This window comes from Pristiophorus japonicus, chromosome 4 (genome assembly GCF_044704955.1).
Source record: "Pristiophorus japonicus isolate sPriJap1 chromosome 4, sPriJap1.hap1, whole genome shotgun sequence".
NCBI lineage: Eukaryota > Metazoa > Chordata > Chondrichthyes > Pristiophoridae > Pristiophorus > Pristiophorus japonicus.
This window is the reverse complement of record NC_091980.1, coordinates 173,891,942-174,169,931: the sequence shown is the minus strand read 5'-3', so window position 1 is coordinate 174,169,931 and position 277,990 is coordinate 173,891,942.

Genomic DNA, 277,990 nt, shown 5'->3' with positions numbered 1-277,990 from the left:
TATATTGTAAATAGCTGGGGTCCCAGCACTGAGCCCTGCCATCTATTCCATCAACATGGGTACCATTTATACTGTTTCACCTTGGTCCTCAGAATTGGACCACAATGAGCCCCAACACCAGCAGCACCAGGCACACCAGCAGCACCAACAACACCAACCTTCTTGCACAGGGCATCAGCACTCGAGCACATTGCTGCCTGGGAGGCCAGGAATGGCTTCATCATGGCCAGATTTAGTTAACTTTATACTGGACACCCTACCCTGGCTGCCACATGATGCACTATGTTAGCACCACCCTACACCACACCATTCCTTTCACACTCTTCACCATTGTGGGGGTTACCATTATGCCTCACTATTCATTAAAACTCACTCAGCCACTTCCAAAGATCTGTCACAAATCTGTCCAAGACCGTAAAGTGCTGGAAAAATTAGATTTTTATGTTTGACACCACATTAACAGAAACTTTACAAAACATTCGATAAAACACCCAAGTGTCTACCCTTGTGTGTTGTTAGTTGATATGATTGCACTAGGATGAGGGTGAGTGTGAGGGATGGCTAGTGAGATGGGGAGAGAGGGATGGGTGGACATGCAAGGTAAGTTGGTGTAAGGATGTTTAGGAGTAGGGTAGGGAAGGCAGAGTGATGGGGATGTGGTCAGAGTCACAGTAGAATGAAGTTGAGTGTGGCTTTGTACAAACATTTAAGATCTCATCGGAAGAGAAGAGGACCTCTCTGGTTGTTCTAACTCCCTCCATAAGCATATGGAGGGAGACATCGGAGAACCAGGGTACAGCCGCTGCCTCTGTACAGTCAGTCTCAGTGTTTGCAGCAGTCCAATGCTGTAGCGCTATGTTAACCATCAAATGTAATGTGGTCTGGGTCCCTTTTAAGTATCCCGGCTGAAAACGCTTCATGAATGATGTCACCAGACCCGCTCCATTTAATTGGATTGGGTAACGCGCAGGGCAGGCTAAGTAGTCCCCATTAAGGTAAGTTCATTTTCAACAGCGGGATGGAGCCAGCAGAGGTACCACGACCCCTGGGCCCCGCCCCCCCCTCACCATGGACACTGCCTGCACGGACCCACCGAGGTCGGCAAAATTCTGGCCAGGAAGTTATGTTAAACCTTAATAAATCACTGGTAAGGCCCCAGCTGGAGTATTGCGTTCAATTCTGGGCGCCACACTTTAGGAAGGATGTCAAGTTCTTAGAGAGGGTGCAGAGGAGATTTATGAAAATGGCACCAGGGATGAGGGACTTCAGTTACGTGGAGAGACTGGAGGAACTGGGATTGTTCGTCATACAGCAGAGAAAGTTAAGAGGAGATATGAAAGAGGTGTTCAAAATCTTCAATGGTTTTGACAGAGTAAATAAGGAGAAACGGTTTCCAGTGGCAGAAAGGTCAGTAACCAGAGGACACAGATTGAAGATGATTGGCAAAAAAGCCAGAATAGACATGCAGAAACATTGTTTTACACAGAGTGTTGCTGTGATCTGGAATGCACTGTCAAAAGAGAACTGGATAAATAAAAAGGAACAAAATGGTGGGCTATGGGGAAAGAGCGTGGGAGTGGGACTGATTGGAGAGCTGTTTCAAAGAGCCAACATAGGCACGATGGACCGAATGGCCTCCTTCTGTACTGTCTCATTCTATGATGTATGATTCTAACTCTGGACTTGACACTCTGGACATTCTCCTTTATACCGGGTGTTTAACAGAAAATCTGGACTGGACACTAAACCTTCATAGCGGTGATTAACGGCAGTGCCGGTTGGAGGCTGTTATGTGCCAGAATTATGAAACACGCACATTCACTTATGAAACCCGGTGAAACCCTTGCCTAAGATTTCCTTAGCTTTATCACTCCTTCTCTCCACCCCAACGCAAAAGTCCAGTTGACACCAAGGCGTGGAGTTTCCCCTTTGGGCTCCCAAAATGCCCTTGACATTGCGCTGTTATGTTGCAGTTCGGTGAGGGGTGGTTAGAGTTATTGCTTTGGACACAATCTGTGTGAAAATTGAGTTTGAAATTGGGCTAGTTTTCAGAAGTGAAGTTATTGTTCCAGTTGCCACTCAAACTGATTTATACGACACACACACTGTAAATTCTTGCATGAACCAGCATGGCGTTTTAGAAAGTAATTGTTTATTTTTCCCCTTGCATTAAAAAATATTCCTTGGTATATGTAAGATTATAACTTGGTGCAGTTTTATTAATACAGCTAAAAATGGGTAAACCTACGTTTAAAATTCCCCGACCTTTTGCTCGGTTTGGCCGGTTTTGCCCGTATTGCACTGCTATTACTGGCATAACCAAACGCCAACTCTACCCCCAGATTCCTAGCTTTACGCGAATAATGCGCTGGCATTCTTTAGCGCCCCAAATTTCGGCATAGCAGGGCCCAGACTCACCCGATGTCATTATTTCAAAGAGGAGCAGGGGAATTCTCATCGGAGTGCTGGTCAATATTTCATCCCTAAAACAGATCCTGTGGTCATGATCACCCTGCAGTTTGTGGGAGCTTGCTTTGGGCAAATTGGCTGCCGCGTTTCCCACATTACAACAGTGACTACACGTCAAAAGTATTTCATTGGCTGTATAGCGCTTTGGGAGATCCTGAGGTGGTGAAAGGCGCTATATAAATGCTGGTTCTTCTGTCTTTCTGTCCTACTGTCACCATCATTATCTCGACTAGACTTCCACTGGCGATGATGCTAAATAGTCCAGCACCTCATAGCCTGTTCGAGCATTATTCAAAATGGTATGAGAACCCACCAATAATACAATTCTTTCAGTTGTCCATTTAGTAAACAGCAGTGTGTTCAGTGTTTTAGTCCCTCCTCTCCTAAAGGGCTTTCGGAAAGTTTTAGAGGCGAAACAGTTTCATGAAGCCCGTTATACAAGAAAGACCAACAAATATAAAAAGCACTGAAGTTATTGTGCATCAACTGTAAGTCCCAGTCGTAAGTGTTGTCATCGTTTTAACAAGGAGATACAAGACAGAGGTCATTGAAGGACAGGTGCAGCGTCGAGAATCCAAAACCTCGGGACTGAGGCCATTCCGGATTCCGGGCTTTTCCGGACTTTCGATCGTCTTTCTGACGTCATGAATTCGGAAACACCCGAGCCCAGGTTCGGGTATTTCCGGATTTCGGAACGTCAGAAAGTGGGGTGGGTCCCCGGGGGGTGCCCACCGAGGAGGTGTTCGGGTGGGCCCCGTCACGGAGGAGGTGTTCGGGCGGGCCCCATCACGGAGGAGGTGTTCGGGTGGGCCACGTCACGGAGGAGGTGTTCGGGTGGGCCCCGTCACGGAGGAGGTGTTCGGGTGGGCCCCGTCACAGAGGAGGTGTTCGGGTGGGCCACGTCACAGAGGAGGTGTTCGGGTGGGCCCCGTCACGGAGGAGGTGTTCGGGTGGGCCCCGTCACGGAGGAGGTGTTCGGGTGGGCCCCGTCACGGAGGAGGTGTTCGGGTGGGCCCCGTCACGAGGAGGTGTTCGGGCGGACCCCGTCACGGAGGGGGTGTTCGGGCGGACCCCGTCACGGAGGTGGTGTTCGGGCGGACCGCGTCACGGAGGAGGTGTTCGGGTGGGCCACGTCACTGAGGAGGTGTTCGGGTGGGCCATGTCACAGAGGAGGTGTTCGGGTGGGCCCCGTCACGGAGGTGGTGTTCGGGTGGGCCCCGTTACGGAGGTGGTGTTCGGGTGGGCCACGTCACCGAGGAGGTGTTCGGGTGGGCCCCGTCACGGAGGTGGTGTTCGGGTGGGCCCCGTCATGGAGAAGGTGTTCGGGCGGGACCCGTCACGGAGGAGGTGTTCGGGCAGACCCCGTCACGAGGAGGTGTTCGGGTGGACCCCGTCACGGAGGAGGTGTTCGGGCGGACCCCGTCACGGAGGTGGTGTTCGGGCGGACCGCGTCACGGAGGAGGTGTTCGGGCGGACCGCGTCACGGAGGAGGTGTTCGGGCGGACCCCGTCACGGAGGTGGTGTTCGGGCGGACCCCGTCACGGAGGAGGTGTTCGGGCGGACCCCGTCACGGAGGAGGTGTTCGGGCGGACCGTGTCACGGAGGGGGTGTTCGGGCGGACCCCGTCACGGAGGTGGTGTTCGGGCGGACCCCGTCACGGAGGAGGTGTTCGGGCGGACCCCGTCACGGAGGTGGTGTTCGGGCGGACCCCGTCATGGAGAAGGTGTTCGGGCGGACCCCGCCCTGGAGGAGGTGTTTGGGTGGGCCCTTTTGTGCATTTGCTTAACTTACAGAGTCGTGTTCATCACTTTTGGGAGAGTTTTGAGGACTTTTAGCTCTGCCTGTTTAGTTGAGGCCTGTAGACCTCATTCACTTCCACAGAGACCTACGTGTCAGGGTGCAGCCTTCACACAGAATGGGCTCAGTGTTGGCAGGGGAACGTGCTGTGCACCGTGTCAGATACAGGGTGGCATGCAAGAGAGGGTAGCGCCGTCAGCAATGGGTAGAGAGGCAGCGGGCAAGGAGGCAGCAGCCATGGCTGCCCAACATCCAGGGGGGCCTGCAGATGGACGCAGACCTCCATGTCGAGAGGGTGGCCAGGAGGGAGATGGCGTGAGGAGGAGGGTCAGGTACGCTGACCCCCCCACACCACATACTGGGCCAGGAGCCTCGCCAGCAGCAGCCTGCAGAGGCTGAGGAACATCAGGAGGAAGAGGGAGAAGGCGATCATCCAGCTGCCATGGGAGGTGGCCAGCACAGACCTGGGGGAAGGAGGCCCTACCGTCAAAGGGTCTACAGACGTCAGTTCTCCTTCCTGGAGCTCAGTGATGAGCAATGCTTGCGAAGGCTCAGGTTTAGAAAGGATGTACTGAGGGAGCTCTGCAATGTCCTACGCCAAGATCGGGAGCCTCACACAAGGCTCAGGACTGCTCTGACCATTGAGACCAAGGCCACCATAACTCTGAATGTTTATGCTACGGGATCATTCCAGTCTGCGACTGCAGACATTTGCAATGTTTCACAATTCTCTGCCCATCGCTCCTTCCGGCAGGTCACCGATGCTCTTTATAGGAGAAGAGTGGAATATATCTCATTCCCGATGACCAGGGGGAAGCAGGTGGAGTGGCAGACCGGATTTGTCTGGATTGCAGGATTCCCCAGGGTGCAGGGTGCCATCGACTGCACACAAGTTGGCCTGAGTGCGCCACAACACCATCCCGAGATCTTTGTCAACTGCAAGGGAATCCACTCCCTCAATGTGCAGCTGGTGTGACCGCCAGCGCAGGATCCTGGCAGTTGATGATCGGTATCCAGGCAGCAGCCACGATTCCATCATCTTGCGCCAGACCAGTGTGCCCGCCCTCTTCACCGGCCCAAATCAGGATTGTGAATGGCTGCCTGGTGACAATGGATATCCCCTGTCCACTTGGCTGCTCACTTCACTACGGAACCCCAGGACAGCAGCCGAGCATGCTGACAACGATGCTCATTCTGGTACCAGGTGCATCATCGAGCACTGCATCGGGATCCTCAAACAGAGGTTATGTTGTCTGGACCTGTCTGCTGGCGCCTTGCAGTACTCTCCTCAATGGATGTCCATATTCGTGGTGGTCTGCTGCATGCTGCTCCACCTGGCCCTCATGAGGGGACAGCTGCTGGAGGTCGAGCCAGCAGTACCACCTGATGAGGAGGAGGTGCAGGAGGAGGAGGGAGAGGCACAGGAGGAGGAGGAGGAGGCGCAGGAGGAGGAGGAAGAGGAGGATCCCTGTCGTCGCCCAGCCAGGTGGCCTCGTTGCCATCGTAACCCTCCAAGGGAAGTGCAGATACATAGGGCTAGCATTTGCACTGGTTCACCACCCGGTTTCTCAGCGGGATTGGCTGTTTTGGACGAGAAACCGGTCAGCAAAAAATCCCCAGCTGAGGCACCGCGGCGGTTTTGAAGTCCTGCTGGGGAGTGGACCACCGGCGTGCGCCATCCACAGATCGCCCACATCGGCGTCAGCAGTACCCTGGCCCACAGGGAAGGCACCACATCTGCCCAGGAGTGCCTCACCCTCTCCTCTAAAAGTGTGAGGACCTCTCTGTCCTCCTTTGCTCCAATCTATTGTGAGCCAGTTTGGCCTGCAAAAAAAAGAATGGTTGGTGAGTACCACTGTGATGACACATCAGAAATGAGTGCACAAGTGTTTCTCCTGACATGCAGCTGTAAGTGTGAGATGAAAGGGAACCTCCATTGCGAGAACACACACATATATTTATGGAGTTGTCAACAGTGAAATGCTGCTTCAGTGACTAAACAGTGAGGAGGGGAAATAAGAGAAGGACGAAGGAGAGGCTCGCAGATGCAAGGTCAGCAGTTGGTGGAACAGGTACTCACTTTCATAAGATGGTTGATATCATTCAAGCGTTTTCTGCACTGCGTCGGAGTCATGTTATGAATGGAAGTGTGTGAGACTTCCCCTGCAATCTCCCTCCATGCATTGCTTAACACCTCATGACTTGGTCTCCCCACGTTGGGATAAATCAGTCCCCTCCTGCCCTCGAGACTCTGCATGAGGGTCTCCAGCTCGGGGTCAGTAAAGCAGCTTGCCCTCCTTGGTCCACAAGCACCAGCCATCCTGCATCTCAACTCCTTCCCTCCTCAGGGCTGAGCTGCAAACATAGAAACATAGAAACATAGAAAATAGGTGCAGGAGTAGGCCATGTGGCCCTTCGAGCCTGTACCACCATTCAATGAGTTCATGGCTGAATATGCAACTTCAGTATCCCATTCCTGCTTTCTCGCCATACCCCTTGATCCCCCTAGTAGTAAGGACAACATCTAACTCCTTTTTGAATATATTTAGTGAATTGGCCTCAACAACTTTCTGTGGTAGAGAATTCCACAGGTTCACCACTCTCTGGGTGAAGAAGTTTCTCCTCATCTCAGATCTAAATGGCTTACCCCTTATCCTTAGACTGTGACCCCTGGTTCTGGACTTCCCCAACATTGGGAACATTCTTCCTGCATCTAACCTGTCTAAACCCGTCAGAATTTTAAATGTTTCTATGAGATCCCCTCTCATTCTTCTGAACTCCAGTGAATACAAGCCCAGTTGATCCAGTCTTTCTTGATAGTCGGTCCCACCATCTCGGGAATGAGTCTGGTGAACCTTTGCTGCACTCCCTCAATAGCAAGAATGTCCTTCCTCAAGTTAGGAAACCAAAACGGTACACAATACTCCAGGTGTGGCCTCACCAAGGCCCTGTACAACTGTAGTAACACCTCCCTGCCCCTGTACTCAAATCTCCTCGCTATGAAGGCCAACATGCCATTTGCTTTCTTAACTGCCTGCTGTACTTGCATGCCAACCTTCAATGACTTGATGTATCATGACACCCAGGTCTCGTTGTACCTCCCCTTTTCCTAATCTGTCATCATTCAGATAATAGCCTGTCTCTCTGTTTTTACCACCAAAGTGGATAACCTCACATTTATCCACATTATACTTCATCTGCCATGCATTTGCCCACTCACCTAACCTATCCAAACTCGGCCGTTAAGAAGCCCAGGGAGCTGCTGGCTCGTTAGATCCACATTACCAAAATGCTGAATTTCTCCATGGTGATCCCACTTCAATCAGGATATCTACAATGCTGTAAACTGGTGGAACTGGCATTTGCAGCCGCTCCTTAACGCAGGGCGCCATTTTTTTTTGGCTGAATTTCGATCGGGGCCCGCTGCAAAAGTTTCGGCGGTGATGGCTCCAAAATGTCGGGAGGTGTGCCAGCTTTCTGGCGGACCAGCACCTCTGACACTGCAGCACTCCCCAGTACTGCACTGGGAGTGTCAGCCTAAATTATGTGCTCAAGTGTCAAACACACACTTGTCCCTATAATTTGTGCAAATAATAGGTGTAATATATTTGCTTCATGGGTTCTTTGCTTAAGAATTGATAGCCACACATTGCTAGTAAGAATTAGTTGGTTTATTAACAAAGGTTTAACAATCACACTACACATTACCAGATCATCCACTAGGCTCACAACTGCATACCTCATCGGGATGACCTAGACCCAACTGACTGGGGTTTTATTGAGTCTTGTAAACAGCATGTGACTGGCTGAGCCACTCACAATGTAACAGCTCTACAACTATTTTAAATAAAACTTATCAAGCCGAGTGCCCCCTTATTAAAGGAAAACTAGAACCAGCAAATTAACAAATAAAACGTTTTGAACATTAAACGGTCAAATTAAAATTTGTTGCCGGGGTGATGATGTACTCCAGTCTCTCTGGTGCCCACCTCTCATGGAAGGCCGCGAGTGTACCAGTGGACACCGCGTGCTCCATCTCCAGGGCCACTCTGGCGCCAATGTAGCCATGGAAGAGAGGTAGGCTGTTGGGCTGAACGACCCCCTCGACCGCCCGTTGCCTGAGCCCGTTAATGGCCACCTTAGCCAGAACATAAGAACATAAGAACATAAGAACATAAGAATTAGGAACAGGAGTAGGCCATCTAGCCCCTCGAGCCTGCTCCGCCATTCAACAAGATCATGGCTGATCTGGCCGTGGACTCAGCTCCACTTACCCGCCCGCTCCCCATAACCCTTAATTCCCTTATTGGTTAAAAATCTGTCTTTCTGTGACTTGAATACATTCAATGAGCTAGCCTCAACTGCTTCCTTGGGCAGAGAATTCCACAGATTCACAACCCTCTGTGAGAAGAAATTCCTTCTTAACTCGGTTTTAAATTGGCTCCCCGAGTTCTAGTCTCCCCGACCAGTGGAAACAACCTCTCTGCCTCTATCTTGTCTATCCCTTTCATTATTTTAAATGTTTCAATAAGATCACCCCTCATCCTTCTGAACTCCAACGAGTAAAGACCCAGTCTACTCAATCTATCATCATAAGGTAACCCCTTCATCTCCGGAATCAGCCTAGTGAATCGTCTCTGTACCCCCTCCAAAGCGAGTATATCCTTCCTTAAGTAAGGTGACCAAAACTGCATGCAGTACTCCAGGTGCGGCCTTACCAATACCCTGTACAGTTGCAGCAACACCTCCCTGCTTTTGTACTCCATCCCTCTCGCAATGAAGGCCAACATTCCATTCGCCTTCCTGATTATCTGCTGCACCTGCAAACTAACTCCACGCCCAGGCCCAGGAGCAGTCCTATGAGGAGGCCCTCCGATCTGCCCACTCCCGTCCACACAGGGTGCCCAAAGATCAGGAGCGTGGGACTGAAGTGCGGATAAAAATCGAGGAGCAGCCACTTCAAATAATGGAAGAGGTGCTGCAACCTCACACACTGTACAAACACATGGGCTTGAGTTGTTCTTGGATCAGCGTTACAAGCACCTCGTATGTCTTGGTCATTGTCTTCGCTGGTGCCAGCTAGTCCCTGATGAGACCATAGACAGTGGGCCCACAACTGGTTAGGAGGATAGCTCTGCGCTTATCAGCCAGTGTGGCCGGATTGTCGCCTGCAGGTCGTTTGCTGTGAAGAAATGGTTGAGCCTCTCCACAAAGGCGTCCCAATCATCACATTGGTGAACTACTGCAATGTACCAAGAGTAGCCATTTTCGCGTGAAGGTCCATAATCTCGTCGCCAATTTTTATGTCTTTAGATGCTCTGATAATGACGACGAGGCAATGTGTTGTACTTGAACTGTAGTGACCTTCGTCCTTTATTGATAACTCCAGAGTGAGGATCACACATGGTGGCCTGCCTTTTATACTAGGCCAGGCACACCTGTACAGGTAACCTACAAGTCTCCCACTGAGGTGCCCCCTGGTGGCACACCTTATAATAGTACAAGTAGGATACATGACACAAACTTACAGTTGATTTCTTTGTATGCTTCAAAGCGGTGTTTCAAGGTACTGATTAGTTGATCAATGATGACAAGGAACATTTCAGTTTTGAATTTCTCCTTGGGTGACAGCACAGTGTTTTCAGCACCTCCATCGTCATAGTGGCAGTTGCGTACCCGGACGTGCCTCTGAGCTGAATTGTACTCATTGTGGCCACACAGTTTAATCCCTCGGTCTTCGAAACGCTCAAACTCTGTCCGCTGGATCTGGACAAAATTGACAGAAGACTCGAGTAAGGACACCACGACATTCAGATTCAGGCCGGTCTCTTGAAGCGAGAGATTGGTCAGGTGAAAGCGTTTCAAGACTGTGTTCCAAATAACAGTGAGAACAGCTGAATCCAGTTCGCCCAGTTTGTCAAGGATCAACTGTGCTTCCTTTCGGCATTCAACTTTCTGTTCCACGTCAGTTGCCAGGGATTCCAACACTTCACATAAGGGAGTGTAACCTTTGAGCGGGGCTGACACTGCTTCATACCTTGCTGACCATTGAGAAGCAGAAAGCTGTTTTACAACAGGCAACCCTAAAGGCTTTAGTTTTTCATAAAGCAGTCGCCAGCGATACATCGATGCAGAGAGAAAAGTGTACAACTTTTGTACAATGTCAAAAAATCTGAGGATCACTGGGCTGCATTCGACACTGTTTTTCCCCACAAGGTTGAGTGAGTGCACTGCACATGGTATAAACGTCGCACATGGACATTGCTCTTTGATGATAGTGTGGACACCATTGTATTTCCCACTCATATTTGAAGCATTATCATAAGATTGTCCGCGACAATTTTGTAAATCGATCCTGTTCTTATCCAGAAAGGCAAGTATTATTTCTGCTATTTCTTGTCCAGTACGACCGATTATCGGCAAGAACTTTAGGAACCTTTCCTCAGGACCAGTCGGTAGGACATAGCAGACAACAAATGTCAGCTGATCTGAGTATGTGACATCTAGCGTTGAATCAACTGATGTTGAATAGAACTTCGCTGATTTCAATTCCTGGATAATCGTCTCAAGTACTTTGCCACCCATCAGACTATTGGCCCTGAAATCCCGTTCCTCTGCTTCCCACGGGCGCTCGACAGAAAAAGGTAAAAAAGATGCGCACCTACTTTTTCCTGCTGCGCCCACCAGTGATCCCAGTCCTGAGGCCTCCTCTCCCTGCACATCGGAGTGCATGCACGTCGGGACGGACATATGCTGGAGCTGAAGTCACATGGCACTGGGCAGCCAATCCAGGTCCAGTATTTTTACATTCATAATAAGGGGAACACTCTAAATAGGCGTTCTCATTATTATGATTGAGTTTAACCCCCCAAACACCCAAACACAAATAAAAAATAGAAAAATACATCACATATTTAAGATTAATTTAAATGAAAGTTAATAAATGTCTGAGGAAAAAAATATATTTTTCCAATTTTTAAAAAAGTTTTTTTATTATGGTTTAAAATAAACTTACCTTAGTGGGCAGGGTCTTTAACATTAAAATATGTTTTTAAAATTTTATTTTTATATGCTTTTGTATGTTTTAAAACTCTTACGCTGGTAAAAGTAGGCTATGCGCCTGCTTTTATCAGGCGCAAGAGTTTTCAGGACATTCGCTGGGCAAGAGATGGACAAATATTGCAATCTTGCCCATGTGAGTGTCCTGGCTGTGGGGATATGGAGGATCTGTCAAGCTAGAGCTCGACAGATCGGAAAAGCTGGTTTTCGGCACATGCACATTGCACACCGAAAACCAACTTTTGCGATGCCTTCCCGGGTCCGTACACACTCCATACTGACCCGGGGAGCCGGGATTTCTGCCCCAATAAGTACTTCACAAGTGGTGGAACACGCGTATGAAGTATGTCCCCTTGCCTTCGTTGGCGAACTGCTTGATGTGTTCAGCAAGAAATGCATCGTAGTTTGCGAAAACCTCCAGATAATTACCATTACTTGGAGACCCAACGATTTTGTCTCTGCCTCACAATGAAAGACCTCATTCACAGAGAAACATTATCACACAGACAACCCGCCCTAACACCTTGTGCCAGTACTGAGTTCATTTTCAAACTGGAAGACAATATGATCATCCACACAACCAGTGCCTGCTTGTCCAGTGCACATTATTACCATCGCTTCTCTATGCTGGTGGTTGTTTTCGTGAGATGAAATTCTCTCATCTCATGCTTCCAGTCATTAAATCCATGAGTTAAGTGGCTAATCGTTTGTGTTGTGACCTTGCAAGCAAAACAGTATACTCTACCGTTTGATGGTGAATAACAGAGACACGTTCGCTCCACACGTTCCCCTGTCAGCTGGTGCACACGTGCGAAGAAGGATTTCGAGCAGTATCGGCGACATCCTTCCTTGGCATGAATCATGCCGGAGTTTTGGAAGTCTTTATCTCAGTTTCGGCAGTCCTCACTACCTTTTGCAATCCAATGACTTTGCATGTCTTCTGAGATATTGTCTCCCCACAGCCCAGTGTCACTCGTAAGTTGCGCCTCTGTCAGCTCAGTATGCGTCAGTTGGTTTTCATCTTCTTCAACTTTTTGGACTTGGAGCTCCAACTCGGCCAACTCCGGGTCCGATGCCACTCGTGGGTTCGTTGTTAAAGTTGGCAGCACAGCGTCGTCTTAGCCTTCATCTTCATGAGCTTGAGATTTTAGTTGGAAAAAATTATCTCGTTTAAGCAGTTTAGTTACTTCTTGTCTCTTTTGCTCCTCGCGTAGCTGGTACTCTTTCCTTTTTTTTGCCCCCGATTTGTGTGTAGAATGCATCTCTAGAAAAAGGGCATCTAGAGTCTGTTTACATCAAGTGGAGAATAACATGCGCCTGAGCCTTCGCGGCTTCGCCCCGCTCTCGCTACGTCACTTACGTCAATACTGTTTACCCTTACCCTTAATCCGACCCTGTATGGGCCCACTCTAGGCTTGGGCCCCAGGCGACTGCCTCATCAGCCCCCCACCCCCCATTCCATCCCTGGGCTTGAAGCCATTAACCTCTGGTTCAGAAGTAATGGTGCTACCGACTGAGATATGCTGGCAGTATTCCAGGTGCCAGATGTCAATGGCAAATCTTCAAGTAATTGGTACTCCCAGTAACTATCAAGATAAAATTCCTGAGATATTTGCCCTTTACTAGTTGTCTCAGATGTAGTCTGTTGTTATGCAGCTACATTGGACAACAACATCTCCTACTGTTATTGGGTCAGTATCAAGAGAGATAACTGGGGGCCCAAAGAAATCTAAAAATAAATCATTTATTCTGAATGGATTTTGGACTCTGAAACCACCATTCTAGTTCTGAGGTGTTTAATATTGGGCTCAAGGGCTGATTTTCCTTTCCAATGTGCTTAGGAAATACTGACCTCCCAGGCAAAAAAAATGAGGAAAAATGGGTGGAAATCCATGTCACTGGGTCTTCACCCTCTGTCTATGAGCTTATTGTGGATGAGTGCATTGCCAAGATCATGGCATTGACGGAAACCTGGCTGAGGGGTGATGCCACCTTCCCCCTTAATGAAGCCTCCCAGTCTGGCTATACCATCCATCATCTGCCCCGCCCAGGCCATCGTGGTGGCGGTGTGGCTCTCAACACCAAATCACACGTTGGTCTGTTCCCCTACTCCTCTGGCACATTCTTCCTCCTTTGAGCATCTCACCTTGTTTCACCCCCTCACTTCTCATTTAAAATTCTCGTTCTCTAACGCCCACCCATTTTTCTCACCGAGATATCTTCACTGCTCTGCACTGAGGGACTTCCCATTCTTGGTGATTTCAACCTCCATCACAACTCATCATGCTCTTTCTCCTCTGAGTTCACTGCCATCCAATTATTGCTTAATCTCTCCCTCCATATAAACTCCGCTACCAATATTCTTGACCTTGCCATCCCACGTGGCCTCTCTATTGCCATTGTGTCAATCACAGATAAGGCCACCTCTGATCACTCTCCACCCACATCCCCCTTCCTCCTCACAGCCCCACTTTTCTTCCTGGCCCCCATGTTAGCTGATATTGTTAACGGGTCTCTCTCATCAGATATTTCCCCCCTCCCTTTCATATCTGCTATCATCGCCCCTCTCCTCAAAAAAAACATCCTTGACCCCTCTGTACTTGCAAACTACCGCCCCATCTCCAACCTCCCTTTCCTCTCCAAAGTTCTTCAATGTATGGTCACCTCCCAAATCCGTGCCCATCTTTCCCACAACTCCATGTTTGAATCTCTCAAATCAGGTTTCCGCCCTTGCCACAGTACTGAAATGGCACTTATCAAAGTCATAAAAGACATCCTATGTGATTGTGATTAAGGTAAACTCTCCCTCATCATCCTTCTCGACCTGTCTGCAGCCTTTGACACGGTTGACCACTCCATCCTCCTCCAACGCCTCTCCGCCATCCTCCAGCTGAGAGGGACTGCACGCGCCTGGTTCCATTCTTATCTATTTTCAGTCATAGCCAGAGAATCATCTGCACTGGCTTCTTTTCCCGCTTGCACACTTACCTCTGGTGTTCCCCAAGGATCAATCCTTGGCCCCCTCCCATTTCTTATTTACATGCTGCCCCTCAGCGAACTCATCTGAAACACAGCATCAGGTTCCACATGTACGCTGACGATATCCAGCTCTACCCTACCACCACTTCTCTCGACCCCTTCACCGTCTCTGATTTGTCACACTGTTTGGCTGACATCAAATACTGGCTGAGCAGCATTTTCCACCAACTAAATATTGGGAAGATTGAAACCATTTTTTAAATTCCCTGCCACTAACTCCGTTCCTGAACCAGTGACTCCATCCCTCTCCCTGACCTCTGTCTGAGGCTGAACCAGATCGTTTGCAACCTTGTATTTGACCTTGAGCCGAGCTTCCGGCCATATATCCACTCCATCACCAAGACCATCTATTTCCACCCCTGTAACATCGCCCGACTCTGCCCCTGCCTCAGATCATCAGCTGCCTTTGTTACCTCTGACATAACTATTCCAATGCTCTCCTGGCTGGTCTCCCTTTGTCCACCTTCCATAAACTTGAACTCATCCAAAATTCTGCTGCCTGTGTCCTAACTTGCACCAAATCCCATTCAATCATCACCTCTGTGCTCGCTGATCTGCACTGGCTCCTGGTCCGGCAATGCCTCGATTTTAAGATTCTCATCCTTGTTTTAAAATCCCTTCATTGCATCCCCCCTCCCTATCTCTGTAAACATCTCCAGACCTACGACCTTCCACGAGCTCTGCAATCCTACAATTCTGGTCTCTTATGGATCCCCAATTTTAATCGCTTCAGAGGCCGTGCCTTCAGCTGCCTCGGCCGTAAGCTCTGCAATTACCACCCTAAGAAGAAGAAAGAAAGAAAGACTTGCATTTATATAGCGCCTTTCATGACCACCGGACGTCTCAAAGTGCTTCACAACCAATGAAGTACTTTTGCAGTGTAGTCACTGTTGTAATGTCTGAAACGTGGCAGCCAATTTGCAGCAATATAATGACCAGATATCTGTTTTTGTTATGTTGATTGAGGGACAAATATTGGCCAAGACATTGGGAATAACTCTCCTGCTCTTCTTCGAAATACTACAATGGGATCTTTTACATCCACCTGAGAGGGCAGACGGGGCCTCGGCTTAACGTCTCATCTGAACGACGGCACCTCCCACAGTGCAGCACTGCACTGGGAGCATCAGCCTAGATTTATATGCCCAAGTCCCAGGAATGGGATTTGAACCCACAACCCTCTGACTCAAAGGCAAGTGCGCTAACCACTGAACCACAGCTGACATTGCATCGACACCGCTCTGCACCTGTACCTCTCTCTCCTCCTTTAAGATGCTCCTGAAAGCCTACCTCTTTGACCATGCTTTTGGTCATCTGTCCTATCTCCTTATATGGCTCAGTGTCAAATTTTGTTTAAGAAGGCTCCTGTGAAGCACCTTCGGATGTTTTACGTTAAAGGCGCAATATAAATGCAAGTTGTTGTTGTAGAGCGCGTTGGGACATCCTGAGGTTGTGAAAGGCGCTATATAAATGCAAGTCCTTTTCCTTTCCTATCTCTTTATTGAATCCTATTCTGACTATATATTTATCTAGCTCCTTGTTGTATATGTTTATTAATTAACTCAGCCTCAACTGCTTTTGCTGGCAGTTTATTCCAACTCTGTGAGGAAAACAGAAATTCTTTTCACTGTATCTCAGGCCAAGCTTGGAAATGTAATAGGCCAGGGGAAAAAAATCTCAGAGGCTTGAAAGAAGATCTTGGCAAGGAAGAAGATGCCTGAGACATGGCATGTGATGATGCTGGAGTCATAGAGTGGATGGGTCGGGCAATCTGAGAGGTATGGACTGAATGGAGCATTGAGTTAGTCAACGTGGAATAATGTCCCTGAAAGCAATTGAAATATGAGCCAATTTCACCAATCCCTCCTGCACAATTAAACTGATGAATTAGTACTCTTCCATGTTGAACACCACTTGAAAGAAGCAATTAATCCTGTGTGCATTGTCGGTTAGATTTTTGAGAGCAGGCTGACTGAAGAATTCTGTCGTGATTCAGAGACATTCTTTGTTCTGCAAAAACTGTTATTTGCATCTGTGCCTTTTCTTCCTCAATGATATTAATAAAGTGGAGAAGTTTTAGTTGAGCCCAGTATTGCCCTTAGGACAATGCTGGCAGAGCCTTTTCATATTTATTATCCTCTGCAGTATGGCACAACGCTAATCATTGCACAAGGGTAGGAGTTTAGAGTTTACATAACTCAATACTTTATTTCCCTGGCACGATGCAGGTTGCTAATATTTCACTTCACTGAATTTACAGGAAAGTAGAAACACTGCTGAGAATTTTTTTTAGGTGATCCGGTCCAATTGATCATCTGTATTACATTAGACTTAAGAATAGAATGCAATACAGAAATGGTTATGTTACTGGACTAGTAATCCAGAGACCTGGACTAATGATCCAGAAACAGGAGTTCAAATCTTACCATGGCAGCTGGGAAATTTAAATTCAGTTAATTAAATAAATCTGGAATAAAAAGCTAGTGTCAGTAATGGTGACCATGATACTATCGTTTTGTCGTAAAAACCTATCTGGTTCACTAATATCATTTAGGAAAGGAAATCTGCCGTCCTTACTTGGCCTGGCCTATATGTGACTCCAATATGGTTGAATCGTAACTGCCCTCTGAAACGGATAGCTACTCAGTTGTGAAAACACGCTACGAAAAACAATAATAAGAAAATAACCGGAAGGACCACTCAGCATCGATTTCAGCACCGGCTACAGACATGACAATGGCACACCCAGCCCAGTCGACCCTTCAAAGTCCTCCTCACTAACATTTGGGGACTTGTGCCAAAATTGGGAGAGCTGTCCCGCAGACTGGTCAAGCAACAGCCTGACATAGTCATACTCACAGAATCATACCTTTTAACCAATGTCCCAGACTCCTCCATCACCATCCCTGGGTATATTCTGTCCCAACGGCAGGACAGACCCACCTGAGGTGGCAGCACAGTGATATACAGTCGGGAGGGAGCGGCCCTTGGAAGTCATAGAAACATAGAAACATAGAAACATAGAAAATAGGTGCAGGAGTAGGCCATTCGGCCCTTCTAGCCTGCACTGCCATTCAATGAGTTCATTGCTGAACATGCAACTTCAGTACCCCATTCCTGCTTTCTCGCCATACCCCTTGATCCCCCTAGTAGTAAGGACTTCATCTAACTCCTTCTTGAATATATTTAGTGAATTGGCCTCAACAACTTTCTGTGGTAGAGAATTCCACAGGTTCACCACTCTCTGGGTGAAGAAGTTTCTCCTCATCTCGGTCCTAAATGGCTTACCCCTTATCCTTAGACTGTGACCCCTGGTTCTGGACTTCCCCAACATTGGGAACATTCTTCCTGCATCTAACCTGTCTGAATCCATCATAATTTTAAACGTTTCTATGAGGTCCCCTCTCATTCTTCTGAACTCCAGTGAATACAAGCCCAGTTGATCCAGTCTTTCTTGATAGGTCAGTCCCACCATCCTGGGAATCAGTCTTGTGAATCTTCGCTGCACTCCCTCAATAGCAAGAATGTCCTTCCTCAGGTTAGGAGACCAAAACTGTACACAATACTCCAGGTGTGGCCTCACCAAGGCCCTGTACAACTGTAGCAACACCTCCCTGCTCCTGTACTCAAATCCCCTCGCTATGAAGGCCAACATGCCATTTGCTTTCTTAACCGCCTGCTGTACCTGCATGCCAACCTTCAATGACTGATGTACCATGACACCCAGGTCTCGTTGCACCTTCCCTTTTCCGAATCTGTCACCATTCAGATAATAGTCTGTCTCTCTGTTTTTACACAAAGTGGATAACCTCACATTTATCCACATTATACTTCATCTGCCATGCATTTGCCCACTCACCTAACCTATCCAAGTCACTCTGCAGCCTCATAGCATCCTCCTCGCAGCTCACACTGCCACCCAACTTAGTGTCATCCGCAAATTTGGAGATACTACATTTAATCCCCTTGTCTAAATCATTAATGTACAGTGTAAACAGCTGGGGCCCCAGCACAGAACTTTGCGGTACCCCACTAGTCACTGCCTCCCATTCTGAAAAGTACCCATTTACTCCTACTCTTTGCTTCCTGTCTGACAACCAGTTCTCAATCCATGTCAGCACCCTACCCCCAATCCCATGTGCTTTAACTTTGCACATTAATCTCTTGTGTGGGACCTTGTCGAAAGCCTTCTGAAAGTCCAAATATACCACATCAACTGGTTCTCCCTTGTCCACTGTACTGGAAACATCCTCAAAAAATTCCAGAAGATTTGTCAAGCATGATTTCCCTTTCACAAATCCATGCTGGCTTGGACCTATCAAGTCACCTCTTTCCAAATGCGCTGCTATGACAACCTTAATAATTGATTCCATCATTTTACCCACTACTGAGGTCAGGCTGACCGGTCTATAATTCCCAGTTTTCTCTCTCCCTCCTTTTTTTAAAAGTGGGGTTACATTGGCTACCCTCCATTCCATAGGAACTGATCCAGAGTTAATGGAATGTTGGAAAATGACTGTCAATGCATCCGCTATTTCCAAGGCCATCTCCTTAAGTACTCTGGGATGCAGTCCATCAGGCCCTGGAGATTTATCGGCCTTCAATCCCATCAATTTCCCCAACACAATTTCCCGACTAATAAGGATTTCCCTCAGTTCCTCCTCCTTACTAGACCCTCTGACCCCTTTTATATCCGGAAGGTTGTTTGTGTCCTCCTTCGTGAATACCGAACCAAAGTACTTGTTCAATTGGTCTACCATTTCTTTGTTCCCCATTATGACTTCCCCTGATTCTGACTGCAGGGGACCTACGTTTGTCTTTACTAACCTTTTTCTTTTTACATATCTATTGAAACTTTTGCAATCCGTCTTAATGTTCCCTGCAAGCTTCTTCTCGTACTCCATTTACCCTGCCCTAATCAAACCCTTTGTCCTCCTCTGCTGAGTTCTAAGTTTCTCCCAGTCTCCGGGTTCGCTGCTATTTCTGGCCAATTTGTATGCCACTTCCTTGGCTTTAATACTATCCCTGATTTCCCTTGATAGCCACGGTTGAGCCACCTTCCCTTTTTTATTTTTACGCCAGACAGGAATGTACAATTGTTGTAGTTCATCCATGCGGTCTCTAAATGTCTGCCATTGCCCATCCACAGTCAACCCCTTAAGTATCATTCGCCAATCTATCCTAGCCAATTCACACCTCATACCTTCAAAGTTACCCTTCTTTAAGTTCTGGACCATGGTCTCTGAATTAACTGTTTCATTCTCCATCCTAATGTAGAATTCCACCATATTATGGTCACTCTTCCCCAAGGGGCCTCGCACAACGAGATTGCTAATTAATCCTCTCTCATTACACAACACCCAGTCTAAGATGGCCTCCCCTCTAGTTGCTTCCTCGACATATTGGTCTAGAAAACCATCCCTTATGCACTCCAGGAAATCCTCCTCCACCGTATTGCTTCCAGTTTGGTTAGCCCAATCTATGTGCATATTAAAGTCACCCATTATAACTGCTGCACCTTTATTGCATGCACCCCTAATTTCCTGTTTGATGCCCTCCCCAACATCACTACTACTGTTTGGAGGTCTGTACACAACTCCCACTAACGTTTTTTGCCCTTTGGTGTTCTGCAGCTCTACCCATATAGATTCCACATCATCCAAGCTAATGTTCTTCCTAACTATTGCATTAATCCCTTCTTTAACCAGCAATGCTACCCCACCTCCTTTTCCTTTTATTCTATCCTTCCTGAATGTTGAATACCCCTGGATGTTGAGTCCTCAACATTGACTCCGGACCCAATGAAGCCTCATGGCTGCAGGTCAAACAATGGCAAGGAAACCTCCTGCTGATTACCACCTACCGCCCTCCCTCAGATGATGAATCAGTACTCCTCCATGTTGAACACCACTTGGAAGAAGCACTGAGAGTAGCAAGGCCACAGAATGTACTCTGGGTGGGGGACTTCAATGTCCATCACCAAGAGTGGCTCCGTAGCACCACTGGAAGGATATAGCTGCCAGCCTGGGCCTGCGGCAGGTGGAGAGAACCAACATGAGGGAAAAACCTCGTCCTCACCAATCTACATGTTGCAGATGCATCTGTCCATGACAGTATTGGTAGCAATAACCACCGTACAGTCATCGTGGAGACGAAGTCCTTTCTTCACACTGAGGACACCTTCCATTGTGTTGTGTGGCACTATCATCGTGCTAAATGGGATAGATACAGAACAGATCTAGCAGCTCAAAACTGGGCATCCATGAAGCGCTGTGGGCCATCAGCAGCAGCAGAATTGTATTCCACCACAATCTGTAACCTCATAAAAATGATGTGCCAACTTGGGGAAGCTGCAACACAGGACTATATGCATGCTAAACAGTGGAAGCAGCATGCTTTAGATAGGGCTCAGCGATCCCACAATCAACGACCAGATCAAAGCTCTGCAGTCCTGCCACATCCAGTCATGAATGGTGGTGGACCATTAATCAACTAATGGGAGGATGAGGTGTCATGAATATCTCCATCCTCAATGATGGCAGAGCCCAGCACGTGAGTACAAAAGACAAGGCTGAAGTGTTTGTAACCATCTTCAGCCAGAAGTGCCAAGTGGATGATCCATATTGGCCTCCTGAGGTCCCCACTATCACAGAAGCCAGTCTTCAGCCAATTCGATTTACTCCACATGACATCAAGAAACAGCTGAGCGCATTGGATACAGAAAAGACTATGGGCCCTGAAAACAACCCGGCTATCGTGCTGAAGTCCTGTGCTTCAGAACTAGCCACGCCTCTAGACAAGTTGTTCTAGTACAGCTACAACACTGGCATCTATCAGACAATGTGGAAAACTGCCCAGGTGTATCCTGTCCACAAAAAGCAGGAAAAATCCAATCCAGCCAATTACTGCCCCATCAGTCTCCTCTCAATCATCAGCAAAGTGATGGAAGGTGTCGTTGACAGTGCTATCAAGCGGCACTTACTCACCAATAACCTGCTCACTGATGCTCAGTTCGGGTTCCGCAAGGACCACTCGGCTCCAAATCTCATTACAGCCTTGGTTTAAACATGGACAAAAGAGCTGAATTCCAGAGGTGAAGTGAGAGAGACTGTCCTTGACATCAAGGCAGCAATTGACTGAGTGTGGCATCAAGGAGCCCCAGTAAAATTGAAGTTAATGGGAATCAGGGGGAAAATTCTCCACTGGCTGGAGTCAAACCTAGCACAAAGGCAGATGGTTGTAGTTGTTGGAGGTCAATCATTTCAGCCCCAGGACATTGCTGCAGGAATTCCTCAGGACAGTGTCCTAGGCCCAACCATCTTCAGCTGCTTCATCAATGGCCTTCCCTCCATCATAAGGTCAAAAGTGGGGATATTCGCTGATAATTGGACAGTGTTCAGTTCCATCCGCAACTCCTCAGATAATGAAGCAGTCCATGCCCACAGCAAGACCTGGACTACATTCAGACTTGGGCTGATAAGTGGCAATAACATTCATGCCAGGCAAAGACCATCTCCAACAAGTGAGAATCTAACCACTGTCCCTTGACATTCACCGACATTACAATCGGCAAATCCCCCACCATCAGCATCCTGGGGGTCACCATTGACCAGAAACTTAACTAGACCAGCCACATAAATATTGTGCCACAAGAGCAGGTCAGAGGCTGGGTATTCTGTGGCGAGTGTCTCACCTCCTGACTCCCCAAAGCCTTTCCAACATCTACAAGGCACAAGACAGGAGTGTGATGGAACACTCTCCATTTGGCTGGATAAGTGCAGCTCCAACAACACTCAAGAAGCTCGACACCATCCAGGACAAAGCAGCCCATTTGATTGGCACCCCATCCACCACCTTAAACATTCACTCCCTCCCGCACTGGCGCAATGCAGCAACTCGCCAAGGCTTCTTCAGCAGCATCTCTCAAACCCGCGACCTCTACCACCTAGAAGGATAAGGGCAGCAGGTGCATGGGAACACCATCACCTGTAAGTTCCCCTAAGAGTTACATACCATCCTGACTTGGAAATATATCAAAATATTGCTTCATCGTCGCTGAGTCAAACTCCTGGAACTCCCTCCTTAACAGCGCTGGGGGAGTACCTTCACTACACGGATTGCAGCGGTTCAAGAAGGCGGCTCACCACCACCTCCTCAAGGGCGATTAGGGACTGGCAATAAATGCTGGCTCTGCCAGCCACATCCACATCCCATGAATGAATATAAAAATAATCTGTTCCAAGATGGAGCAACTACTGTGCTTTATTAGATAGGTGTCTGCTGCGGCTTATCCGTGTCATGAGGGTCATAGGTTCAAGTTCCAACCAAGAGACTTGAGCACAAAATCTAGGGTGACACTCCAGTGTAGTACTAAGGGAGTGCTTTTTTATTCATTCACAGGATGTGGGCGTCACTGGAAAGGCCAGCATTTACTGCCCATCGCTAATTGCCCTTGAGAAAGTGGTGGTGGGCCGCCATTTCAGAGGGCAATTAAGAGTCAACCACATTGCTGTGGGTCTGGAGTCACATATGGGCCAGACTGGGCAAAGACGGCAAATTTCCTTCCCTAAAGGGAATTAGTGAACCAGATGGGTTTTTACGTCAATCTGTTCGTTTCATGATCACTACTGCTGATAATAACTCTTTGTTTATTCCAGATTTATTTAATCAACTGAATTTAATTCCCCCAGCTGCCGTGCTAGGATTTGAACTCATGTTTCCAGATCATTAGTCCAGGCCTCTGGATTATTAGTGCAGTAATTTATCCACTAAATTACCGTACCTCCAATGTGGCACTGTCGCAGGTTTTTCAATTGCGACATTAAACGTCTGCCCTCTCAGGTGGACGTAAAGGGTTCTATGGCACTATTTTGAAGAAGAGCGGGAGATTTTTCCCTGCTGCCCTGGTCAATATTTATCCCTCAACCAACAGCTAAAAAGGATTATTTGCTCATTGTCACATTGTTGTTTGCAGGACCTTGCCTTGCACAAATTGGCTGTTGCGTTTCCCACATTAGAACAGCGATTGCACTCCAACAGCACTGCATTGGTCGTGAAAGGCACGATATAAATGTAACTTTACTTATTTACTCTGACCATGGTAACACTACAATGTACTGTTTAATATCTGTGAGTAGGGGCCACAGATGTCTATACTCAGTGCGCGTGTGCCTGTCTCTCTGAGAATGGGACATACTCAGGAAATTAGATAGAGAGAGAGAGAGGGAGACTGACAGAAATGCAGAGTCAACACAGTACAGTCAATTTCCTTTCTAATTATGAATAATATATATTTGCTGCATTGAGTTTCCGTGACTTTGACTCTTTTGAACCCTTTACTATGAGACGGAAGACAGAACAATCAAATGCTCTTTGAAAGGACGTGGTCCCCGTGGTGAGATATTTTACCAGACTTTGTTACCTTCATTGTGTTTAGGAACAGGGGTGGGGTGGGGGTTGGGGGCATTGCAATGAACTGACTAGTCACACAATGTGGCCATTATGTCCGTGCTAAAGCTTGTTTATGCCTCAACTAATTAAAATTTTTTTAAAAATGGTTCCTCTCCTACAAAAGCACATTTTCAAAGTTGCTGCTGTGATAGTTGCATCCTCAATCCAAGCAAGAATTCAGGAATCTGCGGCAAGTGTCTCACCTCCTGACTCCCCAAAGCCTTTCCACCATCGACAAGGCACAAGTCAGGAGTGTGATGGAATACTCTCCACTTGCCTGGATGAGTGCAGCTTCAACAACACTCCAGAAGCTCGATCCCATCCAGGACAAAGCAGTCCGCTTCATTGGCACCCCATCCACCACCTTCAACATTCACTCCCTCCACCACCAGCACACCTTGTATGCCATCTTCAAGATGCACTGCAGGAACTCACCAACGCTTCTTCGACAGCACCTCCCAAACTCATGACAGCAAGTACATGGGAACACCATCCAAGTTCCCCTCCAAGTTATACACCATCCTGACTTGGAAGTATATCACCATTCCTTCATCGTCACTGGGTCAAAATCCTGGAACTCCCTCCCTAACAGCACTGTGCGAGTACCTTCACCACACGGACTGCAGCGGTTCAAGAAGGCAGCTCACCACCACCTTCTCAAGGGGCAATTCGGGATGGGCAATAAATGTTGTCCTTGCCAGCAACACCCACATCCCATGAATGAATAAAAAAAAATGATGGGTCCTTTGAACTTTTGCATTTGATACCGTCAATTCATAAACTTCCTATAATATTGGAAGCTATTACGAAGGACTGGTACAAGAAATAAGGCTCCTCCAATACTCAGTTACATGAGACCAAAATTACAGTGCATGTAACACTCCTCTGTCTGCTACTGTTAGCTCCGGCAATATCCTGCTTAAGTAAAAAAGAGATTAACAAACTTGCATTTACATAGCACCATCTGCGACGTCAGGACGTTCCAAAGTGCTTTACAGGTAATGAAGTAATTTTGGAGTGTAGTCACAGTTATAATGTAGGAAACATGGCAGCTAATTTGCACAAAGCAAGGTCCCACAAACAGCAATGCTCTCATGACCAGATCATCTGCTGTTGTTGTCATGTATGTATGTTTGGAGTTACTAGCCACCAGGTGGCGCCACTGTCGGAGGTCATTGGGCTGTATGCACGTGTCTGCGGCCCTGGTATAAAAGGCAAGCCATCATGTAACGTAATCACTTTGGTCCCTAATAAAGCAGAGCCAGGTTTGTACCTGTGTTAGTTTACAGTATTCAGTCTATCGAGTTATTACATACATAACATTTGTGATGTTAGTTGAGAGATAAATATTGTCCTGAAAACGGGATAACTCTCCTGCTCTTTTTCAAAAGCATGCCATAGGATCTTTTACGTCCACCTGAGAGAGCAGAGGTTTAACGCCTCATCCGAAAGACGGCACCTCTGACAGTGCAGCATTCCCTCAGTACTGTACTCTGGATATTGGCAGATTTCGGTGCTGAGTTTTAGCACAACTTAGGGTTGAATGTGAGGTTTGGCTCTGTGGTGGATTCCTGATATCTAGGGGGAGGTGGGAAGGGTGAGGCCACAAATGGCGAGGGACACGGAGGTCCCGCCGATCTTAATAGCACGACCTCACTAACATCACGTAGCTCCATCTCCTACCCATAAGCCGGCCGAATGGACAGCTTGGCCAGCAGGCAGAAGGAAACGGCAGCAGCGGAAGGCTGCAACCAGAGACCCTTGGGGACAGTCCCTGGGAAAACGGGAGGGGGGTAAAGCCGGCAATTGGGAGTGGAGGAGGTCAGCTATTGGGAGAGGGAGGGAGATCGGCAATCAGGAGTGGGGACAATGTCAGCAATCGGGAATGGGACGAGGCCAACGATCGGAAGGGGGGAGAGTTTGGAGATTGGAACTGGGGGAGGTCGAAGATTTCCTCAAGGGGCCGAGGGGGAACACGCCTGCTCATCCTGGCCTGCAAAGCGTGTTGGAAGAGCCCCTTCCCTTGTAGAGCCAGCAGCTTCCACCGTTGTTTCACTGCCAAGCTCCCAGATCCCTGGGAAACCCGTGCAGTAGCAGTTAACTTCCAATTGGGCTCTCAAATCGGATTCTGATTTTAAATAGGTTAATAAGTGTCGCGCCTCTCCACGACGGGAGACTTGGATTGCCTGGATATCGGCCTCCAGGCGTATGCTGGGCTGGTTTGGGTCGCATTTCCCGAATTCACTTTTTAAAACCCCAGCCCCCTCTGACACTCTCCTGACGATCGGGGGTGATGGTAGCGGGGGAGTTAATATCGAGGAGCTCATGTCTGTCAGCAGTGAGGGAAGGGGCAAGGCATGGGCCTGGAGGTATTAGTTTGGAGGGGATGTCTTCTATAGCTGCTCTGTTTGCTACTTTTAAGAGATCTCCGTAAACATTGCATTTGAAGATTTGTGACCAGTTTGTGGATTTGTGACTGGTTTGTGGATAAGGATATTTCCAGTCATGACAAGATCATTTTATTATCCTACTGTGGAATGGTGGACATTGTGAAGAAGGATTTCAGCAGGACTCGGAATTATATAAATACAACAATAACAAAACTTGTATTTATATAGCGCCTTTAATGTAGTGCAATGTCCCAAGGCGCTTCACAGGAGTATTATGCGATAAAAATTTGACACAGAGCCACATAAGTAGAAATTAGTGCAGGTGACGGTCAAAGAGGTATAGAAACATAGAAACATAGAAAATAGGTGCAGGAGTAGGCCATTCAGCCCTTCTAGCCTGCACCGCCATTCAATGAGTTCATGGCTGAACATGAAACTTCAGTACCCCCTTCCTGCTTTCACGCCATACCCCTTGATCCCCCGAGTAGTAAGGACTTCATCTAACTCCCTTTTGAATATATTTAGTGAATTGGCCTCAACTACTTTCTGTGGTAGAGAATTCCACAGGTTCACCACTCTCTGGGTGAAGCAGTTTCTCCTTATCTCGGTCCTAAATGGCTTACCCCTTATCCTTAGACTGTGACCCCTGATTCTGGACTTCCCCAACATTGGGAACATTCTTCCTGCATCCAACCTGTCCAAACCCGTCAGAATTTTAAACGTTTCTATGAGGTCCCCTCTCACTCTTCTGAACTCCAGTGAATACAAGCCCAGTTGATCCAGTCTTTCTTGATAGGTCAGTCCCACCATCCCTGGAATCAGTCTGGTGAATCTTCGCTGCACTCCCTCAATAGCAAGAATGTCCTTCCTCAAGTTAGGAGACCAAAACTGTACACAATACTCCAGGTGTGGCCTCACCAAGGCCCTGTACAACTGTAGCAACACCTCCCTGCCCCTGTACTCAAATCCCCTTGCTATGAAGGCCAACATGCCATTTGCTTTCTTAACCGCCTGCTGTACCTGCATGCCAACCTTCAATGACTGATGTACCATGACACCCAGGTCTCGTTGCACCTTCCCTTTTCCGAATCTGTCACCATTCAGATAATAGTCTGTCTCTCTGTTTTTACCACCAAAGTGGATAACCTCACATTTATCCACATTATACTTCATCTGCCACGCATTTGCCCACTCACCTAACCTATCCAAGTCACTCTGCAGCCTCATAGCATCCTCCTCGCAGCTCACACTGCCACCCAACTTAGTGTCATCTGCAAATTTGGAGATACTACATTTAATCCCCTCGTCTAAATCATTAATGTACAATGTAAACAGCTGGGGCCCCAGCACAGAACCCTGCGGTACCCCACTAGTCACTGCCTGCCATTCTGAAAAGTACCCATTTACTTCTACTCTTTGCTTCCTGTCTGACAACCAGTTCTCAATCCACGTCAGCACACTACCCCCAATTCCATGTGCTTTAACTTTGCACATTAATCTCCTGTGTGGGACCTTGTCGAAAGCCTTCTGAAAGTCCAAATATACCACATCAACTGGTACTCCTTTGTCCACTTTATTGGAAACATCCTCAAAAAATTCCAGAAGATTTGTCAAGCATGATCTCCCTTTCACAAATCCATGCTGACTTGGACCTATCATGTCACCATTTTCCAAATGCGCTGCTATGACATCCTTAATAATTGATTCCATCATTTTACCCACTACTGAGGTCAGGCTGACCGGTCTATAATTCTCTGCTTTCTCTCTCCCTCCTTTTTTAAAAAGTGGGGTTACATTGGCTACCCTCCACTCGATAGGAACTGATCCAGAGTCAATGGAATATTGGAAAATGACTGTCAATGCATCCGCTATTTCCAAGGCCATCTCCTTAAGTACTCTGGGATGCAGTCCATCAGGCCCTGGGGATTTATCGGCCTTCAATCCCATCAATTTCCTCAACACAATTTCCCGACTAATAAAGATTTCCCTCAGTTCCTCCTCCTTACTAGACCCTCTGACCCCTTTTATATCCGAAAGGTTGTTTGTGTCCTCCTTAGTGAATACCGAACCAAAGTACTTGTTCAATTGGTCTGCCATTTCTTTGTTCCCCGTTATGACTTCCCCTGATTCTGACTGCAGGGGACCTACGTTTGTCTTTACTAACCTTTTTCTCTTTATATACCTATATGTTTTAAGGAGCGTCTTGAAGGAGGAGAGGTAGAGAAGCAGAGAGGTTTAGGCAGGGAGTTCCAGAGCTTGGGCCCAGGCAACAGAAGGCACGGCTACCAATAGTTGAGTGATTATAATCAGGGGTGCTCAGGAGGGCAGAATTAGAAAACGCAGACATCTCGTGGGGTTGTGGGGCTGGAGGAGATTACAGAGATAGGGAAGGGTGAGGCCATGGAGGGATTTGTAAACAATGATGAGAATTTGTGAAATCGAGGCGTTGCTTAACCGAAACCCAATGTAGGTCAGTGAGCACAGGGGTGATGGGTGAGCAGGACTTGGAGGGAGTCCTTTCTTGCTTCAACCATGGACTCTGATCAGCGCTCATCTGACTTCCACATACTTATAGAAACATTGGAATAGGAGTAGACTCTCGAGCCTGTTTCACCATTCAATCAGATCCTGGCTGATCTGTATCTTAACTCCATTTACCTGCCTTGGTTCCGTAACTCTTAATTGCCCTTACCTAACAGAAATCTCGGTCTAGAGATGTTCAATTTATCCCCCCAACCTCAGCAGCTTGTTGCGCGAGTGATTTCCAGTAAGTGCAACTAGCTCGGGAGCAACCAGTGACTCTGAACCTATGGTTCCCAAAGCTTTCCACCACTGGGGTTCTCCTCAGAAGTAGACTGATCCATAGAGATTGATCGCCATGACTCCATTATCATCGTATCCTGCCACTACCAGGTTGGTAGAAGGTTAACTAGATGGACCTTCAACTTTGTGTGAAGACCTGCTTCCTGACATCACCCCTGAACGGCCGAGCTCTAATTTTAAGATTATCCCCCTCTTTCTGGATTCCTCCACAAGAGGAAATAGTTTCTCTCCATCTACCCTATCAAATCCTTTAATCATCTTAAACACCTCAATTAGATCACCCCTTAATCTTCTATACTCGAGGGAATACAAGTCCAGTCTATGCATGCGTTCTTTAGCCCCGGTTTTATTCTGGTGAATCTGCGCTGCACCCACTCCGAGACCAATATACCCTCCCTGAGATGTGGTGCCCAGAACTGAACGCAGTGCTCCAGATGGGGTCTAACCAGAGCTTTATACAACTGTAGCATAACTTCTACCAATATATTTTCCAGCAGCAGTCAGTGGATAGTGATAATTTGGCTCATTTTCCCTTCCCTAGCACAAAGATTAGCCTTGTGACCTTTCGATCTGCTGGCAATTACCCATGAGACCCAGGGTGGAGGCAAATTAAGCATTTTTTTTTAAAGAGGCAGGAATATCCTTTTGAAAAGATCATTTCTTTGTAGCTCAGCTCGCCAGGCTGAGTTTACTAGCTGCTGTCACTTATTCTTACACAAAAGATCACATGACTGTCCTGAAGTGCAATCGTTCACTGCTGCGGAATGTAACAAAGTGGCTACGGTAAGACATTACAAAATGGCGTCGGTGTTAAGGGTGTAATGTAAGCACCTGTGAGAATGCTCACAGGTTTGAGAACTGTTGATGGAGGTGTCTGTGTTCCACGTTTATGTGCAGTGTATGAGGTTTCAGCCCCTTTTCCAATATTTGAAGGGGCTGTTCCTCAAATTCTGGTTGCACTTCAGTCCCACACTCCTGATCTTTGGGAATCCTGTGCAGAGGGGAGCGGGTAGGTCCGAGGGCCTCCTCGTAGGACTGCTCCTGGGCACGGCCAAGGGGGCCATCAGCCGGTCCAGGCAGCGGGCGGTCGAGGGGGTCGTTCAGCCCAACAGCCTGCCTCTCTTCCGCGGTTACACCCGAGCCAGGGTGTCCCTGGAGATGGAGCATGCGGTGTCCACCGGTACATTCGCGGCCTTCCACGAGAGGTGGGCGCCAGAGGGACTGGAGTGCATCATCACCCCCGGCAACCAAATTTTAATTTGATTTTATATGTTTTAAAGTTAATTTATTTAATTGCCGGTTTAAGTGTCCTCCTCCTTTTAGCCAGGGGGCACTTGTATAATTTGTGTTTATCCTGCCCTAAACCCCCCCCCCTCCAAAAAACACAAAAAAAACCCAAAAAAAACAAAAAAAACAAAAAAAGGGCACTTGAAAACTGTTTGGAGTGTCCCCCCCCTTTAATCAGGGGGCACTTGATTTAATGTTTGTTTTGTTTGCAACAAAATAGTTGTAGAACTGTTGATGGAGGTGTCCGTGTTCCACGTTTATGTGCAATGTGTGATGTTGCAGCCAATCTTCCAATATTTGAAGGGGCTGCTCCTCAAATTCTGGTTGCACTTCAGTCCCACACTCCTGATCTTTGGGCACCCTGTGCGGAGGGAAACGGGCAGGTCGGAAGGCCTCCTCATAGGACTGCTCCTGGGCATGGCCAAGGTGGCCATCAACCAGTCCAGGCAGCGGGCAGTCGAGGGGGTCGTTCAGCCCGACTGCTGTAAGCGGGGTGGTTGTTGTGGTCTCTATGAGGAGGTCAGGTTCCCTTCTGACCAACTTGAGCGGCTTCGAATCTCTCCCCCTCCCTTGGGTTCTGTACTCTGGATTTATTTGTGGGGGGGAGGGGTGACAAAAGTGCAGAGGACGCTGGTTTGATGCAAAGTAATACAGGCTTATTACTCTCGTAAGAAAATACACGGCCAAACTTACAATCACTCTAATAAAGAACAAGACAAGGAAAGGTACAAGGTCAAACATCTCATCACTCTAATAAAGTACCATACACTACACATTCAAAGGGGGTTGCAGTAAAATTATACCTCCCACCTCCCAATACCTAATTCTAGCTCGGTTAGACTCCAGGGCAGGGACTTACGCTGACCAATCCTTTTGATAGTTAATGGTCGATGGTGATGTTCTTCCTTCCTTCAGGACGTCAAGACTTTGAGGCTGAAGAAGTTAGTTTTACAACTGTTACGTTGGTTTCTCTCCTTATCTCTCTCACTTTGTCTCTTGTCTCTCCTCTGTTGAAAACAGGGGCAGTTATACGATTTCAGTGTTCTAATCTTGCCACCAAATCTCTTCACAAATCTTTGTATAATTTTGGCGGGCTTGGTTCTTCTTTGTAATATTTTGTCGGGCTCGTTAAAGTTGATATGTCTTGGGTGGGTTGATCTTTGAAAACTGTTTCCTGATGGATAAATTAGCTTGGTAATTGCAATGTCCTTTTGTGCTTAGTCTTTCGCATACAGGCTGGATTGGGCCTCTTTGTGATGTATATGCTGAAAATGGTTTGTCCAGACCCATGTTGATGGGGAGCTATCTCTGGGTGATACTGTGATGGTAATGTCTCTTGTGGAAGAAGATTTCCAAATACTCATTCTTCCAGACAGGTTACCTCATTCCTCACAACCAGATAGTTCCAATAATCAAGTGGGCTTCCTTTGTTCCCTAGGTCCGCCCACAGGCTTGAATTTGTCTTGTAAAAGTTCATAATTGTATTAAAGTTCGTAGTTTCTTCCATAAGCACTTTAGAGTTCCAAACTTTTCGGTAGATAGTCCCAAATTAAATTTCCTTTCGAATGAACCCAAACACAGCGGGGGGGGGGGGGGGAGCGGGTTCTGGTGAATTTTGCTCTCTGCAGTCCCCCTGCTGACACTCTACACTCCTTGAGTGTCAATCAAGGTAAGCAAAATTCCTGCTCCCGAGCATCAACCTTCCCTGCATTTATACTGGCTAAACATTACCCTGCATCCCCCGTTGAAATGCAATGCAATATACAGGTGAATACAGTCATTACAATTTGGTTAAAGCATAGAGGGGATATGATGTCCCTCTTTTACTCGGTTTTCACAGTAAAATGACGGTTATACAGTCATACACAACTTTAAGTAAAGTAAAATAAAAAACACATAGTAACACATTCTCATATCGCACAACGGTCCATAGTCAAACACGTTTTAAGTTCAGTAAAATAAAGGTACATAGTCAAAACATTTAAGTAACACTCTTACAGCATTCGTGATGTTGCAGTTTACAGCAGGTAAAATCAAACACAAATTAAACATGGAATATGGTGTCACCCCTCCCTGCGCGATTCCCAAGTTTGGTCAAGGAGCATATAACACCCTTTGGTGCCTGACTTGATGTTCTCTGCATTTCACTCAGCAAATGAGACACCATAAGTAAAGTATAATCGCGAGTTGACAAATAACTAAAGTGTGGGAAGCGATTCGGATCCAGACTGGGACTTCTATATTTCTGAAAAGGTCCCACCAAGGCGGAATGGTGATCTCAAGAATCATTTTCCCTATCTCAATGGTTTTCTGTTCTAGAGTATAGAAGTGTTTTTGTGAGATAATTACAGCTTTTAGCAGAGCGGTAAGATGTTCGGGTAGAGGGGGAATTGCATAGCCAAAATGTACAACATAATCCTGCAGGTTTGTAATGTTTTCCTTCACAGTGAGGTGGACAGTGGAGGGTTCAGGAATGGGGACAATCCGTTCCTGGGCCACTTGAACTGATGCCTCAGGTTTGAAGCAAAAACTGCTGTCCCTTACCGGACACCAGAAGTGTCCGTGTTGGTAGTGGGGTGCACTGGTGGTGACACAATATGTCCCACCCCCTATGTATGCTACCTGTGGAGGGACATGATCTTGTGCCATTACCTCCATGGTACAGTTAATAGGCTGTGTGCCAGCAGCTTTAAACCCACACTGTGACTTTGAATGGGCACTCAAGTACTGGAGACACAGTATTACGTGTGTACCCCAGCTCCGGCACCCGGAGAGGTCAGTATCCGCTACAGCGTGCTCCCACTTTATGACATAGGGTGGGACCGCTGCGAAACTAATGTGTGCACCTCCCTGAATAACTCCAATGTTCTCCACCCAGTATACCGGTGCGGGTCGGGCTGTCCCACCCATGACCGGCATCCTTAATACTATCCCCATAATGGTGTGGTTAGATTTCCCCACAGTCTACTGGGGCAGGGTAGGCTTCAAAGGCTAGGCGGAGCAGACACGGGCTTAGTGAATTGCTGTACAGGTGGAGGGCTGTGAGGTGCTTGTTCCTGATCCAAGAGGGGACTACACCTTGTTTTAAATCCTCCAGGTTGTTGCGGCCCTCGCCCAACAACCATGCCCCATACAATGCTCACACCTCGTTCTGTGCATTCTGGTCCAAAGTGTTTCTATCCTCCCGTATAAGTGCATTCACTGCCTGTGCATGTATTTCCAGCTCAGCCACTATTTCCTTTAAATGGACAGTCATAGCATGGTCCTCGTGTAGTTCTGATCCTACTACGGTATTCTCCTGTTTCAGGATTTTTCTCAATTGGGTCTTTAAACTGTTTATCTGTGTTTGCAGCTCTATGTCATCTAGACTATTTATTACAGAGGATGCTGTATTGTAGGTAGTGAAAACGTTGTTTATGATTCCCCTTCGAGGACTTCCTGAGCCTATGGTGTCCCTAGCGTTTAGGGTGTATAGGTCTGCTTTGTCCACATTTCCAAAGTCTAACTCATAAAATTTCTTGAACATGTCTCTAAGTCGGGCCTGGTATAGCAGCTCTGTTTCCTTCAGACACCATGCAGGCAGGTGTACCTGGTAAGGTTTAATATTACTGAAGCTACTGCATAATGTATCCCCTAATATAAAACCTTTTCGGTCGGTACCAATACTAATCCGTTCCCAGGTCCCTTGGTGGTGGTAGGACACCTTTCTATTACTGTGCGTATTGGCGGGGTTGTGGGCAGGGGTTTCTTAATGTGTGCTCTTAGTTCGGTGGCGTTAATTGGGAGTGGGGAATGTGGGACCACGCACCCGTGTAGGCTAGAATCCCACCCCATCCCTTCCCCTTCATCTTGCCATTGCCTGGCGAAGACGATCGATATGCCTGCGGGACAAATACTCTCTGATCCCCACATGCAAACATAAATTCCTTGTTCGGATTCCCACCTTTTGTCCCAACACACTTTTACTCCTCCCCGTGTCCCCGTGATGGTGCGGTACGTATCATTACCGAGTCTTTCCCAGTCCGATTCTTGGTCCCATGCGTCCTTGCTGAGTTTTCTGAGCCACCACCATCTTCCCAGGGGAATTTGTCCTTTGCAAGTCAAACACACACGTTTTCCCTCTGTTACACTGACTCGGGCAGCGATGATCCGTATCCGGGGGCATGGAAGTGAGGCCTCCCCGTAGATAAAGCCTTGCTGGCTGGAGTAGCGGGTAGAATTAGATCCCAGCCACCCTGGCCATCTTCCCTCGTGGGCGTAAACGGTGAGTTCTTCCACGTCTCGGGGGCCGCCCCCGGCGGTTACGATCGGTGCTCTCCCTCCTGAACACCCGTAAATGAGGGATTCTTCCACGTCTCCTCGGTCGCTGCTGCTCATCCCTATCAGGGTGAGCAGGAACAGGATCCTTTCCATACTGCTCTCTTTCCTGTAGGGCCACATGAAACAGATTGTCTAGCCCTGAGAAATCTCTCTAGCTTGACAAAGGTGACCGAGTTCCAAATTTGGGCTCATAGTCTTTAGTTGACTGACTGTCTTATTCAGTTCCTTGTGGACTGATTGCTTTTAACTTTATCTCACAGTCGTTCTGCTTGTTATCTTACCGGTGCTTCCTTAATAGCCATACCGGTAGATTCTTCTTACTCCCGGGTATTACTCTTTTAACAGCTGCACAGGTAGATTCTTTTCCTTAGCCCAGTTAACTAATACATATATACTTACCATTACACAGATAAATCTTCCACTATTCTAAACTTATTCACTAAACATACTTAAATTCATATTGCTAAACATCCTTAAATTCACAACGCTATATATGTACATCTCGTCTCCGAGTGGCCAGGTTAATTCCTGCCTTCTCTCTTTCTTCTTCTCCCCCTGGGTGTCCAGTGAGGTAGGTGATAGGTCGGTCTGCACCGTCCAACCCTAAGTACCCTGACCGGACGTGGGTTTGAGTCCCACACTATTGGGGGAACATCCCCTCCGGTGCTGCAGCACACCGCTCCTTTGGGGATGGCTGCCTGGTTCCTTTCCTCCCCTGGGGATTCTGCCTGGTCGAGGGCTACGGGCTGGGGACTCTCAGTTGGTGGCTGTTCCACCGCTATCCCTTCTGGGGGTCCCTCGTTGCCCAAGGCTACTGGCAAGGGTGTCCCTGCTCGTGGGCTGGTCTCTGACCTTAGGTGCCCTTTTGCGGCTGGTCCCTTTCCTGGGGCTGAACCATTCAAATTGGGGCGCTGGTGACCATGGTGTCTTTGGTCGTGGTGTGCAGGGAGTCCTTCTGAAGGCTCCGGCTGCGGGGGGTGCGTCCGAGTCCCAAATGATTGGGGGACAGCTCCTCCAGTAACACAGTCCACCGCCCCTCGAGGTACAGTCTGTGGGTCTGTCACGTCCCCTGTGGGACTTCCACAGTCGGGGGCTGTTGGCTGGGGGTCCCTATCTTTAATGCAGTTTACAGGTTTTGGCTATTCCTTACGTTTAGCTGCTGCCCCTGGGTTGAAAAGTTTGCACTGATTTATGTGGAACCACTTTGTTCGGCGGGGCATTTTTATGGCATAGACCATGGGGCTTGCCTTGTCGACAATGTGGTACGGTCCCATGTACAGTGCCTCAAAGACCCATACACTAACGTAGTTCCTTACCATGACCTGGTCCCCTATCTCCCACTCGTGGTGTTTGCGGGGTTCTAGCAGCAGTCGGTTGCTCCGATGCTGTTTTCCCATGTTGTTAGCAGCCTGCCAGTGAACCTGTTTAGGGTGTTCAAACACATTCCTGACAAAGCTGCCCCAGTTTGCTTCCCTAAGCTGACCTTCCGTGAGTACCGGGGCTAACACATGGGTGGGTGTTCGCATGGCTCTGCCGGTCATGAGCTCGTACGGTGAGTACCCCGTGCTCTTCGACTGGATGGCCCAGATCCCCATGAGGACCAGTGGCAGGACCTCTACCCACCCTTTGGGTGAGTCCCCTGTCTCTTTGCGCAGCCTTTCTTTGATGGTGCGGTTTAAATGCTCCACAGACCCGGATGACTGTGGGTTGTGGGCGACATGCCATTTCCCTTTGATGCCAATTACCTTAAGGGTCTCCTGCATCACCTGCCCGGTGAAGTGGCTCCCTTGGCCGGACTCCACGTATTGTGGTAGTCGCCATCGAGAGAACACTTCTCTGACCAGGATCCTAGCTGTTCCCAAGGAAGTGGCTATTCGGCATGGAAAGGCTTCCACCCATTTGGTGAATACATCCACCAATACTAGGCAGTACTTGTAACCTCCCTGGGCAGTAGGTAGGGGCCCGATGTAATCAATTTGGATCGACTGCCACTCTTGGTCCCTCTACCCTCCTGATATGTCCCATAGACACCTTTCTATCCTGGGGGTTAGGGTTGTTGGCCACGCACACCAGACAGCTAGCACAGAACTCGCGGATGTCTTCTCTGAGTCCTGGCCACCACCCTGCCTGTTCCACTCATTGCCAAGTGGTCTCAGGTCCGGGGTGTCCTGCTCCTGGACCCTCGTGGGCCAGCTGGAGGAATTCTCTCCGGTGTTGTTCCGGTACTACCCATTGCTCCCCTCCTGAACAGCATGCCTTCTTTAATGGCAATTGCAGCTGTGCCGTACGGGCTGTCTACCCTTTCCCCTTTTGCTAGCATGTTCAGGACAGTTTTGAGGACAGGGTCTTGTGTCTGGACCATTTTTAGGTCCGGGGGCAAAGCTATCCCTGCCTTCCCTGTCGTCCCTAACCTCCCCCTGACTGCTGCGATGGGCCCTGGGTTGTACGGATCCCAGAGCTTGCCCGTGCGGGCCCTCTGCTTGGCTAATATGTCAGCCTGCTGGTTTCCCTCACTACGGGGTTCTGTGGTGGAATGTGCCTTCGCCTTATGAATATAGATATTCCCTTCCTCCTCTACGGCTTTCATGATCTTTTCCAGTAGGGGCTTAATTGCCAGGGGTCTCCCATCTATGGATGTGTATCCGCTGTGGGACCAGATAGCCAGGTACTCCGTACACGAATTGCATGTGTACATACTGTCCGAGCAAATGGGGTAGGGAATTCTTCGGGGTGTGTGACTACATACACCACCGCAGACAGTTCAGCGTGCTGGGCGCTCATAGTACTGGGGAGATTAATCGTCAGGGCAATGCCTGCCTCGGGGTCATAAACTCCGCAGCCTGTGAGTCGTTCACCCGCAGATACCGTGCTTGAACCGTCCACATAGATCTCTCGGCCTGTGGGGTGTAACCCAGCCCGAAAGCCGATGTTAATTTCCCATACCCCTTCTACAGAGCACCGGTGGGCTGTCCCTGGATAAATCATGTTGGCTGCAAGTCTTGGCTCGCAGAGACCCTTTATCCTTAGGTCCATTTGAGAGAGGAGCAGGGTCCACCGAGCAATGCGGGCACTGCTCACTGTCCCGTCCTTGATTCTCCTGTTGAGGAGCATTTGTGTGGGCGTATGGTGGATAAGGAATGTGATAGGCGACCCGCCTGTGAAGATCAGTGACCTTTTCAGCGAGTGGCTAGGAGGTGCTCACAGTTGGAGTACCCCTTCTCCACGTCCATGAGTATCCTGGAGGAATAGACCACTGGTCTCAGCCGGCCATGATGCTCTTGGAGCACTTTTGCACTCAGGCTGTCCCCACTGGCTGCTACCTCCAGGAAAAACTCTTTACCCCCATCTATGGCCCCTAGAGCTGGCGCGGTCTGCAGGTCTTTCTTGAGTTGGATCAATGCTGCCTCGCAACCTTTGTCCCATTCCCACTCCACTCCCTTGTGTAGGAGTGGAAGCAGAGGGGCTGCTGTGTCTGCATAATCCTCAATGAAATCTCTGCAGTACCCGGTTAGCCCTAGAAAAGATCTTACTCCTGTTACTTGTGTTGGGGGCGGGTAACTTCTGCACTGCTTCCCTTCTAGCTTTGTCTATGGCTCTCTCCCCAGCGCGCACAGCCAGTCCCAGGAATTTTACTTCCTTCAGGCCGATCTGTGCCTTCTTGGGGTTTACTTTAAATCCCTCTTCTTTCAGCAATTCCAGCAGCTCAGCCAGCAGTGGGCCATGCTCCTCCCCCTCATCTGTGAACAGAAGCAGGTCATCTACATACTGTACTAATTGCTGGGGTCTGCTGAAACTCTTTAAACAGTTGGCCATACACTGATGGAAAATAGTGGGGCTGTTGTGGAAGCCCTGAGGGAGACAGTTCCAAGTGTATTGCTGTCCTTTAAAGGTAAAAGCAAACTTGTACTGATCTTCCTTTCTTAAAGGTATGGACCAGAACCCGTTGGAAATATCCAGCACTGTGAAGGTAGTCACGGAGGCTGGGATACTTCCAATGAGGTCGGTGACAGCAGCAACAGTGGGTGCACAGGCGATGATGTTACGGTTGAGTACTCGATAGTCCACCGTGGCTCTCCAGGAGTTGTCCGGTTTCCTAACCGGCCACAATGGAGAGTTCACATGGGTAGCTATTGGTCTCAATACCCCCTGTTTAACCAGAAAACCCAAGGCTGTTTCCATGTCTGCCTCCGCCTCCCTGGGGAAGTTGTACTGTTTCTGTGGTCGGGTCATGGGGTCCCCATTTATACTAACCTCGACCCCATTTATTCTCACAGTCGTGTTTGTGAGTGGCAAAAGCTGCAAGGTTTTTCCTCACATATTCTTGATATTCTACAGGGGTGTTACTGACCAGTGATTCAAGGTCGTAACCCTCCTTTGGTTTCATGGTGCACACCATCCCTTTTCCCTGTTTTCCCGGGATAACCATCACCTCACTCTCCTGTCCCATACAGACTGACCCCCAAAGACAGTGGTTTCTTAAATCCACTAGGATCCTGTGGCCTAGGATTAAGTCGGCCCCCAGGATCCCTCTCCCTTCCTGCTCCCACTTCATCAGGACACAAGTCCACTTAGTGTGGAGTGTACCTAAATGAATGGAGAGCGGAATGGAGAATGAGCCAGTCGGTTCAGTGCCTGTGAAACCCACCAAGCTGTAGGGGACCCCGTTAGACAGAGGTGAGGCGATGGGATTAGCTGTATAGACAAGGGTGCTTGAGGTACCGGTGTCCAGCAGGTAAGTCCCTTTCACCTTTTCCACTTCCATCTGTACGGTCGGTCTCCCCCACGCATCATACTCGAGGGCACACAGGTGGACAGGCTGTGTCTGTCCTCGTCACGGTTTTGGTTGGGAGGGGGCAGATGGGATTTCGGTACTGGTGGCGGTGGCTACCTTTCCAGGGCTATCTAACATGGCGCGGAGCACAGTTAAAAAGGTCTCAAACGAGTGGGGAGGGACTGGCTTATCTGTCTCGGTATTTTGGGCAGGGGCTGGAGAATTCTTTCCTGCGCGATTCTTCCAAGGATTTTTACAACCCCTTCTCCAGTGCCCACTCTTTCCGCACCCAAAGCAGGTACGTTTTGTATTGGAGGAGTTGCCCCCCTCATGGCGCCATTCACTCTTGTCTTGGTTAGGTCGGATTTCGTGAACCCTTCCCTGTTGTGGGTGCTCTTCTGTCCCTCTGCCGTTGCTGTAAGCTAGGGTCAGTTGCCTAAGCACTCCCTGTTCTGTGGCTTGGGGATCTCTGGGGTCGAACCAGGCCTCAGCCTTGGTTCTTATTCTGGGTAAACTGTTAGCTACTAGGCTTCGGAGCCAGTGTGCTAATTCATCCGGGTTTAAGTGATCTCTGTCTATGTCCCCTCGACAGGCGCTTTTGTACACTGGCCACAGTCGGTCTGCGAAAGCCTGTGGGGTTTCCCCTGTGAGCTACACCATTTTGTCTACTCTAGAGAAGGGACTCACGTCATTGCAGCCCATAGCTTCTAAAATGTCCTTTTGGATGACAGCAAGTGTTTTCTGTCCTCTTTTGCTCTCAGTAGAGAGGCACTGGTACAGTTTGCTGTCTAGAGATAGGAGAAGCATCTTTGCCATTTCTGCATCATCCACCCATTAAAATCCCCTGTCTGTTCCACTTCCACAAAGTGAACCAAGGTGTCTCCCTTTGGAGTTAGCTTTCCCAGGCTTATCATAGCCCTAAGCTGGTGGGGAGTGTGGGGGACCACAAACTGACTTTTCAGGGGCCCTGAACCCCCGTTAAGTGTTGGCGGGCCAAACTTCTGTTGCCAGACTGGGCACATTGACCCTGGTTCTGGCTCTCCCTGTTCTGGCTCGCCTCCCTCTCCTCCCTGCAGCCAAGCCGAGCTGAAACTCAGTGCTACAGGTGGTGGTGGTTCACTATCCCTGTCCGCCCCGCAACTGATTTGCCCCTCCTGCTGCTGAACCGGTGTAGTCACCGCTGCCACAGGTAGTGGCCAGGTAGTTTCCTCCTTCACTTCCAGGTTGACCTGGGGCGTACCCGGGCTTATTAGGCAAACCATGCCTTTTGCCTTGGACAGAGCAAGGTTTAAACTTTTAATTTGTTGCTGGCAGGGACCGTGGTCTCCCGATTCAAACCCATTAGTGCTAGCTACTTTATACACTGCTTGCACATCTTTTAATCTTTCCTGGAGCTCTTTTACTTGTCGGGTGAGGTGAGTGCTTTCCTCCCTCAGTAACTTTTCATTACTTTTGGCCTCGGTAACCTGACATTGAAAATAGTCCTGACTGTTTTTAAACCTTTCCATTATTTGGATCCTTTCCTGTTTTAGCTTACGGAGATCTCCTGATAATCTTTCTTCTGCCATAACCCTTTCCTGATAGTTCTCTGCGCATTCCCATAACTCTGCCCGGAATGTTTCATTCATTCTGTCTAGCTGTTGGACCTGTCGCTGTAGACAGACCAACCAAATTGCTTTCTCTACTGCTTCTTTGTGATCTTTACTTGCTGTCCACTGGGCTGCAGCATCAGCCGGACGCTCAACGCACAATAGACTAAGCACCCATTCCTTAGTTACATTCACTTTCTTATACACATAGGAGGAAATCCTCTCTTCCATTTTGGTTCTTTGCCCAAAACCAGCACTCTCTACATCACACCCCGTGTACAAGAGTCCTATCACCATTTTGTAAGGGGGGTGTGTGTTGTGGTCTCTATGAGGGGGTCAAGTTCCCTTCTGACCAACTTGAGCGGTTTCGAATCGCTCCCCCTCCCTTGGGTTCTGTACTCTGGATTGATTTGGGGGGTGTGACACAAGTGCAGAGTACGCTGGTTTGATGCAAAGAACTTTGGTTTTATTATAGTCAAAGTAATACAGGCTTATTACTCTAGTAAGAAAATACATGGCCAAACTTACAATCACTCTAATAAAGAACAAGACAAGGAAAGGTACAAGGTCAAACTTACAATCACTCTAATAAAGTATGATACACTACACATTCAAAGGGGGTTGCAGTAAAATTATACCTCCCACCTCCCAATACCTAATTCTAGCTCGGTTAGACTCCAGGGCAGGGACTTATGCTTACCAATCCTTTTGATAGTTAATGGTCGATGGTGATGTTCTTCCTTCCTTCAGGACTTCAAGACTTCGAGGCTGAAGAAGTTAGTTTACAACTGTTACGTTGGTTTCTCTCCTTATCTCTCTCACCTTGTCTCTTGTCTCTCCTCTGTTGAAAACTGGCCAGTTATACAATTTCAGAGTTCTAATCTTGCCACCAAATCTCTTCACAAACCTTTGTATAATTTTTGCAGGCTTCGTTCTTCTTTGTAATATTTTGTCGGGCTCGTTAAAGTTGATATGTCTTGGGTGGGTTGACCTTCGAAAAACTGTTTCCTGATGGATAAATTAGTTTGGTAATTGCAATGTCCTTTTGTGCTTAGTCTTTCGCATACAGGCTGGATTGGGCCTCTTTGTGATGTATATGCTAAAATGGTTTGTCCAGACCCATGTTGATAGGGAGCCACCTCTGGGTGATTTGTGATGGTAATGTCTCTTGTGGAGGAAGATTTCCAAATACTCATTCTTCCAGACAAGTTACCTCAGTCCTCACACCCAGACAGTTCCAATAATCAAGTGGGCTTCCTTTGTTCCCTAGATCCACCCACAGGCTTGAATTTGTCTTGTAAAAGTTCATAATTGTATTAAAGTTCGTAGTTTCTTCCATAAGCACTTTAGAGTTCCAAACTTTTCGGTAGATAGTCCCAAATTAAATTTCCTTTCGAATGAGCTCAAACACAGGGGGGGGCGGGGGGGGTGGAGTTCTGGTGAATTTTGCTCTCTGCACAGCCTGCCTCTCTTTTGCGGTTACATCCGAGCCAGGGTGTCCCTGGAGATGGAGCGCGCGGTATCCACCGGTACGCTCGTGGCCTTCCGCGAGAGGTGGGCACCGGAGGGACTGGAATGAATCATCACCCCCGGTAACCAAATTTTAATTTGATCCATTAACGCCAAAAGTTTAATTGGTTTATTTTGTCGGTTTTAGTGCCCCCCCTCCTCCTTTAATCAGGGGGCACTTGATTTAGGTTCTACCAAAATAGTTGCAGAACTGTTGAGTTGGGAGTGGCTTAGCCAGTCACGTGATGCTCAATAGGCTCATTAAAACTTCAGCCAATTGTGTTCGGGGGATCCACGATGAGGCAGGTGGTTGTGAGCCTAGTGGATGAACTGGTTATGTGTAGTGTGATTGTTTAACCTTTGCTAATCGATAAACTAGTTCTTAATAGCAACGTGTTGTTATGAATTCTTAAGCAAAGAACCCGTGAAGCAAATAAATTACAGAGGGCCACAGGTTGGTACAGCTGAGTGCCTCCCCCACCCTCCACAATTAACCTGCAGCTTTAGTTCCCGATCTTAAGCAACCCATACTAGGGAAGTCTCGATCAGGGGTGAGGGTGGGAGGGGAGGAAGAGGGGTGGGGAGGGGCTGGAGTGCAATCATCTGAAAGCAGTGCTTCTGTACATAAACCCAAGCCAGCGGTGAAATGTGGGAGACAGCAAGATGCACAAGTGCCCCGATAAATCAAAGTACAAAGAGCTAATAGGAAAGATAGAGAGAAAATAAGCAACGATCCATGCCAGCATTGTGGATTGGAGTTGGCATCTTACCACTGAGAACGAAACGATTAGATACAACCAGAATATTAAAACAAGCACCACTTCTCAAAAGCCACTATAACACTTGTCCCCTCCCCCTCTGCTCAGCCGCTGTAGGTCAAAGGCCAGGACTAGGAGGAGGCAGGCTGCTTAAATGTGGGTAGGACTGGTGATTAAATTAATGTTAGATCACATTCCCGGGCATAATTAGTTTATTTCCTTCATTGAAATGGATTCTTAAAGGAAATAATCAGTTCAGTCTTTAGAAAAGCTCTGACATCTCAAGGAGTCATGTGCTTCATCCAGAAGTCAAATGATTGTGAGGCTTTCCTATGATAGACAAACTAGTTTGGGACAATTATACTCGCTGCAATTCAGTGATTGTTCTGCAGAACCCCCCGTCTGGGAAGCAAGAAGGTATATCTTCTTTTCTTGGTGCTGGTGTAAGCCACGACTCAGTAGGTAGCACTCTCGGCTCTGAGTCAGAAGGTAGCGGTTTCAAGTCCCAAGCACAACATCTCGGCTGGCACTACAGTGCAGAACTGAGGGAGTGCTGCACTGTCGGAGGTGCAGAACTGAGGGAGCGCTGCACTGTCGGAGGTGCAGAACTGAGGGAGTGCTGCACTGTCGGAGGTGCAGAACTGAGGGAGTGCTACACTGTCAGAGGTGCAGAACTGAGGGAGTGCTGCACTGTCGGAGGTGCAGACCTGAGGGAGTGCTGCACTGTCGGGGGTGCAGAACTGAGGGAGTGCTGTACTGTCGGAGGTGCAGACCTGAGGGAGTGCTGCACTGTCGGGGGTGCAGAACTGAGGGAGTGCTGCACTGTCGGAGGTGCAGACCTGAGGGAGTGCTGCACTGTCGGGGGTGCAGAACTGAGGGAGTGCTGTACTGTCGGAGGTGCAGACCTGAGGGAGTGCTGCACTGTCGGGGGTGCAGAACTGAGGGAGTGCTGCACTGTCGGGGGTGCAGAACTGAAGGAGTGCTGCACTGTCGGAGGTGCAGACCTGAGGGAGTGCTGCACTGTCGGGGGTGTAGACCTGAGGGAGTGCTGCACTGTCGGGGGTGCAGAACTGAAGGAGTGCTGCACTGTCGGAGGTGCAGACCTGAGGGAGTGCTGCACTGTCGGGGGTGTAGACCTGAGGGAGTGCTGCACTGTCGGAGGTGCAGAACTGAAGGAGTGCTGCACTGTCGGAGGTGCAGAACTGAGGGAGTGCTGTACTGTCGGAGGTGCAGACCTGAGGGAGTGCTGCACTGTCGGGGGTGCAGAACTGAGGGAGTGCTGCACTGTCGGGGGTGCAGAACTGAGGGAGTGCTGTACTGTCGGAGGTGCAGACCTGAGGGAGTGCTGCACTGTCGAAGGTGCTGTCTTTCGGATGAGATGTTAAACGAAGCCCTCTCAGCTGGATGAAAAAGTTCCCATGACACTATTTCGTAGGAGTCCTTCATGATGTCCTGACTAATATTTAACCCTCTACCAACATAACTAAAACAGATAATCTAGCCATGATCACATTCCTGTTTTTGGGGTCTTGATGTATGCAGATTAGCATCTGTGTTTCCTACATTTCAACAGTGACAACACTTCAAAAGTACTTCATTGGCTGTAAAGCACTCTGGGACGTCCTGAGGTGGTGAAAGGCACGAAAGACGCAAGTCTTCTTTTCTTTGAAATGGCTGGACCGCAGCACAGCGAGAAATGTTTGCTCACATAGTCCGCTTGGGGAGCTCCCTTTCAGGTCCCCCAGAGTCGGCACACGTTGAGTACTTAAGGTGAGCTCCTGGCTTGAGGCTGGGGGCTCATCCATTAAGGGCAGGGATGAAACCAGCACAGCGTCTGCAACTTCGGGAGCTCCACGCCACAGTTAAAGGGGTGCGACCGCTTATAGGCAAGTGGCCACATATGGGGACAAATACTTTTCCAGCACCTCCTCAGGGTGTGCGAAGGACATCAACTGCTTTCTCAGACTTTCCAAAGGCTAAAAAAAGTGGCTGGCAAATAAAAAAAGGAACCAATGCAATCCAAAATGAATGAGGAAGCCTAAAATGGAATCTGTGGGCAAGAGATTGAGCAGAGGTCGGAGCCCAGGAGCAGAGGTCGGGACCCAGGAGCAGAGGTCGGGGCCCAGGAGCAGAGGTCGGGGCCCAGGGCAGAGGTCGGAGCCCAGGAGCAGAGGTCGGGGCCCAGGAGCAGAGGTCAAGGCCCAGGAGCAGAGGTCGGGGCCCAGGAGCAGAGGTCGGAGCCCAGGAGCAGAGGTCGGGGCCCAGGAGCAGAGGTCGGGGCCCAGGAGCAGACGTCGGGGCCCAGGAGCAGAGGTCGGGGCCTAGGAGCAGAGGTCGGGACCCAGGAGCAGAGGTCGGGGCCCAGGAGCAGAGGTCGGGGCCCAGGAGCAGAGGTCGGGGCCCAGGAGCAGAGGTCGGGGCCCAGGAGCAGAGGTCGGGGCCCAGGAGCAGACGTCGGGGCCCAGGAGCAGAGGTCGGGGCCTAGGAGCAGAGGTCGGGACCCAGGAGCAGAGGTCGGGGCCCAGGAGCAGAGGTCGGGGCCCAGGAGCAGAGGTCGGGGCCCAGGAGCAGAGGTTGGGGCCCAGGAGAGGAGCGAGGTCGGGACGCAGTAGCGGAGCGAGGTCGGGGCCCAGGAGCAGAGGTCGGGGCCCAGGAGCAGAGGTCGGGGCCCAGGAGCAGAGGTCGGGGCCCAGGAGAGGACGAGGTCGGGACACAGTAGCGGAGCGAGGTCGGGATCCAGGAGCAGAGGTCAGGGCCCAGGAGCAGAGCGAGGTCGGGGACCAGCAGTGGAGCGAGGTCGGGGCCCAGGAGCAGAGGTTGGGCCCAGGAGCAGAGCGAGGTCGGGGCCCAGGAGCAGAGGTCGGGGCCCAGGAGCAGAGGTCGGGGCCCAGGAGAGGAGCGAGGTCGGGACACAGTAGCGGAGCAAGGTCGGGATCCAGGAGCAGAGGTCAGGGCCCAGGAGCAGAGCGAGGTCGGGGTCCAGCAGTGGAGCGAGGCCGGGGCCCAGGAGCGAGGTCAAGGCCCAGGAGCAGCGAGGTTCAGGTCCAAGAGCTGAGCGAGTTCGGGCCCAGGAGCAGAGCGAATTCGGGGTCCAGGAGAGGCGAGGTCAGGGCCCAGGAGCAAGGTCAAGTCCCAAGAGCGAGGTCAAGGCCCAGGAGCAAGGTCAAGGCCCAGGAGTGGAGCGAGGTCAAGGCCCAGGAGCGAGGTCAAGGCCCAGGAGCGAGGTCAAGGCCCAGAAGTGGAGCGAGGTCAAGGCCCAGGTGCGAGGTCAAGGCCCAGGAATGGGGCGAGGTTGGTGCCCAGGAGCGGGACGAGGTTGGGGCCCAGAAGCGAGATCAAAGCACAGGAGCAGAGCGAGGTCAAGGCCCAGGAGCGGGGCGAGGTTGGGGCCCAGGAGCGAAATCAAGGCCCAGGAGCGGGGCGAGGTTGGGGCCCAGGAGCGAGACCAAGGCCCAGGAGCGGGGTGAGGTTGGGGCCCAGGAGCGAGATCAAGGCCCAGGAGCAGGGCGAGGTTGGGGCCCAGGAGCGAGATCAAGGCCCAGGAGCGGGGCGAGGTTGGGGCCCAGGAGTGAGATCAAGGCCCAGGAGCGGGGCGAGGTTGGAGCCCAGGAGCGAGATCAAGGCCCAGGAGCGGGGCGAGGTTGGGGCCCAGGAGCGAGATCAAGGCCCAGGAGAGGGGCGAGGTTGGGGCCCAGGAGCGAGATCAAGGCCCAGGAGCGGGGCGAGGTTGGGGCCCAGGAGCGAGATCAAGGCCCAGGAGCGGGGTGAGGTTGGGGCCCAGGAGCGAGATCAAGGCCCAGGAGCGGGGCGAGGTTGGGGCCCAGGAGCGAGATCAAGGCCCAGGAGCGGGGCGAGGTTGGAGCCCAGGAGCGAGATCAAGGCCCAGGAGCGGAGCGAGGTCAAGGCCCAGGAGCGGGGCGAGATTGGAGCCCAGGAGCGAGATCAAGGCCCAGGAGCGGGGCGAGGTTGGGGCCCAGGAGCGAGATCAAGGCCCAGGAGCGGAGCGAGGTTGGGCCCCAGGAGCGAGATCAAGGCCCAGGAGCGGGGTGAGGTTGGAGCCCAGGAGCGAGATCAAGGCCCAGGAGCGGGGCGAGGTTGGGGCCCAGGAGCGAGATCAAGGCCCAGGAGCGGGGTGAGGTTGGGGCCCAGGAGCGAGATCAAGGCCCAGTAGCGAGGTGAGGTTGGGGCCCAGGAGCGAGATCAAGGCCCAGGAGCGGGACGGGGTTGGGACCCAGGAGCGGCGAGGTTGGGGCCCAGGAGCGGAGCGAGGTCAATGCCCAGGAGCGAGGTCGGGGCACAGGAGCGAGGTTGGGACCCAGGAGCAGTGGGGTTGGCGCCCAGGAGCGGTGAGGTCGGGGCCCAGGAGCGAGTTCGGGACCGAGGATCAGTGGGGTCGGGGCCCAGGAGCGAGGTCGGGGCCCAGGAGCGAGGTCGGGACCGAGGATCAGTGGGTTCGGGGCACAGGAGCGAGGTCGGGACCGAGGAGCAGTGGGGTCGGGGCCCAGGAGCGAGGTCGGGGCCCGGGAGCGAGGTCGGGACCGAGGAGCAGTGGGGTCGGGGCACAGGAGCGAGGTCGGGACCGAAGAGCAGTGGGGTCGGGGCACAGGAGTGAGGTCGGGGCCCAGGAGTGAGGTCGGGACCGAGGAGCAGTGGGGTCGGGGCCCAGGAGCGAGGTCGGGACCGAGGAGCAGTGGGGTCGGGGCCCAGGAGTGAGGTCGGGGCCCAGGAGCGAGGTCGGGACCGAGGAGCAGTGGGGTCGGGGCCCAGGAGTGAGGTCGGGACCGAAGAGCAGTGGGGTCAGGGCACAGGAGCGAGGTCGGGGCCCAGGAGCGAGGTCGGGACCGAGGAGCAGTGGGGTCGGGGCACAGGAGCGAGGTCGGGGCCCAGGAGCGAGGTTGGGACCGAGGAACAGTGGGGTCGGGGCCCAGGAGCGAGGTCAGGACCGAAGAGCAGTGGGGTCGGGGCACAGGAGCGGTGAGGTCGGGGCCCAGGAGCGAAGTCGGGATCGAGGAGCAGTGGGGTCGGGGCCCAGGAACGAGGTCAAGGCCCAGGAGCGGTGAGGTCAGGGCCCAGGAGCGGACCGAGGTCAAGGCCCAGGAGCGGTGAGGTCGGGGCCCAGGAGCGGACCGAGGTCAAGGCCCAGGAGCGGTGAGGTCGGGGCCCAGGAGCGGACCGAGGTCAAAGCCCAGGAGCGGTGAGGTTGGGGCCCAGGAGCGAGATCAAGGCCCAGGAGCGGGACGGGGTTGGGGCGCAGGAGCGGTGAGGTCGGGGCCCAGGAGCGGAGCGAGGTCAATGCCCAGGAGCGAGGTCGGGGCCCAGGAGCGAGGTTGGGACCCAGGAGCAGTGGGGTTGGCGCCCAGGAGCGGTGAGGTCGGGGCCCAGGAGCGAGGTCGGGACCGAGGAGCAGTGGGGTCGGGGCCCAGGAGCGAGGTCGGGGCCCAGGAGCGAGGTCGGGACCGAGGAGCAGTGGGGTCGGGGCCCAGGAGCGAGGTCGGGGCCCAGGAGCGAGGTCGGGACCGAGGAGCAGTGGGGTCAGGGCCCAGGAGCGAGGTCGGGACCGAAGAGCAGTGGGGTCGGGGCACAGGAGCGGTGAGGTCGGGGCCCAGGAGCGAAGTCGGGACCGAGGAGCAGTGGGGTCGGGGCCCAGGAGCGGTGAGGTCGGGGCCCAGGAGCGAGGTCGGGGCCCAGGAGCGAGGTTGGGACCGAGGAGCAGTGGGGTCGGGGCCCAGGAGCGAGGTCGGGGCCCAGGAGCGAGGTTGGGACCGAAGAGCAGTGGGGTCGGGGCCCAGGAGCGAGGTCGGGACCGAAGAGCAGTGGGTCGGGGCACAGGAGCGGTGAGGTCGGGGCCCAGGAGCGAAGTCGGGATCGAGGAGCAGTGGGGTCGGGGCCCAGGAACGAGGTCAAGGCCCAGGAGCGGTGAGGTCAGGGCCCAGGAGCGGACCGAGGTCAAGGCCCAGGAGCGGTGAGGTTGGGGCCCAGGAGCGAGATCAAGGCCCAGGAGCGGGACGGGGTTGGGGCGCAGGAGCGGTGAGGTCGGGGCCCAGGAGCGGAGCGAGGTCAATGCCCAGGAGCGAGGTCGGGGCCCAGGAGCGAGGTTGGGACCCAGGAGCAGTGGGGTTGGCGCCCAGGAGCGGTGAGGTCGGGGCCCAGGAGCGAGGTCGGGACCGAGGAGCAGTGGGGTCGGGGCCCAGGAGCGAGGTCGGGGCCCAGGAGCGAGGTCGGGACCGAGGAGCAGTGGGGTCGGGGCCCAGGAGCGAGGTCGGGGCCCAGGAGCGAGGACGGGACCGAGGAGCAGTGGGGTCAGGGCCCAGGAGCGAGGTCGGGACCGAAGAGCAGTGGGGTCGGGGCACAGGAGCGGTGAGGTCGGGGCCCAGGAGCGAGGTTGGGACCGAAGAGCAGTGGGGTCGGGGCCCAGGAGCGAGGTCGGGACCGAAGAGCAGTGGGGTCGGGGCACAGGAGCGGTGAGGTCGGGGCCCAGGAGCAGTGGGGTCGGGGCCCAGGAGCGAGGTCGGGGCCCAGGAGCGAGGTCGGGACCGAAGAGCAGTGGGGTCGGGGCACAGGAGCGAGGTCGGGACCGAGGAGCAGTGGGGTCGGGGCACAGGAGCGGTGAGGTCGGGGCCCAGGAGCGAGGTCGGGGCCCAGGAGCGAGGTTGGGACCGAGGAGCAGTGGGGTCGGGGCCCAGGAGCGAGGTCGGGGCCCAGGAGCGAGGTTGGGACCGAAGAGCAGTGGGGTCGGGGCCCAGGAGCGAGGTCGGGACCGAGGAGCAGTGGGGTCGGGGCCCAGGAGCGAGGTCGGGACCGAAGAGCAGTGGGGTCGGGGCCCAGAAGCGGTGAGGTCGGGGCCCAGGAGCGAGGTTGGGACCGAGGAACAGTGGGGTCGGGGCCCAGGAGCGAGGTCGGGACCGAAGAGCAGTGGGTCGGGGCACAGGAGCGGTGAGGTCGGGGCCCAGGAGCGAAGTCGGGACCGAGGAGCAGTGGGGTCGGGGCCCAGGAATGAGGTCAAGGCCCAGGAGCGGTGAGGTCGGGGCCCAGGAGCGGACCGAGGTCAAGGCCCAGGAGCGGTGAGGTCGGGGCCCAGGAGCGGACCGAGGTCAAGGCCCAGGAGCGGTGAGGTCGGGGCCCAGGAACGAGGTCGGGACCGAGGAGCAGTGGGGTCGGGGCCCAGGAACGAGGTCAAGGCCCAGGAGCGGTGAGGTCGGGGCCCAGGAGCGAGGTCGGGACCGAGGAGCAGTGGGGTCAGGGCCCAGGAACGAGGTCAAGGCCCAGGAGCTGTGAGGTCGGGGCCCAGGAGCGGTGAGGTCAAGGCCCAGGAGCGGTGAGGTCGGGGCCCAGGAGCGGCGAGGTTGGGATCCAGGAGGAGCGGAGCGAGGTCGGGGCTCAGCAGCTAGGTCGAGGCCCAGGGGTAGTGCAGCATGGACCAGCAGTGGGGACGGGGCCCAGGGAAGGAGCGGAACGGGCCAACAGCGAGGCAATGAATCACAGGGAAAGAGGACCTGCAGGAAGGAGGAAGGGGACAGTAGGAATATGTTTGTGTGTATATACTAGGCCCATGCAGCGGAGCCTTGTCTTCAGCCATCTTGGATCCCCTTTGCCACTGGACCAAGACCTAGCTCTGCCAAACCCGTGTGGTAGCTGGTGTGCAATGGCCACTCCACGTTAAAACTCATGCACAGGCATCTTCCACCCTTTAAAATGGAGTTTGGGACCTGGAATGTCAGGACCCTAATGGACAACCCCAACAACGATAGACCGGAACGTCGCACTGCTATTGTTGCCTGGGAACTCAGATGTTTCTGTTATATATGTATATATGTATTTACTGTGTATAGAGGGCTCATCCCCTGGAGTCCCAAGGGATCCCATAATCCCTTGGAAGCACAGGTATTTAAGGAGGCTTCACAGGTTGGAGAGGCACTCTGGAGACCTGCAATAAAAGACTACGGTCACACTTTACTTTGAGCTCACAGTGTTCAGTCTGACTCTTTCTCCATACACAACAAATGGGACAAGATACAGATACCAAATCCAAAGATGCAGAGAACAGTGGGCATCCTGGAGAAATTCTCGGAGGAAAATGATTGGGAAACATTTGTGGAGCGACTCGACCAATACTTCGTGGCCAATGAGCTAGATGGGGAAGAGAACTCTGCCAAACAAAGGGCGATCCTCCTCCGTCTGTGGGGCACCACCGTATGGCCTCATGAAGAATCTGCTCACTCCAGCGAAACCCACGGAGAAATCGTACGACGATTTGTGCACACTGGTCCGAGAGCATTTGAACCCGAAGGAAAGCGTTCTGATGGCGAGGTATCGGTTCTACACCTACATAGGGTCTGAAGGCCAGGAAGTGGCGAGTTATGTCACTGAGCTAAGACGCCTTGCAGGACATTGCGAATTTGAAGGACAGTTGGAGCACATGCTCAGAGACTTTTTCGTACTTGGCATTAGCCACGAAACCATACTTCGCAAACTTTTGACTGTAGAGACCCCAACCTTGAGTAAGGCTTACTCGTTGGAGTTCAGAAGGATGAGGGGTGATCTTATAGAAACATTTAAAATAATGAAGGGGATAGACAGGATAGAAGCAGAGAGGTTGTTTTCACTGGTCGGAGAGACTAGAACGAGGGGGCACAGCCTCAAAATACGGGGGAGCCAATTTAAAACCGAGTTGAGAAGGAATTTATTCTCCCAGAGGGTTGTGAATCTGTGGAATTCTCTGCCCAAGGAAGCAGTTGAGGCTAGCTCATTGAATGTATTCAAGTCACAGATAGATAGATTTTTAAGCAATAAGGGAATTAAGGGTTATGGGTAGCGGGCGGGTAAGTGGAGCTGAGTCCACGACCAGATCAGTCGTGATCTTGTTGAATGGCGGAGTAGGCTCGAGGGGCTAGATGGCCTACTCCTGTTCCTAATTCTAATGTTCTTATGTTCTTATTAATGTTGGGGAAGTTCAGAACCAGGGGTCACAGTCTAAGGATGGGGGGTGGGCCATTTGGGACCGAGATGGGGAGAGACTTCTTCACCCGGGGAGTGGTGGGCCTGTGGAGTTCTCTGCCACAGAGAGTTGTTGAGGCCAGTTCACTGGATGTATTCAGGATGGAGTTAGATGTAGTCCTTACTACTAGGGGGATCAAGGGGTATGGCGAGAAAGCAGGAATGGGGTACTGAAGTTGCATGTTCAGCCATGAACTCATTGAATGGCGGTGCAGGCTCGAAGGGCTGAATGGCCTACTCCTGCACCTATTTTCTATGTTTCTATGTTTCTAAGGTCATAGCGATAGCCCAGGCATTTATTGCCACCAGTGACAATACGAAGCAAATCTCTCAGCACACAAGTGATGCTACAAGTACTGTGAACAAAGTCATGTTGTTTTCGAATCATAACGTCAGGGCAGGTCACACATATCTGCAGCTACACGTCCCAGAGTCCACCATCAAGGGTGATGAATGCAAGGCCATTAACACCTTGTTGGCGCTGCGGGGGTGATCATTGTTTCCATTCATGCCGATTCAAAGTGTATGTTTGCAAGGACTGTGGAACAATGGGATACCTCCAACGAGTGTGCAGGCGAGCTGCAAAGCCTGTTAAACCTGCAAACTACCATGTTGCAGAGGAGGACAGATCCATGGAGGATCACAACGAACCAGAGCCTCAGATCGAGGAGGCAGAGGTACATGGGGTGCATACATTCACCATGAATTGTCCCCCGATAATGCTGAATGTTGACCTAAATGGATTCCCGGTGTCAATAGATCTAGACATGGGCGCGAGCCAGTCCATCATGGGTAAAAAGACTTTTGAAAGGTTGTGGTGCAACAAGGCCTCAAGGCCAGTCTTAACTCCAGTTTACACGAAACTAAGAACTTACACAAAAGAACTGGTTCCTTTAATCGGCAGTGATACCGTAAAGGTCTCCTATGATGGAGCAGTGCACAAGCTACCACTCTGGGTGGTACCGGGCGATGGTCCCATGTTGCTTGGCAGGAACTGGCTGGGAAAGATATGCTGGAACTGAGACGATGTCCGAGCGCTATCGCCCGCTGACAACACTTTGTGTGCCCAGGTCTTAAACAAGTTTCCTTCACTGTTCGAACCAGGCATCGGGAAATTCCAAGGAGCAAAAGTGCAGATCCACCTAATTCCGGGGGCACGACCCATCCATCACAAGGCGAGAGCAGTACCGTACATGATGAGAGAAAGGTTAGAGATCGAGCTCGACCGGCTGCAAAGAGAGGGTATCATTTCCCCGATCGAGTTCAACTAATGAGCCAGTCCTATTGTCCCAGTCGTCAAGGGAGATGGCACCGTCAGAATTTGTGGCATTTACAAAGTACCTATCAATCGTCTCTCCCTGCAGGACCATTACCCACTACCAAAGGCCGACGACCTCTTTGCAACGCTGACGGGAGGAAAGACGTTGACGAAGCTGGATCCGACCTCAGCCTACATGACGCAGGAACTGGAGGAATCATCGAAGGCCCTCACCTGCATTAACACGCACAAAGGTCTTTTTGTTTATAACAGATGCCCGTTTGGAATCCGATCGGCGGCGGCGATATTCTAGAGAAACATGGAAAGCTTACTGAAGTCGGTCCCGCACACCGTGGTCGTCCAGGACGACATCTTGGTCACAGGTTGGAACACAGTCGAGCCTCTGCAGAACCTGGAGGAGGTTCTTAGTCAACTTAACTGCGTGTGGCTCAGATTAAAACACTCGAAGTGCGTTTTCCTGGTGCCTGAAGTGGAGTTCCTGGCAAGGAGGATTGCAGCGGACGGCATCAGGCCCACCAAGGTGAAGACGGAGGCAATTGAGAACACACCGAGGCCACAGGACGTGATGGAGCTGCGGTCGTTTCTGGGACTCCTGAACTTCTTTGGCAACTTCTTACCGGTCTCAGCAGACTGTTAGAACCACTACATGTCTTACTATGAAAAGGGGGCGAATGGGTTTGGGGCAAAAGCCAAGAAAATGCCATTGTAAAAGCGAGAAAATTGTTATGCTCAAACAAATTGCTTGTGTTGTATGATCCATGTAAGCGTTTGGTACTAGCATGTGATGCGTGGTCATATGGCGTCGGGTGTGTATTGCAACAAGCTAATGATTTCGGGAAACTGCAACCGGTTGCTTATGCATCCAAAAGTCTGTCTAAGGCCGAGAGAGCCTGCAGTATGATTGAGAAAGAAGCGTTAGCGTGTGTCTATGGGGTAAAGAAAATGCATCAATACCTGTTTGGGCCAAAATTTGAATTGGAAACTGCCCATAAGCCACTTATATCCCTGTTTTCCGAGAGTAAAGCGATAAATACCAACGCATCGGCCTGCATCCAGAGATGGGCGCTCACTTTGTCCACATACAACTACGCCATCCGCCGCAGGCCAGGCACAGAAAACTGGCCGATGCTCTCAGTAGGCTGCCATTGCCCATCACGGGGGAAATGGTGCAGCCCACAGATCGAGCCCTGGTTATGGAAGCATTTGAGAGTGAGCAATCACCCGTCACTGCCCGGCAGATCAAAACCTCGACAAGCCAGGACCCCTTAATATCTCTAGTCAAAAGCTGTGTGCTTCATGGCAGCTGGTCCAGTATCCCAATGGAAATGCAGGAAAAGATAAAGCCATTCCAGCGGCGCAAAGATGAAATGTCTACACAGGCAGACTGCCTTCTGTTGGGCAATCGAGAAGTGGTCCCCAAGAAGGGCAGAGACACCTTCATCAATGACCTCCACAGTACCCACCCAGGCATCGTAATGATGAGAGCGATAGCCAGATCTCACGTGTGGTGGCCCGGTATCGATGTGGACTTAGAGACCTGCGTTCACAGATGTAATACATGCTCGCAGTTAAGCAATGTACCCAGGGAGGCACCGCTAAGTTTATGGTCTTGGCCCTCCAAACCGTGGTCTAGGGTACACGTCGACTATGCAGGCCATTTTTGGATAAAATGTTCCTTGTGGTTGCAGACGCGTACTCCAAGTGGATTGAATGTGAGATAATGTCGGCTAGCACATCCGCTGCCACTACTGAAAGCCTGTGGGCCATCTTTGCCACACACGGCCTACCCGATGACCTGGTGAGCGACAACAGGCCATGTTTTACCAGTGCTAAGTTCAAAGAATTCATGACCCGCAATGGGATCAAACATGTCACATCTGCCCCGTTTAAACCGGCGTCCAATGGTCAGGCAGAGAGAGCAGTGCAAACCATCAAGCAAGGCTTGAAGAGGGTAACTGAAAGCTCACTGCAGAATCGCTGTTATGTATTGTCCATGTACATTAAATGTATAGTTACAATGGTGCTCCACAAGGGGCACTGTGGTGGGAGACCTGAAAGTACCTGCGAGACAGAGTATAAAAGGCTGCCCAACACATCTGAGGGGCACTCTGGAGTTACACAATAAAGGACCAAGGTCACAGCAGTTACTACAACACCACACTGTGTGGAGTCAGTGATTTGAATGCTACATACATCAGAAATTGGCAACGAGGACACGGACGAGCTCTTCACGCAACCATGGCTACTTTGGGCACGCTAAAGGATTTCACAGAGGGTAATGACTGGGATGCCTTTACGGAAAGGCTCGAGTATTATTTTATAGCAAACGACCTGACAGGGAACACGAACGCACTAATAGAGAAGCGTAAGGCGATATTGCTGTCCAGTTGTGGTGATGAGGTTTACCGTCTCGTCAGGGATTTGCTGGCACCCGCGAGCACCAAGGACATGTCATATGAGCAGCTGATTGAACTCATTCGTAACCAACTGAAACCGATGGAGAGCATCCTCACGGCCAGGCACAAATTCTACCACCAATGCAGACCTGAGGGCCAGGATGTCACAAAATATGCTGCGGACATCAGGAGACTTGCGGCGTCATGTGATTTTGGCATACACCTTAACGAGGCGTTGCGAGAAGTCTTTGTTATGGGGATTGGCCTTGAGGGCCTCTTCACAAGCTGCTATCTACTGAACCGACAGTTAGCCTGCAGCAAGCCATCATCATCAGCCGGGCATTTATGACCTCGACTTGCAGTACCAAGCAGATGATCCACACGGTGTCGAACCCGGCAGGTACTATTCACAGGATAGCGCCCGTCACGGACAAAAGTGCAGAACGTGGCTCTGCCCAGGTCAGAGAGCATGGACCTCAGAGTCCTGGAACTCAGAGTCCGCCGAGGGGGGCTAATCGAGTAGCACCATGCTGACGCTGCGGAGGAAGCCATGGGGCTCACCGGTGCAGGTTTGCGGCGTATACGTGCAATACTTGCCATACGAAAGGCCACCTTCAGCGTATGTGCAAAAGAAACACAACTCACCATGTGGCTGAGGAGATGGTAGATGATCTGCTATCCAGCGAGGAGCATTGCGGTTTGGTTCGACGGGCATTCCAGCCCCAGGTAGAAGATGATGCGTTTGGACTGTATACGTGTACCGACGATTCAGCCCCAGTGATTATGGAAGTCAAGATTAATGGAGTCCCAGTGACTATGGAAGTGGACACGGGGTCGGGTCAGTCGCTGATGAGTCAGGAAACTTTTGAGAAACTGTGGGACAACCCGGCTGCACGACCTAAGCTGGTCCCGGTCACGGCAAAGCTGCGCACCTACACCAAGGAACTGATACCTGTTCTTGGCAGAGCGGATGTGCAGGTATCTCATGGTGGCGAGACGCACGGCTTACCTTTGTGGATCATTGCAGGCGATGGGATGACGCTACTCGGCAGGAGATGGATGGGGAAGGTCTGTGGGAACTGGGAAGACTTCATTCCTCCACAGACCGCTGTCCCCCATGTTCACAGGCAGAGCAGGCCTCCACCTTCGGATTGGATGACAGCGAAGGAAGCATGTGTGAGAAAGAGGCGCTGGAACCAGCAGCAGCACCGACCAAGCTGGAGAAGAGAGAAGGGCTTCGACGGGTTGCTCCAGCAGGCACCGTCGACCCGCAGGCAGAGGCGGCCGTTCGCGGGGCTTGCAGCGGGAGGAGCGGTGAATCGGCAGTTTCGGGAGCGGGACTCGCTCGGTGATGTCGTGAGGGCCGGTGCTCTGAGGAACGGGGCTCATCCAGATCGGCTGCGGCAGTGAGGAGGTCGGCTCCGGAGGACATGTGTGTGTGTGGCGGCTCCCGGGCAAAAAGGTCAGCTGCGTGGGGTGCTCCGGAGGATGCGGCGGTGCGGGGGCCGGTGCATTGCAGCTCCCGGGTGCGTTCAGAGTGTGGCGGCTCGAGAGAGAGAGAGAGAGAGAAGGAAAGCAGGCAGCAGCACAGCGAGTTCAAGATGGTGGCGAGCCTCGTGGCAGCAGAGTTCTGCAGAGAGAGGCAGGTAGGCACCAGCAGAGCACCTAAAATGACGGCGCCCAGTAGAAACTTCGTGGGAAAAACAAAATGGCGTCTTAAAAGGGAAATGTACCCGGGAGTCTTAAAGGGGCCTTACACCGTTGGCGGTCCCCACAAAGAGACTTTTGTGAGGGCAAGTGTGAGTCAAAATAATTACTGTGATTTGTATGATGACGTGATTTATGACAAGAGTTAATATTTTGATGCTAAAATGATTACTGTGATTAAAATGATTGATATGATTGGTGAAAAAAGTTACTATCACAATGCACAAGTAAAAGGGTTAATGGATCTGTGACTAACATGACTAATGGATTAACGCGATTTCTCATTTTATGTGATTTATGCAATTGTTCAGCGGCTGCAGACAAGCCGCAAAGGCAACTATTTTGAGAACAGAGGTAACGCACTAGTTGCGATACCCTGTCTCAGCGCAGCCCATTACCTCGGGCAAAAAGGGGCAGTATGCCGTCACCATACCTCACCCAGTGGAGCTGGGATTTAATAACTGTTCAGTGAACCTGCAACCTTTTGATATAACTCTTCAACGCATCTATATGTATCATACAAATGTACTGTCTATGTGTACCTGCTTTCTACGGGAGATTATGTTTGTGTACTTGTATCACCCATGTAAGGACTGCAAATACCACATGCTTGCACCGGATGGGCGGTGGGGGGAAGAGGGAAGTGGATGGTCATGGACTCACACTCACAAATCAACCAGGACGAACAAGGCCGAGGTTACCGGCAATTTGCTTTTGGAACTGGGGGGGGCAGTGAGATGTTATGTATTGTCCATGTACATTAAATGTATAGTTACAATGGTGCGCCACAAGGGGCACTGCGGTGGGAGACCCGAAAGTACCTGCGAGACAGAGTATAAAAGGCTGCCCACCACACCTGAGAGGCACTCGGGAGTTACACAATAAAGGACCACAGCAGTTACTACAACACCAGTCTGTGTGGAGTCAGTGATTTGAGTGATACATACATCACACTCGCCTATCCCGAATCCCGCTTAGCTGCTGCATGAAACCTCACTCACTCACTGGGATCCCACCTGCTGAACTGCTCATGAAAAGAGCACTTAAGACAAGACTCTCATTAGTTCACCCTGATCTACATGAACAGGTAGAGAGCAGGCAGCTTCAACAAAGTGCATACCATGATAGCGTAAATGTGTCACGTGAGATTGAAATCAATGATCTTGTATTATTTGTATTAAACTATGGGCAAGGTCCCAAGTGGCTTCCCGGCACTGTCGTGGCCAAAGAGGGGAGCAGGGTGTTTCGGGTCAAACTTTCAAATATACTCATTCACCGGGAACACTTGGACCAAATCAAACTCAGATTCACGGACTACCCTGAGCAACCCACCTTGGACCCTACCTTTTTTGATCCCCCAAAATACACAGCAGAAGCAGAACCCATCATCCACAGCAGCCCAGCAGGGCCCAACACACCAGGCAGCCCAGCAAGGCCAGCTACACAGCAGCGCAGCGAGGGCCCATCAAATAATTCAACAACACCAGCTTTCACACTGAGACGATCAACCAGGGCAAGAAGGGCCCCAGATCGACTTACATTGTAAATAGTTACAGTATTGACTTTTGGGTGGGTGGGAGGGGGCGAGTGTTTTTATATATGTATGCTTGTATTTACTCTGTACAGACACCAGAGGGCTCATTCCCGAGAGTCCCAAGGGATTTCATAATCCCTTGGGAGCACAGGTATTTAAGGAGGCCTCACAGGTTGGAGAGGCACTCTGGAGACCTGCAATAAAAGACTAAGGTCACACTTTACTTTGCGCTCACAGTGTTCAGAGTGCCTCCTTAAATACCTTGGTCAAATGTTCGAGTAATGGCAGGATATCATATCCAAAACGCGATGGGCTAGAACCTCCACTTTTTTTACATACTTAACGCCCACTTAGTGCCCATTTTACCGCTGAAATGACATATAACTCCCACAAAATGGAAACTAATGGACATTTTTAGGAAACTTATCACCGAGCATTACTTTCCTCATGTGCTTAATGCCGGAAAAAAATATTACTACCCGCCCACTTTTTTTGGGTGGAATCATCAGAATGGGCAAAATCAACGCCCATAATATCGCCCAGTATTACTTTCTGCACTGATTTAACGCCGAGATTCAATATTAACACACGGCCACTTTTTTTGTCGTAAAGAGCATATTTACCGAAACTAGTGGCCATGAGATCGCCCTGCGTCAATTTAACCACCTCGCACATATATCGCCCACAATATCGCTCGCCCACAATATCGCTCGCCCAAAAAACCGCCCAGAAAAAGTGGAACTAACTGGAACTAATCACAGCGTTATGGACGGCATGTTATACATCACATATCGCAACCTTTAAAAGTCTGCTGTGCTTCAACCTCGGCGGAGTTCGGATGTACTCTGCAGGTTGTTGGAGTTGATGTGAACATCTCTAAAAACATCTTGACCATACTGTGGACAATTGGAATGGAATAGGTGCCTTCGTCGGGACATTCCTTGTTTGTGAGCAATCGGTGGAAAACAAAGAGCTACTGCAATGGGGCCTGTCCTTTCTCACCCTCTCTTGGTGACCAAATACATGCAGCAGACTCGACATCGCCGAAGGAACACCCCACTGCATTATGTGCCCAATGTAAGACGTGACAGACTGATGAGGAGGACCAGACATTACACCCCCCACAAATATAAGAAGAAGCATTCTTACCTCGACTTGCCTGACACCACCTGCCTTCGGAGACTGCGCTTCTACAAAGAGGTTATCACTGAGGTATGCCAGCTCATAAGGACAGATCTGCAGCCTGCCAGCACCATCAGTACTGCACTGTCCGTCGAGGTCAAAGTCACCTCGGCACTGTCATTCTATGCCTCAGGTTCTTTTCAGGCCACAGCTGGAGACATTTGCGGACTTTCTCAGCATGCCACACATTGCTGCATTAGACAGGTCATTGAAGCCCTGTACACATGCAGGAGGGACTTGATCAGCTTCCCTATGACCAGGGAGGCACAGAGTGAGAGGGCTCTAGGATTCTCTAGAATTGCAAAATTCCCCAAGGCGCAGGAAGCAATAGACTGTATGCACATTGCGATGCAGGCACCTTTTCAGGATTCAGATGTTTTCAGGAATCACAAGGGATTCCACTCCTTGAATATCCAACTGGTTGTCGACCACCAGCAAATTATACTGGCAGTGAATGCTCAATTTCCGGGCAGTATCCATGATGCTCACATCCTGCGTGAGAGCACTGTATCTAACTTGTTTAACAATCAGCCACAAGGTCAATGCTGGATGCTTGGTGACAAAGGATACGGGCTCGCCACCTGGCTGCGTAACACCCACACTGAAGCCAAGAGGCGATACGAGAGCCACAGAGCAACTCGCAATATTGTGGAGAAAACCATTGGAGTGCTGAAGCAGCACTTCAGATGCCTGGATCACTCAGGAGGCGAGCTCCAATACCACCCTGAGTAGGTAGCTCAATTCATGGTGGTATGCTCCATGCTGCACAACTTGGCTATCAGGAGGGGACAAGAATTGCCCGATGAGTCTGACAGTCCACCTCACCAGAAAGAGGAAGAGGAGGACGAGGAGGTGGACACTGACATAGGCCCAGACAATCAGGCTGATGCTGAAGCCATGCTCCCTCCCCCCTGTAGACCGCATGAAAGGGCCCATGGTGGCATGATAGCTGCAAGAGCCTTACGTCAGGAGCTCATCAATGATCGCTTTGCCTGAAAGAACGTTGGTGTTATTTACAAGGCTGACACACTTCTGGTTGATTGAAGTTAAGTGTAATTATACCCTTTGATGTTAAGGAATCACCAGCATGTAATGGTGCAACTATCTGAGCCAATGCGCTCCAAGATTTTGTTAAATAAAAAACATTTAAACCGAACATTAGTCTGAAATCATCAGTATTTCTGTACAAACCAACCCTCCTCCCCACTTCTCCTCCCCACCTCTACCCCTTCCCTCCTGAATCCAAGCCGCCTGGACGAGGAACTCCTCAGGCGATGCTTCGTTGGATCCGGGAGAAGACGGTCCTGAGGTGGGAATCTGCTCCATGCCAGAAGCAAGATGTTGCTCTCATGTGTGGTTGGCAATGGGGGTGCGGCACCTTGGGGTGCAGTGCCGTGCTCCGGGACCACTGGGAGCCCTCTGCCACCAGTGTTCCTGGCTACCAGCTCCAGGGCCTCCTCCATCCCTTCCATGTTATATCTTATTTGTTGGAGTAAAACTCGGTGCCTACTATGTTCTTGGTTCTTAGTAGGCTTTTTGCTGCTGGTGAATCTCCCTCGTGCCAGTATAGTACCGTTGACTGTAATACTTATGTGTTTATGGTCTGATATAGGAATTATTCTTTCTTGTGCTATGAGTGTCTCTACCTTGTGTGTGAAACAAAAAGGTGGAATCTGACACTGGACACCAAGTGTCCTGGTGTACTCTATACCGACTCTCGCTGGTGGTGACACGGTGTGTCCCGTTTCCCATGTACGCAACCTGTGGCGGGACATAGGCGGGAGCCGGCAATTCCATGATACAGTTTATAGACTGCCCATTCCCGTACATGAACCCACATACCGGCCGGTCGAAAGGATTCAGATGATAGGGGCACAATACACACGTGTACCTTCTCTCTAGCATCCCTCCAGACTAGCACCGGTTATTGAGTCTCCCAATTTTACCACATACTGGGGGGTTTTATGATGCCTCACATGTACCCCGTTCCGAATTACTACAATATTTTTCACACTGCATACTGGTACAGGTCATTGTGACTGATCCATCACCAGTATTTTAAGCACTATCCCCATTATCAATTGTTTACTCTGACCACAATTGACCGCGACTGGATATGCTTCGGAGGCTGACTGTAGCTGACACAAATTCAGGAGGTTGTTATAAACACTCAAAGCTTTTAGATGCTTATCACTGACCCACAACGGTACGTAACCCCTTGTTTTAAATCCTCTAAATTGAGAAAAATTAGATGGGATCTCATTGAAACGTATAAAATTCTGATTGGGTTGGATAGACTTGATGCGGGGAGGATGTTTCCCCTGGCTGGGAAGTCTAGAACAAGGGACTCAGAGTCTCAGGATACAGGGTAGGAAATTTAGGACCGAGATTGTTATGTATGCAACACCTTTTAACCAGCATTCTACCGCCATCAGTGGGCGCATCTGTTGGAGACCCAAGGAATCCCAGCATCCTTTGGGAGCACTGTATATAAACAGGCCTCCCATGCTGTGCCAGCACTCTGGAGTCAGAATAAAGAGACATAACAACTGGCAATGAGTAATAGAAAATGAACCATCACGCAAAAATGCAGAGAACTGTTGGTATCTTGGAGAAATTCTCAGAAGGTAACGATTGGGAAGCCTCCGTGGAGCGACTCGACCAATACTTCGTGGCCAACGAGCTGGAAGGGAATGAGAACACTGCCAAACGAAGGGCGATCCCCCTCACCATCTGCGGGGCAACAACCTACGGCCTCATGAAGAATCTTCTTGCTCCGGTGAAACCAACAACCAAATCGTATGAAGAACTGTGTACGCTGGTCCGGGAGCACCTAAATCTGAAGGAGAGCGTTCTGATGGCAAGGTATCGATTTTATACATGTCAGCGGTCTGAAGGCCAGGAAGTGGCGAGCTACGTCGCTGAACTAAGGCACCTTGCAGGACATTGCGAATTCGGTGGATTCCTGGAGCAAATGCTAAGAGACTTTTTTGTGCTTGACATTGGCCATGAGGTTATCCTTCGCAAACTGTTGACTGTTGAAACACCGAACCTGAGCAAAGCCATAACGATAGCCCAGGCATTTATGTCCACCAGCGATAACACCAAACAAATTTCACAGCAAAAGATGCATCGGCCAATACTGTACACAAAGTAACATCGTTTTCAGGCAGGAATGCATATGGCAGAACATACACGCCTGCAGCTGCACGACCTCAGATGACCCAGAGTCCGCCATCAAATGTTAATGCGAGGCAATTAACAACTTGTCAGCGCTGCAGAGGTGATCATCGAGCCCATCAATGCCGCTTCAAACACTATGCGTGCAAAGGCTGTGGAACAATGGGTCACCTCCAGCAAATGTGCAGACGAGCTGCAAACCCTGCAAACCACCACGTTGCAGAGGAAGACCGATCCATGGCGGATCAAACTGAACGAAAGACTCGAACCGAGGAGACAGAAGTGTACGGGGTACACACCTTCATCACGAAATGTCCACCGATCATGTTAAAAGTTGAACTGAACGGAATTCCAGTATCCATGGAATTGGAATTGGAAGAGGCTGTGGTGCAACAAGGCACAAAGGCCCAAGCTGAGCACTATTCATACCAAGCTGAAAACTTAACTAAAGAGCTGATCCCTGTAATTGGCAGTGCAGCAGTAAAAGTCTCCTATGCTGGAACGGTGCACGAACTACCACTATGGATTGTACCAGGAGATGGCCTCACACTGTTTGGCAGAAGCTGGCTGGGAAAAATCCGCTGGAACTGGGACGACATCCGAGCACTTTCGTCCGTCGATGACGCCTCATGTGCCCAGGGTTAGAGCAAGTTCCCATCTTTGTTTGAGCCAGGCATCGGAAATTTCTCTGGGGCGAAGGTGCAGATCCACTTAGTTCCCGGTACATGACCCATCCAGCACAAGGCACGTGCGGTGCCATACATGATGCGAGAGAAAGTGGAGATCGAGCTGGACAGGCTGCAACGAGAGGGCGTCATCGCGCCGGTGGAGTTCAACATGTGGGCCAGTCTGATTGTTCCGGTTCTCAAGGGCGATGGCATGGTCAGAATTTGTGGGGACTACAAAGTAACGATTAACCATTTTTTGCTGCAGGACCAATACCTGCTACCCAAGGCAGACGACCTATTTGCGATACTGGCAGAAGGGAAGACGTTCACCAAGTTGGACCTGACTTCGGCCTACATGACGCAGGAGTTGGCGGAATCTTCGAAAGGCCTCACCTGCATCAACACGCACAAAGATCTGTTCATCTACAATAGATGCCCGTTTGGAATTCGATCAGCCACGACTATTTTTCAAAGGAACATGGAGAGTCTGCTAAAGTCGGTTCTGCGCACCGTGGTTTTCCAGGACGACATATTGATCACAGGTCGGGACACCATCGAACACTTGCAGAATCTGGAAGAGGTTCTAAGTCGGCTAGATCGTGTGGGACTCAGGTTGAAATGCTCGAAGTGTGTTTTCCTGGTGCCAGAGGTCGAGTTCTTAGGGAGAAGAATCGCGGCAGACGGCATCAGACCCACTGATGCCAGGACAGAGGCTATCAAGAACTCGCCGAGACCACAGAACATGACGGAACTTGGTCGTTCCTGGGACTTCTCAATTATTGTAGTAATTTCCTACCCAGGTTAAGCACCTTGCTAGAACCTCTACATGTGTTGCTATGCAAGGGAGATGACTGGGTATGGGGCAAATCACAAGAGACTGCTTTTGAGAAAGCCAGAAATCTGTTATGTTCCAACAAACTGCTTGTTCTGTATGACCCATGTAAACATTTAGTGCTAGCTTGCGATGCGTCTTCGTGCGGGGTCGGGTGTGTGTTACAACAAGCAAACGAATCGGGAACATTGCAACCGGTCGCTTATGCGTCCAGGAGTTTGTCCAAGGCCGAAAGGGCCGACAGCATGGTTGAAAAAGAAGCTCTGGCATACGTTTACAGGGTGAAAAAAGTGCACCAGTTTCTGTTTGGGCTTAAGTTCAAGTTAGAAACTGACCATAAGCTGCTCATATCGCTATTCTCAGAGAGCAAAGGTATTAATACCAATGCCTCTGCTCGCATCCAAAGATGGGCACTCACGCTGTCTGCATATAACTATGTAATTCGCCACAGGCCAGGCACAGAGAACTGTGCTGATGCTCTCAGTCGGCTACCATTGCCCACCACCGGGGTGGAAATGGCACAGCCTGCAGACTTGCTCTTGGTGATGGATGTGTTTGACCAGCCAGGATCCTTTACTGCCCTTGTAAAAAACTATGTCCTCCATGGGAGCTGGTCCAGCGTCCCAGCAGAGTTGCATGAAGAGATCAAGCCGTTCCAGCGGCGCAAAGACGAAATGTCTATATAGGCGGACTGTCTTTTGTGGGGTATTCCCGTGGTTTTGCCTAAGAAAGGCAGGGAAACGTTTATACACGACCTACACAGTACCCACCCAGGCATTGTAATGATGAAAGCTATAGCCAGATCCCATGTGCGGTGGCCTGGCATTGACGCAGATTTGGGGTCTTGTGTGCGCCAATGCAACACTTGCTCTCAACTGAGCAATGCACCCAGGGAGGCACTGCTAAGTTTGTGGTCATGGTCCTCCAAACCGCGGTCTAGGATCCACGTTGACTTTGCAGGCCCGTTTCTAGGCAAAATGTTTTTGGTGGTTGTGGATGCTTATTCAAAATGGATTGTGTGTGTTATAATGTCTGTAAGCATGTCCACTGTCACCATCGAAAGCCTACGAGCCACGTTTGTCACGCACGGCCTACCTGATGTCCTTGTCAGCGACAATGGGCCGTGCTTCACCAGCGCTGAATTCAAGGAATTCATGACCCGCAGTGGGATCAAGCACGTCACATCTGCCCCATTCAAGCCCGCATCTAACGGCCAGGCAGAACGGGCAGTCCAAACCATCAAGCAAAGCTTGAAACACACGTCGGAAGGCTCCCTGCAGACTCGCCTGTCCCGAGTCCTGCTCAGCTACCACACAAGACCCCACTCGCTCACCGGGGTTCCCCCTGCCGAACTGCTCATGAAAAGGGCACTCAAATCAAGGCGCTCTCTAGTCCACCCTGATCTCCATGATCATGTCGAGGGCAGGCGGCATCAACAAAGCATGTACCATGATCGCACAAATTTGTCACACGATATTGAAGTCAATGACCCTGTATTTGTACTCAACTATTGACATGGTCCCAAATGGCTTGCTGGCACTGTCGTAACCAAAGAAGGGAGTAGGGTGTTTGAGGTCAAACTGGCAAATGGACTAACTTGCAGAAAGCATTTGGACCAAACCAAACTGCGATTCACAGACAGCTACGAGCAACCTGAAGAGGACACCACCAACTTCGACCCTCCGACACACACACAAGTGGCAACTGACATCACGGTTGACCAGGAAGCTGAACTCATCATCCCCAGCAGCCCAGCAAGGCCAGCTGCGCAGCAGCCCAGCGAAGGTCCAACCAATTCACCGGCACCTGTGTTTGTACCGAGACGATCGACTAGGCAGCGGAAAGCCCCAGATCATCTCACCCTGTAAATAAGTGTACTATTGACTTTGGGGGGAGTGATGTTATGTATGCAACACCTCGTAACCAGCATTCTACCACCACCAGAGGGCGCATCTGTTGGAGTCCCAAGGGATCCCAGCATCCCTTGGGAGCACTGCATACAAGCAAACCTCCCATGCTGTGCCAGCACTCTGGAGTCAGAATAAAGAGACTAAGATCACACTTACTCAAGTCTACAGTACTCAGTCACATTGCTGTATTTGAGACATAACAGAGATGAGGAGAAATGTTTTCACTCAGAGGGTGGTGACCCTGTGGAATTCTCTACCACAGAAGGCTGTGGAGGCCAAGTCACTGAATATATTCAAGAGGGACATAGATAGATTTCTAGAAACAAAAGGCATGGGGAAAAAGCAGGAATATGGTATTGAGATAGAGCATCAGCCATGATCATATTAAATGGCGGTGCAGACCCAAAGGGCCGAATGGCCTACTACTGCTTCTATTTTCTGTGTTTCTATGTTTCTATGTCCTTCATTTAACAACCAAACTCCGTACATGACACACACGTCATACTAGGCAGCTTGATCTGATTCATTTCTACCCTCCTTTATTAAAGCATTAATGGTCTGAGCGTGTGATTCCACCTCAGCTACCATCTCTTTCAAATGAATTGTCATTGCCTGGTCCTCCTGAAGTTCGTTATCCTCTATGTCACTACCCTCCTCCTGTATCTTCTTCAATTGGTCCCTTAAGGTAATCACTTGGACTTGCAACTGCGCGTTGTCCACACTATTTATCAGTGATGTCCCAGTATTAAATGCTGTAGCCACATCACTCATTAGCCCCCCTTTCCGTATCGGTTTCTACACTTCCTCCTGACTCTCGTCTCCATGATTCTTTTGATAGAATTGTTTAAACATTTCCTTTAACAATTTTTTGTATAACTTTTCCGTTTCTGGCAGGCACCACCGGGGCAATTGTAACTCTGTTAAATTTAGAATAACCGATGCTACTTCATAATACACAGAATGATACAACATTTTTCCTGTTGGGAAAGCAAGCGCCCCACTTGGAACTCCTTCACGGCAAATGAGCCATAGGTGGGCAGTGGAAACATTACAGGGACATCCTCAAAGCCTCCCTGAAAAAGTGCAACATCCCCACCGACACCTGGGAATCCCTGGCCAAAGACCGCCCTAAGTGGAGGAAGTGCATCCTGGAGGGCGCTGAGCACCTTGAGTCTCGTCGCCGAGAGCATGCAGAAAACAAGCACAGGCAGCGGAAGGAGTGTGCGGCAAATCTGTCCCACCCACCCCTTCCCTCAACGACTATCTGTCCCACCTGTGACAGAGACTGTGGTTCTCGTATTGGACTGTTCAGCCACCTAAGGACTCATTTTAAGAGTGGAAGCAAGTCTTCCCCGATTCTGTGGGACTGCCTATGATGATGATGACACCCGTATGTATGGAATGTCTCGGTGTCTCCCCGATCTCCCCATCCTTTAATAATCATGGTCATCCACAGGCCCATCCACAGCATCCACCTCATCTCATATCCCTGGCTCAATTTGCTCCTATGAAGACAAAATGAAAGAAATACTTTTGCACTGTGGGGCCTTCCCCTCACAGGTCCTTCTGCAGTTATTCACATATGTACATGCCCCCTTTTTTAAGATCACTGCTTCCCTCTCCTTTTATCCTGATGCTCGGGGGTGGAGATGGAGGAGACGTCCAGGGCACCCTTTGTCACAGTACCCGATCACTCCGTCTTACTGCTCCGTCCCTTACTTCTCCATCCTCAACATCCCACAGCATTGGTGGAAGGCTTACACTGATCAAACTCAGTATTGTTCCTTGGGCCTTGGCCCGCTTTTTACTTTTCTCTCTGAGGTTGTACAGCTTACACTGGTTTATATGGAACCATTTTATACATTTTGGCAGCTGGATCGCGTACACCACAGGGCTTGCCTTGTCTACAATGCTATACGGTCCTTTGTACAATGGTTCAAATGCCCTATTCTGGCATAATTCTTGACCATTACCTGATCCCCTATCCTCCATTCCTATGTAACCCGGGGTTTCAGCAGCTGTTTATTCTGATGGTGCTGTCTGCCCATATTGTTAGCTGCTTCCCAATGCATCACCTTCATAGTATCATACAGATCTCTGACAAACCTATCCCGTGTGACCTCTTTAACCTGCTTTTCGGTCAGGATTGGTGCTAGGATATAGGTCGAGGTCCTCATAAGTCTCTCTGTCAAGAGTGCATGCGGTGAGTGTCCCATACTCTTAGAGAGACTGGCTCGGTGGCTCATCAGTAGGATAGGATCACATCCCATTTCTTCGGGGTATCTCCTATTTCTTTTCTAAGCCTCTCTTTTAAGATCCGGTTTGTCCTCTCTACTGGACCTGACAATTGGGGGTTATATGCCACATGCCATTTCCACTGTATCCCCAACAGCTTTAGGGTGGCCTGCATTGCCGCTCCGGTGAAATAGAAACATAGAAACCTCGAAAATAGGTGCAGGAGCAGGCTTTTCGGCCCTTCGAGCCTGCACCACTATTCAATATGATCATGGCTAATCATGCAACTTCACTACCCCACTCCTGCCTTCTCTCCATACCCCTTGATCCCTTTAGCCGTAAGGGCCACATGTAACTCCCTTTTAAATATATCCAACGAACTGGACTCAATAACTTTCCATGGTAGAGAATTCCATAGGTTCACAATTTTCTGGGTGAAAAGGTTTCTCCTCATCTCGGTCCTAGATGGCTTAGCCCTTATCCTTAGACTGTGACCCCTGGTACTGGACTTCCCCAACATCGGGAACATTCTTCCTGCATCTAACCTGCTGAATCCCGTCAGAATTTTATATGCTTCTATGAAATCCTCTCTCAATCTTCTAAATTCCAGTGAATATTAGCCTAGTCGATCCAGTCTTTCTTTATATGTCAGTCCTGCCATCCCGGGAATCAGTTTGGTGAACCTTCGCTGCACTCCCTCAACAGCAAGAATGTCCTTCCTCAGATTAGGAGACCAAAACTGCACACAATACTCAAGGTGTGGTCTCACCAAGGCCCTGTACAACTGCAGTAAGAGCTCCCTGCTCCTATACTCAAATCTTCTCGCTACGAAGACCAACATGCCATTTGCTTTCTTAAGTGGCTGCTGTACCTGCATGCCAACTTTCAATGACTGATGTACCATGACACCCAGGTCTCGTTGTACCTCCCCTTTTACTAATCTGTCACCATTCAGATAACAATCTGCCTTCGTGTTTTTGCCCCCAAAGTGAATAACCTCACATTTATCCACATTATACTGCATTTGCCATGCATTTGCCCACTCCCCTAATCTGTCCGAGTCACCCTGCAGCCTCTTAGCATCCTCCTCACAGCTCAGACTGCCACCCAGCTTAGTGTCATCTGCAAACTTGGAGATATTACACTCAATTCCTTCATCTAAATCATTAATATATTTTGTAAATAGCTGGGGTTCAAGCACTGAACCTTGCGGTACCCCACTAGTCACTGCCTGCCATTCTGAAAAGGACCCGTTTATTCCCACTCTTTGCTTCCTGTCTGCCAACCAGTTCTCGATCCACGTCAGTACATTACCCCCAATACCATGTGCTTTAATTTTGCACATTTAATTTTGTGTGGGACCTTGTCAAAAGCCTTTTGAAAGTCCAAATACACCACATCCACTGGTTCTCCCTTATCAACTCTACTAGTTATCTCCTCAAACAATTCTAGAAGATTTGTCAAGCATGATTTCCCTTTCATAAATTGTAAGGGTTTCTCGGGGAGTGTTGTTGTGCCTTGGGTGTCTCTCTCTGGGCTTCTGCCCTCACAGCTTATGCCTGGCCTGTGAGGTACCCTGAGTGCTGCAAGAGCACCCCTGGAGAGACTGTGTGCACAGCTTATGAAGGGGGTTTTGAGACTCGTGCATCCCCACAGCTTATGCCTAGCCTGTGAGGCACCTGTGAGTGTCAAACACTCCTAACCCCTTCTTCCCTAGCCTGTGACACACAGTTGAGCATTTTCAAGGCGCTCCTAGCTTCCCTTGCACTATTCTGACATAAGACTCATGATCAGGAGATGTAATATAATAGAACTGAGACAAGGTGATTCCAAGAGGAACTTAGGCTTCCAATTTATTTGACAAGGTGTATCTCAACAAACAGCAATACACCAACAAAACAATCCCCCTAAATCCCACTAAACGGACACAACGAAAATTTTTACACAAGTTTAGCAGTACAATGCCCAACCTCCCACCTTTCCTGGCCTAACTGAGTTGGGAGTTCTGGGGACCAGAAGTTATACTCACTACTGTTCTTTCTGCAGTCTGGTGGTTTGTTTCTTCTATCTTCAGTGTCTTCGGACACTGGTTTTCCTTCAGTGTCGAGAGGCTTGCTGGTTGTTGGATCACGACAGCAGAACACACGCACACTGGGTCAGAAACCCCTTTTTTATAGCCAGATATCCAGTCCACCTCTCGTGCTGAAATCGGTCCTTCCCATTGGTGGGCTTTGTGATTTTGAAAAATGCAGCAGTTTTCGATTATTGCGGGTTTTTCCACTGATGGTAACCTACTCAAGGTTTAAGTAGGTGTTGATTGCGTTGACCTCCTGTAACCATTGTAGGCCCTTGGGTTGTTTTGGGTTCCGTAGTTTTCTGAAGATCTGCATAATTTCCCTCCATAGTGTAAACATGGGGAAGACAATAGCCCGATAATGGCGATGAGTCAGTCCCACAGTTTTCGAGCAAGTGCTCTCCCATTGGCTTGAAAGCCCCATGCTTCGGGCTGACTCTGTCCCACCATTGGCCCTCCGGTGTCCTCCCCCGTCCAATCACTGCTCTGCCAAGGTCAAACCGTCTCGGTTTCAATTCACATTGCAGCATAGACAGATCCCACAGCTCTTTTCCTTCTGAGTAAAATGAGGGAGTTTTTGTCCTACCCTACATAATCCCCCATCTGACACAGTCAGACACCACTCGAGTATGTCAAAGTTCAGGGTGGTGAGAAAACCCTAGGTCTCCCAAATTGCCCAACTTTCCCCAGTTTAATTCTAAACTGATCCCGTTGATATATATCGTAATTCATTTTTAACGTGGTATAAAGCACAGAATCCAACAGGTTACAATATACGACAGCAATATACAGATATGTACTTAAGGTTACAGCAGTAATTGTACATTGAGTCTCATTTCAGTCGTAACTGTAAAACAAAGAAACCTGCCCTGCAAACTCCCCAGGGGCCATGTATGAAAACGCAGTCATCCCTGGAAATAACAAAACCGCCTAAGTGTCACGGTCAAGCTTTGTTTACACGCCTTGAGTGTTTAGCAACGGCTCTCCTGTCTGTGTAGTAGCCTGAGGAACTGCTTTCTTTTTCTTTTTCTCCTGAGCTTACAGCTTGTAACTAGCAGATATGCTACAATCAGGAGTTGGCCAATTACTAAGGCATGCGATCCCACCCGGATCCACGCAGGTATGTCTGTCCGTATTCCCAAATCCCACCATGCTGGGGGTTTAATCTGGGCAATCTCCCCTGCTAGAATTTCAGTTTTCTGCTCCATGGTGTAAAAATGTTTTTGAGACAAATCCACTGCCTGGAGGAGGGCTGTAAGTTTCTCAGGTAGTGGGGCAATGGGATAGCCAAAATGGACGACATATTGTTGTAGGTGGCTGAGGTTGTTTTGTACCATGAGGTGAATCGTGGAAGGTTCAGGGATGGGTGTGATTCTGGTGTGTGCCACTTGAACCTCTGCCCTGGGTTTAAAGCAAAAGCTGCTGTACGGTATTGAACACCACTTTCCCGGTCCGTGTTCATACCGTTGGGCACTTGTGGTGACACAATATGTCCCACTGCCTACATATGCTACCTGTGGAGGCATGTGGTGAGGGTCCATTACCTCCATTGTGCAATTGATAGGCTCTGCCCCAGCAGTGCTGAACCCACATTGTGGCCTTGCAAAAGCGTTCAAGTGCTGGGGGCACAGGATTACCTGTGCTCCCCTGCTCCAACAACCCGAGAGGCCTGTACCTGTCACAGTGTGCTCCCACATTGTGACATAAGGTGGGACCTCTTGGAATCGAACATGCACCCTCCATGAATGACTCCCACGTTCTCCACTCGGTACAGGGGTGCTGGTCGTGGGGACGCCCCCATCACGGGCATCCTGACCACCAAACCCATGATGGTATGGTTTGACTTTCCACAGTCCACCGGTACCGGGTAGGCTTCTGACGCTACACGAAGTTAGCAAGGACTCAAAACATTATCATAAGGGTGCAGTGCTGCTAAGTGCTGGTTGCTGATCCAGGAGGGGACCTGTCCCTGTCTCAGATCCTCGAGGTTACTACGTCCCTCTCCCAGCAACCAGGCTCCATAGAGCACGCACACCTCATTTTGGGCGGCTTGATCGGAGGCGTTTCTATCCTCCCGAATCAAGGCGTTTACAGCCCTGGCCTGTGCCTCCAATTGAGAGATAATCTCCTTTAAGTGAACTGTCATTGCCACCTCTTCGTGGAGCGCGGATCCCACTACGGTATTCTCGTCCCCCAGGACTTTGCGCAGCTGATTCTTTAACCCATTTATCTGGAGGGCCAGCTGCATGTTATCCAAACTGTTTATGGCGGACGCCCCGGTGTTAAACCCGGTAAAAATGTCATTTAAAGTGCCACGCCTCTGCCTGCCCGGTTCGGCCCTATCCCACTGTTTATACAAGTCTGTCACTTTGACATCCCCGAAGTCCAGTTCATAGAACTTCCGGAACATCTCCCGCAGCAGAGCCTGGTATAACAGCTCGGTTTCCCGGGGACACCACGTAGGTAGGCGGACTTCTGTCAGATTTAGCACCACTGATGCCACTGCGTAGTGTACCCCCTGATAAAATAGTTTCTCGGTAGGGACCAACACTAAACCATTCCCCGGCCCCCTGGTTGTTGTCGGGCACTCGTGTGGGACGGTGGGCTTGGCCGTGGGTGGGGGTTTTCTTTCCCGAACTACAAGTTCGGTGGCATTTACTGGCACCCGGGGATTGGGGGGTCACACACGCCTCCCCGCTGCGATCCCATACCACCCCATCCCCGACATCCTGCCACCACCTATAGAAAGCAATGGAGACCCCCTCTGAACACACGCGAGTGGATCCCCACATACACAAATAAATTCCTTGGTCGTACGCCCACCATTTATCCCAGCACACCGTTACCCCGCCAGATGACCCCATGATGGTTCGGTAGGTATCATTATCCAGACGTTCCCAGTCCGAGTGTCAGTCTCTCACGTCCCTCTTGAGCTTTCTGAGCCACCACCACCGTCCCAGAGGTATGTCCCCTTGGCAAGTTAGGCATACCTTCCTGCCTTCTGTCACTCTCACTCTGGAAGTGGCCACAGTGATCTCCGGGCAGGGGATGGAGGCCTCTCCGTAGGTAAAGTCCTTATGGTTGGAGTATTTGGTGGAGTTAGATCCCAACCACCCAGGCCATCTCCCCTCATGGGAGTAGGTGACCCGGCCATCCACTGCCAGAGTCCCTTCTCCTGTGGTCACTGTCGGCGCTCTGCCCCTGGAGCATCCGAAAACCAGGGAGTCCTCGGTGTCCCCTCGGTGCCCGGTGCAGATCCTTAGCGATATCAGCATCATTAACGAGGTGTTGACATCTGAAAGGCAAGAAGAACATGGCCTTGCCTTGAGAGACCTCTCCAGGCTCGGCCCACTTAACATGTTCCAAACACAAAAATGCTGTACCCAACCGTCACTGCCTTACCTGAACACATATGCACACAACACAAAGCAACAAAACAGGAAGGAAAATATACACACCGCCACCCGTCCCCGGGTGGCCAGGCTACATCCTGTCACTGTACAGGCGTCGTCGACCACTCGGCTGACCGTACCCTGGGGACCAGGATGCCCTCCGCTGAGGGGCTCGTATGGTCCCCCTTAATGAGCCTTGTGCTGCCCTCCAAGGTCCTCCCGAGCCCCGGATAATCGGTGGGAGACCCTTGCTAGTGCACCCTCCCTGTTGTCTTTCGCCTTCTCGGTCTGGGGCGGGGAGCTAAGTAAACAGGGGACCACGGCGCCCTGGTCTGTGGCACTCTGTTACTCCTCCTTACTGTCGGTGCAGAGTCCCACGTTATGGGCTGCAATGCTATCTCCTCTACCTCTTGGGCTAGTCTCAGCTGATCCACCATGGGAGGTTCAGCTTCCCCTTGGACCTTGCTAATGGTAGAGCCTTTCTCCCTACTTCTGTTAGTGGGCTGGGAACCACTACCCAGTGGTGGGATAGCCTTACAGGAGCAGTGAACCAGCCCCGGCTGTAGCGCTTCGGGGCCCGTTGCCTCCTCCGGAGCCTCCAAATCCACCGGGGCCTGTTCTTCCCCCAGTCCCTGATTCCCTTCCCTTGCTCGTCCCCTCTGTTTTTTACCTCTTTTGGGGTCAAACAATTTACACTGATTAATGTGATACCACTTCACCCGGCGAGGCAATCAAACCGCATAGACCATAGGGCTAGCCTTGTCGACTATGCTGTATGGTCCCATATACAGTGGTTCAAATACCCCGACCCGGGCGAAGCTTCTCACCATCACCTGGTCGCTCACCTCCCAATCATGGTGACTGCGGGGTTCCAGCAGCAGCCGATTGGCACGGTGCTGTTTACCCATGTTGTTGGCCGCCTGCCAGTGAATCTGTTGAAGCTGTTCAAACAGATTCCTGACGAAGCGGTCCCGGTTCACCTCTCGGAGCTGCCCTTCGGTGAGAACCGGCGCCAACACATGCACTAGGGTTCTCATGATCCGGTCAGTCATCAGCTCATGGGGTGAGTACCCTGTGCTCTTTGACTGACTGGCCCGGATTCCCATGAGGACCAACGGTAAGACCTTCACCCAGTTGTTCGGTGAGTCTCCCATCTCCTTGCGCAGCCTTTCCTTTAGGGTCCGGTTAAGGCGTTCTACGGGGCCTGAGGACTGAGGGTTGTAGGCGACATGCCATTTGGCTCTTATCCCCAGCACCTTTAGGGTGGCCTGCATCACCTGGCCAGTGAAGTGGCTTCCCCGGTCGGACTCCATGATTTGAGGTGGACCCCACAGAGAGAACACCTCCCTCACCAGGATTTTTGCAGTGCCCACCGCGGTAGCTGTTCGGCAAGGGAAGGCTTCCACCCACTTGGAAAACACATCCACCAGGATGAGGCATTATTTATAACCTCCCTGGGCAGCCGGTAGGGGTCCGATGTAGTTGATCTGGATCGACTGCCATGGTCCCTCTACCCGCCTGACGTGTCCCATAGACACTTTCCTTTTCTGAGGGTTTGGGTTGTTTGCAGCGCAAACCAGACAGCCGCACAGAAGTCGCGGACGTCTTTCCGGAGGCCTGGCCACCACCCTGCCTTTTCTACCCGTTGCCAGGTAGATTCCGGCCCGGGGTGTCCCGCATCTGGACCCTCATGGGCCAGCTGAAGGAATTCCCTCCGGTGTTGTGGCGGTTCTACCCATTTGTCCCCTTAAACAACATGCCTTCCCGCACAGCAATATCTGCAGCACTGTATGGGCCCTCTGCCTTTTCCCCCTTTTTGATAGCAGCCAAGGCAGCCTTCAGGACTGAATCCTGCATCTGGACTACTTTAAGATCCGGGGCCACAGCTACCCCTACGCTCCCTTGTGTCCCTGGCTTGCTTCTTGCTGCTGCTATCCTGCCTGCCTCGTATGGGTCCCATGGGCGACCTGTACGAGCACCTTTCCTTGCCAGCAGGTCTGCCTGCTGGTTACCTTCCCCCCGTGGCTCAGTTTTGGAGTGGGCCTTTACCTTATGGATATATACATCCCCTGTTTCTCCCACTGCAGCCACGATCTTTTCTCGCAGGGGTTTGGTCAAAAGGGGCTTCCCATCCGCAGAGGTGTACCCCCGGCGTGACCAAATCGCCAGATACTCTGTACACGAATTGCAAGTGAACATGCTGTCCGAGCAAATCGTGTATGGGGTAGGGAATTCCTCGGGGTGTGTGACCACATACATCACCGCCGAGAGTTCCGCCTGCTGGGCGCTCAGGGTGTATGGGAGTTTAAGAGCCAAGGCAATTCCTGCCTTGGGATCCCAAACTCCGCAGCCCGTGAGTCTTGTACCCGCGGACACTGAACTGGAGCCATCAACGTAGATCTCGCGGCCTGTGGGGTGTATCCCTGCCCGAAATCCAAAGTTGATGTCCCATACCCCCTCCACAGAGCATCTATGCGGCTGTCCTGGATAGATTACCTTTGCTGCGAGCCTGGGCTCGCAGAGGCCCTTGACCTTTAAAGTCATTTGGGAGAGGAGGAGGGTCCAGCGAGTGATTCTAGCATTGCTCACTGTCCCGTCCTTAATCCTCCCGTCCTACAGCATCTGCGTCGGGGTATGATGGGTGAGGAGTGTATTGGAGGATACTCCGGTAAAGATCTGAGCTCTCTTTACTGCCCAATGGGTGGCAAGTAAGTGCCTCTCACAATTGGAGTATCCCTTTTCTACCTCCGTGAGGACCCTGGAGGAGTACACCACTGGTATCAGCTGACCGTGTCGCCCCTTGAGCAACACTGCACTTAAGCTGTCACCACTGGCTGCCACCTCCAGGAAGAATTCCTCCCCCCCCATCAATTGCCCCTAGGGCTGGTGCTACCTGCAGGTCTGTCTTAAGACGGACAAATGCTGCCTCACAACCCTCGTCCTATTCCCACTCGACCCCCTTGTGTAGGAGTCTGAGCAGAGGGGCGGCAGTGGCTGCATAGTCCTCGATGAAGTCCCTACAGTAGCCAGTGATTCCCAGGAAAGACCTTACTCCTGACACATCCCTAGGGACAGGGAGTTCCTGCACTGCCTTTCTTCTAGCCTCATCAATGGCCCTTTCTCCTGCCCTTATCGTCAGGCCCAGGAATTTTACCTCTCCTAGACCTATCTGGGCTTTCTTGGGGTTAACTTTAAAACTCCCTTCCTTCAGTAAGACCAGCAGTTCGGCCAGCAGTGGACCGTGTTCCTCACTGCTGTCTGTGAACAACAACAGGTCGTCCACATACTGGACCAGCTGGTGTGGTTGGCTGAAGCCTTTTAAGCAGTTCGCCATGCATTGGTGAAAGATGCTGGGACTATTATGAAAGCCCTGTGGGAGGCAGCTCCATGTATACTGCTGTTCCCGGAAGGTGAAGGCAAACTTGTACTGGTCTTCCCTCCGTACAGGGATAGACCAGAACCCGTTGGATATGTCCAACACTGTGAACATGGTTGCGGATGCAGGGATTTCCCCTATCAGATCCGCAACCACCGCTACTGTGGGAGCACAAGCTGGGATGTTTTTATTGAGCACCCTATAATCCACCGTAGCCCTCCAAGAATTGTCCGGTTTCCTAACCGGCCAAAGCGGGGAGTTGACATGGGTGGCTATGGGTCTCAAAACACCCTGCTCGACAAGCGAGCTTAAAGCTGTCTCCAAGTCTGCTTCTGCCTCTTGGGGAAAGCCATACTGCTTTTGTGAGCGGGACATGGGATCCCCATCTATTCTAACCTCCACTCCTGTGACTCTCCCACAATCGTGTTTATGGGTGGCAAATGCGGCAAGATTTGCTTGCACATAGGTCCAGTACTCGGCCGGGGTGTTACCGACCAGAACCTCCAGGTCGTAACCCCCTTTTGGCTTCATTGCACACAGAGTCCCTTTTCCCTGTTTCTTATCAATAACCATTACTTCTCCCTCTGCTCCTGTGCCCACTGTGCCCCATAGACAGTGATTCCTCAAGTCTACTAGGATCTGGCGAGCGATGATAAAATCAGCCCCCAAAATCCCTTTTCCCACCTGCTCCCAGTTCATCAGGACGCACTTCCATTGTGTTTGGAGTGCTCCTAAACGAACTGCGAGCGGGACTGAGACAAACCCAGCCTTTTCATTTCCTGTGAACCCAACTAGTTGATACGGCACCCCGTTTGATAGAGCTGAGGTTGCGGGGTCCTCCGAATGGACTATTGTGCTGGAAGCACCAGTGTCCAAAAGGGAAGTACCCAATACACCCTCAACCTCCATCTTGACCCAGGGTCATCCCCAGGGGTCATATTCTAGTGGGCACAGGAATGCAGGCTGGGTCTGGGCTAGTCACGGCCTCTGTAATGGCAGGATTGCTGGTGCTTCCCTGCCTGTTGCCGTGGCTACCTTCCCAGTCCCCTCCAGTGCTGTCCTCACTGCAGCTACTATCTCGTCAAGGGATGGTGAGGAGCTCCCTCCACTTCCCCCACTCTGGGCGGCTCCTGAAGGACTTCTCCCCCCATATCTCTTTACTGGGCTCCTGCAATCCCTTTTAAAATGCCCAGCTTTCCCGCACCCGTAGCACACTCCCTCCTTATCAATCGAGCGGCCACCCTCCTGGTGCCATTCCTGTTTGGGAATCATAAGAACATAAGAACATAAGAATTAGGAACAGGAGTAGGCCATCTAGCCCCTCGAGCCTGCACCGCCATTCAATAAGATCATGGCTGATCTGGTCGTGGACTCAGCTCCACTTACCCGCCCTCTCCCCGTAACCCTTAATTACCTTATTGCTTAAAAATCGATCTATCTTTGACTTGAAAACATTCAATGAGCTAGCCTCAACTGCTTCCTTGGGCAGAGAATTCCACAGATTCACAACCCTCTGGGAGAAGAAATTCTTTCTCAACTCGGTTTTAAATTGGCTCCTCCGTATTTTGAGGCTGTGTCCCCTCGTTCTAGTCTCCCCCACCAATGGAAACAACCTCTCTGCCTCTATCTTGTCTATCCCTTTCATGATTTTAAATGTTTCTATAAGATCACCCCTCATCCTTCTGAACTCCAAGGAGTAAAGACCCAGTCTACTCAATCTATCATCATAAGGTAACCCCCTCATTTCTCGAATCAGCCTAGTGAATCGTCTCTGTACCCCCTCCAAAGCTAGTATATCCTTCCTTAAGTAAGGTGACCAAAACTGCACGCAGTACTCCAGGTGCGGCCTTACCAATACCTTATACAGTTGCAGCAACACCTCCCTGCTTTTGTACTCCATCCCTTTTGCAATGAAGGCCAACATTCCATTTGCCTTCCTGATTACCTGCTGCACCTGCAAACTAACCTTTTGGGATTCATGCACAAGGACCCCCAGGTCCCTCTGTACCACAGCATGTTGTAATTTCTCCCCATTCAAATAATATTCCCTTTTACTGTTTTTTTTCCCAAGGTGGATGACCTCACACTTTCCGACATTGTATTCCATCTGCCAAATCTTAGCCCATTCGCTTAACCTATCTAAATCTCTTTGCAGCCTCTCGGTGTCCTCTACACAACCCGCTTTCCCACTAATCTTTGTGTCATCTGCAAATTTTGTTACACTACACTCTGTCCCCTCTTCTAGGTCATCTATGTATATTGTAAACAGTTGTGGTCCCAGCACCGATCCCTGTGGCACACCACTAACCACCGATTTCCAACCCAAAAAGGACCCATTTATCCCGACTCTCTGCTTTCTGTTCGCCAGCCAATTCTCTATCCATGCTAATACATTTCCTCTGACTCCGTGTACCTTTATCTTCTGCAGTAACCTTTTGTGTGGCACCTTATCGAATGCCTTTTGGAAATCTAAATACACCACATCCATCGGTACACCTCTATCCACCATGCTCGTTATATCCTCAAAGAATTCCAGTAAGTTAGTTAAACATGATTTCCCTTTCATGAATCCATGCTGCGTCTGCTTGATTGCACTATTCCTATCCAGATGTCTCGCTATTTCTTCCTTAATGATAGTTTCAAGCATTTTCCCCACTGCAGATGTTAAACTAACCGGCCTATAGTTACCTGCCTTTTGCCTGCCCCCTTTTTTAAACAGAGGCGTTACATTAGCTGCTCTCCAATCCACTGGTACCTCCCCAGAATCCAGAGAATTTTGGTAGATCTGCTATAACTTCCGCCATCTCTTTTAATACCCTGGGATGCATTTCATCAGGACCAGGGGACTTGTCTACCTTCAGTCCCATTAGTCTGTCCAGCACTACCTCCCTAGTGATAGTGATCATCTCAAGGTCCTCCCTTCCCACATTCCTATGACCAGCAATTTTTGGGTTGGGTTTTACTTCATTTACTCGACCTTTGGAGGTTTTCTCATCCTCCCCTCCTCCATTCTGTTGGACCAGTGCCAGTTGCCTGACCACTGCTTCCTCGGTGAGGTTGGGATCCCATGAATCGAACCACAGTTCTGCCCTGGCCTTGAGCCGGGGCAAGCAGTTTGCCACCAGCATCCTCAGCCAGCGGCCAGTCTGTACCGCGGAAAGATTCGCCAGGTCGAGGAGCTCCCCACAGGCTGCGTGGTATACCACCCACAGCCTGACCGCAAACGCCTGCGGGGTTTCCCCTACGAGCTGCCTTGTCCTTTCAACCCGTTCGAAAGGACTGCCATCATCGAAGCCCATAGCCTCAAAGACGGCCCTCTGGACCTCAGAAAATGTGCGCTGCCCCCTCCGGCATTCTGCCGGTAGGGCCTGGTACAATTTGCTGTCCAGAGAGAAGAGCAGCAGCTTGGCTGTCTCTTCCTCGTCGCACCCATTAATTTCCCCTGCCTGCGTCACCTCCATGAAGTGGATAGACGGGTCCCCGCTGCGAGTGAGTTTGGCCAAATGGGCCACCATGGCCCTGAGTGATTGAACTCCATGGGGAATAATAAAGTCGCTCTCCAGCGCTCCCTGACCTTGGCCACCTCCCTGTGGAGGACCGTACTTGCGCTGCCTGACCGGGCACATCCGTCTTGGTTCAGGATCTTTCTGCGCTGGTCCTCTACCTCTGGCTGTCCCACCATACCCGGTGCAGCAGACAGTGCCTGGTCGTCTGATCCAGCCCTTAACTGACCCTCGGCTGGAGCCTCACATCCCTGCTGCCGAGCGGGACACATTGGTCCTGCCCCCAGCCCTGGGTATGCTACTACCTGTGCGCCTCGCTCCTCCTGGTACCCCACCGGACAAACCACTGGTGCCTCAAGAGGTGGTCGGGCGTCTCTTGCCTTTGGATTCTCCTCTATCCCCCAATACTCTCCTTTGTCCCCTGTGGACCATCCAGGTCCTATTAGGGCGACCATCCTCTTTGCCTGGGATAGAGCGTGGGTGAGAGTTTTAATCCTCTCCTGGCAGGGACCGTGATCTGCAAACTCACTGCTACTGGCCACTTTATAGGCTGCCTGTACGTCTTTTAATTTATTCTCTAGTTCCCAAATTTTCTGGGTGTACCGAGAGTTCTGTTCCCGGAGGGACCCCTCACTACCCTTGGCCTCAGTGACCTGACACTGAAGATAGTCCCGGCTATTTTGGAAGGTCTCCTCCAACTGCCTCTTCCCTTGCTGCTCCTCAGCTAATTCGGCCAGCAGGTTGTCCCCAACCGCAGCCCAGATAGCAGAGAGCTCCTCTGATTTCTGAAGACTCTGTTCTAAGTCCTTCACCCGCTGGTCGAGCTTTCGGACTTGGCGGGTGAAGCAGATAAGCCATATGGCCTTTTCCACCCTGCGGTTGTGGTCCTTCCCTGCTGTCCACTGGGCAGCAGCATCCACTGGGCGCTCTGCCCATGTGAGGGCTTGTACCCAAGGTTTGGTGAGGTTCACCTTGCCAAAAATGTATGAAGAAATTCTCTCCTCCATTTTAGTTTCCTCTCTTATCACCTCATCTGTTATATTAACATCTCCTGTTTGCTTATGTCCTGCCGCGGTCACCATGTTCTGTAAGGGGTTCTCGGGGAGTGTTGTTGTGCCTTGGGTGTCTCTCTCTGGGCTTCTGCCCTCACACCTTATGCCTGGCTTGTGAAGTACCCTGAGTGCTGCAAGAGCACCCCTGGAGAGACTATGAAGGGGGTTTTGAGACTCGTGCGTCCCCACAGCTTATGCCTAGCCTGTGAGGCACCTGTGAGTGTCAAACACTCCTAACCCCTTCTTCCCTTTTTCGAGTTGCTCCTAGCTTCCCTTACACTGTTCTGACATAAGACTCACGATCAGGAGATGTAATACAATAGAACTGAGACAAGGTGATTCCAAGCAGAACTTAGGATTCCAATTTATTTGATAAGGTGTATCTCAACAATACACCAACAAAACAATCCCCCTAAATCCCACTAAACGGACACAACGAAAATTTTTACACAAGTTTAGCAGTACAATGCCCAATCTTTCCTGGCCTAACTGAGTTGGGAATTCTGGGGACCAGAGGTTATACTCACTACTGTGCCTTTTGCAGTCTGGTGGTTTGTTTCTTCTATCTTCGGTGTCTTCGGACACTGGTTTTCCTTCAGTGTCGAGAGACTTGCTGGTTGTTGGATCACGAGAGCAGAACACACACACTGGGTCAGAAACCCCTATTTTATAGCCAGATATCCAGTCCGCCTCTCGTGCTGAAATCGATCCTTCCCATTGGTGGGCTTTGAGATTTTGAAAAATGCAGCAGTTTTAGATTATTGCAGGTTTTTTTCCACTGATGGTAACCTACTCAAGGTTTGAGTAGGTGTTGATTGCGTTGGCCTCCTGTAGCCATTATGTAAGCCCTTGGGTTGTTTTGGGTTCCCTAGTTTTCTGAAGGTCTGCATAATTTCCCTCCATAGTGTAAACATGGGGAAGACAATAGCCCGATAGTGGCGATGAGTCAGTCCCACAATTTTCGAGCAAGTCCTTTCCCATTGGCTTGAAAGCCCCATGCTTCGGGCTGACTCTGTCCCACCATTGGCCCTCCGGTGTCCTCCCCCCGTCCAATCACTGCTCTGCCAAGGTCAAACGGTCTCAGTTTCAATTCACATTGCAGCACAGACAGATCCCACAGCTCTTTTCCTTCTGGGTAAAATGAGGGTTTTTTTGTCCTCCCCTACATAATCCATGCTGAATTGGACCAATCCTGTCACTGCTTTCCAAATGCGCTGCTACTACATCTTCAATAATTGACTCCAGCATTTTCCCAACTACCGATGTCAGGCTAACCGGTCTATAATTCCTTGTTTTCTCTCTCACTTCTTTTTTAAAAAGTGGTGTTACATTAGCTACCCTCCAATCCATAGGAACTGATCCAGAGTCCATGGAATGTTGGAAAATGACCACCAATGCATCTACTATTTCTAGGGCCACTTCCTTAAGTACTCTGGGATGCAGACTATCAGGCCCTGGGGATTTATCAGCCTTCAATCCCATCAATTTCCTGACTAATAAGGATTTCCCACAGTTCCCTCAGTTCCTCCTTCTCACTAGATTCTCGGTCCCCTAGTATTTCCGGAAGGTTATTTGTGTCTTCCTTAGTGAAGACAGAACCGAAGTATTTGCTCAACTGGTCTGCCATTTCTTTGTTCCCCATTATGAATTCACCTGATTCTGAGTGCAAGGGACCTATATTTGTCTTCACTAATCTTTTTCTCTTCACATATCTATAGAAGCTTTTGCAATCAGCTTTTATGTTCTTTGCAAGCTTACTCTTATACTGTATTTTCCCCCTCTTAATTAAACCCTTTGTCCTCCTTTGCTGAATTCTAAATTTCTCCCAGTCCTCAAGTTTGCTGCTTTTTCTGGCCAATTTATATGCCGCTTACTTGGATTTAACACTATCCCTAATTTCCCTTGTTAGCCACAGTTGAGCCACCTTCCCCGTTGTATTTTTATACCAGAAAGGGATGTACAATTCTTGTAGTGAATCCATGTGATTTTTAAATGCCTGCCATTGCCTATCTACCGTCAAGCCTTTAAGTATCATTCGTTGGTCTATCCTCGCCAATTCACATCTCATACCATCGAAGTTACCTTTCTTTCAGTTCAGGACCCTAGTCTCTGAATTAATTATGTCACTCTCCAGCTTAATGAAGAAGTCTACCATATTATGGTCACTCTTCCCCAAGGGACCTCGCACCACAAGATTGCTAATTAATCATCTCTCATTACACAAGACCCAGTCTAGGATAGCCTGCTCTCTCGTTGGTTCCTCAACATATTGGTCTAGAAAATCATCCCTTATACACTCCAGGAAATCCTCCTGCACCGTATTGCTACCAGTTTGGTTAGCCCAATCTATATGTAGATTAAAGTCACCCATGATAACTGCTGTACCTTTATTGCACGCATCCCTAATTTCCTGTTTGATGCCATCCCCAACCTCACTACTACTGTTTGGTGGTCTGTACACAACTCCCACTAATGTTTTCTGCCCTTTGGTGTTCCGCAGCTCTACCCATACAGATTCCACATCATCCAAGCTAATGTCCTTCCTTACTATTGCGTTAATCTCCTCTTTAACCAGTAACGCTACCCCACCTCCTTTTCCTTTCTGTCTATCCTTCCTGAATATTGAATACCCCTGGATGTTGAGTTCCCAGCCTTGGTTACCTTGGAGCCATGTCTCCGTAATCCCAATTACATCATATCCGTTAACAGCTATCTGCGCAGTTATCTGGAGAAATATCACCAACGATGCCTCCGCAAGATCCTGCAAATCCCCTGGGAGGACAGGTGCACCAACATCAGTGTCCTCATCCAGGCTAATATCCCCAGCATTGAAGCACTGACCACACTCGATCAGCTCCACTGGGCAGGCCACATAGTCCGCATGCCAGACACGAGACTCCAAAAGCAAGTGCTCTACTCGGAGCTCCTTCACGGCAAACGAGCCAAAGGTGGGCAGCGGAAATGTTACAAGGACACCCTCAAAGCCTCCCTGATAAAGTGCGACATCCCCACTGACATCTAGGAGACCCTGGCCAAAGACCGCCCTAACTGGAGAAAGTGCATCCGGGAGGGCGCTGAGCACCTTGAGTCTCAACGCTGAGAGCATGTAGAAATCAAGCGCAAGCAGCAGAAAGAGCGTGCGGCAAACCAGTCCCACCCACCCCTTCCCTCAACGACTATCTGTCCCACCTGCGACAGAGTCTGTGGCTCTCGTATTGGACTGTACAGTGACCAAAGAACTCACTTCAGGAGTGGAAGCAAATCATCCTCGATTCCGAGGGACTGCCTATGATGATGATGACCCTCCTTGTATGACCCAATGGAGCCTTTCTCCACTGGGGGTCTGGATTGTTTGTGGCACATACTAGACAACTCTGGCAATAATCCCTTACATCACTTCTAAGCCCGCGCCACCATCCCACAGCTTCTACTTTATTCCACGTTGTTTCTGGCCCTGGATGTCCAGCTCCTGGACCCCCATGCACCAGCTGCAAGAATTCTTCCCTGCACTGCCCTGGCACGATCCAACTATCTCCCTTAAATAACATTCTCTGCTTTACTGCTATGTCTGCAGCTCCCAAAGGTCCCGCTACATACTTGCCATCTATCTTGTCTCTAATCGCTGCCTGAAGGTCTGCATCCCGTAGCTGAGCCTGTTTTAAATCAGGTGGCAATGGTACTTCTTTGGGCCCCTCTCTGCCTGTTACAGCCATAATCTGTCCACAGTGATATGGATCCCAAGGTGTCCATTCTCCTGCCCCTGTTTTGGCCAGTGTGGCTGCTTTTTCATTCCCTTTCCACTTGGGCTCTGTCTTAGAGTGTGCTTTGACCTTTTGGATGTAGTAATCCTTCTGGTCCCTAACCTTAACGTCCAAAATGACTTAACAAAGGAGCCGTCACCAACGGTTTTCCATCTGAGGACTTAAACCCTCGCCTAGCCCATCAGGCTAAATAATCTGTACAGGAGTTACAAGTGAACATGGAGTCCGAACATATCGTATAGGAAGTTGGGAATTCGTTAGGGTGTGGGACTACGTAAGCTACAGCTGCCAGCTTAGCCTGCTGCGCTTAAAGTGTTGGGGAGCTTTATGGCTTTTTCTATCCCTGCCTCAGGATCGTAGATCCCACAGCCTGTTTTTCTCTCTCCTTTTATTACTGAACTAGACCCATCTACATAGATGTCCCTGCCTGTCAGATGTTCTCCTGCTTGAATCCCACCTCTACATCCCACACTCCTCCCACTGAACACACATGAGCTGCCCCCGGATAAACCAGGTTCGGGGCTAGCTTTGGTTCCCCTGGCCTTTCTACCTTCAGGTCTAACTGAGTAAGCAACAATGTCCAGCGGGCAATCCTGTTACTGCTCACTGTCCCATCTTTCACCCTACATCCAGTAACATTTTTGTCGTGGTGTGACAGGTCAGTAAAGTTACTATAGCTAACCCTGTGAGCGACCGAAAATGCTTTACTGCCCAAAAAGTTGTCTTTCGCAGTTTTAAAAGCTCTTTTCTACTTCAGTGGGAACCCGGGAGGCGTAGGCCACCGGTCTCAGCTTGCCGTGTCGCTCCTGGAGTAACACTGCACTCAAACTGTCCCCAGTCGCTGCTACCTCCAGACTAAAGTCTATGGGCTAGAACCTCCACTTTTAAGCTTATTGCCCAAAAATGGACGTTATTTCTGGCGTGGGCGGTAAAAAAGAGTTTTCAGATCGCCGGCTTCTTGCCCATTCTCAAAACACCTAGTTTACAGTTTTGAAAATGGGCGTTATCATGAGCAATATCAAATGGGCAGCAGCGTTAAATTTTTTTGACCTTCTGCTGTAAAGTGTGGCCGTCCTTAGCAACAGCATGGCAACACTCGATTCCCACGATTCTGGAGCTCAAGGGTCACCATACATACAGAGAGAGAGGGAGTTCAGAGGGACTGTGGGCACGGCTGGGTGTAGTGTTGCTGCTTTGGGAGAAAGGAGGAAGACTTTAGAGCTTCACAGCAAGTAGGCAAACAAAAAGTAGCTGTTAGCAGCCACATATTTGATCGAATTTGGCCTATAATGGAGGGAGAGGAGAAGGCATCATAGCACGCTGTGGAGACTGACGCTGGAGAGAGCAGTGAGGTGGGAGAGGAGCACATTGGAGGGCGCAAAAGAGCAGGAGGTTCTCGGACAAGGCAAATGCCTCCCTCCTGCGGGAGGTCGAGTCATGCTGGGGTGATTTGACACAGGGAGGGCGTGGGAAGCCCACCCCAAAGGCCTACCAGAAGATATGGACTGAGATAGCAGAGGTGGTCTTGTCAGCGACCAATGAGGTGCGTGAGTGCAACCAATGCCACAAACGATGGAACGACCTTGTAGGATCCGCAAGAGTAAGTATTACATTGATTTACATGTATTTATGTATATATATATAATTTGATTTGTAACAATCATGAGTGACTACCAGTAGATGTGAGGTCTTGCACTTTGACCGGGAATGTTTTACTCAAAGCCTGCGGTCACGGTGTACATCTTTAAGTAAAGAATGATAATTATCATAATAATCATGATTACATCTGTCGGTTATGTGTTGTATCAGTCTCTGTGACAGTACCTAGCAATGATATCACGCAATGATCTCATGCCATGTCGTCCTGTCACCTTTTACAGAAGAAGCTAGCGACGATGAGGTCCGTGCAGAGGCGAACGGGTGGGGGGGCCACTAATCCCCAGCGACATCACTGACATGGAGGAGCGAGTGCTAGAACTCGTGGGGAAGCACCTCACGGACGCATCTGCAGACCCTGAAGTGATGCCACGTGAGTAAAGCTTACACCATTGCATGATGTAAAGTCAATAGATGCCACAGCCACTCATATCCGACCAATCATAAACGATAGATGATTTCTAAAAGTGTCTTAGAAATAATACTGGCCTAATGAAAATCATTGCAATCCACAATGTGTTGATGGTCATGAAATGTGTTGTCTGCGATGATTTTGAGAGCGGTGATGCTTTTGTCGTGCATTTGCTGTGTGTAGCGCTGGGCTCACCTTGTGACCCTTCTCCTCTAATAACCTCATTTGTGTTTTGCAGCTCAGCCAGCAGCGCGGCCCCAGGAAAGACCACAGAGGTCAGAAGATGGGGGCACGGGGCCCGACTCTTCGGACGATCCTACATCTGGTGCTGAGGAGTTCCGATCCTCGCCCGTCAATCTGCTGGGTCTGTTCTCTACAGATGAGAGCGCAGACTTCGAGGAACCTGCATTGCCATGCTCTAGAAGCCATTCCACCCCAAAGCCATCCAGTGCTCCTTCGGTCATTCCCACCTCCACTCTGGAGGTACCGGCCCCAAGCACCTTGCCACAGGGCACCCCATTTGTCCCCAGGACAGCGCCGACCTCGCGGAGGCTTCGTGGACGTGGCAGGTGTGTTCCACGAGCACGACATGAGAGCGGAGAGATGGTACAGTTGTCCAGGAGGACTGTAGACATTGGTGACCAGCTCATCGAAGCATTGGGGGGCATATCACGACACCTGGCCACCGTGACTGAGTACATTCTGTGCATGGCGGAGTCCCTGGATATGATAGCAGGAAAACTGCTGGCACAGGCCTCCCAGTGGTCCCAGAGCATGGCGCTCCAACCCCAGGTTCCGCACCACCACTGCGAACGACAGATGAGAGGAAGGACCAAGATCCTGCTTTTGCATCAGAGAATGTTGCCCTCTTGGCATCCCCCCATGGGGGGATGCAACCACCGCCTCTGTCTTCATCCCCCCCCAATGAGGCACCGCCTGAGGAGCTCCTCAGCCAGGCGCCGTAGAGCAAGGAGGGGAAGGGTAGAGGTGGGGAGAAGAAGGGGAGGGGGGAAGGAAAGTGAGATGCATGTGCGCAGGTGATGGCTGTGTTATATCTCCATCTGGGTGTATGCAATTTGTTGCAATGTATGGGGGGAGGGGACCACGCTCCTGCTTTGCCTTTGTATTCTGTGTTGCTGGACATGTTGAATATGTGATTGATGTCAATGGTGGAAAAAGTGGGGTGTGGGCGGGGGTTGGGTGTTTTTGCCCGTGATACTTATGATTTCTGACCAATGTTGGTATAAAAGTTTTTTTATGGAACATAACCTTGTTGCGCATTGTCTCAGATAGCCTTAACATGAAAGGGTTAAATAAAACTTAACTTCAATCAACGTAAACTTTAACTGGCGCCAAGATGATGGGCACCATTGATGTCTAAGCTGCATACACACAGCAGCGTTGTCACTCACAGCAACGTTCTTTCAGATAAATCGTTGAGTTATCAGCTCCTGATGTAAGAGTCTTGCAGCTATGTAGCCACCACGGGCCCTTTCCTGCTGTCTGTAGTGGGGCATGGGCATGGTTGCATAGTCAGCCTGATTGTCTGGCCCTAGGTCAGCATCCAGCCCCTCGTCCTCCTCTTCCTCTCTCTCCTGCGGTGGAGCATCAGTCCCTTCTGGTAATTCTTGGCCCCTCCTGATAGCCAGGTTGTGCAGCATGGAACACATGACCACTAATTTACCTATGTGCTCAGGGTTGTATTGTAGCTCCCCTCCTGAGTGGTTCAGACATCTGAAGTGCTGCTTAAGCACAGTTAATGTTTTGTGGACCACATTGCATGTGTCTCTGTGGCTCTGGTTGTATCGCTTCTTGGCCTTGGTGTGGATGTAATGCAGGGGTTCATCAGCCAGGTGGCTAGGCCATATCGGTTATCACCAAGCATCCAGCATTGTCCTTGTAGCTGACTCTTAAAGATGTCAGAGACAGCGCTCTCACGCAGGATGTGAGCCTCATCAAAGCTGCCCGGACATTTGGCATTCACTGCCATGATGATTTGGTTGTGGTCGACAACTAATTGGACCTTCAGGGAGCGAAATCCTTTTCTGTTACGAAAACGCTCCGGGTCCTGAGAAGGTGGCCGTATGGTGATGTGAATGCACTGTATTGCTCCCTGCACCCTGGGGAACTTAGCAATGCGGTAGAATGCTCCAGCCCTGTCAGTCTGAGCCTTCATGGTCAGGGGGAAGCTGATAAAGTCCATCCTTCTCGCGTACAGGGCCTCCGTGACCTGTCTAATGCAGCGATGGGTGGCATGGTGAGACAGAGGACAAATCTCGACCGTGGAGGCTCGAAAGGAACCGGACGCGTAGAAAGACAATGCCACGGTGACCTTGACCTCGATTGACACTGATGTCCTGATGGCAGGCTGCATATGTGGCCTGATGAGCTCACATATTTAATTGATCATCATCTTGTGGAAGCGCAGTCTCCGAAGGCAGGTGTGTTCGGACACGTCGAGGTAAGACCTCTTTTCCCTGTACATGTGGGGTGTGTATTGTCTGGCTCTCCTCCTCATTTTTGCACGTCTTAAATTGGGGACACAATGATGTGCATCACACATTGAGCCATCTGCACTCTGCAGCATCTGCGTATTAATCGATGCAGGCCGAGAAATGGCTGGCCCCATGGCAATGAAAGTATAATAACAATTGATCAGAAGCAATTTCCTCACTAAAATACACCGAGAGTAAACCCCCAATAGTCCAGAGTCTGAAAATATATCTGTTGAGATGGTCACTTCACCTGAGAAGAACGCCAGAGACAATCCAAACTCCCCCGAAGTTGAAGCAGCCTTTTGAATGAAGTGACCTGCGATTTTAAAAATGGCAGCCACATGCTGGCTTTAGCTCAAAACAGTTCCACTTTTTCCGGGCGGTTTTTTGGACGAGCGATATTGTGGCCGATGTGTGTGCGAGGTGGTGAAAGTGATGGTGGGTGATCTCCTGGGCGTTAGTTTTGCCAAATGTGCTCTTTATGACATTATTGAATCTCGGCGTTAATTCCGTGTGGAACGTAACACTGGCCGATATTATGGGCGTTGATTTCGGCCATTCTGATGATTCCACACAAAAAAAGCGGGCAAGCAGTATTATCTTTTCCCGGCATTAAGCACATGGGGAAAGTAACGCTCAGCAATAAGTTTCCGAAAAATGCCTGCCAGTTTCCATTTTGTGGCTAAATGGGCGCTATATGGGCATTATAGGTCATTTCAACGGTAAAATGGACATTAAGTGGGTGTTAAGCATGCAAAAAACATGGAAAATGTAGCCCCATATCTTTTGTTATGTATAACCATGCAAGTTATATATGATGATTGTTTGTTATAATTACTTCTTCATTAAGGAGGGGGAAGCGTAATATATAGTTCCATCTAGTGGACTACTGCTCCATCTAGGGGACTACTGTGGTAATGCAGCCATTGCTGTAAATACAATAAAGGCATCAGATGACATATCACCTGAAAACTTCCTGTGTTAAGAGCCATCTTGGGGTGTTTGTGTTGTGAGGTTGTAAAGAATATACTACAGGTACTGCACCGGAGTGTCAGCCTGGATTATGTGCTCAAGTCTCTGGACTGGGGTCCACCATGGAAGACTGCAACTTCTTTGTCATCATCATCATCATAGGCAGTCCCTCGGAATCAAGGAAGACTTGCTTCTATTCTTAGCATGAGTTCTTAGGTGGCTGTACAGTCCAATACGAGAGCCACAGTCTCTGTCACAGGTGGGACAAACAGTGGTTGAGGGGAAGGGTAGATGGGAAACCTGGTTTGCCGCACGCTTCTTCCGCTGCCTGCACTTGATTTCTGCATGCTCTCGGCGACTCGATACTCGAGGAGCTCAGCGCCCTCCTGGATGCACTTCTTCCACTTAGGGCGATCTTTGGCCAGGGACTCCCAGGTGTCAGTGGGGATGTTGCACTTTATCAGGGAGGCTTTGAGGGTGTCCTTCTAACATTTCCTCTGCCCACCTTTGGCTTGTTTGCCTTGGGTGAGTTCCGAGTAGAGCGCTTGCTTTGGGAGTCTCGTGTCTGGCATGCGAACTTTGTGGCCTGCCCAGCGGAGCTGATCAAGTGTGGTCAGTACTTCAATGCTGGGGATATTGGCCTGGACGAGGATGCTAATGTTTGTGCATCTGTCCTCCCAGGGGATCTGTAGGATCTTGCGGAGACATCGCTGGTGATATTTCTCCAGCGACTTGAGGTGTCTACTGTACATGATCCACGTCTCTGAGCCATACAGGAGGGCGGGTATTACTACAGCCCTGTAGACTATGAGCTTGGTGACAGTTTTGAGGGCCTGGTCTTCAAACACTCTTTTCCTCAGCTGGCCGAAGGCTGGAGGTGGTGTTGGATCTCGTCGTCAATGCTTGCTCTTGTTGATAGGAGGCTCCCGAGATAAGGGAAGTGGTCCACATTGTCCAGGGCCGCGTAGTAGATCTTGATGTCTGAGGGACAGTGCTGTGCGGCGAGGACAGGCTGGTGAAGGACCTTTGTCTTACTGATGTTTAGCGTAAGTCCCATGCTTTCATATGCTTCGGCAAATACATCGACTAGATCCTGGAGTTCAGCCTCTGTATGTAAGAGTCATGTGTATTGGTGAGAGGTGGAGTTGGTATCTGAGAAGATGAGCCACCATTGTGTTGCCGCAACAAGCCCTCGCCATGAAACCACAGACTCATTCATATAAACAGGACACAGAGCAGCAAGAGCATTAAGTAATTGCTGTGGCATGAGCTTTGCAGCAGTTTACAGTCGTTACACTGGATATTTACCTGGGTGTTCGCGATGCAGTTTGTTGAGTTATGTGTACTTTAACTGGCTTTTAAAAAAATTCAGCTGGAGATTTCCTGTGACAATACTTCATTTAAAAAGGGAGAAAGGGATAGACCGAGTAATTACAAGCCAGTCAGCCTAGCCTCAGTGGTGGAAAAATTATTGGAAAAATCCTGAGGGACAGGATAAATCTTTATTTGGAAAGACATGGATTAATCAAGGATAGTCAGCATGGATTTGTTAAGCAAAGGTCGTGTCTGACTAACTTGATTGAATTTTTCGAGGAGGTAACCAGGAGGATCATTGAGGGCAATGCATATGATGTAATGTATATGGATTTTAGCAAAGCTTTTGATAAAGTCCCACATGGCAGACTGGTCACGAAAGTAAAAGCCCATGGGATTCAGGGCAAAGTGGCAAGTTGTATCCAAAATCTCAGAGGCAGGAAGCAAAGTGTAATGGTTGCTGGGTGTTTTTGTGACAGGAAGGATGTTTCCAGTGGGGTTCCGCAGGGCTCAGTGCTGGGTCCCTTGCTTTTTGTGGTATATATCAATAACTTGGACTTGAATGTTGGGGGCATGATTAAGAAGTTTGCAGATGACACTAAAATAGGTTGATAATGAAGAAGAAAGCTGCGGACTGCAGGAAGATATCAATGTACTGGTCAGGTGGGCAGAACAGTGACAAATGGAATTCAATCCGGATAAGTGTGAGGTAATGCATTTGGGTAGGTCCAACAAGACAAGGTAATACACATTAAATGGTACAACACTGAAAAGTGTAGAGGAACAAAGGGACATTGGAGTGCAGGCCCACAGATCCCGAAAGGTAGCAGGCCAGGGAGATAAGATGGTTAAGAAGGCATATGGAATACGTTCCTTTATTAGTTGAGGCATGGAATTAAAGAGCAAGGATGTTATGCTTGAACTGTATAAAACACTGGTTAGGCTGCAGCTGGAATACGGTGTGCAGTTCTGGTCACCATATTACAGGAAAGATGTGATTGCACTGGAAAGGGTGCAGAGGAGATCTACGAGAATGTTGCCTGGACTGGAGAATTTTGGCTATGAGGAAAGATTGGAGATGTTGGGTCAGTTTTCTTTGGGAGACCTGATTGAGGTGTGTAAAATTATGAGGGGCCTGGATAGAGTGGATAGGAAGGACCTGTTTCCCTTGGCAGAGAGGTCAACAACCAGGGGGCATAGATTTAAAGTAATTGGGGGAAGGTATAGAGAAGATATGAGGGGACATTTCTTTACCCAGAGGGTTGTGGGGGTCTGGAACTCACTGCCTGAAAGGGTGGTAGAGGCAGAAAGCCTCACCACATTTAAAAAATACTTGGACGTGCACATAAAGTGCCATAACCTACAGGGCTATGGACCAAGAGCTGGAAAATGGGATTAGACTGGATAACTCTTGGTCGGCCGGCACAGACATGATAGGCCGAAATGGCCTCCTTCCATGTTGTAAATTTCTATGATTCTATGAATACTGACAAATTAAAAAGTATTGGGTTTAGTGTTATGGGATGATTCTCCTTCTCTTACACTGCTGCCACAGCCCTCCCAGTGGTCCAAGAGCACGACACTCCACCCCTAGGTTCGGCATCACCACTGTGAACGACAGATGCAAGCAAGGACCAAGATCCTGCTTCTGCATCAAAGAATGTTGTCCCCTCGGCAACCCCGCTCCCATACCCGTGATGGTGCATGTGCGCAGGTGATGGCTGTGTTATATCTCCATCTGAGTGTATGCAATTTGTTGCAATGTATGGGGGCTGGGGACCACGCTCCTGCTTTGCCTTTGTATTCTGTGTTGCTGGACATTTGACCATGTGATTTATGTCAATGGTGGAAAAAGTGGAATGTGGGCGGTGGTTGGGTGTTATTGGCTGTGTTACTTATGATTTCAGACCAATGTTGGTATCAAACTTTTGTTATTGAACATAACCTTGTTGCGCATTATCTCAGATAGCTGGACCGTTACACACTGGTGATTCCTTACCGTGAAAGGGTTAAATACAACTTAACATCAATCAACGTAAACTTTAACTGGCACCAAGATGGTGGGCACCATTAATGTCTGGGCTGCACACACACAGCAGTGTGTCAGCGTTGTCACTTACATCAGCGCTCTTTCAGGCAAATCTTTCCGATATCAGCTCCTCATGTAAGAGTGTGACTTAACAAATGCCAATCACACCGCTGGCATCCATCCCGGTTAGTTCCACTTTTTGTGGACGGTTTTTTGAGCGGTCGATATTCTGGGCTATATGTATGGGAGGTGGTGAAATTGACGGTGGGCGATCTCCATGGCGGCTAGTTTGGGTAAATATGCTCTTTCTGATAAAAAACAGTTGCCGGGCATTATTATTGAATCTCGGCATTAATTCCGTGAGGAAATTAATGCTGGCCGATAATATGGGCATTGAAATTGTCCATTCTGCTGATTCCGCCCCCAAAAAGTGGGCGGGCGGTGATATTTTTTCTTGGCGTTAAGCCCATTTGGAAAATAACACTTGGCGATAAGTCTCTTAAAAAAGCCCGTCAGTTTCCATTTTGTGCCAAAATGGATGATATCTGGCCGTTATACGTCACTTCAGCGGTTAAATGGGCGTTAAGCAGGCAAAAAAAGTGGAGGTTCTAGCCCCTGAGCCCCATTTACTGCTCCCAACGCTGGTGCTGTCTATAACACCTCTTTTAACCAAACAAAAGTTTCTTGACAACTCTCACTCCATTCCCACTCTGCTCCTTTCCTAAGAAGCCTCAACAAAGGAGCTGCATATCCCTCCATGAATTCCCTGCAGTAACCCGTTATTCCCAGGAAAGACCTTACTCCAGACACGACCTTAGGAACAGGTAGTTCCTGGGATGTCTTTCGCTTAGCTCCATCTATGGCTCTCTCTCCTGCCCTAATGGGCAAACCTAGAAACTGTACCTCCTCTTTGCCTATTTGAGCTTTCTTGGGATTTACTTTAAAACCTGCTTCTTTCAACAAATGCAATAACTCACTCAATAATGGCCCTTGGTCCTCCGCACTTTCGGAGAATAACAATAGGTCATCCACATGTTGGACCAACTGATCTGGCTGACTAAAACTGTTATGTATGTAAACCTGTAAATACCATGTCTAACCATCAGAGGGCTCATTCCTTGGATTCCCAAGGGATCCCACAATCTCTTGGGAGCACCTGTATATAAGGAGGTCTCACAGGCTGGAGCGGCACTCTGAGATCTGCAATAAAGGACTATGGTCACACTTACCTTGAGCTTGCAGTATCTAGGCTGACTCTTTATTCAAGACATAACAACTGCCGTTGATATACAGATGACGAACCCCAGCGCAACAATGCAGAGAACTCTGGGCATCCGGGAGAAATTTTCAGAGGGAGATGAATGGGAAACCTTTGTGGAGCAACCTGACCAATACTTCGTGGCCAACGAGCTGGAAGGAGAAGCGAACGCTGCCAAACGAAGGGCGATCCTCCTCACCGTTTGCGGTGCATCAACCTATGGCCTCATGAAAAACCTGCTCGTTCCAGTGAAACCCACAGACAAGTCATATGATGAATTGTGCACACTGGTCCGGGAGCATCTAAACCCGAAGGAAAGCGTTCTGATGGCGAGGTATCGGTTCTACACGTACAAGAAATCTGAACGCCAGGAAGTGGCGAGCTACGTCGCCGAGCTAAGGCACCTTGCAGGACATTGCGAATTAGAAGGACACTTGGAGCTTATGCTCAGGGACTTCTTTCTACTTGGCATTGGCCATGAAGTAATACTTCGCAAACATTTGACTGTCGAGACCCCAACCTTGAGTAAAGCCATAGTGATAGCCCAGACGTTTATCACCACCAGTGACAATACCAAACAAATTTCCCAGCACACGAGTGCTACTGCAAGTACTGTGAACAAAGTAACGTTGTTTTCAAATCGAAATGTACAGGGCAGGACTCACATGCCTGCAGCTGCACGTCCACACATGTCTCAGAGTCCACCACCAAGGGTGGTGAATACAAGGCAATTAACGCCTTGTTGCCGCTGCTGGGGTGATCATCGTTTCCATTCATGCCGCTTCAAAGGATACGTTTGCAAGGGGTGTGGAACAAGGGGACACCTCCAACGCATGTGCAAGCGAACTGCAAACCCTGCTAATCCTGCAAACCACCATGTAGCAGGGGAGGACAGAGCCATGGTGGATCATGACGAACCAGAGTCTCAGACCTAGGAGGCAGAGGTATATGGGGTGCACACATTTACCACAAAGTGTCCCCCGATAATACTGAAAGTTGAATTAAATGGACTCCCGGTGTCCATGGAGCTGGACACATGCGCAAGCCAGTCCATAATGAGCAAAAAGACTTTCGATAAGTTGTGCTGCAACAAGGCTTCAAGGCCAGTCCTGACCCCCATTCGTAACAAACTTAGAACATACACAAAGGAACTGATTCCAAAATTGGCAGTGCTACAGAAAAGGTCTCCCATGATGGAGCAGTGCACGAGTTACCACTCTGGGTGGTACCGGGCGATGGCCCCACCCTGTTCGGCAGGAGCTGGCTGGAAAAGATACGCTGGAACTGTGACGACATCCGAGCACTTTTGCCCATCGACGACACCTCATGTGCCCAGGTCCTAAGCAAGTTCCCCTCGCTGTTCGAACCAGGCATTGGGAAGTTCCAAGGAGCAAAGTGCAGATCCATTTGATTCCGGGGGTGTGACCCATCCATCACAAGGCGTGAGCGGTACATTAGATGATGAGAGAGAGAGTGGAGATCGAGCTGGAGAGGCTGCAACAAGAGGGCATCATTTCGCTGATCGAATTCAACGAGTGGGTCAGTCCGATTGTTCCAGTCCTGAAGGGAGACAGCACCGTCAGAATCTGTGGTGATTACAAAGTAACTATCGATCACTGCAGGATCAATACCTGCTACCAAAAGTAGACGACCTATTCGCCACGCTGGCGGGAGGGAAAATGTTCACGAAGCTGGACTTGACCTCGGCCTACATGATGCAGGAGCTGGAGGAATCTTTGAAAGGCCTCACCTGCATCAACACGCACAAAGGTCTCTTCATTCACAACAGATGCCCATTTGGGATTCGATCGGCCGCGACGATATTCCAGAGAAACATGGAAAGCTTGCTGAAGTCGGTCCCACGCACCGTGGTCTTCCAGGATGACATCTTGGTTACAGGTCAGGACACTGTCGAGCACCTGCAGAACCTGGAGGAGGTTCTTAGTTGGCTCAATCATGTGGGACACAGGCTAAAACGCTCGAAGTGCATTTTCCTGGCGCCTGAAGTGGAGTTCTTGGGGAGAAGAATCATGGCGGATGGCATCAGGCCCACCGATTCGAAGATGGAGGCAATCAAGCTCGCACCGAGACCACAGAACATGACAGAGCTGCGGTCGTTTCTAGGACACCTGAACTATTTTGGTAACTTCTAACAGGATCTTAGCACACTGTTAGAACCCCTGCACTCTTTACTGCGTAAAGGAGATGAAAGGGTATGGGGTAAAATGCCTTTGAGAAAGCTAGGAAGCTGTTATGTTCAAACAAATTGCTTGTGTTGTATGATCAATATAAATGTTTGGCACTAGCATGTGATGCGTTGTCGTACGGGTTCGGGTGTGTATTGCAACAAGCTAATGAATTTGGGAAATTTCAACCGGTTGTTTATGCATTCAGAAGTCTGTCTAAGGCTGAGAGGGCTTGCAGTATGATCGAAAAAGAAGGGTTATCGTGTGCTTACGGTGTAAAGAAAATGCATCAATTTTGAATTGATGCATTTTCTTTACCCCGTAAGCACACGCAAATTTGAATTGGAAACCAACCATAAGCCGCTCTTTTCTGAAAATAAGGGGATAAATACGAATGCATCGGCCCGCATCCAGAGATGGGCGCTCATGTTGTCCACATACAACTATGCCATCCGCCACAGGTCAGGCACAGAAAACTGTGCCAATGCACTCAGTGGGCTGCCATTACCACCGGGGTGGTGATGGCACAGCCTGAAGACTTAGTCATGGTAATGGAAGCATTCGAGAATGTGCAATCACCTGTTACCACCCGACAGATTAGAACCTGGACGAGCCAGGACCCCTTACTGTCCTTAGTAAAAAGCTGTGTGCTCCACGGGAGTTGGTCTAGTGTCCCGTTAGAGAGGCAGGTAGAAATAAAGCCATACCAGCGGCGCAGAGATGAAAGGTCTATACAGGCAGACTGCCTCCTATGGGGTAATCGGGTAGTTGTGCCAAAAAAGTGCAGGGACACTTTAGTGATCTCCACAGTACCCACCCGGGCATCGTAATGATGAAAGCGATAGCCAGATCCCACGTGTGGTGGCCCGGTATCGATGCAGACTTAGAGTTCTGCGTGCACAAATGTAATACATGTTCACAGTTAAGCAATACACATAGAAACATAGAAGAAACATAGAAAAATAGGTGCAGGAGTAGGCCATTCAGCCCTTCTAGCCTGCACCGCCATTCAATGAGTTCATGGCTGAACATGCAACTTCAGTACCCCCTTCCTGCTTTCTCGCCATACCCCTTGATCCCCCTAGTAGTAAGGACTTCATCTAACTCCTTTTTGAATATATTTAGTGAATTGGCCTCAACAACTTTCTGTGGTAGAGAATTCCACAGGTTCACCACTCTCTGGGTGAAGAAGTTTCTCCTCATCTCGGTCTTAAATGGCTTACCCCTTATCCTTAGACTGTGACCCCTGGTTCTGGACTTCCCCAACATTGGGAACATTCTTCCTGCATCTAACCTGTCTAAACCCGTCAAAATTTTAAACGTTTCTATGAGGTCCCCTCTCATTCTTCTGAACTTCAGTGAATACAAGGCCAGTTGATCCAGTCTTTCTTGATAGGTCAGTCCCACCATCCCAGTCTGGTGAACCTTTGCTGCACTCCCTCAATAGCAAGAATGTCCTTCCTCAAGTTAGGAGACCAAAACTGTACACAATACTCCAAGTGTGGCCTCACCAAGGCCCTGTACAACTGTAGTAACACCTCCCTGCCCCTGTACTCAAATCCCCTCGCTATGAAGGCCAACATGACATTTGCTTTCTTAACCGCCTGCTGTACCTGCATGCCAACCTTCAATGACTGATGTACCATGACACCCAGGTCTCATTGCACATCTCCTTTTCCTAATCTGTCACCATTCAGATAATAGTCTGTCTCTCTGTTTTTTCCACCAAAGTGGATAACCTCACATTTATCCACATTATACTTCATCTGCCATGCATTTGCCCACTCACCTAACCTCACGAGGTCCACACCCAGGGAGGCGCCACTAAGTTTATGGTCCTGGCCCTCCAAATCGTGGTCCAGGATCGGTTTTGACTATGCAGGCCCATACTTGGGAAAAATGTTTTTAGTGGTTGTAGATGCATACTCCAAATGGATTGAATATGTGATAATGTCGGCAAGCACGTCCGCTGCCACTATTGAAAGACTAAGGGCCATGTTTGCCACGCACAGCCTGCCTGATGTCCTTGTAAGTGACAATGGGCCATGCTTTACCAGTGCCGAATCCAAGGAGTTCATGACCCGCAATGGGATCAAACATGTCACGTCTGCCCCGTTTAAGCTAGCGTCCAACGGTCAGGCAGAGCGAGCAGTTCAAACAATCAAGCAGAGCTTGAAAAGGGTAACTGAAGGCTCACTGCAGACTCGCCTATCCCGAATCCTGCTTAGTTACCGCACAAGACCCCACTTGCTCCCACTGAACTGCTCATGAAAATGGCACTTAAGACAAGGCTCTCACTAGTCCACCCTGATCTACACGAACAGGTAGTGAGTAGGCGGCTTCAACAGAATACATATCATGATCGCGCAAATGTGTCACACAAAATTGAGATAAATGATCCTGTATTTATGTTGAACTATGGACAAGGTCCCAAGTGGCTTCCTGGCACTGTTTTGGCCAAAGAGGGCGTAAAGTCCTGACCCTGCAGTACAGACTTAAATGAGGCACATGCTGAAGTCAAGGTCACTCTGGACCTGCACCTTTATTTCACAGCTCTCCAGTCCCACACTTGCCTGAGACCTGCCTTTATATACATGTGTGGAACAAGTATGCAGTGTCTCCTGCAAGTTCACCCCTGGGTAAAGTATGCTTCTGGTTACAGGTCATATCTAGTTACAGTCATGTATAGCATGGTAATATTCATGACATCACCCTCCCCCAAGGTCTTATTGTCTTTATAAATTCAGTCTCTCAGGTGGTCTACGCTCCCGCATGGAGTGTCTTAGTTGTGGTTCAGTTGTTTGCCTTGGTGCCTGTTTTTCTTTCGGTGTGATTGCTGGTATCTTGCCTGGGCTGTCTGTTTCGTTCAGTATGATTGCTGGTATCTCGCCTGGGCTGTCTGTTGAGATTGCCCTTTCCTCAGGTTGTTCCCTCTGTCTGTCCACCAGGTGTGGTGTGAGTTCCACATTGTAGTCTGCCTCTGGTTCTGTAGTGTTGTTGGTGAATCTACTTTTAACTTGGTCTACATGCCTCCGGATTGTTTGCCAATTGTCCATTTGTACAACCAGTAGCCTGTTTTCTTCCTTGCCTGTTACTGTCCCTGCAAGCCATTTGGAACCCCTGCCATAGTTTAGCACAAACACTTTGACCCCTATCTCATTCTACCTCCCCCTCGAATTTCGGTCATGGTACTCAGTCAGCTTCCTGCGCTTTGCCTCAACAATTTCATGCATGTCTGGGAGGATTAACGAGAGCCTAGTCTTTAAGGTTGGTTTCATCAACAGTTTCGCAGGGGGGACCCCAGTCAACGAATGCGGACGAGATCTGTATGCCAGCAGCAGTCGCGACAGGCGGCTCTGCAGCGTGGGACCTTGGATTTTTAGCATGCCTTGTTTAACGATTTGCACTGTTCACTCCACCTGACCTTTGGATGCCGGCTTGAACGGTGCCGTCTTAACGTGATTTATGCCGTGGTTAATTATAAAATCTTGAAATTCTGCGCTGGTGAAGCACGGACCATTATCACTGACCAATATGTCAGGAATTCCGTGCATTGCAAACATGGTTCTGAGGCTCTCCACAGTGGTGGAGGTGGTGCTCGAGTTTAAAATGGTGCACTCGATCCACTTTGAAAAGGCATCGAAGACTACGAGGAACATTTTGCCCATGAATGGGCCCGCATAGTCTACATGCACCCACGATCACGGTTTGGTGGGCCAGGGCCAGGGGCGTGGGGGCCAGCCTCCCTGGGGGCATTACTGAGTTGGGCACAAATGGTACACTGCCGGACACAGAGCTCCAAGTCCGCGTCAATGCCAGGCCACCAGACGTGGGATCTGGCTATGGCCTTCATAAGGACGATCCCAGGGTGTTCGCAATGGAGCTCCCGGACAAACGCTTCTCTGCCTTGCAAGGACAGAACTACTCGGCTGCCCCACATCAGGCAGTCTGCCTGTAGTGATAGTTCATGCATGCGCCTATGGAAAGGTTTGATCTCCTCGGGGCAGGCATCGCGAGCCTCTGCCCAGTCACCAGTTAAAACACATCTTTTGACTAAGGATAACATGGGGTCGCTGGTCGTCCAGGCTCTGATTTGGCGAGCCGTCATGGGCGAACCTGTGGATTCAAAGGCATTGATTGGCATGACCAGCTCACAGTCCTGTTCATCGGACCCTTCCGTGGTCGTCAGGGGTAGCCTGCTAAGCGCGTCGGCACAGTTGTCTGTGCCTGGTCTGTGCCTTATTGTGTAGTTGTAAGATGCCAGCATGAGTGCCCACTGCTGAATGCGCACCGAGGCATTGGCGTTTATTGCCTTGCACTCGGATAGCAGGGACATGAGGGGTTCGTGGTCGGTTTCTAACGCGAACTTGGCCCCGAAAAGGTATTGGTGCATCTTTTTGACACCATACACACACGCGAGCGCCTCCTTCTCAACCATACTGTACCCACGCTCCGCCCGCGAAAGTGACCTGGAGGCATAAGCAATGGGTTGTAATTTACCCGCATCATTGACATGCTGTAAAACGCACCTGACCCCGTACGCTGATGCATCACATGTAAGAACTAGCTTTTTACCTGGGACAAAAATAGCTAAAACACTGTTGGAACATAGAAGGTTGCGTGCCTTATTGAAGGGGCGTTCATGGGCGTCCCCCCAAAACCAATCGCACCCCTTTCTGAGTAACACGTGGAGCGGCTCCAGCAGCGTGCTCAAGTTCTGCATAAAGTTCCCAAAGTAATTGAGTAGCCCGAGAAAGGCGCGCAGTTACGAGACATTCCGGGGCCTGGGTGCCAGACAAATTGCTTCGGTTTTGGATTCTGTTGGGCGGATTCCATCAGCGGCAATCCTTCTGCCCAAAAATTCAACCTCAGGCGCGAGAAACAGACACTTGGATTTCTTAACTCTTCGGCCTACCCGATCCAATCGACTTAGTACTTCCTCCAAATTGCAGAGATGGGAGTCGGTGTCCCTGCCCATGATGAGTATGTCATCTTGAAACACAACCGTCCCCGGGATGGACTTGAGCAGACTCTCCATGTTGCGCTGGAATATAGCAGTTGCCGACTGATGCCGAATGGGCATTGATTGTACATAAAAAGGCCTCAATGTGTGTTGATGGTGGTGAGTAGCTTGGACTCTTCGGTCAGTTCTTGCGTCATATACGCAGATGTGAGGTCAAGTTTCGAGAAAAGTTTTCCTCCAGCCAATGTGGCAAATAGGTTCTCCGCTCTGGGCAACGGGTATTAGTCCTGTAGGGAGACTCTGTTTATGGTGGACTTGTAATCCCCACAGATTCGTACGGATCCATCAGGCTTCATGATGGGGACAATGGGACTTGCCCAGTCACTAAATTCCACGGGTGAGATAATGCCTTCCTGCAGAAGCCGGTCCAATTCATGTTCAATCTTTTCACTCATCACATAAGGAACAGCTCTAGCCTTGTGATGGACCGGTCTGTCATCCTGTGTGATGTAGATTTAAACTTTAGCCCCTTTGAAGGTGCCCACACCTGGCTGAAAGAGATGTTCAAAACGACTTAGAACTGTTGAGCAGGAGGTCCGTTCCTCTGACAACATGGCGTGAACATCATCCCATTTCCAATTTAGTTTTGCCAGCCAGCTTCTCCCCAACAGTGCTGGGAGATCTCCGGGGACAATCCACAGGGGAAGTCAGTTCACCATCCCTTTGTGTGTGACTGAGAGCATGGCGCTGCCAAGGACTGGGACGATTTCTTTGGTATAGGTCTTTAGTTTGGTGTCGATCCTTGTGAGTTTTGGTCTGTTGCTTTTATGTCGCCACAGCTCATCAAATTGTTGGACGCTCATGAGAGATTGACTAGCTCTCGTGTCCAGTTCCATGTTGACGGGTATCCTGTTAAGTAGGACCCTCATCATTATTGGAGGCGTCTTGTTGTAAGAATAGTGGACATTGATCGCGTTGACCCGCTGTACCTCGGTGTCCCGGGCACTGTCCCCACCATCTTCTGGTCCGCTTTCCGACCCTTCCGATTTGTATACTAGCCGAGCTGCTGTTTTTCTGCACATGCGAGCCAGATGCCCTGTATAGTTGCAGTTTCTGTAAAAAGCATGCTGAAATCGACACCCCCTTGTTGAGTGCCTTCCCCCACATCTCCAGCACAGGCCACTTCCATTGTTTCGGAAGGATGAGCTGCGTCTGGCTGATCTCTCTTGAGCTTCTCTCAGTCTGTAGTTGATTGCTCGCATTGTGGGTTGATGAGGTGTGAACGGCCGTTCATGTGGCCCTTGATGGCTTCTGGTGCCACTGCCTGCTGTTGAAAGCCTTGTTTCGATGTTTCGTTAGTTGTCGTACCCGCATTATAGATCAACCTCGTTTTTTCTTCTCCTGCCAAGAATGTCTGTGCGACCATCTGTAGTTGTAGAACCTGTGTCTGGCCATGTGTAGGCTGCTCGCTGACTTCAGGTGGTCTCTCACCAGCGTGCTCAACTCCTCAAACGACTTGCTTGCTGGTTTCTCGGGGGCCAGCAGGTCCTTCATTAAGGCGTATGTTTTCGAGCCACAGCTGGTCAAGAGATGGGCTCTTCTCTTGTCTGCCTTATCGTCGCCCAACCAGTCTTTGGTTACAAAGCTTTGGTGGAGCCTTTCTATAAAGTCCTCCCAATTGTCTCCAGCATTGTATTTCTCATCTGAGCCGTTGGTAGCCATTCTGTGGATTCTGTGATCCCGTAACTCATCGCCACTGTAAAGTTCTGACCCTGCAGTACAGACTTACATGAGGCACATGCTGAAGTCAAGGTCACTCTGGACCTGCACCTTTATTTTGCAGCTCCCGAGTGCCACACTTGCCTGAGACCTGCCTTTATATAACCTGTGTGGAACAGGTATGCAGTGTCTCCTGCAAGTGCACCCCTGGTGGTAAAGTATGCTTGTGGTTAGAGGTCATATCTAGTTACAGTCATGTATAGCATGGTAAGATACAGTAGTGTGAGATACATGACAGAGGGGAGAAGTGGTGTTTGTGGTCAAACTCGCAAATGGACTCATTTGCAGAAAACACTTGAACCAAACCAAACTCAGATTTACGAACTATCCAGAACAACCCACCATAGACTCTATCTTTTTTGACCCTGCAACACACACACATTGGCAACTGACCCAGCGGTTGACCACGAAGCAGAACTCATCACCCGCAGCAGCCCAGCAGGACTCACCACCCCGAGCAGCCCAGCAAGGGCCCAACAAATAATTCACCAACACCAGCATTTGCACCGAGACAATCAACCAGGGAAAGAAAGGCCCCAGATCGACTCACATTGTAAATAGTTACATTATTGACTTTACGGGGGCGGGGTGGGGGGCAGTGTTGTTATGTATGTAAACTTGTAAATACCATATCTAACCGCCAGAGGGCTTATCCCCTGGAGTCCCAAGAGATCCCACAATCCCTTGGGAGCACCTGTATATAAGGAGGCCTCACAGGCTGGAGAGGCACTCTGAGATCTGTAATAAAGGACTACGGTCATACTTTACTTTGAGCTTGCAGCATCGAGTCTGACTCTTTATTCAAGATATAACAGATAGTATGCAGGTACAGCAAGTGATCAGGAAGGCAATGGAATGTTGGCCTTTATTTCAAAGGGGATGGAGTATAAAAGCAGGGAAGTCTTGCTACAGTTACACAGGGTATTGGTGAGGCCACACCTGGAATACTGCGGTAGTTTTGGTTTCCATATTTACGAAAGGATATACTTGCTTTGGAGGCAGTTCAGAGAAGGTTCACTAGGTTGATTATGGAGATGAGGGGGTTGACCTATGAGGAAAGGTTGAGTAGGTTGGGCCTCTAATCATTGGAATTCAGAAGATTGAGAGGTGATCTTATCGAAACGTATAAGATTATGAGGGGGCTTGACAAGGTGGATGCAGAGAGAATGTTTCCACTGATGGGGAGACTAGAACTAGAGGGCAAAATCTTAGAATAAGGGGCTGCCCATTTAATACTGAGATGAGGAGAAATTTCTTTTCTCAGAGGGTTGTGGATCTGTGGAATTCGCTGCCTGAGAGAGCTGTGGAAGCTAGGACATTGAATAAATTTACTCAAAGATAGACAATTTCTTAACCACTATGGGAATAAAGGGTTATAGGGAACGGACAAGGAAGTGGACCTGAGTCCTGGATCGGATCAGCCAAAATCGTATAAAATAGCGGAGCAGGCTTGAGGTGTCATATGGCCTACTCCTGCTCCTATTTCTTATGTTCTCATTAAAATGCATTACCATTTTGTTATGTTAGGTCCTAACTCTATGGCTAAGAGTTTGACACTGCCCCAGCCTGCTCATTACCCGTAAAACCCGCAGTGTAAATGGAACTCCGCTTGACCACGGGGAAATGGTCGGATTCGATGAGTGGACAACCGTGCTAGAGACTCCTGTATCTACTAGATACCTTCCACTAACTCTTTTCACCTTCACATCCACACATGACCTGTCCCACTCATCATATATAAGCGGACACAGGTATTCTGGCTCGGCACAACGTCGAAGTGGGTGAACCGACGCATTGCGTCCCTTTTCTCCCACTGCTGCGTCCAGCCTTCCTCCCCTCTTGCCCATAACCTGCTATAATGCAGCCACTAAAATCTGTAATCTGTCATTGGCTACCTTCTTCTGGCCTTTTTCTGCCCCGGCACCCTCGTACCCTGGCTGCCCTCCTGTAGAAAGCCTACAATCCTTGCTCCAGTGTCCCAATTTCCCACAGTTAAAACACCCGCCTTTAGATTGACCCGCAGTACCTCCCGCTTGTCTCCATCCTTTCTTTTACCTAACCTCTCCTTTTACTTCGTGCACCTTCCCTTTTAGTTTTTCCTCCTCCCCTTGCCTGGACTTAAAAGCTAGCGTTAATCCTCTTAATACCCTTGCCTCTGTATTCCAGAGGTCGTATGGGTCAAACCATGCTTCGACCTTTGCTCTGAGCCGTGTTAAACTGTTGACCATTACCGTTCGCAGCCAATGGTTTCTGAGTTCCCCTATTAAGCCTGCCCGTTCCAGATTTCCTCCAGTGGCCCTTAAATAAATAGGCCACAGTCTATTTTCAAATGTATCGGGTGATTTGTTTACTTGCTGCCTGGTCTGTTCTACCTACCAGAATGGACTCCCCTGCCTGTACCTTAGCGCTGCCATAATTTCCTCCTTTAAGCCCTGTGGGGTTCCTCCACCTAACTTGGCAGCTGTCGACAAACTCTGATATAGCTTCCCTTCCAGGGGGAGCAGTGTTAACTTCACTTTTTCTTCCTCGCTGCAGTTATTGATACCCCCTATCTGCTCTATGTTGGCAAAATGAACGGAGGCATCTCCTCTTTGTTTTAACTTTACTACACGCGTCAGCATCTCCTGCAGCTGAAGCAGCAGCGTGTACAGGATCACATACTCGCTCTGTAATGGTGCCAGACCACCATTTGGTGGGAGTGGGCCGAATTTGTGCTGTCTCAAAGGACTGATCGGTTTCGGGGGTCCCGGTGCCTCGGGAGCCGGCCAATGCTCGCTGTACTCGGGCCCATCGTCTGACTCTTTCTCCCCTGGATCCCAACCTTCCTCGCCTGTTCCGGTTGCCATGAGACAAACCATCCCTTTGGCCCCATCTAACTCTGCCGTTTGCTTGCGGACCTTTTCCTTTCAAGGTCCGTGGTCTGCCCTCTTGTAACCCTGTTTCTGCGCTACCCGAGAGGCTATCTTGATTTTCCTGAGCTGTTCTTCTGCCTCTTTGGCTCTTTCTAAATGCCTTTCACTTTGTTCAATGTGGGTCTGCTGCTGCTTTTTGCACTCGGTCACCTGGCACGGCAAATACTTGAAGTGATTCCGCGCCGTTTCTTCCCTCATACCTTGGTCCTTCTCGAAGATGTTTATCTCACCCTTTAACTTCTTATTCTCCTCCTCCAGCTTTCCTACCCTTTCTCTTAACAGTTGTGCCTTTTGCAGGCACATGAGCCAAATCGTCTTCTATTTTGACCCTTTGTGGTTACTACTGACTGTGCACTCTGCTGCTTTTTCCTGCGGATCCCCAGAGTGCAGCATTTCCCGTGCCCATGGCTATGAAATGTCCAGTTTGTTGCATGTGCATGCAGCTACCTTAGCCTCCATGGACTTCCTACAACTGCTCTTAACCGCGGGCTCTACCGCGTTTTGCTGCGGTGAGTACATTTCCAGTGCCTCTGGCTGAGAAAGTTCCCCTGACTACCTTGGTCTCCCCTGAGACCACCTTGCAGTGACCTGCAGTTCCTATTACTCAGGTTTCTCTCTGTGGCTACACTAGTCGACCCGAGATTACTCCAGCCTGTCAGAGACTGTTTCTCTCCTGGTCCCCTAGTCGCCCTTGAGATCACCCTTGGTCTCCCTGAAACCTTTTTTTTTTCACAGACTACCTGCGACTACTTCTCCTGGTGGCTAACCTAGTCAGCTGGAGCTCTTCGGCTACCCTAGTCGCCCTTGAGAGTACTTTGGTCTCCCTGGGACCCCTTCGCAGACTACCTGCGACTTTCTTGGTGGCTACCCTAGTCAACCCGGGATTACTCCAGCCTATCAAAGACTGTTTCCTTCCTCTGCTGGTTGCCCTAGCCACCCTTGAGATACCTATGGTCTCCCTGAGACCCTGCGCAGACTACCTGTGACTTCTTCTCTCAGTGGCTACCCTAGTCGACCCGAGACTACTCCAGCCTGTCAGAGACTGTTTCTCTCCTGGCCCTTGAGAAGTACTTTTCAACTACCTTAGCCAACCTTAGACTTAACCAAGCCTCCCTCTGGGTTCTTGCCTTGGTTTTGTGTCGGTGATTCTATTCTAAACGCCGAGGTCCTGCTGCCAATCACCAATTCTGTACGGGGTGTTTGTTTTGCACTCTACCCTGATTCTTGGACCTCGGGACTTATAGGGGAAAGGACAACACATGGCACAAAATTTAGGCTTAACCCAGTGACAGTTTTATTACGCAAAATCTAACTAAAACTACAGAACTAGACTTCTGAGAGAAATCGACTGAAGACATACAATCACCCTTCCAGGTTGTAGCTATTGTCGGTTCGTGGTCATTGATTCCGTGACTGACTGGCCTTTCTTCTGGTCGTTCTCTGCAGTGCTGTTCCTTCTGTGTACGTTCTATACCTTGCTTTGCTTCGGTACCATTCTTCCGTTTCCCCGCCGAACAATGATGGACAACTGGTGGTGTTCTGAGCTGCTTCTAGCTCGCATATTTATATCCACATTATGACTGATCTCCCGCTGCTGCGGTTTCTGATTATGCATTTGCATCGATACGTTGGTTTGTGGTGATCTTTGTTGATTGACTGCAATAATGGACTCGACTGTTCCCAGTTTGCACACGGAGTCTACAAGGCACAAGATGACTCCTCAACTTAACACCTCGTTCACTAAAAATGTGCACCTGTTGTGATCCCTTTGTTGTCCGGTCTTCTTGCAGACTTGGAGCTTTGTTTTACGCCCCGCCCCCTCCCCCTCAGCCCTTGGCCAATCAAGTTCAGGGCCTCATCAGTTAACTTATGATAATGTAACAACTCCATTGTTGTTATGCATAAAGTCAGTCTGGTTCCTGACCACAGAGTGTCCTTAATTGGGGCGAGTCATCACCTGCCCCCAGGCTGGCACCCTTTTTGCTCCTTCTGTTCAGTTTATTCCAAAACTTGTATCAAATCAATCAACTTTTAATTCATGGTCTCGTTCTGTGCTCTTCTGAAGATTTGTAACCTTACAGCCCCTAATGAATGGCTCAGGCTCCTCGGGTCAAAATCCTGATGATGTGCTCTCTCAGGATCACACCATTCCTGGTCCCAGACCTGTCACTCTGCCAGTGCCTCCACGCATGGCCTCGCCCGAGCCAAGCCAGACTGAACCCTCCCAGGAGAGTGCTGACCAGTCTGCACCCGGCCCTTCCAGGCCCAAAGCTGGTCGAGGGCGACACAATAAGTACAACAGCCTTCCCAGACCCATGAGGAAGCCACACGGGACACACTTAGGCATAGTGGTAGAATAGGCATGTGTAAGATGTGTTATAAGGAGATGCACAAGGGTAAAAACTGATATTTTTGTGCTTGTTTCTGGCACTGTTTTGTTGTCTTTTTCCACTGACTTGCACCATGTCATAAATCTTTATTTTTTGCACATATATCTGGGCAGGTGTTTCATTTAACTGGGCTGGCCATGGAAAATAGGAGCTGGAGGGTCATGTGGGGATGAGATTTTGTGAATTTGGCAGCAATGAGACGTATCTGCACCTCCCTTGCAGGGTTGCGATGGCGACGATGCCTCCTGGCTGGGTGGCGACGGGGATCCTCCTCTTCCTCCTCCTCCTCAGGTGGTACTGCTGGCTCGACCTCCAGCGGCTGGCCGCTCATGAGGGCCAGGTTGTGCAGCACGAATATGAAGACCCGTTCAGGGGAGTACTGCAAGGTGCCACCAGACCAGTCTAGGCAACGGAACCTCTGTTTGATGATCCCGATGCAGTGCTCGATGATGCACCTGGTGCCAGAATGAGCGTCGTTGTCAGCATGCTCTAGCACTGTCCTGGGGTTCCGTAGTGAAGTGAGCAGCCAAGTGGACAGGGGATATCCATTGTCACCAGGCAGCCATCCACAATCCTGATTTGGGCCGGTGAAGAGGGCGGGCACACTGGTCTGGTGCAGGATGAAGGAATCGTGGCTGCTACCTGGATACCAGGCGTTGACTGCCAGGATCCTGCGCTGGTGGTCACACCAGCTGCACATTCAGGGAGTGGAATCCCTTTCTGTTAATAAAGATCTCGGGATGGTGTTGTGGTGCCCTTAGTCCGACGGGTGTGCAGTCGATGGCCCCCTGCACCCTGGGGAATCCTGCAATCTGGACAAATCCGGTCTGCCACTCCACCTGCTTCCCCCTGGTCATCGGGAATGAGATATATTCCACTCTTCTCTTATAAAGAGCATCGGTGACCTGCCGGATGGAGCGATGGGCAGAGAATTGTGAGATGTTGGAGATAATTGCAGTCGCAGAATGGAATGATCCTGTAGCATAAAAGTTCAAAGTTATGGTGGCCTTGGTCTCAATGGTCAGAGCAGTCCTGAGCCTTGTGTGAGGCTCCAGATCTTGGCGTAGGACATTGCAGAGCTCCCTCAGTACATCCTTTCTAAACCTGAGCCTTCGCAAGCATTGCTCATCACTGAGCTCCAGGAAGGAGAACTGACGTCTGTAGACCCTTTGACGATAGGGCCTCCTTCTCCCAGGTCTGTGCTGGCCACCTCCCATGGCAGCTGGATGATCACCTTCTCCCTCTTCCTGCTGATGTTCCTCAGCCTCTGCAGGCTGTTGCTGGCGAGGCTCCTGGCCCAGTATGTGGTGTGGGGGGGTCAGCGTACCTGACCCTCCTCCTCACGCCATCTCCCTCCTGGACACCCTCTCGATGTTGAGGTCTGCGTCCATCTGCAGGCCCCCCTGGATGTTGGGCAGCCATGGCTGCTGCCTCCTTTCCCGCTGCCTCTCTACCCATTGCTGACGGCGCCGCCTTCTCCTGCATGCCACCCTGCATCTGACAAGGTGCACAGCATGTTCCCCTGCCAACACTGAGCCCATTCTGTGTGAAGGCTGCACCCTGACACGTAGGCCTCTGTGGAACAGAGAATGAGGTCGACAGACCTGCACTAATCAGGCAGAACTAAAAGTCCTCAAAACTCTCCCAAAAGTGATGAACAACTCTGCAGGTTAACCAAAAGCACAAAATGAACAGAAAAAGCTGTCACCAAAAATACACGATTGCGTTAATCCTCTGTTCTCCTCCTCCAGCGTTGTCGAGTACCAAAGTCCTCTAACCAAAAAAGCTGGTGGGGGCACTGTCCAACAAAAAGCTCACTTTTTTAATTTAGGTGGCGTGGCCACGTAGCAGCGGTGCGCACCATGATGACGTCAGTACGGCCGTAAGTCCCTACCGTGGCAGAAGTCGTCGGCTTGCGACGGAAGTCCACATTGCAGAAAAAACTCCTGCGCTGAGGATACGTCGCAGGGACCAATCGGCCGGAATGCGGCAGCCACTCGATTTTGCCGAATGGCTGCTGAAAACCCACGGTAATGGTTCTTCCCGGGGCTCAGAATTTCAGCCCCGCTGTCTTTTGGATGAGACGTTAAACCGAGGCCCCATCTGTCCTTTCAGGTGGACGTAAAAGATCCCGTTGAAGAAGAGCAGGAGCGTCTTGCCAATGTTCTGGGTAACATTCGGCCCTCAGTCAGCATCACTAAAAACAGATTATCTGATATTCATCACATTTATTGTTTGTGACAGCTTGCTGCACACAAGCTGCCTGCCAGATTTGCCTGCAGAGCAACAGTGACTACGCCGCAATTTAAAGCGCTTTGGGACATCCTGAGTTCGTGACAGGTGCTGTGTCAATGCTAGTCTTTCTTTCATCTTGACAGACTGAACTTTCTTGAGGGTGACTTTTAAACGGATCATTTCTTTCCGATGTGATATCCTTAAATAACTAGTATCAGCTGAATCTGAACAGTCTGACAGGAAATTGCTTGCCGCTGAGCAAGCATAAGAGAGCAAGGCCATGACTCAGATCTGTCGAGATTGCTAGGAGCTATATAGGTCTGAGTGAGCAGAATAATGGCTCAGACACAGCATATTTATCCAGCCCAATTCCCTGAAGTCGCCTTGACTTACCCAGAGTCCTGTTAAAAATGCAACACCTTTCCAGCACAGCTGTCTGGGGAAGACGCAAGATGCTTGTGATCCTTAAAGTTGTCAACCATCGTTCAACAAATAGTTGTGATGTCCAAGGATTCGGTTCCACTGTGAATTTTATGTCTCCAATTTACCATTGTATCCCCCTCGATGTAACCTATCCTTTTCCAACTCGAACATTACCTCCTGCCTGCATTAAATGCAATTGTTATGAGCTGAAATGCAATGCCTGAGAGGCGGTTGAAACAGATTTAAGAATAATTTCCAAAAATAAATTGGATAAATACTTGAAAGGGACTAGTTAGATAGCTTCTTCAAAGAACCAGCACAGGCACGATGGGCCGAATGGCCTCATTCTGTGCTGTATCATTCTATGATTCTATGAAATTAAGCGTTAATATCAACCCTTAGCTACCATAAGAAAAACTCCATTGAAGCAAAGCATTTGCAGCAATTTAACTAGTTTCATTGAGTGCATTGCGTGGCTCAGGGCTATAGCAGTAATGTGGTTAGCTCTTGCAATAATATTGGTGAGTGGTGACCTAATTCCTACTCTAACACTTTCGTTCCTAGGAACGCTAACGTGTGGACTTTCTTAGCTTCCAGAACCTTTTGTTCCTTCAACTACAGCATTACCTGATCATTGTTCTCAATTTCTTTTGTTGTCCCTTTGAATCCTTTCCATGGTGGTGCCAGGGACTGTGGGCTTGGGAACTCCCTAGATTTCTCAATTTAACAGGAAAACAATATCCACTGGGACACAAACATCAGCAACAAAACAATAATTTCAGCTATGCTATCAATGAACCCTACTAAATCAGATAGTAACCCTACGAAATCAAACAGTAATCCTACTAAACCAGGGAGTACATAAGAACATAAAAATTAGGAACAGGAGTAGGCCATTTGGCCCCTCGAGCCTGCTCCGCCATTCAATAAGATCATGGCTGATCTGATCATGGACTCAGCTCCACTTCCCCGCCCACTCCCCATAACCCTTTACTCTCTTATCGCTCAAAAATCTGTCTATCTCCGCCTTAAATATATTCAATGACCCAACCTCCACAGCTCTCTGGGGCAGAGAATTCCACAGATTTGCAACCCTCTGAGAGAAGAAATTTCTCCTCGTCTCAGTTTTAAATGGGCAGCCCCTTATTCTGAGACTATGCCCCCTAGTTTTAGTTTCCCCTATAAGTGGAAATATCCTCTCTGCATCCACCTTGTCGAGCCCCCTTATTATCTTATATGTTTCAATAAGATCATCTCTCATTCTTCTGAATTCCAATGAATATAGTCCCAACCTACTCAACCTATCTTCATGACAACCTCCTCATCTCCAGAATTAACCTAGTGAACCTTCTCTGAACAGCCTCCAATGCAAGTATATCCTTCCTTAACTATGGAGACCAGTACTCTAGGTGTGGCCTTACCAATACCCTATACCGTTGTTGTAGGATTTCTCTGCTTTTATACTCTATCCCCCTTGCAATAAAGGCCAACATTCCATTTGCCTTCCTGATTACCTGCTGTACCTGCATACTAACTTTTTATGTTTCATGCACAAGGACCCCAAAGTCCCTCTGTACTGCAGCACTTTGCAATTTTTCTCCATTTAAATTATAATTTGCTTTTCTATTATTTCTACCAAAGTGAATAACCTCACAGTTTCCCACATTATACTCCATCTGCCAAATGTTTGCCCACTCACTTAGCCTGTCTATATCCCTGTTAGCGTTAGTGTTTTCTCAGAAGAATCACTCAACACTCAGAGTCGGTTCCAATGCTGATGCAGCTTTTATTACGCTCAGCGGGGAGGAAACACTCAGGACCGTATCCAGGTTTCTCTCCACAGAACAAAGGGTTACATGCACCTTTATATGTTTCACAACAGTTACAAAACAGTTTACTACAGCTACACAGCCCATCACGGCTGGACACAAGCCACTCACAACGATTATAGATTACATATAGGTTCTTTTAACCCAATAGAATTCCCCTAGTATCCAGGGAACCATATGTTCGGTTATTGTCAGCTTGGGCTGATCGATGACTTTATAGGTTCTCTCCCTAGTTCTTTCATCTGGGAGAAATAATTGGTTTATAACCTTGTTTACAGGAGATGGTTTCCCTCTTATCTTTCTTCCTGGGGAATTAATTGGTTTATGACCTTGTTCACAGGAGATGGTTTCCTTCTTATCTCTGTCTTCCCGCATCCCAGGCATTCCTACAGTGGGCCTCACAGGGTTATTGCTTGGTCATTGAACGTTCAACAGTTCACAGCTTGACTACCTAATTTCCCATCATGCCTGGGCAGCCATTTTATGTGTGTGTCCATTTTAAGCTTATGTGAGTTTTGATATATCTAGCAGGTGCCTAATGCCTAGTATTCTGCTATATTCTAAAGGGGCCTACCTCCTACAACAATCCCTTTGCAGATTTTGTGTGTCCTCACAATTTGCTTTCTCACCTATCTTTGTATCATCAGCAAACTTGGCTACATTACACTCAGTCCCTTCATCCAAGTCATTAATATAGATTGTAAATAGTTGAGGACCCAGCATCAATCCCTGCGGCATCCCACTAGTCACTGTTTGCCAACCGGAAAATGACCCATTTATCCTAACTCTCTGTTTTCTGTTAGTTAGCCAATGCTCTATCCATGCTAATATATTACCCCCAACCCTGTGAGCTTTTATGTGGCACCTTATCGAATGCCTTCTAGAAATCCAAATACACCACATCCACTGGTTCCCCTTTATCCACACTGCTCGTTACATCCTCAAAGAACTCCAGCAAATTTGTCAAACATGATTTCCCTTCCATAAAACCATGCTGACTGCTTGATTGAATTATGCTTTTCCAAATGTCCCGCTGCTGCTTCCTTAATAATGGACTCCAGCATTTTCCCAACGACAGATGTTAGGCTAACTAGTTTATAGTTTCCTGCTTTTTGCCTGTCTCCTTTTTAAAATATGGGTATTATATTTGCAGTTTTCCAATCTGCTGGAACCGCCCCAGACTCCAGGGAATTTTGGTAGATTACAACCAATGCATCCACTATCTCTGCAGCCACTTCTTTTAAGACCCTAGGATGCAAGCCATCAGGTCCAGGGGACTTGTCCACCTTTAGTCCCATTATCTTACTGAGTACCACCTCCTTAGTGATAGTGATTGTGTTAAGTTCCTCCCCTCCTATAGCCCCTTGACTATCCACTGTTGGAATATTATTAGTGTCCTCTACCGTGAAGACAGAGACAAAATATTTGTTCAACGTCTCTGCCATTTCCCGATTCTCCATTATTAATTCCCCAGTCTCATCCTCTAATGGATCAACATTTACTTTAGCCACTGTTTTCCTTTTTATCTACCTGTAGAAACTCTTGCTATTTGTTTTTATATTTTGTGCTAGTTTACTTTCATTATCTATCTTCCCTCGCTATCATTTTCATAGTCGTTCTTTGCTGGCTTTTAAAAATTTCCAAATCCTCTGGCCTCCCACTAGTCTTGGCCTCATTGTATGCCTTTGTTTTTAATTTGATACCATCCCTTATTTCCTTGTTAGCCACGGATGGTTATCCCTTCTCTTACTGTCTTTCCTTCTCAATGGGATATATTTTTGTTGCGAGTTATGAAATATCTCCTTAAATGTCTGTCACTGCACATCAACCGTCCCATACATTATTCTATTTTCCCAGTCCACTAACTCACTGAGTTCCCAGAGTAACCCTACTAAATCCGACAGTGACCCTATTAAATCAGACAGTAACCCGACTAAATCAGATAGTAATCTGATTAAATCAGACAGTGACCCGACTAAATCAGATAGTAATCTGATTAAATCAGACAGTAACCCGACTAAATCAGACAGTAATCTTGCTAAATCAGAGAGTAACCCTACTAAATAGAAACATAGAAACATAGAAAATAGGTGCAGGAGTAGGCCATTCGGCCCTTCGAGCCTGCACCACCATTCAATATGATCAGGCTGATCATGCAATTTCAGTACCCCATTCCTGCTTTCTCTCCATGCCCTTTGATTCCTTTAGCCCTAAGGGTCACATCTAACTCCCTTTTGAATATATATAACAAATTGGCCTCAACAACTTTCTGTGGTAGAGAATTCCACAGGTTCACAATTCTCTGAGTGAAGAAGTTTCTCCTCATCTCAGTCCTAAATGGCTTACCCCTGATCCTTAGACTGTGACTCCTAGTTCTGGACTTCCCCAACATCGGGAACTTTCTTTCTGCATCTAACCTGTCCAATCCCGTCAGAATTTTATATGTTTCGATGAGATCCCCTCTCATTCTTCTAAATTCCAGTGAATATAAGCCGAGTCGATCCGGTCTTTCTTCATATGTCAATCCTGCCATTCCGTGAATCAGTCTGGTGAACCTTTGCTGCACACCCTCAATAGCAAAAATGTCCTTCCTCAGATTAGGAGATCAAAACTGTACACAATATTCAAGGTGTGGCCTCACCAAGGCCCTGTACAACTGCAGTAAGACCTCCCTGTTCCTATACTCAAATCCTCTCGCTATGAAGGCCAACATGCCATTTGCCTTCTTCACCGCCTGCAGTACCTGTATGCCAACTTTCAATGACTGAATTACCATGACACCCAGGTCTCGTTGCACCTCCCCTTTTCCTAATCTGTCACCATTCAGATAATATTCTGCCTCTCTGTTTTTGCCACCAAAGTAGATAACCTCACATTTATCTACATTATACTGCATCTGCCATGCATTTGCCTACTCACCTAACCTGTCCAAGTCACCCTGCAGCCTCTTAGCATCCTCCTCACAGCTCACACCGCCACCCAGCTTAGTGTCATCTGCAAACTTGGAGATATTACATTCAATTCCTTCGTCCAAATCATTAATGTATATTGTAAATAGCTGGGGTCCCAGCACTGAACCTTGCGGTACCCCTCTCGTCACTGCCTGCCATTCTGAAAAGGACCCGTTTATTCCTACTATTTGCTTCCTGTCTGCCAACCAGTTCTCTATCCACGTCAATACATTATCCCCAGTACCATGCGCTTTAATTTTGCACATCAATCTCTTATGTGGGACCTTGTCAAAAGCCTTTTGAAAGTCCAAATACACCACATCCACTGATTCTCCCTTGTCCACTCTACTAGTTACATCCTCAAAAAATTCTAGAAGATTTGTCAAGCATGATTCCCCTTTCATAAATCCATGCTGACTTGGACCGATCCTGTTACTGCTTTCCAAATGAGCTGCAATTACGTCTTTAATAATTGATTCCAAAATTTTCCCCACTACCGATGTCAGGCTAACCGGTCTATAATTCTCTGTTTTCTCTCGCCCTCCTTTTTTAAAAAGTGGGGTTACATTAGCTACCCTCCAATCCATAGGTTCTGATCCAGAGTCTATAGAACATTGGAAAAGACCACCAATGCATCCACTATTTCTAGGGCCACTTCCTTAAGTACTCTGGGATGCAGACAATCAGGCCCTGGGGATTTATCGGCCTTCAATACCGTCAATTTCCCTAACACAATTTGCCGCCTAATAAGGATTTCCTTCAGTTCCTCCTTCTCGGTCCCCTAGTATTTCTGGAAGGTTATTTGTGTCTTCCTTCATGAAGACAGAACCAAAGTATTTGTTCAATTGGTCTGCCATTTCTTTATTCCCCATTATAAATTCACGTGATTCTGACTGCAAGGGACCTATATTTGTTTTCACTAATTATTTTCTCTTCACAAATCAGACAGTAATCCTACTAAATCAGAGTAAATCTACTAAATCAGACAGTATCCCTACTAGGTGTGAGAGTGTGTGGTGTGTGTGTATGCATTTGAGTTGATTTGCATGTTTGAGAGTGTGCGTATGTGTTTGAGTGTGTGTGTTTGAGTGTGTGTGTTTGAGAGTGAGTGTGTGTGTTTGAGAGTTTGTGTGAGTGCTTGAATGTGTGTGTTTGAGTTTGTGTGTTTGAGAGTGTGTGTGTGTTTGAGAGTGAATGTTTGAGAGTGTGTGTGAGTGTTTGAGTGCCTGTGTTTGAGAGTGTATGAGTGTTTGTGTGTGTGTGTTTGAGTGCATGTGTTTGAGTGTGTGCGTGAGTGTTTGAGTGACTGTGTTTGAGAGTGTTGAGTGTTTGTGTGTATGTGTTTGAGTGCCTATGTTTGAGAGTGTGTGAGTGTTTGAGTGTGTGTGTTTGAGAGTGTGTGTTTGAGAGTGTGTGTTTGAGAGTGTGTGTTTGAGAGTTTGCGTGAGTGTTTGAGTGTGTGTGTATGAGTGTGTGTGTTTGAGAGTGTGTGTTTGAGAGTGTGTGTGTGTGTTTGAGGGTGAATATTTGAGAGTGTGTGTGAGTGTTTGAGTGTGTGTGTTTGAGAGTGAGTGTGTGTGTTTGAGAGTTTGTGTGAGTGTTTGAGTGTGTGTGTTTGAGAGTGAGTGTGTGTGTTTGAGGGTGAATATTTGAGAGTGTGTGTGAGTGTTTGAGTGCCTGTGTTTGAGAGTGTTGAGTGTTTGTGTGTGTGTGTTTGAGTGCCTGTGTTTGAGACTGTGTGAATGTGTGAATGTGAGTGTGTGTGTTTGAGAGTTTGTGTGAGTGTTTGAGTGTGTGTGTATGAGTGTGTGTGTTTGAGAGTGTGTGTTTAAGAGTGAGTGTGTGTGTTTGAGAGTGAATGTTTGAGATGAGTGTGAGTATTTGAGTGCGCGTGTTTGAGAATGAGTGTGTGTATTTGAGAGTGAATGTTTGAGAGTGAGTGTGAGAGTTTGAGTGCGTGTGTTTGAGAGCGTGTGTTTGAGAGTGTGTGTTTGAGAGTGTGTGTTTGAGAGTATGTTTGACAGCATGTGTTTGAGAGTGTGAGTTTGGGAGCGTGTGTTAGAAAACATGTGTTTGAGAGCGTGTGTTTGAGAGCATGTGTTTGAGAGCGTGTGTTTGAAAACGTGTGTTTGAGAGTGTGTGTTTGAGAGTGTGTGTTTGAGAGCGTGTGTTTGAGAGCGTGTGTTTGAGAGTATGTGTTTGAGAGCGTGTGTTTGAGAGTGTGTGTTTGAGAGCGTGTGTTTCAGAGCGTGTGTTTGAAAGCGTGTATTTGAGAGTGTGTGTCTGAGAGTGTGTGTTTGAGAGAGTGTGTTTGAGACCGTGTGTTTGAGAGTGTGTGTTTGAGAGTGTGTGTTTGAGAGCATTTGTTTGAAAGCGTGTGTTTGAGAGCGTGTGTTTGAGAGCGTGTGTTTGAGAGCGTGTATTTGAGAGTGTGTGTTTGAGAGTGTGTGTTTGAGAGCGTGTGTTTGAGAGCGTGTCTTTGAGAGCGTGTGTTTGAGAGCGTGTGTTTGAGAGTGTGTGTTTGAGAGCGAGTGTTTGAGAGCGTGTGTTTGAGAGTGTGTGTTTGAGAGCGTGTGTTTGAGAGCATGTGTTTGAGAGCGTGTGTTTGAGACCGTGTTTGAAAACATGTGTTTGAGAGCGTGTGTTTGAGTGCTTGTGTTTGAGAGTGTTTAAGTGTTTGCATGTGTATGTTTGAGTGTGTGTGTTTGACTGTGTGTGTGTGTTTGAGTGCCTGTGTGTGGAAGTGTGTGAGAGTTTGTTTGTGTGTGCTTGAGTGCCTGTGTTTGAGAGTGTGTGTGTGTTTGAGAGTGAATGTTTGAGAGTGTGTGTGAGTGTTTGAGTGCCTGTGTTTGAGAGTGTTGAGTGTTTGTGTGTGTGTGTTTGAGTGCCTGTGTTTGAGACTGTGTGAATGTGCGTGTGTGTGTTTGAGAGTGAGTGTGTGTGTTTGAGAGTTTGTGTGAGTGTTTGAGTGTGTGTGTATGAGTGTGTGTGTTTGAGAGAGTGTGTTTAAGAGTGAGTGTGTGTGTTTGAGAGTGAATGTTTGAGATGAGTGTGAGTATTTGAGTGCGTATGTTTGAGAATGAGTGTGTGTATTTGAGAGTGAATGTTTGAGAGTCAGTGTGAGAGTTTGAGTGCATGTGTTTGAGAGCGTGTGTTTGAGAGCGTGTGTTTGAGAGTGTGTGTTTGAGAGTGTGTGTTTGAGAGTGTGTGTTTGAGAGTGTGTGTTTGAGGGCGTGTGTTTGAAAGCGTGTGTTTGAGAGCGTGTGTTTGAGACTGTGTGAATGTGAGTGTGTGTGTTTGAGAGTGAGTGTGTGTGTTTGAGAGTTTGTGTGAGTGTTTGAGTGTGTCTATATGAGTGTGTGTGTTTGAGAGTGTGTTTTTAAGAGTGAGTGTGTGTGTTTGAGAGTGAATGTTTGAGATGAGTGTGAGTGTTTGAATGCCTGTGTTTGAGAATGAGTGTGTGTATTTGAGAGTGAATGTTTGAGAGTGATTGTGAGTGTTTGAGTGCGTGTGTTTGAGAGCGTGTGTTTGAGAGCGTGTGTTTGACAGCATGTGTTTGAGAGTGTGTGTTTGAGAGTGTGTGTTTGGCAGTGTGTGTTTGAGAGAGTGTGTTTGAGAGCATGTGTTTATTTGAGAGCATGTGTTTGAGAGCATGTGTTTGACATCGTGTGTTTGAAAGTGTGCGTTTGAGAGTGTGTTTGACAGCATGTGTTTGAGAGTGTGTTTGAGAGCGTGTGTCTGAGAGTGTGCGTTAGAGAGCGTGTGTTTGAAAACGTGTGTTTGAGAGTGTGTGTTTGAGAGCGTGTGTTTGAGAGCGTGTGTTTGAGAGCGTGTGTTTGAGAGCGTGTGTTTGAGAGCGTGTGTTTGAGAGCGTGTGTTTGAAAACATGTGTTTGAGAACGTGTGTTTGAGAGCGTGTGTTTGAGAGTGTGTGTTTGAGAGCGTCTGTTTGAGAGTGTGTGTTTGAGAGAGAGTGTTTGAGAGCATGTGTTTGAGAGCGTGTGATTGAGAGCGTGTGTTTGAGAGCGTGTTTGAAAACATGTGTTTGAGAGCGTGTGTTTGAGTGCTTTTGTTTGAGAGTGTTTAAGTGTTTGCGTGTGTGTGTTTGAGTTTGTGTGTTTGACTGTATGTGTGTGTGTGTGTGTGTTTGAGTGCCTGTGTGTGAAAGTGTGTGAGAGTTTGTTTGTGTGCTTGAGTGCTTGTGTTTGAGAGTGTGTGTGTGTTTGAGAGTGAATGTTTGAGAGTGTGTGTGAGTGTTTGAGTGCCTGTGTTTGAGAGTGTTGAGTGTTTGTGTGTGTGTGTTTGAGTGCCTGTGTTTGAGACTGTGTGAATGTGAGTGTGTGTGTTTGAGAGTGAGTGTGTGTGTTTGAGAGTTTGTGTGAGTGTTTGAGTGTGTGTGTATGAGTGTGTGTGTTTGAGAGTGTGTGTTTAAGAGTGAGTGTGTGTGTTTGAGAGTGAATGTTTGAGATGAGTGTGAGTATTTGAGTGCATGTGTTTGAGAATGAGTGTGTGTATATGAGAGTGAATGTTTGAGAGTCAGTGTGAAAGTTTGAGTGCGTGTGTTTGAGAGCGTGTGTTTGAGAGCGTGTGTTTGAGAGTGTGTGTTTGAGAGCATGTGTTTGAGGGCGTGTGTTTGAAAACGTGTGTTTGAGAGCGTGTGTTTGAGACTGTGTGAATGTGAGTGTGTGTGTTTGAGAGTGAGTGTGTGTGTTTGAGAGTTTGTGTAAGTGTTTGAGTGTGTCTGTATGAGTGTGTGTGTTTGAGAGTGTGTTTTTAAGAGTGAGTGTGTGTGTTTGAGAGTGAATGTTTGAGATGAGTGTGAGTGTTTGAATGCCTGTGTTTGAGAATGAGTGTGTGTATTGGAGAGTGAATGTTTGAGAGTGATTGTGAGTGTTTGAGTGCGTGTGTTTGAGAGCGTGTGTTTGAGAGCGTGTGTTTGACAGCATGTGTTTGAGAGTGTGTGTTTGAGAGTGTGTGTTTGGCAGTGTGTGTTTGAGAGTGTGTGTTTGAGAGTATGTTTGACAGCATGTGTTTGAGAGTGTGTGTTTGAGAGCGTCTGTATGAGAGCGTGTGTTTGAGAGCGTGAGTTTGGGAGCGTGTGTTAGAAAACATGTGTTTGAGAGCGTGTGTTTGAGAGCATGTGTTTGAGAGCGTGTGTTTGAAAACGTGTGTTTGAGAGTGTGTGTTTGAGAGTGTGTGTTTGAGAGTGTGTGTTTGAGAGCGTGTGTTTGAGAGCGTGTGTTTGAGAGTATGTGTTTGAGAGCGTGTGTTTGAGAGTGTGTGTTTGAGAGCGTGTGTTTCAGAGCGTGTGTTTGAAAGCGTGTATTTGAGAGTGTGTGTCTGAGAGTGTGTGTTTGAGAGAGTGTGTTTGAGACCGTGTGTTTGAGAGTGTGTGTTTGAGAGTGTGTGTTTGAGAGAGTGTGTTTGAGAGTGTGTGTTTGAGAGCGTGTGTTTGAAAGCGTGTGTTTGAGAGTGTGTGTTGAGAGTGTGTGTTTGAGAGTGTTTGTTTGAGAGAGTGTGTGTTTGAGAGAGTGTGTTTGAGAGTGTGTGTTTGAGAGAGGGTGTTTGAGAGCGTGTGTTTGAGAGTGTTTATGACAGCATGTGTTTGAGAGTGTGTGTTGAGAGTGTGTGTTTGAGAGTGTTTGTTTGAGAGAGTGTTTGAGAGTGTGTGTTTGAGAGAGTGTGTTTGAGAGTGTGTGTTTGAGAGAGTGTGTTTGAGAGCGTGTGTTTGAGAGTGTGTTTGACAGCATGTGTTTGAGAGTGTGTGTTTGAGAGTGTGTGTTTGAGAGCGTGTGTTTGAGAGCGTGTGTTTAATAGCGTGTGTTTGAGAGAGTGTGTTTGAGAGCATGTGTTTGAGAGTGTGTGTTTGAGAGCGTGTGTTTGAGAGCGTGTGTTTGAGAGCGTGCGTTTGAGAGCATCTGTTTGAGAGCGTGTGTTTGAAAACATGTGTTTCAGAGTGTGTGCTTGAGAGTGTATGTTTGAAAGCATGTGTTTGAGAGTGTGTGTTTGAGAGCGTGTGTTTGAGAGTGTGTGTTTGAGAGTGTGTGTTTGAGAGTGTGTTTGAGAGTGTGTGTTTGAGAGTGTGTGTTTGAAAGCGTGTGTTTGAGAGTGTGTGTTTGAGAGTGTAAGTTTGAGAGTGTGTGTTTGAGAGTGTGTGTTTGAGAGCGTGTGTTTGAGAGTGTGTGTTTGAGAGAGTGTGATTGAGAGTGTGTGTTTGAGAGCGTTTGTTTGAAAGCGTGTGTTTGAGAGTGTGTGTTTGAGAGTGTTTATTTGAGAGCGTGCGTTTGAGAGCGTGTGTTTGAGAGCGTGTGTTTGAGAGTGTGTGTTTGAGAGCATGTGTTTAAAAGCGTCTGTTTGAGAGCGTGTGTTTGAGAGCGTGTGTTTGAGAGCGTGTGTTTGAGAGTGTGTGTTTGAGAACGTTTGTATAAGAGCGTGTGTTTGTAAACGTGTGTTTGAGAGTGTGTGTTTGAGAGTGTGTGTTTGAGAGTGTGTGTTTGAGAGAGTGTGTTTGAGAGCGTGTGTTTGAGAGCATGTGTTTGAGAGCGTGTGTTTGAGAGTGTGTGTTTGAGAGCGTGTCTTTGAGAGCATGTGTTTGAGAGCATGTGTTTGAGAGCGTGTGTATGAGAGCGTGTGTTTGGTAGTGTGTGTTTCGAGAGCGTGTGTTTGAGAGCGTGTATTTGAGAGCGTGTGTTTGAGAGCGTGTGTTTGAGAGCGTGTGTTTGGTAATGTGTGTTTGAGAGCGTGTGTTTGAGAGTGTGTGTTTGAGAGAGTGTGTTTGAGAGCGTGTGTTTGAGAGTGTGTGTTTGAGAGCGTGTGTTTGAGAGTGTGTGTTGAGAGTGTATGTTTGAGAGTGTGTGTTTGAAAACATGTGTTTGAGAGCGTGTGTTTGAGAGCGTGTGTTTGAGAGTGTGTGTTTGAGAGTGTGTGTTTAAGAGTGTTTGTTTGAGAGCATGTGTTTGAGAGTGTGTGTTCAATAGCGTGTGCTTGAGAGTGTGTGTTTAAGAGCGTGTGTTTGAGAGCGTGTGTTTGAGAGCGTGTGTTTGAGAGCGTGTGTTTGAGAGTGTGTGTTTGAGAGTGTGTGTTTGAGAGTGTGTGTTTGAGAGTGTGTGTTTGAAAGCATGTGTTTGAGAGCGTGTGTTTGAGAGTGTAAGTTTGAGAGTGTGTGTTTGAGAGTGTGTGTTTGAGAGCGTGTGTTTGAGAGTGTGTGTTTGAGAGAGTGTGATTGAGAGTGTGTGTTTGAGAGCGTTTGTTTGAAAGCGTGTGTTTGAGAGTGTGTGTTTGAGAGTGTTTATTTCAGAGCGTGCGTTTGAGAGCGTGTGTTTGAGAGCGTGTGTTTGAGAGCGTGTGTTTGAGAGCGTGTGTTTGAGAGTGTGTGTTTGAGAGCGTGTGTTTAAAAGCGTCTGTTTGAGAGCGTGTGTTTGAGAGCGTGTGTTTGAGAGTGTGTGTTTGAGAGTGTGTGTTTGAGAACGTTTGTATGAGAAGGTGTATTTGAGAGTGTGTGTTTGAGAGTGTGTGTTTGAGAGTGTGTTTTTGAAAACATGTGTTTGAAAGCGTGTGTTTGAGAGTGTGTGTTTGAGAGTGTGTGTTTGAGAGTGTGTGTTTGAGAGAGTGCGTTTGAGAGCGTGTGTTTGAGAGTGCGTGTTTGAGAGTGTGTGTTTGAGGGTGTGTGTTGAGGGTGTGTGTTTGAGAGTGTGTGTTTGAGAGTGTCTGTTTGAGAGCATGTGTTTGAGAGCGTGTGTTCAATAGCGTGTGTTTGAGAGTGTGTGTTTGAGAGCGTGTGTTTGAAAGTGTGTGTTTGAGAGTGTGTGTTTGAGAGTGTGTGTTTGAGAGCGTGCGTTTGAGAGCGTGTGTTTGAGAGCGTGTGTTTGAGAACGTTTGTTTGAGAGCGTGTGTTTGAGAGTGTGTGTTTGAGAGCATGTGTTTAAGAGCGTCTGTTTGAGAGCGTGTGTTTGAGAGCCTGTGTTTGAGAGTGTGTGTTAGAGAGTGTGTGTTTGAGAACGTGTGTATGAGAGCGTGTGTTTGTAAACGTGTGTTTGAGAGTGTGTGTTTGAGAGTGTGTGTTTGAGAGTGTGTGTTTGAGAATGTGTGTTTGAGAGAGTGTGTTTGAGAGCATGTGTTTGAGAGCGTGTGTTTGAGAGCGTGTGTTTGAGAGTGTGTGTTTGAGAGCATGTGGTTGAGAGCATGTGTTTGAGAGCGTGTGTTTGAGAGCGTGTGTATGAGAGCGTGTGTTTGGAAGTGTGTGTTTCGAGAGCATGCGTTTGAGAGCGTGTATTTGAGAGCATGTGTTTGAGAGCGTGTGTTTGAGAGCATGTGTTTGGTAATGTGTGTTTGAGAGCGTGTGTTTGAGAGTGTGTGTTTGAGAGAGTGTGTTTGAGAGCGTATGTTTGAGAGTGTGTGTTTGAGAGCGTGTGTTTGAGAGTGTGTGTTTGAAAACATTTGTTTGAGAGCGTGTGTTTGAGAGCGTGTGTTTGAGAGTGTGTGTTTGAGAGTGTGTGTTTGAGAGTGTGTGTTTCAGAGCGTGTGTTTGAGAACGTGTGTTTAAGAGCGTCTGTTTGAGAGCGTGTGTTTGAGAGCCTGTGTTTGAGAGTGTGTGTTTGAGAGTGTGTGTGTGAGAGAGTGTGTTTGAGAGTGTGTGTTTGAGAGAGTGTGTTTGAGAATGTGTGTTTGAGAGAGTGTGTTTGAGAGCATGTGTTTGAGAGTGTGTGTTTGAGAGCGTGTGTTTGAGAGTGTGTGTTTGAGAGCGTGTGTTTGAGAGTGTGTGTGTGAGAGAGTGTGTTTGAGAGTGTGTGTTTGAGAGCGTGTGTTTGAGAGCGTGTGTTTGAGAGCGTGTGTTTGAGAGCATCTGTTTGAGAGCGTTTGTTTGAAAACATGTGTTTCAGAGTGTGTGCTTGAGAGTGTATGTTTGAAAGCGTGTGTTTGAGAGTGTGTGTTTGAGAGCGTGTGTTTGAGAGTGTGCGTTTGAGAGTGTGTGTTTGAGAGTGTGTGTTTGAGAGTGTGTGTTTGAAAGCGTGTGTTTGATAGTGTGTGTTTGAGAGCGATTGTTTGAAAGCGTGTGTTTGAGAGTGTGTGTTTGAGAGTGTGTGTTTGAGAGCGTGCGTTTGAGAGCGTGTGTTTGAGAGCGTGTGTTTGAGAGCATGTGTTTAAGAGCGTCTGTTTGAGAGCGTGTGTTTGAGAGCGTGTGTTTGAGATTGTGTCTTTGAGCGTGTGTGTTTGAGAACGTGTGTATGAGAGCGTGTGTTTCAAAACGTGTGTTTGAGAGTGTGTGTTTGAGAGTGTATGTTTGAGAGTGTGTGTTTGAGAGTGTGTGTTTCAGAGAGTGTGTTTGAGAGCGTGTGTTTGAGAGCGTGTGTTTGAGAGCGTGTGTTTGAGAGTGTGTGTTTGAGAGCGTGTGTTTGAGTGCGTGTGTTTGAGAGCGTGTGTTTGAGAGCGTGTGTATGAGAGCGTGTGTTTGGTAGTGTGTGTTTCGAGAGCGTGTGTTTGAGAGCGTGTGTTTGAGAGCGTGTGTTTGAGAGCGTGTGTTTGGTAATGTGTGTTTGAGAGCGTGTGTTTGAGAGTGTGTGTTTGAGAGAGTGTGTTTGAGAGAGTGTGTTTGAGAGCGTGTGGTTGAGAGTGTGTGTTTGAGAGCGTGTGTTTGAGAGTGTGTGTTGAGAGTGTGTGTTTGAGAGTGTGTGTTTGATAACATGTGTTTGAAAGCATGTGTTTGAGAGCGTGTGTTTGAGAGTGTGTGTTTGAGAGTGTGTGTTTGAGAGTGTGTGTTTGAGAGAGTGTGTTTGAGAGCGTGTGTTTGAGAGTGTGTGTTTGAGAGTGTGTGTTTGAGAGTGTGTGTTTGAGAGTGTGTGTTTGAAAGCATGTGTTTGAGAGCGTGTGTTTGAGAGTGTAAGTTTGAGAGTGTGTGTTTGAGAGTGTGTGTTTGAGAGCGTGTGTTTGAGAGTGTGTGTTTGAGAGAGTGTGATTGAGAGTGTGTGTTTGAGAGCGTTTGTTTGAAAGCGTGTGTTTGAGAGTGTGTGTTTGAGAGTGTTTATTTCAGAGCGTGCGTTTGAGAGCGTGTGTTTGAGAGCGTGTGTTTGAGAGCGTGTGTTTGAGAGCGTGTGTTTGAGAGTGTGTGTTTGAGAGCGTGTGTTTAAAAGCGTCTGTTTGAGAGCGTGTGTTTGAGAGCGTGTGTTTGAGAGTGTGTGTTTGAGAGTGTGTGTTTGAGAACGTTTGTATGAGAAGGTGTATTTGAGAGTGTGTGTTTGAGAGTGTGTGTTTGAGAGTGTGTGTTTGAAAACATGTGTTTGAAAGCGTGTGTTTGAGAGTGTGTGTTTGAGAGTGTGTGTTTGAGAGTGTGTGTTTGAGAGAGTGCGTTTGAGAGCGTGTGTTTGAGAGTGCGTGTTTGAGAGTGTGTGTTTGAGGGTGTGTGTTGAGGGTGTGTGTTTGAGAGTGTGTGTTTGAGAGTGTCTGTTTGAGAGCATGTGTTTGAGAGCGTGTGTTCAATAGCGTGTGTTTGAGAGTGTGTGTTTGAGAGCGTGTGTTTGAAAGTGTGTGTTTGAGAGTGTGTGTTTGAGAGTGTGTGTTTGAGAGCGTGCGTTTGAGAGCGTGTGTTTGAGAGCGTGTGTTTGAGAACGTGTGTTTGAGAGCGTGTGTTTGAGAGTGTGTGTTTGAGAGCATGTGTTTAAGAGCGTCTGTTTGAGAGCGTGTGTTTGAGAGCCTGTGTTTGAGAGTGTGTGTTAGAGAGTGTGTGTTTGAGAACGTGTGTATGAGAGCGTGTGTTTGTAAACGTGTGTTTGAGAGTGTGTGTTTGAGAGTGTGTGTTTGAGAGTGTGTGTTTGAGAATGTGTGTTTGAGAGAGTGTGTTTGAGAGCATGTGTTTGAGAGCGTGTGTTTGAGAGCGTGTGTTTGAGAGTGTGTGTTTGAGAGCATGTGGTTGAGAGCATGTGTTTGAGAGCGTGTGTTTGAGAGCGTGTGTATGAGAGCGTGTGTTTGGAAGTGTGTGTTTCGAGAGCATGCGTTTGAGAGCGTGTATTTGAGAGCATGTGTTTGAGTGCGTGTGTTTGAGAGCATGTGTTTGGTAATGTGTGTTTGAGAGCGTGTGTTTGAGAGTGTGTGTTTGAGAGAGTGTGTTTGAGAGCGTATGTTTGAGAGTGTGTGTTTGAGAGCGTGTGTTTGAGAGTGTGTGTTTGAAAACATTTGTTTGAGAGCGTGTGTTTGAGAGCGTGTGTTTGAGAGTGTGTGTTTGAGAGTGTGTGTTTGAGAGTGTGTGTTTCAGAGCGTGTGTTCGAGAACGTGTGTTTAAGAGCGTCTGTTTGAGAGCGTGTGTTTGAGAGCCTGTGTTTGAGAGTGTGTGTTTGAGAGTGTGTGTGTGAGAGAGTGTGTTTGAGAGTGTGTGTTTGAGAGAGTGTGTTTGAGAATGTGTGTTTGAGAGAGTGTGTTTGAGAGCATGTGTTTGAGAGTGTGTGTTTGAGAGCGTGTGTTTGAGAGTGTGTGTTTGAGAGCGTGTGTTTGAGAGTGTGTGTGTGAGAGAGTGTGTTTGAGAGTGTGTGTTTGAGAGCGTGTGTATGAGAGCGTGTGTTTGAGAGCGTGTGTTTGAGAGCATCTGTTTGAGAGCGTTTGTTTGAAAACATGTGTTTCAGAGTGTGTGCTTGAGAGTGTATGTTTGAAAGCGTGTGTTTGAGAGTGTGTGTTTGAGAGCGTGTGTTTGAGAGTGTGCGTTTGAGAGTGTGTGTTTGAGAGTGTGTGTTTGAGAGTGTGTGTTTGAAAGCGTGTGTTTGATAGTGTGTGTTTGAGAGCGATTGTTTGAAAGCGTGTGTTTGAGAGTGTGTGTTTGAGAGTGTGTGTTTGAGAGCGTGCGTTTGAGAGCGTGTGTTTGAGAGCGTGTGTTTGAGAGCATGTGTTTAAGAGCGTCTGTTTGAGAGCGTGTGTTTGAGAGCGTGTGTTTGAGATTGTGTCTTTGAGCGTGTGTGTTTGAGAACGTGTGTATGAGAGCGTGTGTTTCAAAATGTGTGTTTGAGAGTGTGTGTTTGAGAGTGTATGTTTGAGAGTGTGTGTTTGAGAGTGTGTGTTTCAGAGAGTGTGTTTGAGAGCGTGTGTTTGAGAGCGTGTGTTTGAGAGCGTGTGTTTGAGAGTGTGTGTTTGAGAGCGTGTGTTTGAGTGCGTGTGTTTGAGAGCGTGTGTTTGAGAGCGTGTGTATGAGAGCGTGTGTTTGGTAGTGTGTGTTTCGAGAGCGTGTGTTTGAGAGCGTGTGTTTGAGAGCGTGTGTTTGAGAGCGTGTGTTTGGTAATGTGTGTTTGAGAGCGTGTGTTTGAGAGTGTGTGTTTGAGAGAGTGTGTTTGAGAGAGTGTGTTTGAGAGCGTGTGGTTGAGAGTGTGTGTTTGAGAGCGTGTGTTTGAGAGTGTGTGTTGAGAGTGTGTGTTTGAGAGTGTGTGTTTGATAACATGTGTTTGAAAGCATGTGTTTGAGAGCGTGTGTTTGAGAGTGTGTGTTTGAGAGTGTGTGTTTGAGAGTGTGTGTTTGAGAGAGTGTGTTTGAGAGCGTGTGTTTGAGAGTGCGTTTTTGAGAGTATGTGTTTGAGAGTGTGTGTTGAGGGAGTGTGTTTGAGAGTGTGTGTTTGAGAGTGTCTGTTTGAGAGCATGTGTTTGAGAGCGTGTGTTCAATAGCGTGTGTTTGAGAGTGTGTGTTTGAGAGCGTGTGTTTGAGAGCGTGTGTTTGAGAGCGTGTGTTTGAGAGCATGTGTTTGAGAGCGTGTGTTTGAGAGCGTGTGTTTGAGAGTGTGTGTTTGGGAGCGTGTGTTTGAGAGCATGTGTTTGAGAGCGTGTGTTTGAGAGCGTGTGTATGAGAGCGTGTGTTTGGCAGTGTGTGTTTCGAGAGCATGTGTTTGAGAGCGTGTATTTGAGAGCATGTGTTTGAGAGCGTGTGTTTGAGAGCATGTGTTTGGTAATGTGTGTTTGAGAGCGTGTGTTTGAGAGTGTGTGTTTGAGAGAGTGTGTTTGAGAGCGTATGTTTGAGAGTGTGTGTTTGAGAGCGTGTGTTTGAGAGTGTGTGTTTGAAAACATTTGTTTGAGAGCGTGTGTTTGAGAGCGTGTGTTTGAGAGTGTGTGTTTGAGAGTGTGTGTTTCAGAGCGTGTGTTTGAGAACGTGTGTTTGAGAGCGTGTGTTTGAGAGTGTGTGTTTGAGAGCATGTGTTTAAGAGCGTCTGTTTGAGAGCGTGTGTTTGAGAGCCTGTGTTTGAGAGTGTGTGTTTGAGAGTGTGTGTGTGAGAGAGTGTGTTTGAGAGTGTGTTTGAGAGAGTGTGTTTGAGAATGTGTGTTTGAGAGAGTGTGTTTGAGAGCATGTGTTTGAGAGCGTGTGTTTGATAGCGTGTGTTTGAGAGCATCTGTTTGAGAGCGTGTGTTTGAAAACATGTGTTTCAGAGTGTGTGCTTGAGAGTGTATGTTTGAAAGCGTGTGTTTGAGAGTTTGCGTTTGAGAGTGTGTGTTTGAGAGTGTGTGTTTGAGAGTGTGTGTTTGAAAGCGTGTGTTTGAGAGTGTGCGTTTGAGAGTGTGTGTTTGAGAGTGTGTGTATGAGAGAGTGTGTTTGAAAGCGTGTGTTTGAGAGTGTGCGTTTGAGAGTGTGTGTTTGAGAGTGTGTGTTTGAGAGTGTGTGTTTGAAAGCGTGTGTTTGATAGTGTGTGTTTGAGAGCGATTGTTTGAAAGCGTGTGTTTGAGAGTGTGTGTTTGAGAGCGTGCGTTTGAGAGCGTGTGTTTGAGAGCGTGTGTTTGAGAGCATGTGTTTAAGAGCGTCTGTTTGAGAGCGTGTGTTTGAGAGCGTGTGTTTGAGATTGTGTGTTTGAGAACGTGTGTATGAGAGCGTGTGTTTCAAAACGTGTGTTTGAGAGTGTGTGTTTGAGAGTGTATGTTTGAGAGTGTGTGTTTGAGAGTGTGTGTTTCAGAGAGTGTGTTTGAGAGCGTGTGTTTGAGAGCGTGTGTTTGAGAGCGTGTGTTTGAGAGTGTGTGTTTGAGAGCGTGTGTTTGAGTGCGTGTGTTTGAGAGCGTGTGTTTGAGAGCGTGTGTATGAGAGCGTGTGTTTGGTAGTGTGTGTTTCGAGAGCGTGTGTTTGAGAGCGTGTGTTTGAGAGCGTGTGTTTGAGAGCGTGTGTTTGGTAATGTGTGTTTGAGAGCGTGTGTTTGAGAGTGTGTGTTTGAGAGAGTGTGTTTGAGAGAGTGTGTTTGAGAGCGTGTGGTTGAGAGTGTGTGTTTGAGAGCGTGTGTTTGAGAGTGTGTGTTTGAAAACATTTGTTTGAGAGCGTGTGTTTGAGAGTGTGTGTTTGAGAGTGTGTGTTTGAGAGTGTGTGTTTGAGAGTGTGTGTTTCAGAGCGTGTGTTTGAGAACGTGTGTTTAAGAGCATCTGTTTGAGAGCGTGTGTTTGAGAGCCTGTGTTTGAGAGTGTGTGTTTGAGAGTGTGTGTGTGAGAGAGTGTGTTTGAGAGTGTGTGTTTGAGAGAGTGTGTTTGAGAATGTGTGTTTGAGAGAGTGTGTTTGAGAGCATGTGTTTGAGAGTGTGTGTTTGAGAGCGTGTGTTTGAGAGTGTGTGTTTGAGAGCGTGTGTTTGAGAGTGTGTGTGTGAGAGAGTGTGTTTGAGAGTGTGTGTTTGAGAGCGTGTGTTTGAGAGCGTGTGTTTGAGAGCGTGTGTTTGAGAGCATCTGTTTGAGAGCGTTTGTTTGAAAACATATGTTTCAGAGTGTGTGCTTGAGAGTGTATGTTTGAAAGCGTGTGTTTGAGAGTGTGTGTTTGAGAGCGTGTGTTTGAGAGTGTGCGTTTGAGAGTGTGTGTTTGAGAGTGTGTGTTTGAGAGTGTGTGTTTGAAAGCGTGTGTTTGATAGTGTGTGTTTGAGAGCGTGTGTTTGAAAGCGTGTGTTTGAGAGTGTGTGTTTGAGAGTGTGTGTTTGAGAGCGTGCGTTTGAGAGCGTGTGTTTGAGAGCGTGTGTTTGAGAGCATGTGTTTAAGAGCGTCTGTTTGAGAGCGTGTGTTTGAGAGCGTGTGTTTGAGATTGTGTCTTTGAGCGTGTGTGTTTGAGAACGTGTGTATGAGAGCATGTGTTTCAAAACGTGTGTTTGAGAGTGTGTGTTTGAGAGTGTATGTTTGAGAGTGTGTGTTTGAGAGTGTGTGTTTCAGAGAGTGTGTTTGAGAGCGTGTGTTTGAGAGCGTGTGTTTGAGAGCGTGTGTTTGAGAGTGTGTGTTTGACAGCGTGTGTTTGAGTGCGTGTGTTTGAGAGCGTGTGTTTGAGAGCGTGTGTATGAGAGCGTGTGTTTGGTAGTGTGTGTTTCGAGAGCGTGTGTTTGAGAGCGTGTGTTTGAGAGCGTGTGTTTGAGAGCGTGTGTTTGGTAATGTGTGTTTGAGAGCGTGTGTTTGAGAGTGTGTGTTTGAGAGAGTGTGTTTGAGAGAGTGTGTTTGAGAGCGTGTGGTTGAGAGTGTGTGTTTGAGAGCGTGTGTTTGAGAGTGTGTGTTGAGAGTGTGTGTTTGAGAGTGTGTGTTTGATAACATGTGTTTGAAAGCGTGTGTTTGAGAGCGTGTGTTTGAGAGTGAGTGTTTGAGAGTGTGTGTTGGGAGTGTGTGTTTGAGAGAGTGTGTTTGAGAGCGTGTGTTTGAGAGTGCATTTTTGAGAGTATGTGTTTGAGAGTGTGTGTTGAGGGTGTATTTGAGAGTGTGTGTTTGAGAGTGTCTGTTTGAGAGCATGTGTTTGAGAGCGTGTGTTCAATAGTGTGTGTTTGAGAGTGTGTGTTTGAGAGCGTGTGTTTGAGAGCGTGTGTTTGAGAGCGTGTGTTTGAGAGCGTGTGTTTGAAAACATGTGTTTCAGAGTGTGTGCTTGAGAGTGTATGTTTGAGAGAGTGTGTTTGAGAGCGTATGTTTGAGAGTGTGTGTTTGAGAGCGTGTGTTTGAGAGTGTGTGTTTGGAAACATTTGTTTGAGAGCGTGTGTTTGAGAGCGTGTGTTTGAAAACATGTGTTTCAGAGTGTGTGCTTGAGAGTGTATGTTTGAAAGCGTGTGTTTGAGAGTGTGTGTTTGAGAGCGTGTGTTTGAGAGCATGTGTTTGAGAGCGTGTGTTTGAGAGCGTGTGTTTGAGAGTGTGTGTTTGGGAGCGTGTGTTTGAGAGCATGTGTTTGAGAGCGTGTGTTTGAGAGCGTGTGTATGAGAGCGTGTGTTTGGTAGTGTGTGTTTCGAGAGCATGTGTTTGAGAGCGTGTATTTGAGAGCATGTGTTTGAGAGCGTGTGTTTGAGAGCATGTGTTTGGTAATGTGTGTTTGAGAGCGTGTGTTTGAGAGTGTCTGTTTGAGAGAGTGTGTTTGAGAGCGTATGTTTGAGAGTGTGTGTTTGAGAGCGTGTGTTTGAGAGTGTGTGTTTGGAAACATTTGTTTGAGAGCGTGTGTTTGAGAGCGTGTGTTTGAGAGAGTGTGTTTGAGAGCGTGTGTTTGAGAGTGCGTTTTTGAGAGTATGTGTTTGAGAGTGTGTGTTGAGGGTGTGTGTTTGAGAGTGTGTGTTTGAGAGTGTCTGTTTGAGAGCATGTGTTTGAGAGCGTGTGTTCAATAGCGTGTGTTTGAGAGCGTGTGTTTGAGAGCGTGTGTTTGAGAGCGTGTGTTTGAGAGCGTGTGTTTGAGAGCATGTGTTTGAGAGCGTGTGTTTGAGAGCGTGTGTTTGAGAGTGTGTGTTTGGGAGCGTGTGTTTGAGAGCATGTGTTTGAGAGCGTGTGTTTGAGAGCGTGTGTATGAGAGCGTGTGTTTGGCAGTGTGTGTTTCGAGAGCATGTGTTTGAGAGCGTGTATTTGAGAGCATGTGTTTGAGAGCGTGTGTTTGAGAGCATGTGTTTGGTAATGTGTGTTTGAGAGCGTGTGTTTGAGAGTGTGTGTTTGGGAGAGTGTGTTTGAGAGCGTATGTTTGAGAGTGTGTGTTTGAGAGCGTGTGTTTGAGAGTGTGTGTTTGGCAGTGTGTGTTTCGAGAGCATGTGTTTGAGAGCGTGTATTTGAGAGCATGTGTTTGAGAGCGTGTGTTTGAGAGCATGTGTTTGGTAATGTGTGTTTGAGAGCGTGTGTTTGAGAGTGTGTGTTTGGGAGAGTGTGTTTGAAAACATTTGTTTGAGAGCGTGTGTTTGAGAGCGTGTGTTTGAGAGTGTGTGTTTGAGAGTGTGTGTTTGAGAGTGTGTGTTTCAGAGCGTGTGTTTGAGAACGTGTGTTTGAGAGCGTGTGTTTGAGAGTGTGAGTTTGAGAGCATGTGTTTAAGAGCGTCTGTTTGAGAGTGTGTGTTTGAGAGCGTATGTTTGAGAGTGTGTGTTTGAGAGCGTGTGTTTGAGAGTGTGTGTTTGAAAACATTTGTTTGAGAGCGTGTGTTTGAGAGCGTGTGTTTGAGAGTGTGTGTTTGAGAGTGTGTGTTTGAGAGTGTGTGTTTCAGAGCGTGTGTTTGAGAACGTGTGTTTGAGAGCGTGTGTTTGAGAGTGTGTGTTTGAGAGCATGTGTTTAAGAGCGTCTGTTTGAGAGTGTGTGTTTGAGAGTGTGTGTTTGAGAACGTGTGTATGAGAGCGTGTGTTTCAAAACATGTGTTTGAGAGTGTGTGTTTGAGAGTGTATGTTTGAGAGTGTGTGTTTGAGAGCGTGTGTTTGAGAGTGTGTGTTGAGAGTGTGTGTTTGAGAGTGTGTGTTTGATAACATGTGTTTGAAAGCGTGTGTTTGAGAGCGTGTGTTTGAGAGTGTGTGTTTGAGAGTGTGTGTTTGAGAGTGTGTTTTTGAGAGAGTGTGTTTGAGAGCGTGTGTTTGAGAGTGCATTTTTGAGAGTATGTGTTTGAGAGTGTGTGTTGAGGGTGTGTGTTTGAGAGTGTGTGTTTGAGAGTGTCTGTTTGAGAGCATGTGTTTGAGAGCGTGTGTTCAATAGCGTGTGTTTGAGAGTGTGTGTTTGAGAGCGTGTGCTTGAGAGTGTATGTTTGAAAGCGTGTGTTTGAGAGTGTGTGTTTGAGAGCGTGTGTTTGAGAGCATGTGTTTGAGAGCGTGTGTTTGAGAGCGTGTGTTTGAGAGTGTGTGTTTGGGAGCGTGTGTTTGAGAGCATGTGTTTGAGAGCGTGTGTTTGAGAGCGTGTGTATGAGAGCGTGTGTTTGGTAGTGTGTGTTTCGAGAGCATGTGTTTGAGAGCGTGTATTTGAGAGCATGTGTTTGAGAGCGTGTGTTTGAGAGCATGTGTTTGGTAATGTGTGTTTGAGAGCGTGTGTTTGAGAGTGTCTGTTTGAGAGAGTGTGTTTGAGAGCGTATGTTTGAGAGTGTGTGTTTGAGAGCGTGTGTTTGAGAGTGTGTGTTTGAAAACATTTGTTTGAGAGCGTGTGTTTGAGAGCGTGTGTTTGAGAGTGTGTGTTTGAGAGTGTGTGTTTGAGAGTGGGTGTTTGAGAGTGTGTGTGTGAGAGCGTGTGTTTGAGAGTGTGTTTGAGAGAGTGTGTTTGAGAATGTGTGTTTGAGAGAGTGTGTTTGAGAGCATGTGCTTGAGAGCGTGTGTTTGAGAGCGTGTGTTTGAGAGTGTGTGTTTGAGAGCGTGTGTTTGAGAGTGTGTGTGTGAGAGAGTGTGATTGAGTGTGTGTGTTTGAGAGCGTGTGTTTGAGAGAGTGTGTTTGAGAGCGTGTGTTTGAGAGTGTGTGTTTGAGAGCGTGTGTTTGAGAGTGTGTGTGTGAGAGAGTGTGTTTGAGAGTGTGTGTTTGAGAGCGTGTGTTTGAGAGCGTGTGTTTGAGAGCGTGTGTTTGAGAGCATCTGTTTGAGAGCGTTTGTTTGAAAACATATGTTTCAGAGTGTGTGCTTGAGAGTGTATGTTTGAAAGCGTGTGTTTGAGAGTGTGTGTTTGAGAGCGTGTGTTTGAGAGTGTGCGTTTGAGAGTGTGTGTTTGAGAGTGTGTGTTTGAGAGTGTGTGTTTGAAAGCGTGTGTTTGATAGTGTGTGTTTGAGAGCGTGTGTTTGAAAGCGTGTGTTTGAGAGTGTGTGTTTGAGAGTGTGTGTTTGAGAGCGTGCGTTTGAGAGCGTGTGTTTGAGAGCGTGTGTTTGAGAGCATGTGTTTAAGAGCGTCTGTTTGAGAGCGTGTGTTTGAGAGCGTGTGTTTGAGATTGTGTCTTTGAGCGTGTGTGTTTGAGAACGTGTGTATGAGAGCATGTGTTTCAAAACGTGTGTTTGAGAGTGTGTGTTTGAGAGTGTATGTTTGAGAGTGTGTGTTTGAGAGTGTGTGTTTCAGAGAGTGTGTTTGAGAGCGTGTGTTTGAGAGCGTGTGTTTGAGAGCGTGTGTTTGAGAGTGTGTGTTTGACAGCGTGTGTTTGAGTGCGTGTGTTTGAGAGCGTGTGTTTGAGAGCGTGTGTATGAGAGCGTGTGTTTGGTAGTGTGTGTTTCGAGAGCGTGTGTTTGAGAGCGTGTGTTTGAGAGCGTGTGTTTGAGAGCGTGTGTTTGGTAATGTGTGTTTGAGAGCGTGTGTTTGAGAGTGTGTGTTTGAGAGAGTGTGTTTGAGAGAGTGTGTTTGAGAGCGTGTGGTTGAGAGTGTGTGTTTGAGAGCGTGTGTTTGAGAGTGTGTGTTGAGAGTGTGTGTTTGAGAGTGTGTGTTTGATAACATGTGTTTGAAAGCGTGTGTTTGAGAGCGTGTGTTTGAGAGTGAGTGTTTGAGAGTGTGTGTTGGGAGTGTGTGTTTGAGAGAGTGTGTTTGAGAGCGTGTGTTTGAGAGTGCATTTTTGAGAGTATGTGTTTGAGAGTGTGTGTTGAGGGTGTATTTGAGAGTGTGTGTTTGAGAGTGTCTGTTTGAGAGCATGTGTTTGAGAGCGTGTGTTCAATAGCGTGTGTTTGAGAGTGTGTGTTTGAGAGCGTGTGTTTGAGAGCGTGTGTTTGAGAGCGTGTGTTTGAGAGCGTGTGTTTGAAAACATGTGTTTCAGAGTGTGTGCTTGAGAGTGTATGTTTGAGAGAGTGTGTTTGAGAGCGTATGTTTGAGAGTGTGTGTTTGAGAGCGTGTGTTTGAGAGTGTGTGTTTGGAAACATTTGTTTGAGAGCGTGTGTTTGAGAGCGTGTGTTTGAAAACATGTGTTTCAGAGTGTGTGCTTGAGAGTGTATGTTTGAAAGCGTGTGTTTGAGAGTGTGTGTTTGAGAGCGTGTGTTTGAGAGCATGTGTTTGAGAGCGTGTGTTTGAGAGCGTGTGTTTGAGAGTGTGTGTTTGGGAGCGTGTGTTTGAGAGCATGTGTTTGAGAGCGTGTATTTGAGAGCATGTGTTTGAGAGCGTGTGTTTGAGAGCATGTGTTTGGTAATGTGTGTTTGAGAGCGTGTGTTTGAGAGTGTCTGTTTGAGAGAGTGTGTTTGAGAGCGTATGTTTGAGAGTGTGTGTTTGAGAGCGTGTGTTTGAGAGTGTGTGTTTGGAAACATTTGTTTGAGAGCGTGTGTTTGAGAGCGTGTGTTTGAGAGAGTGTGTTTGAGAGCGTGTGTTTGAGAGTGCGTTTTTGAGAGTATGTGTTTGAGAGTGTGTGTTGAGGGTGTGTGTTTGAGAGTGTGTGTTTGAGAGTGTCTGTTTGAGAGCATGTGTTTGAGAGCGTGTGTTCAATAGCGTGTGTTTGAGAGCGTGTGTTTGAGAGCGTGTGTTTGAGAGCGTGTGTTTGAGAGCATGTGTTTGAGAGCGTGTGTTTGAGAGCGTGTGTTTGAGAGTGTGTGTTTGGGAGCGTGTGTTTGAGAGCATGTGTTTGAGAGCGTGTGTTTGAGAGCGTGTGTATGAGAGCGTGTGTTTGGCAGTGTGTGTTTCGAGAGCATGTGTTTGAGAGCGTGTATTTGAGAGCATGTGTTTGAGAGCGTGTGTTTGAGAGCATGTGTTTGGTAATGTGTGTTTGAGAGCGTGTGTTTGAGAGTGTGTGTTTGGGAGAGTGTGTTTGAGAGCGTATGTTTGAGAGTGTGTGTTTGAGAGCGTGTGTTTGAGAGTGTGTGTTTGGCAGTGTGTGTTTCGAGAGCATGTGTTTGAGAGCGTGTATTTGAGAGCATGTGTTTGAGAGCGTGTGTTTGAGAGCATGTGTTTGGTAATGTGTGTTTGAGAGCGTGTGTTTGAGAGTGTGTGTTTGGGAGAGTGTGTTTGAAAACATTTGTTTGAGAGCGTGTGTTTGAGAGCGTGTGTTTGAGAGTGTGTGTTTGAGAGTGTGTGTTTGAGAGTGTGTGTTTCAGAGCGTGTGTTTGAGAACGTGTGTTTGAGAGCGTGTGTTTGAGAGTGTGAGTTTGAGAGCATGTGTTTAAGAGCGTCTGTTTGAGAGTGTGTGTTTGAGAGCGTATGTTTGAGAGTGTGTGTTTGAGAGCGTGTGTTTGAGAGTGTGTGTTTGAAAACATTTGTTTGAGAGCGTGTGTTTGAGAGCGTGTGTTTGAGAGTGTGTGTTTGAGAGTGTGTGTTTGAGAGTGTGTGTTTCAGAGCGTGTGTTTGAGAACGTGTGTTTGAGAGCGTGTGTTTGAGAGTGTGTGTTTGAGAGCATGTGTTTAAGAGCGTCTGTTTGAGAGTGTGTGTTTGAGAGTGTGTGTTTGAGAACGTGTGTATGAGAGCGTGTGTTTCAAAACATGTGTTTGAGAGTGTGTGTTTGAGAGTGTATGTTTGAGAGTGTGTGTTTGAGAGCGTGTGTTTGAGAGTGTGTGTTGAGAGTGTGTGTTTGAGAGTGTGTGTTTGATAACATGTGTTTGAAAGCGTGTGTTTGAGAGCGTGTGTTTGAGAGTGTGTGTTTGAGAGTGTGTGTTTGAGAGTGTGTGTTTGAGAGAGTGTGTTTGAGAGCGTGTGTTTGAGAGTGCATTTTTGAGAGTATGTGTTTGAGAGTGTGTGTTGAGGGTGTGTGTTTGAGAGTGTGTGTTTGAGAGTGTCTGTTTGAGAGCATGTGTTTGAGAGCGTGTGTTCAATAGCGTGTGTTTGAGAGTGTGTGTTTGAGAGCGTGTGCTTGAGAGTGTATGTTTGAAAGCGTGTGTTTGAGAGTGTGTGTTTGAGAGCGTGTGTTTGAGAGCATGTGTTTGAGAGCGTGTGTTTGAGAGCGTGTGTTTGAGAGTGTGTGTTTGGGAGCGTGTGTTTGAGAGCATGTGTTTGAGAGCGTGTGTTTGAGAGCGTGTGTATGAGAGCGTGTGTTTGGTAGTGTGTGTTTCGAGAGCATGTGTTTGAGAGCGTGTATTTGAGAGCATGTGTTTGAGAGCGTGTGTTTGAGAGCATGTGTTTGGTAATGTGTGTTTGAGAGCGTGTGTTTGAGAGTGTCTGTTTGAGAGAGTGTGTTTGAGAGCGTATGTTTGAGAGTGTGTGTTTGAGAGCGTGTGTTTGAGAGTGTGTGTTTGAAAACATTTGTTTGAGAGCGTGTGTTTGAGAGCGTGTGTTTGAGAGTGTGTGTTTGAGAGTGTGTGTTTGAGAGTGGGTGTTTGAGAGTGTGTGTGTGAGAGCGTGTGTTTGAGAGTGTGTTTGAGAGAGTGTGTTTGAGAATGTGTGTTTGAGAGAGTGTGTTTGAGAGCATGTGCTTGAGAGCGTGTGTTTGAGAGCGTGTGTTTGAGAGTGTGTGTTTGAGAGCGTGTGTTTGAGAGTGTGTGTGTGAGAGAGTGTGATTGAGTGTGTGTGTTTGAGAGCGTGTGTTTGAGAGAGTGTGTTTGAGAGCGTGTGTTTGAGAGCATCTGTTTGAGAGCGTGTGTTTGAAAACATGTGTTTCAGAGTGTGTGCTTGAGAGTGTATGTTTGAAAGCGTGTGTTTGAGAGTGTTCGTTTGAGAGTGTGTGTTTGAGAGTGTGTGTTTGAGAGTGTGTGTTTGAAAGCGTGTGTTTGAGAGTGTGCGTTTGAGAGTGTGTGTTTGAGAGCATGTGTTTGAGAGCGTGTGTTTGAGGGCATGTGTTTGGTAATGTGTGTTTGAGAGCGTGTGTTTGAGAGTGTCTGTTTGAGAGAGTGTGTTTGAGAGCGTATGTTTGAGAGTGTGTGTTTGAGAGCGTGTGTTTGAGAGTGTGTTTGAAAACATTTGTTTGAGAGCGTGTGTTTGAGAGCGTGTGTTTGAGAGAGTGTGTTTGAGAGCGTGTGTTTGAGAGTGCGTTTTTGAGAGTATGTGTTTGAGAGTGTGTGTTGAGGGTGTGTGTTTGAGAGTGTGTGTTTGAGAGTGTCTGTTTGAGAGCATGTGTTTGAGAGCGTGTGTTCAATAGCGTGTGTTTGAGAGTGTGTGTTTGAGAGCGTGTGTTTGAGAGCGTGTGTTTGAGAGCGTGTGTTTGAGAGCATGTGTTTGAGAGCGTGTGTTTGAGAGCGTGTGTTTGAGAGTGTGTGTTTGGGAGCGTGTGTTTGAGAGCATGTGTTTGAGAGCATGTGTTTGGTAATGTGTGTTTGAGAGCGTGTGTTTGAGAGCGTGTGTTTGAGAGTGTGTGTTTGGGAGCGTGTGTTTGAGAGCATGTGTTTGAGAGCGTGTGTTTGAGAGCGTGTGTATGAGAGCGTGTGTTTGGCAGTGTGTGTTTCGAGAGCATGTGTTTGAGAGCGTGTATTTGAGAGCATGTGTTTGAGAGCGTGTGTTTGAGAGCATGTGTTTGGTAATGTGTGTTTGAGAGCGTGTGTTTGAGAGTGTGTGTTTGGGAGAGTGTGTTTGAGAGCGTGTGTTTGAGAGTGTGTGTTTGAAAGCGTGTGTTTGAGAGTGTGTGTTTGAAAACATTTGTTTGAGAGCGTGTGTTTGAGAGCGTGTGTTTGAGAGTGTGTGTTTGAGAGTGTGTGTTTGAGAGTGTGTGTTTCAGAGCGTGTGTTTGAGAACGTGTGTTTGAGAGCGTGTGTTTGAGAGTGTGTGTTTGAGAGCATGTGTTTAAGAGCGTCTGTTTGAGAGCGTGTGTTTGAGAGCCTGTGTTTGAGAGTGTGTGTTTGAGAGTGTGTGTTTGAGAACGTGTGTATGAGAGCGTGTGTTTCAAAACATGTGTTTGAGAGTGTGTGTTTGAGAGTGTATGTTTGAGAGTGTGTGTTTGAGAGTGTGTGTTTCAGAGAGTGTGTTTGAGAGCGTGTGTTTGAGAGCGTGTGTTTGAAAGCGTGTGTTTGAGAGTGTGTGTTTGAGAGCGTGTGTTTGAGTGCGTGTGTTTGAGAGCGTGTGTTTGAGAGCGTGTGTATGAGAGCGTGTGTTTGGTAGTGTGTGTTTCGAGAGCGTGTGTTTGAGAGCGTGTGTTTGAGAGCGTGTGTTTGAGAGCGTGTGTTTGGTAATGTGTGTTTGAGAGCGTGTGTTTGAGAGCGTGTGTTTGAGATTGTGTCTTTGAGCGTGTGTGTTTGAGAACGTGTGTATGAGAGCATGTGTTTCAAAACGTGTGTTTGAGAGTGTGTGTTTGAGAGTGTATGTTTGAGAGTGTGTGTTTGAGAGTGTGTGTTTCAGAGAGTGTGTTTGAGAGCGTGTGTTTGAGAGCGTGTGTTTGAGAGCGTGTGTTTGAGAGTGTGTGTTTGACAGCGTGTGTTTGAGTGCGTGTGTTTGAGAGCGTGTGTTTGAGAGCGTGTGTATGAGAGCGTGTGTTTGGTAGTGTGTGTTTCGAGAGCGTGTGTTTGAGAGCGTGTGTTTGAGAGCGTGTGTTTGAGAGCGTGTGTTTGGTAATGTGTGTTTGAGAGCGTGTGTTTGAGAGTGTGTGTTTGAGAGAGTGTGTTTGAGAGAGTGTGTTTGAAAGCGTGTGGTTGAGAGTGTGTGTTTGAGAGCGTGTGTTTGAGAGTGTGTGTTGAGAGTGTGTGTTTGAGAGTGTGTGTTTGATAACATGTGTTTTAAAGCGTGTGTTTGAGAGCGTGTGTTTGAGAGTGTGTGTTTGAGAGTGTGTGTTTGAGAGTGTGTGTTTGAGAGAGTGTGTTTGAGAGCGTGTGTTTGAGAGTGCATTTTTGAGAGTATGTGTTTGAGAGTGTGTGTTGAGGGTGTGTGTTTGAGAGTGTGTGTTTGAGAGTGTCTGTTTGAGAGCATGTGTTTGAGAGCGTGTGTTCAATAGCGTGTGTTTGAGAGTGTGTGTTTGAGAGCGTGTGTTTGAGAGCGTGTGTTTGAGAGCGTGTGTTTGAGAGCGTGTGTTTGAGAGCGTGTGTTTGAAAACATGTGTTTCAGAGTGTGTGCTTGAGAGTGTATGTTTGAAAGCGTGTGTTTGAGAGTGTGTGTTTGAGAGCGTGTGTTTGAGAGCATGTGTTTGAGAGCGTGTGTTTGAGAGCGTGTGTTTGAGAGTGTGTGTTTGGGAGCGTGTGTTTGAGAGCATGTGTTTGAGAGCGTGTGTTTGAGAGCGTGTGTATGAGAGCGTGTGTTTGGTAGTGTGTGTTTCGAGAGCATGTGTTTGAGAGCGTGTATTTGAGAGCATGTGTTTGAGAGTGTGTGTTTGAGAGTGTCTGTTTGAGAGCATGTGTTTGAGAGCGTGTGTTCAATAGCGTGTGTTTGAGAGTGTGTGTTTGAGAGCGTGTGTTTGAGAGCGTGTGTTTGAGAGCGTGTGTTTGAGAGCATGTGTTTGAGAGCGTGTGTTTGAGAGCGTGTGTTTGAGAGTGTGTGTTTGGGAGCGTGTGTTTGAGAGCATGTGTTTGAGAGCATGTGTTTGGTAATGTGTGTTTGAGAGCGTGTGTTTGAGAGCGTGTGTTTGAGAGTGTGTGTTTGGGAGCGTGTGTTTGAGAGCATGTGTTTGAGAGCGTGTGTTTGAGAGCGTGTGTATGAGAGCGTGTGTTTGGCAGTGTGTGTTTCGAGAGCATGTGTTTGAGAGCGTGTATTTGAGAGCATGTGTTTGAGAGCGTGTGTTTGAGAGCATGTGTTTGGTAATGTGTGTTTGAGAGCGTGTGTTTGAGAGTGTGTGTTTGAGAGAGTGTGTTTGAGAGCGTATGTTTGAGAGTGTGTGTTTGAGAGCGTGTGTTTGAGAGTGTGTGTTTGAAAACATTTGTTTGAGAGCGTGTGTTTGAGAGCGTGTGTTTGAGAGTGTGTGTTTGAGAGTGTGTGTTTGAGAGTGTGTGTTTCAGAGCGTGTGTTTGAGAACGTGTGTTTGAGAGCGTGTGTTTGAGAGTGTGTGTTTGAGAGCATGTGTTTAAGAGCGTCTGTTTGAGAGCGTGTGTTTGAGAGCCTGTGTTTGAGAGTGTGTGTTTGAGAGTGTGTGTTTGAGAACGTGTGTATGAGAGCATGTGTTTCAAAACGTGTGTTTGAGAGTGTGTGTTTGAGAGTGTATGTTTGAGAGTGTGTGTTTGAGAGTGTGTGTTTCAGAGAGTGTGTTTGAGAGCGTGTGTTTGAGAGCGTGTGTTTGAGAGCGTGTGTTTGAGAGTGTGTGTTTGACAGCGTGTGTTTGAGTGCGTGTGTTTGAGAGCGTGTGTTTGAGAGCGTGTGTATGAGAGCGTGTGTTTGGTAGTGTGTGTTTCGAGAGCGTGTGTTTGAGAGCGTGTGTTTGAGAGCGTGTGTTTGAGAGCGTGTGTTTGGTAATGTGTGTTTGAGAGCGTGTGTTTGAGAGTGTGTGTTTGAGAGAGTGTGTTTGAGAGAGTGTGTTTGAGAGCGTGTGGTTGAGAGTGTGTGTTTGAGAGCGTGTGTTTGAGAGTGTGTGTTGAGAGTGTGTGTTTGAGAGTGTGTGTTTGATAACATGTGTTTTAAAGCGTGTGTTTGAGAGCGTGTGTTTGAGAGTGTGTGTTTGAGAGTGTGTGTTTGAGAGTGTGTGTTTGAGAGAGTGTGTTTGAGAGCATGTGTTTGAGAGTGCATTTTTGAGAGTATGTGTTTGAGAGTGTGTGTTGAGGGTGTGTGTTTGAGAGTGTGTGTTTGAGAGTGTCTGTTTGAGAGCATGTGTTTGAGAGCGTGTGTTCAATAGCGTGTGTTTGAGAGTGTGTGTTTGAGAGCGTGTGTTTGAGAGCGTGTGTTTGAGAGCGTGTGTTTGAGAGCGTGAGTTTGAGAGCGTGTGTTTGAAAACATGTGTTTCAGAGTGTGTGCTTGAGAGTGTATGTTTGAAAGCGTGTGTTTGAGAGTGTGTGTTTGAGAGCGTGTGTTTGAGAGCATGTGTTTGAGAGCATGTGTTTGAGAGCGTGTGTTTGAGAGTGTGTGTTTGGGAGCGTGTGTTTGAGAGCATGTGTTTGAGAGCGTGTGTTTGAGAGCGTGTGTATGAGAGCGTGTGTTTGGTAGTGTGTGTTTCGAGAGCATGTGTTTGAGAGCGTGTATTTGAGAGCATGTGTTTGAGAGCGTGTGTTTGAGAGCATGTGTTTGGTAATGTGTGTTTGAGAGCGTGTGTTTGAGAGTGTCTGTTTGAGAGAGTGTGTTTGAGAGCGTATGTTTGAGAGTGTGTGTTTGAGAGCGTGTGTTTGAGAGTGTGTGTTTGAAAACATTTGTTTGAGAGCGTGTGTTTGAGAGCGTGTGTTTGAGAGTGTGTGTTTGAGAGTGTGTGTTTGAGAGTGTGTGTTTCAGAGCGTGTGTTTGAGAACGTGTGTTTGAGAGCGTGTGTTTGAGAGTGTGTGTTTGAGAGCATGTGTTTCAGAGCGTCTGTTTGAGAGCGTGTGTTTGAGAGCCTGTGTTTGAGAGTGTGTGTTTGAGAGTGTGTGTGTGAGAGCGTGTGTTTGAGAGTGTGTTTGAGAGAGTGTGTTTGAGAATGTGTGTTTGAGAGAGTGTGTTTGAGAGCATGTGTTTGAGAGCGTGTGTTTGAGAGCGTGTGTTTGAGAGTGTGTGTTTGAGAGCGTGTGTTTGAGAGTGTGTGTGTGAGAGAGTGTGATTGAGTGTGTGTGTTTGAGAGCGTGTGTTTGAGAGAGTGTGTTTGAGAGCGTGTGTTTGAGAGCATCTGTTTGAGAGCGTGTGTTTGAAAACATGTGTTTCAGAGTGTGTGCTTGAGAGTGTATGTTTGAAAGCGTGTGTTTGAGAGTGTGCGTTTGAGAGTGTGTGTTTGAGAGTGTGTGTTTGAGAGTGTGTGTTTGAAAGCGTGTGTTTGAGAGTGTGCGTTTGAGAGTGTGTGTTTGAGAGCATGTGTTTGAGAGCGTGTGTTTGAGAGCATGTGTTTGGTAATGTGTGTTTGAGAGCGTGTGTTTGAGAGTGTCTGTTTGAGAGAGTGTGTTTGAGAGCGTATGTTTGAGAGTGTGTGTTTGAGAGCGTGTGTTTGAGAGTGTGTTTGAAAACATTTGTTTGAGAGCATGTGTTTGAGAGCGTGTGTTTGAGAGAGTGTGTTTGAGAGCGTGTGTTTGAGAGTGCGTTTTTGAGAGTATGTGTTTGAGAGTGTGTGTTGAGGGTGTGTGTTTGAGAGTGTGTGTTTGAGAGTGTCTGTTTGAGAGCATGTGTTTGAGAGCGTGTGTTCAATAGCGTGTGTTTGAGAGTGTGTGTTTGAGAGCGTGTGTTTGAGAGCGTGTGTTTGAGAGCGTGTGTTTGAGAGCATGTGTTTTAGAGCGTGTGTTTGAGAGCGTGTGTTGAGAGTGTGTGTTTGGGAGCGTGTGTTTGAGAGCATGTGTTTGAGAGCGTGTGTTTGAGAGCGTGTGTATGAGAGCGTGTGTTTGGCAGTGTGTGTTTCGAGAGCATGTGTTTGAGAGCGTGTATTTGAGAGCATGTGTTTGAGAGCGTGTGTTTGAGAGCATGTGTTTGGTAATGTGTGTTTGAGAGCGTGTGTTTGAGAGTGTGTGTTTGAGAGAGTGTGTTTGAGAGCGTATGTTTGAGAGTGTGTGTTTGAGAGCGTGTGTTTGAGAGTGTGTGTTTGAAAACATTTGTTTGAGAGCGTGTGTTTGAGAGCGTGTGTTTGAGAGTGTGTGTTTGAGAGTGTGTGTTTGAGAGTGTGTGTTTCAGAGCGTGTGTTTGAGAACGTGTGTTTCAGAGCGTGTGTTTGAGAGTGTGTGTTTGAGAGCATGTGTTTAAGAGCGTCTGTTTGAGAGTGTGTGTTTGAGAGTGTGTGTTTGAGAACGTGTGTATGAGAGCGTGTGTTGCAAAACGTGTGTTTGAGAGTGTGTGTTTGAGAGTGTATGTTTGAGAGTGTGTGTTTGAGAGTGTGTGTTTCAGAGAGTGTGTTTGAGAGCGTGTGTTTGAGAGTGTGTGTGTGAGAGAGTGTGATTGAGTGTGTGTGTTTGAGAGCGTGTGTTTGAGAGAGTGTGTTTGAGAGCGTGTGTTTGAGAGCATCTGTTTGAGAGCGTGTGTTTGAAAACATGTGTTTCAGAGTGTGTGCTTGAGAGTGTATGTTTGAAAGCGTGTGTTTGAGAGTGTGCGTTTGAGAGTGTGTGTTTGAGAGTGTGTGTTTGAGAGTGTGTGTTTGAAAGCGTGTGTTTGAGAGAGTGTGTGTGAGAGCGTGTGTTTGAGAGTGTGTTTGAGAGAGTGTGTTTGAGAATGTGTGTTTGAGAGAGTGTGTTTGAGAGCATGTGTTTGAGAGCGTGTGTTTGAGAGCGTGTGTTTGAGAGTGTGTGTTTGAGAGCGTGTGTTTGAGAGTGTGTGTGTGAGAGAGTGTGATTGAGTGTGTGTGTTTGAGAGCGTGTGTTTGAGAGAGTGTGTTTGAGAGCGTGTGTTTGAGAGCATCTGTTTGAGAGCGTGTGTTTGAAAACATGTGTTTCAGAGTGTGTGCTTGAGAGTGTATGTTTGAAAGCGTGTGTTTGAGAGTGTGCGTTTGAGAGTGTGTGTTTGAGAGTGTGTGTTTGAGAGTGTGTGTTTGAAAGCGTGTGTTTGAGAGTGTGCGTTTGAGAGTGTGTGTTTGAGAGCATGTGTTTGAGAGCGTGTGTTTGAGAGCATGTGTTTGGTAATGTGTGTTTGAGAGCGTGTGTTTGAGAGTGTCTGTTTGAGAGAGTGTGTTTGAGAGCGTATGTTTGAGAGTGTGTGTTTGAGAGCGTGTGTTTGAGAGTGTGTGTTTGAAAACATTTGTTTGAGAGCGTGTGTTTGAGAGCGTGTGTTTGAGAGAGTGTGTTTGAGAGCGTGTGTTTGAGAGTGCGTTTTTGAGAGTATGTGTTTGAGAGTGTGTGTTGAGGGTGTGTGTTTGAGAGTGTGTGTTTGAGAGTGTCTGTTTGAGAGCATGTGTTTGAGAGCGTGTGTTCAATAGCGTGTGTTTGAGAGTGTGTGTTTGAGAGCGTGTGTATGAGAGCGTGTGTTTGGCAGTTTGTGTTTCGAGAGCATGTGTTTGAGAGCGTGTATTTGAGAGCATGTGTTTGAGAGCGTGTGTTTGAGAGCATGTGTTTGGTAATGTGTGTTTGAGAGCGTGTGTTTGAGAGTGTGTGTTTGAGAGAGTGTGTTTGAGAGCGTATGTTTGAGAGTGTGTGTTTGAGAGCGTGTGTTTGAGAGTGTGTGTTTGAAAACATTTGTTTGAGAGCGTGTGTTTGAGAGCGTGTGTTTGAGAGTGTGTGTTTGAGAGTGTGTGTTTGAGAGTGTGTGTTTCAGAGCGTGTGTTTGAGAACGTGTGTTTGAGAGCGTGTGTTTGAGAGTGTGTGTTTGAGAGCATGTGTTTAAGAGCGTCTGTTTGAGAGCGTGTGTTTGAGAGCCTGTGTTTGAGAGTGTGTGTTTGAGAGTGTGTGTTTGAGAACGTGTGTATGAGAGCGTGTGTTTCAAAACGTGTGTTTGAGAGTGTGTGTTTGAGAGTGTATGTTTGAGAGTGTGTGTTTGAGAGTGTGTGTTTCAGATAGTGTGTTTGAGAGCGTGTGTTTGAGAGCGTGTGTTTGAGAGCGTGTGTTTGAGAGTGTGTGTTTGAGAGCGTGTGTTTGAGTGCGTGTGTTTGAGAGCGTGTGTTTGAGAGCGTGTGTATGAGAGCGTGTGTTTGGTAGTGTGTGTTTCGAGAGCGTGTGTTTGAGAGCGTGTGTTTGAGAGCGTGTGTTTGAGAGCGTGTGTTTGGTAATGTGTGTTTGAGAGCGTGTGTTTGAGAGTGTGTGTTTGAGATTGTGTCTTTGAGCGTGTGTGTTTGAGAACGTGTGTATGAGAGCATGTGTTTCAAAACGTGTGTTTGAGAGTGTGTGTTTGAGATTGTATGTTTGAGAGTGTGTGTTTGAGAGTGTGTGTTTCAGAGAGTGTGTTTGAGAGCGTGTGTTTGAGAGCGTGTGTTTGAGAGCGTGTGTTTGAGAGTGTGTGTTTGACAGCGTGTGTTTGAGTGCGTGTGTTTGAGAGCGTGTGTTTGAGAGCGTGTGTATGAGAGCGTGTGTTTGGTAGTGTGTGTTTCGAGAGCGTGTGTTTGAGAGCGTGTGTTTGAGAGCGTGTGTTTGAGAGCGTGTGTTTGGTAATGTGTGTTTGAGAGCGTGTGTTTGAGAGTGTGTGTTTGAGAGAGTGTGTTTGAGAGAGTGTGTTTGAGAGCGTGTGGTTGAGAGTGTGTGTTTGAGAGCGTGTGTTTGAGAGTGTGTGTTGAGAGTGTGTGTTTGAGAGTGTGTGTTTGATAACATGTGTTTGAAAGCGTGTGTTTGAGAGCGTGTGTTTGAGAGTGTGTGTTTGAGAGTGTGTGTTTGAGAGTGTGTGTTTGAGAGAGTGTGTTTGAGAGCGTGTGTTTGAGAGTGCATTTTTGAGAGTATGTGTTTGAGAGTGTGTGTTGAGGGTGTGTGTTTGAGAGTGTGTGTTTGAGAGTGTCTGTTTGAGAGCATGAGTTTGAGAGCGTGTGTTCAATAGCGTGTGTTTGAGAGTGTGTGTTTGAGAGCGTGTGTTTGAGAGCGTGTGTTTGAGAGCGTGTGTTTGAGAGCGTGTGTTTGAGAGCGTGTGTTTGAAAACATGTGTTTCAGAGTGTGTGCTTGAGAGTGTATGTTTGAAAGCGTGTGTTTGAGAGTGTGTGTTTGAGAGCGTGTGTTTGAGAGCATGTGTTTGAGAGCGTGTGTTTGAGAGCGTGTGTTTGAGAGTGTGTGTTTGGGAGCGTGTGTTTGAGAGCATGTGTTTGAGAGCGTGTGTTTGAGAGCGTGTGTATGAGAGCGTGTGTTTGGTAGTGTGTGTTTCGAGAGCATGTGTTTGAGAGCGTGTATTTGAGAGCATGTGTTTGAGAGCGTGTGTTTGAGAGCATGTGTTTGGTAATGTGTGTTTGAGAGCGTGTGTTTGAGAGTGTCTGTTTGAGAGAGTGTGTTTGAGAGCGTATGTTTGAGAGTGTGTGTTTGAGAGCGTGTGTTTGAGAGTGTGTGTTTGAAAACATTTGTTTGAGAGCGTGTGTTTGAGAGCGTGTGTTTGAGAGTGTGTGTTTGAGAGTGTGTGTTTGAGAGTGTGTGTTTCAGAGCGTGTGTTTGAGAACGTGTGTTTGAGAGCGTGTGTTTGAGAGTGTGTGTTTGAGAGCATGTGTTTAAGAGCGTCTGTTTGAGAGTGTGTGTTTGAGAGCCTGTGTTTGAGAGTGTGTGTTTGAGAGTGTGTGTGTGAGAGCGTGTGTTTGAGAGTGTGTTTGAGAGAGTGTGTTTGAGAATGTGTGTTTGAGAGAGTGTGTTTGAGAGCATGTGTTTGAGAGCGTGTGTTTGAGAGCGTGTGTTTGAGAGTGTGTGTTTGAGAGCGTGTGTTTGAGAGTGTTTGTGTGAGAGAGTGTGATTGAGTGTGTGTGTTTGAGAGCGTGTGTTTGAGAGAGTGTGTTTGAGAGCGTGTGTTTGAGAGCATCTGTTTGAGAGCGTGTGTTTGAAAACATGTGTTTCAGAGTGTGTGCTTGAGAGTGTATGTTTGAAAGCGTGTGTTTGAGAGTGTGCGTTTGAGAGTGTGTGTTTGAGAGTGTGTGTTTGAGAGTGTGTGTTTGAAAGTGTGTGTTTGAGAGTGTGCGTTTGAGAGTGTGTGTTTGAGAGTGTGTGTTTGAGAGTGTGTGTTTGAAAGCGTGTGTTTGAGAGTGTGCGTTTGAGAGTGTGTGTTTGAGAGTGTGTGTTTGAGAGTGTGTGTTTGAAAGCGTGTGTTTGATAGTGTGTGTTTGAGAGCGATTGTTTGAAAGCGTGTGTTTGAGAGTGTGTGTTTGAGAGCGTGCGTTTTAGAGCGTGTGTTTGAGAGCGTGTGTTTGAGAGCATGTGTTTAAGAGCGTCTGTTTGAGAGCGTGTGTTTGAGAGCGTGTGTTTGAGATTGTGTGTTTGAGAACGTGTGTATGAGAGCGTGTGTTTCAAAACGTGTGTTTGAGAGTGTGTGTTTGAGAGTGTATGTTTGAGAGTGTGTGTTTGAGAGTGTGTGTTTCAGAGAGTGTGTTTGAGAGCGTGTGTTTGAGAGCGTGTGTTTGAGAGCGTGTGTTTGAGAGTGTGTGTTTGAGAGCGTGTGTTTGACTGCGTGTGTTTGAGAGCGTGTGTTTGAGAGCGTGTGTATGAGAGCGTGTGTTTGGTAGTGTGTGTTTTGAGAGCGTGTGTTTGAGAGCGTGTGTTTGAGAGCGTGTGTTTGAGAGCGTGTGTTTGGTAATGTGTGTTTGAGAGCGTGTGTTTGAGAGTGTGTGTTTGAGAGAGTGTGTTTGAGAGAGTGTGTTTGAGAGCGTGTGGTTGAGAGTGTGTGTTTGAGAGCGTGTGTTTGAGAGTGTGTGTTGAGAGTGTGTGTTTGAGAGTGTGTGTTTGAAAACATGTGTTTGAAAGCGTGTGTTCGAGAGCGTGTGTTTGAGCGTGTGTGTTTGAGAGTGTGTGTTTGAGAGTGTGTGTTTGAGAGAGTGTGTTTGAGAGCGTGTATTTGAGAGTGCGTGTTTGAGAGTGTGTGTTTGAGAGTGTGTGTTGAGGGTGTGTGTTTGAGAGTGTGTGTTTGAGAGTGTCTGTTTGAGAGCATGTGTTTGAGAGCGTGTGTTCAATAGCGTGTGTTTGAGAGTGTGTGTTTGAGAACGTGTGTTTGAGAGCGTGTGTTTGAGAGCGTGTGTTTGAGAGCGTGTGTTTGAGAGCGTGTGTTTGAAAACATGTGTTTCAGAGTGTGTGCTTGAGAGTGTATGTTTGAAAGCGTGTGTTTGAGAGTGTGTGTTTGAGAGCGTGTGCTTGAGAGTGTGTGTTTGAGAGAGAGTGTTTGAGAGTGTGTGTTTGAGAGCGTGTCTTTGAGAGCGTGCGTTTGAGAGCATGTGTTTGAGAGCGTGTTTGAAAACATGTGTTTGAGAGCGTGTGTTTGAGTGCTTTTGTTTGAGAGTGTTTAAGTGTTTGCGTGTGTGTGTTTGATTGTGTGTGTTTGACTATGTGTGTGCGTGTGTGTGTATGTTTGAGTACCTGTGTGTGAAAGTGTGTGAGAGTTTGTTTATGTGTGCTTGAGTGCCTGTGTTTGAGAGTGTGTGTGTGTTTGAGAGTGAATGTTTGAGAGTGTGTGTGAGTGTTTGAGTGCCTGTGTTTGAGAGTGTTGAGTGTTTGTGTGTGTGTGTTTCAGTGCCTGTGTTTGAGACTGTGTGAATGTGAGTGTGTGTGTTTGAGAGTGAGTGTGTGTGTTTGAGAGTTTGTGTGAGTGTTTGAGTGTGTGTGTATGAGTGTGTGTGTTTGAGAGTGTGTGTTTAAGAGTGAGAGTGTGTGTTTGAGAGTGAATATTTGAGATGAGTGTGAGTATTTGAGTGCGTGTGTTTGAGAATGAGTGTGTGTATTTGAGAGTGAATGTTTGAGAGTCAGTGTGAGAGTTTGAGTGCATGTGTTTGAGAGCGTGTGTTTGAGAGCGTGTGTTTGAGAGCGTGTGTTTGAGAGTGTGTGTTTGAGAGCGTGTGTTTGAGAGCGTGTGTTTGAGAGCGTGTGTTTGAGAGTGTGTGTTTGAGAGTGAATGTTTGAGAGTCAGTGTGAGAGTTTGAGTGCATGTGTTTGAGAGCGTGTGTTTGAGAGTGTGTGTTTGAGAGTGTGTGTTTGAGAGCGGGTGTTTGAGAGCGTGTGTTTGAAAGCATGTGTTTGAGAGCGTGTGTTTCAGAGCGTGTGTTTGAGAGTGTGTGTTTGAGAGAGTGTGTTTGAGAGTGTGTGTTTGAGAGCGTGTGTTTGAAAGCGTGTGTTTGAGAGTGTGTGTTTGAGAGCGTGTGTTTGAGAGCGTGTGTTTGAAAACATGTGTTTCAGAGTGTGTGCTTGAGAGTGTATGTTTGAAAGCGTGTGTTTGAGAGTGTGTGTTTGAGAGCGTGTGTTTGAGAGTGTGTGTTTGAGAGAGAGTGTTTGGGAGTGTGTGTTTGAGAGCGTGTCTTTGAGAGCATGCGTTTGAGAGCATGTGTTTGAGAGCGTGTTTGAAAACATGTGTTTGAGAGCGTGTGTTTGAGTGCTTTTGTTTGAGAGTGTTTAAGTGTTTGCGTGTGTGTGTTTGATTGTGTGTGTTTGACTATGTGTGTGTGTGTGTGTGTGTGTGTTTGAGTACCTGTGTGAAAGTGTGTGAGAGTTTGTTTGTGTGTGCTTGAGTGCCTGTGTTTGAGAGTGTGTGTGTGTTTGAGAGTGAATGTTTGAGAGTGTGTGTGAGTGTTTGAGTGCCTGTGTTTGAGAGTGTTGAGTGTTTGTGTGTGTGTGTTTGAGTGCCTGTGTTTGAGACTGTGTGAATGTGAGTGTGTGTGTTTGAGAGTGAGTGTGTGTGTGTTTGAGAGTTTGTGTGAGTGTTTGAGTGTGTGTGTATGAGTGTGTGTGTTTGAGAGTGTGTGTTTAAGAATGAGTGTGTGTGTTTGAGAGTGAATATTTGAGATGAGTGTGAGTATTTGAGTGTGTGTGTTTGAGAATGAGTGTGTGTATTTGAGAGTGAATGTTTGAGAGTCAGTATGAGAGTTTGAGTGCGTGTGTTTGAGAGCGTGTGTTTGAGAGCGTGTGTTTGAGAGCGTGTGTTTGGTAATGTGTGTTTGAGAGTGTGTGTTTGAGAGTGTGTGTTTGAGAGTGTGTGTTTGAAAACATGTGTTTGAAAGCGTGTGTTTGAGAGCGTGTGTTTGAGAGTGTGTGTTTGAGAGTGTGTGTTTGAGAGTGTGTGTTTGAGAGAGTGTGTTTGAGAGCGTGTCTTTGAGAGTGCGTGTTTTAAGTGTGTGTTTGAGAGTGTGTGTTGAGGGTGTGTGTTTGAGAGTGTGTGTTTGAGAGTGTCTGTTTGAGAGCATGTGTTTGAGAGCGTGTGTTCAATAGCGTGTGTTTGAGAGCATGTGTTTGGTAATGTGTGTTTGAGAGCGTGTGTTTGAGAGTGTGTGTTTGAGAGCGTGTGTTTGACTGCGTGTGTTTGAGAGCGTGTGTTTGAGAGCGTGTGTATGAGAGCGTGTGTTTGGTAGTGTGTGTTTCGAGAGCGTGTGTTTGAGAGCGTGTGTTTGAGAGCGTGTGTTTGAGAGCGTGTGTTTGGTAATGTGTGTTTGAGAGCGTGTGTTTGAGAGTGTGTGTTTGAGAGAGTGTGTTTGAGAGAGTGTGTTTGAGAGCGTGTGGTTGAGAGTGTGTGTTTGAGAGCGTGTGTTTGAGAGTGTGTGTTGAGAGTGTGTGTTTGAGAGTGTGTGTTTGAAAACATGTGTTTGAAAGCGTGTGTTCGAGAGCGTGTGTTTGAGCGTGTGTGTTTGAGAGTGTGTGTTTGAGAGTGTGTGTTTGAGAGAGTGTGTTTGAGAGCGTGTATTTGAGAGTGCGTGTTTGAGAGTGTGTGTTTGAGAGTGTGTGTTGAGGGTGTGTGTTTGAGAGTGTGTGTTTGAGAGTGTCTGTTTGAGAGCATGTGTTTGAGAGCGTGTGTTCAATAGCGTGTGTTTGAGAGTGTGTGTTTGAGAGCGTGTGTTTGAGAGCGTGTGTTTGAGAGCGTGTGTTTGAGAGCGTGTGTTTGAAAACATGTGTTTCAGAGTGTGTGCTTGAGAGTGTATGTTTGAAAGCGTGTGTTTGAGAGTGTGTGTTTGAGAGCGTGTGCTTGAGAGTGTGTGTTTGAGAGAGAGTGTTTGAGAGTGTGTGTTTGAGAGCGTGTCTTTGAGAGCGTGCGTTTGAGAGCATGTGTTTGAGAGCGTGTTTGAAAACATGTGTTTGAGAGCGTGTGTTTGAGTGCTTTTGTTTGAGAGTGTTTAAGTGTTTGCGTGTGTGTGTTTGATTGTGTGTGTTTGACTATGTGTGTGTGTGTGTGTATGTTTGAGTACCTGTGTGTGAAAGTGTGTGAGAGTTTGTTTATGTGTGCTTGAGTGCCTGTGTTTGAGAGTGTGTGTGTGTTTGAGAGTGAATGTTTGAGAGTGTGTGTGAGTGTTTGAGTGCCTGTGTTTGAGAGTGTTGAGTGTTTGTGTGTGTGTGTTTGAGTGCCTGTGTTTGAGACTGTGTGAATGTGAGTGTGTGTGTTTGAGAGTGAGTGTGTGTGTTTGAGAGTTTGTGTGAGTGTTTGAGTGTGTGTGTATGAGTGTGTGTGTTTGAGAGTGTGTGTTTAAGAGTGAGTGTGTGTGTTTGAGAGTGAATATTTGAGATGAGTGTGAGTATTTGAGTGCGTGTGTTTGAGAATGAGTGTGTGTATTTGAGAGTGAATGTTTGAGAGTGAGTGTGAGAGTTTGAGTGCATGTGTTTGAGAGCGTGTGTTTGAGAGCGTGTGTTTGAGAGCGTGTGTTTGAGAGTGTGTGTTTGAGAGCGTGTGTTTGAGAGCGTGTGTTTGAGAGCGTGTGTTTGAGAGTGTGTGTTTGAGAGTGAATGTTTGAGAGTCAGTGTGAGAGTTTGAGTGCATGTGTTTGAGAGGGTGTGTTTGAGAGCGTGTGTTTGAGAGCGTGTGTTTGAGAGTGTGTGTTTGAGAGTGTGTGTTTGAGAGCGGGTGTTTGAGAGCGTGTGTTTGAAAGCATGTGTTTGAGAGCGTGTGTTTCAGAGCGTGTGTTTGAGAGTGTGTGTTTGAGAGAGTGTGTTTGAGAGTGTGTGTTTGAGAGCGTGTGTTTGAAAGCGTGTGTTTGAGAGTGTGTGTTTGAGAGCGTGTGTTTGAGAGCGTGTGTTTGAAAACATGTGTTTCAGAGTGTGTGCTTGAGAGTGTATGTTTGAAAGCGTGTGTTTGAGAGTGTGTGTTTGAGAGCGTGTGTTTGAGAGTGTGTGTTTGAGAGAGAGTGTTTGAGAGTGTGTGTTTGAGAGCGTGTCTTTGAGAGCGTGCGTTTGAGAGCATGTGTTTGAGAGCGTGTTTGAAAACATGTGTTTGAGAGCGTGTGTTTGAGTGCTTTTGTTTGAGAGTGTTTAAGTGTTTGCGTGTGTGTGTTTGATTGTGTGTGTTTGACTATGTGTGTGTGTGTGTGTGTGTGTGTTTGAGTACCTGTGTGAAAGTGTGTGAGAGTTTGTTTGTGTGTGCTTGAGTGCCTGTGTTTGAGAGTGTGTGTGTGTTTGAGAGTGAATATTTGAGATTGTGTGTGAGTGTTTGAGTGCCTGTGTTTGAGAGTGTTGAGTGTTTGTGTGTGTGTGTTTGAGTGCCTGTGTTTGAGACTGTGTGAATGTGAGTGTGTGTGTTTGAGAGTGAGTGTGTGTGTGTTTGAGAGTTTGTGTGAGTGTTTGAGTGTGTGTGTATGAGTGTGTGTGTTTGAGAGTGTGTGTTTAAGAGTGAGTGTGTGTGTTTGAGAGTGAATATTTGAGATGAGTGTGAGTATTTGAGTGTGTGTGTTTGAGAATGAGTGTGTGTATTTGAGAGTGAATGTTTGAGAGTCAGTATGAGAGTTTGAGTGCGTGTGTTTGAGAGCGTGTGTTTGAGAGCGTGTGTTTGAGAGCGTGTGTTTGAGAGCGTGTGTTTGGTAATGTGTGTTTGAGAGCGTGTGTTTGAGAGTGTGTGTTTGAGAGAGTGTGTTTGAGAGAGTGTGTTTGAGAGCGTGTGGTTGAGAGTGTGTGTTTGAGAGCGTGTGTTTGAGAGTGTGTGTTGAGAGTGTGTGTTTGAGAGTGTGTGTTTGAAAACATGTGTTTGAAAGCGTGTGTTTGAGAGCGTGTGTTTGAGAGTGTGTGTTTGAGAGTGTGTGTTTGAGAGTGTGTGTTTGAGAGAGTGTGTTTGAGAGCGTGTCTTTGAGAGTGCGTGTTTTAAGTGTGTGTTTGAGAGTGTGTGTTGAGGGTGTGTGTTTGAGAGTGTGTGTTTGAGAGTGTCTGTTTGAGAGCATGTGTTTGAGAGCGTGTGTTTAATAGCGTGTGTTTGAGAGTGTGTGTTTGAGAGCGTGTGTTTGAGAGCGTGTGTTTGAGAGCGTGTGTTTGAGAGCGTGTGTTTGAAAACATGTGTTTCAGAGTGTGTGCTTGAGAGTGTATGTTTGAAAGCGTGTGTTTGAGAGCGTGGGTTTGGTAGTGTGTGTTTCGAGAGCATGTGTTTGAGAGCGTGTATTTGAGAGCATGTGTTTGAGAGCGTGTGTTTGAGAGCATGTGTTTGGTAATGTGTGTTTGAGAGCATGTGTTTGAGAGTGTGTGTTTGAGAGAGTGTGTTTGAGAGCATATGTTTGAGAGTGTGTGTTTGAGAGCGTGTGTTTGAGAGTGTGTGTTTGAAAACATTTGTTTGAGAGCGTGTGTTTGAGAGCGTGTGTTTGAGAGTGTGTGTTTGAGAGCATGTGTTTAAGAGCGTCTGTTTGAGAGCGTGTGTTTGAGAGCCTGTGTTTGAGAGTGTGTGTTTGAGAGTGTGTGTGTGAGAGAGTGTGTTTGAGAGTGTGTGTTTGAGAGAGTGTGTTTGAGAATGTGTGTTTGAGAGCGTGTGTTTGAGAGTGTGTGTTTGAGAGCGTGTGTTTGAGAGTGTGTGTGTGAGAGAGTGTGTTTGAGAGTGTGTGTTTGAGAGCGTGTGTTTGAGAGCGTGTGTTTGAGAGCGTGTGTTTGAGAGCATCTGTTTGAGAGCGTGTGTTTGAAAACATGTGTTTCAGAGTGTGTCCTTGAGAGTGTATGTTTGAAAGCGTGTGTTTGAGAGTGTGTGTTTGAGAGCGTGTGTTTGAGAGTGTGCGTTTGAGAGTGTGTGTTTGAGTGTGTGTGTTTGAGAGTGTGTGTTTGAAAGCGTGTGTTTGATAGTGTGTGTTTGAGAGCGATTGTTTGAAAGCGTGTGTTTGAGAGTGTGTGTTTGAGAGTGTGTGTTTGAGAGCGTGCGTTTGAGAGCGTGTGTTTGAGAGCGTGTGTTTGAGAGCATGTGTTTAAGAGCGTCTGTTTGAGAGCGTGTGTTTGAGAGCGTGTGTTTGAGATTGTGTCTTTGAGGGTGTGTGTTTGAGAACGTGTGTATGAGAGCGTGTGTTTCAAAACGTGTGTTTGAGAGTGTGTGTTTGAGAGTGTGTGTTTCAGAGAGTGTGTTTGAGAGCGTGTGTTTGAGAGCGTGTGTTTGAGAGCGTGTGTTTGAGAGTGTGTATTTGAGAGCGTGTGTTTGAGTGCGTGTGTTTGAGAGCATGTGTTTGAGAGCGTGTGTATGAGAGCATGTGTTTGGTAGTGTGTGTTTCGAGAGCGTGTGTTTGAGAGCGTGTGTTTGAGAGCGTGTGTTTGAGAGCGTGTGTTTGGTAATGTGTGTTTGAGAGCGTGTGTTTGAGAGTGTGTGTTTGAGAGAGTGTGTTTGAGAGAGTGTGTTTGAGAGCGTGTGGTTGAGAGTGTGTGTTTGAGAGCGTGTGTTTGAGAGTGTGTGTTGAGAGTGTGTGTTTGAGAGTGTGTGTTTGAAAACATGTGTTTGAAAGCGTGTGTTTGAGAGCGTGTGTTTGAGAGTGTGTGTTTGAGAGCGTGTGTTTGAGAGTGCGTGTTTGAGAGTGTGTGTTTGAGAGTGTGTGTTGAGGGTGTGTGTTTGAGAGTGTGTGTTTGAGAGTGTCTGTTTGAGAGCATGTGTTTGAGAGCGTGTGTTCAATAGCGTGTGTTTGAGAGTGTGTGTTTGAGAGCGTGTGTTTGAGAGCGTGTGTTTGAGAGCGTGTGTTTGAGAGCGTGTGTTTGAAAACATGTGTTTCAGAGTGTGTGCTTGAGAGTGTATGTTTGAAAGCGTGTGTTTGAGAGTGTGTGTTTGAGAGCGTGTGTTTGAGAGTGTGTGTTTGAGAGAGAGTGTTTGAGAGTGTGTGTTTGAGAGCGTGTCTTTGAGAGCGTGCGTTTGAGAGCATGTGTTTGAGAGCATGTTTGAAAACATGTGTTTGAGAGCATGTGTTTGAGTGCTTTTGTTTGAGAGTGTTTAAGTGTTTGCGTGTGTGTGTTTGATTGTGTGTGTTTGACTATGTGTGTGTGTGTGTGTGTATGTTTGAGTACCTGTGTGTGAAAGTGTGTGAGAGTTTGTTTATGTGTGCTTGAGTGCCTGTGTTTGAGAGTGTGTGTGTGTTTGAGAGTGAATGTTTGAGAGTGTGTGTGAGTGTTTGAGTGCCTGTGTTTGAGAGTGTTGAGTGTTTGTGTGTGTGTGTTTGAGTGCCTGTGTTTGAGACTGTGTGAATGTGAGTGTGTGTGTTTGAGAGTGAGTGTGTGTGTTTGAGAGTTTGTGTGAGTGTTTGAGTGTGTGTGTATGAGTGTGTGTGTTTGAGAGTGTGTGTTTAAGAGTGAGTGTGTGTGTTTGAGAGTGAATATTTGAGATGAGTGTGAGTATTTGAGTGCGTGTGTTTGAGAATGAGTGTGTGAATTTGAGAGTGAATGTTTGAGAGTTAGTGTGAGAGTTTGAGTGCATGTGTTTGAGAGCGTGTGTTTGAGAGTGTGTGTTTGAGAGTGTGTGTTTGAGAGCGTGTGTTTGAGAGCGTGTGTTTGAGAGCGTGTGTTTGAGAGCGGGTGTTTGAAAACATGTGTTTCAGAGTGTGTGCTTGAGAGTGTATGTTTGAAAGCGTGTGTTTGAGAGTGTGTGTTTGAGAGTGTGTGTTTGAGAGTGTGTGTTTGAGAGAGAGTGTTTGAGAGTGTGTGTTTGAGAGCGTGTCTTTGAGAGCGTGCGTTTGAGAGCATGTGTTTGAGAGCGTGTTTGAAAACATGTTTTTGAGAGCGTGTGTTTGAGTGCTTTTGTTTGAGAGTGTTTAAGTGTTTGCGTGTGTGTGTTTGATTGTGTGTGTTTGACTATGTGTGTGTGTGTGTGTGTATGTTTGAGAGTGTGTGTGAAAGTGTGTGAGAGTATGTTTATGTGTGCTTGAGTGCCTGTGTTTGAGAGTATGTGTGTGTTTGAGAGTGAATGTTTGAGAGTGTGTGTGAGTGTTTGAGTGCCTGTGTTTGAGAGTGTTGAGTGTTTGTGTGTGTGTGTTTGAGTGCCTGTGTTTGAGACTGTGTGAATGTGAGTGTGTCTGTTTGAGAGTGAGTGTGTGTGTTTGAGAGTTTGTGTGAGTGTTTGAATGTGTGTGTATGAGTGTGTGTGTTTGAGAGTGTGTGTTTAAGAGTGAGTGTGTGTGTTTGAGAGCGAATATTTGAGATGAGTGTGAGTATTTGAGTGCGTGTGTTTGAGAATGAGTGTGTGTATTTGAGAGTGAATGTTTGAGAGTGAGTGTGAGAGTTTGAGTGCATGTGTTTGAGAGCGTGTGTTTGAGAGCGTGTGTTTGAGAGCGTGTGTTTGAAAGCATGTGTTTGAGAGCGTGTGTTTGAGAGCGTGTGTTTCAGAGTGTGTGCTTGAGAGTGTATGTTTGAAAGCGTGTGTTTGAGAGTGTGTGTTTGAGAGCGTGTGTTTGAGAGTGTGTGTTTGAGAGAGAGTGTTTGAGAGTGTGTGTTTGAGAGCGTGTCTTTGAGAGCGTGCGTTTGAGAGCATGTGTTTGAGAGCGTGTTTGAAAACATGTGTTTGAGAGCGTGTGTTTGAGTGCTTTTGTTTGAGAGTGTTTAAGTGTTTGCGTGTGTGTGTTTGATTGTGTGTGTTTGACTATGTGTGTGTGTGTGTGTGTATGTTTGAGAGTGTGTGTGAAAGTGTGTGAGAGTATGTTTATGTGTGCTTGAGTGCCTGTGTTTGAGAGTGTGTGTGTGTTTGAGAGTGAATGTTTGAGAGTGTGTGTGAGTGTTTGAGTGCCTGTGTTTGAGAGTGTTGAGTGTTTGTGTGTGTGTGTTTGAGTGCCTGTGTTTGAGACTGTGTGAATGTGAGTGTGTGTGTTTGAGAGTGAGTGTGTGTGTTTGAGAGTTTGTGTGAGTGTTTGAATGTGTGTGTATGAGTGTGTGTGTTTGAGAGTGTGTGTTTAAGAGTGAGTGTGTGTGTTTGAGAGTGAATATTTGAGATGAGTGTGAGTATTTGAGTGCGTGTGTTTGAGAATGAGTGTGTGTATTTGAGAGTGAATGTTTGAGAGTCAGTGTGAGAGTTTGAGTGCATGTGTTTGAGAGCGTGTGTTTGAGAGCGTGTGTTTGAGAGCGTGTGTTTGAAAGCATGTGTTTGAGAGCGTGTGTTTGAGAGCGTGTGTTTCAGAGTGTGTGCTTGAGAGTGTATGTTTGAAAGCGTGTGTTTGAGAGTGTGTGTTTGAGAGCGTGTGTTTGAGAGTGTGTGTTTGAGAGAGAGTGTTTGAGAGTGTGTGTTTGAGAGCGTGTCTTTGAGAGCGTGCGTTTGAGAGCATGTGTTTGAGAGCGTGTTTGAAAACATGTGTTTGAGAGCGTGTGTTTGAGTGCTTTTGTTTGAGAGTGTTTAAGTGTTTGCGTGTGTGTGTTTGATTGTGTGTGTTTGACTATGTGTGTGTGTGTGTGTGTATGTTTGAGAGTGTGTGTGAAAGTGTGTGAGAGTTTGTTTGTGTGTGCTTGAGTGCCTGTGTTTGAGAGTGTGTGTGTGTTTGAGAGTGAATGTTTGAGAGTGTGTGTGAGTGTTTGAGTGCCTGTGTTTGAGAGTGTTGAGTGTTTGTGTGTGTGTGTTTGAGTGCCTGTGTTTGAGACTGTGTGAATGTGAGTGTGTGTGTTTGAGAGTGAGTGTGTGTGTTTGAGAGTTTGTGTGAGTGTTTGAGTGTGTGTGTATGAGTGTGTGTGTTTGAGAGTGTGTGTTTAAGAGTGAGTGTGTGTGTTTGAGAGTGAATATTTGAGATGAGTGTGAGTATTTGAGTGCGTGTGTTTGAGAATGAGTGTGTGTATTTGAGAGTGAATGTTTGAGAGTCAGTGTGAGAGTTTGAGTGCATGTGTTTGAGAGCGTGTGTTTGAGAGCGTGTGTTTGAGAGCGTGTGTTTGAGAGTGTGTGTTTGAGAGTGTGTGTTTGAGAGCGTGTTTGAGAGCGTGTGTTTGAAAGCGTGTGTTTGAGAGCGTGTGTTTGAGAGCGTGTGTTTGAGAGCATGTGTTTGAGAGCGTGTGTTTGAGAGAGTGTGTTTGAGAGTGTGTGTTTGAGAGCATGTGTTTGAAAGCGTGTGTTTGAGAGTGTGTGTTTGAGAGCGTGTGTTTGAGAGCGTGTGTTTGAAAACATGTGTTTCAGAGTGTGTGCTTGAGAGTGTTTGTTTGAAAGCGTGTGTTTGAGAGTGTGTGTTTGAGAGCATGTGTTTGAGAGTGTGTGTTTGAGAGAGAGTGTTTGAGAGTGTGTGTTTAAGAGTGAGTGTGTGTGTTTGAGAGTGAATATTTGAGATGAGTGTGAGTATTTGAGTGCGTGTGTTTGAGAATGAGTGTGTGAATTTGAGAGTGAATGTTTGAGAGTCAGTGTGAGAGTTTGAGTGCATGTGTTTGAGAGCGTGTGTTTGAGAGTGTGTGTTTGAGAGTGTGTGTTTGAGAGCGTGTGTTTGAGAGCATGTGTTTGAGAGCGTGTGTTTGAGAGCGGGTGTTTGAAAACATGTGTTTCAGAGTGTGTGCTTGAGAGTGTATGTTTGAAAGCGTGTGTTTGAGAGTGTGTGTTTGAGAGTGTGTGTTTGAGAGTGTGTGTTTGAGAGAGAGTGTTTGAGAGTGTGTGTTTGAGAGCGTGTCTTTGAGAGCGTGCGTTTGAGAGCATGTGTTTGAGAGCGTGTTTGAAAACATGTGTTTGAGAGCGTGTGTTTGAGTGCTTTTGTTTGAGAGTGTTTAAGTGTTTGCGTGTGTGTGTTTGATTGTGTGTGTTTGACTATGTGTGTGTGTGTGTGTGTATGTTTGAGAGTGTGTGTGAAAGTGTGTGAGAGTATGTTTATGTGTGCTTGAGTGCCTGTGTTTGAGAGTGTGTGTGTGTTTGAGAGTGAATGTTTGAGAGTGTGTGTGAGTGTTTGAGTGCCTGTGTTTGAGAGTGTTGAGTGTTTGTGTGTGTGTGTTTGAGTGCCTGTGTTTGAGACTGTGTGAATGTGAGTGTGTGTGTTTGAGAGTGAGTGTGTGTGTTTGAGAGTTTGTGTGAGTGTTTGAATGTGTGTGTATGAGTGTGTGTGTTTGAGAGTGTGTGTTTAAGAGTGAGTGTGTGTGTTTGAGAGCGAATATTTGAGATGAGTGTGAGTATTTGAGTGCGTGTGTTTGAGAATGAGTGTGTGTATTTGAGAGTGAATGTTTGAGAGTGAGTGTGAGAGTTTGAGTGCATGTGTTTGAGAGCGTGTGTTTGAGAGCGTGTGTTTGAGAGCGTGTGTTTGAAAGCATGTGTTTGAGAGCGTGTGTTTGAGAGCGTGTGTTTCAGAGTGTGTGCTTGAGAGTGTATGTTTGAAAGTGTGTGTTTGAGAGTGTGTGTTTGAGAGCGTGTGTTTGAGAGTGTGTGTTTGAGAGAGAGTGTTTGAGAGTGTGTGTTTGAGAGCGTGTCTTTGAGAGCGTGCGTTTGAGAGCATGTGTTTGAGAGCGTGTTTGAAAACATGTGTTTGAGAGCGTGTGTTTGAGTGCTTTTGTTTGAGAGTGTTTAAGTGTTTGCGTGTGTGTGTTTGATTGTGTGTGTTTGACTATGTGTGTGTGTGTGTGTGTATGTTTGAGAGTGTGTGTGAAAGTGTGTGAGAGTATGTTTATGTGTGCTTGAGTGCCTGTGTTTGAGAGTGTGTGTGTGTTTGAGAGTGAATGTTTGAGAGTGTGTGTGAGTGTTTGAGTGCCTGTGTTTGAGAGTGTTGAGTGTTTGTGTGTGTGTGTTTGAGTGCCTGTGTTTGAGACTGTGTGAATGTGAGTGTGTGTGTTTGAGAGTGAGTGTGTGTGTTTGAGAGTTTGTGTGAGTGTTTGAATGTGTGTGTATGAGTGTGTGTGTTTGAGAGTGTGTGTTTAAGAGTGAGTGTGTGTGTTTGAGAGTGAATATTTGAGATGAGTGTGAGTATTTGAGTGCGTGTGTTTGAGAATGAGTGTGTGTATTTGAGAGTGAATGTTTGAGAGTCAGTGTGAGAGTTTGAGTGCATGTGTTTGAGAGCGTGTGTTTGAGAGCGTGTGTTTGAGAGCGTGTGTTTGAAAGCATGTGTTTGAGAGTGTGTGTTTGAGAGCGTGTGTTTGAGAGCGTGTGTTTGAAAGCGTGTGTTTGAGAGCGTGTGTTTGAGAGCGTGTGTTTGAGAGCATGTGTTTGAGAGCGTGTGTTTGAGAGAATGTGTTTGAGAGTGTGTGTTTGAGAGCATGTGTTTGAAAGCGTGTGTTTGAGAGTGTGTGTTTGAGAGCGTGTGTTTGAGAGCGTGTGTTTGAAAACATGTGTTTCAGAGTGTGTGCTTGAGAGTGTTTGTTTGAGAGCGTGTGTTTGAGAGTGTGTGTTTGAGAGCATGTGTTTGAGAGTGTGTGTTTGAGAGAGAGTGTTTGAGAGTGTGTTTTTGAGAGCGTGTCTTTGAGAGCGTGCGTTTGAGAGCATGTGTTTGAGAGCTTTTGTTTGAGAGTGTTTAAGTGTTTGCGTGTGTGTGTTTGATTGTGTGTGTTTGACTATGTGTGTGTGTGTGTGTGTGTTTGAGTAACTGTGTGAAAGTGTGTGAGAGTTTGTTTGTGTGTGCTTGAGTGCCTGTGTTTGAGAGTGTGTGTGTGTTTGAGAGTGAATGTTTGAGATTGTGTGTGAGTGTTTGAGTGCCTGTGTTTGAGAGTGTTGAGTGTTTGTGTGTGTGTGTTTGAGTGCCTGTGTTTGAGACTGTGTGAATGTGAGTGTGTGTGTTTGAGAGTGAGTGTGTGTGTGTTTGAGAGTTTGTGTGAGTGTTTGAGTGTGTGTGTATGAGTGTGTGTGTTTGAGAGTGTGTGTTTAAGAGTGAGTGTGTGTGTTTGAGAGTGAATATTTGAGATGAGTGTGAGTATTTGAGTGTGTGTGTTTGAGAATGAGTGTGTGTATTTGAGAGTGAATGTTTGAGAGTCAGTATGAGAGTTTGAGTGCGTGTGTTTGAGAGCGTGTGTTTGAGAGCGTGTGTTTGAGAGCGTGTGTTTGGTAATGTGTGTTTGAGAGCGTGTGTTTGAGAGTGTGTGTTTGAGAATGAGTGTGTGTATTTGAGAGTGAATGTTTGAGAGTCAGTGTGAGAGTTTGAGTGCATGTGTTTGAGAGCGTGTGTTTGAGAGTGTGTGTTTGAGAGTGTGTGTTTGAGAGCGTGTGTTTGAGAGCGTGTGTTTGAAAGCGTGTGTTTGAGAGCGTGTGTTTGAGAGCGTGTGTTTGAGAGCATGTGTTTGAGAGCGTGTGTTTGAGAGAGTGTGTTTGAGAGTGTGTGTTTGAGAGCATGTGTTTGAAAGCGTGTGTTTGAGAGTGTGTGTTTGAGAGCGTGTGTTTGAGAGCGTGTGTTTGAAAACATGTGTTTCAGAGTGTGTGCTTGAGAGTGTTTGTTTGAAAGCGTGTGTTTGAGAGTGTGTGTTTGAGAGCATGTGTTTGAGAGTGTGTGTTTGAGAGAGAGTGTTTGAGAGTGTGTTTTTGAGAGCGTGTCTTTGAGAGCGTGCGTTTGAGAGCATGTGTTTGAGAGCTTTTGTTTGAGAGTGTTTAAGTGTTTGCATGTGTGTGTTTGATTGTGTGTGTTTGACTATGTGTGTGTGTGTGTGTGTGTGTTTGAGTAACTGTGTGAAAGTGTGTGAGAGTTTGTTTGTGTGTGCTTGAGTGCCTGTGTTTGAGAGTGTGTGTGTGTTTGAGAGTGAATGTTTGAGATTGTGTGTGAGTGTTTGAGTGCCTGTGTTTGAGAGTGTTGAGTGTTTGTGTGTGTGTGTTTGAGTGCCTGTGTTTGAGACTGTGTGAATGTGAGTGTGTGTGTTTGAGAGTGAGTGTGTGTGTGTTTGAGAGTTTGTGTGAGTGTTTGAGTGTGTGTGTATGAGTGTGTGTGTTTGAGAGTGTGTGTTTAAGAGTGAGTGTGTGTGTTTGAGAGTGAATATTTGAGATGAGTGTGAGTATTTGAGTGTGTGTGTTTGAGAATGAGTGTGTGTATTTGAGAGTGAATGTTTGAGAGTCAGTATGAGAGTTTGAGTGCGTGTGTTTGAGAGCGTGTGTTTGAGAGCGTGTGTTTGAGAGCGTGTGTTTGGTAATGTGTGTTTGAGAGCGTGTGTTTGAGAGTGTGTGTTTGAGAGAGTGTGTTTGAGAGAGTGTGTTTGAGAGCGTGTGGTTGAGAGTGTGTGTTTGAGAGTGTGTGTTTGAGAGCGTGTGTTTGAGAGTGTGTGTTGAGAGTGTGTGTTTGAGAGTGTGTGTTTGAAAACATGTGTTTGAAAGCGTGTGTTTGAGAGCGTGTGTTTGAGAGTGTGTGTTTGAGAGTGTGTGTTTGAGAGTGTGTGTTTGAGAGAGTGTGTTTGAGAGCGTGTGTTTGAGAGTGCGTGTTTGAGAGTGTGTGTTTGAGAGTGTGTGTTGAGGGTGTGTGTTTGAGAGTGTGTGTTTGAGAGTGTCTGTTTGAGAGCATGTGTTTGATAGCGTGTGTTCAATAGCGTGTGTTTGAGAGTGTGTGTTTGAGAGCGTGTGTTTGAGAGTGTGTGTTTGAGAGCGTGTGTTTGAGAGCGTGTGTTTGAAAACATGTGTTTCAGAGTGTGTGCTTGAGAGTGTATGTTTGAAAGCGTGTGTTTGAGAGTGTGTGTTTGAGAGCGTGTGTTTGAGAGCATGTGTTTGAGAGCGTGTGTTTGAGAGCGTGTGTTTGAGAGTGTGTGTTTGAGAGCGTGTGTTTGAGAGCCTGTGTTTGAGAGCGTGTGTTTGAGAGCGTGTGTATGAGAGCGTGTGTTTGGTAGTGTGTGTTTCGAGAGCATGTCTTTGAGAGCGTGTATTTGAGAGCATGTGTTTGAGAGCGTGTGTTTGAGAGCGTGTGTTTGAGAGTGTGTGTTTGAGAGAGTGTGTTTGAGAGCGTATGTTTGAGAGTGTGTGTTTGAGAGCGTGTGTTTGAGAGTGTGTGTTTGAAAACATTTGTTTGAGAGCGTGTGTTTGAGAGCGTGTGTTTGAGAGTGTGTGTTTGAGAGCATGTGTTTAAGAGCGTCTGTTTGAGAGCGTGTGTTTGAGAGCCTGTGTTTGAGAGTGTGTATTTGAGAGTGTGTGTGTGAGAGAGTGTGTTTGAGAGTGTGTGTTTGAGAGAGTGTGTTTGAGAATGTGTGTTTGAGAGAGTGTGTTTGAGAGCATGGGTTTCAGAGCGTGTGTTTGAGAGCGTGTGTTTGAGAGTGTGTGTTTGAGAGCGTGTGTTTGAGAGTGTGTGTGTGAGAGAGTGTGTTTGAGAGTGTGTGTTTGAGAGCGTGTGTTTGAGAGCGTGTGTTTGAGAGCGTGTGTTTGATAGCATCTGTTTGAGAGCGTGTGTTTGAAAACATGTGTTTCAGAGTGTGTGCTTGAGAGTGTATGTTTTAAAGCGTGTGTTTGAGAGTGTGTGTTTGAGAGCGTGTGTTTGAGAGTGTGCGTTTGAGAGTGTGTGTTTGAGTGTGTGTGTTTGAGAGTGTGTGTTTGAAAGCGTGTGTTTGATAGTGTGCGTTTGAGAGCGATTGTTTGAAAGCGTGTGTTTGAGAGTGTGTGTTTGAGAGTGTGTGTTTGAGAGCGTGCGTTTGAGAGCGTGTGTTTGAGAGCGTGTGTTTGAGAGCATGTGTTTAAGAGCGTCTGTTTGAGAGCGTGTGTTTGAGAGCGTGTGTTTGAGATTGTGTCTTTGAGGGTGTGTGTTTGAGAACGTGTGTATGAGAGCGTGTGTTTCAAAATGTGTGTTTGAGAGTGTGTGTTTGAGAGTGTATGTTTGAGAGTGTGTGTTTGAGAGTGTGTGTTTCAGAGAGTGTGTTTGAGAGCGTGTGTTTGAGAGCGTGTGTTTGAGAGCGTGTGTTTGAGAGTGTGTGTTTGAGAGCGTGTGTTTGAGTGCGTGTGTTTGAGAGCGTGTGTTTGAGAGCGTGTGTATGAGAGCGTGTGTTTGGTAGTGTGTGTTTCGAGAGCGTGTGTTTGAGAGCGTGTGTTTGAGAGCGTGTGTTTGAGAGCGTGTGTTTGGTAATGTGTGTTTGAGAGCGTGTGTTTGAGAGTGTGTGTTTGAGAGAGTGTGTTTGAGAGAGTGTGTTTGAGAGCGTGTGGTTGAGAGTGTGTGTTTGAGAGCGTGTGTTTGAGAGTGTGTGTTGAGAGTGTGTGTTTGAGAGTGTGTGTTTGAAAACATGTGTTTGAAAGCGTGTGTTTGAGAGCGTGTGTTTGAGAGTGTGTGTTTGAGAGTGTGTGTTTGAGAGTGTGTGTTTGAGAGAGTGTGTTTGAGAGCGTGTGTTTGAGAGTGCGTGTTTGAGAGTGTGTGTTTGAGAGTGTGTGTTGAGGGTGTGTGTTTGAGAGTGTGTGTTTGAGAGTGTCTGTTTGAGAGCATGTGTTTGAGAGCGTGTGTTCAATAGCGTGTGTTTGAGAGTGTGTGTTTGAGAGCGTGTGTTTGAGAGCGTGTGTTTGAGAGCGTGTGTTTGAGAGCGTGTGTTTGAGAGCGTGTGTTTGAAAACATGTGTTTCAGAGTGTGTGCTTGAGAGTGTATGTTTGAAAGCGTGTGTTTGAGAGTGTGTGTTTGAGAGCGTGTGTTTGAGAGTGTGTGTTTGAGAGAGAGTGTTTGAGAGTGTGTGTTTGAGAGCGTGTCTTTGAGAGCGTGCGTTTGAGAGCATGTGTTTGAGAGCGTGTTTGAAAACATGTGTTTGAGAGCATGTGTTTGAGTGCTTTTGTTTGAGAGTGTTTAAGTGTTTGCGTGTGTGTGTTTGATTGTGTGTGTTTGACTATGTGTGTGTGTGTGTGTATGTTTGAGTACCTGTGTGTGAAAGTGTGTGAGAGTTTGTTTATGTGTGCTTGAGTGCCTGTGTTTGAGAGTGTGTGTGTGTTTGAGAGTGAATGTTTGAGAGTGTGTGTGAGTGTTTGAGTGCCTGTGTTTGAGAGTGTTGAGTGTTTGTGTGTGTGTGTTTGAGTGCCTGTGTTTGAGACTGTGTGAATGTGAGTGTGTGTGTATGAGAGTGAGTGTGTGTGTTTGAGAGTTTGTGTGAGTGTTTGAGTGTGTGTGTATGAGTGTGTGTGTTTGAGAGTGTGTGTTTAAGAGTGAGTGTGTGTGTTTGAGAGTGAATATTTGAGATGAGTGTGAGTATTTGAGTGCGTGTGTTTGAGAATGAGTGTGTGTATTTGAGAGTGAATGTTTGAGAGTCAGTGTGAGAGTTTGAGTGCATGTGTTTGAGAGCGTGTGTTTGAGAGCGTGTGTTTGAGAGCGTGTGTTTGAGAGTGTGTGTTTGAGAGTGTGTGTTTGAGAGCGTGTGTTTGAGAGCGTGTGTTTGAAAGCGTGTGTTTGAGAGCGTGTGTTTGAGAGCGTGTGTTTGAGAGCGTGTGTTTGAGAGCGTGTGTTTGAGAGAGTGTGTTTGAGAGTGTGTGTTTGAGAGCATGTGTTTGAAAGCGTGTGTTTGAGAGTGTGTGTTTGAGAGCGTGTGTTTGAGAGCGTGTGTTTGGAAACATGTGTTTCAGAGTGTGTGCTTGAGAGTGTTTGTTTGAAAGCGTGTGTTTGAGAGTGTGTGTTTGAGAGCGTGTGTTTGAGAGTGTGTGTTTGAGAGAGAGTGTTTGAGAGTGTGTTTTTGAGAGCGTGTCTTTGAGAGCGTGCGTTTGAGAGCATGTGTTTGAGAGCTTTTGTTTGAGAGTGTTTAAGTGTTTGCGTGTGTGTGTTTGATTGTGTGTGTTTGACTATGTGTGTGTGTGTGTGTGTGTGTTTGAGTAACTGTGTGAAAGTGTGTGAGAGTTTGTTTGTGTGTGCTTGAGTGCCTGTGTTTGAGAGTGTGTGTGTGTTTGAGAGTGAATGTTTGAGATTGTGTGTGAGTGTTTGAGTGCCTGTGTTTGAGAGTGTTGAGTGTTTGTGTGTGTGTGTTTGAGTGCCTGTGTTTGAGACTGTGTGAATGTGAGTGTGTGTGTTTGAGAGTGAGTGTGTGTGTGTTTGAGAGTTTGTGTGAGTGTTTGAGTGTGTGTGTATGAATGTGTGTGTTTGAGAGTGTGTGTTTAAGAGTGAGTGTGTGTGTTTGAGAGTGAATATTTGAGATGAGTGTGAGTATTTGAGTGTGTGTGTTTGAGAATGAGTGTGTGTATTTGAGAGTGAATGTTTGAGAGTCAGTATGAGAGTTTGAGTGCGTGTGTTTGAGAGCGTGTGTTTGAGAGCGTGTGTTTGGTAATGTGTGTTTGAGAGCGTGTGTTTGAGAGTGTGTGTTTGAGAGAGTGTGTTTGAGAGAGTGTGTTTGAGAGCGTGTGGTTGAGAGTGTGTGTTTGAGAGCGTGTGTTTGAGAGTGTGTGTTGAGAGTGTGTGTTTGAGAGTGTGTGTTTGAAAACATGTGTTTGAAAGCGTGTGTTTGAGAGCGTGTGTTTGAGAGTGTGTGTTTGAGAGTGTGTGTTTGAGAGAGTGTGTTTGAGAGTGTGTGTTTGAGAGTGCGTGTTTGAGAGTGTGTGTTTGAGAGTGTGTGTTGAGGGTGTGTGTTTGAGAGTGTGTGTTTGAGAGTGTCTGTTTGAGAGCATGTGTTTGAGAGCGTGTGTTCAATAGCGTGTGTTTGAGAGTGTGTGTTTGAGAGCGTGTGTTTGAGAGTGTGTGTTTGAGAGCGTGTGTTTGAGAGCGTGTGTTTGAAAACATGTGTTTCAGAGTGTGTGCTTGAGAGTGTATGTTTGAAAGCGTGTGTTTGAGAGTGTGTGTTTGAGAGCGTGTGTTTGAGAGCATGTGTTTGAGAGCGTGTGTTTGAGAGCGTGTGTTTGAGAGTGTGTGTTTGAGAGCGTGTGTTTGAGAGCCTGTGTTTGAGAGCGTGTGTTTGAGAGCGTGTGTATGAGAGCGTGTGTTTGGTAGTGTGTGTTTCGAGAGCATGTCTTTGAGAGCGTGTATTTGAGAGCATGTGTTTGAGAGCGTGTGTTTGAGAGCATGTGTTTGGTAATGTGTGTTTGAGAGCGTGTGTTTGAGAGTGTGTGTTTGAGAGAGTGTGTTTGAGAGCGTATGTTTGAGAGTGTGTGTTTGAGAGCGTGTGTTTGAGAGTGTGTGTTTGAAAACATTTGTTTGAGAGCGTGTGTTTGAGAGCGTGTGTTTGAGAGTGTGTGTTTGAGAGCATGTGTTTAAGAGCGTCTGTTTGAGAGCGTGTGTTTGAGAGCCTGTGTTTGAGAGTGTGTATTTGAGAGTGTGTGTGTGAGAGAGTGTGTTTGAGAGTGTGTGTTTGAGAGAGTGTGTTTGAGAATGTGTGTTTGAGAGAGTGTGTTTGAGAGCATGGTTTTGAGAGCGTGTGTTTGAGAGCGTGTGTTTGAGAGTGTGTGTTTGAGAGCGTGTGTTTGAGAGTGTGTGTGTGAGAGAGTGTGTTTGAGAGTGTGTGTTTGAGAGCGTGTGTTTGAGAGCGTGTGTTTGAGAGCGTGTGTTTGAGAGCATCTGTTTGAGAGCGTGTGTTTGAAAACATGTGTTTCAGAGTGTGTGCTTGAGAGTGTATGTTTGAAAGCGTGTGTTTGAGAGTGTGTGTTTGAGAGCGTGTGTTTGAGAGTGTGCGTTTGAGAGTGTGTGTTTGAGTGTGTGTGTTTGAGAGTGTGTGTTTGAAAGCGTGTGTTTGATAGTGTGCGTTTGAGAGCGATTGTTTGAAAGCGTGTGTTTGAGAGTGTGTGTTTGAGAGTGTGTGTTTGAGAGCGTGCGTTTGAGAGCGTGTGTTTGAGAGCGTGTGTTTGAGAGCATGTGTTTAAGAGCGTCTGTTTGAGAGCGTGTGTTTGAGAGCGTGTGTTTGAGATTGTGTCTTTGAGGGTGTGTGTTTGAGAACGTGTGTATGAGAGCGTGTGTTTCAAAACGTGTGTTTGAGAGTGTGTGTTTGAGAGTGTATGTTTGAGAGTGTGTGTTTGAGAGTGTGTGTTTCAGAGAGTGTGTTTGAGAGCGTGTGTTTGAGAGCGTGTGTTTGAGAGCGTGTGTTTGAGAGTGTGTGTTTGAGAGCGTGTGTTTGAGTGCGTGTGTTTGAGAGCGTGTGTTTGAGAGCGTGTGTATGAGAGCGTGTGTTTGGTAGTGTGTGTTTCGAGAGCGTGTGTTTGAGAGCGTGTGTTTGAGAGCGTGTGTTTGAGAGCGTGTGTTTGGTAATGTGTGTTTGAGAGCGTGTGTTTGAGAGTGTGTGTTTGAGAGAGTGTGTTTGAGAGAGTGTGTTTGAGAGCGTGTGGTTGAGAGTGTGTGTTTGAGAGCGTGTGTTTGAGAGTGTGTGTTGAGAGTGTGTGTTTGAGAGTGTGTGTTTGAAAACATGTGTTTGAAAGCGTGTGTTTGAGAGCGTGTGTTTGAGAGTGTGTGTTTGAGAGTGTGTGTTTGAGAGTGTGTGTTTGAGAGAGTGTGTTTGAGAGCGTGTGTTTGAGAGTGCGTGTTTGAGAGTGTGTGTTTGAGAGTGTGTGTTGAGGGTGTGTGTTTGAGAGTGTGTGTTTGAGAGTGTCTGTTTGAGAGCATGTGTTTGAGAGCGTGTGTTCAATAGCGTGTGTTTGAGAGTGTGTGTTTGAGAGCGTGTGTTTGAGAGCGTGTGTTTGAGAGCGTGTGTTTGAGAGCGTGTGTTTGAGAGCGTGTGTTTGAAAACATGTGTTTCAGAGTGTGTGCTTAAGAGTGTATGTTTGAAAGCGTGTGTTTGAGAGTGTGTGTTTGAGAGCGTGTGTTTGAGAGTGTGTGTTTGAGAGAGAGTGTTTGAGACTGTGTGTTTGAGAGCGTGTCTTTGAGAGCGTGCGTTTGAGAGCATGTGTTTGAGAGCGTGTTTGAAAACATGTGTTTGAGAGCATGTGTTTGAGTGCTTTTGTTTGAGAGTGTTTAAGTGTTTGCGTGTGTGTGTTTGATTGTGTGTGTTTGACTATGTGTGTGTGTGTGTGTGTATGTTTGAGTACATGTGTGTGAAAGTGTGTGAGAGTTTGTTTATGCGTGCTTGAGTGCCTGTGTTTGAGAGTGTGTGTGTGTTTGAGAGTGAATGTTTGAGAGTGTGTGTGAGTGTTTGAGTGCCTGTGTTTGAGAGTGTTGAGTGTTTGTGTGTGTGTGTTTGAGTGCCTGTGTTTGAGACTGTGTGAATGTGAGTGTGTGTGTTTGAGAGTGAGTGTGTGTGTTTGAGAGTTTGTGTGAGTGTTTGAGTGTGTGTGTATGAGTGTGTGTGTTTGAGAGTGTGTGTTTAAGAGTGAGTGTGTGTGTTTGAGAGTGAATATTTGAGATGAGTGTGAGTATTTGAGTGCGTGTGTTTGAGAATGAGTGTGTGAATTTGAGAGTGAATGTTTGAGAGTCAGTGTGAGAGTTTGAGTGCATGTGTTTGAGAGCGTGTGTTTGAGAGCGTGTGTTTGAGAGCGTGTGTTTGAGAGTGTGTGTTTGATAGTGTGTGTTTGAGAGCGTGTGTTTGAGAGCGTGTGTTTGAGAGCGTGTGTTTGAGAGCGTCTGTTTGAAAACATGTGTTTCAGAGTGTGTGCTTGAGAGTGTATGTTTGAAAGCGTGTGTTTGAGAGTGTGTGTTTGAGAGCGTGTGTTTGAGAGTGTGTGTTTGAGAGTGCGTGTTTGAGAGTGTGTGTTTGAGAGTGTGTGTTGAGGGTGTGTGTTTGAGAGTGTGTGTTTGAGAGTGTCTGTTTGAGAGCATGTGTTTGAGAGCGTGTGTTCAATAGCGTGTGTTTGAGAGTGTGTGTTTGAGAGCGTGTGTTTCAGAGCGTGTGTTTGAGAGTGTGTGTTGAGAGTGTGTGTTTGAGAGTGTGTGTTTGAAAACATGTGTTTGAAAGCGTGTGCTTGAGAGCGTGTGTTTGAGAGTGTGTGTTTGAGAGTGTGTGTTTGAGAGTGTGTGTTTGAGAGAGTGTGTTTGAGAGCGTGTATTTGAGAGTGCGTGTTTGAGAGTGTGTGTTTGAGAGTGTGTGTTGAGGGTGTGTGTTTGAGAGTGTGTGTTTGAGAGTGTCTGTTTGAGAGCATGTGTTTGAGAGCGTGTGTTCAATAGCGTGTGTTTGAGAGTGTGTGTTTGAGAACGTGTGTTTGAGAGCGTGTGTTTGAGAGCGTGTGTTTGAGAGCGTGTGTTTGAGAGCGTGTGTTTGAAAACATGTGTTTCAGAGTGTGTGCTTGAGAGTGTATGTTTGAAAGCGTGTGTTTGAGAGTGTGTGTTTGAGAGCGTGTGTTTGAGAGTGTGTGTTTGAGAGAGAGTGTTTGAGACTGTGTGTTTGAGAGCGTGTCTTTGAGAGCGTGCGTTTGAGAGCATGTGTTTGAGAGCGTGTTTGAAAACATGTGTTTGAGAGCGTGTGTTTGAGTGCTTTTGTTTGAGAGTGTTTAAGTGTTTGCGTGTGTGTGTTTGATTGTGTGTGTTTGCCTATGTGTGTGTGTGTGTGTGTATGTTTGAGAGTGTGTGTGAAAGTGTGTGAGAGTTTGTTTATGTGTGCTTGAGTGCCTGTGATTGAGAGTGTGTGTGTGTTTGAGAGTGAATGTTTGAGAGTGTGTGTGAGTGTTTGAGTGCCTGTGTTTGAGAGTGTTGAGTGTTTGTGTGTGTGTGTTTGAGTGCCTGTGTTTGAGACTGTGTGAATGTGAGTGTGTGTGTTTGAGAGTGAGTGTGTGTGTTTGAGAGTTTGTGTGAGTGTTTGAGTGTGTGTGTATGAGTGTGTGTGTTTGAGAGTGTGTGTTTAAGAGTGAGTGTGTGTGTTTGAGAGTGAATATTTGAGATGAGTGTGAGTATTTGAGTGCGTGTGTTTGAGAATGAGTGTGTGTATTTGAGAGTGAATGTTTGAGAGTCAGTGTGAGAGTTTGAGTGCATGTGTTTGAGAGCGTGTGTTTGAGAGCGTGTGTTTGAGAGCGTGTGTTTGAGAGTGTGTGTTTGAGAGTGTGTGTTTGAGAGCGTGTGTTTGAGAGCGTGTGTTTGAGAGCGTGTGTTTGAGAGCGTGTGTTTGAAAACATGTGTTTCAGAGTGTGTGCTTGAGAGTGTATGTTTGAAAGCGTGTGTTTGAGAGCGTGTGTTTGAGAGTGTGTGTTTGAGAGAGAGTGTTTGAGAGTGTGTGTTTGAGAGCGTGTCTTTGAGAGCGTGCGTTTGAGAGCATGTGTTTGAGAGCGTGTTTGAAAACATGTGTTTGATTGCGTGTGTTTGAGTGCTTTTGTTTGAGAGTGTTTTAGTGTTTGCGTGTGTGTGTTTGATTGTGTGTGTTTGACTATGTGTGTGTGTGTGTGTGTATGTTTGAGTACCTGTGTGTGAAAGTGTGTGAGAGTTTGTTTATGTGTGCTTGAGTGCCTGTGTTTGAGAGTGTGTGTGTGTTTGAGAGTGAATGTTTGAGAGTGTGTGTGAGTGTTTGAGTGCCTGTGTTTGAGAGTGTTGAGTGTTTGTGTGTGTGTGTTTGAGTGCCTGTGTTTGAGACTGTGTGAATGTGAGTGTGTGTGTTTGAGAGTGAGTGTGTGTGTTTGAGAGTTTGTGTGAGTGTTTGAGTGTGTGTGTATGAGTGTGTGTGTTTGAGAGTGTGTGTTTAAGAGTGAGTGTGTGTGTTTGAGAGTGAATATTTGAGATGAGTGTGAGTATTTGAGTGCGTGTGTTTGAGAATGAGTGTGTGTATTTGAGAGTGAATGTTTGAGAGTCAGTGTGAGAGTTTGAGTGCATGTGTTTGAGAGCGTGTGTTTGAGAGCGTGTGTTTGAGAGCGTGTGTTTGAGAGTGTGTGTTTGAGAGCGTGTGTTTGAGAGCGTGTGTTTGAGAGCGTGTGTTTGTGAGCGTGTGTTTGAAAACATGTGTTTCAGAGTGTGTGCTTGAGAGTGTATGTTTGAAAGCGTGTGTTTGAGAGTGTGTGTTTGAGAGCGTGTGTTTGAGAGTGTGTGTTTGAGAGAGAGTGTTTGAGAGTGTGTGTTTGAGAGCGTGTCTTTGAGAGCGTGCGTTTGAGAGCATGTGTTTGAGAGCGTGTTTGAAAACATGTGTTTGAGAGCGTGTGTTTGAGTGCTTTTGTTTGAGAGTGTTTAAGTGTTTGCGTGTGTGTGTTTGATTGTGTGTGTTTGACTATGTGTGTGTGTGTGTGTGTATGTTTGAGTACCTGTGTGTGAAAGTGTGTGAGAGTTTGTTTATGTGTGCTTGAGTGCCTGTGTTTGAGAGTGTGTGTGCGTTTGAGAGTGAATGTTTGAGAGTGTGTGTGAGTGTTTGAGTGCCTGTGTTTGAGAGTGTTGAGTGTTTGTGTGTGTGTGTTTGAGTGCCTGTGTTTGAGACTGTGTGAATGTGAGTGTGTGTGTTTGAGAGTGAGTGTGTGTGTTTGAGAGTTTGTGTGAGTGTTTGAGTGTGTGTGTATGAGTGTGTGTGTTTGAGAGTGTGTGTTTAAGAGTGAGTGTGTGTGTTTGAGAGTGAATATTTGAGATGAGTGTGAGTATTTGAGTGCGTGTGTTTGAGAATGAGTGTGTGTATTTGAGAGTGAATGTTTGAGAGTCAGTGTGAGAGTTTGAGTGCATGTGTTTGAGAGCGTGTGTTTGAGAGCGTGTGTTTGAGAGCATGTGTTTGAGAGTGTGTGTTTGAGAGTGTGTGTTTGAGAGCGTGTGTTTGAGAGCGTGTGTTTGAGAGCGTGTGTTTGAGAGCGTGTGTTTGAAAACATGTGTTTCAGAGTGTGTGCTTGAGAGTGTATGTTTGAAAGCGTGTGTTTGAGAGTGTGTGTTTGAGAGCGTGTGTTTGAGAGTGTGTGTTTGAGAGAGAGTGTTTGAGAGTGTGTGTTTGAGAGCGTGTCTTTGAGAGCGTGCGTTTGAGAGCATGTGTTTGAGAGCGTGTTTGAAAACATGTGTTTGAGAGCGTGTGTTTGAGTGCTTTTGTTTGAGAGTGTTTAAGTGTTTGCGTGTGTGTGTTTGATTGTGTGTGTTTGACTATGTGTGTGTGTGTGTGTGTGTATGTTTGAGAGTGTGTGTGAAAGTGTGTGAGAGTTTGTTTATGTGTGCTTGAGTGCCTGTGTTTGAGAGTGTGTGTGTGTTTGAGAGTGAATGTTTGAGAGTGTGTGTGAGTGTTTGAGTGCCTGTGTTTGAGAGTGTTGAGTGTTTGTGTGTGTGTGTTTGAGTGCCTGTGTTTGAGACTGTGTGAATATGAGTGTGTGTGTTTGAGAGTGAGTGTGTGTGTTTGAGAGTTTGTGTGAGTGTTTGAGTGTGTGTGTATGAGTGTGTGTGTTTGAGAGTGTGTGTTTAAGAGTGAGTGTGTGTGTTTGAGAGTGAATATTTGAGATGAGTGTGAGTATTTGAGTGCGTGTGTTTGAGAATGAGTGTGTGCATTTGAGAGTGAATGTTTGAGAGTCAGTGTGAGAGTTTGAGTGCATGTGTTTGAGAGCGTGTGTTTGAGAGCGTGTGTTTGAGAGCGTGTGTTTGAGAGTGTGTGTTTGAGAGTGTGTGTTTGAGAGCGTGTGTTTGAGAGCGTGTGTTTGAGAGCGTGTGTTTGAGAGCGTGTGTTTGAAAACATGTGTTTCAGAGTGTGTGCTTGAGAGTGTATGTTTGAAAGCGTGTGTTTGAGAGTGTGTGTTTGAGAGCGTGTGTTTGAGAGTGTGTGTTTGAGAGAGAGTGTTTGAGAGTGTGTGTTTGAGAGCGTGTTTGAGAGCGTGTTTGAAAACATGTGTTTGATTGCGTGTGTTTGAGTGCTTTTGTTTGAGAGTGTTTTAGTGTTTGCATGTGTGTGTTTGATTGTGTGTGTTTGACTATGTGTGTGTGTGTGTGTGTATGTTTGAGTACCTGTGTGTGAAAGTGTGTGAGAGTTTGTTTATGTGTGCTTGAGTGCCTGTGTTTGAGAGTGAATGTTTGAGAGTGTGTGTGAGTGTTTGAGTGCCTGTGTTTGAGAGTGTTGAGTGTTTGTGTGTGTGTGTTTGAGTGCCTGTGTTTGAGACTGTGTGAATGTGAGTGTGTGTGTTTGAGAGTGAGTGTGTGTGTTTGAGAGTTTGTGTGAGTGTTTGAGTGTGTGTGTATGAGTGTGTGTGTTTGAGAGAGTGTGTTTAAGAGTGAGTGTGTGTGTTTGAGAGTGAATATTTAAGATGAGTGTGAGTATTTGAGTGCGTGTGTTTGAGAATGAGTGTGTGTATTTGAGAGTGAATGTTTGAGAGTCAGTGTGAGAGTTTGAGTGCATGTGTTTGAGAGCGTGTGTTTGAGAGTGTGTGTTTGAGAGTGTGTGTTTGAGAGCGTGTGTTTGAGAGCGTGTGTTTGAGAGTGTGTGTTTGAGAGAGTGTGTTTGAGAGTGTGTGTTTGAGAGCGTGTGTTTGAAAGCGTGTGTTTGAGAGTGTGTGTTTGAGAGCGTGTGTTTGAGAGCGTGTGTTTGAAAACATGTGTTTCAGAGTGTGTGCTTGAGAGTGTATGTTTGAAAGCGTGTGTTTGAGAGTGTGTGTTTGAGAGCGTGTGTTTGAGAGTGTGTGTTTGAGAGAGAGTGTTTGAGAGTGTGTGTTTGAGAGCGTGTCTTTGAGAGCCTGCGTTTGAGAGCATGTGTTTGAGAGCGTGTTTGAAAACATGTGTTTGAGAGCGTGTGTTTGAGTGCTTTTGTTTGAGAGTGTTTAAGTGTTTGCGTGTGTGTGTTTGATTGTGTGTGTTTGACTATGTGTGTGTGTGTGTGTGTGTGTTTGAGTACCTGTGTGAAAGTGTGAGAGTTTGTTTGTGTGTGCTTGAGTGCCTGTGTTTGAGAGTGTGTGTGTGTTTGAGAGTAAATGTTTGAGATTGTGTGTGAGTGTTTGAGTGCCTGTGTTTGAGAGTGTTGAGTGTTTGTGTGTGTGTGTTTGAGTGCCTGTGTTTGAGACTGTGTGAATGTGAGTGTGTGTGTTTGAGAGTGAGTGTGTGTGTTTGAGAGTTTGTGTGAGTGTTTGAGTGTGTGTGTATGAGTGTGTGTGTTTGAGAGTGTGTGTTTAAGAGTGAGTGTGTGTGTTTGAGAGTGAATATTTGAGATGAGTGTGAGTATTTGAGTGCGTGTGTTTGAGAATGAGTGTGTGTATTTGAGAGTGAATGTTTGAGAGTCAGTATGAGAGTTTGAGTGCGTGTGTTTGAGAGTGTGTGTTTGAGAGTGTGTGTTTGAGAGTGTGTGTTTGAGAGCGTGTGTTTGAGAGCGTGTGTTTGAATGCATGTGTTTGAGAGCGTGTGTTTGTGAGCGTGTGTTTGAGAGTGTGTGTTTGAGAGAGTGTGTTTGAGAGTGTGTGTTTGAGAGCGTGTGTTTGAAAGCGTGTCTTTGAGAGTGTGTGTTTGAGAGTGTGTGTTTGAGAGCGTGCGTTTGAGAGCGTGTGTTTGAGAGCGTGTGTTTGAGAACGTGTGTTTGAGAGCGTGTGTTTGAGAGTGTGTGTTTGAGAGCATGTTTTTAAGAGCGTCTGTTTGAGAGCGTGTGTTTGAGAGCCTGTGTTTGAGAGTGTGTGTTTGAGAGTGTGTGATTGAGAACGTGTGTATGAGAGCGTGTGTTTGTAAACGTGTGTTTGAGAGTGTGTGTTTGAGAATGTGTGTTTGAGAGAGTGTGTTTGAGAGCGTGTGTTTGAAAGTGTGTGTTTGAGAGTGTGTGTTTGAGAGCGTGTGTTTGAGAGCGTGTGTTTGAAAACATGTGTTTCAGAGTGTGTGCTTGAGAGTGTGTGTTTGAAAGCGTGTGTTTGAGAGTGTGTGTTTGAGAGCGTGTGTTTGAGAGTGTGTGTTTGAGAGAGAGTGTTTGAGAGTGTGTGTTTGAGAGCGTGTCTTTGAGAGCGTGCGTTTGAGAGCATGTGTTTGAGAGCGTGTTTGAAAACATGTGTTTGAGAGCGTGTGTTTGAGTGCTTTTGTTTGAGAGTGTTTAAGTGTTTGCGTGTGTGTGTTTGATTGTGTGTGTTTGACTATGTGTGTGTGTGTGTGTTTGAGAGTGTGTGTTTGAGAGCGTGTGTTTGAGAGCGTGTGTTTGAAAACATGTGTTTCAGAGTGTGTGCTTGAGAGTGTGTGTTTGAAAGCGTGTGTTTGAGAGTGTGTGTTTGAGAGCGTGTGTTTGAGAACGTGAGTTTCAGAGCGTGTGTTTGAGAGTGTGTGTTTGAGAGCATGTGTTTAAGAGCGTCTGTTTGAGAGCGTGTGTTTGAGAGCCTGTGTTTGAGAGAGTGTGTTTGAGAGCATGTGTTTGAGAGCGTGTGTTTGAGAGCGTGTATTTGAGAGCATGTGTTTGAGAGCGTGTGTTTGAGAGCATGTGTTTGGTAATGTGTGTTTGAGAGCGTGTGTTTGAGAGTGTGTGTTTGAGAGAGTGTGTTTGAGAGCGTATGTTTGAGAGTGTGTGTTTGAGAGCGTGTGTTTGAGAGTGTGTGTTGAGAGTGTGTGTTTGAGAGTGTGTGTTTGAAAACATTTGTTTGAGAGCGTGTGTTTGAGAGCGTGTGTTTGAGAGTGTGTGTTTGAGAGTGTGTGTTTGAGAGTGTGTGTTTGAGAGAGTGTGTTTGAGAGCGTGTGTTTGAGAGTGCGTGTTTGAGAGCGCGTGTTTGAGAGTGTGTGTTGAGGGTGTGTGTTTGAGAGTGTTTGTTTGAGAGCGTGTGTTTGAGAGTGTGTGTTTGAGAGCATGTGTTTGAGAGCGTGTGTTTGAGAGCGTGTGTTTGAGAGCGTGTGTTTGAGAGCGTGTGTTTGAGAGTGTGTGTTGAGAGTGTGTGTTTGAGAGTGTGTGTTTGAAAACATGTGTTTGAGAGCGTGTGTTTGAGAGCGTGTGTTTGAGAGTGTGTGTTTGAGAGTGTGTGTTTGAGAGTGTGTGTTTGAGAGAGTGTGTTTGAGAGCGTGTGTTTGAGAGTGCGTGTTTGAGAGTGTGTGTTTGAGAGTGTGTGTTGAGGGTGTGTGTTTGAGAGTGTGTGTTTGAGAGTGTCTGTTTGAGAGCATGTGTTTGAGAGCGTGTGTTCAATAGCGTGTGTTTCAAAGTGTGTGTTTGAGAGCGTGTGTTTGAGAGCGTGTGTTTGAGAGCGTGTGTTTGAAAACTTGTGTTTCAGAGTGTGTGCTTGAGAGTGTATGTTTGAAAGCGTGTGTTTGAGAGTGTGTGTTTGAGAGCGTGTGTTTGAGAGTGTGCGTTTGAGAGTGTGTATTTGAGAGCGTGTGTTCAATAGCGTGTGTTTGAGAGCGTGTGTTCAATAGCGTGTGTTTGAGAGTGTGTGTTTGAGAGTGTGTGTTTGAGAGCGTGTGTTTGAGAGCGTGTGTTTGAATGCATGTGTTTGAGAGCGTGTGTTTGTGAGCGTGTGTTTGAGAGTGTGTGTTTGAGAGAGTGTGTTTGAGAGTGTGTGTTTGAGAGCGTGTGTTTGAAAGCGTGTCTTTGAGAGTGTGTGTTTGAGAGTGTGTGTTTGAGAGCGTGCGTTTGAGAGCGTGTGTTTGAGAGCGTGTGTTTGAGAACGTGTGTTTGAGAGCGTGTGTTTGAGAGTGTGTGTTTGAGAGCATGTTTTTAAGAGCGTCTGTTTGAGAGCGTGTGTTTGAGAGCCTGTGTTTGAGAGTGTGTGTTTGAGAGTGTGTGATTGAGAACGTGTGTATGAGAGCGTGTGTTTGTAAACGTGTGTTTGAGAGTGTGTGTTTGAGAATGTGTGTTTGAGAGAGTGTGTTTGAGAGCGTGTGTTTGAAAGTGTGTGTTTGAGAGTGTGTGTTTGAGAGCGTGTGTTTGAGAGCGTGTGTTTGAAAACATGTGTTTCAGAGTGTGTGCTTGAGAGTGTGTGTTTGAAAGCGTGTGTTTGAGAGTGTGTGTTTGAGAGCGTGTGTTTGAGAGTGTGTGTTTGAGAGAGAGTGTTTGAGAGTGTGTGTTTGAGAGCGTGTCTTTGAGAGCGTGCGTTTGAGAGCATGTGTTTGAGAGCGTGTTTGAAAACATGTGTTTGAGAGCGTGTGTTTGAGTGCTTTTGTTTGAGAGTGTTTAAGTGTTTGCGTGTGTGTGTTTGATTGTGTGTGTTTGACTATGTGTGTGTGTGTGTGTTTGAGAGTGTGTGTTTGAGAGCGTGTGTTTGAGAGCGTGTGTTTGAAAACATGTGTTTCAGAGTGTGTGCTTGAGAGTGTGTGTTTGAAAGCGTGTGTTTGAGAGTGTGTGTTTGAGAGCGTGTGTTTGAGAACGTGAGTTTCAGAGCGTGTGTTTGAGAGTGTGTGTTTGAGAGCATGTGTTTAAGAGCGTCTGTTTGAGAGCGTGTGTTTGAGAGCCTGTGTTTGAGAGTGTGTGTTTGAGAGTGTGTGTTTGAGAACGTGTGTATGAGAGCGTGTGTTTGTAAACGTGTGTTTGAGAGTGTGTGTTTGAGAATGTGTGTTTGAGAGAGTGTGTTTGAGAGCATGTGTTTGAGAGCGTGTGTTTGAGAGCGTGTATTTGAGAGCATGTGTTTGAGAGCGTGTGTTTGAGAGCATGTGTTTGGTAATGTGTGTTTGAGAGCGTGTGTTTGAGAGTGTGTGTTTGAGAGAGTGTGTTTGAGAGCGTATGTTTGAGAGTGTGTGTTTGAGAGCGTGTGTTTGAGAGTGTGTGTTGAGAGTGTGTGTTTGAGAGTGTGTGTTTGAAAACATTTGTTTGAGAGCGTGTGTTTGAGAGCGTGTGTTTGAGAGTGTGTGTTTGAGAGTGTGTGTTTGAGAGTGTGTGTTTGAGAGAGTGTGTTTGAGAGCGTGTGTTTGAGAGTGCGTGTTTGAGAGCGCGTGTTTGAGAGTGTGTGTTGAGGGTGTGTGTTTGAGAGTGTTTGTTTGAGAGCGTGTGTTTGAGAGTGTGTGTTTGAGAGCATGTGTTTGAGAGCGTGTATTTGAGAGCGTGTGTTTGAGAGCGTGTGTTTGAGAGCGTGTGTTTGAGAGTGTGTGTTGAGAGTGTGTGTTTGAGAGTGTGTGTTTGAAAACATGTGTTTGAGAGCGTGTGTTTGAGAGCGTGTGTTTGAGAGTGTGTGTTTGAGAGTGTGTGTTTGAGAGTGTGTGTTTGAGAGAGTGTGTTTGAGAGCGTGTGTTTGAGAGTGCGTGTTTGAGAGTGTGTGTTTGAGAGTGTGTGTTGAGGGTGTGTGTTTGAGAGTGTGTGTTTGAGAGTGTCTGTTTGAGAGCATGTGTTTGAGAGCGTGTGTTCAATAGCGTGTGTTTCAAAGTGTGTGTTTGAGAGCGTGTGTTTGAGAGCGTGTGTTTGAGAGCGTGTGTTTGAAAACTTGTGTTTCAGAGTGTGTGCTTGAGAGTGTATGTTTGAAAGCGTGTGTTTGAGAGTGTGTGTTTGAGAGCGTGTGTTTGAGAGTGTGCGTTTGAGAGTGTGTATTTGAGAGCGTGTGTTCAATAGCGTGTGTTTGAGAGCGTGTGTTCAATAGCGTGTGTTTGAGAGTGTGTGTTTGAGAGCGTGTGTTTGAGAGCGTGTGTTTGAGAGCGTGTGTTTGAAAACATGTGTTTCAGAGTGTGTGCTTGAGAGTGTATGTTTGAAAGCGTGTGTTTGAGAGTGTGTGTTTAAGAGCGTGTGTTTGAGAGCGTGTGTTTGAGAGCCTGTGTTTGAGAGTGTGTGTTTGAGAGTGTGTGTTTGAGAACGTGTGTATGAGAGTGTGTGTTTGTAAACGTGTGTTTGAGAGTGTGTGTTTGAGAATGTGTGTTTGAGAGAGTGTGTTTGAGAGCATGTGTTTGAGAGCGTGTGTTTGAGAGCGTGTATTTGAGAGCATGTGTTTGAGAGCGTGTGTTTGAAGCATGTGTTTGGTAATGTGTGTTTGAGAGCGTGTGTTTGAGAGTGTGTGTTTGAGAGAGTGTGTTTGAGAGCGTATGTTTGAGAGTGTGTGTTTGAGAGCGTGTGTTTGAGAGTGTGTGTTGAGAGTGTGTGTTTGAGAGTGTGTGTTTGAAAACATTTGTTTGAGAGCGTGTGTTTGAGAGCGTGTGTTTGAGAGTGTGTGTTTGAGAGTGTGTGTTTGAGAGTGTGTGTTTTAGAGAGTGTGTTTGAGAGCGTGTGTTTGAGAGTGCGTGTTTGAGAGCGCGTGTTTGAGAGTGTGTGTTGAGGGTGTGTGTTTGAGAGTGTTTGTTTGAGAGCGTGTGTTTGAGAGTATGTGTTTGAGAGCATGTGTTTGAGAGCGTGTGTTTGAGAGCGTGTGTTTGAGAGCGTGTGTTTGAGAGCGTGTGTTTGAGAGCGTGTGTTTGAGAGTGTGTGTTGAGAGTGTGTGTTTGAGAGTGTGTGTTTGAAAACATGTGTTTGAGAGCGTGTGTTTGAGAGCGTGTGTTTGAGAGTGTGTGTTTGAGAGTGTGTGTTTGAGAGTGTGTGTTTGAGAGAGTGTGTTTGAGAGCGTGTGTTTGAGAGTGCGTGTTTGAGAGTGTGTGTTTGAGAGTGTGTGTTGAGGGTGTGTGTTTGAGAGTGTGTGTTTGAGAGTGTCTGTTTGAGAGCATGTGTTTGAGAGCGTGTGTTCAATAGCGTGTGTTTGAGAGTGTGTGTTTGAGAGCGTGTGTTTGAGAGCGTGTGTTTGAGAGCGTGTGTTTGAAAACATGTGTTTCAGAGTGTGTGCTTGAGAGTGTATGTTTGAAAGCGTGTGTTTGAGAGTGTGTGTTTGAGAGCGTGTGTTTGAGAGTGTGCGTTTGAGAGTGTGTGTTTGAGAGCGTGTGTTCAATAGCGTGTGTTTGAGAGCGTGTGTTCAATAGCGTGTGTTTGAGAGTGTGTGTTTGAGAGCGTGTGTTTGAGAGCGTGTATTTGAGAGCGTGTGTTTGAAAACATGTGTTTCAGAGTGTGTGCTTGAGAGTGTATGTTTGAAAGCGTGTGTTTGAGAGTGTGTGTTTAAGAGCGTGTGTTTGAGAGCGTGCGTTTGAGAGCGTGTGTTTGAGAGTGTGTATTTGAGAGCATGTGTTTCAGAGCGTCTGTTTGAGAGCATGTGTTTGAGAGCGTGTGTTTGAGATTGTGTCTTTGAGGGTGTGTGTTTGAGAACGTGTGTATGAGAGCGTGTGTTTGAAAACGTGTGTTTGAGAGAGTGTGTTTGAGAGTGTATGTTTGAGAGTGTGTGTTTGAGAGTGTGTGTTTGAGAGAGTGTGTTTGAGAGTGTGTGTTTGAGAGCGTGTGTTTGAGAGCGTGTGTTTGAGAGTGTGTGTTTGAAAGCGTGTGTTTGAGAGTGTGTGTTTGAGAGTGTGTGTTTGAGAACGTGTGTATGAGAGCGTGTGTTTGTAAACGTGTGTTTGAGAGTGTGTGTTTGAGAGTGTGTTTGAGAGTGTGTGTTTGAGAATGTGTGTTTGAGAGAGTGTGTTTGAGAGCATGTGTTTGAGATCGTGTGTTTGAGAGCGTGTGTTTGAGAGTGTGTGTTTGAGAGCGTGTGTTTGAGAGCATGTGTTTGAGAGCGTGTGTTTGAGAGCGTGTGTATGAGAGCGTGTGTTTGGTAGTGTGTGTTTCGAGAGCATGTGTTTGAGAGCGTGTATTTGAGAGCATGTGTTTGAGAGCGTGTGTTTGAGAGCATGTGTTTGGTAATGTGTGTTTGAGAGCGTGTGTTTGAGAGTGTGTGTTTGAGAGAGTGTGTTTGAGAGCGTATGTTTGAGAGTGTGTGTTTGAGAGCGTGTGTTTGAGAGTGTGTGTTGAGAGTGTGTGTTTGAGAGTGTGTGTTTGAAAACATTTGTTTGAGAGCGTGTGTTTGAGAGCGTGTGTTTGAGAGTGTGTGTTTGAGAGTGTGTGTTTAAGAGTGTTTGTTTGAGAGCATGTGTTTGAGAGTGTGTGTTCAATAGCGTGTGCTTGAGAGTGTGTGTTTAAGAGCGTGTGTTTGAGAGCGTGTGTTTGAGAGCGTGTGTTTGAGAGCGTGTGTTTGAGAGTGTGTGTTTGAGAGTGTGTGTTTGAGAGTGTGTGTTTGAGAGTGTGTGTTTGAAAGCATGTGTTTGAGAGCGTGTGTTTGAGAGTGTAAGTTTGAGAGTGTGTGTTTGAGAGTGTGTGTTTGAGAGCGTGTGTTTGAGAGTGTGTGTTTGAGAGAGTGTGATTGAGAGTGTGTGTTTGAGAGCGTTTGTTTGAAAGCGTGTGTTTGAGAGTGTGTGTTTGAGAGTGTTTATTTCAGAGCGTGCGTTTGAGAGCGTGTGTTTGAGAGCGTGTGTTTGAGAGCGTGTGTTTGAGAGCGTGTGTTTGAGAGTGTGTGTTTGAGAGCGTGTGTTTAAAAGCGTCTGTTTGAGAGCGTGTGTTTGAGAGCGTGTGTTTGAGAGTGTGTGTTTGAGAGTGTGTGTTTGAGAACGTTTGTATGAGAAGGTGTATTTGAGAGTGTGTGTTTGAGAGTGTGTGTTTGAGAGTGTGTTTTTGAAAACATGTGTTTGAAAGCGTGTGTTTGAGAGTGTGTGTTTGAGAGTGTGTGTTTGAGAGTGTGTGTTTGAGAGTGTGTGTTTGAGAGAGTGTGTTTGAGAGCGTGTGTTTGAGAGTGCGTGTTTGAGAGTGTGTGTTTGAGAGTGTGTGTTGAGGGTGTGTGTTTGAGAGTGTGTGTTTGAGAGTGTCTGTTTGAGAGCATGTGTTTGAGAGCGTGTGTTCAATAGCGTGTGTTTCAAAGTGTGTGTTTGAGAGCGTGTGTTTGAGAGCGTGTGTTTGAGAGCGTGTGTTTGAAAACTTGTGTTTCAGAGTGTGTGCTTGAGAGTGTATGTTTGAAAGCGTGTGTTTGAGAGTGTGTGTTTGAGAGCGTGTGTTTGAGAGTGTGCGTTTGAGAGTGTGTATTTGAGAGCGTGTGTTCAATAGCGTGTGTTTGAGAGCGTGTGTTCAATAGCGTGTGTTTGAGAGTGTGTGTTTGAGAGCGTGTGTTTGAGAGCGTGTGTTTGAGAGCGTGTGTTTGAAAACATGTGTTTCAGAGTGTGTGCTTGAGAGTGTATGTTTGAAAGCGTGTGTTTGAGAGTGTGTGTTTAAGAGCGTGTGTTTGAGAGCGTGTGTTTGAGAGCCTGTGTTTGAGAGTGTGTGTTTGAGAGTGTGTGTTTGAGAACGTGTGTATGAGAGCGTGTGTTTGTAAACGTGTGTTTGAGAGTGTGTGTTTGAGAATGTGTGTTTGAGAGAGTGTGTTTGAGAGCATGTGTTTGAGAGTGTGTGTTTGAGAGCGTGTATTTGAGAGCATGTGTTTGAGAGCGTGTGTTTGAAGCATGTGTTTGGTAATGTGTGTTTGAGAGCGTGTGTTTGAGAGTGTGTGTTTGAGAGAGTGTGTTTGAGAGCGTATGTTTGAGAGTTTGTGTTTGAGAGCGTGTGTTTGAGAGTGTGTGTTGAGAGTGTGTGTTTGAGAGTGTGTGTTTGAAAACATTTGTTTGAGAGCGTGTGTTTGAGAGCGTGTGTTTGAGAGTGTGTGTTTGAGAGTGTGTGTTTGAGAGTGTGTGTTTGAGAGAGTGTGTTTGAGAGCGTGTGTTTGAGAGTGCGTGTTTGAGAGCGCGTGTTTGAGAGTGTGTGTTGAGGGTGTGTGTTTGAGAGTGTTTGTTTGAGAGCGTGTGTTTGAGAGTATGTGTTTGAGAGCATGTGTTTGAGAGCGTGTGTTTGAGAGCGTGTGTTTGAGAGCGTGTGTTTGAGAGCGTATGTTTGAGAGCGTGTGTTTGAGAGTGTGTGTTGAGAGTGTGTGTTTGAGAGTGTGTGCTTGAAAACATGTGTTTGAGAGCGTGTGTTTGAGAGCGTGTGTTTGAGAGTGTGTGTTTGAGAGTGTGTGTTTGAGAGTGTGTGTTTGAGAGAGTGTGTTTGAGAGCGTGTGTTTGAGAGTGCGTGTTTGAGAGTGTGTGTTTGAGAGTGTGTGTTGAGGGTGTGTGTTTGAGAGTGTGTGTTTGAGAGTGTCTGTTTGAGAGCATGTGTTTGAGAGCGTGTGTTCAATAGCGTGTGTTTGAGAGTGTGTGTTTGAGAGCGTGTGTTTGAGAGCGTGTGTTTGAGAGCGTGTGTTTGAAAACATGTGTTTCAGAGTGTGTGCTTGAGAGTGTATGTTTGAAAGCGTGTGTTTGAGAGTGTGTGTTTGAGAGCGTGTGTTTGAGAGTGTGCGTTTGAGAGTGTGTGTTTGAGAGCGTGTGTTCAATAGCGTGTGTTTGAGAGCGTGTGTTCAATAGCGTGTGTTTGAGAGTGTGTGTTTGAGAGCGTGTGTTTGAGAGCGTGTGTTTGAGAGCGTGTGTTTGAAAACATGTGTTTCAGAGTGTGTGCTTGAGAGTGTATGTTTGAAAGCGTGTGTTTGAGAGTGTGTGTTTAAGAGCGTGTGTTTGAGAGCGTGTGTTTGAGAGCGTGTGTTTGAGAGCGTGTATTTGAGAGCATGTGTTTCAGAGCGTCTGTTTGAGAGCATGTGTTTGAGAGCGTGTGTTTGAGATTGTGTCTTTGAGGGTGTGTGTTTGAGAACGTGTGTATGAGAGCGTGTGTTTGAAAACGTGTGTTTGAGAGAGTGTGTTTGAGAGTGTATGTTTGAGAGTGTGTGTTTGAGAGTGTGTGTTTGAGAGAGTGTGTTTGAGAGCGTGTGTTTGAGAGCGTGTGTTTGAGAGCGTGTGTTTGAGAGTGTGTGATTGAAAGCGTGTGTTTGAGAGTGTGTGTTTGAGAGTGTGTGTTTGAGAACGTGTGTATGAGAGCGTGTGTTTGTAAACGTGTGTTTGAGAGTGTGTGTTTGAGAGTGTGTTTGAGAGTGTGTGTTTGAGAATGTGTGTTTGAGAGAGTGTGTTTGAGAGCATGTGTTTGAGATCGTGTGTTTGAGAGCGTGTGTTTGAGAGTGTGTGTTTGAGAGCGTGTGTTTGAGAGCATGTGTTTGAGAGCGTGTGTTTGAGAGCGTGTGTATGAGAGCGTGTGTTTGGTAGTGTGTGTTTCGAGAGCATGTGTTTGAGAGCGTGTATTTGAGAGCATGTGTTTGAGAGCGTGTGTTTGAGAGCATGTGTTTGGTAATGTGTGTTTGAGAGCGTGTGTTTGAGAGTGTGTGTTTGAGAGAGTGTGTTTGAGAGCGTATGTTTGAGAGTGTGTGTTTGAGAGCGTGTGTTTGAGAGTGTGTGTTGAGAGTGTGTGTTTGATAATGTGTGTTTGAAAACATTTGTTTGAGAGCGTGTGTTTGAGAGCGTGTGTTTGAGAGTGTGTGTTTGAGAGCGCGTGTTTGAGAGTGTGTGTTGAGGGTGTGTGTTTGAGAGTGCGTGTTTGAGAGCGTGTGTTTGAGAGTGTGTGTTTGAGAGCATGTGTTTGAGAGCGTGTGTTCAATAGCGTATGTTTGAGAGTGTGTGTTTGAGAGCGTGTGTTTGAGAGTGTGTGTTGAGAGTGTGTGTTTGAGAGTGTGTGTTTGAAAACATTTGTTTCAGAGCGTGTGTTTGAGAGCGTGTGTTTGAGAGCATGTGTTTGAGAGCGTGTGTTCAATAGCGTGTATTTGAGAGTGTGTGTTTGAGAGCGTGTGTTTGAGAGCGTGTGTTTGAGAGCGTGTGTTTGAGAGCGTGTGTTTGAGAGTGTGTGTTTGAGAGTGTGTGTTTGAAAACATGTGTTTGAGAGTGTGTGTTTGAGAGCGTGTGTTTGAGAGTGTGTGTTTGAGAGTGTGTGTTTGAGAGTGTGTGTTTGAGAGAGTGTGTTTGAGAGCGTGTGTTTGAGAGTGCGTGTTTGAGAGTGTGTGTTTGAGAGTGTGTGTTGAGGGTGTGTGTTTGAGAGTGTGTGTTTGAGAGTGTCTGTTTGAGAGCATGTGTTTGAGAGCGTGTGTTCAATAGCGTGTGTTTGAGAGTGTGTGTTTGAGAGCGTGTGTTTGAGAGCGTGTGTTTGAGAGCGTGTGTTTGAAAACATGTGTTTCAGAGTGTGTGCTTGAGAGTGTATGTTTGAAAGCGTGTGTTTGAGAGTGTGTGTTTGAGAGCGTGTGTTTGAGAGTGTGCGTTTGAGAGTGTGCGTTTGAGAGCGTGTGTTTGAGGGCGTGTGTTTGAGAGTGTGTGTTTGAGAGCGTGTGTTTGAAAGCGTGTGTTTGAGAGTGTGTGTTTGAGAGTGTGTGTTTGAGAGCGTGCGTTTGAGAGCGTGTGTTTGAGAGCGTGTGTTTGAGATTGTGTCTTCGAGGGTGTGTGTTTGAGAACGTGTGTATGAGAGCGTGTGTTTGAAAACGTGTGTTTGAGAGAGTGTGTTTGAGAGTGTATGTTTGAGAGTGTGTGTTTGAGAGTGTTGTAGAGAGTAGAAATATATATATAGACTTAGGCATTAGGCACCTGCTGGATATTTAAAACTCACATAAGCTTAAATGGACACACACATAAAATGGCTGCCCAGGCATTATGGGAAATCAGGTAGTCAAACTGTGAACTGTTGAACGTTCACTGACCGAGCAATAACCCTGTGAGGCCCACTGTAGGAATGCCTGGGAAGACAGAGATAAGAAGGAAACCATCTCCTGTGAACAAGGCCATAAACCAATTAATTCCCCAGGAAGAAAGATAAGAGGGAAACCATTTGCTGTAAACAAGGCTATATACCAATTATTTCTCCCAGATGAAAGAACTAGGGAGAGAACCTATAAAGCCATCGATCAGCCCAAGCTGACAATAACCGAACATATGGTTCCCTGGATACTAGGAGAATTCTATTGGGTTAAAAGAACCTATATGTAATCTATAATCGTTGTGATTGGCTTGTGTCCAGCCGTGATGGGCTGTGTAACTGTAGTAAACTGTTTTGTAACTGTTGTGAAACATATAAAGGTACATGTAACTCTTTGTTCTGTGGAGAGAAACCTGGATACGGTCCTGTGTGTTTCCTCCCCGCTGAGCGTTATTAAATGCCGCCAGGCATTGGAACCGACTCTGAGTGTTGAGTGATTCTTCTAAGAAAACACTAACGCTAACAATGGCGTAGTCGACGGGATTTACCGGAGTCGCTGGACGCCCTTGGAAAAAACCCGGGTGAGTATAAAAAACAATTTTTAAGTATAAAGGGTGCGGAAGGTGGAAGCTGGTTGATCGACATGAGGAGACGGTCTAATATCTCAAACGCCTAGCCTGAGCCTGAATTAAGAGGACTTTTGTCCCACGTGACGGCCAGGAACCAAGTAGGCGTAGGGAACACACTTAGACCGTGGGATCGTGATACCGAGAGACATTTTCCGGACCCAGTAGTGTAATTTGAAATACCCCGGGGTAGAACCAAGCGGTGTACAGCGGCTAACGGAATCCAAACCTGTGAACAGGGTCGGACCAACGGGCTGAGCGGTGGTAGGTAGTCGTTAAGGATACGTAGAGCACTGCGGGAATTGCTTAAACGCATTTTTAAGAATTGTATAAGTTTGTGTAACAGCAGAACTTGTGACCTGACAGTAGCCAAGAGACAGTTTACTACAAGTCGCGCTAGAAAGAAAGCGGACCTCTGAGAGTAGATTCCTAACGGTACTAGTCCTACCCAGGAATGGCCATGAAAACAAGTAAACTCGAGTGGGGACCAGAAGGGTCGCTTACCCGCCACCTGGCGGAAAAACAAAAGAAGCTAATTGAAAAAATGATTAAAGCAGGGTGGAATCCTCAGGAACTAGTTATGTGAGGAATTATTTAGATAAAACTACGAATTCCCTGAAAGGTCATGGATCCAAAAATAGAGCCGGCCAAAACAAGAAGAGAGACTGTTGTAAATGTATGATCGTTGAGTGAGAAGTGTCTGTGTGATTTTTGACTGCAGAATGAATTTTTTATGTTTTCATGTTCCGAAAGCCTGGTTGGAAGAGGAATGCAAGTGTCTGTTTATTTTAGAAACAGAGTGAAAGTCTTTTTTTAACCCTTTGTAATGTTGTCCTGTATGTGGGAAGTTTTAAGAAATTTAAGTTCGAAACGCAGGTGTGGATTTATTCGGATGATAAGTTACGGAGCTAGGAAAATAAACAAATAAAGAATAGGTTTGTTGAGCAAAATATTTATTTGACATGCTCACTTACTTGCCGAAAGAAAACATGCAATGATTGATTGGGTTGAAAGACATAAATTTAGTCTCGGAATGAGATAAAGAATGCTTTAAAAAAAAAGAGCTTCTAAAAAAAAAAAGTTTTAAATAAAGATTGAAATTACAACGTTTGAATTGGGATTTTGAGATATTCAGAGAAGGCACAGGAAATACTGAGGTGGATTTAAAAAAAAAAAGAAAAAGATTAAATTAAATCTGATCAGGTCAAACCCCTGGGCAAGTGGCGAGCTGTCTGCGAAGGTGTAAAAGGAACTTTTGGAAAATGTTAAAAACAGCAAGCTTTAGTAACGACTTTGAAACTGGAGCATTTTGAGATAACGAAAGGCAGCACTCAAAAGCTGGACTCCATTCCAGTTATGGAGAAAAAGAAAAAGATAAAGACGCCACTTTGAAAGTAAACAAATGATTTTAAATTAACAACTTTATGGAGTTACGAACCCTCCGTGTAAAATACAAAACCTAATTTGAAGAAAGAAAAAAAAGATGTAACAGACTAAATGGAAAAAGACATAACTTACTAAATACTAGTTGATGTTTGCTGTGAAAAAGATATTGGTTTAATTAGAAGAGAAAAAAAATTGGAATAAGTAAAAAAACACTCTACATGGATTCGAATTTTCAATTCTGAAAAAGTTTCAATGCAGTTTGAAAAGATTTCCAAAATGTCCCGAACAGTCTAAACAAGCAGGAGGGTTTTGAAGATAACGAGGAGAAAGAGAGAAATAAAAAAAAAACAGAATTGAATTTCAGTAAACAAAATTGCTATTGTATGTGTGGTCTTGTTTTAAAACAATTTTTTAAAAAAATTCTTTGGCAAGTACTTGAATTAGAAGTTAAGAAAACATTGGAGTTTACTCTAATGATTTATGCTGTTTAACGGATTCCTAATTTCGAAGCCAGTTTTGAAGGCACAAAGACTTTTTTTTTCAGATGATTACGTGAAGTCACGTAATGACATCAGGTCTTCTTACAAACCTGGAAAGGAGTTAACCCTTTCCATTGACAGCCGTTTTATACTGAACATTATTAATTTGGATTTCTTAATAGGAAAAAAAAGACTCACCTAACAGAGGAAACAAAAAATAAAAACAGAACTAGCTTATGTAATAATACTTGCCTGATACAATAAAGAAATAGATACTCAATAAAACAAATTGAAGAGTTAAAAGCTAAGATAAACAGGCTGGAAGAGATAACGGGTCTAGACGGATAGTGCAGTGCGCAGCCATAGCACCATCACCTCTGGCAATAGAGCCAATGTACCCCACGGTGGGTAGGTGTAGTCCACAAACCCAACCTAACGGTAAAGCAGACAGCGATGTTTGGAGGAATAGCTTTGGCCTTGGTCATAATAGGAGTTTGGGTAATATTTAAGTGGGTAAAGACACGGGCGCACGCCCTACAGATTCAGCTCGAAATGGTTCGATTATAACCTTGTCCTTCTGATTTTGCAGGGTGACAGGGACACTCGTAGAGCAAAAAAACTTAACCCCTGGTGACGACCAGGCCGTCTGTTTAAAATTACAGATAATACTTACCGGAATGGGAATACGAAAGGCGCTACTCGTAATATGGATAGCCCTGCGACATGCACGTACCCTGGGCAACACCGACGGACAGCAGAGCACGCTGGAAATAAACAACTATATGAACTATGGAGTCTTGTTTAATTTAACGGACGGAATGTGCATCCCAGCAGCCAAGGACTGGAGCAAGGACAGGACTTATTTTAATAAGAATCCTAATAAGAATAAGAATATGTGTACAGTGCTCCACGGGTATAAGGAGCAGATGCATTAAACGGAGGGATGTCAAAGGGCCTGATGAATGTACTTTCGGCATAATTTGCGCGCCTCCGGGACAATCCCAGCAATCAGTCATCCGCAAGAAGGGAATGGGGCTGTGTGGGTATTACGAGGAGGCGGGGGCGGCTGCAATATAATTGTATGTATGTTTCTCACCCCCTCCGACACCGCGCCCCATAAGAATCATTACATTGCCCGAAGAACTGCCTTGTCCCATAACTACTAAGGGACCAGAAAATGGGATTGCAATGTACAACGAAGGGGAATTATTGTATGATAATGTTAAACATGAAATTGTGCCTGTTCTGATCAATATTTCAGGCATCCAGATGCCGGAATATTGTACCGAACAGTCAAGGAAGATGTACAATGTATTAAGTAAAGTCGTAATGCAGCAGGCTGCCGATGCCATGGGTGCCAGTAAGTTCCGGGGACAGGGGTTAGCACCCAGGGTGAAGAGGGAAATAGTAAATGATGTTGCTACCGTTTTCAATACAGGAACCTCCGTAGTGAACTCGATAGACATACAAGGGCTAAATGAGAGGGTAGAACAGCTTAAAGGGGTGATGAAGGGGTTATTGGAGAGGGTGGAGCAAAACCAGGAAGACCAGGCCAACCTAGGAAAGGAGGGTGCCGAAATCCAGTTGGATGGCATCTCAGTCCTGGAAGCTCACGCCAAAACCATCAATCACCTCATTGATAGAGAACAAGAAGATACAATAAAGCAAAGACAGGGGCAACTCTGTCATGCTTATGGTCTGTGGATGGTGGGACAGATCCGCCACAATCTCGACCAGATCCAACGCGGGGAAGTACCCGATTGGATAGACAGTTCACATTTAGCTCAGTTGGCGAACCAAAGGGGGACACTGGATAATTGTACTCTGAAGGACTGACCCGAGTATACCCCGCAATTCCAGATTGCCAGATGGGTAGGACTACCGGGATAGGGATAGTCCTGTTGATCCCCATAGCAACGCCGGACTCAGGGCCGTTCCCCTTATACCAACTAGAGAATATCGGAGTAATACGGGAAAATGTCTCCATACGCTACTACCTAACCACCACCTCTGCCGTTCGTCGAAACAACATACTTACTGGGATTTCCCTAGCAGATTGCAAGCAAAGGGGGGAAATCACAGTATGCCCTCACCCGGTGGGCCGAGGGGAACTAGACGAGTGCGGGTTTAACCGAACCAACGGGTGTGTACTAGAAATAGTGCCCGCACACATGCACTTCGCGAGGGCAGGCTACGGAGGGAGGGGAAGATACTGCGTCTCTACCACAGAGCGTTCATACCAGTATAATGACCTGCAGTGCCCTATACCGCAGCCAAACTTTTGCTTTACACCACTACGACCTGTCGCGATCGGGCAAGCACATATCACCCAGGTTAGGCGCCGGAAGTCCGAAGTTATAGAAGTAACTGATCAGCTCCATGATCATTTGCAGGATTATGATGAGCCAGAGCAGGTCCCTATCCCACATCTAACCGAGGTATTACGGGAGTTAAGGCTCAGAGTGGGGCAATCCGTAAAACTCTATCACCAGCTACAAACTAAAATCAAAGAACTGGAAGAAGATACCGAGGTAGACTTACAAAGTCAGAGTTGGTGGAGAAAGGTCTGGGACTGGGGAATAAATGTGAACATCCACCCATGGATCCGAATTATTTCACACACACTGGTCGGAATACAATTAATCTTAGCAATAACATGGGGCGTGATGGCCTGCCAGGTATGCAGGTGCCACAAACGGCGGAAACGGACGAATCACCGTTCCCTGGATATTAAACAAGTCTGTTTGATAAGGGGACGGGAGGAGCTAGCCTTTGTTAATTCGATTTAAGCAACCGGAACTCCTGAAACCGCGTGACTGGCCAGCACGTTGAGGCAAGGAGTACCGTGCCGTGCACAAATATCAGATAAAGGCAGTATTTCGGTTAAAAGGGGACTAGGACTAGTCCCTTTGCCGAAAGGGGGAATTGTTGTAGAGAGTAGAAATATATATATAGACTTAGGCATTAGGCACCTGCTGGATATTTAAAACTCACATAAGCTTAAATGGACACACACATAAAATGGCTGCCCAGGCATTATGGGAAATCAGGTAGTCAAACTGTGAACTGTTGAACGTTCACTGACCGAGCAATAACCCTGTGAGGCCCACTGTAGGAATGCCTGGGAAGACAGAGATAAGAAGGAAACCATCTCCTGTGAACAAGGCCATAAACCAATTAATTCCCCAGGAAGAAAGATAAGAGGGAAACCATTTGCTGTAAACAAGGCTATATACCAATTATTTCTCCCAGATGAAAGAACTAGGGAGAGAACCTATAAAGCCATCGATCAGCCCAAGCTGACAATAACCGAACATATGGTTCCCTGGATACTAGGAGAATTCTATTGGGTTAAAAGAACCTATATGTAATCTATAATCGTTGTGATTGGCTTGTGTCCAGCCGTGATGGGCTGTGTAACTGTAGTAAACTGTTTTGTAACTGTTGTGAAACATATAAAGGTACATGTAACTCTTTGTTCTGTGGAGAGAAACCTGGATACGGTACTGTGTGTTTCCTCCCCGCTGAGCGTTATTAAATGCCGCCAGGCATTGGAACCGACTCTGAGTGTTGAGTGATTCTTCTAAGAAAACACTAACGCTAACAAGAGTTTGTGTTTGACAGAGTGTGTTTGAGAGCGTGTGTTTGAGAGCGTGTGTTTGAGAGCGTGTGTTTGAGAGTGCGTGTTTGAAAGCGTGTGTTTGAGAGCGTGTGTTTGAGAGTGTGTGTTTGAGAGCGTGCGTTTGAGAGTGTGTGTTTGAGAGTGTGTGTTTGAGAGCGTGTGTTTGAGGGTGTGTGTTTGAGTGTGTGTGTTTGAGAGCGTGTGTTTGAAAGCGTGTGTTTGAGAGTGTGTGTTTGAGAGTGTGTGTTTGAGAGCGTGCGTTTGAGAGCGTGTGTTTGAGAGCGTGTGTTTGAGAGCATGTGTTTCAGAGCGTCTGTTTGAGAGCGTGTGTTTGAGAGCGTGTGTTTGAGATTGTGTCTTTGAGGGTGTGTGTTTGAGAACGTGTGTATGAGAGCGTGTATTTGAAAACGTGTGTTTGAGAGAGTGTGTTTGAGAGTGTATGTTTGAGAGTGTGTGTTTGAGAGTGTGTGTTTGAGAGAGTGTGTTTGAGAGCGTGTGTTTGAGAGCGTGTGTTTGAGAGCGTGTGTTTGAGAGTGTGTGTTTGAGAACGTGTGTTTGAGTGCGTGTGTTTGAGAGCGTGTGTTTGTGAGCGTGTGTATGAGAGCGTGTGTTTGGTAGTGTGTGTTTCGAGAGCGTATGTTTGAGAGCGTGTGTTTGAGAGCGTGTGTTTGGTAATGTGTGTTTGAGAGCGTGTGTTTGAGAGTGTGTGTTTGAGAGAGTGTGTTTGAGAGAGTGTGTTTGAGAGCGTGTGGTTGAGAGTGTGTGTATGAGAGCGTGTGTTTGAGAGTGTGTGATGAGAGTGTGTGTTTGAGAGTGTGTGTTTGAAAACATGTGTTTGAGAGCGTGTGTTTGAGAGTGTCTGTTTGAGAGCGTGTGTTTGAGAGTGCGTGTTTGAGAGTGTGTGTTTGAGAGTGTGTGTTGAGGGTGTGTGTTTGAGAGTGTGTGTTTGAGAGTGTCTGTTTGAGCGCATGTGTTTGAGAGCGTGTGTTCAATAGCGTGTGTTTGAGAGTGTGTGTTTGAGAGCGTGTGTTTGAGAGCGTGTGTTTGAGAGCATGTGTTTGAAAACATGTGTTTCAGAGTGTGTGCTTGAGAGTGTATGTTTGAAAGTGTTTGTTTGAGAGTGTGTTTTTGAGAGCGTGTGTTTGAGAGTGTGTGTTTGAGAGAGAGTGTTTGAGAGTGTGTGTTTGAGAGCGTGTCTTTGAGAGCGTGCGTTTGAGAGCATGTGTTTGAGAGCGTGTTTGAAAACATGTGTTTGAGAGCGTGTGTTTGAGTGCTTTTGTTTGAGAGTGTTTAAGTGTTTGCATGTGTGTGTTTGATTGTGTGTGTTTGACTATGTGTGTGTGTGTGTGTGTGTGTGTTTGAGTAACTGTGTGAAAGTGTGTGAGAGTTTGTTTGTGTGTGCTTGAGTGCCTGTGTTTGAGAGTGTGTGTGTGTTTGAGAGTGAATGTTTGAGAGTGTGTGTGAGTGTTTGAGTGCCTGTGTTTGAGAGTGTTGAGTGTTTGTGTGTGTGTGTTTGAGTGCCTGTGTTTGAGACTGTGTGAATGTGAGTGTGTGTGTTTGAGAGTGAGTGTGTGTGTTTGAGAGTTTGTGTGAGTGTTTGAGAGTGTGTGTTTGAGAGCGTGTGTTTGAGAGCGTGTGTTTGAAAGCATGTGTTTGAGAGCGTGTGTTTGAGAGCGAGTGTTTGAGAGTGTGTGTTTGAGAGAGTGTGTTTGAGCGTGTGTGTTTGAGAGCGTGTGTTTGAAAGCGTGTGTTTGAGAGTGTGTGTTTGAGAGTGTGTGTTTGAGACCGTGCGTTTGAGAGCGTGTGTTTGAGAGTGTGTGTTTGAGAGCATGTGTTTAAGAGCGTCTGTTTGAGAGCGTGTGTTTGAGAGCCTGTGTTTGAGAGTGTGTGTTTGAGAGTGTGTGTTTGATAACGTGTGTATGAGAGCGTGTGTTTGTAAACGTGTGTTTGAAAGTGTGTGTTTGAGAGTGTGTGTTTGAGAGTGTGTGTTTGAGAATGTGTGTTTGAGAGAGTGTGTTTGAGAGCATGTGTTTGAGAGCATGTGTTTGAGAGCATGTGTTTGAGAGCGTGTGTTTGAGAGCGTGTGTATGAGAGCGTGTGTTTGGTAGTGTGTGTTTCGAGAGCATGTGTTTGAGAGCGTGTATTTCAGAGCATGTGTTTGGGAGCGTGTGTTTGAGAGCATGTGTTTGGTAATGTGTGTTTGAGAGCGTGTGTTTGAGAGTGTGTGTTTGAGAGTGTGTGTTTGAGAGCGTATGTTTGAGAGTGTGTGTTTGAGAGCGTGTGTTTGAGAGTGTGTGTTGAGAGTGTGTGTTTGAGAGTGTGTGTTTGAAAACATTTGTTTGAGAGCGTGTGTTTGAGAGCGTGTGTTGAGAGTGTGTGTTTGAGAGCATGTGTTTGAGAGCGTGTGTTCAATAGCATGTGTTTGAGAGTGTGTGTGTGTGAGAGCGTGTGTTTGAGAGCGGGTGTTTGAGAGCGTGTGTTTGAGAGCGTGTGTTTGAGAGTGTGTGTTGAGAGTGTGTGTTTGAGAGTGTGTGTTTGAAAACATGTGTTTGAGAGCGTGTGTTTGAGAGCATGTGTTTGAGAGTGTGTGTTTGAGAGTGTGTGTTTGAGAGTGTGTGTTTGAGAGAGTGTGTTTGAGAGCGTGTGTTTGAGAGTGCGTGTTTGAGAGTGTGTGTTTGAGAGTGTGTGTTGAGGGTGTGTGTTTGAGAGTGTGTGTTTGAGAGTGTCTGTTTGAGAGCATGTGTTTGAGAGCGTGTATTCAATAGCGTGTGTTTGAGAGTGTGTGTTTGAGAGCGTGTGTTTGAGAGCGTGTGTTTCAGAGCGTGTGTTTGAGAGCGTGTGTTTGAGAGCGTGTGTTTGAAAACATGTGTTTCAGAGTGTGTGCTTGAGAGTGTATGTTTGAAAGCGTGTGTTTGAGAGTGTGTGTTTGAGAGCGTGTGTTTTAGAGTGTGTGTTTGAGAGAGAGTGTTTGAGAGTGTGTGTTTGAGAGCGTGTGTTTGAGAGCGTGCGTTTGAGAGCATGTGTTTGAGAGCGTGTTTGAAAACATGTGTTTGAGAGTGTGTGTTTGAGTGCTTTTGTTTGAGAGTGTTTAAGTGTTTGCGTGTGTGTGTTTGATTGTGTGTGTTTGACTATGTGTGTGTGTGTGTGTGTATGTTTGAGTACCTGTGTGTGAAAGTGTGTGAGAGTTTGTTTATGCGTGCTTGAGTGCCTGTGTTTGAGAGTGTGTGTGTGTTTGAGAGTGAATGTTTGAGAGTGTGTGTGAGTGTTTGAGTGCCTGTGTTTGAGAGTGTTGAGTGTTTTGTGTGTGTGTTTGAGTGCCTGTGTTTGAGACTGTGTGAATGTGAGTGTGTGTGTTTGAGAGTGAGTGTGTGTGTTTGAGAGTTTGTGTGAGTGTTTGAGTGTGTGTGTATGAGTGTGTGTGTTTGAGAGTGTGTGTTTAAGAGTGAGTGTGTGTGTTTGAGAGTGAATATTTGAGATGAGTATGAGTATTTGAGTGCGTGTGTTTGAGAATGAGTGTGTGTATTTGAGAGTGAATGTTTGAGAGTCAGTGTGAGAGTTTGAGTGCGTGTGTTTGAGAGCGTGCGTTTGAGAGGGTGTGTTTGAGAGCGTGTGTTTGAAAACATGTGTTTGAGAGCGTGTGTTTGACAGCATGTGTTTGAGAGTGTGTGTTTGAAAGCGTGTGTCTGAGAGTGTGTGTTTGAACACGTGTGTTTGAGAGTGTGTGTTTGAGAGTGTCTTTTTGAGAGTGTGTGTTAGAGAGCATGTGTTTGAGAGTGTGTGTTTGAGAGTGTGTGTTTGAGAGCGTGTGTTTCAGAGTGTGTGTTGAGAGTGTGTGTTTGAGAGTGTATGTTTGAAAACATTTGTTTGAGAGCATGTGTTTGAGAGCGTGTGTTTGAGATTGTGTGTTTGAGAGAGTGTGTTTGAGAGCGTGTGTTTGACAGTGCATGTTTGCGAGCGCGTGTTTGAGAGTGTGTGTTGAGGGTGTGTGTTTGAGAGTGTTTGTTTGAGAGCGTGTGTTTGAGAGTGTGTGTTTGAGAGCATGTGTTTGAGAGCGTGTGTTCAATAGCATGTGTTTGAGAGTGTGTGTTTGAGATCGTGTGTTTGAGAGCGTGTGTTTGAGAGCGTGTGTTTGAGAGCGTGTGTTTGAGAGTGTGTGTTGAGAGTGTGTGTTTGAGAGTGTGTGTTTGAAAACATGTGTTTGAGAGCATGTGTTTGAGAGCGTGTGTTTGAGAGTGCGTGTTTGAGAGTGTGTGTTTGAGAGTGTGTGTTTGAGAGTGCGTGTTTGAGAGTGTGTGTTTGAGAGTGTGTGTTGAGGGTGTGTGTTTGAGAGTGTGTGTTTGAGAGTGTCTGTTTGAGAGCATGTGTTTGAGAGCGTGTATTCAATAGCGTGTGTTTGAGAGTGTGTGGTTGAGAGCGTGTGTTTGAGAGCGTGTGTTTGAGAGCGTGTGTTTGAAAACATGTGTTTCAGAGTGTGTGCTTGAGAGTGTATGTTTGAAAGCGTGTGTTTGAGAGTGTGTGTTTGAGAGCATGTGTTTGAGAGTGTGTGTTTGAGAGAGAGTGTTTGAGAGTGTGTGTTTGAGAGCATGTGTTTGAGAGTGTGTTTGAAAACATGTGTTTGAGAGCGTGTGTTTGAGTGCTTTTGTTTGAGAGTGTTTAAGTGTTTGCGTGTGTGTGTTTGATTGTGTGTGTTTGACTATGTGTGTGTGTGTGTGTGTATGTTTGAGTACCTGTGTGTGAAAGTGTGTGAGAGTTTGTTTATGTGTGCTTGAGTGCCTGTGTTTGAGAGTGTGTGTGTGTTTGAGAGTGAATGTTTGAGAGTGTGTGTGAGTGTTTGAGTGCCTGTGTTTGAGATTGTTGAGTGTTTGTGTTTGTGCGTTTGAGTGCCTGTGTTTGAGACTGTGTGAATGTGAGTGTGTGTATTTGAGAGTGAGTGTGTGTGTTTGAGAGTTTGTGTGAGTGTTTGAGTGTGTGTGTATGAGTGTGTGTGTTTGAGAGTGTGTGTTTAAGAGCGTGTGTTTGAGAGTGTGTGTTTGAGAGTGAATATTTGAGATGAGTGTGAGTATTTGAGTGCATGTGTTTGAGAATGAGTGTGTGTAATTGAGAGTGAATGTTTGAGAGTCAGTGTGAGAGTTTGAGGGCATGAGTTTGAGAGCGTGTGTTTGAGAGCGTGTGTTTGAGAGCGTGTGTTTGAGAGTGTGTGTTTGAGGGTGTGTGTTTGAGAGCGTGTGTTTGAGAGCGTGTTTTTGAAAGCATGTATTTGAGAGCGTGTGTTTGAGAGCGTGTGTTTGAGAGTGTGTGTTTGAGAGAGTGTGTTTGAGAGTGTGTGTTTGAGAGCGTGTGTTTGAAAGTGTGTGTTTGAGAGTGTGTGTTTGAGAGTGTGTGTTTGAGAGCGTGCGTTTGAGAGCGTGTGTTTGAGAGCATGTGTTTGAGAACGTGTGTTTGAGAGCGTGTGTTTGAGAGTGTGTGTTTGAGAGCATGTGTTTAAGAGCGTCTGTTTGAGAGCGTGTGTTTGAGAGCCTGTGTTTGAGAGTGTGTGTTGGAGAGTGTGTGTTTGAGAACGTGTGTATGAGAGCGTGTGTTTGTAAACTTGTGTTTGAGAGTGTGTGTTTGAGAGTGTGTGTTTAAGAGTGAGTGTGTGTGTTTGAGAGTGAATATTTGAGATGAGTGTGAGTATTTGAGTGCGTGTGTTTGAGAATGAGTGTGTGTATTTGAGAGTGAATGTTTGAGAGTCAGTGTGAGAGTTTGAGTGCATGATTTTGAGAGCGTGTGTTTGAGAGCGTGTGTTTGAGAGTGTGTGTTTGAGAGTGTGTGTTTGAGAGTGTGTGTTTGAGAGCGTGTGTTTGAGAGCGTGTGTTTGAAAGCAAGTATTTGAGAGCGTGTGTTTGAGAGCGTGTGTTTGAGAGTGTGTGTTTGAGAGGGTGTGTTTGAGAGTGTGTGTTTGAGAGCGTGTGTTTGAAAGTGTGTGTTTGAGAGTGTGTGTTTGAGAGTGTGCGTTTGAGAGCGTGCGTATGAGAGCGTGCGTTTGAGAGCGTGTGTTTGAGAACGTGTGTTTGAGAGCGTGTGTTTGAGAGCGTGTGTTTGAGAGCGTGTGTTTGAGAGTTTGTGTTTGAGAGCATGTGTTTGAGAGCATGTGTTTGAGAGTGTGTGTTTGAGAGCGTGTGTTTGAAAGTGTGTGTTTGAGAGTGTGTGTTTGAGAGTGTTTGTTTGAGAGTGAGTCTGTGTGTTTGAGAGTGAATATTTGAGATGAGTGTGAGTATTTGAGTGCGTGTGTTTGAGAATGAGTGTGTGTATTTGAGAGTGAATGTTTGAGAGTCAGTGTGAGAGTTTGAGTGCATGAGTTTGAGAGCGTGTGTTTGAGAGCGTGTGTTTGAGAGTGTGTGTTTGAGAGTGTGTGTTTGAGAGTGTGTGTTTGAGAGCGTGTGTTTGAGAGCGTGTGTTTGAAAGCATGTATTTGAGAGCGTGTGTTTGAGAGCGTGTGTTTGAGAGTGTGTGTTTGAGAGAGTGTGTTTGAGAGTGTGTGTTTGAGAGCGTGTGTTTGAAAGTGTGTGTTTGAGAGTGTGTGTTTGAGAGTGTGTGTTTGAGAGCGTGCGTTTGAGAGCGTGTGTTTGAGAGCGTGTGTTTGAGAACGTGTGTTTGAGAGCGTGTGTTTGAGAGTGTGTGTTTGAGAGCATGTGTTTAAGAGCGTCTGTTTGAGAGCATGTGTTTGAGAGCCTGTGTTTGAGAGTGTGTGTTAGAGAGTGTGTGTTTGAGAACGTGTGTATGAGAGCGTGTGTTTGTAAACGTGTGTTTGAGAGTGTGTGTTTGAGAGTGTGTGTTTGAGAGTGTGTGTTTGAGAATGTGTGTTTGAGAGAGTGTGTTTGAGAGCATGTGTTTGAGAGCGTGTGTTTGAGAGCGTGTGTTTGAGAGTGTGTGTTTGAGAGCATGTGTTTGAGAGCATGTGTTTGAGAGCGTGTGTTTGAGAGCGTGTGTATGAGAGCGTGTGTTTGGTAGTGTGTGTTTCGAGAGCATGTGTTTGAGAGCGTGTATTTGAGAGCATGTGTTTGAGAGCGTGTGTTTGAGAGCATGTGTTTGGTAATGTGTGTTTGAGAGCATGTGTTTGAGAGTGTGTGTTTGGGAGAGTGTGTTTGAGAGCGTATGTTTGAGAGTGTGTGTTTGAGAGCGTGTGTTTGAGAGTGTGTGTTGAGAATGTGTGTTTGAGAGTGTGTGTTTGAAAACATTTGTTTGAGAGCATGTGTTTGAGAGCATGTGTTTGAGAGTGTGTGTTTGAGAGTGTGTGTTTGAGAGTGTTTGTTTGAGAGAGTGTGTTTGAGAGCGTGTGTTTGAGAGTGCGTGTTTGAGAGCGCGTGTTTGAGAGTGTGTGTTGAGGGTGTGTGTTTGAGAGTGCTTGTTTGAGAGCGTGTGTTTCAGAGTGTGTGTTTGAGAGCATGTGTTTGAGAGCGTGTGTTCAATAGCGTGTGTTTGAGAGTGTGTGTTTGAGAGCGTGTGTTTGAGAGCGTGTGTTTGAGAGCGTGTGTTTGAGAGCGTGTGTTTGAAAACATGTGTTTCAGAGTGTGTGCTTTAGAGTGTATGTTTGAAAGCGTGTGTTTGAGAGTGTGTGTTTGAGAGCGTGTGTTTGAGAGTGTATGTTTGAGTGTGTGTGTTTGAGAGTGTGTGTTTGAGAGCGTGTGTTTGAGAGCGTGTGTTTGAGGGCGTGTGTTTAAAAACGTGTGTTTGAGAGGGTGTGTTTGAGACTGTGTGAATGTGAGTGTGTGTGTTTTTGAGAGCGAGTGTGTGTGTTTGAGAGTTTGTGTGAGTGTTTGAGTGTGTCTGTATGAGTGTGTGTGTTTGAGAGTGTGTTTTTCAGAGTGAGTGTGTGTGTGTTTGAGAGTGAATGTTTGAGAGTGAGTGTGAGTGTTTGAGTGCATGTGTTTGAGAGCGTGTGTTTGAGAGCGTGTGTTTGACAGCATGTGTTTGAGAGTGTGTGTTTGAGAGTGTGTGTTTGGCAGTGTGTGTTTGAGAGATTGTGTTTGAGAGCATGTGTTTATTTGAGAGCATGTGTTTGAGAGCATGTGTTTGACATCATGTGTTTGAAAGTGTGCGTTTGAGAGTGTGTTTGACAGCATGTGTTTGAGAGTGTGTTTGAGAGCGTGTGTCTGAGAGTGTGTGTTTGAGAGCGTGTGTTTGAAAACGTGTGTTTGAGAGTGTGTGTTTGAGAGTGTGTGTTTGAGAGCGTGTGTTTGAGAGCGTGTGTTTGAAAGCATGTGTTTGAGAGCGTGTGTTTGAGAGCGTGTGTTTCAGAGTGTGTGCTTGAGAGTGTATGTTTGAAAGCGTGTGTTTGAGAGTGTGTGTTTGAGAGCGTGTGTTTAAGAGTGTGTGTTTGAGAGAGAGTGTTTGAGAGTGTGTGTTTGAGAGCGTGTCTTTGAGAGCGTGCGTTTGAGAGCATGTGTTTGAGAGCGTGTTTGAAAACATGTGTTTGAGAGCGTGTGTTTGAGTGCTTTTGTTTGAGAGTGTTTAAGTGTTTGCGTGTGTGTGTTTGATTGTGTGTGTTTGACTATGTGTGTGTGTGTGTGTGTATGTTTGAGTACCTGTGTGTGAAAGTGTGTGAGAGTTTGTTTATGCGTGCTTGAGTGCCTGTGTTTGAGAGTGTGTGTGTGTTTGAGAGTGAATGTTTGAGAGTGTGTGTGAGTGTTTGAGTGCCTGTGTTTGAGAGTGTTGAGTGTTTGTGTGTGTGTGTTTGAGTGCCTGTGTTTGAGACTGTGTGAATGTGAGTGTGTGTGTTTGAGAGTGAGTGTGTGTGTTTGAGAGTTTGTGTGAGTGTTTGAGTGTGTGTGTATGAGTGTGTGTGTTTGAGAGTGTGTGTTTAAGAGCGTGTGTTTGAGAGTGTGTGTTTGAGAGTGAATATTTGAGATGAGTGTGAGTATTTGAGTGCATGTGTTTGAGAATGAGTGTGTGTAATTGAGAGTGAATGTTTGAGAGTCAGTGTGAGAGTTTGAGGGCATGAGTTTGAGAGCGTGTGTTTGAGAGCGTGTGTTTGAGAGCGTGTGTTTGAGAGTGTGTGTTTGAGGGTGTGTGTTTGAGAGCGTGTGTTTGAGAGCGTGTTTTTGAAAGCATGTATTTGAGAGCGTGTGTTTGAGAGCGTGTGTTTGAGAGTGTGTGTTTGAGAGAGTGTGTTTGAGAGTGTGTGTTTGAGAGCGTGTGTTTGAAAGCGTGTGTTTGAGAGTGTGTGTTTGAGAGCGTGTGTTTGAGAGCGTGTGTTTGAGAGCGTGTGTTTGAGAGCGTGTGTTTGAAAACATGTGTTTCAGAGTGTGTGCTTTAGAGTGTATGTTTGAAAGCGTGTGTTTGAGAGTGTGTGTTTGAGAGCGTGTGTTTGAGAGTGTATGTTTGAGTGTGTGTGTTTGAGAGTGTGTGTTTGAGAGCGTGTGTTTGAGAGCGTGTGTTTGAGGGCGTGTGTTTAAAAACGTGTGTTTGAGAGGGTGTGTTTGAGACTGTGTGAATGTGAGTGTGTGTGTTTGAGAGCGAGTGTGTGTGTTTGAGAGTTTGTGTGAGTGTTTGAGTGTGTCTGTATGAGTGTGTGTGTTTGAGAGTGTGTTTTTCAGAGTGAGTGTGTGTGTGTTTGAGAGTGAATGTTTGAGAGTGAGTGTGAGTGTTTGAGTGCATGTGTTTGAGAGCGTGTGTTTGAGAGCGTGTGTTTGACAGCATGTGTTTGAGAGTGTGTGTTTGAGAGTGTGTGTTTGGCAGTGTGTGTTTGAGAGATTGTGTTTGAGAGCATGTGTTTATTTGAGAGCATGTGTTTGAGAGCATGTGTTTGACATCATGTGTTTGAAAGTGTGCGTTTGAAAGTGTGTTTGACAGCATGTGTTTGAGAGTGTGTTTGAGAGCGTGTGTCTGAGAGTGTGTGTTTGAGAGCGTGTGTTTGAAAACGTGTGTTTGAGAGTGTGTGTTTGAGAGTGTGTGTTTGAGAGCGTGTGTTTGAGAGCGTGTGTTTGAAAGCATGTGTTTGAGAGCGTGTGTTTGAGAGCGTGTGTTTCAGAGTGTGTGCTTGAGAGTGTATGTTTGAAAGCGTGTGTTTGAGAGTGTGTGTTTGAGAGCGTGTGTTTAAGAGTGTGTGTTTGAGAGAGAGTGTTTGAGAGTGTGTGTTTGAGAGCGTGTCTTTGAGAGCGTGCGTTTGAGAGCATGTGTTTGAGAGCGTGTTTGAAAACATGTGTTTGAGAGCGTGTGTTTGAGTGCTTTTGTTTGAGAGTGTTTAAGTGTTTGCGTGTGTGTGTTTGATTGTGTGTGTTTGACTATGTGTGTGTGTGTGTGTGTATGTTTGAGTACCTGTGTGTGAAAGTGTGTGAGAGTTTGTTTATGCGTGCTTGAGTGCCTGTGTTTGAGATTGTGTGTGTGTTTGAGAGTGAATGTTTGAGAGTGTGTGTGAGTGTTTGAGTGCCTGTGTTTGAGAGTGTTGAGTGTTTGTGTGTGTGTGTTTGAGTGCCTGTGTTTGAGACTGTGCGAATGTGAGTGTGTGTGTTTGAGAGTGAGTGTGTGTGTTTGAGAGTTTGTGTGAGTGTTTGAGTGTGTGTGTATGAGTGTGTGTGTTTGAGAGTGTGTGTTTAAGAGTGAGTGTGTGTGTTTGAGACTGAATATTTGAGATGAGTATGAGTATTTGAGTGCGTGTGTTTGAGAATGAGTGTGTGTATTTGAGAGTGAATGTTTGAGAGTCAGTGTGAGAGTTTGAGTGCGTGTGTTTGAGAGCGTGCGTTTGAGAGGGTGTGTTTGAGAGCGTGTGTTTGAAAACATGTGTTTGAGAGCGTGTGTTTGACAGCATGTGTTTGAGAGTGTGTGTTTGAAAGCGTGTGTCTGAGAGTGTGTGTTTGAACACGTGTGTTTGAGAGTGTGTGTTTGAGAGTGTCTTTTTGAGAGTGTGTGTTAGAGAGCATGTGTTTGAGAGTGTGTGTTTGAGAGTGTGTGTTTGAGAGCGTGTGTTTGAGAGTGTGTGTTGAGAGTGTGTGTTTGAGAGTGTATGTTTGAAAACATTTGTTTGAGAGCATGTGTTTGAGAGCGTGTGTTTGAGATTGTGTGTTTGAGAGAGTGTGTTTGAGAGCGTGTGTTTGACAGTGCATGTTTGCGAGCGCGTGTTTGGGAGTGTGTGTTGAGGGTGTGTGTTTGAGAGTGTTTGTTTGAGAGCGTGTGTTTGAGAGTGTGTGTTTGAGAGCATGTGTTTGAGAGCGTGTGTTCAATAGCATGTGTTTGAGAGTGTGTGTTTGAGATCGTGTGTTTGAGAGCGTGTGTTTGAGAGCGTGTGTTTGAGAGCGTGTGTTTGAGAGTGTGTGTTGAGAGTGTGTGTTTGAGAGTGTGTGTTTGAAAACATGTGTTTGAGAGCATGTGTTTGAGAGCGTGTGTTTGAGAGTGTGTGTTTGAGAGTGTGTGTTTGAGAGTGTGTGTTTGAGAGAGTGTGTTTGAGAGTGCGTGTTTGAGAGTGTGTGTTTGAGAGTGTGTGTTGAGGGTGTGTGTTTGAGAGTGTGTGTTTGAGAGTGTCTGTTTGAGAGCATGTGTTTGAGAGCGTGTATTCAATAGCGTGTGTTTGAGAGTGTGTGGTTGAGAGCGTGTGCTTGAGAGCGTGTGTTTGAGAGCGTGTGTTTGAAAACATGTGTTTCAGAGTGTGTGCTTGAGAGTGTATGTTTGAAAGCGTGTGTTTGAGAGTGTGTGTTTGAGAGCATGTGTTTGAGAGTGTGTGTTTGAGAGAGAGTGTTTGAGAGTGTGTGTTTGAGAGCATGTGTTTGAGAGTGTGTTTGAAAACATGTGTATGAGAGCGTGTGTTTGAGTGCTTTTGTTTGAGAGTGTTTAAGTGTATGCGTGTGTGTGTTTGATTGTGTGTGTTTGACTATGTGTGTGTGTGTGTGTGTATGTTTGAGTACCTGTGTGTGAAAGTGTGTGAGAGTTTGTTTATGTGTGCTTGAGTGCCTGTGTTTGAGAGTGTGTGTGTGTTTGAGAGTGAATGTTTGAGAGTGTGTGTGAGTGTTTGAGTGCCTGTGTTTGAGATTGTTGAGTGTTTGTGTTTGTGTGTTTGAGTGCCTGTGTTTGAGACTGTGTGAATGTGAGTGTGTGTATTTGAGAGTGAGTGTGTGTGTTTGAGAGTTTGTGTGAGTGTTTGAGTGTGTGTGTATGAGTGTGTGTGTTTGAGAGTGTGTGTTTAAGAGCGTGTGTTTGAGAGTGTGTGTTTGAGAGTGAATATTTGAGATGAGTGTGAGTATTTGAGTGCATGTGTTTGAGAATGAGTGTGTGTAATTGAGAGTGAATGTTTGAGAGTCAGTGTGAGAGTTTGAGGGCATGAGTTTGAGAGCGTGTGTTTGAGAGCGTGTGTTTGAGAGCATGTGTTTGAGAGTGTGTGTTTGAGGGTGTGTGTTTGAGAGCGTGTGTTTGAGAGCGTGTTTTTGAAAGCATGTATTTGAGAGCGTGTGTTTGAGAGCATGTGTTTGAGAGTGTGTGTTTGAGAGAGTGTGTTTGAGAGTGTGTGTTTGAGAGCGTGTGTTTGAAAGTGTGTGTTTGAGAGTTTGTGTTTGAGAGTGTGTGTTTGAGAGCGTGCGTTTGAGAGCGTGTGATTGAGAGCATGTGTTTGAGAACGTGTGTTTGAGAGCGTGTGTTTGAGAGTGTGTGTTTGAGAGCATGTGTTTAAGAGCGTCTGTTTGAGAGCGTGTGTTTGAGAGCCTGTGTTTGAGAGTGTGTGTTGGAGAGTGTGTGTTTGAGAACGTGTGTATGAGAGCGTGTGTTTGTAAACTTGTGTTTGAGAGTGTGTGTTTGAGAGTGTGTGTTTAAGAGTGAGTGTGTGTGTTTGAGAGTGAATATTTGAGATGAGTGTGAGTATTTGAGTGCGTGTGTTTGAGAATGAGTGTGTGTATTTGAGAGTGAATGTTTGAGAGTCAGTGTGAGAGTTTGAGTGCATGATTTTGAGAGCGTGTGTTTGAGAGCGTGTGTTTGAGAGTGTGTGTTTGAGAGTGTGTGTTTGAGAGTGTGTGTTTGAGAGCGTGTGTTTGAGAGCGTGTGTTTGAAAGCAAGTATTTGAGAGCGTGTGTTTGAGAGCGTGTGTTTGAGAGTGTGTGTTTGAGAGGGTGTGTTTGAGAGTGTGTGTTTGAGAGCGTGTGTTTGAAAGTGTGTGTTTGAGAGCGTGCGTTTGAGAGCGTGCGTTTGAGAGCGTGCGTTTGAGAGCGTGCGTTTGAGAGCGTGTGTTTGAGAACGTGTGTTTGAGAGCGTGTGTTTGAGAGCGTGTGTTTGAGAGCGTGTGTTTGAGAGTGTGTGTTTGAGAGCATGTGTTTGAGAGCATGTGTTTGAGAGTGTGTGTTTGAGAGCGTGTGTTTGAAAGTGTGTGTTTGAGAGTGTGTGTTTGAGAGTGTTTGTTTGAGAGTGAGTCTGTGTGTTTGAGAGTGAATATTTGAGATGAGTGTGAGTATTTGAGTGCGTGTGTTTGAGAATGAGTGTGTGTATTTGAGAGTGAATGTTTGAGAGTCAGTGTGAGAGTTTGAGTGCATGAGTTTGAGAGCGTGTGTTTGAGAGCGTGTGTTTGAGAGTGTGTGTTTGAGAGTGTGTGTTTGAGAGTGTGTGTTTGAGAGCGTGTGTTTGAGAGCGTGTGTTTGAAAGCATGTATTTGAGAGCGTGTGTTTGAGAGCGTGTGTTTGAGAGTGTGTGTTTGAGAGAGTGTGTTTGAGAGTGTGTGTTTGAGAGCGTGTGTTTGAAAGTGTGTGTTTGAGAGTGTGTGTTTGAGAGTGTGCGTTTGAGAGCGTGCGTTTGAGAGCGTGTGTTTGAGAGCGTGTGTTTGAGAACGTGTGTTTGAGAGCGTGTGTTTGAGAGTGTGTGTTTGAGAGCATGTGTTTAAGAGCGTCTGTTTGAGAGCATGTGTTTGAGAGCCTGTGTTTGAGAGTGTGTGTTAGAGAGTGTGTGTTTGAGAACGTGTGTATGAGAGCGTGTGTTTGTAAACGTGTGTTTGAGAGTGTGTGTTTGAGAGTGTGTGTTTGAGAGTGTGTGTTTGAGAATGTGTGTTTGAGAGAGTGTGTTTGAGAGCATGTGTTTGAGAACGTGTGTTTGAGAGCGTGTGTTTGAGAGTGTGTGTTTGAGAGCATGTGTTTGAGAGCATGTGTTTGAGAGCGTGTGTTTGAGAGCGTGTGTATGAGAGCATGTGTTTGGTAGTGTGTGTTTCGAGAGCATGTGTTTGAGAGCGTGTATTTGAGAGCATGTGTTTGAGAGCGTGTGTTTGAGAGCATGTGTTTGGTAATGTGTGTTTGAGAGCATGTGTTTGAGAGTGTGTGTTTGGGAGAGTGTGTTTGAGAGCGTATGTTTGAGAGTGTGTGTTTGAGAGCGTGTGTTTGAGAGTGTGTGTTGAGAATGTGTGTTTGAGAGTGTGTGTTTGAAAACATTTGTTTGAGAGCATGTGTTTGAGAGCATGTGTTTGAGAGTGTGTGTTTGAGAGTGTGTGTTTGAGAGTGTTTGTTTGAGAGAGTGTGTTTGAGAGCGTGTGTTTGAGAGTGCGTGTTTGAGAGCGCGTGTTTGAGAGTGTGTGTTGAGGGTGTGTGTTTGAGAGTGCTTGTTTGAGAGCGTGTGTTTCAGAGTGTGTGTTTGAGAGCATGTGTTTGAGAGCGTGTGTTCAATAGCGTGTGTTTGAGAGTGTGTGTTTGAGAGCGTGTGTTTGAGAGCGTGTGTTTGAGAGTGTGTGTTTGAGAGCGTGTGTTTGAAAACATGTGTTTCAGAGTGTGTGCTTTAGAGTGTATGTTTGAAAGCGTGTGTTTGAGAGCGTGTGTTTGAGAGCGTGTGTTTGAGAGTGTGTGTTTGAGAGCATGTGTTTGAGAGTGTGTGTTTGAGAGCGTGTGTTGAGAGTGTGTGTTTGAGAGTGTGTGTTTGAAAACATTTGTTTGAGAGTGTGTGTTTGACAGCATGTGTTTGAGAGTGTGTGTTTGAGAGCATGTTTTTGAGAGTGTGTGTTTGAGAGAGTGTGTTTGAGAGCATGTGTTTGAGAGTGCGTGTTTGAGACCGTGTGTTTGAGAGTGTGTGTTTGAGAGAGTGTGTTTGAGAGTGTGTGTTTGAGAGCGTGTGTTTGAGAGAGTGTGTTTGAGAGCGTGTGTTTGAGAGCGTGTGTTTGAGAACGTGTGTTTGAGAGTGTGTGTTGAGAGTGTGTGTTTGAGAGTGTGTGTTTGAAAACATGCGTTTGAGAGCGTGTGTTTGAGAGCATGTGTTTGAGAGTGTGTGTTTGAGAGCGTGTGTTTCAGAGTGTGTGCTTGAGAGTGTATGTTTGAAAGCGTGTGTTTGAGAGTGTTTGTTTGAGAGCGTGTGTTTGAGAGTGTGTGTTTGAGAGCGTGTGTTTGAGAGCGTGTGTTTAATAGCGTGTGTTTGAGAGTGTGTGTTTGAGAGCGTGCGTTTGAGAGCGTGTGTTTGAGAGCATGTGTTTGAGAGCGTGTGCTTGAGAGTGTGTGTTTGAGAGCATGTGTTTAAGAGCATCTGTTTGAGAGTGTGTGTTGAGAGTGTGTGTTTGAGAGTGTGTGTTTGAAAACATTTGTTTGAGAACGTGTGTTTGAGAGCGTGTGTTTGAGAGTGTGTGTTTGAGAGTGTGTGTTTGAGAGTGTGTGTTTGAGAGCGTGTGTTTGAGAGCGTGTGTTTGAGAGTGCGTGTTTGAGAGCGCGTGTTTGAGAGTGTATGTTTGAAAGTGTGTGTTTGAGAGTGTGTGTTTGAGAGCGTGTGTTTGAGAGTGTGTGTTTGAGAGTGTGTGTTTGAGAGTGTGTGTTTGAGAGCGTGTGTTTGAGAGCGTGTGTTTGAGGGCGTGTGTTTGAGAGCGTGTGTTTGAGAGCGTGTGTTTGAGAGCGTGTGTTTGAAAACATGTGTTTCAGAGTGTGTGCTTGAGAGTGTATGTTTGAAAATGTGTGTTTGAGAGTGTGTGTTTGAGAGTGTGTGTTTGAGAGTGTGTGTTTGAGAGTGTGTGTTTGAGAGCGTGTGTTTGCGAGCGTGTGTTTGAGGGCGTGTGTTTGAAAATGTGTGTTTGAGAGCGTGTGTTTGAGACTGTGTGAATTTGAGTGTGTGTGTTTGAGAGTGAGTGTGTGTGTTTGAGAGTTTGTGTGAGTGTTTGAGTGTGTCTGTATGAGTGTGTGTGTTTGAGAGTGTGTTTTTAAGAGTGAGTGTGTGATTTTGAGAGTGAATGTTTGAGATGAGTGTGAGTGTTTGAGTGCCTGTGTTTGAGAATGAGTGTGTGTATTTGAGAGTGAATGTTTGAGAGTGATTGTGAGTGTTTGAGTGCGTGTGTTTGAGAGCGTGTGTTTGAGAGCGTGTGTTTGACAGCATGTGTTTGAGAGTGTGTGTTTGAGAGTGTGTGTTTGGCAGAGTGTGTTTGACAGCGTGTGTTTGAGAGCGTGTGTTTGAGAGTGTGTGTTTGAGAGCATGTGTTTAAGAGCGTCTGTTTGAGAGTGTGTGTGTGTGTGTGTGTTTGAGTGCCTGTGTGTGAAAGTGTGTGAGAGTTTGTTTGTGTGTGCTTGAGTGCCTGTGTTTGAGAGTGTGTGTGTGTTTGAGAGTGAATGTTTGAGAGTGTGTGTGAGTGTTTGAGACTGTGTGAATGTGAGTGTGTGTGTTTGAGAGTGTGTGTTTAAGAGTGAGTGTGTGTGTTTGAAAATGAATATTTGAGATGAGTGTGAGTATTTGAGTGCATGTGTTTGAGAATGAGTGTGTGTATTTGAGAGTGAATCTTTGAGAGTCAGTGTGAGAGTTTGAGTGCATGTGTTTGAGAGTGTGTGTTTGAGAGTGTGTGTTTGAGAGTGTGTGTTTGAGAGAGTGTGTTTTAGAGCGTGTGTTTGAGAGTGCGTTTGACAGCGTCTGTTTGAGAGTGTGTGTTGAGGGTGTGTGTTTGAGAGTGTGTGTTTGAGAGTGTTTGTTTGAGAGCGTGTGTTTGAGAGTGTGTGTTTGAGAGCATGTGTTTGAGAGCATGTGTTCAATAGCGTGTGTTTGAGAGTGTGTGTTTGAGAGCGTGTGTTTGAGAGCGTGTGTTTGAGAGCGTGTGTTTGAGAGCCTGTGTTTGAGAGCGTGTGTTTGAGAGCGTGTGTATGAAAACATATGTTTCAGAGTGTGTGCTTGAGGGGGTATGTTTGAAAGCGTGTGTTTGAGAGTGTGTGTTTGAGAGCGTGTGTTTGAGAGTGTGTGTTTGAGAGTGTGTGTTTGAGAGCGTGTGTTTAATAGCGTGTGTTTGAGAGTGTGTGTTTGAGAGCGTGCGTTTGAGAGCGTGTGTTTGAGAGCGTGTGTTTGAGAGCGTGTGTTTGAGACCGTGTGTTTGAGAGTGTGTGTTGAGAGTGTGTGTTTGAGAGTGTTTGTTTGAGAGCGTGTGTTTGAGAGTGTGTGCTTGAGTGCCTGTGTTTGAGAGTGTGTGTGTGTTTGAGAGTGAATGTTTGAGAATGTGTGTGAGTGTTTGAGTGCCTGTGTTTGAGATTGTTGAGTGTTTGTGTGTGTGTGTGTTTGAGTGCCTGTGTTTGAGACTGTGTGAATGTGAGTGTGTGTATTTGAGAGTGAGTGTGTGTGTTTGAGAGTTTGTGTGAGTGTTTGAGTGTGTGTGTATGAGTGTGTGTGTTTGAGAGTGTGTGTTTAAGAGTGAGTGTGTGTGTTTGAGAGTGAATATTTGAGATGAGTGTGAGTATTTGAGTGCGTGTGTTTGAGAATGAGTGTGTGTATTTGAGAGTGAATGTTTGAGAGTCAGTGTGAGAGTTTGAGTGCATGAGTTTGAGAGCGTGTGTTTGAGAGCGTGTGTTTGAGAGCGTGTGTTTGAAAACATGTGTTTCAGAGTGTGTGCTTGAGAGTGTATGTTTGAAAGCGTGTGTTTGAGAGTGTGTGTTTGAGAGCATGTGTTTGAGAGTGTGTGTTTGAGAGAGAGTGTTTGAGAGTGTGTGTTTGAGAGCATGTGTTTGAGAGTGTGTTTGAAAACATGTGTTTGAGAGCGTGTGTTTGAGTGCTTTTGTTTGAGAGTGTTTAAGTGTTTGCGTGTGTGTGTTTGATTGTGTGTGTTTGACTATGTGTGTGTGTGTGTGTGTATGTTTGAGTACCTGTGTGTGAAAGTGTGTGAGAGTTTGTTTATGTGTGCTTGAGTGCCTGTGTTTGAGAGTGTGTGTGTGTTTGAGAGTGAATGTTTGAGAGTGTGTGTGAGTGTTTGAGTGCCTGTGTTTGAGATTGTTGAGTGTTTGTGTTTGTGCGTTTGAGTGCCTGTGTTTGAGACTGTGTGAATGTGAGTGTGTGTATTTGAGAGTGAGTGTGTGTGTTTGAGAGTTTGTGTGAGTGTTTGAGTGTGTGTGTATGAGTGTGTGTGTTTGAGAGTGTGTGTTTAAGAGCGTGTGTTTGAGAGTGTGTGTTTGAGAGTGAATATTTGAGATGAGTGTGAGTATTTGAGTGCATGTGTTTGAGAATGAGTGTGTGTAATTGAGAGTGAATGTTTGAGAGTCAGTGTGAGAGTTTGAGGGCATGAGTTTGAGAGCGTGTGTTTGAGAGCGTGTGTTTGAGAGCGTGTGTTTGAGAGTGTGTGTTTGAGGGTGTGTGTTTGAGAGCGTGTGTTTGAGAGCGTGTTTTTGAAAGCATGTATTTGAGAGCGTGTGTTTGAGAGCGTGTGTTTGAGAGTGTGTGTTTGAGAGAGTGTGTTTGAGAGTGTGTGTTTGAAAGCGTGTGTTTGAGAGTGTGTGTTTGAGAGCGTGTGTTTAAGAGTGTGTGTTTGAGAGAGAGTGTTTGAGAGTGTGTGTTTGAGAGCGTGTCTTTGAGAGCGTGCGTTTGAGAGCATGTGTTTGAGAGCGTGTTTGAAAACATGTGTTTGAGAGCGTGTGTTTGAGTGCTTTTGTTTGAGAGTGTTTAAGTGTTTGCGTGTGTGTGTTTGATTGTGTGTGTTTGACTATGTGTGTGTGTGTGTGTGTATGTTTGAGTACCTGTGTGTGAAAGTGTGTGAGAGTTTGTTTATGCGTGCTTGAGTGCCTGTGTTTGAGAGTGTGTGTGTGTTTGAGAGTGAATGTTTGAGAGTGTGTGTGAGTGTTTGAGTGCCTGTGTTTGAGAGTGTTGAGTGTTTGTGTGTGTGTGTTTGAGTGCCTGTGTTTGAGACTGTGTGAATGTGAGTGTGTGTGTTTGAGAGTGAGTGTGTGTGTTTGAGAGTTTGTGTGAGTGTTTGAGTGTGTGTGTATGAGTGTGTGTGTTTGAGAGTGTGTGTTTAAGAGCGTGTGTTTGAGAGTGTGTGTTTGAGAGTGAATATTTGAGATGAGTGTGAGTATTTGAGTGCATGTGTTTGAGAATGAGTGTGTGTAATTGAGAGTGAATGTTTGAGAGTCAGTGTGAGAGTTTGAGGGCATGAGTTTGAGAGCGTGTGTTTGAGAGCGTGTGTTTGAGAGCGTGTGTTTGAGAGTGTGTGTTTGAGGGTGTGTGTTTGAGAGCGTGTGTTTGAGAGCGTGTTTTTGAAAGCATGTATTTGAGAGCGTGTGTTTGAGAGCGTGTGTTTGAGAGTGTGTGTTTGAGAGAGTGTGTTTGAGAGTGTGTGTTTGAGAGCGTGTGTTTGAAAGCGTGTGTTTGAGAGTGTGTGTTTGAGAGCGTGTGTTTGAGAGCGTGTGTTTGAGAGCGTGTGTTTGAGAGCGTGTGTTTGAAAACATGTGTTTCAGAGTGTGTGCTTTAGAGTGTATGTTTGAAAGCGTGTGTTTGAGAGTGTGTGTTTGAGAGCGTGTGTTTGAGAGTGTATGTTTGAGTGTGTGTGTTTGAGAGTGTGTGTTTGAGAGCGTGTGTTTGAGAGCGTGTGTTTGAGGGCGTGTGTTTAAAAACGTGTGTTTGAGAGGGTGTGTTTGAGACTGTGTGAATGTGAGTGTGTGTGTTTGAGAGCGAGTGTGTGTGTTTGAGAGTTTGTGTGAGTGTTTGAGTGTGTCTGTATGAGTGTGTGTGTTTGAGAGTGTGTTTTTCAGAGTGAGTGTGTGTGTGTTTGAGAGTGAATGTTTGAGAGTGAGTGTGAGTGTTTGAGTGCATGTGTTTGAGAGCGTGTGTTTGAGAGCGTGTGTTTGACAGCATGTGTTTGAGAGTGTGTGTTTGAGAGTGTGTGTTTGGCAGTGTGTGTTTGAGAGATTGTGTTTGAGAGCATGTGTTTATTTGAGAGCATGTGTTTGAGAGCATGTGTTTGACATCATGTGTTTGAAAGTGTGCGTTTGAAAGTGTGTTTGACAGCATGTGTTTGAGAGTGTGTTTGAGAGCGTGTGTCTGAGAGTGTGTGTTTGAGAGCGTGTGTTTGAAAACGTGTGTTTGAGAGTGTGTGTTTGAGAGTGTGTGTTTGAGAGCGTGTGTTTGAGAGCGTGTGTTTGAAAGCATGTGTTTGAGAGCGTGTGTTTGAGAGCGTGTGTTTCAGAGTGTGTGCTTGAGAGTGTATGTTTGAAAGCGTGTGTTTGAGAGTGTGTGTTTGAGAGCGTGTGTTTAAGAGTGTGTGTTTGAGAGAGAGTGTTTGAGAGTGTGTGTTTGAGAGCGTGTCTTTGAGAGCGTGCGTTTGAGAGCATGTGTTTGAGAGCGTGTTTGAAAACATGTGTTTGAGAGCGTGTGTTTGAGTGCTTTTGTTTGAGAGTGTTTAAGTGTTTGCGTGTGTGTGTTTGATTGTGTGTGTTTGACTATGTGTGTGTGTGTGTGTGTATGTTTGAGTACCTGTGTGTGAAAGTGTGTGAGAGTTTGTTTATGCGTGCTTGAGTGCCTGTGTTTGAGATTGTGTGTGTGTTTGAGAGTGAATGTTTGAGAGTGTGTGTGAGTGTTTGAGTGCCTGTGTTTGAGAGTGTTGAGTGTTTGTGTGTGTGTGTTTGAGTGCCTGTGTTTGAGACTGTGCGAATGTGAGTGTGTGTGTTTGAGAGTGAGTGTGTGTGTTTGAGAGTTTGTGTGAGTGTTTGAGTGTGTGTGTATGAGTGTGTGTGTTTGAGAGTGTGTGTTTAAGAGTGAGTGTGTGTGTTTGAGACTGAATATTTGAGATGAGTATGAGTATTTGAGTGCGTGTGTTTGAGAATGAGTGTGTGTATTTGAGAGTGAATGTTTGAGAGTCAGTGTGAGAGTTTGAGTGCGTGTGTTTGAGAGCGTGCGTTTGAGAGGGTGTGTTTGAGAGCGTGTGTTTGAAAACATGTGTTTGAGAGCGTGTGTTTGACAGCATGTGTTTGAGAGTGTGTGTTTGAAAGCGTGTGTCTGAGAGTGTGTGTTTGAACACGTGTGTTTGAGAGTGTGTGTTTGAGAGTGTCTTTTTGAGAGTGTGTGTTAGAGAGCATGTGTTTGAGAGTGTGTGTTTGAGAGTGTGTGTTTGAGAGCGTGTGTTTGAGAGTGTGTGTTGAGAGTGTGTGTTTGAGAGTGTATGTTTGAAAACATTTGTTTGAGAGCATGTGTTTGAGAGCGTGTGTTTGAGATTGTGTGTTTGAGAGAGTGTGTTTGAGAGCGTGTGTTTGACAGTGCATGTTTGCGAGCGCGTGTTTGGGAGTGTGTGTTGAGGGTGTGTGTTTGAGAGTGTTTGTTTGAGAGCGTGTGTTTGAGAGTGTGTGTTTGAGAGCATGTGTTTGAGAGCGTGTGTTCAATAGCATGTGTTTGAGAGTGTGTGTTTGAGATCGTGTGTTTGAGAGCGTGTGTTTGAGAGCGTGTGTTTGAGAGCGTGTGTTTGAGAGTGTGTGTTGAGAGTGTGTGTTTGAGAGTGTGTGTTTGAAAACATGTGTTTGAGAGCATGTGTTTGAGAGCGTGTGTTTGAGAGTGTGTGTTTGAGAGTGTGTGTTTGAGAGTGTGTGTTTGAGAGAGTGTGTTTGAGAGTGCGTGTTTGAGAGTGTGTGTTTGAGAGTGTGTGTTGAGGGTGTGTGTTTGAGAGTGTGTGTTTGAGAGTGTCTGTTTGAGAGCATGTGTTTGAGAGCGTGTATTCAATAGCGTGTGTTTGAGAGTGTGTGGTTGAGAGCGTGTGTTTGAGAGCGTGTGTTTGAGAGCGTGTGTTTGAAAACATGTGTTTCAGAGTGTGTGCTTGAGAGTGTATGTTTGAAAGCGTGTGTTTGAGAGTGTGTGTTTGAGAGCATGTGTTTGAGAGTGTGTGTTTGAGAGAGAGTGTTTGAGAGTGTGTGTTTGAGAGCATGTGTTTGAGAGTGTGTTTGAAAACATGTGTATGAGAGCGTGTGTTTGAGTGCTTTTGTTTGAGAGTGTTTAAGTGTATGCGTGTGTGTGTTTGATTGTGTGTGTTTGACTATGTGTGTGTGTGTGTGTGTATGTTTGAGTACCTGTGTGTGAAAGTGTGTGAGAGTTTGTTTATGTGTGCTTGAGTGCCTGTGTTTGAGAGTGTGTGTGTGTTTGAGAGTGAATGTTTGAGAGTGTGTGTGAGTGTTTGAGTGCCTGTGTTTGAGATTGTTGAGTGTTTGTGTTTGTGTGTTTGAGTGCCTGTGTTTGAGACTGTGTGAATGTGAGTGTGTGTATTTGAGAGTGAGTGTGTGTGTTTGAGAGTTTGTGTGAGTGTTTGAGTGTGTGTGTATGAGTGTGTGTGTTTGAGAGTGTGTGTTTAAGAGCGTGTGTTTGAGAGTGTGTGTTTGAGAGTGAATATTTGAGATGAGTGTGAGTATTTGAGTGCATGTGTTTGAGAATGAGTGTGTGTAATTGAGAGTGAATGTTTGAGAGTCAGTGTGAGAGTTTGAGGGCATGAGTTTGAGAGCGTGTGTTTGAGAGCGTGTGTTTGAGAGCATGTGTTTGAGAGTGTGTGTTTGAGGGTGTGTGTTTGAGAGCGTGTGTTTGAGAGCGTGTTTTTGAAAGCATGTATTTGAGAGCGTGTGTTTGAGAGCATGTGTTTGAGAGTGTGTGTTTGAGAGAGTGTGTTTGAGAGTGTGTGTTTGAGAGCGTGTGTTTGAAAGTGTGTGTTTGAGAGTTTGTGTTTGAGAGTGTGTGTTTGAGAGCGTGCGTTTGAGAGCGTGTGATTGAGAGCATGTGTTTGAGAACGTGTGTTTGAGAGCGTGTGTTTGAGAGTGTGTGTTTGAGAGCATGTGTTTAAGAGCGTCTGTTTGAGAGCGTGTGTTTGAGAGCCTGTGTTTGAGAGTGTGTGTTGGAGAGTGTGTGTTTGAGAACGTGTGTATGAGAGCGTGTGTTTGTAAACTTGTGTTTGAGAGTGTGTGTTTGAGAGTGTGTGTTTAAGAGTGAGTGTGTGTGTTTGAGAGTGAATATTTGAGATGAGTGTGAGTATTTGAGTGCGTGTGTTTGAGAATGAGTGTGTGTATTTGAGAGTGAATGTTTGAGAGTCAGTGTGAGAGTTTGAGTGCATGATTTTGAGAGCGTGTGTTTGAGAGCGTGTGTTTGAGAGTGTGTGTTTGAGAGTGTGTGTTTGAGAGTGTGTGTTTGAGAGCGTGTGTTTGAGAGCGTGTGTTTGAAAGCAAGTATTTGAGAGCGTGTGTTTGAGAGCGTGTGTTTGAGAGTGTGTGTTTGAGAGGGTGTGTTTGAGAGTGTGTGTTTGAGAGCGTGTGTTTGAAAGTGTGTGTTTGAGAGCGTGCGTTTGAGAGCGTGCGTTTGAGAGCGTGCGTTTGAGAGCGTGCGTTTGAGAGCGTGTGTTTGAGAACGTGTGTTTGAGAGCGTGTGTTTGAGAGCGTGTGTTTGAGAGCGTGTGTTTGAGAGTGTGTGTTTGAGAGCATGTGTTTGAGAGCATGTGTTTGAGAGTGTGTGTTTGAGAGCGTGTGTTTGAAAGTGTGTGTTTGAGAGTGTGTGTTTGAGAGTGTTTGTTTGAGAGTGAGTCTGTGTGTTTGAGAGTGAATATTTGAGATGAGTGTGAGTATTTGAGTGCGTGTGTTTGAGAATGAGTGTGTGTATTTGAGAGTGAATGTTTGAGAGTCAGTGTGAGAGTTTGAGTGCATGAGTTTGAGAGCGTGTGTTTGAGAGCGTGTGTTTGAGAGTGTGTGTTTGAGAGTGTGTGTTTGAGAGTGTGTGTTTGAGAGCGTGTGTTTGAGAGCGTGTGTTTGAAAGCATGTATTTGAGAGCGTGTGTTTGAGAGCGTGTGTTTGAGAGTGTGTGTTTGAGAGAGTGTGTTTGAGAGTGTGTGTTTGAGAGCGTGTGTTTGAAAGTGTGTGTTTGAGAGTGTGTGTTTGAGAGTGTGCGTTTGAGAGCGTGCGTTTGAGAGCGTGTGTTTGAGAGCGTGTGTTTGAGAACGTGTGTTTGAGAGCGTGTGTTTGAGAGTGTGTGTTTGAGAGCATGTGTTTAAGAGCGTCTGTTTGAGAGCATGTGTTTGAGAGCCTGTGTTTGAGAGTGTGTGTTAGAGAGTGTGTGTTTGAGAACGTGTGTATGAGAGCGTGTGTTTGTAAACGTGTGTTTGAGAGTGTGTGTTTGAGAGTGTGTGTTTGAGAGTGTGTGTTTGAGAATGTGTGTTTGAGAGAGTGTGTTTGAGAGCATGTGTTTGAGAACGTGTGTTTGAGAGCGTGTGTTTGAGAGTGTGTGTTTGAGAGCATGTGTTTGAGAGCATGTGTTTGAGAGCGTGTGTTTGAGAGCGTGTGTATGAGAGCATGTGTTTGGTAGTGTGTGTTTCGAGAGCATGTGTTTGAGAGCGTGTATTTGAGAGCATGTGTTTGAGAGCGTGTGTTTGAGAGCATGTGTTTGGTAATGTGTGTTTGAGAGCATGTGTTTGAGAGTGTGTGTTTGGGAGAGTGTGTTTGAGAGCGTATGTTTGAGAGTGTGTGTTTGAGAGCGTGTGTTTGAGAGTGTGTGTTGAGAATGTGTGTTTGAGAGTGTGTGTTTGAAAACATTTGTTTGAGAGCATGTGTTTGAGAGCATGTGTTTGAGAGTGTGTGTTTGAGAGTGTGTGTTTGAGAGTGTTTGTTTGAGAGAGTGTGTTTGAGAGCGTGTGTTTGAGAGTGCGTGTTTGAGAGCGCGTGTTTGAGAGTGTGTGTTGAGGGTGTGTGTTTGAGAGTGCTTGTTTGAGAGCGTGTGTTTCAGAGTGTGTGTTTGAGAGCATGTGTTTGAGAGCGTGTGTTCAATAGCGTGTGTTTGAGAGTGTGTGTTTGAGAGCGTGTGTTTGAGAGCGTGTGTTTGAGAGTGTGTGTTTGAGAGCGTGTGTTTGAAAACATGTGTTTCAGAGTGTGTGCTTTAGAGTGTATGTTTGAAAGCGTGTGTTTGAGAGCGTGTGTTTGAGAGCGTGTGTTTGAGAGTGTGTGTTTGAGAGCATGTGTTTGAGAGTGTGTGTTTGAGAGCGTGTGTTGAGAGTGTGTGTTTGAGAGTGTGTGTTTGAAAACATTTGTTTGAGAGTGTGTGTTTGACAGCATGTGTTTGAGAGTGTGTGTTTGAGAGCATGTTTTTGAGAGTGTGTGTTTGAGAGAGTGTGTTTGAGAGCATGTGTTTGAGAGTGCGTGTTTGAGACCGTGTGTTTGAGAGTGTGTGTTTGAGAGAGTGTGTTTGAGAGTGTGTGTTTGAGAGCGTGTGTTTGAGAGAGTGTGTTTGAGAGCGTGTGTTTGAGAGCGTGTGTTTGAGAACGTGTGTTTGAGAGTGTGTGTTGAGAGTGTGTGTTTGAGAGTGTGTGTTTGAAAACATGCGTTTGAGAGCGTGTGTTTGAGAGCATGTGTTTGAGAGTGTGTGTTTGAGAGCGTGTGTTTCAGAGTGTGTGCTTGAGAGTGTATGTTTGAAAGCGTGTGTTTGAGAGTGTTTGTTTGAGAGCGTGTGTTTGAGAGTGTGTGTTTGAGAGCGTGTGTTTGAGAGCGTGTGTTTAATAGCGTGTGTTTGAGAGTGTGTGTTTGAGAGCGTGCGTTTGAGAGCGTGTGTTTGAGAGCATGTGTTTGAGAGCGTGTGCTTGAGAGTGTGTGTTTGAGAGCATGTGTTTAAGAGCATCTGTTTGAGAGTGTGTGTTGAGAGTGTGTGTTTGAGAGTGTGTGTTTGAAAACATTTGTTTGAGAACGTGTGTTTGAGAGCGTGTGTTTGAGAATGTGTGTTTGAGAGTGTGTGTTTGAGAGTGTGTGTTTGAGAGCGTGTGTTTGAGAGCGTGTGTTTGAGAGTGCGTGTTTGAGAGCGCGTGTTTGAGAGTGTATGTTTGAAAGTGTGTGTTTGAGAGTGTGTGTTTGAGAGCGTGTGTTTGAGAGTGTGTGTTTGAGAGTGTGTGTTTGAGAGTGTGTGTTTGAGAGCGTGTGTTTGAGAGCGTGTGTTTGAGGGCGTGTGTTTGAGAGCGTGTGTTTGAGAGCGTGTGTTTGAGAGCGTGTGTTTGAAAACATGTGTTTCAGAGTGTGTGCTTGAGAGTGTATGTTTGAAAATGTGTGTTTGAGAGTGTGTGTTTGAGAGTGTGTGTTTGAGAGTGTGTGTTTGAGAGTGTGTGTTTGAGAGCGTGTGTTTGCGAGCGTGTGTTTGAGGGCGTGTGTTTGAAAATGTGTGTTTGAGAGCGTGTGTTTGAGACTGTGTGAATTTGAGTGTGTGTGTTTGAGAGTGAGTGTGTGTGTTTGAGAGTTTGTGTGAGTGTTTGAGTGTGTCTGTATGAGTGTGTGTGTTTGAGAGTGTGTTTTTAAGAGTGAGTGTGTGATTTTGAGAGTGAATGTTTGAGATGAGTGTGAGTGTTTGAGTGCCTGTGTTTGAGAATGAGTGTGTGTATTTGAGAGTGAATGTTTGAGAGTGATTGTGAGTGTTTGAGTGCGTGTGTTTGAGAGCGTGTGTTTGAGAGCGTGTGTTTGACAGCATGTGTTTGAGAGTGTGTGTTTGAGAGTGTGTGTTTGGCAGAGTGTGTTTGACAGCGTGTGTTTGAGAGCGTGTGTTTGAGAGTGTGTGTTTGAGAGCATGTGTTTAAGAGCGTCTGTTTGAGAGTGTGTGTGTGTGTGTGTGTTTGAGTGCCTGTGTGTGAAGGTGTGTGAGAGTTTGTTTGTGTGTGCTTGAGTGCCTGTGTTTGAGAGTGTGTGTGTGTTTGAGAGTGAATGTTTGAGAGTGTGTGTGAGTGTTTGAGACTGTGTGAATGTGAGTGTGTGTGTTTGAGAGTGTGTGTTTAAGAGTGAGTGTGTGTGTTTGAAAATGAATATTTGAGATGAGTGTCAGTATTTGAGTGCATGTGTTTGAGAATGAGTGTGTGTATTTGAGAGTGAATCTTTGAGAGTCAGTGTGAGAGTTTGAGTGCATGTGTTTGAGAGTGTGTGTTTGAGAGTGTGTGTTTGAGAGTGTGTGTTTGAGAGCGTGTGTTTGAGAGCGTGTGTTTGAAAGCAAGTATTTGAGAGCGTGTGTTTGAGAGCGTGTGTTTGAGAGAGTGTGTTTTAGAGCGTGTGTTTGAGAGTGCGTTTGACAGCGTCTGTTTGAGAGTGTGTGTTGAGGGTGTGTGTTTGAGAGTGTGTGTTTGAGAGTGTTTGTTTGAGAGCGTGTGTTTGAGAGTGTGTGTTTGAGAGCATGTGTTTGAGAGCATGTGTTCAATAGCGTGTGTTTGAGAGTGTGTGTTTGAGAGCGTGTGTTTGAGAGCGTGTGTTTGAGAGCGTGTGTTTGAGAGTGTGTGTTTGAGAGAGTGTGTTTTAGAGCGTGTGTTTGAGAGTGCGTTTGACAGCGTCTGTTTGAGAGTGTGTGTTGAGGGTGTGTGTTTGAGAGTGTGTGTTTGAGAGTGTTTGTTTGAGAGCGTGTGTTTGAGAGTGTGTGTTTGAGAGCATGTGTTTGAGAGCATGTGTTCAATAGCGTGTGTTTGAGAGTGTGTGTTTGAGAGCGTGTGTTTGAGAGCGTGTGTTTGAGAGCGTGTGTTTGAGAGCCTGTGTTTGAGAGCGTGTGTTTGAGAGCGTGTGTATGAAAACATATGTTTCAGAGTGTGTGCTTGAGGGGGTATGTTTGAAAGCGTGTGTTTGAGAGTGTGTGTTTGAGAGCGTGTGTTTGAGAGTGTGTGTTTGAGAGTGTGTGTTTGAGAGCGTGTGTTTAATAGCGTGTGTTTGAGAGTGTGTGTTTGAGAGCGTGCGTTTGAGAGCGTGTGTTTGAGAGCGTGTGTTTGAGAGCGTGTGTTTGAGACCGTGTGTTTGAGAGTGTGTGTTGAGAGTGTGTGTTTGAGAGTGTTTGTTTGAGAGCGTGTGTTTGAGAGTGTGTGCTTGAGTGCCTGTGTTTGAGAGTGTGTGTGTGTTTGAGAGTGAATGTTTGAGAGTGTGTGTGAGTGTTTGAGTGCCTGTGTTTGAGATTGTTGAGTGTTTGTGTGTGTGTGTGTTTGAGTGCCTGTGTTTGAGACTGTGTGAATGTGAGTGTGTGTATTTGAGAGTGAGTGTGTGTGTTTGAGAGTTTGTGTGAGTGTTTGAGTGTGTGTGTATGAGTGTGTGTGTTTGAGAGTGTGTGTTTAAGAGTGAGTGTGTGTGTTTGAGAGTGAATATTTGAGATGAGTGTGAGTATTTGAGTGCGTGTGTTTGAGAATGAGTGTGTGTATTTGAGAGTGAATGTTTGAGAGTCAGTGTGAGAGTTTGAGTGCATGAGTTTGAGAGCGTGTGTTTGAGAGCGTGTGTTTGAGAGTGTGTGTTTGAGAGTGTGTGTTTGAGGGTGTGTGTTTGAGAGCGTGTTTGAGAGCGTGTGTTTGAAAGCATGTATTTGAGAGCGTGTGTTTGAGAGCGTGTGTTTGAGAGTGTGTGTTTGAGAGAGTATGTTTGAGAGTGTGTGTTTGAGAGCGTGTGTTTGAAAGTAAGTGTGTGTTTGAGAGTGTGTGTTTGAGAGTGTGTGTTTGAGAGCGTGCGTTTGAGAGCGTGTGTTTGAGAGTGTGTGTTTGAGAACGTGTGTTTGAGAGCGTGTGTTTGAGAGTATGTGTTTGAGAGTATGTGTTTAAGAGCGTCTGTTTGAGAGCGTGTGTTTGAGAGCCTGTGTTTGAGAGTGTGTGTTAGAGAGTGTGTGTTTGAGAACGTGTGTATGAGAGCGTGTGTTTGTAAACTTGTGTTTGAGAGTGTGTGTTTGAGAGTGTGTGTTTAAGAGTGAGTGTGTGTGTTTGAGAGTGAATATTTGAGATGAGTGTGAGTATTTGAGTGCGTGTGTTTGAGAATGAGTGTGTGTATTTGAGAGTGAATGTTTGAGAGTCAGTGTGAGAGTTTGAGTGCATGAGTTTGAGAGCGTGTGTTTGAGAGCGTGTGTTTGAGAGTGTGTGTTTGAGAGTGTGTGTTTGAGAGTGTGTGTTTGAGAGCGTGTGTTTGTGAGCGTGTGTTTGAAAACATGTATTTGAGAGCGTGTGTTTGAGAGCGTGTGTTTGAGAGTGTGTGTTTGAGAGAGTGTATTTGAGAGTATGTGTTTGAGAGCGTGTGTTTGAAAGTGTGTGTTTGAGAGTGTGTGTTTGAGAGTGTGTGCTTGAGAGTGTGCGTTTGAGAGCGTGTGTTTGAGAGCGTGTGTTTGAGAACGTGTGTTTGAGAGCGTGTGTTTGAGACTGTGTGATTGAGAGCATGTGTTTAAGAGCGTCTGTTTGAGAGCGTGTGTTTGAGAGCCTGTGTTTGAGAGTGTGTGTTTGAGAGTGTGTGTTTGAGAACGTGTGTATGAGAGCGTGTGTTTGTAAACGTGTGTTTGAGAGTGTGTGTTTGAGAGTGTGTGTTTGAGAGTGTGTGTTTGAGAATGTGTGTTTGAGAGAGTGTGTTTGAGAGCATGTGTTTGAGAGCGTGTGTTTGAGAGCGTGTGTTTGAGAGTGTGTGTTTGAGAGCATGTGTTTGAGAGCATGTGTTTGAGAGTGTGTGTTTGAGAGCGTGTGTTTGAAAGTGTGTGTTTGAGAGTGTGTGTTTGAGAGTGTTTGTTTGAGAGTGAGTGTGTGTGTTTGAGAGTGAATATTTGAGATGAGTGTGAGTATTTGAGTGCGTGTGTTTGAGAATGAGTGTGTGTATTTGAGAGTGAATGTTTGAGAGTCAGTGTGAGAGTTTGAGTGCATGAGTTTGAGAGCGTGTGTTTGAGAGCGTGTGTTTGAGAGTGTGTGTTTGAGAGTGTGTGTTTGAGAGTGTGTGTTTGAGAGCGTGTGTTTGAGAGCGTGTGTTTGAAAGCATGTATTTGAGAGCGTGTGTTTGAGAGCGTGTGTTTGAGAGTGTGTGTTTGAGAGAGTGTGTTTGAGAGTGTGTGTTTGAGAGCGTGTGTTTGAAAGTGTGTGTTTGAGAGTGTGTGTTTGAGAGTGTGTGTTTGAGAGCGTGCGTTTGAGAGCGTGTGTTTGAGAGCGTGTGTTTGAGAACGTGTGTTTGAGAGCGTGTGTTTGAGAGTGTGTGTTTGAGAGCATGTGTTTAAAAGCGTCTGTTTGAGAGCGTGTGTTTGAGAGCCTGTGTTTGAGAGTGTGTGTTAGAGAGTGTGTGTTTGAGAACGTGTGTATGGGAGCGTGTGTTTGTAAACGTGTGTTTGAGAGTGTGTGTTTGAGAGTGTGTGTTTGAGAGTGTGTGTTTGAGAATGTGTGTTTGAGAGAGTGTGTTTGAGAGCATGTGTTTGAGAGCGTGTGTTTGAGAGCGTGTGTTTGAGAGTGTGTGTTTGAGAGCATGTGTTTGAGAGCATGTGTTTGAGAGCGTGTGTTTGAGAGCGTGTGTATGAGAGCGTGTGTTTGGTAGTGTGTGTTTCGAGAGCATGTGTTTGAGAGCGTGTATTTGAGAGCATGTGTTTGAGAGCGTGTGTTTGAGAGCATGTGTTTGGTAATGTGTGTTTGAGAGCGTGTGTTTGAGAGTGTGTGTTTGAGAGAGTGTGTTTGAGAGCGTATGTTTGAGAGTGTGTGTTTGAAAGCGTGTGTTTGAGAGAGTGTGTTGAGAATGTGTGTTTGAGAGTGTGTGTTTGAAAACATTTGTTTGAGAGCATGTGTTTGAGAGCGTGTGTTTGAGAGTGTGTGTTTGAGAGTGTGTGTTTGAGAGTGTGTGTTTGAGAGAGTGTGTTTGAGAGCGTGTGTTTGAGAGTGCGTGTTTGAGAGCGCGTGTTTGAGAGTGTGTGTTGAGGGTGTGTGTTTGAGAGTGTTTGTTTGAGAGCGTGTGTTTCAGAGTGTGTGTTTGAGAGCATGTGTTTGAGAGCGTGTGTTCAATAGCGTGTGTTTGAGAGCGTGTGTTTGAGAGCGTGTGTTTGAGAGCGTGTGTTTGAGAGCTTGTGTTTGCAAACATGTGTTTCAGAGTGTGTGCTTGAGAGTGTATGTTTGAAAGCGTGTGTTTGAGAGTGTGTGTTTGAGAGCGTGTGTTTGAGAGTGTATGTTTGAGTGTGTGTGTTTGAGAGTGTGTGTTTGAGAGCGTGTGTTTGAGAGCGTGTGTTTGAGGGCGTGTGTTTGAAAACGTGTGTTTGAGAGCATGTGTTTGAGAGCGTGTGTTTGAGAGCGTGTGTTTGAGAGTGTGTGTTTGAGAGCATGTGTTTGAGAGCATGTGTTTGAGAGCGTGTGTTTGAGAGCGTGTGTATGAGAGCGTGTGTTTGGTAGTGTGTGTTTCGAGAGCATGTGTTTGAGAGCGTGTATTTGAGAGCATGTGTTTGAGAGCGTGTGTTTGAGAGCATGTGTTTGGTAATGTGTGTTTGAGAGCGTGTGTTTGAGAGTGTGTGTTTGAGAGAGTGTGTTTGAGAGCGTATGTTTGAGAGTGTGTGTTTGAGAGCGTGTGTTTGAGAGTGTGTGTTGAGAATGTGTGTTTGAGAGTGTGTGTTTGAAAACATTTGTTTGAGAGCATGTGTTTGAGAGCGTGTGTTTGAGAGTGTGTGTTTGAGAGTGTGTGTTTGAGAGTGTGTGTTTGAGAGAGTGTGTTTGAGAGCGTGTGTTTGAGAGTGCGTGTTTGAGAGCGCGTGTTTGAGAGTGTGTGTTGAGGGTGTGTGTTTGAGAGTGTTTGTTTGAGAGCGTGTGTTTGAGAGTGTGTGTTTGAGAGCATGTGTTTGAGAGCGTGTGTTCAATAGCGTGTGTTTGAGAGTGTGTGTTTGAGAGCGTGTGTTTGAGAGCGTGTGTTTGAGAGCGTGTGTTTGAGAGCGTGTGTTTGAGAGCGTGTGTTTGCAAACATGTGTTTCAGAGTGTGTGCTTGAGAGTGTATGTTTGAAAGCGTGTGTTTGAGAGTGTGTGTTTGAGAGCGTGTGTTTGAGAGTGTATGTTTGAGTGTGTGTGTTTGAGAGTGTGTGTTTGAGAGCGTGTGTTTGAGAGCATGTGTTTGAGGGCGTGTGTTTGAAAACGTGTGTTTGAGAGGGTGTGTTTGAGACTGTGTGAATGTGAGTGTGTGTGTTTGAGAGCGAGTGTGTGTGTTTGAGAGTTGTGTGAGTGTTTGAGTGTGTCTGTATGAGTGTGTGTGTTTGAGAGTGTGTTTTTAAGAGTGAGTGTGTGTGTTTGAGAGTGAATGTTTGAGAGTGAGTGTGAGTGTTTGAGAGCATGTGTTTATTTGAGAGCATGTGTTTGAGAGCATGTGTTTGACATCATGTGTTTGAAAGTGTGCGTTACAGAGTGTGTTTGACAGCATGTGTTTGAGAGTGTGTTTGAGAGCGTGTGTCTGAGAGTGTGTGTTTGAGAGCGTGTGTTTGAAAACGTGTGTTTGAGAGTGTGTGTTTGAGAGTGTGTGTTTGAGAGCGTGTGTTTGAGAGCGTGTGTTTGAGAGCTTGTGTTTGAGAGCGTGTGTTTGAGAGAGTGTGTTTGAGAGCGTGTGTTTGAGAGCGTGTGTTTGAGAACGTGTGTTTGAGAGTGTGTGTTGAGAGTGTGTGTTTGAGAGTGTGTGTTTGAAAACATGCGTTTGAGAGCGTGTGTTTGAGAGCATGTGTTTGAGAGTGTGTGTTTGAGAGCGTGTGTTTCAGAGTGTGTGCTTGAGAGTGTATGTTTGAAAGCGTGTGTTTGAGAGTGTGTGTTTGAGAGCGTGTGTTTGAAAGTGTGTGTTTGAGAGAGAGTGTTTGAGAGTGTGTGTTTGAGAGCGTGTGTTTGAGAGCGTGTGTTTAATAGCGTGTCTTTGAGAGTGTGTGTTTGAGAGCGTGCGTTTGAGAGCGTGTGTTTGAGAGCATGTGTTTGAGAGCGTGTGTTTGAGAGTGTGTGTTTGAGAGCATGTGTTTAAGAGCGTCTGTTTGAGAGTGTGTGTTGAGAGTGTGTGTTTGAGAGTGTGTGTTTGAAAACATTTGTTTGAGAACGTGTGTTTGAGAGCGTGTGTTTGAGAGTGTGTGTTTGAGAGTGTGTGTTTGAGAGTGTGTGTTTGAGAGAGTGTGTTTGAGAGCGTGTGTTTGAGAGTGCGTGTTTGAGAGCGCGTGTTTGAGAGTGTATGTTTGAAAGTGTGTGTTTGAGAGCGTGTGTTTGAGAGCGTGTGTTTGAGAGCGTGTGTTTGAGAGTGTGTGTTTGAGAGTGTGTGTTTGAGAGCGTGTGTTTGAGAGCGTGTGTTTGAGGGCGTGTGTTTGAGAGCGTGTGTTTGAGAGCGTGTGTTTGAGAGCGTGTGTTTGAAAACATGTGTTTCAGAGTGTGTGCTTGAGAGTGTATGTTTGAAAATGTGTGTTTGAGAGTGTGTGTTTGAGAGTGTGTGTTTGAGAGTGTGTGTTTGAGAGTGTGTGTTTGAGAGCGTGTGTTTGCGAGCGTGTGTTTGAGGGCGTGTGTTTGAAAACGTGTGTTTGAGAGCGTGTGTTTGAGACTGTGTGAATGTGAGTGTGTGTGTTTGAGAGTGAGTGTGTGTGTTTGAGAGTTTGTGTGAGTGTTTGAGTGTGTCTGTATGAGTGTGTGTGTTTGAGAGTGTGTTTTTAAGAGTGAGTGTGTGATTTTGAGAGTGAATGTTTGAGATGAGTGTGAGTGTTTGAGTGCCTGTGTTTGAGAATGAGTGTGTGTATTTGAGAGTGAATGTTTGAGAGTGATTGTGAGTGTTTGAGTGCGTGTGTTTGAGAGCGTGTGTTTGAGAGCGTGTGTTTGACAGCATGTGTTTGAGAGTGTGTGTTTGAGAGTGTGTGTTTGGCAGAGTGTGTTTGACAGCGTGTGTTTGAGAGCGTGTGTTTGAGAGTGTGTGTTTGAGAGCATGTGTTTAAGAGCGTCTGTTTGAGAGTGTGTGTGTGTGTGTGTGTTTGAGTGCCTGTGTGTGAAAGTGTGTGAGAGTTTGTTTGTGTGTGCTTGAGTGCCTGTGTTTGAGAGTGTGTGTGTGTTTGAGAGTGAATGTTAGAGAGTGTGTGTGAGTGTTTGAGTGCCTGTGTTTGAGAGTGTTGAGTGTTTGTGTGTGTGTGTTTGAGTGCCTGTGTTTGAGACTGTGTGAATGTGAGTGTGTGTGTTTGAGAGTTTGTGTGAGTGTTTGAGTGTGTGTGTGTGAGTGTGTGTGTTTGAGAGTGTGTGTTTAAGAGTGTGTGTTTGTGTTTGAGAGTGAATATTTGAGATGAGTGTGAGTATTTGAGTGCGTGTGTTTGAGAATGAGTGTGTGTATTTGAGAGTGAATGTTTGAGAGTCAGTGTGAGAGTTTGAGAGCATGTGTTTGAGAGCGTGTGTTTGAGAGCGTGTGTTTGAGAGTGTGTGTTTGAGAGTGTGTGTTTGAGAGCGTGTGTTTGAGAGTGTGTGTTTGAGAGCGTGTGTTTGAGAGCGTGTGTTTGAGAGTGTGTGTTTGGCAGAGTGTGTTTGAGAGCGTGTGTTTGAGAGCGTGTGTTTGAGACTGTGTGAATGTGAGTGTGTGTGTTTGAGAGTGAGTGTGTGTGTTTGAGAGTTTGTGTGAGTGTTTGAGTATGTGTGTATGAGTGTGTGTGTTTGAGAGTGTGTGTTTAAGAGCGTGTGTTTGAGAGTGTGTGTTTGAGAGTGAATATTTGAGATGAGTGTGAGTATTTGAGTGCATGTGTTTGAGAATGAGTGTGTGTAATTGAGAGTGAATGTTTGAGAGCGTGTGTTTGAGAGTGTGTGTTTGAGAGCGTGTGTTTGAGAGTGTGTGTTTGAGAGCGCGTGTTTGAGAGTGTGTGTTGAGGGTGTGTGTTTGAGAGTGCGTGTTTGAGAGCGTGTGTTTGAGAGTGTGTGTTTGAGAGCATGTGTTTGAGAGCGTGTGTTCAATAGCGTATGTTTGAGAGTGTGTGTTTGAGAGCGTGTGTTTGAGAGTGTGTGTTGAGAGTGTGTGTTTGAGAGTGTGTGTTTGAAAACATTTGTTTCAGAGCGTGTGTTTGAGAGCGTGTGTTTGAGAGCATGTGTTTGAGAGCGTGTGTTCAATAGCGTGTATTTGAGAGTGTGTGTTTGAGAGCGTGTGTTTGAGAGCGTGTGTTTGAGAGCGTGTGTTTGAGAGCGTGTGTTTGAGAGTGTGTGTTTGAGAGTGTGTGTTTGAAAACATGTGTTTGAGAGTGTGTGTTTGAGAGCGTGTGTTTGAGAGTGTGTGTTTGAGAGTGTGTGTTTGAGAGTGTGTGTTTGAGAGAGTGTGTTTGAGAGCGTGTGTTTGAGAGTGCGTGTTTGAGAGTGTGTGTTTGAGAGTGTGTGTTGAGGGTGTGTGTTTGAGAGTGTGTGTTTGAGAGTGTCTGTTTGAGAGCATGTGTTTGAGAGCGTGTGTTCAATAGCGTGTGTTTGAGAGTGTGTGTTTGAGAGCGTGTGTTTGAGAGCGTGTGTTTGAGAGCGTGTGTTTGAAAACATGTGTTTCAGAGTGTGTGCTTGAGAGTGTATGTTTGAAAGCGTGTGTTTGAGAGTGTGTGTTTGAGAGCGTGTGTTTGAGAGTGTGCGTTTGAGAGTGTGCGTTTGAGAGCGTGTGTTTGAGGGCGTGTGTTTGAGAGTGTGTGTTTGAGAGCGTGTGTTTGAAAGCGTGTGTTTTAGAGAGTGTGTTTGAGAGTGTGTGTTTGAGAGTGTGTGTTTTAGAGAGTGTGTTTGAGAGCGTGTGTTTGAGAGTGCGTGTTTGAGAGCGCGTGTTTGAGAGTGTGTGTTGAGGGTGTGTGTTTGAGAGTGTTTGTTTGAGAGCGTGTGTTTGAGAGTATGTGTTTGAGAGCATGTGTTTGAGAGCGTGTGTTTGAGAGCGTGTGTTTGAGAGCGTGTGTTTGAGAGCGTGTGTTTGAGAGCGTGTGTTTGAGAGTGTGTGTTGAGAGTGTGTGTTTGAGAGTGTGTGTTTGAAAACATGTGTTTGAGAGCGTGTGTTTGAGAGCGTGTGTTTGAGAGTGTGTGTTTGAGAGTGTGTGTTTGAGAGTGTGTGTTTGAGAGAGTGTGTTTGAGAGCGTGTGTTTGAGAGTGCGTGTTTGAGAGTGTGTGTTTGAGAGTGTGTGTTGAGGGTGTGTGTTTGAGAGTGTGTGTTTGAGAGTGTCTGTTTGAGAGCATGTGTTTGAGAGCGTGTGTTCAATAGCGTGTGTTTGAGAGTGTGTGTTTGAGAGCGTGTGTTTGAGAGCGTGTGTTTGAGAGCGTGTGTTTGAAAACATGTGTTTCAGAGTGTGTGCTTGAGAGTGTATGTTTGAAAGCGTGTGTTTGAGAGTGTGTGTTTGAGAGCGTGTGTTTGAGAGTGTGCGTTTGAGAGTGTGTGTTTGAGAGCGTGTGTTCAATAGCGTGTGTTTGAGAGCGTGTGTTCAATAGCGTGTGTTTGAGAGTGTGTGTTTGAGAGCGTGTGTTTGAGAGCGTGTATTTGAGAGCGTGTGTTTGAAAACATGTGTTTCAGAGTGTGTGCTTGAGAGTGTATGTTTGAAAGCGTGTGTTTGAGAGTGTGTGTTTAAGAGCGTGTGTTTGAGAGCGTGCGTTTGAGAGCGTGTGTTTGAGAGTGTGTATTTGAGAGCATGTGTTTCAGAGCGTCTGTTTGAGAGCATGTGTTTGAGAGCGTGTGTTTGAGATTGTGTCTTTGAGGGTGTGTGTTTGAGAACGTGTGTATGAGAGCGTGTGTTTGAAAACGTGTGTTTGAGAGAGTGTGTTTGAGAGTGTATGTTTGAGAGTGTGTGTTTGAGAGTGTGTGTTTGAGAGAGTGTGTTTGAGAGTGTGTGTTTGAGAGCGTGTGTTTGAGAGCGTGTGTTTGAGAGTGTGTGTTTGAAAGCGTGTGTTTGAGAGTGTGTGTTTGAGAGTGTGTGTTTGAGAACGTGTGTATGAGAGCGTGTGTTTGTAAACGTGTGTTTGAGAGTGTGTGTTTGAGAGTGTGTTTGAGAGTGTGTGTTTGAGAATGTGTGTTTGAGAGAGTGTGTTTGAGAGCATGTGTTTGAGATCGTGTGTTTGAGAGCGTGTGTTTGAGAGTGTGTGTTTGAGAGCGTGTGTTTGAGAGCATGTGTTTGAGAGCGTGTGTTTGAGAGCGTGTGTATGAGAGCGTGTGTTTGGTAGTGTGTGTTTCGAGAGCATGTGTTTGAGAGCGTGTATTTGAGAGCATGTGTTTGAGAGCGTGTGTTTGAGAGCATGTGTTTGGTAATGTGTGTTTGAGAGCGTGTGTTTGAGAGTGTGTGTTTGAGAGAGTGTGTTTGAGAGCGTATGTTTGAGAGTGTGTGTTTGAGAGCGTGTGTTTGAGAGTGTGTGTTGAGAGTGTGTGTTTGAGAGTGTGTGTTTGAAAACATTTGTTTGAGAGCGTGTGTTTGAGAGCGTGTGTTTGAGAGTGTGTGTTTGAGAGTGTGTGTTTAAGAGTGTTTGTTTGAGAGCATGTGTTTGAGAGTGTGTGTTCAATAGCGTGTGCTTCAGAGTGTGTGTTTAAGAGCGTGTGTTTGAGAGCGTGTGTTTGAGAGCGTGTGTTTGAGAGCGTGTGTTTGAGAGTGTGTGTTTGAGAGTGTGTGTTTGAGAGTGTGTGTTTGAGAGTGTGTGTTTGAAAGCATGTGTTTGAGAGCGTGTGTTTGAGAGTGTAAGTTTGAGAGTGTGTGTTTGAGAGTGTGTGTTTGAGAGCGTGTGTTTGAGAGTGTGTGTTTGAGAGAGTGTGATTGAGAGTGTGTGTTTGAGAGCGTTTGTTTGAAAGCGTGTGTTTGAGAGTGTGTGTTTGAGAGTGTTTATTTCAGAGCGTGCGTTTGAGAGCGTGTGTTTGAGAGCGTGTGTTTGAGAGCGTGTGTTTGAGAGCGTGTGTTTGAGAGTGTGTGTTTGAGAGCGTGTGTTTAAAAGCGTCTGTTTGAGAGCGTGTGTTTGAGAGCGTGTGTTTGAGAGTGTGTGTTTGAGAGTGTGTGTTTGAGAACGTTTGTATGAGAAGGTGTATTTGAGAGTGTGTGTTTGAGAGTGTGTGTTTGAGAGTGTGTTTTTGAAAACATGTGTTTGAAAGCGTGTGTTTGAGAGTGTGTGTTTGAGAGTGTGTGTTTGAGAGTGTGTGTTTGAGAGTGTGTGTTTGAGAGAGTGTGTTTGAGAGCGTGTGTTTGAGAGTGCGTGTTTGAGAGTGTGTGTTTGAGAGTGTGTGTTGAGGGTGTGTGTTTGAGAGTGTGTGTTTGAGAGTGTCTGTTTGAGAGCATGTGTTTGAGAGCGTGTGTTCAATAGCGTGTGTTTCAAAGTGTGTGTTTGAGAGCGTGTGTTTGAGAGCGTGTGTTTGAGAGCGTGTGTTTGAAAACTTGTGTTTCAGAGTGTGTGCTTGAGAGTGTATGTTTGAAAGCGTGTGTTTGAGAGTGTGTGTTTGAGAGCGTGTGTTTGAGAGTGTGCGTTTGAGAGTGTGTATTTGAGAGCGTGTGTTCAATAGCGTGTGTTTGAGAGCGTGTGTTCAATAGCGTGTGTTTGAGAGTGTGTGTTTGAGAGCGTGTGTTTGAGAGCGTGTGTTTGAGAGCGTGTGTTTGAAAACATGTGTTTCAGAGTGTGTGCTTGAGAGTGTATGTTTGAAAGCGTGTGTTTGAGAGTGTGTGTTTAAGAGCGTGTGTTTGAGAGCGTGTGTTTGAGAGCCTGTGTTTGAGAGTGTGTGTTTGAGAGTGTGTGTTTGAGAACGTGTGTATGAGAGCGTGTGTTTGTAAACGTGTGTTTGAGAGTGTGTGTTTGAGAATGTGTGTTTGAGAGAGTGTGTTTGAGAGCATGTGTTTGAGAGTGTGTGTTTGAGAGCGTGTATTTGAGAGCATGTGTTTGAGAGCGTGTGTTTGAAGCATGTGTTTGGTAATGTGTGTTTGAGAGCGTGTGTTTGAGAGTGTGTGTTTGAGAGAGTGTGTTTGAGAGCGTATGTTTGAGAGTTTGTGTTTGAGAGCGTGTGTTTGAGAGTGTGTGTTGAGAGTGTGTGTTTGAGAGTGTGTGTTTGAAAACATTTGTTTGAGAGCGTGTGTTTGAGAGCGTGTGTTTGAGAGTGTGTGTTTGAGAGTGTGTGTTTGAGAGTGTGTGTTTGAGAGAGTGTGTTTGAGAGCGTGTGTTTGAGAGTGCGTGTTTGAGAGCGCGTGTTTGAGAGTGTGTGTTGAGGGTGTGTGTTTGAGAGTGTTTGTTTGAGAGCGTGTGTTTGAGAGTATGTGTTTGAGAGCATGTGTTTGAGAGCGTGTGTTTGAGAGCGTGTGTTTGAGAGCGTGTGTTTGAGAGCGTATGTTTGAGAGCGTGTGTTTGAGAGTGTGTGTTGAGAGTGTGTGTTTGAGAGTGTGTGCTTGAAAACATGTGTTTGAGAGCGTGTGTTTGAGAGCGTGTGTTTGAGAGTGTGTGTTTGAGAGTGTGTGTTTGAGAGTGTGTGTTTGAGAGAGTGTGTTTGAGAGCGTGTGTTTGAGAGTGCGTGTTTGAGAGTGTGTGTTTGAGAGTGTGTGTTGAGGGTGTGTGTTTGAGAGTGTGTGTTTGAGAGTGTCTGTTTGAGAGCATGTGTTTGAGAGCGTGTGTTCAATAGCGTGTGTTTGAGAGTGTGTGTTTGAGAGCGTGTGTTTGAGAGCGTGTGTTTGAGAGCGTGTGTTTGAAAACATGTGTTTCAGAGTGTGTGCTTGAGAGTGTATGTTTGAAAGCGTGTGTTTGAGAGTGTGTGTTTGAGAGCGTGTGTTTGAGAGTGTGCGTTTGAGAGTGTGTGTTTGAGAGCGTGTGTTCAATAGCGTGTGTTTGAGAGCGTGTGTTCAATAGCGTGTGTTTGAGAGTGTGTGTTTGAGAGCGTGTGTTTGAGAGCGTGTGTTTGAGAGCGTGTGTTTGAAAACATGTGTTTCAGAGTGTGTGCTTGAGAGTGTATGTTTGAAAGCGTGTGTTTGAGAGTGTGTGTTTAAGAGCGTGTGTTTGAGAGCGTGTGTTTGAGAGCGTGTGTTTGAGAGCGTGTATTTGAGAGCATGTGTTTCAGAGCGTCTGTTTGAGAGCATGTGTTTGAGAGCGTGTGTTTGAGATTGTGTCTTTGAGGGTGTGTGTTTGAGAACGTGTGTATGAGAGCGTGTGTTTGAAAACGTGTGTTTGAGAGAGTGTGTTTGAGAGTGTATGTTTGAGAGTGTGTGTTTGAGAGTGTGTGTTTGAGAGAGTGTGTTTGAGAGCGTGTGTTTGAGAGCGTGTGTTTGAGAGCGTGTGTTTGAGAGTGTGTGATTGAAAGCGTGTGTTTGAGAGTGTGTGTTTGAGAGTGTGTGTTTGAGAACGTGTGTATGAGAGCGTGTGTTTGTAAACGTGTGTTTGAGAGTGTGTGTTTGAGAGTGTGTTTGAGAGTGTGTGTTTGAGAATGTGTGTTTGAGAGAGTGTGTTTGAGAGCATGTGTTTGAGATCGTGTGTTTGAGAGCGTGTGTTTGAGAGTGTGTGTTTGAGAGCGTGTGTTTGAGAGCATGTGTTTGAGAGCGTGTGTTTGAGAGCGTGTGTATGAGAGCGTGTGTTTGGTAGTGTGTGTTTCGAGAGCATGTGTTTGAGAGCGTGTATTTGAGAGCATGTGTTTGAGAGCGTGTGTTTGAGAGCATGTGTTTGGTAATGTGTGTTTGAGAGCGTGTGTTTGAGAGTGTGTGTTTGAGAGAGTGTGTTTGAGAGCGTATGTTTGAGAGTGTGTGTTTGAGAGCGTGTGTTTGAGAGTGTGTGTTGAGAGTGTGTGTTTGATAATGTGTGTTTGAAAACATTTGTTTGAGAGCGTGTGTTTGAGAGCGTGTGTTTGAGAGTGTGTGTTTGAGAGCGCGTGTTTGAGAGTGTGTGTTGAGGGTGTGTGTTTGAGAGTGCGTGTTTGAGAGCGTGTGTTTGAGAGTGTGTGTTTGAGAGCATGTGTTTGAGAGCGTGTGTTCAATAGCGTATGTTTGAGAGTGTGTGTTTGAGAGCGTGTGTTTGAGAGTGTGTGTTGAGAGTGTGTGTTTGAGAGTGTGTGTTTGAAAACATTTGTTTCAGAGCGTGTGTTTGAGAGCGTGTGTTTGAGAGCATGTGTTTGAGAGCGTGTGTTCAATAGCGTGTATTTGAGAGTGTGTGTTTGAGAGCGTGTGTTTGAGAGCGTGTGTTTGAGAGCGTGTGTTTGAGAGCGTGTGTTTGAGAGTGTGTGTTTGAGAGTGTGTGTTTGAAAACATGTGTTTGAGAGTGTGTGTTTGAGAGCGTGTGTTTGAGAGTGTGTGTTTGAGAGTGTGTGTTTGAGAGTGTGTGTTTGAGAGAGTGTGTTTGAGAGCGTGTGTTTGAGAGTGCGTGTTTGAGAGTGTGTGTTTGAGAGTGTGTGTTGAGGGTGTGTGTTTGAGAGTGTGTGTTTGAGAGTGTCTGTTTGAGAGCATGTGTTTGAGAGCGTGTGTTCAATAGCGTGTGTTTGAGAGTGTGTGTTTGAGAGCGTGTGTTTGAGAGCGTGTGTTTGAGAGCGTGTGTTTGAAAACATGTGTTTCAGAGTGTGTGCTTGAGAGTGTATGTTTGAAAGCGTGTGTTTGAGAGTGTGTGTTTGAGAGCGTGTGTTTGAGAGTGTGCGTTTGAGAGTGTGCGTTTGAGAGCGTGTGTTTGAGGGCGTGTGTTTGAGAGTGTGTGTTTGAGAGCGTGTGTTTGAAAGCGTGTGTTTGAGAGTGTGTGTTTGAGAGTGTGTGTTTGAGAGCGTGCGTTTGAGAGCGTGTGTTTGAGAGCGTGTGTTTGAGATTGTGTCTTCGAGGGTGTGTGTTTGAGAACGTGTGTATGAGAGCGTGTGTTTGAAAACGTGTGTTTGAGAGAGTGTGTTTGAGAGTGTATGTTTGAGAGTGTGTGTTTGAGAGTGTTGTAGAGAGTAGAAATATATATATAGACTTAGGCATTAGGCACCTGCTGGATATTTAAAACTCACATAAGCTTAAATGGACACACACATAAAATGGCTGCCCAGGCATTATGGGAAATCAGGTAGTCAAACTGTGAACTGTTGAACGTTCACTGACCGAGCAATAACCCTGTGAGGCCCACTGTAGGAATGCCTGGGAAGACAGAGATAAGAAGGAAACCATCTCCTGTGAACAAGGCCATAAACCAATTAATTCCCCAGGAAGAAAGATAAGAGGGAAACCATTTGCTGTAAACAAGGCTATATACCAATTATTTCTCCCAGATGAAAGAACTAGGGAGAGAACCTATAAAGCCATCGATCAGCCCAAGCTGACAATAACCGAACATATGGTTCCCTGGATACTAGGAGAATTCTATTGGGTTAAAAGAACCTATATGTAATCTATAATCGTTGTGATTGGCTTGTGTCCAGCCGTGATGGGCTGTGTAACTGTAGTAAACTGTTTTGTAACTGTTGTGAAACATATAAAGGTACATGTAACTCTTTGTTCTGTGGAGAGAAACCTGGATACGGTCCTGTGTGTTTCCTCCCCGCTGAGCGTTATTAAATGCCGCCAGGCATTGGAACCGACTCTGAGTGTTGAGTGATTCTTCTAAGAAAACACTAACGCTAACAATGGCGTAGTCGACGGGATTTACCGGAGTCGCTGGACGCCCTTGGAAAAAACCCGGGTGAGTATAAAAAACAATTTTTAAGTATAAAGGGTGCGGAAGGTGGAAGCTGGTTGATCGACATGAGGAGACGGTCTAATATCTCAAACGCCTAGCCTGAGCCTGAATTAAGAGGACTTTTGTCCCACGTGACGGCCAGGAACCAAGTAGGCGTAGGGAACACACTTAGACCGTGGGATCGTGATACCGAGAGACATTTTCCGGACCCAGTAGTGTAATTTGAAATACCCCGGGGTAGAACCAAGCGGTGTACAGCGGCTAACGGAATCCAAACCTGTGAACAGGGTCGGACCAACGGGCTGAGCGGTGGTAGGTAGTCGTTAAGGATACGTAGAGCACTGCGGGAATTGCTTAAACGCATTTTTAAGAATTGTATAAGTTTGTGTAACAGCAGAACTTGTGACCTGACAGTAGCCAAGAGACAGTTTACTACAAGTCGCGCTAGAAAGAAAGCGGACCTCTGAGAGTAGATTCCTAACGGTACTAGTCCTACCCAGGAATGGCCATGAAAACAAGTAAACTCGAGTGGGGACCAGAAGGGTCGCTTACCCGCCACCTGGCGGAAAAACAAAAGAAGCTAATTGAAAAAATGATTAAAGCAGGGTGGAATCCTCAGGAACTAGTTATGTGAGGAATTATTTAGATAAAACTACGAATTCCCTGAAAGGTCATGGATCCAAAAATAGAGCCGGCCAAAACAAGAAGAGAGACTGTTGTAAATGTATGATCGTTGAGTGAGAAGTGTCTGTGTGATTTTTGACTGCAGAATGAATTTTTTATGTTTTCATGTTCCGAAAGCCTGGTTGGAAGAGGAATGCAAGTGTCTGTTTATTTTAGAAACAGAGTGAAAGTCTTTTTTTAACCCTTTGTAATGTTGTCCTGTATGTGGGAAGTTTTAAGAAATTTAAGTTCGAAACGCAGGTGTGGATTTATTCGGATGATAAGTTACGGAGCTAGGAAAATAAACAAATAAAGAATAGGTTTGTTGAGCAAAATATTTATTTGACATGCTCACTTACTTGCCGAAAGAAAACATGCAATGATTGATTGGGTTGAAAGACATAAATTTAGTCTCGGAATGAGATAAAGAATGCTTTAAAAAAAAAGAGCTTCTAAAAAAAAAAAGTTTTAAATAAAGATTGAAATTACAACGTTTGAATTGGGATTTTGAGATATTCAGAGAAGGCACAGGAAATACTGAGGTGGATTTAAAAAAAAAAAGAAAAAGATTAAATTAAATCTGATCAGGTCAAACCCCTGGGCAAGTGGCGAGCTGTCTGCGAAGGTGTAAAAGGAACTTTTGGAAAATGTTAAAAACAGCAAGCTTTAGTAACGACTTTGAAACTGGAGCATTTTGAGATAACGAAAGGCAGCACTCAAAAGCTGGACTCCATTCCAGTTATGGAGAAAAAGAAAAAGATAAAGACGCCACTTTGAAAGTAAACAAATGATTTTAAATTAACAACTTTATGGAGTTACGAACCCTCCGTGTAAAATACAAAACCTAATTTGAAGAAAGAAAAAAAAGATGTAACAGACTAAATGGAAAAAGACATAACTTACTAAATACTAGTTGATGTTTGCTGTGAAAAAGATATTGGTTTAATTAGAAGAGAAAAAAAATTGGAATAAGTAAAAAAACACTCTACATGGATTCGAATTTTCAATTCTGAAAAAGTTTCAATGCAGTTTGAAAAGATTTCCAAAATGTCCCGAACAGTCTAAACAAGCAGGAGGGTTTTGAAGATAACGAGGAGAAAGAGAGAAATAAAAAAAAAACAGAATTGAATTTCAGTAAACAAAATTGCTATTGTATGTGTGGTCTTGTTTTAAAACAATTTTTTAAAAAAATTCTTTGGCAAGTACTTGAATTAGAAGTTAAGAAAACATTGGAGTTTACTCTAATGATTTATGCTGTTTAACGGATTCCTAATTTCGAAGCCAGTTTTGAAGGCACAAAGACTTTTTTTTTCAGATGATTACGTGAAGTCACGTAATGACATCAGGTCTTCTTACAAACCTGGAAAGGAGTTAACCCTTTCCATTGACAGCCGTTTTATACTGAACATTATTAATTTGGATTTCTTAATAGGAAAAAAAAGACTCACCTAACAGAGGAAACAAAAAATAAAAACAGAACTAGCTTATGTAATAATACTTGCCTGATACAATAAAGAAATAGATACTCAATAAAACAAATTGAAGAGTTAAAAGCTAAGATAAACAGGCTGGAAGAGATAACGGGTCTAGACGGATAGTGCAGTGCGCAGCCATAGCACCATCACCTCTGGCAATAGAGCCAATGTACCCCACGGTGGGTAGGTGTAGTCCACAAACCCAACCTAACGGTAAAGCAGACAGCGATGTTTGGAGGAATAGCTTTGGCCTTGGTCATAATAGGAGTTTGGGTAATATTTAAGTGGGTAAAGACACGGGCGCACGCCCTACAGATTCAGCTCGAAATGGTTCGATTATAACCTTGTCCTTCTGATTTTGCAGGGTGACAGGGACACTCGTAGAGCAAAAAAACTTAACCCCTGGTGACGACCAGGCCGTCTGTTTAAAATTACAGATAATACTTACCGGAATGGGAATACGAAAGGCGCTACTCGTAATATGGATAGCCCTGCGACATGCACGTACCCTGGGCAACACCGACGGACAGCAGAGCACGCTGGAAATAAACAACTATATGAACTATGGAGTCTTGTTTAATTTAACGGACGGAATGTGCATCCCAGCAGCCAAGGACTGGAGCAAGGACAGGACTTATTTTAATAAGAATCCTAATAAGAATAAGAATATGTGTACAGTGCTCCACGGGTATAAGGAGCAGATGCATTAAACGGAGGGATGTCAAAGGGCCTGATGAATGTACTTTCGGCATAATTTGCGCGCCTCCGGGACAATCCCAGCAATCAGTCATCCGCAAGAAGGGAATGGGGCTGTGTGGGTATTACGAGGAGGCGGGGGCGGCTGCAATATAATTGTATGTATGTTTCTCACCCCCTCCGACACCGCGCCCCATAAGAATCATTACATTGCCCGAAGAACTGCCTTGTCCCATAACTACTAAGGGACCAGAAAATGGGATTGCAATGTACAACGAAGGGGAATTATTGTATGATAATGTTAAACATGAAATTGTGCCTGTTCTGATCAATATTTCAGGCATCCAGATGCCGGAATATTGTACCGAACAGTCAAGGAAGATGTACAATGTATTAAGTAAAGTCGTAATGCAGCAGGCTGCCGATGCCATGGGTGCCAGTAAGTTCCGGGGACAGGGGTTAGCACCCAGGGTGAAGAGGGAAATAGTAAATGATGTTGCTACCGTTTTCAATACAGGAACCTCCGTAGTGAACTCGATAGACATACAAGGGCTAAATGAGAGGGTAGAACAGCTTAAAGGGGTGATGAAGGGGTTATTGGAGAGGGTGGAGCAAAACCAGGAAGACCAGGCCAACCTAGGAAAGGAGGGTGCCGAAATCCAGTTGGATGGCATCTCAGTCCTGGAAGCTCACGCCAAAACCATCAATCACCTCATTGATAGAGAACAAGAAGATACAATAAAGCAAAGACAGGGGCAACTCTGTCATGCTTATGGTCTGTGGATGGTGGGACAGATCCGCCACAATCTCGACCAGATCCAACGCGGGGAAGTACCCGATTGGATAGACAGTTCACATTTAGCTCAGTTGGCGAACCAAAGGGGGACACTGGATAATTGTACTCTGAAGGACTGACCCGAGTATACCCCGCAATTCCAGATTGCCAGATGGGTAGGACTACCGGGATAGGGATAGTCCTGTTGATCCCCATAGCAACGCCGGACTCAGGGCCGTTCCCCTTATACCAACTAGAGAATATCGGAGTAATACGGGAAAATGTCTCCATACGCTACTACCTAACCACCACCTCTGCCGTTCGTCGAAACAACATACTTACTGGGATTTCCCTAGCAGATTGCAAGCAAAGGGGGGAAATCACAGTATGCCCTCACCCGGTGGGCCGAGGGGAACTAGACGAGTGCGGGTTTAACCGAACCAACGGGTGTGTACTAGAAATAGTGCCCGCACACATGCACTTCGCGAGGGCAGGCTACGGAGGGAGGGGAAGATACTGCGTCTCTACCACAGAGCGTTCATACCAGTATAATGACCTGCAGTGCCCTATACCGCAGCCAAACTTTTGCTTTACACCACTACGACCTGTCGCGATCGGGCAAGCACATATCACCCAGGTTAGGCGCCGGAAGTCCGAAGTTATAGAAGTAACTGATCAGCTCCATGATCATTTGCAGGATTATGATGAGCCAGAGCAGGTCCCTATCCCACATCTAACCGAGGTATTACGGGAGTTAAGGCTCAGAGTGGGGCAATCCGTAAAACTCTATCACCAGCTACAAACTAAAATCAAAGAACTGGAAGAAGATACCGAGGTAGACTTACAAAGTCAGAGTTGGTGGAGAAAGGTCTGGGACTGGGGAATAAATGTGAACATCCACCCATGGATCCGAATTATTTCACACACACTGGTCGGAATACAATTAATCTTAGCAATAACATGGGGCGTGATGGCCTGCCAGGTATGCAGGTGCCACAAACGGCGGAAACGGACGAATCACCATTCCCTGGATATTAAACAAGTCTGTTTGATAAGGGGACGGGAGGAGCTAGCCTTTGTTAATTCGATTTAAGCAACCGGAACTCCTGAAACCGCGTGACTGGCCAGCACGTTGAGGCAAGGAGTACCGTGCCGTGCACAAATATCAGATAAAGGCAGTATTTCGGTTAAAAGGGGACTAGGACTAGTCCCTTTGCCGAAAGGGGGAATTGTTGTAGAGAGTAGAAATATATATATAGACTTAGGCATTAGGCACCTGCTGGATATTTAAAACTCACATAAGCTTAAATGGACACACACATAAAATGGCTGCCCAGGCATTATGGGAAATCAGGTAGTCAAACTGTGAACTGTTGAACGTTCACTGACCGAGCAATAACCCTGTGAGGCCCACTGTAGGAATGCCTGGGAAGACAGAGATAAGAAGGAAACCATCTCCTGTGAACAAGGCCATAAACCAATTAATTCCCCAGGAAGAAAGATAAGAGGGAAACCATTTGCTGTAAACAAGGCTATATACCAATTATTTCTCCCAGATGAAAGAACTAGGGAGAGAACCTATAAAGCCATCGATCAGCCCAAGCTGACAATAACCGAACATATGGTTCCCTGGATACTAGGAGAATTCTATTGGGTTAAAAGAACCTATATGTAATCTATAATCATTGTGATTGGCTTGTGTCCAGCCGTGATGGGCTGTGTAACTGTAGTAAACTGTTTTGTAACTGTTGTGAAACATATAAAGGTACATGTAACTCTTTGTTCTGTGGAGAGAAACCTGGATACGGTACTGTGTGTTTCCTCCCCGCTGAGCGTTATTAAATGCCGCCAGGCATTGGAACCGACTCTGAGTGTTGAGTGATTCTTCTAAGAAAACACTAACGCTAACAAGAGTTTGTGTTTGAGAGCGTGTGTTTGAGAGCGTGTGTTTGAGAGCGTGTGTTTGAGAGTGCGTGTTTGAAAGCGTGTGTTTGAGAGCGTGTGTTTGAGAGTGTGTGTTTGAGAGCGTGCGTTTGAGAGTGTGTGTTTGAGAGTGTGTGTTTGAGAGCGTGTGTTTGAGGGTGTGTGTTTGAGTGTGTGTGTTTGAGAGCGTGTGTTTGAAAGCGTGTGTTTGAGAGTGTGTGTTTGAGAGTGTGTGTTTGAGAGCGTGCGTTTGAGAGCGTGTGTTTGAGAGCGTGTGTTTGAGAGCATGTGTTTCAGAGCGTCTGTTTGAGAGCGTGTGTTTGAGAGCGTGTGTTTGAGATTGTGTCTTTGAGGGTGTGTGTTTGAGAACGTGTGTATGAGAGCGTGTATTTGAAAACGTGTGTTTGAGAGAGTGTGTTTGAGAGTGTATGTTTGAGAGTGTGTGTTTGAGAGTGTGTGTTTGAGAGAGTGTGTTTGAGAGCGTGTGTTTGAGAGCGTGTGTTTGAGAGCGTGTGTTTGAGAGTGTGTGTTTGAGAACGTGTGTTTGAGTGCGTGTGTTTGAGAGCGTGTGTTTGTGAGCGTGTGTATGAGAGCGTGTGTTTGGTAGTGTGTGTTTCGAGAGCGTATGTTTGAGAGCGTGTGTTTGAGAGCGTGTGTTTGGTAATGTGTGTTTGAGAGCGTGTGTTTGAGAGTGTGTGTTTGAGAGAGTGTGTTTGAGAGAGTGTGTTTGAGAGCGTGTGGTTGAGAGTGTGTGTATGAGAGCGTGTGTTTGAGAGTGTGTGATGAGAGTGTGTGTTTGAGAGTGTGTGTTTGAAAACATGTGTTTGAGAGCGTGTGTTTGAGAGTGTGTGTTTGAGAGCGTGTGTTTGAGAGTGCGTGTTTGAGAGTGTGTGTTTGAGAGTGTGTGTTGAGGGTGTGTGTTTGAGAGTGTGTGTTTGAGAGTGTCTGTTTGAGCGCATGTGTTTGAGAGCGTGTGTTCAATAGCGTGTGTTTGAGAGTGTGTGTTTGAGAGCGTGTGTTTGAGAGCGTGTGTTTGAGAGCATGTGTTTGAAAACATGTGTTTCAGAGTGTGTGCTTGAGAGTGTATGTTTGAAAGTGTTTGTTTGAGAGTGTGTTTTTGAGAGCGTGTGTTTGAGAGTGTGTGTTTGAGAGAGAGTGTTTGAGAGTGTGTGTTTGAGAGCGTGTCTTTGAGAGCGTGCGTTTGAGAGCATGTGTTTGAGAGCGTGTTTGAAAACATGTGTTTGAGAGCGTGTGTTTGAGTGCTTTTGTTTGAGAGTGTTTAAGTGTTTGCATGTGTGTGTTTGATTGTGTGTGTTTGACTATGTGTGTGTGTGTGTGTGTGTGTGTTTGAGTAACTGTGTGAAAGTGTGTGAGAGTTTGTTTGTGCGTGCTTGAGTGCCTGTGTTTGAGAGTGTGTGTGTGTTTGAGAGTGAATGTTTGAGAGTGTGTGTGAGTTTTTTGAGTGCCTGTGTTTGAGAGTGTTGAGTGTTTGTGTGTGTGTGTTTGAGTGCCTGTGTTTGAGACTGTGTGAATGTGAGTGTGTGTGTTTGAGAGTGAGTGTGTGTGTTTGAGAGTTTGTGTGAGTGTTTGAGAGTGTGTGTTTGAGAGCGTGTGTTTGAGAGCGTGTGTTTGAAAGCATGTGTTTGAGAGCGTGTGTTTGAGAGCGAGTGTTTGAGAGTGTGTGTTTGAGAGAGTGTGTTTGAGCGTGTGTGTTTGAGAGCGTGTGTTTGAAAGCGTGTGTTTGAGAGTGTGTGTTTGAGAGTGTGTGTTTGAGACCGTGCGTTTGAGAGCGTGTGTTTGAGAGTGTGTGTTTGAGAGCATGTGTTTAAGAGCGTCTGTTTGAGAGCGTGTGTTTGAGAGCCTGTGTTTGAGAGTGTGTGTTTGAGAGTGTGTGTTTGATAACGTGTGTATGAGAGCGTGTGTTTGTAAACGTGTGTTTGAAAGTGTGTGTTTGAGAGTGTGTGTTTGAGAGTGTGTGTTTGAGAATGTGTGTTTGAGAGAGTGTGTTTGAGAGCATGTGTTTGAGAGCATGTGTTTGAGAGCATGTGTTTGAGAGCGTGTGTTTGAGAGCGTGTGTATGAGAGCGTGTGTTTGGTAGTGTGTGTTTCGAGAGCATGTGTTTGAGAGCGTGTATTTCAGAGCATGTGTTTGGGAGCGTGTGTTTGAGAGCATGTGTTTGGTAATGTGTGTTTGAGAGCGTGTGTTTGAGAGTGTGTGTTTGAGAGTGTGTGTTTGAGAGCGTATGTTTGAGAGTGTGTGTTTGAGAGCGTGTGTTTGAGAGTGTGTGTTGAGAGTGTGTGTTTGAGAGTGTGTGTTTGAAAACATTTGTTTGAGAGCGTGTGTTTGAGAGCGTGTGTTGAGAGTGTGTGTTTGAGAGCATGTGTTTGAGAGCGTGTGTTCAATAGCATGTGTTTGAGAGTGTGTGTGTGTGAGAGCGTGTGTTTGAGAGCGGGTGTTTGAGAGCGTGTGTTTGAGAGCGTGTGTTTGAAAGTGTGTGTTGAGAGTGTGTGTTTGAGAGTGTGTGTTTGAAAACATGTGTTTGAGAGCGTGTGTTTGAGAGCATGTGTTTGAGAGTGTGTGTTTGAGAGTGTGTGTTTGAGAGTGTGTGTTTGAGAGAGTGTGTTTGAGAGCGTGTGTTTGAGAGTGCGTGTTTGAGAGTGTGTGTTTGAGAGTGTGTGTTGAGGGTGTGTGTTTGAGAGTGTGTGTTTGAGAGTGTCTGTTTGAGAGCATGTGTTTGAGAGCGTGTATTCAATAGCGTGTGTTTGAGAGTGTGTGTTTGAGAGCGTGTGTTTGAGAGCGTGTGTTTCAGAGCGTGTGTTTGAGAGCGTGTGTTTGAGAGCGTGTGTTTGAAAACATGTGTTTCAGAGTGTGTGCTTGAGAGTGTATGTTTGAAAGCGTGTGTTTGAGAGTGTGTGTTTGAGAGCGTGTGTTTTAGAGTGTGTGTTTGAGAGAGAGTGTTTGAGAGTGTGTGTTTGAGAGCGTGTGTTTGAGAGCGTGCGTTTGAGAGCATGTGTTTGAGAGCGTGTTTGAAAACATGTGTTTGAGAGTGTGTGTTTGAGTGCTTTTGTTTGAGAGTGTTTAAGTGTTTGCGTGTGTGTGTTTGATTGTGTGTGTTTGACTATGTGTGTGTGTGTGTGTGTATGTTTGAGTACCTGTGTGTGAAAGTGTGTGAGAGTTTGTTTATGCGTGCTTGAGTGCCTGTGTTTGAGAGTGTGTGTGTGTTTGAGAGTGAATGTTTGAGAGTGTGTGTGAGTGTTTGAGTGCCTGTGTTTGAGAGTGTTGAGTGTTTTGTGTGTGTGTTTGAGTGCCTGTGTTTGAGACTGTGTGAATGTGAGTGTGTGTGTTTGAGAGTGAGTGTGTGTGTTTGAGAGTTTGTGTGAGTGTTTGAGTGTGTGTGTATGAGTGTGTGTGTTTGAGAGTGTGTGTTTAAGAGTGAGTGTGTGTGTTTGAGAGTGAATATTTGAGATGAGTATGAGTATTTGAGTGCGTGTGTTTGAGAATGAGTGTGTGTATTTGAGAGTGAATGTTTGAGAGTCAGTGTGAGAGTTTGAGTGCGTGTGTTTGAGAGCGTGCGTTTGAGAGGGTGTGTTTGAGAGCGTGTGTTTGAAAACATGTGTTTGAGAGCGTGTGTTTGACAGCATGTGTTTGAGAGTGTGTGTTTGAAAGCGTGTGTCTGAGAGTGTGTGTTTGAACACGTGTGTTTGAGAGTGTGTGTTTGAGAGTGTCTTTTTGAGAGTGTGTGTTAGAGAGCATGTGTTTGAGAGTGTGTGTTTGAGAGTGTGTGTTTGAGAGCGTGTGTTTCAGAGTGTGTGTTGAGAGTGTGTGTTTGAGAGTGTATGTTTGAAAACATTTGTTTGAGAGCATGTGTTTGAGAGCGTGTGTTTGAGATTGTGTGTTTGAGAGAGTGTGTTTGAGAGCGTGTGTTTGACAGTGCATGTTTGCGAGCGCGTGTTTGAGAGTGTGTGTTGAGGGTGTGTGTTTGAGAGTGTTTGTTTGAGAGCGTGTGTTTGAGAGTGTGTGTTTGAGAGCATGTGTTTGAGAGCGTGTGTTCAATAGCATGTGTTTGAGAGTGTGTGTTTGAGATCGTGTGTTTGAGAGCGTGTGTTTGAGAGCGTGTGTTTGAGAGCGTGTGTTTGAGAGTGTGTGTTGAGAGTGTGTGTTTGAGAGTGTGTGTTTGAAAACATGTGTTTGAGAGCATGTGTTTGAGAGCGTGTGTTTGAGAGTGCGTGTTTGAGAGTGTGTGTTTGAGAGTGTGTGTTTGAGAGTGCGTGTTTGAGAGTGTGTGTTTGAGAGTGTGTGTTGAGGGTGTGTGTTTGAGAGTGTGTGTTTGAGAGTGTCTGTTTGAGAGCATGTGTTTGAGAGCGTGTATTCAATAGCGTGTGTTTGAGAGTGTGTGGTTGAGAGCGTGTGTTTGAGAGCGTGTGTTTGAGAGCGTGTGTTTGAAAACATGTGTTTCAGAGTGTGTGCTTGAGAGTGTATGTTTGAAAGCGTGTGTTTGAGAGTGTGTGTTTGAGAGCATGTGTTTGAGAGTGTGTGTTTGAGAGAGAGTGTTTGAGAGTGTGTGTTTGAGAGCATGTGTTTGAGAGTGTGTTTGAAAACATGTGTTTGAGAGCGTGTGTTTGAGTGCTTTTGTTTGAGAGTGTTTAAGTGTTTGCGTGTGTGTGTTTGATTGTGTGTGTTTGACTATGTGTGTGTGTGTGTGTGTATGTTTGAGTACCTGTGTGTGAAAGTGTGTGAGAGTTTGTTTATGTGTGCTTGAGTGCCTGTGTTTGAGAGTGTGTGTGTGTTTGAGAGTGAATGTTTGAGAGTGTGTGTGAGTGTTTGAGTGCCTGTGTTTGAGATTGTTGAGTGTTTGTGTTTGTGCGTTTGAGTGCCTGTGTTTGAGACTGTGTGAATGTGAGTGTGTGTATTTGAGAGTGAGTGTGTGTGTTTGAGAGTTTGTGTGAGTGTTTGAGTGTGTGTGTATGAGTGTGTGTGTTTGAGAGTGTGTGTTTAAGAGCGTGTGTTTGAGAGTGTGTGTTTGAGAGTGAATATTTGAGATGAGTGTGAGTATTTGAGTGCATGTGTTTGAGAATGAGTGTGTGTAATTGAGAGTGAATGTTTGAGAGTCAGTGTGAGAGTTTGAGGGCATGAGTTTGAGAGCGTGTGTTTGAGAGCGTGTGTTTGAGAGCGTGTGTTTGAGAGTGTGTGTTTGAGGGTGTGTGTTTGAGAGCGTGTGTTTGAGAGCGTGTTTTTGAAAGCATGTATTTGAGAGCGTGTGTTTGAGAGCGTGTGTTTGAGAGTGTGTGTTTGAGAGAGTGTGTTTGAGAGTGTGTGTTTGAGAGCGTGTGTTTGAAAGTGTGTGTTTGAGAGTGTGTGTTTGAGAGTGTGTGTTTGAGAGCGTGCGTTTGAGAGCGTGTGTTTGAGAGCATGTGTTTGAGAACGTGTGTTTGAGAGCGTGTGTTTGAGAGTGTGTGTTTGAGAGCATGTGTTTAAGAGCGTCTGTTTGAGAGCGTGTGTTTGAGAGCCTGTGTTTGAGAGTGTGTGTTGGAGAGTGTGTGTTTGAGAACGTGTGTATGAGAGCGTGTGTTTGTAAACTTGTGTTTGAGAGTGTGTGTTTGAGAGTGTGTGTTTAAGAGTGAGTGTGTGTGTTTGAGAGTGAATATTTGAGATGAGTGTGAGTATTTGAGTGCGTGTGTTTGAGAATGAGTGTGTGTATTTGAGAGTGAATGTTTGAGAGTCAGTGTGAGAGTTTGAGTGCATGATTTTGAGAGCGTGTGTTTGAGAGCGTGTGTTTGAGAGTGTGTGTTTGAGAGTGTGTGTTTGAGAGTGTGTGTTTGAGAGCGTGTGTTTGAGAGCGTGTGTTTGAAAGCAAGTATTTGAGAGCGTGTGTTTGAGAGCGTGTGTTTGAGAGTGTGTGTTTGAGAGGGTGTGTTTGAGAGTGTGTGTTTGAGAGCGTGTGTTTGAAAGTGTGTGTTTGAGAGTGTGTGTTTGAGAGTGTGCGTTTGAGAGCGTGCGTATGAGAGCGTGCGTTTGAGAGCGTGTGTTTGAGAACGTGTGTTTGAGAGCGTGTGTTTGAGAGCGTGTGTTTGAGAGCGTGTGTTTGAGAGTTTGTGTTTGAGAGCATGTGTTTGAGAGCATGTGTTTGAGAGTGTGTGTTTGAGAGCGTGTGTTTGAAAGTGTGTGTTTGAGAGTGTGTGTTTGAGAGTGTTTGTTTGAGAGTGAGTCTGTGTGTTTGAGAGTGAATATTTGAGATGAGTGTGAGTATTTGAGTGCGTGTGTTTGAGAATGAGTGTGTGTATTTGAGAGTGAATGTTTGAGAGTCAGTGTGAGAGTTTGAGTGCATGAGTTTGAGAGCGTGTGTTTGAGAGCGTGTGTTTGAGAGTGTGTGTTTGAGAGTGTGTGTTTGAGAGTGTGTGTTTGAGAGCGTGTGTTTGAGAGCGTGTGTTTGAAAGCATGTATTTGAGAGCGTGTGTTTGAGAGCGTGTGTTTGAGAGTGTGTGTTTGAGAGAGTGTGTTTGAGAGTGTGTGTTTGAGAGCGTGTGTTTGAAAGTGTGTGTTTGAGAGTGTGTGTTTGAGAGTGTGTGTTTGAGAGCGTGCGTTTGAGAGCGTGTGTTTGAGAGCGTGTGTTTGAGAACGTGTGTTTGAGAGCGTGTGTTTGAGAGTGTGTGTTTGAGAGCATGTGTTTAAGAGCGTCTGTTTGAGAGCATGTTTTTGAGAGCCTGTGTTTGAGAGTGTGTGTTAGAGAGTGTGTGTTTGAGAACGTGTGTATGAGAGCGTGTGTTTGTAAACGTGTGTTTGAGAGTGTGTGTTTGAGAGTGTGTGTTTGAGAGTGTGTGTTTGAGAATGTGTGTTTGAGAGAGTGTGTTTGAGAGCATGTGTTTGAGAGCGTGTGTTTGAGAGCGTGTGTTTGAGAGTGTGTGTTTGAGAGCATGTGTTTGAGAGCATGTGTTTGAGAGCGTGTGTTTGAGAGCGTGTGTATGAGAGCGTGTGTTTGGTAGTGTGTGTTTCGAGAGCATGTGTTTGAGAGCGTGTATTTGAGAGCATGTGTTTGAGAGCGTGTGTTTGAGAGCATGTGTTTGGTAATGTGTGTTTGAGAGCATGTGTTTGAGAGTGTGTGTTTGGGAGAGTGTGTTTGAGAGCGTATGTTTGAGAGTGTGTGTTTGAGAGCGTGTGTTTGAGAGTGTGTGTTGAGAATGTGTGTTTGAGAGTGTGTGTTTGAAAACATTTGTTTGAGAGCATGTGTTTGAGAGCATGTGTTTGAGAGTGTGTGTTTGAGAGTGTGTGTTTGAGAGTGTTTGTTTGAGAGAGTGTGTTTGAGAGCGTGTGTTTGAGAGTGCGTGTTTGAGAGCGCGTGTTTGAGAGTGTGTGTTGAGGGTGTGTGTTTGAGAGTGCTTGTTTGAGAGCGTGTGTTTCAGAGTGTGTGTTTGAGAGCATGTGTTTGAGAGCGTGTGTTCAATAGCGTGTGTTTGAGAGTGTGTGTTTGAGAGCGTGTGTTTGAGAGCGTGTGTTTGAGAGCGTGTGTTTGAGAGCGTGTGTTTGAAAACATGTGTTTCAGAGTGTGTGCTTTAGAGTGTATGTTTGAAAGCGTGTGTTTGAGAGTGTGTGTTTGAGAGCGTGTGTTTGAGAGTGTATGTTTGAGTGTGTGTGTTTGAGAGTGTGTGTTTGAGAGCGGGTGTTTGAGAGCGTGTGTTTGAGGGCGTGTGTTTAAAAACGTGTGTTTGAGAGGGTGTGTTTGAGACTGTGTGAATGTGAGTGTGTGTGTTTTTGAGAGCGAGTGTGTGTGTTTGAGAGTTTGTGTGAGTGTTTGAGTGTGTCTGTATGAGTGTGTGTGTTTGAGAGTGTGTTTTTCAGAGTGAGTGTGTGTGTTTGAGAGTGAATGTTTGAGAGTGAGTGTGAGTGTTTGAGTGCATGTGTTTGAGAGCGTGTGTTTGAGAGCGTGTGTTTGACAGCATGTGTTTGAGAGTGTGTGTTTGAGAGTGTGTGTTTGGCAGTGTGTGTTTGAGAGATTGTGTTTGAGAGCATGTGTTTATTTGAGAGCATGTGTTTGAGAGCATGTGTTTGACATCATGTGTTTGAAAGTGTGCGTTTGAGAGTGTGTTTGACAGCATGTGTTTGAGAGTGTGTTTGAGAGCGTGTGTCTGAGAGTGTGTGTTTGAGAGCGTGTGTTTGAAAACGTGTGTTTGAGAGTGTGTGTTTGAGAGTGTGTGTTTGAGAGCGTGTGTTTGAGAGCGTGTGTTTGAAAGCATGTGTTTGAGAGCGTGTGTTTGAGAGCGTGTGTTTCAGAGTGTGTGCTTGAGAGTGTATGTTTGAAAGCGTGTGTTTGAGAGTGTGTGTTTGAGAGCGTGTGTTTAAGAGTGTGTGTTTGAGAGAGAGTGTTTGAGAGTGTGTGTTTGAGAGCGTGTCTTTGAGAGCGTGCGTTTGAGAGCATGTGTTTGAGAGCGTGTTTGAAAACATGTGTTTGAGAGCGTGTGTTTGAGTGCTTTTGTTTGAGAGTGTTTAAGTGTTTGCGTGTGTGTGTTTGATTGTGTGTGTTTGACTATGTGTGTGTGTGTGTGTGTATGTTTGAGTACCTGTGTGTGAAAGTGTGTGAGAGTTTGTTTATGCGTGCTTGAGTGCCTGTGTTTGAGAGTGTGTGTGTGTTTGAGAGTGAATGTTTGAGAGTGTGTGTGAGTGTTTGAGTGCCTGTGTTTGAGAGTGTTGAGTGTTTGTGTGTGTGTGTTTGAGTGCCTGTGTTTGAGACTGTGTGAATGTGAGTGTGTGTGTTTGAGAGTGAGTGTGTGTGTTTGAGAGTTTGTGTGAGTGTTTGAGTGTGTGTGTATGAGTGTGTGTGTTTGAGAGTGTGTGTTTAAGAGCGTGTGTTTGAGAGTGTGTGTTTGAGAGTGAATATTTGAGATGAGTGTGAGTATTTGAGTGCATGTGTTTGAGAATGAGTGTGTGTAATTGAGAGTGAATGTTTGAGAGTCAGTGTGAGAGTTTGAGGGCATGAGTTTGAGAGCGTGTGTTTGAGAGCGTGTGTTTGAGAGCGTGTGTTTGAGAGTGTGTGTTTGAGGGTGTGTGTTTGAGAGCGTGTGTTTGAGAGCGTGTTTTTGAAAGCATGTATTTGAGAGCGTGTGTTTGAGAGCGTGTGTTTGAGAGTGTGTGTTTGAGAGAGTGTGTTTGAGAGTGTGTGTTTGAGAGCGTGTGTTTGAAAGCGTGTGTTTGAGAGTGTGTGTTTGAGAGCGTGTGTTTGAGAGCGTGTGTTTGAGAGCGTGTGTTTGAGAGCGTGTGTTTGAAAACATGTGTTTCAGAGTGTGTGCTTTAGAGTGTATGTTTGAAAGCGTGTGTTTGAGAGTGTGTGTTTGAGAGCGTGTGTTTGAGAGTGTATGTTTGAGTGTGTGTGTTTGAGAGTGTGTGTTTGAGAGCGTGTGTTTGAGAGCGTGTGTTTGAGGGCGTGTGTTTAAAAACGTGTGTTTGAGAGGGTGTGTTTGAGACTGTGTGAATGTGAGTGTGTGTGTTTGAGAGCGAGTGTGTGTGTTTGAGAGTTTGTGTGAGTGTTTGAGTGTGTCTGTATGAGTGTGTGTGTTTGAGAGTGTGTTTTTCAGAGTGAGTGTGTGTGTGTTTGAGAGTGAATGTTTGAGAGTGAGTGTGAGTGTTTGAGTGCATGTGTTTGAGAGCGTGTGTTTGAGAGCGTGTGTTTGACAGCATGTGTTTGAGAGTGTGTGTTTGAGAGTGTGTGTTTGGCAGTGTGTGTTTGAGAGATTGTGTTTGAGAGCATGTGTTTATTTGAGAGCATGTGTTTGAGAGCATGTGTTTGACATCATGTGTTTGAAAGTGTGCGTTTGAGAGTGTGTTTGACAGCATGTGTTTGAGAGTGTGTTTGAGAGCGTGTGTCTGAGAGTGTGTGTTTGAGAGCGTGTGTTTGAAAACGTGTGTTTGAGAGTGTGTGTTTGAGAGTGTGTGTTTGAGAGCGTGTGTTTGAGAGCGTGTGTTTGAAAGCATGTGTTTGAGAGCGTGTGTTTGAGAGCGTGTGTTTCAGAGTGTGTGCTTGAGAGTGTATGTTTGAAAGCGTGTGTTTGAGAGTGTGTGTTTGAGAGCGTGTGTTTAAGAGTGTGTGTTTGAGAGAGAGTGTTTGAGAGTGTGTGTTTGAGAGCGTGTCTTTGAGAGCGTGCGTTTGAGAGCATGTGTTTGAGAGCGTGTTTGAAAACATGTGTTTGAGAGCGTGTGTTTGAGTGCTTTTGTTTGAGAGTGTTTAAGTGTTTGCGTGTGTGTGTTTGATTGTGTGTGTTTGACTATGTGTGTGTGTGTGTGTGTATGTTTGAGTACCTGTGTGTGAAAGTGTGTGAGAGTTTGTTTATGCGTGCTTGAGTGCCTGTGTTTGAGATTGTGTGTGTGTTTGAGAGTGAATGTTTGAGAGTGTGTGTGAGTGTTTGAGTGCCTGTGTTTGAGAGTGTTGAGTGTTTGTGTGTGTGTGTTTGAGTGCCTGTGTTTGAGACTGTGCGAATGTGAGTGTGTGTGTTTGAGAGTGAGTGTGTGTGTTTGAGAGTTTGTGTGAGTGTTTGAGTGTGTGTGTATGAGTGTGTGTGTTTGAGAGTGTGTGTTTAAGAGTGAGTGTGTGTGTTTGAGACTGAATATTTGAGATGAGTATGAGTATTTGAGTGCGTGTGTTTGAGAATGAGTGTGTGTATTTGAGAGTGAATGTTTGAGAGTCAGTGTGAGAGTTTGAGTGCGTGTGTTTGAGAGCGTGCGTTTGAGAGGGTGTGTTTGAGAGCGTGTGTTTGAAAACATGTGTTTGAGAGCGTGTGTTTGACAGCATGTGTTTGAGAGTGTGTGTTTGAAAGCGTGTGTCTGAGAGTGTGTGTTTGAACACGTGTGTTTGAGAGTGTGTGTTTGAGAGTGTCTTTTTGAGAGTGTGTGTTAGAGAGCATGTGTTTGAGAGTGTGTGTTTGAGAGTGTGTGTTTGAGAGCGTGTGTTTGAGAGTGTGTGTTGAGAGTGTGTGTTTGAGAGTGTATGTTTGAAAACATTTGCTTGAGAGCATGTGTTTGAGAGCGTGTGTTTGAGATTGTGTGTTTGAGAGAGTGTGTTTGAGAGCGTGTGTTTGACAGTGCATGTTTGCGAGCGCGTGTTTGGGAGTGTGTGTTGAGGGTGTGTGTTTGAGAGTGTTTGTTTGAGAGCGTGTGTTTGAGAGTGTGTGTTTGAGAGCATGTGTTTGAGAGCGTGTGTTCAATAGCATGTGTTTGAGAGTGTGTGTTTGAGATCGTGTGTTTGAGAGCGTGTGTTTGAGAGCGTGTGTTTGAGAGCGTGTGTTTGAGAGTGTGTGTTGAGAGTGTGTGTTTGAGAGTGTGTGTTTGAAAACATGTGTTTGAGAGCATGTGTTTGAGAGCGTGTGTTTGAGAGTGTGTGTTTGAGAGTGTGTGTTTGAGAGTGTGTGTTTGAGAGAGTGTGTTTGAGAGTGCGTGTTTGAGAGTGTGTGTTTGAGAGTGTGTGTTGAGGGTGTGTGTTTGAGAGTGTGTGTTTGAGAGTGTCTGTTTGAGAGCATGTGTTTGAGAGCGTGTATTCAATAGCGTGTGTTTGAGAGTGTGTGGTTGAGAGCGTGTGTTTGAGAGCGTGTGTTTGAGAGCGTGTGTTTGAAAACATGTGTTTCAGAGTGTGTGCTTGAGAGTGTATGTTTGAAAGCGTGTGTTTGAGAGTGTGTGTTTGAGAGCATGTGTTTGAGAGTGTGTGTTTGAGAGAGAGTGTTTGAGAGTGTGTGTTTGAGAGCATGTGTTTGAGAGTGTGTTTGAAAACATGTGTATGAGAGCGTGTGTTTGAGTGCTTTTGTTTGAGAGTGTTTAAGTGTTTGCGTGTGTGTGTTTGATTGTGTGTGTTTGACTATGTGTGTGTGTGTGTGTGTATGTTTGAGTACCTGTGTGTGAAAGTGTGTGAGAGTTTGTTTATGTGTGCTTGAGTGCCTGTGTTTGAGAGTGTGTGTGTGTTTGAGAGTGAATGTTTGAGAGTGTGTGTGAGTGTTTGTGTTTGTGTGTTTGAGTGCCTGTGTTTGAGACTGTGTGAATGTGATTGTGTGTATTTGAGAGTGAGTGTGTGTGTTTGAGAGTTTGTGTGAGTGTTTGAGTGTGTGTGTATGAGTGTGTGTGTTTGAGAGTGTGTGTTTAAGAGCGTGTGTTTGAGAGTGTGTGTTTGAGAGTGAATATTTGAGATGAGTGTGAGTATTTGAGTGCATGTGTTTGAGAATGAGTGTGTGTAATTGAGAGTGAATGTTTGAGAGTCAGTGTGAGAGTTTGAGGGCATGAGTTTGAGAGCGTGTGTTTGAGAGCGTGTGTTTGAGAGCATGTGTTTGAGAGTGTGTGTTTGAGGGTGTGTGTTTGAGAGCGTGTGTTTGAGAGCGTGTTTTTGAAAGCATGTATTTGAGAGCGTGTGTTTGAGAGCATGTGTTTGAGAGTGTGTGTTTGAGAGAGTGTGTTTGAGAGTGTGTGTTTGAGAGCGTGTGTTTGAAAGTGTGTGTTTGAGAGTTTGTGTTTGAGAGTGTGTGTTTGAGAGCGTGCGTTTGAGAGCGTGTGATTGAGAGCATGTGTTTGAGAACGTGTGTTTGAGAGCGTGTGTTTGAGAGTGTGTGTTTGAGAGCATGTGTTTAAGAGCGTCTGTTTGAGAGCGTGTGTTTGAGAGCCTGTGTTTGAGAGTGTGTGTTGGAGAGTGTGTGTTTGAGAACGTGTGTATGAGAGCATGTGTTTGTAAACTTGTGTTTGAGAGTGTGTGTTTGAGAGTGTGTGTTTAAGAGTGAGTGTGTGTGTTTGAGAGTGAATATTTGAGATGAGTGTGAGTATTTGAGTGCGTGTGTTTGAGAATGAGTGTGTGTATTTGAGAGTGAATGTTTGAGAGTCAGTGTGAGAGTTTGAGTGCATGATTTTGAGAGCGTGTGTTTGAGAGCGTGTGTTTGAGAGTGTGTGTTTGAGAGTGTGTGTTTGAGAGTGTGTGTTTGAGAGCGTGTGTTTGAGAGCGTGTGTTTGAAAGCAAGTATTTGAGAGCGTGTGTTTGAGAGCGTGTGTTTGAGAGTGTGTGTTTGAGAGGGTGTGTTTGAGAGTGTGTGTTTGAGAGCGTGTGTTTGAAAGTGTGTGTTTGAGAGCGTGCGTTTGAGAGCGTGCGTTTGAGAGCGTGCGTTTGAGAGCGTGCGTTTGAGAGCGTGTGTTTGAGAACGTGTGTTTGAGAGCGTGTGTTTGAGAGCGTGTGTTTGAGAGCGTGTGTTTGAGAGTGTGTGTTTGAGAGCATGTGTTTGAGAGCATGTGTTTGAGAGTGTGTGTTTGAGAGCGTGTGTTTGAAAGTGTGTGTTTGAGAGTGTGTGTTTGAGAGTGTTTGTTTGAGAGTGAGTCTGTGTGTTTGAGAGTGAATATTTGAGATGAGTGTGAGTATTTGAGTGCGTGTGTTTGAGAATGAGTGTGTGTATTTGAGAGTGAATGTTTGAGAGTCAGTGTGAGAGTTTGAGTGCATGAGTTTGAGAGCGTGTGTTTGAGAGCGTGTGTTTGAGAGTGTGTGTTTGAGAGTGTGTGTTTGAGAGTGTGTGTTTGAGAGCGTGTGTTTGAGAGCGTGTGTTTGAAAGCATGTATTTGAGAGCGTGTGTTTGAGAGCGTGTGTTTGAGAGTGTGTGTTTGAGAGAGTGTGTTTGAGAGTGTGTGTTTGAGAGCGTGTGTTTGAAAGTGTGTGTTTGAGAGTGTGTGTTTGAGAGTGTGCGTTTGAGAGCGTGCGTTTGAGAGCGTGTGTTTGAGAGCGTGTGTTTGAGAACGTGTGTTTGAGAGCGTGTGTTTGAGAGTGTGTGTTTGAGAGCATGTGTTTAAGAGCGTCTGTTTGAGAGCATGTGTTTGAGAGCCTGTGTTTGAGAGTGTGTGTTAGAGAGTGTGTGTTTGAGAACGTGTGTATGAGAGCGTGTGTTTGTAAACGTGTGTTTGAGAGTGTGTGTTTGAGAGTGTGTGTTTGAGAGTGTGTGTTTGAGAATGTGTGTTTGAGAGAGTGTGTTTGAGAGCATGTGTTTGAGAACGTGTGTTTGAGAGCGTGTGTTTGAGAGTGTGTGTTTGAGAGCATGTGTTTGAGAGCATGTGTTTGAGAGCGTGTGTTTGAGAGCGTGTGTATGAGAGCATGTGTTTGGTAGTGTGTGTTTCGAGAGCATGTGTTTGAGAGCGTGTATTTGAGAGCATGTGTTTGAGAGCGTGTGTTTGAGAGCATGTGTTTGGTAATGTGTGTTTGAGAGCATGTGTTTGAGAGTGTGTGTTTGGGAGAGTGTGTTTGAGAGCGTATGTTTGAGAGTGTGTGTTTGAGAGCGTGTGTTTGAGAGTGTGTGTTGAGAATGTGTGTTTGAGAGTGTGTGTTTGAAAACATTTGTTTGAGAGCATGTGTTTGAGAGCATGTGTTTGAGAGTGTGTGTTTGAGAGTGTGTGTTTGAGAGTGTTTGTTTGAGAGAGTGTGTTTGAGAGCGTGTGTTTGAGAGTGCGTGTTTGAGAGCGCGTGTTTGAGAGTGTGTGTTGAGGGTGTGTGTTTGAGAGTGCTTGTTTGAGAGCGTGTGTTTCAGAGTGTGTGTTTGAGAGCATGTGTTTGAGAGCGTGTGTTCAATAGCGTGTGTTTGAGAGTGTGTGTTTGAGAGCGTGTGTTTGAGAGCGTGTGTTTGAGAGTGTGTGTTTGAGAGCGTGTGTTTGAAAACATGTGTTTCAGAGTGTGTGCTTTAGAGTGTATGTTTGAAAGCGTGTGTTTGAGAGCGTGTGTTTGAGAGCGTGTGTTTGAGAGTGTGTGTTTGAGAGCATGTGTTTGAGAGTGTGTGTTTGAGAGCGTGTGTTGAGAGTGTGTGTTTGAGAGTGTGTGTTTGAAAACATTTGTTTGAGAGTGTGTGTTTGACAGCATGTGTTTGAGAGTGTGTGTTTGAGAGCATGTTTTTGAGAGTGTGTGTTTGAGAGAGTGTGTTTGAGAGCATGTGTTTGAAAACATGTATTTCAGAGTGTGTGCTTGAGAGTGTATGTTTGAAAGCGTGTGTTTGAGAGTGTGTGTTTGAGAGCATGTGTTTGAGAGTGTGTGTTTGAGAGAGAGTGTTTGAGAGTGTGTGTTTGAGAGCATGTGTTTGAGAGTGTGTTTGAAAACATGTGTATGAGAGCGTGTGTTTGAGTGCTTTTGTTTGAGAGTGTTTAAGTGTTTGCGTGTGTGTGTTTGATTGTGTGTGTTTGACTATGTGTGTGTGTGTGTGTGTATGTTTGAGTACCTGTGTGTGAAAGTGTGTGAGAGTTTGTTTATGTGTGCTTGAGTGCCTGTGTTTGAGAGTGTGTGTGTGTTTGAGAGTGAATGTTTGAGAGTGTGTGTGAGTGTTTGTGTTTGTGTGTTTGAGTGCCTGTGTTTGAGACTGTGTGAATGTGATTGTGTGTATTTGAGAGTGAGTGTGTGTGTTTGAGAGTTTGTGTGAGTGTTTGAGTGTGTGTGTATGAGTGTGTGTGTTTGAGAGTGTGTGTTTAAGAGCGTGTGTTTGAGAGTGTGTGTTTGAGAGTGAATATTTGAGATGAGTGTGAGTATTTGAGTGCATGTGTTTGAGAATGAGTGTGTGTAATTGAGAGTGAATGTTTGAGAGTCAGTGTGAGAGTTTGAGGGCATGAGTTTGAGAGCGTGTGTTTGAGAGCGTGTGTTTGAGAGCATGTGTTTGAGAGTGTGTGTTTGAGGGTGTGTGTTTGAGAGCGTGTGTTTGAGAGCGTGTTTTTGAAAGCATGTATTTGAGAGCGTGTGTTTGAGAGCATGTGTTTGAGAGTGTGTGTTTGAGAGAGTGTGTTTGAGAGTGTGTGTTTGAGAGCGTGTGTTTGAAAGTGTGTGTTTGAGAGTTTGTGTTTGAGAGTGTGTGTTTGAGAGCGTGCGTTTGAGAGCGTGTGATTGAGAGCATGTGTTTGAGAACGTGTGTTTGAGAGCGTGTGTTTGAGAGTGTGTGTTTGAGAGCATGTGTTTAAGAGCGTCTGTTTGAGAGCGTGTGTTTGAGAGCCTGTGTTTGAGAGTGTGTGTTGGAGAGTGTGTGTTTGAGAACGTGTGTATGAGAGCGTGTGTTTGTAAACTTGTGTTTGAGAGTGTGTGTTTGAGAGTGTGTGTTTAAGAGTGAGTGTGTGTGTTTGAGAGTGAATATTTGAGATGAGTGTGAGTATTTGAGTGCGTGTGTTTGAGAATGAGTGTGTGTATTTGAGAGTGAATGTTTGAGAGTCAGTGTGAGAGTTTGAGTGCATGATTTTGAGAGCGTGTGTTTGAGAGCGTGTGTTTGAGAGTGTGTGTTTGAGAGTGTGTGTTTGAGAGTGTGTGTTTGAGAGCGTGTGTTTGAGAGCGTGTGTTTGAAAGCAAGTATTTGAGAGCGTGTGTTTGAGAGCGTGTGTTTGAGAGTGTGTGTTTGAGAGGGTGTGTTTGAGAGTGTGTGTTTGAGAGCGTGTGTTTGAAAGTGTGTGTTTGAGAGCGTGCGTTTGAGAGCGTGCGTTTGAGAGCGTGCGTTTGAGAGCGTGCGTTTGAGAGCGTGTGTTTGAGAACGTGTGTTTGAGAGCGTGTGTTTGAGAGCGTGTGTTTGAGAGCGTGTGTTTGAGAGTGTGTGTTTGAGAGCATGTGTTTGAGAGCATGTGTTTGAGAGTGTGTGTTTGAGAGCGTGTGTTTGAAAGTGTGTGTTTGAGAGTGTGTGTTTGAGAGTGTTTGTTTGAGAGTGAGTCTGTGTGTTTGAGAGTGAATATTTGAGATGAGTGTGAGTATTTGAGTGCGTGTGTTTGAGAATGAGTGTGTGTATTTGAGAGTGAATGTTTGAGAGTCAGTGTGAGAGTTTGAGTGCATGAGTTTGAGAGCGTGTGTTTGAGAGCGTGTGTTTGAGAGTGTGTGTTTGAGAGTGTGTGTTTGAGAGTGTGTGTTTGAGAGCGTGTGTTTGAGAGCGTGTGTTTGAAAGCATGTATTTGAGAGCGTGTGTTTGAGAGCGTGTGTTTGAGAGTGTGTGTTTGAGAGAGTGTGTTTGAGAGTGTGTGTTTGAGAGCGTGTGTTTGAAAGTGTGTGTTTGAGAGTGTGTGTTTGAGAGTGTGCGTTTGAGAGCGTGCGTTTGAGAGCGTGTGTTTGAGAGCGTGTGTTTGAGAACGTGTGTTTGAGAGCGTGTGTTTGAGAGTGTGTGTTTGAGAGCATGTGTTTAAGAGCGTCTGTTTGAGAGCATGTGTTTGAGAGCCTGTGTTTGAGAGTGTGTGTTAGAGAGTGTGTGTTTGAGAACGTGTGTATGAGAGCGTGTGTTTGTAAACGTGTGTTTGAGAGTGTGTGTTTGAGAGTGTGTGTTTGAGAGTGTGTGTTTGAGAATGTGTGTTTGAGAGAGTGTGTTTGAGAGCATGTGTTTGAGAACGTGTGTTTGAGAGCGTGTGTTTGAGAGTGTGTGTTTGAGAGCATGTGTTTGAGAGCATGTGTTTGAGAGCGTGTGTTTGAGAGCGTGTGTATGAGAGCATGTGTTTGGTAGTGTGTGTTTCGAGAGCATGTGTTTGAGAGCGTGTATTTGAGAGCATGTGTTTGAGAGCGTGTGTTTGAGAGCATGTGTTTGGTAATGTGTGTTTGAGAGCATGTGTTTGAGAGTGTGTGTTTGGGAGAGTGTGTTTGAGAGCGTATGTTTGAGAGTGTGTGTTTGAGAGCGTGTGTTTGAGAGTGTGTGTTGAGAATGTGTGTTTGAGAGTGTGTGTTTGAAAACATTTGTTTGAGAGCATGTGTTTGAGAGCATGTGTTTGAGAGTGTGTGTTTGAGAGTGTGTGTTTGAGAGTGTTTGTTTGAGAGAGTGTGTTTGAGAGCGTGTGTTTGAGAGTGCGTGTTTGAGAGCGCGTGTTTGAGAGTGTGTGTTGAGGGTGTGTGTTTGAGAATGCTTGTTTGAGAGCGTGTGTTTCAGAGTGTGTGTTTGAGAGCATGTGTTTGAGAGCGTGTGTTCAATAGCGTGTGTTTGAGAGTGTGTGTTTGAGAGCGTGTGTTTGAGAGCGTGTGTTTGAGAGTGTGTGTTTGAGAGCGTGTGTTTGAAAACATGTGTTTCAGAGTGTGTGCTTTAGAGTGTATGTTTGAAAGCGTGTGTTTGAGAGCGTGTGTTTGAGAGCGTGTGTTTGAGAGTGTGTGTTTGAGAGCATGTGTTTGAGAGTGTGTGTTTGAGAGCGTGTGTTGAGAGTGTGTGTTTGAGAGTGTGTGTTTGAAAACATTTGTTTGAGAGTGTGTGTTTGACAGCATGTGTTTGAGAGTGTGTGTTTGAGAGCATGTTTTTGAGAGTGTGTGTTTGAGAGAGTGTGTTTGAGAGCATGTGTTTGAGAGTGCGTGTTTGAGACCGTGTGTTTGAGAGTGTGTGTTTGAGAGAGTGTGTTTGAGAGTGTGTGTTTGAGAGCGTGTGTTTGAGAGAGTGTGTTTGAGAGCGTGTGTTTGAGAGCGTGTGTTTGAGAACGTGTGTTTGAGAGTGTGTGTTGAGAGTGTGTGTTTGAGAGTGTGTGTTTGAAAACATGCGTTTGAGAGCGTGTGTTTGAGAGCATGTGTTTGAGAGTGTGTGTTTGAGAGCGTGTGTTTCAGAGTGTGTGCTTGAGAGTGTATGTTTGAAAGCGTGTGTTTGAGAGTGTTTGTTTGAGAGCGTGTGTTTGAGAGTGTGTGTTTGAGAGCGTGTGTTTGAGAGCGTGTGTTTAATAGCGTGTGTTTGAGAGTGTGTGTTTGAGAGCGTGCGTTTGAGAGCGTGTGTTTGAGAGCATGTGTTTGAGAGCGTGTGCTTGAGAGTGTGTGTTTGAGAGCATGTGTTTAAGAGCATCTGTTTGAGAGTGTGTGTTGAGAGTGTGTGTTTGAGAGTGTGTGTTTGAAAACATTTGTTTGAGAACGTGTGTTTGAGAGCGTGTGTTTGAGAGTGTGTGTTTGAGAGTGTGTGTTTGAGAGCGTGTGTTTGAGGGCGTGTGTTTGAGAGCGTGTGTTTGAGAGCGTGTGTTTGAGAGCGTGTGTTTGAAAACATGTGTTTCAGAGTGTGTGCTTGAGAGTGTATGTTTGAAAATGTGTGTTTGAGAGTGTGTGTTTGAGAGTGTGTGTTTGAGAGTGTGTGTTTGAGAGTGTGTGTTTGAGAGCGTGTGTTTGCGAGCGTGTGTTTGAGGGCGTGTGTTTGAAAACGTGTGTTTGAGAGCGTGTGTTTGAGACTGTGTGAATGTGAGTGTGTGTGTTTGAGAGTGAGTGTGTGTGTTTGAGAGTTTGTGTGAGTGTTTGAGTGTGTCTGTATGAGTGTGTGTGTTTGAGAGTGTGTTTTTAAGAGTGAGTGTGTGATTTTGAGAGTGAATGTTTGAGATGAGTGTGAGTGTTTGAGTGCCTGTGTTTGAGAATGAGTGTGTGTATTTGAGAGTGAATGTTTGAGAGTGATTGTGAGTGTTTGAGTGCGTGTGTTTGAGAGCGTGTGTTTGAGAGCGTGTGTTTGACAGCATGTGTTTGAGAGTGTGTGTTTGAGAGTGTGTGTTTGGCAGAGTGTGTTTGACAGCGTGTGTTTGAGAGCGTGTGTTTGAGAGTGTGTGTTTGAGAGCATGTGTTTAAGAGCGTCTGTTTGAGAGTGTGTGTGTGTGTGTGTGTTTGAGTGCCTGTGTGTGAAAGTGTGTGAGAGTTTGTTTGTGTGTGCTTGAGTGCCTGTGTTTGAGAGTGTGTGTGTGTTTGAGAGTGAATGTTAGAGAGTGTGTGTGAGTGTTTGAGTGCCTGTGTTTGAGAGTGTTGAGTGTTTGTGTGTGTGTGTTTGAGTGCCTGTGTTTGAGACTGTGTGAATGTGAGTGTGTGTGTTTGAGAGTTTGTGTGAGTGTTTGAGTGTGTGTGTGTGAGTGTGTGTGTTTGAGAGTGTGTGTTTAAGAGTGTGTGTTTGTGTTTGAGAGTGAATATTTGAGATGAGTGTGAGTATTTGAGTGCGTGTGTTTGAGAATGAGTGTGTGTATTTGAGAGTGAATGTTTGAGAGTCAGTGTGAGAGTTTGAGAGCATGTGTTTGAGAGCGTGTGTTTGAGAGCGTGTGTTTGAGAGTGTGTGTTTGAGAGTGTGTGTTTGAGAGCGTGTGTTTGAGAGTGTGTGTTTGAGAGCGTGTGTTTGAGAGCGTGTGTTTGAGAGTGTGTGTTTGGCAGAGTGTGTTTGAGAGCGTGTGTTTGAGAGCGTGTGTTTGAGACTGTGTGAATGTGAGTGTGTGTGTTTGAGAGTGAGTGTGTGTGTTTGAGAGTTTGTGTGAGTGTTTGAGTGTGTCTGTATGAGTGTGTGTGTTTGAGAGTGTGTTTTTAAGAGTGAGTGTGTGATTTTGAGAGTGAATGTTTGAGATGAGTGTGAGTGTTTGAGTGCCTGTGTTTGAGAATGAGTTTGTGTATTTGAGAGTGAATGTTTGAGAGTGATTGTGAGTGTTTGAGTGCGTGTGTTTGAGAGCGTGTGTTTGAGAGCGTGTGTTTGACAGCATGTGTTTGAGAGTGTGTGTTTGAGAGTGTGTGTTTGGCAGAGTGTGTTTGAGAGCGTGTGTTTGAGAGCGTGTGTTTGAGAGTGTGTTTTTGAGAGCATGTGTTTAAGAGCGTCCGTTTGAGAGTGTGTGTGTGTGTGTGTGTTTGAGTGCCTGTGTGTGAAAGTGTGTGAGAGTTTGTTTGTGTGTGCTTGAGTGCCTGTGTTTGAGATTGTGTGTGTGTTTGAGAGTGAATGTTAGAGAGTGTGTGTGAGTGTTTGAGTGCCTGTGTTTGAGAGTGTTGAGTGTTTGTGTGTGTGTGTTTGAGTGCCTGTGTTTGAGACTGTGTGAATGTGAGTGTGTGTGTTTGAGAGTGAGTGTGTGTGTTTGAGAGTTTGTGTGAGTGTTTGTGTGTGTGTGTGTGAGTGTGTGTGTTTGAGAGTGTGTGTTTAAGAGTGTGTGTGTGTGTTTGAGAGTGAATATTTGAGATGAGTGTGAGTATTTGAGTGCGTGTGTTTGAGAATGAGTGTGTGTATTTGAGAGTGAATGTTTGAGAGTCAGTGTGAGAGTTTGAGTGCATGTGTTTGAGAGCGTGTGTTTGAGAGTGTGTGTTTGAGAGCGTGTGTTTGAGAGCGTGTGTTTGAGAGCGTGTGTTTGAGAGAGTGTGTTTGAGAGCGTGTGTTTGAGAGCGTGTGTTTGGTAATGTGTGTTTGAGAGCGTGTGTTTGAGAGTGTGTGTTTGAGAGAGTGTGTTTGAGAGAGTGTGTTTGAGAGTGTGTGTTTGAGAGTGTGTGTTTGAGAGCGTGTGTTTGAGAGTGTGTGTTGAGAGTGTGTGTTTGAGAGTGTGTGTTTGAAAACATGTGTTTGAGAGCATGTGTTCAATAGCGTGTGTTTGAGAGTGTGTGTTTGAGAGCGTGTGTTTGAGAGCGTGTGTTTGAGAGTGTGTGTTTGTGAGATTGTGTTTGAGAGCGTGTGTTTGAGAGCGTGTGTTTGAAAACATGTGTTTCAGAGTGTGTGCTTGAGAGTGTATGTTTGAAAGCGTGTGTTTGAGAGTGTGTGTTTGAGAGCGTGTGTTTGAGAGTGTGTGTTTGAGAGAGAGTGTTTGAGAGTGTGTTTGAGAGCGTGTGTTTGAGAGCGTGTGTTTGAGAGCGTGTTTGAAAACATGTGTTTGAGAGCGTGTGTTTGAGTGCTTTTGTTTGAGAGTGTTTAAGTGTTTGCGTGTGTGTGTTTGACTGTGTGTGTGTGTGTGCGTGTGTGTGTGTGTTTGAGTGCCTGTGTGTTTAAGTGTGTGAGAGTTTGTTTGTGTGTGCTTGAGTGCCTGTGTTTGAGAGTGTGTGTGTGTTTGAGAGTGAATGTTTGAGATTGTGTGTGTGTGTTTGAGTGCCTGTGTTTGAGACTGTGTGAATGTGAGTGTGTGTGTTTGAGAGTGAGTGTGTGTGTTTGAGAGTTTGTGTGAGTGTTTGAGTGTGTGTGTATGAGTGTGTGTGTTTGAGAGTGTGTGTTTAAGAGTGAGTGTGTGTGTTTGAGAGTGAATATTTGAGATGAGTGTGAGTATTTGAGTGCGTGTGTTTGAGAATGAGTGTGTGTATTTGAGAGTGAATGTTTGAGAGTCAGTGTGAGAGTTTGAGTGCGTGTGTTTGAGAGCGTGTGTTTGAGAGCGTGTGTTTGAGAGTGTGTGTTTGAGAGTGTGTGTTTGAGAGCGTGTGTTTGAGAGTGTGTGTTTGAGAGCGTGTGTTTGAGAGCGTGTGTTTGAGAGTGTGTGTTTGGCAGAGTGTGTTTGAGAGCGTGTGTTTGAGAGCGTGTGTTTGAGACTGTGTGAATGTGAGTGTGTGTGTTTGAGAGTGAGTGTGTGTGTTTGAGAGTTTGTGTGAGTGTTTGAGTGTGTCTGTATGAGTGTGTGTGTTTGAGAGTGTGTTTTTAAGAGTGAGTGTGTGATTTTGAGAGTGAATGTTTGAGATGAGTGTGAGTGTTTGAGTGCCTGTGTTTGAGAATGAGTTTGTGTATTTGAGAGTGAATGTTTGAGAGTGATTGTGAGTGTTTGAGTGCGTGTGTTTGAGAGCGTGTGTTTGAGAGCGTGTGTTTGACAGCATGTGTTTGAGAGTGTGTGTTTGAGAGTGTGTGTTTGGCAGAGTGTGTTTGAGAGCGTGTGTTTGAGAGCGTGTGTTTGAGAGTGTGTTTTTGAGAGCATGTGTTTAAGAGCGTCCGTTTGAGAGTGTGTGTGTGTGTGTGTGTTTGAGTGCCTGTGTGTGAAAGTGTGTGAGAGTTTGTTTGTGTGTGCTTGAGTGCCTGTGTTTGAGATTGTGTGTGTGTTTGAGAGTGAATGTTAGAGAGTGTGTGTGAGTGTTTGAGTGCCTGTGTTTGAGAGTGTTGAGTGTTTGTGTGTGTGTGTTTGAGTGCCTGTGTTTGAGACTGTGTGAATGTGAGTGTGTGTGTTTGAGAGTGAGTGTGTGTGTTTGAGAGTTTGTGTGAGTGTTTGTGTGTGTGTGTGTGAGTGTGTGTGTTTGAGAGTGTGTGTTTAAGAGTGTGTGTGTGTGTTTGAGAGTGAATATTTGAGATGAGTGTGAGTATTTGAGTGCGTGTGTTTGAGAATGAGTGTGTGTATTTGAGAGTGAATGTTTGAGAGTCAGTGTGAGAGTTTGAGTGCATGTGTTTGAGAGCGTGTGTTTGAGAGTGTGTGTTTGAGAGCGTGTGTTTGAGAGCGTGTGTTTGAGAGAGTGTGTTTGAGAGAGTGTGTTTGAGAGCGTGTGTTTGAGAGCGTGTGTTTGGTAATGTGTGTTTGAGAGCGTGTGTTTGAGAGTGTGTGTTTGAGAGAGTGTGTTTGAGAGAGTGTGTTTGAGAGTGTGTGTTTGAGAGTGTGTGTTTGAGAGCGTGTGTTTGAGAGTGTGTGTTGAGAGTGTGTGTTTGAGAGTGTGTGTTTGAAAACATGTGTTTGAGAGCATGTGTTCAATAGCGTGTGTTTGAGAGTGTGTGTTTGAGAGCGTGTGTTTGAGAGCGTGTGTTTGAGAGTGTGTGTTTGTGAGATTGTGTTTGAGAGCGTGTGTTTGAGAGCGTGTGTTTGAAAACATGTGTTTCAGAGTGTGTGCTTGAGAGTGTATGTTTGAAAGCGTGTGTTTGAGAGTGTGTGTTTGAGAGCGTGTGTTTGAGAGTGTGTGTTTGAGAGAGAGTGTTTGAGAGTGTGTTTGAGAGCGTGTGTTTGAGAGCGTGTGTTTGAGAGCGTGTTTGAAAACATGTGTTTGAGAGCGTGTGTTTGAGTGCTTTTGTTTGAGAGTGTTTAAGTGTTTGCGTGTGTGTGTTTGACTGTGTGTGTGTGTGTGCGTGTGTGTGTGTGTTTGAGTGCCTGTGTGTTTAAGTGTGTGAGAGTTTGTTTGTGTGTGCTTGAGTGCCTGTGTTTGAGAGTGTGTGTGTGTTTGAGAGTGAATGTTTGAGATTGTGTGTGTGTGTTTGAGTGCCTGTGTTTGAGACTGTGTGAATGTGAGTGTGTGTGTTTGAGAGTGAGTGTGTGTGTTTGAGAGTTTGTGTGAGTGTTTGAGTGTGTGTGTATGAGTGTGTGTGTTTGAGAGTGTGTGTTTAAGAGTGAGTGTGTGTGTTTGAGAGTGAATATTTGAGATGAGTGTGAGTATTTGAGTGCGTGTGTTTGAGAATGAGTGTGTGTATTTGAGAGTGAATGTTTGAGAGTCAGTGTGAGAGTTTGAGTGCGTGTGTTTGAGAGCGTGTGTTTGAGAGCATGTGTTTGAGAGTGTGTGTTTGAGAGCGTGTGTTTGAGAGTGTGTGTTTGAGAGCGTGTGTTTGAGAGAGTGTGTTTGAGAGTGTGTGTTTGAGAGCGTGTGTTTGAAAGCGTGTGTTTGAGAGTGTGTGTTTGAGAGCGTGATTTTGAGAGGGTGTGTTTGAGAGCGTGTGTTTGAGAACGTGTGTTTGAGAGCGTGTGTTTGACAGCATGTGTTTGAGAGTGTGTGTTTGAAAGCATGTGTCTGAGAGTGTGTGTTTGAACACGTGTGTTTGAGAGTGTGTGTTTGAGAGTGTGTGTTTGAGAGTGTGTGTTAGAGAGCGTGTGTTTGAGAGTGTGTGTTTGAGAGCGTGTGTTTGAGAGCGTGTGTTTGAGAGCGTGTGTTTGAGAGTGTGTGTTTGAAAACATGTGTTTGAGAGCGTGTGTTTGAGAGCGTGTGTTTGAGAGCGTGTGTTTGAGAGTGTGTGTTTGAGAGTGTGTGTTTGTGATAGTGTGTTTGCGAGCGTGTGTTTGAGAGTGCGTGTTTGAGAGTGTGTGTTTGAGAGCGTGTGTTTGAGAGTGTGTGTTTGAGAGAGAGTGTTTGAGAGTGTGTGTTTGAGAGCGTGTGTTTGAGAGCGTGCGTTTGAGAGCATGTGTTTGAGAGCGTGTTTGAAAACATGTGTTTGAGAGTGTGTGTTTGAGTGCTTTTGTTTGAGAGTGTTTAAGTGTTTGCGTGTGTGTGTTTGATTGTGTGTGTTTGACTATGTGTGTGTGTGTGTGTGTATGTTTGAGTACCTGTGTGTGAAAGTGTGTGAGAGTTTGTTTATGTGTGCTTGAGTGCCTGTGTTTGAGAGTGTGTGTGTGTTTGAGAGTGAATGTTTGAGAGTGTGTGTGAGTGTTTGAGTGCCTGTGTTTGAGAGTGTTGAGTGTTTGTGTGTGTGTGTTTGAGTGCCTGTGTTTGAGACTGTGTGAATGTGAGTGTGTGTGTTTGAGAGTGAGTGTGTGTGTTTGAGAGTTTGTGTGAGTGTTTGAGTGTGTGTGTATGAGTGTGTGTGTTTGAGAGTGTGTGTTTAAGAGTGAGTGTGTGTGTTTGAGAGTGAATATTTGAGATGAGTGTGAGTATTTGAGTGCGTGTGTTTGAGAATGAGTGTGTGTATTTGAGAGTGAATGTTTGAGAGTCAGTGTGAGAGTTTGAGTGCATGCGTTTGAGAGCGTGTGTTTGATAGCGTGTGTTTGAGAGTGTGTGTTTGAGAGTGTGTGTTTGAGAGTGTGTGTTTGAGAGCGTGTGTTTGAGAGCGTGTGTTTGAAAGCATGTATTTGAGAGCGTGTGTTTAAGAGCGTGTGTTTGAGAGTGTGTGTTTGAGAGAGTGTGTTTGAGAGTGTGTGTTTGAGAGCGTGTGTTTGAAAGTGTGTGTTTGAGAGTGTGTGTTTGAGAGTGTGTGTTTGAGAGCGTGCGTTTGAGAGCGTGTGTTTGAGAGCGTGTGTTTGAGAACGTGTGTTTGAGAGCGTGTGTTTGAGAGTGTGTGTTTGAGAGCATGTGTTTAAGAGCGTCTGTTTGAGAGCGTGTGTTTGAGAGCCTGTGTTTGAGAATGTGTGTTAGAGAGTGTGTGTTTGAGAACGTGTGTATGAGAGCGTGTGTTTGTAAACGTGTGTTTGAGAGTGTGTGTTTGAGAGTGTGTGTTTGAGAGTGTGTGTTTGAGAATGTGTGTTTGAGAGCATGTGTTTGAGAGCGTGTGTTTGAGAGCGTGTGTTTGAGAGTGTGTGTTTGAGAGCATGTATTTGAGAGCATGTGTTTGAGAGCGTGTGTTTGAGAGCGTGTGTATGAGAGCGTGTGTTTGGTAGTGTGTGTTTCGAGAGCATGTGTTTGAGAGCGTGTATTTGAGAGCATGTGTTTGAGAGCGTGTGTTTGAGAGCATGTGTTTGGTAATGTGTGTTTGAGAGCGTGTGTTTGAGAGTGTGTGTTTGAGAGAGTGTGTTTGAGAGCGTATGTTTGAGAGTGTGTGTTTGAGAGCGTGTGTTTGAGAGTGTGTGTTGAGAGTGTGTGTTTGAGAGTGTGTGTTTGAAAACATTTGTTTGAGAGCATGTGTTTGAGAGCGTATGTTTGAGAGTGTGTGTTTGAGAGTGTGTGTTTGAGAGTGTGTGTTTGAGAGAGTGTGTTTGAGAGCGTGTGTTTGAGAGTGCATGTTTGAGAGCGCGTGTTTGAGAGTGTGTGTTGAGGGTGTGTGTTTGAGAGTGTTTGTTTGAGAGCATGTGTTTCAGAGTGTGTGTTTGAGAGCATGTGTTTCAGAGCGTGTGTTCAATAGCGTGTGTTTGAGAGTGTGTGTTTGAGAGTGTGTGTTTGAGAGCGTGTGTTTGAGAGCGTGTGTTTGGGAGCATGTGTTTGAGAGCGTGTGTTTGAAAACATGTGTTTCAGAGTGTGTGCTTGAGAGTGTATGTTTGAAAGCGTGTGTTTGAGAGTGTGTGTTTGAGAGCGTGTGTTTGAGAGTGTATGTTTGAGTGTGTGTGTTTGAGAGTGTGTGTTTGAGAGCGTCTGTTTGAGAGCGTGTGTTTGAGGGCGTGTGCTTGAAAACGTGTGTTTGAGAGGGTGTGTTTGAGACTGTGTGAATGTGAGTGTGTGTGTTTGAGAGTGAGTGTGTGTGTTTGAGAGTTTGTGTGAGTGTTTGAGTGTGTCTGTATGAGTGTGTGTGTTTGAGAGTGTGTTTTTAAGAGTGAGTGTGTATGTTTGAGAGTGAATGTTTGAGAGTGATTGTGAGTGTTTGAGTGCGTGTGTTTGAGAGCGTGTGTTTGAGAGCGTGTGTTTGACAGCATGTGTTTGAGAGTGTGTGTTTGAGAGTGTGTGTTTGGCAGTGTGTGTTTGAGAGAGTGTGTTTGAGAGCATGTGTTTATTTGAGAGCATGTGTTTGAGAGCATGTGTTTGACATCATGTGTTTGAAAGTGTGCGTTTGAGAGTGTGTTTGACAGCATGTGTTTGAGAGTGTGTTTGAGAGCGTGTGTCTGAGAGTGTGTGTTTGAGAGCGTGTGTTTGAAAACGTGTGTTTGAGAGTGTGTGTTTGAGAGTGTGTGTTTGAGAGCGTGTGTTTGAGAGCGTGTGTTTGAGAGCTTGTGTTTGAGAGCGTGTGTTTGAGAGGGTGTGTTTGAGAGCGTGTGTTTGAGAGCGTGTGTTTGAGAACGTGTGTTTGAGAGTGTGTGTTGAGAGTGTGTGTTTGAGAGTGTGTGTTTGAAAACATGCGTTTGAGAGCGTGTGTTTGAGAGCATGTGTTTGAGAGTGTGTGTTTGAGAGCATGTGTTTCAGAGTGTGTGCTTGAGAGTGTATGTTTGAGAGCGTGTGTTTGAGAGTGTGTGTTTGAGAGCGTGTGTTTGCGAGTGTGTGTTTGAGAGAGAGTGTTTGAGAGTGTGTGTTTGAGAGCGTGTGTTTGAGAGCGTGTGTTTGAGAGCGTGTGTTTGAGAGCGTGTTTGAAAACATGTGTTTGAGAGAGTGTGTTTGAGTGCTTTTGTTTGAGAGTGTTTAAGTGTTTGCGTGTGTGTATTTGAGTGTGTGTGTTTGACTGTGTGTGTGTGTGTGTGTGTGTGTGTGTTTGAGTGCCTGTGTGTGAAAGTGTGTGAGAGTTTGTTTGTGTGTGCTTGAGTGCCTGTGTTTGAGAGTGTGTGTGTGTTTGAGAGTGAATGTTTGAGCGTGTGTGAGTGTTTGAGTGCCTGTGTTTGAGAGTGTTGAGTGTTTGTGTGTGTGTGTTTGAGTGCCTGTGTTTGAGACTGTGTGAATGTGAGTGTGTGTGTTTGAGAGTGAGTGTGTGTGTTTGAGAGTTTGTGTGAGTGTTTGAGTGTGTGTGTATGAGTGTGTGTGTTTGAGAGTGTGTGTTTAAGAGTGAGTGTGTGTGTTGGAGAGTGAATATTTGAGATGAGTGTGAGGATTTGAGTGCATGTGTTTGAGAATGAGTGTGTGTATTTGAGAGTGAATGTTTGAGAGTCAGTGTGAGAGTTTGAGTGCGTGTGTTTGAGAGCGTGTGTTTGAGAGAGTGTGTTTGAGAGTGTGTGTTTAAGAGTGAGTGTGTGTGTTGGAGAGTGAATATTTGAGATGAGTGTGAGGATTTGAGTGCATGTGTTTGAGAATGAGTGTGTGTATTTGAGAGTGAATGTTTGAGAGTCAGTGTGAGAGTTTGAGTGCGTGTGTTTGAGAGCGTGTGTTTGAGAGAGTGTGTTTGAGAGTGTGTGTTTGAGAGTGTGTGTTTGAGAGTGTGTGTTTGAGAGCGTGTGTTTGAGAGCGTGTGTTTGAAAGCATGTGTTTGAGAGCGTGTGTTTGAGAGCGTGTGTTTGAGAGTGTGTGTTTGAGAGAGTGTGTTTGAGAGTGTGTGTTTGAGAGCGTGTGTTTGAAAGCGTGTGTTTGAGAGTGTGTGTTTGAGAGTGTGTGTTTGAGAGCGTGCGTTTGAGAGCGTGTGTTTGAGAGCGTGTGTTTGAGTACGTGTGTTTGAGAGCGTGTGTTTGAGAGTGTGTGTTTGAGAGCATGTGTTTAAGAGCGTCTGTTTGAGAGCGTGTGTTTGAGAGCCTGTGTTTGAGAGTGTGTGTTTGAGAGTGTGTGTTTGAGAACGTGTGTATGAGAGCGTGTGTTTGTAAACGTGTGTTTGAGAGTGTGTGCTTGAGAGTGTGTGTTTGAGAGTGTGTGTTTGAGAATGTGTGTTTGAGAGAGTGTGTTTGAGAGAATGTGTTTGAGAGCGTGTGTTTGAGAGCGTGTATTTGAGAGTGTGTGTTTGAGAGAGTGTGTTTGAGAGCATGTGTTTGAGAGCGTGTGTTTGAGAGCGTGTGTTTGAGAGCGTGTGTTTGGTAGTGTGTGTTTCGAGAGCATGTGTTTGAAAGCGTGTATTTGAGAGCATGTGTTTGGTAATGTGTGTTTGAGAGCGTGTGTTTGAGAGTGTGTGTTTGAGAGAGTGTGTTTGAGAGCGTGTGTTTGAGAGTGTGTGTTTGAGAGCGTGTGTTTGAGAGTGTGTGTTGAGAGTGTGTGTTTGAGAGTGTGTATTTGAAAACATTTGTTTGAGAGCGTGTGTTTGAGAGCGTGTGTTTGAGAGTGTGTGTTTGAGAGTGTGTGTTTGAGAGTGTGTGTTTGAGAGAGTGTGTTTGAGAGCGTGTGTTTGAGAGTGCGTGTTTGAGAGCGCGTGTTTGAGAGTGTGTGTTGAGGGTGTGTGTATGAGAGTGTTTGTTTGAGAGCGTGTGTTTGAGAGTGTGTGTTTGAGAGCATGTGTTTGAGAGCGTGTGTTCAATAGCGTGTGTTTGAGAGTGTGTGTTTGAGAGCGTGTGTTTGAGAGAGTGTGTTTGAGAGCGTGTATTTGAGAGCGTGTGTTTCAGAGCGTGTGTTTGAAAACATGTGTTTCAGAGTGTGTGCTTGAGAGTGTGTGTTTGAAAGCATGTGTTTGAGAGTGTGTGTTTGAGAGCGTGTGTTTGAGTGTGTATGTTTGAGTGTGTGTGTTTGAGAGTGTGTGTTTGAGAGCGTGTGTTTGAGAGCGTGTGTTTGAGGGCGTGTGTTTGAAAACGTGTGTTTGAGAGTGTGTGCTTGAGAGTGTGTGTTTGAGAGTGTGTGTTTGAGAATGTGTGTTTGAGAGAGTGTGTTTGAGAGAATGTGTTTGAGAGCGTGTGTTTGAGAGCGTGTGTTTGAGAGTGTGTGTTTGAGAGAGTGTGTTTGAGAGCATGTGTTTGAGAGCGTGTGTTTGAGAGCGTGTGTTTGAGAGCGTGTGTTTGGTAGTGTGTGTTTCGAGAGCATGTGTTTGAAAGCGTGTATTTGAGAGCATGTGTTTGAGAGCGTGTGTTTGAGAGCATGTGTTTGGTAATGTGTGTTTGAGAGCGTGTGTTTGAGAGTGTGTGTTTGAGAGAGTGTGTTTGAGTGCGTGTGTTTGAGAGTGTGTGTTTGAGAGCGTGTGTTTGAGAGTGTGTGTTGAGAGTGTGTGTTTGAGAGTGTGTATTTGAAAACATTTGTTTGAGAGCGTGTGTTTGAGAGCGTGTGTTTGAGAGTGTGTGTTTGAGAGTGTGTGTTTGAGAGTGTGTGTTTGAGAGAGTGTGTTTGAGAGCGTGTGTTTGAGAGTGCGTGTTTGAGAGCGCGTGTTTGAGAGTGTGTGTTGAGGGTGTGTGTTTGAGAGTGTTTGTTTAAGAGCGTGTGTTTGAGAGTGTGTGTTTGAGAGCATGTGTTTGAGAGCGTGTGTTCAATAGCGTGTGTTTGAGAGTGTGTGTTTGAGAGCGTGTGTTTGAGAGAGTGTGTTTGAGAGCGTGTATTTGAGAGCGTGTGTTTCAGAGCGTGTGTTTGAAAACATGTGTTTCAGAGTGTGTACTTGAGAGTGTGTGTTTGAAAGCATGTGTTTGAGAGTGTGTGTTTGAGAGCGTGTGTTTGAGTGTGTATGTTTGAGTGTGTGTGTTTGAGAGTGTGTGTTTGAGAGCGTGTGTTTGAGAGCGTGTGTTTGAGGGCGTGTGTTTGAAAACGTGTGTTTGAGAGCGTGTGTTTGAGACTGTGTGAATGTGAGTGTGTGTGTTTGAGAGTGAGTGTGTGTGTTTGAGAGTTTGTGTGAGTGTTTGAGTGTGTCTGTATGAGTGTGTGTGTTTGAGAGTGTGTTTTTAAGAGTGAGTGTGTGTGTTTGAGAGTGAATGTTTGAGAGTGATTGTGAGTGTTTGAGTGCATGTGTTTGAGAGCGTGTGTTTGAGAGCATGTGTTTGACAGCATGTGTTTGAGAGTGTGTGTTTGAGAGTGTGTGTTTGGCAGTGTGTGTTTGAGAGAGTGTGTTTGAGAGCATGTGTTTATTTGAGAGCATGTGTTTGAGAGCATGTGCTTGACATCATGTGTTTGAAAGTGTGCGTTTGAGAGTGTGTTTGACAGATTGTGTTTGAGAGTGTGTTTGAGAGCGTGTGTCTGAGAGTGTGTGTTTGAGAGCGTGTGTTTGAAAATGTGTGTTTGAGAGTGTGTGTTTGAGAGTGTGTGTTGGAGAGCGTGTGTTTGAGAGTGTGTGTTTGAGAGTGTGTGTTTGAGAGTGTGTGTTTGAGAGTGTGTGTTTGAGAGCGTGTGTTTGAGAGCGTGTGTTTGAAAGCATGTATTTGAGAGCGTGTGTTTGAGAGCGTGTGTTTGAGAGCGTGTGTTTGAAAACATGTGTTTCAGAGTGTGTGCTTGAGAGTGTATGTTTGAAAGCGTGTGTTTGAGAGTGTGTGTTTGAGAGCGTGTGTTTGAGAGTGTGCGTTTGAGAGTGTGTGTTTGAGAGCGTGTGTTCAATAGCGTGTGTTTGAGAGTGTGTGTTTGAGAGCGTGTGTTTGAGAGAGTGTGTTTGAGAGCGTGTATTTGAGAGCGTGTGTTTCAGAGCGTGTGTTTGAAAACATGTGTTTCAGAGTGTGTGCTTGAGAGTGTGTGTTTGAAAGCATGTGTTTGAGAGTGTGTGTTTGAGAGCGTGTGTTTGAGTGTGTATGTTTGAGTGTGTGTGTTTGAGAGTGTGTGTTTGAGAGCGTGTGTTTGAGAGCGTGTGTTTGAGGGCGTGTGTTTGAAAACGTGTGTTTGAGAGCGTGTGTTTGAGACTGTGTGAATGTGAGTGTGTGTGTTTGAGAGTGAGTGTGTGTGTTTGAGAGTTTGTGTGAGTGTTTGAGTGTGTCTGTATGAGTGTGTGTGTTTGAGAGTGTGTTTTTAAGAGTGAGTGTGTGTGTTTGAGAGTGAATGTTTGAGAGTGATTGTGAGTGTTTGAGTGCATGTGTTTGAGAGCGTGTGTTTGAGAGCATGTGTTTGACAGCATGTGTTTGAGAGTGTGTGTTTGAGAGTGTGTGTTTGGCAGTGTGTGTTTGAGAGAGTGTGTTTGAGAGCATGTGTTTATTTGAGAGCATGTGTTTGAGAGCATGTGTTTGACATCATGTGTTTGAAAGTGTGCGTTTGAGAGTGTGTTTGACAGATTGTGTTTGAGAGTGTGTTTGAGAGCGTGTGTCTGAGAGTGTGTGTTTGAGAGCGTGTGTTTGAAAATGTGTGTTTGAGAGTGTGTGTTTGAGAGTGTGTGTTGGAGAGCGTGTGTTTGAGAGTGTGTGTTTGAGAGTGTGTGTTTGAGAGTGTGTGTTTGAGAGTGTGTGTTTGAGAGCGTGTGTTTGAGAGCGTGTGTTTGAAAGCATGTATTTGAGAGCGTGTGTTTGAGAGCGTGTGTTTGAGAGTGTGTGTTTGAGAGAGTGTGTTTGAGAGTGTGTGTTTGAGAGCGTGTGTTTGAAAGTGTGTGTTTGAGAGTGTGTGTTTGAGAGTGTGTGTTTGAGAGCGTGCGTTTGAGAGCGTGTGTTTGAGAGCGTGTGTTTGAGAACGTGTGTTTGAAAGTGTGTGTTTGAGAGCGTGCGTTTGAGAGCGTGTGTTTGAGAGCGTGCGTTTGAGAGCGTGTGTTTGAGAGCGTGTGTTTGAGAGTGTGTGTTTGAGAGCCTGTGTTTGAGAATGTGTGTTAGAGAGTGTGTGTTTGAGAACGTGTGTATGAGAGCGTGTGTTTGTAAACGTGTGTTTGAGAGTGTGTGTTTGAGAGTGTGTGTTTGAGAGTGTGTGTTTGAGAATGTGTGTTTGAGAGCATGTGTTTGAGAGCGTGTGTTTGAGAGCGTGTGTTTGAGAGTGTGTGTTTGAGAGCATGTATTTGAGAGCATGTGTTTGAGAGCGTGTGTTTGAGAGCGTGTGTATGAGAGCGTGTGTTTGGTAGTGTGTGTTTCGAGAGCATGTGTTTGAGAGCGTGTATTTGAGAGCATGTGTTTGAGAGCGTGTGTTTGAGAACATGTGTTTGGTAATGTGTGTTTGAGAGCGTGTGTTTGAGAGTGTGTGTTTGAGAGAGTGTGTTTGAGAGCGTATGTTTGAGAGTGTGTGTTTGAGAGCGTGTGTTTGAGAGTGTGTGTTGAGAGTGTGTGTTTGAGACTGTGTGAATGTGAGTGTGTGTGTTTGAGAGTGAGTGTGTGTGTTTGAGAGTTTGTGTGAGTGTTTGAGTGTGTCTGTATGAGTGTGTGTGTTTGAGAGTGTGTTTTTAAGAGTGAGTGTGTGTGTTTGAGAGTGAATGTTTGAGAGTGATTGTGAGTGTTTGAGTGCATGTGTTTGAGAGCGTGTGTTTGAGAGCATGTGTTTGACAGCATGTGTTTGAGAGTGTGTGTTTGAGAGTGTGTGTTTGGCAGTGTGTGTTTGAGAGAGTGTGTTTGAGAGCATGTGTTTATTTGAGAGCATGTGTTTGAGAGCATGTGTTTGACATCATGTGTTTGAAAGTGTGCGTTTGAGAGTGTGTTTGACAGATTGTGTTTGAAAGTGTGTTTGAGAGCGTGTGTCTGAGAGTGTGTTTGAGAGCGTGTGTTTGAAAATGTGTGTTTGAGAGTGTGTGTTTGAGAGTGTGTGTTGGAGAGCGTGTGTTTGAGAGTGTGTGTTTGAGAGTGTGTGTTTGAGAGTGTGTGTTTGAGAGTGTGTGTTTGAGAGCGTGTGTTTGAGAGCGTGTGTTTGAAAGCATGTATTTGAGAGCGTGTGTTTGAGAGCGTGTGTTTGAGAGTGTGTGTTTGAGAGAGTGTGTTTGAGAGTGTGTGTTTGAGAGCGTGTGTTTGAAAGTGTGTGTTTGAGAGTGTGTGTTTGAGAGTGTGTGTTTGAGAGCGTGCGTTTGAGAGCGTGTGTTTGAGAGCGTGTGTTTGAGAACGTGTGTTTGAAAGTGTGTGTTTGAGAGCGTGCGTTTGAGAGCGTGTGTTTGAGAGCGTGCGTTTGAGAGCGTGTGTTTGAGAGCGTGTGTTTGAGAGTGTGTGTTTGAGAGCCTGTGTTTGAGAATGTGTGTTAGAGAGTGTGTGTTTGAGAACGTGTGTATGAGAGCGTGTGTTTGTAAACGTGTGTTTGAGAGTGTGTGTTTGAGAGTGTGTGTTTGAGAGTGTGTGTTTGAGAATGTGTGTTTGAGAGCATGTGTTTGAGAGCGTGTGTTTGAGAGCGTGTGTTTGAGAGTGTGTGTTTGAGAGCATGTATTTGAGAGCATGTGTTTGAGAGCGTGTGTTTGAGAGCGTGTGTATGAGAGCGTGTGTTTGGTAGTGTGTGTTTCGAGAGCATGTGTTTGAGAGCGTGTATTTGAGAGCATGTGTTTGAGAGCGTGTGTTTGAGAGCATGTGTTTGGTAATGTGTGTTTGAGAGCGTGTGTTTGAGAGTGTGTGTTTGAGAGAGTGTGTTTGAGAGCGTATGTTTGAGAGTGTGTGTTTGAGAGCGTGTGTTTGAGAGTGTGTGTT